The sequence below is a fragment of the Salmo trutta genome, chromosome 25 (genome assembly GCF_901001165.1).
Source record: "Salmo trutta chromosome 25, fSalTru1.1, whole genome shotgun sequence".
Lineage (NCBI taxonomy): Eukaryota > Metazoa > Chordata > Actinopteri > Salmoniformes > Salmonidae > Salmo > Salmo trutta.
Window position 1 is genome coordinate 33,994,139 of NC_042981.1, and position 254,591 is coordinate 34,248,729.

At 43.9% G+C, this 254,591-nt stretch overlaps 6 protein-coding genes across 19 annotated transcripts in view; 3 read left to right on the top strand and 3 right to left on the bottom strand.

Annotated features, from left to right (window-relative positions):
* LOC115162467 (AT-rich interactive domain-containing protein 1B) overlaps window positions 1-21,687 on the top strand; it is a 227,254-nt gene extending 205,567 nt beyond the window's left edge. For all 5 annotated transcript variants that reach the window (XM_029713784.1, XM_029713786.1, XM_029713789.1 and 2 more), the window contains 11 exons: window positions 3,902-4,063; window positions 4,218-4,427; window positions 4,719-4,929; window positions 16,615-16,759; window positions 16,939-17,117; window positions 17,648-17,774; window positions 17,888-18,007; window positions 18,117-18,192; window positions 18,318-19,242; window positions 19,360-19,490; window positions 19,718-21,687. In XM_029713784.1, coding sequence (XP_029569644.1) covers window positions 3,902-4,063; window positions 4,218-4,427; window positions 4,719-4,929; window positions 16,615-16,759; window positions 16,939-17,117; window positions 17,648-17,774; window positions 17,888-18,007; window positions 18,117-18,192; window positions 18,318-19,242; window positions 19,360-19,490; window positions 19,718-21,631 — 4,200 coding nt within the window. In that variant the 3' untranslated portion in view covers window positions 21,632-21,687. The remainder of the gene's footprint in view (window positions 1-3,901; window positions 4,064-4,217; window positions 4,428-4,718; window positions 4,930-16,614; window positions 16,760-16,938; window positions 17,118-17,647; window positions 17,775-17,887; window positions 18,008-18,116; window positions 18,193-18,317; window positions 19,243-19,359; window positions 19,491-19,717) is intronic.
* Window positions 21,688-37,688: 16,001 nt separating this feature from the next.
* LOC115162469 (probable palmitoyltransferase ZDHHC14) lies at window positions 37,689-138,383 on the top strand. 6 transcript variants are annotated; one of them, XM_029713791.1, is made up of 11 exons: window positions 38,119-38,148; window positions 38,265-38,312; window positions 41,985-42,294; window positions 84,533-84,693; window positions 107,330-107,485; window positions 117,401-117,538; window positions 118,730-118,778; window positions 120,149-120,251; window positions 121,454-121,563; window positions 127,412-127,514; window positions 137,047-138,383. In XM_029713791.1, the coding sequence occupies exons 3-11, from the start codon at window positions 42,050-42,052 to the stop codon at window positions 137,479-137,481; spliced, it is 1,500 nt and encodes a 499-aa protein (XP_029569651.1). In that variant the 5' UTR covers window positions 38,119-38,148; window positions 38,265-38,312; window positions 41,985-42,049; the 3' UTR covers window positions 137,482-138,383. The 6 variants fall into 6 exon arrangements, with proteins under 6 accessions (XP_029569650.1, XP_029569654.1, XP_029569655.1 ...); XM_029713790.1 differs by lacking the exon at window positions 38,265-38,312 and having other exon boundaries at window positions 37,689-38,148; XM_029713794.1 differs by lacking the exon at window positions 38,265-38,312 and having other exon boundaries at window positions 37,689-38,148; window positions 137,092-138,383.
* A 533-nt stretch (window positions 138,384-138,916) lies between these two features.
* lgals8b (galectin 8b) lies at window positions 138,917-143,540 on the bottom strand. Of its 2 annotated transcripts, XM_029713799.1 has the most exons (9): window positions 143,322-143,540; window positions 142,864-142,952; window positions 141,538-141,748; window positions 141,165-141,284; window positions 141,026-141,061; window positions 140,829-140,917; window positions 140,506-140,671; window positions 140,156-140,348; window positions 138,917-140,030 (listed from the first exon to the last, which is right to left on the bottom strand). In XM_029713799.1, the coding sequence occupies exons 1-8, from the start codon at window positions 143,358-143,360 to the stop codon at window positions 140,199-140,201; spliced, it is 900 nt and encodes a 299-aa protein (XP_029569659.1). In that variant the 5' UTR covers window positions 143,361-143,540; the 3' UTR covers window positions 138,917-140,030; window positions 140,156-140,198. The 2 variants fall into 2 exon arrangements, with proteins under 2 accessions (XP_029569659.1, XP_029569656.1); XM_029713796.1 differs by having other exon boundaries at window positions 138,917-140,348; window positions 143,322-143,539.
* A 656-nt stretch (window positions 143,541-144,196) lies between these two features.
* Window positions 144,197-149,497, top strand: LOC115162672 (monocarboxylate transporter 10-like). Its single transcript, XM_029714162.1, has 8 exons — window positions 144,197-144,555; window positions 144,904-145,119; window positions 145,747-145,959; window positions 146,196-146,347; window positions 147,925-148,087; window positions 148,277-148,480; window positions 148,725-148,930; window positions 149,164-149,497. The coding sequence occupies exons 1-8, from the start codon at window positions 144,318-144,320 to the stop codon at window positions 149,299-149,301; spliced, it is 1,530 nt and encodes a 509-aa protein (XP_029570022.1). The 5' UTR covers window positions 144,197-144,317; the 3' UTR covers window positions 149,302-149,497.
* A 93-nt stretch (window positions 149,498-149,590) lies between these two features.
* Window positions 149,591-155,630, bottom strand: LOC115162471 (kelch repeat and BTB domain-containing protein 11). Its single transcript, XM_029713800.1, has 2 exons — window positions 154,948-155,630; window positions 149,591-153,976 (listed from the first exon to the last, which is right to left on the bottom strand). Exon 2 carries the CDS (start codon window positions 153,860-153,862, stop codon window positions 151,709-151,711), a length of 2,154 nt encoding a protein of 717 aa, XP_029569660.1. The 5' UTR covers window positions 153,863-153,976; window positions 154,948-155,630; the 3' UTR covers window positions 149,591-151,708.
* Window positions 155,631-161,996: 6,366 nt separating this feature from the next.
* Window positions 161,997-252,745, bottom strand: LOC115162472 (rho guanine nucleotide exchange factor 10). 4 transcript variants are annotated; one of them, XM_029713801.1, is made up of 30 exons: window positions 252,574-252,745; window positions 233,445-233,563; window positions 226,898-227,320; window positions 225,139-225,471; window positions 224,229-224,265; window positions 223,999-224,087; window positions 223,524-223,580; window positions 222,959-223,146; window positions 222,082-222,198; window positions 221,234-221,345; window positions 220,858-221,048; window positions 220,581-220,760; window positions 220,020-220,136; window positions 219,718-219,810; window positions 219,215-219,385; window positions 215,286-215,431; window positions 214,637-214,821; window positions 208,954-208,980; window positions 208,787-208,887; window positions 208,131-208,258; window positions 202,482-202,582; window positions 201,858-201,979; window positions 201,583-201,669; window positions 197,187-197,416; window positions 196,884-197,041; window positions 179,930-180,072; window positions 175,230-175,404; window positions 164,233-164,355; window positions 163,226-163,774; window positions 161,997-163,091 (listed from the first exon to the last, which is right to left on the bottom strand). In XM_029713801.1, the coding sequence occupies exons 2-29, from the start codon at window positions 233,482-233,484 to the stop codon at window positions 163,260-163,262; spliced, it is 4,389 nt and encodes a 1,462-aa protein (XP_029569661.1). In that variant the 5' UTR covers window positions 233,485-233,563; window positions 252,574-252,745; the 3' UTR covers window positions 161,997-163,091; window positions 163,226-163,259. The 4 variants fall into 4 exon arrangements, with proteins under 4 accessions (XP_029569661.1, XP_029569662.1, XP_029569663.1 ...); XM_029713802.1 differs by lacking the exon at window positions 208,954-208,980 and having other exon boundaries at window positions 208,787-208,902; XM_029713803.1 differs by lacking the exon at window positions 222,082-222,198 and having other exon boundaries at window positions 252,574-252,744.
* Window positions 252,746-254,591: the final 1,846 nt, after the last annotated feature.

Here is a 254,591-nt window from a genome sequence, read left to right on the forward strand (position 1 = left end):
CCAGAGGGGCAATTCACTCATGATGCACCAATGCCAGAGTAGTAGTCCTTATTATCCCAGAGGGCAATTCACTCAGATCACCAATCCAAGTAGAGTAGAGTCCTTATTATCCCAGAGGGACAATTCACTCAGATACCCATGCCAGAGAGTAGTCCTTATTATCCCAGAGGGACAATTCACTCAGATGCACCAATGCCAGAGTAGAGTAGAGTCCTTATTATCCCAGAGGGCAATTCACTCATGATGCACCAATGCCAGAGTAGAGTAAGTCCTTATTATCCCAGAGGGACAATTCACTCATGATGCACCAATGCCAGAGTAGAGTCCTTATTATCCCAGAGGACAATTCACTCATGATGCACCAATGCCAGAGTAGAGTAGAGTCCTTATTATCCCAGAGGACAATTCACTCAGATGCACCAATGCCAGAGTATAAGTCCTTATTATCCCAGAGGGGCAATTCACTCATGATGCACCATGCCAGAGTAGAGTAGAGTCCTTATTATCCCCGAGGGACAATTCACTCAGATGCACCAATGGAGTACAGTAGAGTCCTTATCCCAGAGGGCATTCACTCATGATGCACCAATGCCAGAGTAGAGTAGAGTCCTTATTATCCCAGAGGGACAATTCACTCATGATGCACCAATGCCAAGTAGAGTAGTCCTTATTCCCAGAGGGGACAATTCACTCAAGCACCAATGCCAGAGTAGAGTCCTTATTATCCCAGAGGGACAATTCACTCAGATGCCCAATGCCAGAGTAGAGTAGAGTCCTTATCCCAGAGGGCAATTCACTCAGATGCACCAATGCCAGAGTAGAGTAGAGTCCTTATTATCCCAGAGGGGCAATTCACTCAGATGCACCATGCCAGAGTAGTAGAGTCCTTATTATCCCAGAGGGGCATTCACTCAGATGCACCAATGCCAGAGTAGAGTAGAGTCCTTATTATCCCAGAGGGCAATTCACTCAGATGCACCAATGCCAGAGAGGAGTCCTTATTATCCCAGAGGGGCAATTCACTCATGATGCACCAATGTAGAGTAGTAGTCCTTATTATCCCAGAGGGCAATTCACAGATGCACCAATGCAGAGTAGAGTAAGTCCTTATTATCCCAGAGGGACAATTCACTCAGATGCACCAATGCCAGAGTAGTAGTCCTTATTATCCCAGAGGGCAATCACTCAGATGCACCAATGCCAGAGTAGAGTAGATCCTTATTATCCCAGAGGGACAATTCACTCAGATGCACCAATGCCAGAGTAGAGTCCTTATTATCCCAGAGGGCAATTCACTCATAGGTCACAATCCAAGTAGAGTAGAGTCCTTATTGTCCCAGGGGCATTCACTCAGATGCACCAATGCCAGAGTAGATAGAGTCCTTATTATCCCAGAGGGCAATTCACTCAGATGCACCAATGCCAGAGTAGAGTCCTTATTATCCCGAGGGGCAATTCACTCATGATGCACCAATGCCAGAGTAAGTAAGTCCTTATTATCCCAGAGGGCAATTCACTCAGATGCACCAATGCCAGAGTAGAGTCCTTATTATCCCAGAGGGGCAATTCACTCATGATACACCAATGGTAGAGTAGAGTCCTTATTATCCCAGAGTGCAATTCACTCATGATGCACCAATGGTAGAGTAGAGTCCTTATTATCCCAGAGGGGCAATTCACTCATGATGCACCAATGGTAGAGTAGAGTCCTTATTATCCCAGAGGGACAATTCACTCAGATGCACCACATTCCAGAGTAGAGTAGAGTCCCTTATTATCCCAGAGGGACAATTCACTCAGATGCACTAATGCCAGAGTAAGAGGTAAGGTCCTATTATCCCAGAGGGGCAATTTCACATCATGATGCACCAATGCCAGAGTAGAGTAGAGTCCTTATGGTCCCAGAGGGGCAATTCACTCAGATGCACCAATGCCAGAGTAGAGTAAGTCCTTATTATCCCAGAGGGACAATTCACTCAGATGCCACCAATGCCAGAGTAGAGTAAGAGTCCTTATTGTTCCAGAGGGGCAATTCACTCAGATGCACCAATGCCAGAGTAGAGTAGAGTCCTTATTGTCCCAGAGGGGCAATTCACTCAGATGCACCAATGCCTTTTAAATGAACTGTCCCCTGCAAATCTCCACTTTTAAAAGGGAATATTCTCTTAACTTATGGCCCAAATGAAGTTGTTGACTCGTTCTATACTCGCGTATTTGTGGTCAAAGCATAAATTGGAGAAAAAACCCAAAATAACACCTCAACTTGTATCTCAAACAGACCGTTTATTTTATTTTTTTTGCTATTTCCTCTAAGAGTATGATGTCATACTCCTGTGGAGGATGAGCTGGCCATCAGCGGTCTAGAGGAGGATGAGCTGGCCAATCAGCGATTCTATATTTTTTATGACCGGTATACGCCCACACCATTCTGTTGTTGTGGTACGCCCACACCATTTCAACACAGAAAGCAGCTTTTTAACATACTTAAATAAACATTTTGGAAGGAAAAACTTTCACTCATACTGTAAGTAATAACAGGTCATATTTCATAGAAATCTGGAAACACTGTAAATTTACTTTAAAATGTGTGAAAATCTTAATTGATTCTTCCCTCCATTTTCTTCTGTGTAGGGTCCAGGGGATGGCTGGGGATGGGATGGTGACTCCTGTTGGGAAGCAGAAAATGGATGGCAAGGAGGAGAGCATGCCCACCAATGAACCTCCCAGACCCAAGGTACAATCTCTCTCTCTCTCACTCTCTCTCTCTCTCTCTCTCACTAATGAACCAAAGGCATCTGATCAGCATATGCTGCATTAGCACAGCAGGCATCATATTGTTTTCTTGACATATTTAATAATTTGTTCAACATTACAGTTCATAATGTTTTCTTGATCTGTTTTTTGTCGTCACACTCTGTTCCTTTTGATGTGTTGGCAGCTAAAGCTGCAGAGGTTGTTTAGAATCCTGCACACATCCACACACACTGTGCTTTCACTCCTCGCCACAGCCCAACCCACTATAATGCTGACTGCTCACTTCTCTCAAATGAAGCTCAGCTCAGCAAGAGCTTTGCACTTTGGCTCTTTCCATTCCTGCCTTTTGGTTTTGCCCCCATCGTTTCTGTGAAAAGCCCTGTCTTTGTTGATAGTAGTGGAGGGTGTTGAATTATTGAAGGCAGTCAGAGCTGTGTGAAGACCCCCAGAGTTCCCTTAAGAGATGATGTGTCTGTACTCTGTAGTAACAAGACAAGGCCTTAGTCCCCCCTGCTCTGGCAGACGAGAGAGAGAGAGAGAGAGAGAGATAGAGAGAGAGAGAGAGAGAGAGAGAGAGAGAGAGAGAGAGAGAGAGAGAGAGAGAGAGAGGGAGAGAAGAGAGAGAGAGAGAGAGAGAGAGAGAGAGAGAGAGAGAGAGAGAGAGAGAGAGAGAGAGAGAGAGAGAGAGAGAGAGAGAGAGAGAGAGAGAGAGAGAGAGAGAGGAGAGAGAGAGAGAGAGAGAGAGAGAGAGAGAGAGAGAGAGAGAGAGAGAGAGAGAGAGAGAGAGAGAGAAAAAAAAACACGTCATGGTTCTGCTGACAAATGCAATCTGTCACTGAAACGCTCAAACACATACCTACCTACCTGTACACAGAGCACTTGTTCCCTGCTTCTGAGTAGTCTTTCTTTCTTGCTGTGTCTCTCTTTCTGGTTTGCTGAGTGTTTTTGATGCAGGCAGCTGTTCGCAAGAGGCCTTTTAGAACATACTGCAACTCACTTTTTGTTTACACACAGTAGTGGTTGGGGTGAAGGAATGGGGGAGAAAAGAACAGAGCAATATGAAAAACAGAATCCATTCCACTCTGTCTCCACCACTAACACTCACCACAGTGCTCTCTCCCTCTCTCTCTCTCTGTGTATGTTACAGGATGGCTACAGTGGATCCCAGTGTGTCTCCCAGCCCACCACCCCTGGTGCCATGCCTGTCCCCTCTCCCCTGTCCCCCAGCCCAGCCAGCCTGTCCTCCTACCATGGGGATGACAGTGACAGCATTAGCAGCCCCGTCTGGCCAAAGACTCCCTCCAGCCCTGTATGTGACACTCTTCCTTACATTCCAACCAGTATCTTCCAATGTTTTATTTGTTGTTGTTTTCTTTCTTCAGCATGATGACTGATGTGAGTAGTTGTGTCAGTTTGAAAGGTTGGAGCTAATTCCATATATCTCTCCATCTCTTCCGACTCAGAAGCCCAACTCGTCCACCATGACTAACGAGCGAATCACACGTCTGTATGATATGGGCGGGGAGCCGGAGAGGCGTGGCTGGGTGGACCGCTACCTGTCCTTTATGGAGGAGAGGGGTACACCTGTTCCCCACCTCCCTGCCGTGGGCAAGAAGCCCCTGGACCTCTACAGGCTGTACATGGTGGTCAGGGAGATAGGGGGTCTGGCCATGGTGAGAGACAACCACTGAGTTCATTTCATTGTGTCTTACAGGACTGATAGACACTGCTAAGTGTTTTTCTCATGTATTGCAGGACTGAAATAATGTTGCACTATACACTTTCGATGTGGTTGATTAGACTCATCAATATCACTTAATCTGGTAGTCGCTTTGAAGTGGGACAAAGCAACTGGTTAGCAGTTACAAGCCAGGATACATACAGCGGACTAACATGCCATTGTATTAATGCTCTATCTCCCGTCTCCCTCCCCCCTCTCCTCCCTACCATCCTCTCCCCTCCAGGTGAACAAGAACAAGAAGTGGCGAGAGCTGTCCACCAGTCTGAGTGTTGGTACCTCCAGTAGCTCAGCCAGTTCTCTGAAGAAGCAGTACATCCAGTACCTGTTTGCCTATGAGTGTAAGGTGGAGCGGGGAGAGGACCAGCCGGCCGACAGCAACACTGGGACTGGGGGGGACAACAGGAAGCAGGCCAAGGTGCAGCCGCCCTCTCCTGGTAAGGACCGGTACTTATGATGATGATGATGATGATGATGACGGTGGTGGTGGGGGTGATAAGGATGTTGCGTAGACTGTCATTTTGGCATGTAATTGGAAGATTGAGACATTTCATGCAAGCAGTGTGTACGAACTTCACGTATAGTTTTGTGTTCCTTTTCGTGGACTGATAATGTGTCTTGGAAGAAAATCAAAACAAGGTTTACTGAGGTCCCCCTGATATTATCACCAGTTACAGTACCTCTAGGCAGATATATGGCTTGATTTGATTACAGCATTAGAAAGGTGAAGCAATGTAATTTTGGGTAATGCTACTTGCTATGCTATTTATAAGACAAAGTATTTGTTTTGCATGTTGTCCCTGACACTGTGTTTCTAAGCACAATTACTGTGCTCGGCTAAGGAGAGAGCTGGAGCGTAAAGGTTGCGTCTCTAATTCAGAGTGTTGATGAGAAAAGGGAGCCTGACTTTTAAATGGAACACCAGCGCCTCACCTGCCTGAGTCACACCAGACTGCTTCTGCTAAGAGGGTGGAGAAGAGCACCTGCCTTCACCGCACAAGCACGTCACACCCACGCAAATGTAAAGGACATTACACTGCTTGCTTAGTGAGTGCCACTTCAGTCTGATTCGGCGAACACTGAGGCTCGAACCCAGGACCTTGTCTTTTTCACATGACCGCCCTCCCAAAGAGTCTCTCCAGTCCCGCCACGTGAAAAGCTAGCTATACGGTGGCGCAAGTGGGGACTCTTCAGGCTGAGTTGTACGTTTCACACATCCCCATGTGCTACACAGACACACCTCTTGCACATGTCTGCATCCCAGCCTCTTAGCCACTTGATGGAGACATAACCTTCTGATATGAATATTTACCTTCATTTTGAGCCAGGTCAGTGTGTCTACACTGAACCAAAATAGAAACGCAACATGAAACAATTTCTAAGATTTTACTGAGTTACAGTTCATATAAGGATTGAAATAAATATATTAGGCCCTAATCTATGGATTTCACATGACTGGGAATACAGATATGCATCTGTTGGTCACAGATACACTACATGACCAAAAGTATGTGGACACCTGCTCGTCGAACATCTCATTCCAAAATCATGGGCATTAATATGGAGTTGGTCCCCCCGTTGCTGCTATAACAGCCTCCACTCTTCTGGGAAGGCTTTCCACTAGATGTTGGAACACTGCTGCGGGTTGATCAGGCTGTTGATTGTGGCCTGTGGAATGTTGTCCCACTCCTCTTCAATGGCTATGTGAAGTTGCTGGATATTGGCGGGAACTGGAACACGCTGTCATACACGTCGATACAGAGCATCCCAAACATGCTCAATGGGTGACATGTCTGGTGAGTATGCAGGCCATGGAAGAACTGGGACATTTTCAGCTTCCTGGAATTTTGTGCAGATCCTTGTGACATGTGGCTGTGCAAAATGAAATGTCACGACAATGGGCTTCAGGATCTCGTCACGGTATCTCTGTGCATTCAAATTGCCATCAATAAAATGCAATTGTGTTTGTTGTCCGTAGCTTATGCCTGCCCATACTGTAACCCCACTGCCACCATGTTCACAACATTGACATCAGTAAACCGCTCGCCCACACAACGCCATACACGCTGTCTGCCATCTGCCTGGTACTGTTGAAACCGGGATTCATCCGTGAAGGGCACATTTCTCCAGCGTGCCAGTGGCCATCGAAGGTGAGCATTTTCCCACTGAAGTCGGTTACGACGCGTAACTGCAGTCAGGTCAAGACCCTGGTGAGGACGACGAGCACGCAGATGAGCTTCCCTGAGACGGTTTCTTACAATTTGTGCAGAAATTATTCAGTTGTGCAAACTTAGCTGTCTGGGTGGCTGGTCTCAGACAATCCCGCAGGTGAAGAAGCCGGATGTAGAGGTCCTGGGCTGGCATGGTTACACGTGGGTTGTGCGGCCGGTTGGACGTACTACCAAATTCTCTAAAATGATGTTGGATGGGGCTTATGGTAGAGAAAAGAACATTCAATTATCTGGCAACAGCTCTGGTGGACATTCTTGCAGTCAGCATGCCAATTGCACGCTCCCTTAAAACTTGAGACATCTGGGGCATTTCGTTGTGTGACAAAACTACACATTTTAGAGTGGCCTTTTATTGTGCCCAGCACAAGGTGCACCTGTGATATGATCATGTTTTTTAATCAGCTTCTTGATATGCCACACCTGTCAGGTGGATGGATTATCTTGGCAAAGGAGAAATGCTTACTAACAGGGATGTAAACACATTTGTGCAAAACATTTGAGAGAAATACGTTTTTTGTGCATATGAATGATTTCTAGGATCTTTCATTTCAGTTCATAAGTTCAAGTGTTACGTTTATATTTTTGCTCATCATATTTCATGGAAATAGAACATACACTGAAATTGAATAACATGTTTATCAGTTTCATATCACACAATTTCGAATCTGAAATCTTTTGGACATCAGGTCAATGTTGAGGGAATCCTATTTGAGTCAGAAAAGGATACGCATATGATAGGTAATATGTACAAAACCTTGCAGAGATCCTATCCAACTGACAATCTCTTAGAAAAAAATATAAACTATTGAAACCAAGACTTAAAAAGAACTGATATTGTCACAAGATGGAGCGTTGGAACATAACTAACAAAATTACAGTTAATTCAAGTTAGCTTCATTCTACAGCACGACAGAGCCATGTTGTAAGTGTAAAACTAACAATGATTCACTAATGAATGCATTCTGGGAGTGCTATAAAAGTGGTGAGATACCAATGGGTTGGACTCATTTTAAAAAAACGTTAACTTAAAAACTGGAAATTAATTGATCCTCCATCGTTAAGACAGTGGATGAATCCAATGTATTATTATTAAAACATTTAAAAAATGAGGGCTTCAGAGAGAAACAAAATAGCACAATTTAAAGCCATATGGCATAAAGTATTACATAAAGTATTACAAGCACTAGAAATATCCAAAGGATAAAAAATGTTTTTTTAAAAATTTTTATTATGAGACAAACAAGATACATGTTGGTCTGAACAAGTATGACACCATTAATGTTTATTGCAGTGATGGAAAAAATACCTAATTTTCATACTTGAGTAAAAGTAAAGACACCTTTAAAAGAAAATGACTCAAGTAAAAGTAAATGTCACCCAGTAAAATACTACTTGAGTAAAAGTCTAAGTATTTGGTTTTAAATGTACTTAAGTATCAAAAGTAAAGTATAAATAATTTCAAATGTCTTATATTAACCAAACCAGACGACACAATTTTCTGTTTTTTTAAATGTACGGATAGCCAGGGTCACAGTTCAACAGTCAGACATAATTTACAAACGAAGCATTTGTGTTTAGTGAGTCTGCCAGATCAGAGGCAGTAGGGATGACCAGGGATGTTCTCTTGATAAGTGTGTGAATTAGACACATTTTACTGTTCTGCTAAGCTTTCAAAATGTAACGAGTACTTTTGTGTGTCAGGGAAAATGTAAGGTGTAAAAAGTACATTATTTTCTTTAAGAATGTAGTGGAGTAAAAGTAAAAGTTGTAAAAAATATAAATATTAAAGTAAAGGACAGATACCCCAAAAAACTGCTTAAGTACTTTACACCACTGGTTTGTTGAAATGTATGTACGTCTGAAGCTAGGTTTCCATCCTATTGTTGACAGATTTTCATGCGAATATTCTAAAATCTGCAGAAAAACAATATGCGCATTTTCCCACCTGAGATGTGTTACCTTCAAATGTACTTGTTGCGGTTAAAAGGCTGTGCGAGATGAAGTAGAGCACACAAAATGTACTTTTTTGCTTAAGTTTTCATGTACTGCATAAAAATCTAAAGTTAATTGCGTTTCTATTGTATTTTGAACTCTACGGATAGTTCTGACACAAACTGTTGTGTTAAATGGCACATGTGCCGACTCTGGTCTTGGCACGGGCGCTTTAGCCAGCAGCTAGCAGATACAGTGCGGGTTACATGAAGAGATTATTATGGATAAGAGCAAGATTGTTTGTATTGTCAAACGGTAGTCAAGCATCAATCATCATGCCACCAGAATAACACCCTCGATATTTATTGGAAAGGAGCATCAAGATCACTGTGACTTTCACCACCCTGTGAAGTTCATACGTTATTTAATCTATAGCCTAATAAACTGCATGGTTTCCTTAGTCGTAGTGGGAGGACCACACACCTTATCATCGCGTGACTCCAAGTTTACTTCGATATGATCACATTTTATTGGTCACATACACGTGTTTAGCAGATGTTATTGCGGGTGTAGCAAAATGCTTGGGTTCCTAGCTCCAACAGTGCAGTAGTATCTAACAATTCACAACAATACACACATCTAACAGTAAAAGAATGGAGTTAAGAAATACATAAATATTAGGGCGAGCAATGTCTGAGTGGCATTGACTTAAACACCGTAGAATACAGTTTTTCAGTTGAAGTCGGAAGTTTACGTACACCTTAGCCAAATACATTTAAACTCAGTTTTTCACAATTCCTGACATTTAATACGAGTAAAAAGTCCCTGTCTTAGGTCAGTTAGGATCACCACTTTATTTTAAGAATGTGAAATGTCAGAATAATAGTCGAGAGAATTATTTATTTCAGCTTTTATTTATTTCATCACATTCCCAGCGGGTCAGAAGTTTACTTACACTCAGTTAGTATTTGGTAGCGTTGCCTTTTAATTGTTTAACTTGGGTCAAACATTTTGGGTAGCCTTCCACAAGCTTCCCACAGTAAGTTGGGTGAATTATTGGCCATTCCTCCTGACAGAGCTGGTGTAACTGAGTCAGGTTTGTAGGCCTCCTTGCTCGAACATGCTTTTCAGTTCTGCCCACAAATGTTCTATGGGATTGAGGTCAGGGCTTTGTGATGGCCACTCCAATACCTTGACTTTGTTGTCCTTAAGCCATTTTGCCACAACTTTGGAAGTATGCTTGGGGTCATTGCCCATTTGGAAGACCCATTTGCGTCCAAGCTTTAACTTCCTGACTGATGCCTTGAAATGTTGCTTCAATATATCCACATAATTTTCCCACCTCATGATGCCATCTATTTTGTGAAGTGCACCAGTCCCTCCTGCAGCAAAGTACCCCCACAGCATGATGCTTCACAGTTGGGATGGTGTTCTTCGGCTTACAAGCCTTCCCCTTTTTCCTCCAAACATAACGATGGTCATTATGGCCAAACAGTTCTACTTTTGTTTCATCAGACCAGAGAAAAGTATGATCTTTGTCCCCATGTGCAGTTGCAAACCATAGTCTGGCTTTTTTTATGGCGGTTTTGGAGCAGTGGGTTCTTCCTTGCTGAGCGGCCTTTCAGGTTATGTCGATATAGGTCTCGTTTTACTGTGGAATCTGTTTCCTCCAGCATCTTCACAAGGTCCTTTGCGGTTCTGGGATTGATTTGCACTTTTCGCACCAAAGTACATTAATCTCTAGGAGACAGAACGCGTCTCCTTCCTGAGCGGTATGACGGCTGCTTGGCCCCATGGTGTCTATACTTGCGTACTATTGTTTGTACAGATGAACGGGGCACCTTCAGGCGTTTGGAAATTTCTCCCAAGGATGAACCAGACTTGTGAACGTCTACAATTTATTTTCTGAGGCCTTGGCTGATTTCTTTTGATTTTCCCATGATGTCAAGCAAAGAGGCAGTGAGTTTGAAGGTAGGCATTGAAATACATCCACAGGTACACCTCCAATTGACTCAAATGATGTCAATTAGCCTATCAGAAGCTTCTAAAGCCATGACATCATTTTCTGGAATTTTCCAAGCTGTTTAAAGGCACAGTCAACTTAGTGTATGTAAACTTCTGACCCACTGGAATTGTGATACAGTGAATTATAGGTGAAATAATCTGTCTGTAAACAATTGTTGGGAAAAGTACTTGTGTCATGCACAAAGTAGATGTCCTACCCGATTTGCCAAAACTATAGTTTGTTAACAAGAAATTTGTGGAGCGGTTGAAAAACGAGTTTTAATGACTCCAACCTAAGTGCTTGTGAACTTCTGACTTCAACTGTACATATGAAATGAGTAAAACAGTATGTAAACATTATTAAAGTGACTGGTGTTCCATTTAAAATGACCAGTGATTCCATGTCTATGTACATAGGGCAGCAGCCTCTAAGGTGCAGGGTTGAGTAACTGGGTGGTAGCTGGCTAGTGATGGCTATTTAACAGTCTGATGGCCTTGAGATAGAAGCTGTTTTTCAGTCTCTTGGTCCCTGCTTTGATGCACCTGTACTGACTTCGTCTTCTGGATGATAACGGGGTGAACAAGCCGTGGCTCGGGTGGTTGATGTCCTTGATGATCTTTTTGGCCTTCCTGTGACATCGGGTGCTGTAGGTGTCTTGGAGAGCAGGCAGTTTCCCCGGTGATGCGTTGTGCAGACCTCACTACCCTCTGGAGAGCCCTACGGTTGCTGGCATTGCAGTTGCCGTACCAGGCAGTGATACAGCCCGACACGATGCTCTCAATTGTACATCTGTAAAAGTTTGTGAGGGTCTTAGGGGCCAAGCTGTTGTGCCTTCTTCACCACACTGTCTGTGTGTGTGGACCATTTCAGATTGTCAGTGATGTGTATGCCAAGGAACTTGAAGCTTTTCACCTTCTCCATTGCGGTCCCGTCGATGTGAATAGGGGCGTGCTCCCTCTACTGTTTCCTGAAGTCCACGATCAGCTCCTTCATTTTGTTGACGTTGAGGGAGAGGTTATTTTCCTGGCACCACTCCGCAAGGTCCCTCACCTCCTCCCTGTAGGCTTTCTCGTCATTGTTGGTAATCAGGCCTAGATGAGGATCGTATCACCTTCACTACTGTTTTGTTGTCTGCAAACTTGATATTTGAGTTGGAGGTGTGCATGGCCACACAGTCATGGGGAACAGGGAGTACAGGAGGGGGCTGAGCACGCACCCTTGTGGGGCCCCTGTGTTGAGAATCAGCATAGGGGAGGTGTTGTTTCCTACCTTCACCGCCTGGGGGCGGCCCGTCAGGAAGTTCAGGACCCAGTTGCACAGGGTGGGGTGGAGGGTACTATGGGGGGTACTATGGTGTTGAAGGCTGAGCTATAGTCAATGAACAGCATTCTTACATAGGTATTCCTCTTGTCCAGATGGGATAGGGCAGTGTGCAGTGCGATGGCGATTGCATCGTCTGTGGATCTATTGGGGCGGTATGCAAATTGAAGTGGGTCTAGTGTGTCAGGTAAGGTAACGGTGATATGATCCTTAACTAGCCTCCCAAAGCACTTCATGATGACAGAAGTGAGTGGTACGGGGCAATAGTCATTTAGTTCAGTTACCTTAGCTTTCTTGGGAACAGGAACATTGGTGGACAACTTGAAGCAAGTGAGGACAGCAGACTGGGATAGAGAGAGATTGAATATGTCCGTAAATATGTCCGTAAGTTCCAATTCGTGAAAGTCTGCACATGCTCTGAGGACGCGGCTAAGGATTCCGTCTGGGCCGGCAGTCTTGCGAGGGTTAACACGCTTAAATGTCTTACTTACGTCAGCCACGGAGAACGAGAGCCCACCATCCTTGGGAGCGGGCCGCGTCGGTGGCACTGTGTTATCCTCAAAGCGGGGCGAATAAGGTGTTTAGCTTGTCCGGGAGCAAGACGTCGGTGTCTGCGATGTGGCTGGTTTTCCCTTTGTAGTCCGTGATTGTCTGTAGACCCTGCCACGTATGTCTTGTGTCTGAGCCGTTGAATTGCTACTCCACTTTGTCTCTGTACTGACGTTTTGCCTGTTTGATTGCCTTACGGAGGGGCTGGGACTAAACATTAGTGAGTAATATACTTGGAAGCGGTGGATGGTGTGCACGCCTACTGAGTCAGACTAGAAGTCTACTCTGAATACCTCTTCTCCACCGGCGGTGTCATGGAGCAGCCTCTGGGATCAGTTCAGTTGCCCTGGGGGGTACGAACAAAGGATCACATTCGTGAAAGTCGTATTTCTGTCCGTAATGCTGGTGAGTTACCGTTGCTCTGGTATCCAAAAGTAATTTCTGGCTGTATGTAATAACACAAAAAACTATCTGGGCTAATAATGTAAGAAATAACACACAAAAAAAACAAAATACTGCAAAGTTGCTTAGGAGCTAGAAGCTGAGCTGCCATGTCTGTCGATGACGTCTTGATGGTTATTATATCAATATTTTGGCATAAAGGCGTTTCCACCGCCATTCCTCGCATAATACATTTTTCAGACACAAAAAGATCCCACCATGTCGAACGAACAAATTATCTGGGGTCATTTATAAACTTGTACTGAAACTTCGTGTTTCCATCACAGCTGTCTGATTTGATTTTATATGGTACGACTTTACTCGCATAAAAACTGTGGATGGAAACGTGGTTTGAGTGTTTTTGTCTTTGTTCGTCTTTTTTTATGTTGAAGGTTGGGCTTTAAGTCCCAACCAACATCATGTCTGGTTCAGTGAATCCATGTCTAGTTCAGTGAATCCATGTCTAGATTAGTGAATCCATGTCTAGTTCAGTGAATCCATGTCTAGTTCAGTGAATCCATGTCTAGTTTAGTGAATCCATGTCTAGTTCAGTGAATCCATGTCTAGTTTAGTGAATCCATGTCTAGTTCAGTGAATCTATGTCTAGTTCAGTGAATCCATGTCTAGTTCAGTGAATCCATGTCTAGTTTAGTGAATCCATGTCTAGTTCAGTGAATCCATGTCTAGTTTAGTGAATCCATGTCTAGTTCAGTGAATCTATGTCTAGTTCAGTGAATCCATGTCTAGTTCAGTGAATCCATGTCTAGTTCAGTGAATCCATGTCTAGTTTAGTGAATCCATGTCTAGTTTAGTGAATCCATGTCTAGTTCAGTGAATCTATGTCTAGTTCAGTGAATCCATGTCTAGTTCAGTGAATCCATGTCTAGTTCAGTGAATCCATGTCTGTGAAATGTTAAAGCTGCAACATGTAACTTTTTGGGCAACCCAACCAAATGTACATAGAAATGTGAGTTATAGATCTGTCATTCTCATTGAAAGCAAGTCTAATAAGCAGGATATCTGTTCTATGTGCGCTATTTCCATGCCTCCCATTCTGAAGTTCGTTTTTGTGTTTTTTACTTCAAACAGCTGAAAATACAATATTGTGGTTATGATAAATATATTTCACAGTGGTTTAGATGGTACAATGATTATGATTGGTTGAAGTGGACAGACAATAGTCTCCATACTTTGCTCTAACACAGGAGAGACCTCATATTGCCCTATCTATATATCTGTCTATCTGTCTCTTGACACCCACTATCCCTCTATCTATCCACTCATCCACTCTGCTGCTCCCAGGTGCCTGCTTGGCTGGCTGCTTCACTGACTAACGCTATATATAGCTGACAGCAAGGTGATGATGTTGCAGAGTAGGGAGAGCTGTTGAGCAGCCAAGATGGGAGGAGGGGAGGGGATTTCCCCTGAGAATGATTAATGAGGGTGGAGTCATGGATATAAACAACGCTAACCTCCAGTCAACCTCTATTCACACTCACACAAAGCCTATGAGCCAGCACTTTCTGTCTTATGTCATCCACCTCTACACACCTACACACTAACACACATCTCTCCCTCTAAATGTAGAGTAGAGGGCACTTGAGTTCACGCTCTGTAAATGTCCCCTCCCGCCCACTCTCCCTCCTAGTGTTGCCCTGCCTGTCTTTCTGCCTGCCTCCCAGTGTTTTTCTGTCTGCCAGCCTATCTGTCTGCCTGTCTACCAGCTGGGATGGGAATGTTGTTAAAACCTTTACCTGCAGTGGGCTAAATCAGTGTCACACATAGTGTGTCTTGGTAGTCTTAAACAAATCTACTTTGATACAAAAAGTATACATCTCACACACATGGTTATGGGCTTAAAAAGAAGACACCTGTACCATGTCAGATATAGAGTTAAAATGTATTACATTTTTAGTTTGTATCCCAATATTACACTTTTATATCACAGAAGACTGAACTATAACAAAACCATTTGACATAGAAACACCAATTAATTATGAAATGAATTATAAAATGATGAAGAATATGAATAACATCCCATAAGGCCACTAGGTCAAATGACTGCAGGAAAGGGCTACCCGCCAGTAACCCCTGGTTCTAGTGTTTACGTTCTGAGTTGCTCCACGTGTGTGTTTGGCCCCTGTCTATGGAGCAGAGGGGATATTCTGGAAAGAAGAAAATCCCAAAGACACTCCCCTTCTATGCACTCTCTCCCTTTCTCCCTCCCTCTCTGTTCCTCAATCCCTCGCTCCTTCTCACCCAGCCCCACTGCAAGCAAAGCCCTCGGCTCAACCATCAGTCCAACTCCCCCTCCTTTCCTCGCTCTCTCTCTAATCTGATGTGGAGGCAGGGGGTATTGTTGAATAATTCAGAAGTAGCATGAATTTTTAAAGCCATTCTTTATTCCTGTTGGAGGCGTGCGGTGCAGAGAAAGGCCATGGAGGCCTGTTTCAGAGGAGCTGTTTTACTAAACGCTCATTAGGATTCACAGAACCAGCCTCTCTTATCTACTAAAACTAGCCATCATGTTTTCCTTCATTCCTACTTGTACGCCTTTCACTACTTACGCTTTGTAGGGTTTTCATGTGTAATGTGGCGTGGCATTACATAGTTTCTTGTGTTGTTACAGACCTTCAATAATTTCATATCCCCATGCACTGAAAAATTCATAGCCATGGCTTCATATGATTTATGCATCGTATGATATGATACTAGCTTCATATCATGTTAGCATCTTAACCCCTATTTGGAGTGAAGTGCAGTATGGTTGGGCCACTGGTACGGTAGTCTCTCTCTGATATACCGTAGGGAGTGCACAATACAGTACAGTATAGCCTGCATGTGGGTGAGCCTCGCCCCTACAGACACCCCCCTTCTATGTTAACTACGGCTGTGCCCCCAGGCGTACCCTCCTAATGAACCCCTTACTGAGTTCACTCTGCCAAAAATGAAAAACAATCTTCAGAAAGCTGCCAAATAAAGCTCTCCACAGCGACTGCGGCGAGTTCCGCACCATTCTCTCCAATGAGCAATTCCCACAGAGAGGGCTTCGCTTCCTCCTGTTTCCCTGTCTTCTTCCTCCTCATCCCCTTCTTCTCCTCCTCTTCAGCCCCTTCGTAGCAGTCCCTGCGTTCCCCCTCTACTCTTGGCAGGCAGGCGCTGGGGCTAGGCTAGTGTTATTGCCGCCCGCGATGGGAGTTTGTGGTTGTTAGTGAGATAGGCCCCAGCGGGCCCTCTGATAGGCTAAGAGGATTTGGGGGAGCTGGCTCCCCTGCCTGGCCTCACATATATATCACCCCTGTCGATGGCTGTGTTGTGGCTGTGGCCTGGCGTTCTGTCAGAGGGCCACCCTGCCTGCTACAGGTTAACATGGGGGAAACAGGAGAGGCCATCTTTCCAGGCCATCTGAACCGGCTTCATTTAGAGAGGTTTTGGCCTCAGAACCCCCTCATTTCCCCCCGCCTGCGCCCGTTCCTCGGCCCTCTCTCTAAATCTGCCTGGTCTCTATGAGGATTAAAGAGGCTTGGCGAGTTGCCATAGGCTGGCAGCGTGAAAGTGCTACTCACTCAATACTGTTTCAATGCACTCCACAGGAGATTCCCTATTCATTTATAACCATCTCTCTCTCCCTCTCGATCTAACAGCTAACTCAGGGTCCCTGCAGGGCCCCCAGACCCCCCAGTCGTCAGGCAGCAGCTCCATGGCAGAGATGTCAGGTGACCTGAAACCCCCCACCCCAGCCTCAACCCCCCAGGGCCAGGGCCAGGTCACCCCCATCCCAGCCAACAGGTATGCCATGACCCATCATTCAGGCACTCCCGCTGTTTCATATCATGTTAGCAACTTAACCCCTATTTGGAGTGAAGGTTGGGAGTGAACTGAGTATACATACTGTACCTCAGTATCTCGGTATGTATGTGAAATTGTCTAGGTCCTTAACTTTTTACTTCCTGTCCCTCTGTCTCCAGGAACAGTGTGGTCAGCGTGCAGGACCCGTTCTCTGAGGTGAGCGACCCGGTCTTCCAGAAGCGTAACTCCCTCCCCCCGGGGGGCCCTGGGGGACCGTACCAGCAGGGGGTCAACATGCCCCCTGACATGATGATGAGGGTGCAGTATGAGAAGGACCCCTTCGCTGGCATGAGGAAGGGTGAGTAGACCATTGACCCAGGCACTGGCACAGACTTACCACCGTGCCGTACACAGCAATAAGCTGAGGAGATGTACAAACATGGCAGATGCAGAGCGTTGTCCTGTGACTGGAATATAAAGGCTGTTTTTCACATGAGATTTTCCTTTATGGCATTTATGAGTCCCTCTGATGTCTTAGTGTATCTTGTCCCAACTTCATCTTTGTTCCCCCCCTACATTTCCCACCCGTCTTTCCGAGCAACACCTGTTTTTACCTACTCATTATCTGGTCTCTCACCTTTGAGACCAGAGGATGGTTAGAGTTTAGAAGCTGGCATCTGAAAAAAAGTTGTGAGTGAATAGTTAGCATCGTTAGCATAGTTAGTTGGTTAGCATCACAGCACATTGCGGTGTCTCCTGATTGTGCTGATGATTATTAGTAGGAGACTAGTGCCACCTAGTGGATGAACCATTACACCAGCAACACTATACACTGTGTTTCCAGCATTATATCCATTCGTACTGTGTTCATCTGGTCTCTCTCCACAGTGGCAGGAGGGGATTCCTACATGCCAGGCCAGATGCCCAGCGGTGGCATGCAGGAGATGTATGGCAGGCCTCCATCAGGGATGGGCCAGCGTTCCCAGTACCCATACGGACCAGGCTACGACAGGAGGTAAGCATAGGGGCACTAGACACCTGAACTGATCAGCCATAGATTAGAAACCAATGTTGCCTGGTTTATGTTCTCATGCAAACTGACGGCTTATCTGTCTGTCTCTCTTTCAGACCAGACCATGTGATAGGGATGGAGGGGAGCATGAGCACCCCCGGGAGCCAGAGCAACATGGGACCTTCCAACAGCGAGGGCAGCATATACTCTCCCAACAGATACCCCTCCCAGCTTAGGTGAGGAGCACCTCTTCAAAATGGAACTGAAGAAATTATATTTCTTATAGAGGGAAGTTCCCTCTCTTTTTATAATTGAATGATCACTTCCTTCTGTTATTTCCTATAGACATGAGGGTTACGGGCAGCAGTACCCTGGCATGTCATATGGAATGCACCCCTCAGGGATGTACCCACAACAACAGGTGAGAGACAGACACTAAGGAGCTCATTGATATGGCCTCATGATGCAGGTGTAGTAGAGTATAATTGAATGATTGGTTTAGTATTGAACAAAAGCATCACCTTGATATCTTCTGCTACTCCACAGGGTTACAAGCGCCCCATGGAGGGCATGTACGGCCCCCCAGGCAAGAGGCACGAGGGGGAGATGTACGGTCCCCCAGGCAAAAGGCACGAGGGGGACATGTACGGCCCCCCAGGCAAGAGGCACGAGGGGGAGATGTACGGTCCCCCAGGCAAGAGGCACGAGGGGGACATGTACGGCCCCCCAGGCAAGAGGCACGAGGGGGAGATGTACGCCATGCAGTACGGCAGCCAGCAGCCTGACATGTACAACCAGTACAACACTGGTTATTCTGGTCCTGAGAGGAGGCCCATGCAGGGCCAGTTCCCTTACCCATCCCCCTACAGCCGAGAGCGCATGCAGGCCTCTGGCCAGGGGCAGCACCCCATGGGTCCCCAGATGATGGCCGGGGGGCCACCCTCCAACAACGGAGTGGAAGGACCCCAGGGGCCCAACATGTGGCCCTCCAGGACAGACATGGGTTATCCCTACTCTAACAGACAGGGGGCACCCTCCCAGGTACCGCCATACGGTCTTATGGGGAGAGGAGAGGATATGGAGGGCCGACCCATCCAGGATGGTCAGTGGCTCGGGCATGGAGGCCATCGCCAGTCCTCCTACATGTCAGGTGGTATGACCCCTATGTCCTCCCGCCAGCCCCCTTCTGCCTACCAGACCTCCCCCTCCATGGCCAACCACCTGCCCCGAGCCCCCAGCCCCGGCTCCTTCCAGCGCTCCATGGAGGCACGGATGTCCCCCAACAAAGCTGCCTATATGGGCTCCATGAAGATGCCAGGCAAACCAGGCATGCCCATGCCAGGGCAGGGTAGTGGGCACCCAGGCCAGGTCCCACCTAACCTTCGGAGAGACCTCAACTACCCTCTAGGATCTGTAGAGGCCACCATGCCCCTTCTCAAGCCCCGCCGCAAAATTACCTCAAAGGACACTGGTAAGAGATTACCAAGTCCTTTTATTTGCTGTCATCGTCAAACCAGCACTGTTATTATCTTGATATCGGTGACAGGTATTACAATCCTCTCTCCTCTAACCCCTGTCCTCTCCAAAGGAACCCCAGAGGCGTGGCGAGTGATGATGTCTCTGAAGTCAGGCCTGCTGGGTGAGAGTACGTGGGCCCTGGACACCGTCAACATCCTGCTGTATGATGACAGCACTGTGGCCTCCTTCACCCTCGCACAGGTAACTGGAGACACTCTGCACACTCTTCTCTTATTGTTGTTCTCAACCAATCCAGGACTGAGCCTTGATGACAGTCTGAAATTATTTACATTTAGTAATGCTTGACAGTTCTCCACCCCAACACAAACCAACACATCTTTATCAGATTACACTGTAAATATTAAGGGACGCTAAAGTGCTTTAAAACCAAAGCCCTGATGTCATGTGTTATTTTGTCGTGTCTGCAGTTGCCTGGCTTCCTGGAGCTGATAGTGGAGTACTTCAGACGCTGTGTGATGGAGATCTTTGGCATCCTGGAGGAGTATGAGATAGGGACCATCGGCCAGAAGACCCTCCTGGGGCCTGAAGCCTGTAACCAGGGGGAAGAGCTGACCTCTGAACCTGAGATGGACTGTGAGGCCAGCCAACCAGAGCCTGAGCCTGAGCAAGAGGTGGAGAGGGGGGAGGGGGAGAAGGGGGAAGTAGAAAATGGGGAGGACAAACCTGCTGACATCACAGAGAAAATGACAGTGGAACTAATGTCACCTCCCAGTGCAACGGAACCAGCCCCTGAGGGAACGAAGGAGGAATCTGAAGCCGAGGTGAAGGTAAAGAAGGAAGAGGGGGAGAAAGAACAGGAGGGAGAGAAAGAAAAAGGGATAGAGGAAGGAGATGGTGAAAAGCCCACCGAGAGTAAGGAAGCCACAGCTGAAAGTAAGGAAGACTATCCTAATCAGTCAGAGCCAGAGCCAAGGCCACAACAGGCCAGCAAGTACGACAAGTTTCCCATTAAGATCCTGCACAAAGAGGACCTGATTGAGGACATGACGGAGCAGCTGGCTCACGTGACAGAGTTCACTAGTGGACTGCTCCACTGGCAGGTAGGCGGGGGGGATTCCACGGCCCACATCCAGACCCACTTTGAGCGCAGGGGAGAGCAGCCTGACAGGACGGAGGGAGAGAGAGACGAATGTGCCATTCTCAATGAAGAGCAGGAGACTGACTCAAGGACAGAGGAGAAGGGGAATCGTATCACCGCCACCATCGATGACATACTGTGTGCCCGGCTCGAGGCTCTGTCAGAGGGCCACCCCACCCACTCTGCCCCCACCTACCCATTCAGGCTGCACCAGGGCGGGGGCCACAAGCACATCACCCTGCTGGAGGACGAGCCCCGCTGTTTGAACGAGGCTCCCCTCTCCACAGCTTCTCCTTGGCAGGACTCCCTGGCCAAGCGCTGCCTCTGTGTGTCCAACATCCTCCGCAGCCTTTCCTTCATTCCTGGGAATGACTCAGACATGTCCCGTCACCCAGGCCTGGTGTTGATCCTGGGCAGGCTGCTGCTGCTCCACCACCAGCACCCAGAGAGGAAGAGGACGTCCCCTAGCTACCAGAGAGAGGAGGTGCAGGAGCGTGGCCTGGCCTGCAGTAAGGATGAGTGGTGGTGGGACTGTCTCACTATACTCAGGGAGGACACCTTGGTCACCCTGGCTAACATCTCTGGCCAGCTGGACCTTTCCCTCTACCCAGAGACCATCTGCCTGCCCATCCTGGATGGCCTACTCCACTGGATGGTGTGTCCCTCTGCCGAAGCCCAGGACCCCTTCCCCTTGGCCGCCCCCCACTCCCCCCTAACCCCCCAGAGACTGGTGCTGGAGTGCCTGTGCAAGCTGAGCATCCAGGACAACAACGTGGACCTGCTGCTGGCCACGCCACCGTTCAGCCGCCAGGAGAAGCTGTATGCCACCCTGGTGCGCTACGTGGGTCAGCGTAAGAACCAGGTTTACCGCGAGATGGCTGTGGCCACCCTCTCCAACCTGGCACAGGGGGACTCCACGTCGGCACGCGCCATCGCAGTACAGAAAAGCAGCGTGGGTAACCTGATGGGCTTCCTGGAGGATGGGGTGAGCATGGCCCAGTACCAGCAGAACCCCCACAGCCTGCTGCACATGGCCCACCACCCCCCCATGGAGCCCCCCAGTGTCAACATGATGTGTCGGGCTGCAAAGGCTCTGCTGGCTATGGCCAAGGTAGAGGAGAACAGGCCAGAGTTTGTCTTGTACGAGGGCAGACTCCTGGACATCTCCATCTCCTCTGTGCTCAACCCGGGGGTAGCCAGCATTGTATGTGAAGTACTCTTTCAGTTTGTTAAAAAATTATGACAGGAGGATAGACAGGCCGGAGCCAAGAGATGGACAGATAGACGATGAGATGAAAACGTTATTCTGTGGTTTTATAGTTTTATTTCAATTAAATGGAAGAAAGTTTACTTTCTTCCATTTAATAAAAAAAAAAATATATATATGTATATATGTATATATATATATATATATATATATATATATGTATGTATATGTATATGTATATATATATATATATATATATATATATATGTGTGTGTGTGTATATATATATATATATATATATATATGTGTGTGTGTGTATATATATATATATATATATATATATATATATATATATATATATATATATATATATATATATAGCTCCTCTGCCCCAATTAACACTTTGGTTTTGGGATTTGAAAGATGATTTTAATACAAATATTTAATACATGCTGTTGTTTAAATGTTGTATATTGTTTGAAGACTTTTGTTTGTACTTTTGCTTTGTTTAACCAAAGCTGGTGCCAGATTTTGGAGAGGATTCTTTCATTTAATTTTTCTCTTTTAAATGTTTTGGAATTTTATAAATGTTTAAATCTGTATGTATCATGTATGGTTTGTTTTGTTAACGAAGCACAGATTTATTTAAATTGTGAGAGATATTGCACATAGAACTTTTCTTGACACACAAAAAAGGAACATTGATTTTACACAAACACGTAAATGTTTCCATCGCTGGAGAAATTGTGCAATAGGACTAGTGCAAGTTGTCTGTTGAGGGCAACTAAAAGATGTGAATCTTTTTTTAAACACTTGCAATATGTGATTTTGACCATGGGTAGGCAGTGTTGCATCAGCCAATCAAAAACATTTAAAATATTGTCCTAATTTTAACTGTCAAACGTTTGACTTGCTTCATTGTTGTCAATCATTACTACTACATCTGGGAGTCAATTTTCACAAAGGAACAATATCTTAAGCACTTGCATTTGTTTGATTTCCTTTTTAACCCATGTTGGCGCTATGTATGTAACTATATCTATATCTATATCTATATATATATATATATATATATATATATATATATATATATATATATATTTATTTATATAGAGACTTATGTACATTGGACACTACTTCACTCTTTTTTTCAGTTTTGGTTGATTCTCTACATTCACTATCAAAAATAGTGTTATTACAAAGTGATGGAAGTTTCTGATTATTACAACAACTACTTTTGTTATTGGTAAGATGTGTTATTGTCGTTATACATATTTTGTTATTGGGGTCAAATATTTGAACAGAGGTTGTATAGGTCTCTCTCTGTATGTATAAAGTTCCTGTACTACGCATTGTAATATAGCTTCAAGCTGATCAAAACAATATTTGGTAATGAAATGTGGAAATGCCAGGGTCAGGGATAACTAGCTGAGGTTACAGAAGACTTGTGAACATATTTATTTTCTTTTATGTCCTTCATTCATGTAAATTGACATATTTTTAAGCCAATGTAGTTCAAAAATAAAACTCAGAAAAGAACCCACAACACACACACAAGGTCTGACAACCCTTTTTTTCCCCTTCTTACTCAATGACTACCTTTGATTAATTATACATCTTTATACTCTGTGTTCCACATGTTGTGAATAAAATGTACACTGACTATTGTTAAGCACCGGGAGAGTTGCATTGTGTTCAGACAATCTTAGGATAATAAAACAAACATCAACAACTTACTATTAGTGTTTCTCAAATTGAAAACACAGCGAGAAATGTTACAATCACTGCTGTTCTTCTGAAGCCCACCTGTAAAGCAGCACTGCAAACTGGCCTAACCTCATCATTTGAATGATCTACACACTCACCAACCACAATCACAACCATGAGAAATGCAATGAAATGAAATGAAGGTAAGTAAGGGTTATACAGGTAGGACTGCTCTACGTGTTTCAGGCCACGTTCTCTGTATATCCAGTATGCCTCCTCTAACTCAGGAATATTGTGACTGAGGACAAGGCTCCTGACTTCACCTCCATCATTCCTTGTGGACAACATCACTGAGAAGTGTAGGGGGTCAGGTAAGGAAAACAGCCTGTACTTTGGAGTTGTTCAATCTGATAGCACCCCTACGACATATTGTATCCATTCACTCCAGTTTACCGTGCAGACAAGTCCGAATTGGACAGAGAACATCTGTTTTTCAAGCTTACCGTCTGTGGTTATTTGTTGCTCAAATAAAGCACCTAGATCTTTTTCAGGATTCTCATTTGCCCTCTGGATGAGGGTTGATGATCTTCTGTCTTCCTCTGACAGATAAAATCTATTTTAAACTGCCTTAATAACAGCCTTCCACTTCCTGCCTTTAGACTGACACGGATGGCAAGACACAATCTTATGAGACGTCTTCGTCTCATTTTAGGTTTGATTTTAAAGGGGATTATTATAAGGATTCTTATGCGAGCGAAACTCGAGAAGCAGATAGGCATCCACGGTATATTTGTTGTATAGTAGTGCCTGTGAGGTGCTTTGTGTACCTCAAACTTCCTTCCTTGCAATTCTCTAACTACCTGTCCTTTGGCAGTCTGTGTTGATTGATAGTGAGCAGATAGTCACATTTGAATGAAACACTATGATTCAGAGCCCCATTTAGAATACCTTAGTTCAGAATGTAGAGCATGGTACAAAGATGTCAGAACATGGGTAGTTGTTCTGTAAATGTATTTTATTTTAGCTGTTTTCTTTCACTCAGGGCCCACCACAGCATCAGGCCTCCCACACACTGCTTCTGAGTGGCTTAGTCATAGCTCTGACAGCCAGGCTAGAAGTGGTGCCAGAGCTACTGCTGGTCTGGCGGGCTCCCTCCCACCTCTTACCAATACTGGAGACGGGTGAATGAGTGTTGGGTAAAGGGAGTTCTGACACTTTCAACATAACACAACGCGTCTGTGTGTGTGTGCACGTGTGTGTGAACATTTGCATGTGTGTGGCTGTTGAATAGCTTGTGGGGATAATCAGTCTGTGAAATGGGGATTCTTTGTATATTTAGTTGACTGAATGTGTGTCTGAGCCCCAGTTCATGCAAAGGTCATTCTATCATCACATCCTCCCCTATTGATTATGTTTCACAACTCTGATACTGAATGGACTTGGTTGTGTCACCAACCATCCTCTTGTAAGACAATTTTCCCTGAGAAGATGTCCACATTGGCACGATGTGGGCCCAATGCAGTCTAAAGTATTGGCTCCATGTAGGCTGCCGATGCGCCTTATTTATGAAATGTATTTATGAAACTTTGAATTTAATACATAAATTGCATAATTTTCAAGCCTTTAAAGGTATTTAGGGAACGTGATACATTGTATCAGAAAGACAACCACGTTTTTACAATCATACATATATTTTTTAAAAGAGAAACTGTTTGTCATATGTCACATGCACTTAAGTATTTTTTAGACTTCATCATTGGCAGTGTACAATATTTAAAAAATTGGGCTTCACAAAACAGAACCCTTAAACTGGACCGACACTGAATAATGGTCGCACACAAAATAACTGTGTACAAACCATGCCCCCATATATTAAAATGAGCCCTGCCTCTAGCTGGGTTTGGTGTGGGCTAGCCTGTGTTGGGCTAGTTTAAGCTAGCCCGTGTTAGGCTGATGTGGGATTGGCGTGGGCAAGCCTGTGTTGGACTTGTGTGCTAGCCCGTGTTGGGCTGGTGTGCGATTAGTGTAAGTTAGCCTGTGCTGGGCTAGCCCATGTTAGGCTAGTGTGGGCTTGGTATGGGATAGCCCGTGCCCACCTAATACCCACATGGGGCCAATGGGGTCATGTTTGCTGGGTTATCCTGCCCTTAGTAGTATGTAACAGAAAATGTCCCTGGACAAAGGCCCAGCTACATTCTGAATCAGCCCCATTTTGTTCTTAAGAAAGGGATATCATATCGAGTCATTTAAATCAAGCTTCATCCACATGTCAGGACTTGCTGTGACTCCAGGATTTAAAGTGTGAACTCTTGGATTAAGGGTCAATAGAAAGCATTGAAAACATCCATCATTCGGCACAGATTAGGTTAAGTATGAAAGTGCATGCAACAGCTTTATCCACTACGTCAGTCTCATCATATACATTTAATATGATGTAATCCACTGCTATGAAAGTACTTTGGATTACAGCATCCATATGCTGTTAGATTGGAAGTATGTTTTATGGAACTACCTCCTGAGACTGCTGCTCAATATACACAAAGTATACCAAACATACCAAACATTAGGAACACCTTCCTAATATTGAGTTGCACCCCCTTCCTCCTCCCCCCTTTGCCCTCAGAACAGCCTCAATTCCTCAGGGCATGGACTCTACAAGGTGTCGAAAGTGTTGCACAGGGATGCTGGCCCAATGCTTATGGAATGGAGGATCACACAGAACTTATGGAAAAGCTAGAGAAGGAAATTGAACTTGACGAGAGTGAGGATGAATTAAATATGGTGGCAGGTGCAGTGATGAGTGCTGAGAGGAGCTGAGTTTAGAGGGAAGTGGTGTGATGAGGAAGGTTGGCGTCAAATGCAAAAAGACGGATACGTGCTCCAGTAGTTCAGAGATGGAACTTGATGAAAGTGAGGGTGAAGTATCTGCGCTCAGGACCGCCGAGTTCGAGCCTCGTCGATGATGACAAGGATGATTCTGGCACAGTGGGAGTAAGATTTGTGGAGAGAATAGATCCTTGCATTCTTGCTGATCTATATGTGCTGTCAGGTTGTGGACTGTTGAGTCGGTGAAAGTAACACAAAGTGGACTCGTGATGATTTATTGTTTCTTCCATCCAGAGAGAGCGGGCGCTCCGGACCATGCAACTCGGGACAAGAACTGTGATTTGCTTTGCTTGCCGGAGCAGGGCGCCGTTGAAAAGAGCGATAACGGGAGTGGTATTAAGTTTTCTGGTGTCTGTGACGCCCACCGATTGGGTAGATACAGACCCGATGGAGAGCATGGTGAAACGGAGAAGACATTGTCTGTCCTGCTGAGTTGTTGATGCAGAGTCTCTGCCCAACAAGGTCAAGTTAGGATGTGTTAGATAACCTGTCAGAGCTTTTGATCCGAAAATACTACAGTGTTATAGGTTCCAAGCTTATGGTCATGTTGGAGCCGTGTGTAGGACGGAGATTCCTAGATGTGTGCAGCGTACAGGAGGGCATGAGACGAAGGAATGAGTAGTATCGGTGGAGAAAGTTGTGTGTGTAAGCTGTGAGGGTGCCCATGAGGCTGGAGATCTGAGGTGTGCGGTGAGAGAGAGGCAGGTTGAGGTTGCTAGAGTCAGAGTACTACAGATAGTGTTGTATGCTGAAGCAGTGAAGAGAGTGGGAGAGGAAGATGGGTCCAGGGTGAGGGATCCTGAGAGGATTCCTGTGAGTAGTCAGAGACCAATAGAGAGGGATGGGAATATGTGCTTGAGTAAGGTGGGTTTCTTAGCAATCATAGCCATGGTTGACAACTGTACTGCAGAAATGGAATGTAAGTCACAGAAAATAGAGGTTGTGGTGGCAGCTGCAGAGAAGTACTTGGGCTTGTGAGGTTTTACTGCAGAAGATTTGCAGGGGGTGTTAAGTGGTAGTGTTCTGTCCTCGCAGACCGTGACTGGCCTCACACTTCAGTACAGTAGGTGGTGGTGTATGCACCTAAAAATTGGATGCGATCCTCCAACCCAATCTCAAAGAAGAAGAAGGGATCATAGCTTTCACCTGGGTTCACCTGGTCAGTCTATGTCATGGAAAGAGCAGGTGTTCCTAATGTTTTGTACACACAGTGTATACTGTATGTAAATGATACAAGTGTATGTAGCCACATTTCACTATGAACATAAAATTGTAATTCCAATGTGTTGTGAATGGGAAACCTGTCGCAATATCTTTAAATCAAATCAAATTGTATTGGTCACATGCAGCGAATACAATAGGTGTAGACTTTACCGTGAAATGCTTATTTACGAGCCCATTTCCAACAATGAACAGTTAAAAAGTAGGACAAATATTTGCTAAATAAAAAGGAAATAGCAACACAATATAATAACAATAACAAGACTATTTACAAGGAACACCAGTATCGAGTCAATTTGCAAGGGTACGAGGTAGTTGAGGTAATACAGTATGTACATGTAGCACAGGAGGTTGGTGTTACCTTAATTGGGGAGGATGAGCTTGTGGTAATGGCTGAAGCAGCATGGGTGGGTGAAATGGGTGAAATGGTATTAAATACATGGTTTGATGCCAACCCATTTGCTCCGTTCCAGCCATTATTATGAGCCATCCTCCACTCAGCAGCCTCCACTGATATTTTTTAAAATGTAACCTATATTTAACTATGCAAGTCAGTTGAGAACAAATTCTTATTTACAATGACAGCCTACCCGGACGATGCTGGGACAATCGTGGGCCGCCCTATGGGACTCTCAATCATGGCCGGTTGTGATACAACCTGGATTCAAACCAGGGTGTCTTTGGTGACACCTCTAGCACTGAGATTCAGTGCCTTAGACCGCTGTGCCACTTGGGAGCTCTGTAGGTAGGGGTAGAAGTGACTAGGCAATCCGGACCATGCAACTAGGGACAAGAACTGTGATTTGCTTTGCTCGCAGGAGTGGCACAGATCCTGAGTGGCGCAGATTCCGAGTGGCGCAGCAGTCTAAGCCACTGCCTCGCAGTGCTAGAGGCGTCACTACAGACCCTGGTTCGATCCTGGGCTGTATCACAACCAGCCGTGATTGGGAGTCCCATGGGGCAGCGCACAATTGGCCCAGCATCATCAGCGTTAGGGGAGGGTTTGGCTGGGGTAGGCCGTCATTGTAAATAAGAATTTGTTCTTAACTGACTTGAATAGTCAAATAAAAATAATAAAAAAATCAGGATATATAATAAACACAGTAGGTGTGTGTGATGGAGTATCAGTGTAGTATGTGTAGGTAGAGTCTAGTGACTGTGTATAAATCCAGTGCAAGAGAGTCAGTGCAAATAAAAGATGAACAAATATCTAATAAAGGGGGTCAATGTAAATAGTCTGGGTAGCAAATTGATTAACTGTTCAGTGGTCTTATGGTTTGGGAGTATAAGCTGTTCAGGACCCTTTTGGTTGCTGTGCGATAGCAGAGAGAACAGTCTATGACTTGGGTTGCTGGAGTCTTTAACAATTTTTTGCGCCTTCCTATGACACCGCCTGGTATAGAGGTCCTGGATGGCAGGGAATTCGGCCCCAGGAATGTACGGGGCTGTACGCACTACCCTCTGTTGCGGCTTGCGGTTGGATGCCGAGCAGTTGCCATACCAAGCTGTAATGCAGCCTGTCAATGGTGCAGCTGTAGAACTTTTTGAGGATCTGAGGCATACAGAATGATGCATTGGCTATGTGTAACACTGAGAGTCGATTGAACTTTTCTATTCTCAGAACCCCATTAAGATGCTTTTAAAAGCCACTCTTTTGCACGCAGAGATTGTCATGAAAAGCAGGTTCCTGAGAAACTGGTTCCTATGCTCTCTCTGAGTCTATTTCTCATTTAAATATATTTCAGAGGCAGTAGCCTAGTGGTTAGAGTGTTGGGCTAGTAACCCCGAGCTGACAAGGTATAAATCTGTCATTCTGCCCCTGAACAAGGCAGTTAACCCACTGTTTCTAGGCCGTAAATGAGAATTTGTATTTAACTGACTTGCCTGGTTAAACAAAAACAAAATAAAAAAATCCTCACCACTGATAGCCCTGTTGATAATATACAGTGCATTTGAAAGTATTTTACATTTTGTTACCGTACAGCCTTATTAATTTTTTTATTTTTAAATCATATTTTTTCTCTCATCAATCTACACACAATGCCCCATAATGAAAAAAGCACAAAAATATTTTTATACAGTGGCTTGCTAAAGTATTCATCCCCTTGGCATTTTTCCTATTTTGTTGCCTTACAACCTGGAATTAAAATTGATTTTTGGGGGGTTTGTATCATTTGATTGACACAACATGCCTACCACTTTGAAGATGCAAAATATTTTTTATTGTGAAACAAACAGGAAATAAGACAAAAAAACAGAAAACTTGGGCGTGCATAATTATTCACCACCCCAAAGTCAATACTTTGTAGAGACATCTTTTGCAGCAATTACAGCTGCAAGTCTCCTGGGGTATGTTTCTATAAACTTGGCACATCCAGCCACTGGGAATTTTGCCCATTCTTCAAGGCAAAACTGCTCCAGCTCCTTCAAGTTGGATGGGTTGTGTACAGCAATGGCTTGTGTACAGCAATCTTTAAGTCATACTACAGATTCTCAATTGGATTGAGGTCTGGACTTTGACTAGGCCATTCCAAACAATTTAAATGTTTCCCCTTAAACCACTCGAGTGATGCTTGAGCAGTATGCTTAGGGTCATTGTCCAGCTGGAAGGTGAACCTCCGTCCCAGTCTGAAATCTCTGGAAGACTCAAGAATTTCCCTGTATTTAGTGCCATCCATTATTCCTTCAATTCTGACCAGTTTCCCAGTCCCTGCCGATGAAGAACATCTCCACAGCATGATGCTGCCACCACCATGCTTCACTGTGGGGATGGTGTTCTCGGGGTGATGAGAGGTGTTGGGTTTGCGCCAGACATAGCGTTTTCCTTGAAGGCCAAAAAGCTACATTTTAGTCTCATCTGACCAGAGTACCTTCTTCCATATGATTGGGGAGTCTCCCACATGCCTTTTGGCGAACACCAAATGTGTTTGCTTACTTTTTTCTGGCCACTTCCGTAAAGCCCAGCTCTGTGGAGTGTACGGCTTAAAGTGGTCCTATGGACAGATACTCCAATCTCCGCTGTGGAGCTTTGCAGCTCCTTCAGGGTTATCTTTGGTCTCTTTGTTGCCTCTCTGATTAATGCCCTCCTTGCCTGGTCTGTGAGTGTTGGTGGGCGGCCCTCTCTTGGCAGGTTTGTTGTGGCGCCATATTCTTTCCATTTTTTTAATAATGGATTTAATGGTGCTCCGTGGGATGTTCAAAGTTTTGGATATTTTTTTATAACCCAACCCTGATCTGTACTTCTCCACAACTTTGTCCCTGACCTGTTTGGAGAGCTCCTTGGTCTTCATAGTGTCTCTTGCTTGGTGGTGCCCCTTGCTTAGTGGTGTTGCAGACTCTGAGGCCTTTCAGAACAGGTGTATATATACTGAGATCATGTGACAGATCATGTGACACTTAGATTGCACACAGGTGGACTTTATTTAACTAATTATGTGACTTCTGAAGGTAATTGGTTGCACCAGATCTTATTTAGGGGCTTCATAACAAAGGGGGTGAATATATATGCACACACCACTTTTCCATTTTTTGAAACAAGTAATTTTTTTCATTTCACTTCACCGATTTGGACTATTTTGTGTATGTCCATTACATGAAATCCAAATAAAAATCCATTTAAATTACAGGTTGTAATGCAACAAAATAGGAAAAATGCCAAGGGGGTGAATACTTTTGCAAGGTACTATAAATGTCTGCAAATTTAGCAAAAATTTGAAACTGAAATATCACATTTACAAGTATTCAGACCCTTTACACAGTACTTTGTTGAAGCACCTTTGGCAGCGATCACAGCCTCGAGTCTTCTTGGGTATGACGCTACAAGCTTGGCACACCTGTATTTGGGGAGTTTCTCACATTCTTCTCTGCAGATCCTCTCAAGCTCTGTCAGGTTGGATGGGGAGCGTCGCTGCACAGCTATTTTCAGGTCTCGCAAGAGATGTTCGATGGGGTTCAAATCCAGGTTCTGGCTGGGCCACTCAAGAACATTCAGAGACTTGTCCTGAAGCCACTCCTGCGTTGTCTTGACTGTGTGCTCAGGGTCGTTGTCCGGTCGCCCCCAGTCTAAGGTCCTGAGCTCTCTGGAGCAGGTTTTCATCAAGGATCTCTCTGTACTTTGCTCCGTTCATCTTTTCCACTGAAAAACATCCCCATAGCATGATGTTGCCACCACCATGCTTCACCGTAGGGATGGCGCCAGATTTCCTCCAGACATGACGCTTGGCATTTAGGCCAATGAGTTCAATCTTGGTTTCATCAGTCCAGAGAATCTTGTTTCTCATGGTCTGAGACTCCTTTAGGTGCTTTTCGGCAAACTCCAAGCAGGCTGTCATGTTCCTTTTATTGAGGAGTGGCTTCCATCTGGCCACTCTATCATAAAGGCCTGATTGGTGGAGTGCTGCAGAGATGGTTGTCCTTCTGGAAGGTTCTCCCATCTCCACAGAGGATCTCTGGAGCTCTGTCAGAGTGACCATCGGGTTCCTGGTCACCTCCGTAACAAAGGCCCTTCTCGTCCGATTGCTCAGTTTTGCTGGGCGGCCAGCACTAGGAAGAGTCTTGGTGGTTCCAAACTTGTTCCATTTAGGAATAATGGAGGCCACTGTGTTCTTGGAGACCTTTCAATGCTGAATACATTTTTTGGTATCCTTCTCCAGATCTGTGTCTCGACACAATCCTGTCTCAGAGGTCGACGGACAACTCTATCAACCTCATGGCTTGGTTTCTGCTCTGACCTGCACCGTCAATTGTGGGACCTTACATTGGCAGGTGTGTGTCTTTCCAAATCATGTCCAGTCAATTGAATTTAACAGGTGGACTCCAATCAAGTTGTAGAAACCTCTCAAGGATGATCAATGGAAACAGGATGCCCCTGTGCTCAATTTTGAGTCTCATAGCAAAGGGTCTGAATACTTATGTAATTAAGGTATTTCTGTTTTCGCTTTGTCATTATGGGGTATTGTGTGCAGATTGATGAGGATCTGTTTTTATTTAATCAATTTTAGAATAAGGCTGTAATGAAACAATTTTTTGAAAAATTCAAGGGGTCTGAATACTTTCCGAATGCACATATGTACTGTATGTCCAATGACTCAGATAGAGAGTTCTGATTGTAGGACTGTGGGAATGATTGAGTGAATCAAGCCTGAACCCAGGCATTGTTTAGACTAGGAGAGGTGGAGGAAGGCCGTGGTGTGTAGGTGGTACAAGGGAGTCAATAGCAGAGGTGTTGACTCGAGTCACATGACTTGGACTCAAGTCAGCTCAGACTCGAATCACAAATATGATGACTTGCAACTCGACTTTGACTTTAACACCAATGACTCGTGACTTGACTTGACTTGGACTTGAGTCTTATGACTCGACCTGACTTGATACCCTCCCCAAGCCCAAATATTACAAATGATGCTATTAAAAAAAGTGTGCAGCGCATCAACTCTTCATTTAACGGATTACAGTTTGAATCGGACAGCAGCCAATCAATTTCCAACTTTGTTCGACATTTGAAGCTGCACAAAGAACGGTAAGTCGTGGCTAATATAGCCGACAGCTATACATTTTATTACTTTACTGGTGTATCATGTAGGCTAACATAACGTTAAATCAATGAGCCTCCACAAAGTCAGTCAGTGCGGGAACGTGATCATTGCACCCAAGATCGAGCTACAACTGGCTAGGCAGTTGTAGTAGTCTAAATCCTGCCTGATGTTACTGCTGTTCCTAAAAACATTGACATACGTTAGCCTACTGTAACCACACAGAGAGAGACTGTGTGTGTTATTGTTGGGCCATTGTGTACAAGCCTACATCGCCCGATTGCGCCCCATAGCGATCCTCGATAGTTGATCACTATGGGGGGGGGGGCTTTCTCATGGCTACCCATGTATTCCCATGGAAATATAATGTTTATTTGGAAAGTAATACATCTTTTTTAAAAGCATTCATGATTTGCGTAAATGTAATATACCATTACTCTTGTTAAAAATATGAAATGGTATTACATTTGGTGAAGAGCACATTATGACTTTTGTTTAGGACTCGAAACTCAAAGTTTAGGACTTGAGACTTGACTTGATACTTGACGTTCTTGACTTGAGACTTGACTCAGACTTGCCTGGCTTAACTTGGGACTTGAGTGCTAAGACTTGAGACTTACTTGTGACTTGTAAAACAATGACTTGGTCCCACCTCTGGTCAATAGCGAGTGAAGATCCCAGGAAAATTACATCACCATGACCAAAGCAGGACCTCAGGATCTTGCGTCATCACGTGACGAGGCTAGCATTAGGGGACATGTCTCACTCTGGGTCCATATCATAGACTTAAGATAGCTCAGTTGGTACAGCATTGCGCTTGTAACGCCAGGGCAGTGGATTCGATTCCCAGGACCACCCATTTGTAAAATGCATGCATGGATGACTGTAAGTCGCTTTGGATAAAAGCATTTGCTAAATGGCATATACAGTGCCTTCAGAATGTATTCACACCCCTTGACTTTTTCCACATTTTCTTGTGTTACAACCTGAATTTAAAATTGATTACATTGAGATGTTGTGTCACTGGCCCACACACAATACCCCATAATGTGAAAGTGGAATTATGTTTTTGGAAATGTTTACAAATTAATAAAAAATGAAAAACTGAAATGTCTTGAGTCAATAAGTATCCAACCCCTTTGTTATGTAAAGCCTAAATAAGTTCAGGAGTACACATTTGCTGAACAAGTCACATAATAAGTTGCATGGACTCTGTGTGCAGTAAGTCTTTAACATGATTTTATTATGATTACCTCATCTCTGCATCCCACACACACAATTATCTGTAAGGTTGAGCAGTGAATTTCAAACACAGATTCAACCACAAAGACCAGGGATGTTTTTCAATGCCTTGCAAAGAAGTGCAACTATTGGTAGGTAGGTAAATAAAATAAAAACAGACATTGAATATTCCTTTGAGCATGGTGAAGTTATTAATTACACTTTGGATGGTATCAATACACCCAGTCACTAAAAAGATACAGGCATCCTTCTGAACTCAGTTGTCGGAGAGGAAGGAAACCGCTCAGGGATTTCACCATGAGGTCAACAGTTACAGAGTTTAATGGCTGTGATAGGAGAAAAGTGAGGAAGAATCAACAACATGGTAGTTACTCCACAACACTAACCTAAATGACAAAGTGAAAAAAAGGATGCCTGTACAGAATACAAATATTCCAAAACATGCATCCTGTTTGCAATAACGCACAAAAGTAAAAATAAATGAACTTTATGTCCTGAATACAAAGTGTTCTGTTTGGGGCAAATCCAACACAACATATCACTGAGTACCACTCTCCATATTTTCAAACATGGTGGTGGCTTCATCAATAGCCTAAAACACAAGGCCAAATATACATTGGTGTTGCTTACCAAGATGACATTGAATGTTCCTGACTGGCCTAGTTACAGTTTTGACTTAAATCATCTTGAAAATCTATGGCAAGACTTTAAAATGGCTGTCTAGCAATGATCAACACCAACTGGACAGAGCTTGAAGAATAAAAAAAATATATAATTAGCAAATATTGTACAATCCAGATGTGCAACGCTCTTAGAGACTCACAGCTGTAATCGCTGCCAAAGGTGACTCAGGGGTGTGAATACTTCTGCATATTATATTCTGTATTTCATTTTCAATAAATTCGTAAACATTTCTAAAAACATGTTTTTCCACTCGGTCATTATAGGGTATTGTGTGTAAGTGGGCGAGATTTATTTTTTATGTAGAATTCAGGCTTTAACACAAAAAAATGTTGAGTAAGTCAAGGGGTATCAATACTTTGAGGGCACTGTATACAGTGGGGGAAAAAAGTATTTGATCCCCTGCTGATTTTGTACGTTTGCCCACTTACAAAGAAATTAGTCTATAATTTTAATGGTAGGTTTATTTGAACAGTGAGAGACAGAATAACAACAAAAAAATCCAGAAAAACGCATGGCAAAAATGTTATAAAATGATTTGCATTTTAATGAGGGAAATAAGTATTTGACCCCTCTGCAAAACATGACTTAGTACTTGGTGGCAAAACCCTTGTTGGCAATCACAGAGGTCAGACGTTTCTTGTAGTTGGCCACCAGGTTTGCACACATCGCAGGAGGGATCTTCTCCAAGTCATTGAGGTTTCGAGGCGGACGTTTGGCAACTCGAACCTTCAACTCCCTCCACAGATTTTCTATGGGGTTAAGGTCTGGAGACTGGCTAGGCCACTCCAGGACCTTAATGTGCTTCTTCTTGAGCCACTCCTTTGTTGCCTTTGCCGTGTGTTTTTGGTCATTGTCATTCTGGAATACCCATCCACGACCCATTTTCAATGCCCTGGCTGAGGGAAGGAGGTTCTCACCCAAGATTTGACGGTACATGGCGCCGTCCATCGTCCCTTTGATGCGGTGAAGTTGTCCTGTCCCATTAGCAGAAAAACACCCCCAAAGCATAATGTTTCCACCTCCATGTTTGACGGTGGAGATGGTGTTCTTGGGGTCATATGCTGCATTCCTCCTCCTCCAAACACGGCGAGTTGAGTTGATGCCAAAGAGCTCCATTTTGGTCTCATCTGACCACAACACTTTCACCAGTTGTCCTCTGAATCATTCAGATGTTCATTGGCGAACTTCAGACGGGCATGTATATGTATTCTTGAGCAGGGGGACCTTGCGGGCGCTGCAGGATTTCAGTCCTTCACGGCGTAGTGTGTTACCAATTGTTTTCTTGGTGACTATGGTCCCAGCTGCCTTGAGATCATTGACAAGATCCTCCCGTGTAGTTCTGGGCTGATTCCTCACCGTTCTCATGATCATTGCAACCCCACGAGGTGAGATCTTGCATGGAGCCCCAGGCCGAGGGACATTGACAGTTCTTTTGTGTTTCTTCCATTTGCGAATAATCGCACCAAATGTTGTCACCTTCTCACCAAGCTGCTTGGCGATGGTCTTGTAGCCCATTCCAGCCTTGTGTAGGTCTACAATCTTGTCCCTGACATCCTTGGAGATCTATTTGGTCTTGGCCATGGTGGAGAGTTTGGAAACTGATTGATTGATTGCTTCTGTGGACAGGTGTCTTTTTTACAGGTAACAAGCTGTGGTTAGGAGCACTCCCTTTAAGAGTGTGCTCCTAACCTCAGCTCGTTACCTGTATAAAAGACACTTGGGAGCCAGAAATCTTTCTGATTGAGAGGGGGTCAAATACTTATTTCCCTTATTAAAATACAAATCAATTTATAACATTTTTGACATGCATTTTTCTGGATTTTTTTGTTTGTTATTCTGTCTCTCACTGTTCAAATAAACCTACCATTAAAATTATAGACTGATCCTTTCTTTATCTGTGGGCAAACGTACAAAATCAGCAGGGGATCAAATAATTTTTCCCCCCACTGTATGTACACATCGTATAATTTCATCTGTCCCATTATGGCGTCTGTGAGAGAACAGACAGCGCCATTGAGGCCCTCTCCATTTTGAAGTAGTCAATTTTCTTCTTCTACTCCTTCTATGAGTTGGCAAACAAACTGAAAGGTGCATACTGCCACCTGGAATGTGTTGTTTGAACAGGTATAAAGACAATGTTGGCAATTTACAGTTAGGGAGTGTTTGCTCACGAGTATAATTCATTGGCTGACCCCTCCTGGTGACCTGGATGGAATAATGTGTCCTTCCTTAACCAGAGGAAGAGGCGAAGCGAGAGGGTCCACTCCAGTCAAAATCTGTCCAAGGCGGAATACAGCAATAAGCAGACCAATAAATAGACAGCCTGCCTTCCCTCCTTTGGGAGAATGACTCACATTGTTAGGGCGGAGACAAGAACATCTCGTCAGTATATACAGTATCTCTGCATTAACCCATAGGAAGTCCCACCCAATTGACTACTTCAAAATGGTGAAAGTCCTCAACTGCACTGCCCATGCTAAAACGGGCTTTTGGGCACTACAGTCCCCCATCTATCTATATGGTGCTATTATGTGACAAGTATTCATTCCCCTGCTGGCGCCAACATAGTAGTAGACTTGAATTCAGGATCTAACAATGCCTAATTTTCATCATCTATTGATCATATTGTTCTATTATTGAAGACATTAATGCTATTTTTTTTGTATTTATTCAAGCATTGGACATTTGTTTTCATTTTCTATCCCAATGTGCAATCAATTATATAATGGTTCACTAGCTACATTCCCATAATTCCTGTTGCACAGCTACCCACTGACCAAAAAAAGAGGAGGAGCTGTGTGCTACGTATGTGGTAACAACGTTTTCTTGTTGCAATGAGCAGCGCAACGTGAGGGTGGCAGCAGTGGGAATACTTTCCCAACAACAATATAGCAAACACAGTGTGTGATATCGATGTTTCAGCAGCCTGTCTGGGAATAGTGTATCGCACAAGCGAAGGAGTACGTGGCAGAATTATCGGCATATCTGTAGCTAGCTGGGCGATCTTTCGTACTACGCGCGACGACTAGACAGAGAGCCAGGATGGAGCATCTTTTCTAAACATCCCTCGCGCTATGTGCTGCGGTTGAAGGGGTGTGGGACCGATGAACGTGTCTATACGCTGACTTTCTATGAATGAAGCGTTTGGTGTTTTCAGACCAGGCATAAACGTTTTGTAATTCAGAGAGAAAGGATGATATTGGTTTCGACTGCAGTTCGCAACAAACCCGGATACAAGAGCGGAAAAAAGTGCCGTACCACAAGCAGTGTCGACTTACTTTGGTGAGCTGTCAGAGGGGTAGAAACACTAACGTTAGAGGGATTCGGTTTCTGTGATGGTATGCCGCAGGTGATGTGACCGTAATGTTTGCTGAATGAAAACGGGTATTGGTTTACAGGAAACGACAGAACACTCAGAAGTCCCCCCTCCCCGAGTTTCAATACAAGTATGTTACAATGTCGTTAACTTAGCTAGCTGCATTTTCTTTTTTGTTGGTAGTTTGCTACTAGCTAACATTAGCTGTCTATACCTAGCCGTAAAGTACATTTGCCGAATTATTTTCACGTAACATTAGTTAACGTTTGATTATTTGGTAATGTTAGTTCCGTTAGCTAACTACACATTGTTACAGCGGTGATATGAACGCTTCCGTACATCCCGTTACATTAACTAACTAGTGTAAAATATAGCAGGCAAACTTTCAAATAACCTGTTCTTGGCGATACTTTAAGTTCTCAATTCGGGAGAAAAGTATATCTTATACATATCCGTGTCCAGTTGCAGGTGGTTCTCCCAAAACCAGATAATATTCAGAAAAGTATCAAATCCACGTTTTGTAGAGTTAGAAATGCCTCTTGCATGTGTGTAGATCTTTGTTTTGGTCGCACTGTGAAGCGCTGCCATTTAGTTCCGCACGTGGCCCCGACTAGTTCCTGAAAAGATGTTGGGAAATGCAAGAACTCTGGCAACTAAAATGTCATGGGAACTCCTCACTCGGCGCCAAAAGTGGATTTAATATATTTCTGAATATTCTGTTTTTTGGAGAACCACCTGCAACTGGGCACGACATGTATAAGATACACTTTTTGCCGGAGTCGAGAGAATTAAAGTATTGCCAAGAAGAGGTTAGTTAAATGCGCCTGCTATGCTTTACACTAGCTAATGTATAAAGGTCTAAAGGAAAGGTTCACCCATTTTGAATGTTATATTGTTTTTGTGCATCTCTGAGTGATGTTCTATTGATTCCCTTGATCATTTAATGTTTTCATGTGTTTCTGAGTTATTGGCGTTCAAGCAGGGATAAATCCAGCAGGTATGACGTAGCACTGTGAGAAAACCGCTCTCACTGCACTGGAAGTTAATATGAATACGACTTTTAGATCGTAAAAACGTCTATCATACATGTCAGATTTCAATACTGTCTGATGTCATAACTCGGGAGAATGTCTTCTCTCAAATGAGCCATTGGTCATATTTTTGCTATATTCCTGCCTCGAGAAATTTGTCATTTAACGGAGGGCCTAGGGTGTATTGCATGGTGCTATTGCCAGAGATATTATAGAAAGGAGATAAGAATCCAATGAATGAAGGAGCGTATAACGCCCCACCCAGCAAGACTGCGGACCAATCGTGTTCACGTTGTCATGCTGCGTCACGCGTTTGCTAAGCTAATCCTTTTCAAATTGACTGTATATGTCAAGAAATGTGCCTATTAAGTATGTAATGTCACAATTCCAAAGCTATTCGATACTACAGATGGAAAGTTAATTATCTCCCATTTTGGAAAAGATTTGTAATGTTGAACTTCTGGTTTATGAATTTGGTGCTAATGTTAGGTTTTTGAGCGATTTCCCAATAGACTCCCTTTCAGTCCTTGTCCCAGAATCGCACAGAATGCACCGTGCGGCCCATTTACGTTGCATGGGCAACTTTTCCCATCTCCTTAAAAGTATTTCCGCCATTGCAAATGTTAGACTCCACTCTGAGGGACATCGATCAGCAGGTTGAACATGGTGAGATTGTAGACTCCTAAATTGATAGTGCAGTTTGTTTAGGCGATTTTTACAGCTAACTAGCTACGTTACGTGCTGATATTGTCTTTGGTATTGTTGTGTTTAGCTACGTTTTCTAGCCAGCCAGCCCATTGCATTGCGGATTTTTGTAGTCGACTTGAGCTGCAACAGATTTCCACAAAGATTTTCAATGGTGCTACCAACCTTATTATGACGCCATATAACACAAAAATTAAACATTCATTCACAAAAAATATTGTGCTCATTTAACACTGTAAATTAAAGGAATAAGTGGTTTTGGGTGGATTGTTAGCTGCTTTTAGCAACTCGAGTATTTACACTAGGGTTGCTGGGAATTAGCTTGCAATAAAAAGGAATAGTCCGCCGAAAACCAGAAGTTAAATAAAATTAAATTTCAACTTCCTGTGTCGATTGTCTGTAGCCTTGGTCCTTATGCGGGGAGGAATTTGATATAAAAAAAACATGATGGGACATATAATTAAACAGAATGTCCACAGGTGGGTCTGTTGTAGACCCATGCAGTTCCACAGTAAGGTCAGTTCCTCTGCTTACTTACATCATGTTAAAAATATAAGTCCCCCACAAGTTCTTGCTTTTTGTGCAAGTGTGGTGCATATTTAGGACTTTTATTTTGATGTGAGGTAAGTGGACAAGAAGTGGGTCTACAAAAGACCCATGTTTGGAAAGCCTGTTTAATTTGCGTTCTATTAGATGTTTTTCTCCATTTCCCCCCCTGCATAAGGCCCAACCCTACGGAGTAAGCTGAAATTGAATTGTATATAACTTTTGGCTTCCGGTGGACTATTCAGTTTTTTTTTTGTAAGATAATTCCGAGCAACGTTAGTTTCAAGTTTTAATGGCACGTGCTTAAGTACAGTGAAATGCCTTTCTTGCAAGCTCTAACCCCAACAATGCACTAATCAATAACAATGTAATGCTACAAATAATAAGGTATAACAAAAACACGCACGATATAAGAAGAACACAGTAAAGTAAGTAAGCATACTATATACAGGGTCAGTTCCAGTACCATATTTACAATGGGCAGGAATACTGGATCAATAGAGGTAGATATGTATAGGGGTAAGGTGACTAGGCCTCAGGATATATGATAAACAGAGTAGCAGCAGCGTATGTGAGTGGGTGTGTGTAGTCGGTATAAATGTATGTGCATATTATGTGTGTGTGAGCAAATGATGGAGTGAGTGTTTGTATGTGTGTTGGAGTATCAGTGTGTGTAGTTTAGGGCTCTGAGTATGCATAGAGAAAGTGCAAAAATAATAAAATAGTCCGTGCAGCCATTTTGTTAGCTATTTAGCAGTATTATGGCAAAAGGATAGAAGCTGTTCGTGAGCCTGTTGGTGTCAGACTTGATGCACCGGTACCGCCTGCCGTGTGGAAGCAGAGAGAACGGTCTATGGCTTCGGTTGTTGGAGTCTTTATTTAACGATTTCCCGGGCCTTCCTTTCACACCGCCTGATAGAGTGATCCTGGATGGCAAGGAGCTGTCCGCACCACTGGGCCGTCCACACCGCGCTGGTGTGTAAATACTAGCGTTGCTAAAAGCAGCTAGGGCATGGAAGCATTCACCTTTCACCGCCATAACAATGTGTGGCTAGAGCCAAGGAACGCTAGCTTGCTAGTGAAAAGTTTCAAGCATGTAAGAAGCTGTCACTTGTAGCTAGCTAGTTATCTTAGTGGTAAAATGGGTAGCCAAGTAGGTCTGGCTGTCATGCTAGAGAAATGTGTGTGCTTAGATTTAGCTACATAAACTCCCCATAGTCCATTATGAACTCATAAAACATTTAGCTGTCTGATAAAACATGACTTCTTAAATGGTAGCTAGCTAACCTTCTAAATCCATACAACATCATCAGCAATAATAAAACAAAAATTAAAAGTGATCCTAAAGTCAGACTGGTCCCAGATCTGTTTGTTTGTTTTGCCAACTGTTGTTCATTGTCTTTTTGGCATGACAGCAACCATAGGAGTTGACTCGGCTGTATACAGCCCCCACAGATCTGGGACCAGGCTATAATCAGACCACTTTCTTTCCAGTAACATAATAGTTGCTTTCATTACAGCGGCGCTTGTACCCCCTGGCCCTGGACTGCTTCAACTGTTGGGGGATCTCACTGAGTGACCATTGATGCTGCATCTCAGGGTTGCTGAGCCTATGCGAGAGTGCGAGTACAGCCAGATCAGCACTCGCAGCTCGACCCCGATGGAGACTCCATACAAGAAGAGGACCCCAAAGAGGAGGAAGTGGCAAGCCTTCCCAGGGCGGAATAAATTTTACTGCAATGGGAGGATCATGATGGCCAGGCAGACAGGGGTCTTCTACCTTACCCTTGTCCTAATTCTCGTCACAAGCGGACTCTTCTTCGCTTTTGAGTAAGTAGCTAAAGGTTTTGCCCTTTGATTTTGCCATCGTTTCTTTGGCCATGGCCACTTTGCCTATGAACTGGGCATTGGGGCTGTCTGGAGTTTTGGTGTGCTGTAGCTAACAAAGAGCCAGGGTTTATGGCCCAACCTGTCACTGTGTATTAGCCAGGGGTGGCCTGTATGTGGATGAGACTGTGGCTCTCTCACTCACTGTTCCTCAAGGTGCTCTTTCACCTTGAGCTGTCACATCGAGCAGCGTCTTGGAGTTGGCAGAGGGTTTAAAGCCTTTTCATTCCGTTAGCTCAGCTCTAATGTTTAATCTTAGACATTTTTCTGGAAGTGTCATGGCAATTAATTAGAGGGTAGATACTGTAGCGTAGGTAGGCTACTTGTCTTAACTCTCATTCATCACTCTTACTGACAGCCAGGACAGCCTACTTGATGTCCATTTGCCTCTCGGGTTAGTAATCATGGTAACACTTGTCTAGTTTCTTTTGAAAAGGTGTATCTGCTCTTGTTTGTCTGTCATAGTCACTGGTTGAGTGACTCCACTATACGATACTTGTCCATGCATGTAGATTGGGGCGGCAGGTAGCTTAGTGGTTAGAGCGTTGGGCTAGTAACCGAAAGGTTGCTGGATCGAATCCCCCGCGCTAACAAGGAAAAATCTGTCATTCTGCCCATGAGCAAGGTAGTTCCCCGGGCGCCGATGACGTAGATGTTGATTTAAGGCAGCCACCCAAAGCGTGGCCAATACACATTTCAGATGTACCACTGACTAGGTATCCCACTTTCCCTAGACTGCATAAGCCTTAAATGGTCAGTCCTTTCCAAATAAATGAATTTCAGTTTCATTAGCATTTTTGTTCTAGACAACTCCTCCTCTCTCATTCTTCCTCTCTTGTGTACACACACAGCAACACACAAGTAATCCAAACCCCATCCATTCTAAACACAGCAGTGAGGGAAAAAAGTGTATGACCTCTCTGAAGTACCAGATTTCCCCAGCCCGGACTGGTTTACCCTGTTTTTATGAAACTTCTCCAGATCTGTCAGACTTGCTTGTTTTACAAGCATGTCACTGCACCTGCCATAACATCTGCAGATCTGTGTACGCGACCAATAAACTTTGATTTGATTTGTTGTGACACATTGTTTATTTCATGTGGTGAAGTGTGGAGCCTGTAAAGCCAGAGCGCTGAGTCCCCACTTCTCCTCTCACACTGTCCCTGGCTTTATAACAGTGCAACCTGTCACCTGGGGGGGGGGGGATACGGAACCCCTAGAGCGAAGACTGATGAAAATAGGGGAGTCAGTGGGGGTCCACTGTCAGTGTACCTTGGCTTGGATGAGTCAGACTCCCCTATTTTCATCAGTTTGTAAATTGACTCCTAGGTCCCATGGAGTACAGGGATGTCTCAGCAGCTCTATGCTGGACCAGTCAGCCACTCTCTCCCTGCTAGTCCTCCTGACGAATCATTCCTTGTGACAATCTGCTTCTTTTCCTACCTTGGCTTGGATGTTGTTGCTGATTCAGGACCGGCAGCTTTTCTCTCTAGGGGTTCCGTATGCATGATCAAGACCTGGGTATATTCTTAATGTCATATCAACGTAAAAACCTTTTCCATGTTGTCATTTCTGCTAATCCTGACCTGCTGCCAGTTCCATTCCATTAGTAGTGCTCTGCATTATGTGAGAGATATTGACCTCCTACCTTCCACCAACTTTATCAGCTAGACTTGTGTAAACTCACCTCAGTGCCGTCACTGTCATAACCCCAGTCGCCAAGAGCAATTCTGGTTGTGAGCGTTCATCACTGTAAAAAACCCAGCACCACCAACCAACAAGTTATATTTTGGCCAGTGGAGAGCTGTCTGTATATAGATGAAAATCGCAGAGACTGGTAACCATCCAATCCTCACACAGGGACCTCCATCCACCCACCTGGAGAATACCAGCTGCTTCCTAGTGAAACACCCCTTTGGGCTTAATTTCCTGCCTGCCTGACCTGCCCAGCTGAACCAGCACTCTCGCTCGGTGCTGCCTTTGGTTGTTCTCACTACAGTGTTCTGTTCACAGGAACAGCAGAGGACAACGGAGAGCTCAGTACCGTAGGCTCAGTAATGTCGCGTCTCCTCTCTCCAGACCTGCAGGCCATCCGAGTCCTCCTGACTATTCTCTCTGTCACCCCCCCCCCCCCCCCCCCCCCCGTTCAGCTGAGAGGAGCCAGCTATCTATCGGACAGGGTGCTAGTCAGGACTGAACCTGCTCGCTGTGGTTTGCTGTCCTCAACTTTAATGCATCTAGATTTGCTGTGTATTTCCTACCTTTCACACGCCGGTGCCAGTCCAGCCCAGGGCATTGTCGTGAACGTCTAGCCTAATCCCTATTGGTGCCTGCCTGGCTGCCATAACGCAAAACCCTCATTCCTCTTTCTCCTTCAGTTGCATATCATGATAAGGTTGAAGGTCTGTTGTAACCAAACGGCAGAGGCTTGGTTGTCTGCCTGTCGCTAGCCTTAAACTCACATCAGAGGTCCAGTCTGGTGAGGTCATCCATTGTTCCTCTGCGTTCTCCAGACTTCCTTCCAGTTGGTGGAGAGAAAGCGGAGATCTATGAAGCAGTAAAGGGAGGCAGCAGGAAAAGCAGATATTGTCTTCATCCCTCTTATTGTCCCCAATCTCAGAAACAGATACTCGGCTATTTATGTATGGAAGCCCTCTTAGTGAAAGCCAGACTCTAGTCTGTTTATTATTCTGTTCTGTTGCTCCCGCCCAGACGCCCATGTGCGCTGTTGCAACTTGCACATGCTCCCCCTTGTCTTGTAAAAGTTTTACCCAGACAAATGTTTTGAAGTAGTTATTTTGAGGCACTGTAGTTCATTCCTTTAGAAAATACTGTAGGCCTTGTTCTACAGGACTTCCTGTTGTCCAAGGAGATGGTCTTAACTCTTATGTTTGTCTGTCTATGAAAAACTCTATTCTGGACTGAACATAGGCTTAGTTATTGAAAGCAGCTAGCTTGTGACACGGCACAAATGAGGTGTGTGTGTGACGTGCAGCAAATCATAATAGATGGCAGGCAAGATCCAGTGACCCGCGCTCACTCTCTCTCAAGCTTGCTCTCGCTCGCATGCCCGCTCTCGCCCTCTCTCACTCGTGTCCTCTCTCCTCAAGTATGGTTGTATGGTTGCTATTAGACCCGCTGCTTTGTCTCGCTCTGAAATTTGTGCAAGACCGAGAGACCCAGATCTCCCTTTGTTTGTTTGCCACGTTGTCTCGAGATTAAAATACACATCTACCACATGTGGCGTGCAAGTCTCTCTGTGTGTGTGCAGGGATGGAATTATTTATTGAATTTAAGGGGCATTTCTGCACCCTTTGACTTGTATAATTGGGTGGGTAGGTGAGTGTACATTTGCGTGATTTCTATGTGTGGTTGCGTGGGTTTGTGTGTTATGGTTGCCCTTATGGTTGCCCACTGTGTGAGACCTCATTCTGAATGTCATCTCTCTGTGTGACAGTCTGAATGTTTTACTTCAATAATAAGGAAGGCCAGTTCCTTCCTGCCACATAGCAGCAAAAACATGCAACAGTTAGGCTACTGCCATGTAGTGACCTAACGCTAATCTCAGTTAACACATGATGACATGATGGACATGTTTAACCAGGTGTGTTATGGTGAGTATGTTTAGTGTGGTTTTTGATTGGGTGTTGGCAAGCAGGATCTTGTTTTACACACACACACACACAAGGGATGTGACAAATGGAAAAATGTTCATGTTTAAACTGACCTTAAAAAATCCATAAAAATAAATTAAAAGTCATAATTCTGTGTGAACAATGGAGAATATGGTCCTATTGTGTATGGTGTTCATATTACATGACTTAAGGGTAATTACATTTCTTCCACCACAGTCAGGCTGAATATCAAACTCAACACTTGGCCCCTAAGCCCTTTTAACTCAACGCTTGGCCACTCGCTTTTGTGTTCGATAGTGATCACTCGAGTCTGCAAGTGTTTTGGCCAAAATGAGCATTGAGACGATGCACACTCAATGTCCCAACTGCCACTTATCAATATTCCAACATTCTGAATCATTCACAAGCATTGTCACCCACGACCTGTCTTGTGCGTGACTCGCTCACTATGAAACACGAGCACTTGGGCCGATGGACACGCAATATTTCTTCCATGGCAAAAATGAAAACACAAAGCAGATAACTCTTTGGCCCTTAAAAAAAAAAAAAAAAAAAATGCTGTAAAATATTGTGTGCTATAGCTTAGAAATTAAATAAATGTGGCTCTGGATGACAAAATGTTTGTTTCCAACATTAGGGCTGTTTTTCTAAAGAATTTAAATCCGATTTTGTGTTTTGTTTCCTTGCTACGATACTAACAAGGGTCGCGGTACTGGTGTCGTCCCAGCTCTATATGGCAACCGGGGAGTATGGGCAAAGTAGTGTTTCAAAAGGATTGGATGTATGGAAAGCTAACAATGAAATTTGACTGACTGGTGCACGGTATAGCAAACATATTTTTTTTCTGTAGAACATAAACTGTTTGGTACTAGAATTTGACACTTTCGGTACTTTTGTCAAATGTGTCTTCCGTCGTAAACTGAGAGGATCAAGTCTGTCTCAGCGCAGCCGATGTCCCCACACGAGCGCACTGTGTATGCCTCTTGCCTGCTCAACGTTCTTGTTGCTAGAGCTGCCACTGCGCTGGGAATCTGGTCTGCATCATGTTCGCTTCCCACTCATGCTGCACAGAAGTTAACACACTTGAATAATTCAACATGGCATGTAGAAATGTTGAAACTGTAGTGTTAATTACTGTTCGCAAAACAATGTCCATAGAGGCTAGAACACTACAATGCAAGAAGATACCGGTAGCTTCCAGCTTTGTAGGCTAATTTCCTTGCTAGCTTACAGCTGAAGCTAACATCAATTCACATCCATGGTACTTTGTGATAATATGCAAACTATTTTCTTTGTAATTTACTGGAAAGCTAACAATGAAAGTCATGGGACCGATTTTATTAGCATTTTTCACACCATGTCCAAATCATACAAAAGTATCTCAAATGTATTGTGAAGCTCAACAAAGTTACTTATAGATGATTTAAACATCATACAAGGAAAATGTTAATATCGGTCCCATGACTTAAATGGGATTTGTGCAACCAGGGCATGTGGAAACAGTGCCAGTGAAACCAAACCTTGATTTCCTGTCTTAACTTGTCCATTGACTGCTTACAGGGTAACGATTTGTATTTATTTTTTTGGTAATTTGAGTGAATTGTCCCTTAATGTCAATCCCTGTTCATCATAGCTTCCTCTTGACAAGCATATTTCAATGGCAGGCAGTGCCACTAGGAGTGTGGTTTAAGTTGCCATCAACTATTGAGAGAGCTTTATCTTTTTGTACCACATCTACAACTAACCATAACAGTCTGGAGCCCAGAGCTGTACAAAACAGGTGGGCCTAGATCAGTCCCCATCAAAGCAGGGCATTAGAAACTAGCACCAAGAATGTCTATATGATCACAATACCAGTGGAGCTGCTAATCATAATGCTACTCTCCTTCCCTACATCAGGATTAATGCCAGTGTATGCTATTTTGTTTATGTTCTGTTTGCTCGTCATGCTGAAGTGCTCTGTCATTATGCACATGATCCCGTAGACCATCGGCTGCAGCTATCCATCCAACCCAGTGGTGAATCATACCCTCTCATTTTCAGGGCATGCCTGTGACTGAGCAGGCAGCAGCCAGGTAGCTCTGACAGGATGGCTTGGTTACACAGTGGAGTATGGCATAGGATTAACCTCCACTTTCATTTGTTATAGCCTGAGAATTATTGAGTTTGACAACGTTTGCTGCATTTCTGTAACATCTCTTTGTCCATCTCCTTTTCAGCGACAGTTTGTAGGATAATGTCGGGATGCTTTTTGGTTACAGACAGTATATTCTGAGGATGTATGTTCCCAAGATGAGACTAGAGACTGAAATACAGCTAGGCCTGTATCTAATTGTACACCCCAGGCAAAGCATTAATAGCAAATTATTGTAACTGCGTCCATCAGAGAATACAGCAGGTAACAATTCCCTCAGCCAAGGATGTTGGGAATAGTTTTTTAACATTTTTATTACAAAGGTACATCCTCTTTTATGTAGCTTAGTTCTGCCCAGTGTTCAGAGAGAAGGTAATATGTCTTGGAGGACTATGCAAAGGCAGAACTCCTGTAACTGGTAAGTCAATCCCTCCAGGGGCAGCCAAATGTGAAAGAGTTCAGTATGCTTCTGAAGGCAACTTTTTGGCACAGCCACACCCGCAACGCACACCGTTTCCTGAGAATAAAGCACCCGCTTTCCTGAGAGGGGGAGTTTGTGCTATGCCTACATAAAGTCTCTCAATGAGTCAGCAAGAAACCACTTACAAGTGTCACCTGCCCTTTTGAAAAACATGCTGTTGGAACTTACACTAAAACCTGCCTTTCACTGCATCCCCGACCACAGAAGAGTTCAAACTGCTTTTCAATAATCTACATTTCATAAACTCGATTTAATTGACACACTTACCATTTGAGTTGCGTAACTGGTCAGTGAACAATGACTGAGGTAGAATACTAAACTATGCTAAAGGTCATCCAGCCTCATCTGTGTGTTTAGCAAACATTTCCCCGTTTGGACAAGTCGTTCCTAACAGGTCACTCCTTGTCATGTACTTTTCCTGTTTCTGTCTCTTTCCTGCGAAGCCGAGAGAGGCTAATCATCTGGGTCAGATGGTTTAGACCCTTTAAGGTTGCTGCCCCAATCCTCGCCAAGCCTATCTCCAACCTTTTTAACCTGTGTCTCCTTTCCTTTCTGAGGAGGTTCCCATTGCTTGGAAGGCAGCCACGATTCGTCCTTTATTTAAACTGTTATAGGCCTATTTCTATTTTGCCCTGTTTATCAAAAATGTTGGAAAAATAATCAACTGACTGGCTTTCTTGATGTCTGTAGTATTCTCTCTGGTATGCAATCTGGTTTCCGCTCAGGTTATGGATGTCACTGCAACCTTAAAGGTCCTCAATGATGTCACCATTGTCCTTGATTCTGAACAATATTGTGGTGCTATTTTGATACCGGTAGACCATTCCGTTCTTGTTGGTCGACTAAGGAGTATTGGTGTCTCTGAGGGGTCTTTGGCCTGGTTTGCTAATTACCTCAGAGTGCAGTGTATGAAGTCAGAAAATCTGCTGTCTCAGCCACTGCCTGTCACCAAGGGTGTACCCCAAGGCGCGAGCCTAGGCCCCACGCTCTTCTCAATTTACATCAACAACATACAGTTATAGTCAGAAGTTTACATACACCTTAGCCAAATACATTTAAACTCAGTTTTTCATAATTTCTGACATTTAATCCTAGTAAAAATTTGCTGTCTTGGGTCAGTTAGGATCACCACTTTATTTTAAGAATGTGAAATGTCAGAATAATATTAGAATGATTTATTTCAGCTTTTATTTCTTTCATCACATTCCCAGTGGGTCAGAAGTTTACATTACACTCAATTAGTATTTGGTAGCATTGCCTTTAAATTGTTTAACTTGGGTCAAATGATTCGGGTAGCCTTCCACAAGCTTCCCACAATAAGTTGGGTGAATTTTGGCCCATTCCTCCTGACAGAGCTGGTGTAACTGAGTCAGGTTTGTAGGCCTCCTTGCTCGCACACACTTTTTCAGTTCTGCCCACACATTTTCTATGGGATTGAGGTCAGGGCTTAGTGATGGCCACTCAATACCTCGACTTTGTTGTCCTTAAGCCATTTTGCCACAACTTTGGAAGTATGCTTGGGGTCATTGTCCATTTGGAAGACCCATTTGCGGTCAAGCTTTAACCTCTCTAGGGCAGGTGGCACCAAATCGTCCCACCTACGTAACAGCCAGTTGAATCCTGTGGCGCGATATTCAAATACCTTAGAAATGCTATTACTTCAATTTCTCAAACATATGACTATTTTACAGCATTTTAAAGACAAGACTCTCGTTAATCTAACCACACTGTCTGATTTCAAAAAGGCTTTACAACGAAAGCAAAACATTAGATTATGTCAGCAGAGTACCCAGCCAGAAATAATCAGACACCCATTTTTCAAGCTAGCATATAATGTCACAAAAACCCAGAAGACAGCTAAATGCAGCACTAACCTTTTGATGATCTTCATCAGATGACACACCTAGGACATTATGTTATACAATACATGCATGTTTTGTTCAATCAAGTTCATATTTATATCAAAACCCAGCTTTTTACATTAGCATGTGACGTTCAGAACTAGCATACCCCCCGCAAACTTCTGGCAAATTTACTAACAATTTACTAAATTACTCACGATAAACGTTCACAAAAAGCATAACAATTATATACAGAACTCCTCTATGCACTCGATATGTCCGATTTTAAAATAGCTTTTCGGTGAAAGCACATTTTGCAATATTCTAAGTAGATAGCCCGGCATCACAGGGCTAGCTATTTAGACACCCAGCAAGTTTAGCCTTCACCAAACTCCGATTTACTATTAGAAAAGTTTGATTACCTTTGGTGTTCTTCGTCAGAATGCACTCCCAGGACTTCTACTTCAATAACAAATGTTGGTTTGGTCCCAAATAATCCATAGTTATGTTCCAACAGCGGCGTTTTGTTTGTGCGTTCAAGACACTATCCGAATGGTAAATATGGGTCATTTCGTGACAAAAGATTTCTAAATATTTCATTACAGTACTTCGAAGCATGTCAACCGCTGTTTAAAATCAATTTTTATGCCATTTTTCTCATAAAAAAGCGATAATATTCTGACCGGGAATCTGCAATTAGGTAAACAGACGAAAGAAAATACAGCATGGGGTCGACTCGGGCACGCGCCTAAGCCCTTTGTCCTCTGATCGGCCACTTGGCAAAGGCGATAATGTGTTTCAGCCAGAGGCTGCCTCGATATCGTTCAGCTTTTTCCCGGGCTCTGAGAGCCTATGGGAGCCGTAGGAAGTGTCACGTTACAGCTAAGATCCTGAGTCTTCAATAAACAGAGGCAAGAACAACAACACCTTGTCAGACAGGCCACTTCCTGCATGAAATCTTCACAGGTTTTTGCCTGCCATATGAGTTCTGTTATACTCACAGACACCATTCAAACAGTTTTAGAAACTTTAGGGTGTTTTCTATCCAAAGCCAATAATTATATGCATATTCTAGTTACTGGGCAGGAGTAGTAACCAGATTAAATCGGGTACGTTTTTTTATCCGGCCGTGTAAATACTGCCCCCTAGCCCTAACAGGTTAACTTCCTGACTGATGTCTTGAGATGTTGCTTCATAATTTTCCATCCTCTTGATGCCATCTATTTTGTGAAGTGCACCAGTCCCCCCTGCAGCAAAGCACCCCCACAACATGATGCTGCCACCACCATGCTTCACGGTTGGGATGGTGTTCTTTAGCTTGCAAGCCTCACCCTTTTTCCTCCAAACATAACAATGGTCATTATGGCCAAATAGTTCCATTTTTGTTTCATCAGACCAGAGGACATTTCTCCAAAAAGTACAATCTTTGTCCCCATGTGCAGTTGCAAACCAAAGTCTGGCTGTTTTATGGCGGTTTTGGAGCAGTGGCTTCTTCCTTGCTGAGCGGCCTTTCAGGTTATATTGATATAGGACTTGTTTTACTGTGGATATAGATACTTTTGTAACTGTTTCCTCCAGCATCTTCACAAGGTCCTTTGCTGCTGTTCTGCGATTGATTTGCACTTTTCACACCAAAGTACGTCCATCTCTGGGAGACAGAACGCGTCTCCTTCCTGAGCGGACTGACGGCTACGTGGTTCTGTGGTGTTAACACTTGCTTACAATTGTTTGTACAGATGAATGTGGTACCTTTAGGCGTTTGGAAATTGCTCCCAAGGATGAACCAGACTTGTGGAGGTCTACAATTTCTTTTCTGAGGTCTTGTCTGATTTCTTTTGATTTTCCCATGATGTCAAGCAAAGAGGCACTGAGTTTGAAGGTAGGCCTTGAAATACATCCACAGGTACACCTCCAAATGACTCAAATGATGTCAATTAGCCTATCAGAAGCTTCTAAAGCCATGACATCATTTTCTGAAATTTTCCAAGCTGTTTAAAGGCACAGTCAACTTAGTGTATGTAAACTTCTGACCCACCGGAATTGTGATACAGTGAATTATAAGAGAAATATTCTGTCTGTCAACAATTGTTGGAAAAATTACTTGTGTCATGCACAAAGTAGATGTCCTAACCGACTTGCCAAAACTATAGTTTGTTAACAAGACATTTCTGTAGTGGTTGAAAAATGAGTTTTAATGACTCCAACCTAAGTGTATGTAAACTTCCGACTTCAACTGTAGCTCAAGCAGTAGGAAGCTCTCATCCATTTATATGCAGATGATACAGTCATACTCACCTGGCCCCTCCCCGGATTTTGTGTTAAATGCTCTACAACAAAAGTTTTTTTTTAGTGTCCAACAAGCTTTCTCTACCCTTAACCCTGTCTTAACCCTGTTCTGAACACCTCCAAAACAAAGGTCATGTGGTTTGGTAAGAAGAATGCCCCTCTTCCCACAGGTGTTATTACTACCTCTGAGGGTTTAGAGCTTGAGGTTGTCACCTCATATAAGTACTTGGGAGTATGGCTAGATGGTGCACTGTCCTTCTCTCAGCACATATCAAAGCTGCAGACTAAAGTTAAATCCAGGCTTGGTTTCCTCTATTGTAATCGCTCCTCTTTCACCCCAGCTGCCAAACTAACCCTGATTCAGATGACCATTATAGATCGGCAGGTAAGGGTACTCTCGAGCGGCTAGATGCTTTTTTTACCATTCGGCCACCAATGCTCCTTATAGGACACGTCACTGCACTCTATACTCCTCTGTAAACTGGCCATCTCTGTATACCCGTCGCAAGACCCACTGGTTGATGCTTATTTATAAAACCCTCTTAGACCTCACTCCCCCTATCAGAGAGATCAACTGCAGACCTCATCCTCCACATACAACACCCGTTCTGCAAGTCACATTCTGCTAAAGGTCCCCAAAGCACACACATCCCTGGGTCGCTCCTCTTTTCAGTTCGCTGCAGCTAGTGACTGGAACGAGCTGCAACAAACACTCAAACTGGACAGTTTTATGTCAATCTCTTCCTTCAAAGACTCGATCATGGACAGTCTTATTGACAGTTGTGGCTGCTTTGTGTGATGTATTGTTGCCCTTTGTGCTGTTGTCTGTCCCCAATAATGTTTGTACCATTTTTGTGTTGCTGCCTTGCTATGCTGTTGTCTTAGCTCTCTTATGTAGTGTTGTGATGTATGTTTTTGTGCTATATCTATCTAAATTAAAACATTTTTTTTATCCCAGGCTCTGTCCCTGGAGGAGGCCTTTTGGTAGGCTGTCATTGTAAATAAGAATTGTGTTCTTTACTGACTTGCCTAGTTAAATAAAGATTAAATAAAAAAATCTGTCAGCCAGGCTCAGTCCAACCAGGCAGGAATCAAGTTGTGTTCACTCTCTCTTTGTCTGTTCTCCCTTCTCATCCCCAACACCCCCAGTCGGTCGCCGACCTTCTCATGCTACCCGTGTCTATTCACTTGGATGGGGGTAATTGAGTGTATTGCATGTGTCGGCGGATTATTACTACTAACACATTTTGAAGGATTTCACGCCCACATGCACAAATGCTCTGCAAGGCTTTGATTTTGTTCCACTGGGAGCACATCTTGCCCAAATAATGTGAGAAACAACTTAAGAACATGACAACAAATACTTAAAAGCTTTCACTGTGTTTAACAGACAAATTATATCAGTCAGGGTAAGTTCAAGCCTTTTGTGCTATGCAATTAAGTGCAATGAGAATGCGATCAAACATAATGTTGACAAAGCTCTGAATCCATAGGCTATAGATTAAAAAGTAATTAATATCTTCTACTTAAGGTCACTAAGGCTGCTGCTTTAATGAGCTAAGCGCAGAGTAATTAATGGACCTTTTCAGTAATGTTTGATAATAACTTGCTTATTGGCTAACTAGCCTGCTTAATCATTTTCATTCTGTTCTGCAAATGCAGCGTTCAGTGCTTTCTTTTACATATCAGCTGGGCAATTCCATGGTAACGGAGACTCAAGATTTTTCGCTTAAAATGTCTGCCAAACAAAAACCATGATTTCAAAGTATAACAAACCATACAACTCTCTGCACAAGGACTACTTTTTAACAATTTACACTAACAATTTACAGACACATTTACTGGATGAACTATGCAGATGCAAGTTTAGTAACAGAATTTCGTTAAAATTATTTGTCAACGTTTTCCAAAAACTCTTAAATATCTGCCCCAAATTAAGATTCAACGATGTCTGCAGAAAGAATGGGGTGTCAGCTATGACATGTCATGTTTACTTTGAAAAACCTATTTTGGTTATTGAACTACAGTAAGTGAAGTGGATTTACACCTGGTAACGGAATTTTATCATGGGTCCCTGATCTGTAACTGCATAATTATGGATATGAATGTCATTCTTTTCTTGGTGGTGTATCCTGAATAGGTACACAAAGGTATAAATATTCAATATCCTCCTTTGCATATTTGGGTATTAATCTACACACTGGCTATTAGTTTAATGAGCTCTGCCTCCAAACAAGACTAAATTTGTTTGGACCCAGACCAAATCTGAAAGAATCAAAGTCTATGTTTAACAAGTTTGTACAGCGCAGTAGAGTACAATAGAGTACAGCACAAAGCAGTAGATTGTTGTGTACTCAACTCTGTGCTCTACTGTGTACTGAACTCTACTACTGTGATTAACTATACTCTTTTCTTTACTCTGTTGTGCTGTACTGAACTATACTCTTCTTTACTGTACCCTACTATGCTCTATTGTGCTGTCCAAACTTGTGAACCCAACTGTGGTTTGTGACTACTATGATTTCCCATTGTAGTCAATTTAATTGCAGAAATTGCATTACAGATTTGGTAACGGAAATTTGAGTTTTAATCACTTGCTAATGAATTATCAGAAACACAAATGAATTGTTAGGTCTACCTTTTACTTGTTACTTCTAAGAACTTTCATTACTCTCCCTCTTAAAGATATTTGGGTTTTTGGTAATGTCAAGGCATGTTTCATAAACTGACAGAAGGCGGAAATGTATAAGAAAGCTACTGTAAATGTGTTATTAGTTGGCTCTTCAACATCGATGTATTTCTAATACCTTTAGACTTTTTTTCCCTGATGGATGTTTTCTAAGAACCCTTTTCCATCTGTTTGAACAGAAATCAAAGCATTTGCTTATTCCTAATTTTTTGTTTTTAAAGTGATGTATGTACAGTCGTGACCAAAAGTTTTGAGAATGACAGAAATATTAATTTTCACAAAGTTTGCTGCCTCAGTTTGTATGATGGCAATTTGCAGATACTCCAGAATGTTATGAAGAGTGATCAGATGAATTGCAATTAATTGCAAAGTCCCTCTTTGCCATGCAAATGAACTGAATCCCCCAAAACACATTTCCACTGCATTTCAGCCCTGCCCCAAAAGGAGCAGCTGACATGTCAGTGATTCTCTCGTTAACACAGGTGTGTGTTGATGAGGACAAGGCTGGAGAGCACTCCAGCCTTGCTGATTGAGAATGCTGATTGAGTTTGAATAACTGACTGGAAGCTTCAAAAGGAGGGTGGTGCTTGGAATCATTTTTCTTCCTCTGTCAACCATGGTTGCCTGCAAGGAAACACGTGCCGTCATCATTGCTTTGCACAAAAGGGCTTCACAGGCAAGGATATTGCTGCCAATAAGATTGCACCTAAATCAACCATTTATCGGATCATCAAGAACTTCAAGGAGAGCAGTTCAATTGTTGTGAAGAAGGCTTCAGGTCGTCCAAGAAAGTCCAGCAAGCGCCAGGACCGTCTCCTAAAGTTGATTCAGCTGCGGGATTGGGGCACCACCAGTACAGAGCTTGCTCAGGAATGGCAGCAGGCAGGTGTGAGTGCATCTGCACGCACAGTGAGATGAAGACTTTTGGAGGATGGCCTGGTGTCAAGAAGGGCGGCAAAGAAGCCACTTCTCTCCAGGAAAAACATCAACAATCGATATTTAGGGTCCATGGCCAGGAAACTCCCCAGACCTTAATCCCATTGAGAACTTGTGGTCAATCCTCAAGAGGCGGGTGGACAAACAAAACCCCACAAATTCTGACAAACTCCAAGCATTGATTATGCAAGAATGGGCTGCCATCAGTCAGGATGTGGCTTAGAAGTTAATTGACAGCATGCCAGGGCAGATTGCAGAGGTCGTGAAAAAGAAGGGTCAGCACTGCAGATATTGACTCTCTGCATTAACTTCATGTAATTGTCAATAAAAGCCTTTGACACTTATGAAATGCTTGTAATTATACTTCAGTATTCCATAGTAACATCTGACAAAAATATCTAAAGACACTGAAGCAGCTAACTTTGTGGAAATTAATATTTGTGTCATTCTCAAAACGTTTGGCCACGACTGTACAGTCGAAGTCGGAAGTTTACATACACTTAGGTTGGAGTCATTAATACTCGTTTTTCAACTACTCCACAAATTGCTTGTTAACAAACTATAGTTTTGGCAAGTCGGTAAGGACATCTACTTTGTGCATGACACAAGTAATTTTTCCAACAATTGTTTACAGACAGATTAATTCACTGTATCACATTTCCGGTGGGTCAGAAATACACTAAGTTGACTGTGCCTTTTAAACATCTTGGAAAATTCCAGAAAATGATGTCATGGCTTTAGAAGCTTCTGATAGGCTAATTGACATCATTTGACTCAATTGGAGGTGTACCTGTGGATGTATTTCAAGGCCTACCTTCAAACTCAGTGCCTCTTTGCTTGACATCATGGGAAAATCAAAAGAAGTCAGCCAAGACCTCAGGAATTTTTTTTTGTCGACCTCCACAAGTCTGGTTCATGCTTGGGAGCAATTTCCAAACACCTGAAGGTACCACGTTCATCTGTACAAACAATAGTATGCAAGTATAAACACCATGGGACCACGCAGCTGTCAGTCCGCTCAGGAAGGAGACGCGTTCTGTCTCCCAGAGATGAACGTACTTTGGTGAGAAAAGTGCAAATCAATCCCAGAACAACAGCAAAGGACCTTGTGAAGATGCTGGAGGAGACAGGTACAAAAGTATTTATATCCACAGTAAAACGAGTCCTATATCAATATAACAGATTAGTAATAAGGGTTGCAACAATTGCGGCGAAACATTTTAGATGGTCCAGATTGTCTAGCCCAGCTGATTTGTAGGGGTCCAGATTTTGCAACTCTTGAAGATCATCAGCTATCTGGATTTGGGTGAAGGAGAAATGGGGGGGGGGGGGGGTTGGCAAGTGGCTGTGGGGGGTCCAGGGCTGTTGACCGGGATAGGGGTAGCCAGGTGGAAAGCGTGGCCAGCCGTAGAAAAATGCTTATTGAAATTCTCAATTATCGTTTATTTATCGGCGGCGACAGTGTTTCCTAGCCTCAGTGCAGTGGGCAGCTGGGAGGAGGTGCTCTTATTCTCCATGGACTTTACATTGTCCCAGAACTATATTGAAGCAACATCTCAAGACATCAGTCAGGAAGTTAAAGCTTTGTTGAAAATGGTCTTCCAAATGGACAGTGACCCCAAGCATACTTCCAAAGTTGTGGCAAAATGGCTTAAGGACAACAAAGTCAAGGTATTGGAGTGGCCATCACAAAGCCCTGATCTCAATCCTATAGAAAACTGAAAAAGCATGTGCGAGCAAGGAGGCCTACAAACCTGACTCAGTTACACCAGCTCTGTCAGGAGGAATGGTCCAAAATTCACCGAACTTATTGTGGGAAGCTTGTGGAAGGCTACCCAAAATGTTTGACCCAAGTTAAACAATTAAATGGCAATGCTACCAAATACTAATTGAGTGTATGTAAACTTCTGACCCACTGGGAATTTGATGAAAGGAATAAAAGCTTAAATAAAGTATTCTCTCGACTATTATTCTGACATTTCACATTCTTAAAATAAAGTGGTGATCCTAACTGACCTAAACAGGGAATCTTTACTCGTATTAAATGTCAGGAATTGTGAAAAACTTCCGACTTCAACTGTATGTACAGTGCCTTCGGAAAGTATTCAGACCCCTTGACTTTTTCCACATTGTGTTAGGTTGCAGCCTTATTTTCTAAAATGTATTAAATCGTTTTTTCCTTTTTCCAACCTACACACAATACCCCGTAATGACAAAGCATAGACGGTTGTTTTTTTGCGAATTTATAAGACAAACTCTTATGACATTTACATAAGTATTCAGACCCTTTACTCAGTACTTTGTTGAAGCACTTTTGTCAGCAATTACAGCCTCGAGTCTTCTTAGGTATGACTCTACAAACTTGGCCCACGTGTTTCTCCCATTCTCCTCTGCAGATCCTCTCAAGCTTTGTGAGGTTAGATAGGGAGCATTACTTCACAGCTATTTTCAGGTCTCTCCAGAGATGTTCGATTGGGTTCAGTTCCGGGCTCTGGCTGGGCCACTCAAGGACATTGAGACTTGTCCCAAAGTCACTCCTGCGTTGTCTTGGCAATTTGCTTAGGGTCGTTGTCCTGTTGGAAGGTGAACCTTCGCCCCAGTCTGAAAACCTGCTCCATAGCTCTCAGGACTTCTTCAAGGATCTCTGTATTCTTGGCTCCGTTCATCTTTCCCTTGATCCTGACTAGTCTCCCATTCTCTGCTCCTGAAAAACACCCCCACAGCACAATGCTGCCACCACCTTGCTTCACTGTAGGGATGTTGCTAGATTTCCTCCAGATGTGATGCTTGGCATTCAGTCCAAAGAGTTCAATCTTGGTTTCATCAGACCAGGTGCCTTTTGGCAATCTCCAATCGGGCTTTCATGTGCCTTTTTTTTTTTACTGAGTTGCTTCCATCTGGCCACACTACCATAAAGGCCTGATTTTTCTGGAGTGCTGCAGAGATGATTGTCCTTCTGGAAGGGTCTCCCGACTCCACAGAGGAACTCTGGAGCTCTGTCAGAGTGAACATCACGTTCTTGGTCACCTCCTGACCAAAGCCCTTCTCCCCCGATTGCTCAGTTTGGCCTGGCAGCCAGCTCTAGGAATAGTCTTGGTGGTTCCAAACTTCCAGTTAATATTGATGGAGGCCATTGTGTTCTTGGGGACCTCAATGCTGCAGAATGTTTTTGGTACCCTTCCAATCAAATGAATTTACCGCAATTAAGTTGTAGAAACATCCCAAGGATGATCAATGGAAACAGGATGCACCTGAGCTTAATATCGGGACTCATAGCTAAGGGTCTGAATACTTATGTAAATACGTTTTTTCTCGTTTTTATTTTTTATAAATTAGTAAACATTTCTAAAAACTCGTTTTTGCTTTGTCATTATGGGCTATTGTGTGTAGTTTACATTTACGTCATTTAGCAGACGCTCTTATCCAGAGCGACTTACAAATTGGTGCATTCACCTTATGATATCCAGTGGAACAACCACTTTCCAATAGTACATCTATATCTTTTTTTTTTGGGGGGGGGGTAGAAGGATTACTTTATCCTATCCCAGGTATTCCTTAAAGAGGTGGGGTTTCAGGTGTCTCCAGAAGGTGGTGATTGACTCCGCTGTCCTGGCGTTGTGAGGGAGCTTGTTCCACCATTGGGGTGCCAGAGCAGCGAACAGTTTTGACTGGGCTGAGCGGGAACTGTGCTTCCGCAGAGGTAGGTAGGCAAGCAGGCCAGAGGTGGATGAACGCAGTGCCCTTGTTTGGGTGTAGGGACTGATCAGAGCCTGAAGGTACGGAGGTGCCGTTCCCCTCACAGCTCCGTAGGCAAGCACCATGGTCTTGTAGCAGATGCGAGCTTCAACTGGAAGCCAGTGGAGTGTGCGGAGGAGCGGGGTGACGTGAGAGAACTTGGGAAGGTTGAACACCAGACGGGCTGCGGCGTTCTGGATGAGTTGTAGGGGTTTAATGGCACAGGCAGGGAGCCCCGCCAGCAGCGAGTTGCAGTAATCCAGACGGGAGATGACAAGTGCCTGGATTAGGACCTGCGCCGCTTCCTGTGTAAGGCAGGGTCGTACTCTGCGAATGTTGTAGAGCATGAGCCTACAGGATCGGGTCACCGCCTTGATGTTAGCGGAGAACGACAGGGTGTTGTCCAGGGTCACGCCAAGGCTCTTAGCACTCTGGGAGGAGGACACAATGGAGTTGTCAACCGTGATGGCAAGATCATGGAATGGGCAGTCCTTCCCCGGGAGGAAGAGCAGCTCCGTCTTGCCGAGGTTCAGCTTGAGGTGGTGATCCATCATCCACACTGATATGTCTGCCAGACATGCAGAGATGCGATTCGCCACCTGGTTATCAGAAGGGGGAAAGGAGAAGATTAATTGTGTGTCGTCTGCGTAGCAATGATAGGAGAGACCATGTGAGGATATGACAGAACCAAGTGACTTGGTGTATAGCGAGAATAGGAGAGGGCCTAGAACTGAGCCCTGGGGGACACCAGTGGTGAGAGCACGTGGTGCGGAGACGGATTCTCGCCACGCCACCTGGTAGGAGCGACCTGTCAGGTAGGACGCAATCCAAGAGTGAGCCGCGCCGGAGATGCCCAACTCAGAGAGGGTGGAGAGGAAGATCTGATGGTTCACAGTATCAAAGGCAGCAGATAGGTCTAGAAGGATGAGAGCAGAGGAGAGAGAGTTAGCTTTAGCAGTGCGGAGAGCCTCCGTGACACAGAGAAGAGCAGTCTCAGTTGAATGACCAGTCTTGAAACCTGACTGATTTGGATCAAGAAGGTAATTCTGAGAGAGATAGCAAGAGAGCTGGCCAAGGACGGCACGCTCAAGAGTTTGAGAGAAAAGAAAGAAGGGATACTGGTCTGTAGTTGTTGACATCAGAGGGATCGAGTGTAGGTTTTTTGAGAAGGGGTGCAACTCTCGCTCTCTTGAAGACGGAAGGGACGTAGCCAGCAGTCAGGGATGAGTTGATGAGCGAGGTGAGGTAGGGGAGAAGGTCTCCGGAAATGGTCTAGAGAAGAGAGGAGGGGATAGGGTCAAGCGGGCAGGTTGTTGGGGGGCCGGCCGTCACAAGTCGCAAAATTTTATCTGGAGAGAGAGGGGAGAAAGATGTCAAAGCATAGGGTAGGGCAACGTGAGCAGGACCAGCGGTGTCGTTTGACTTAACAAACGAGGATCGAATGTCGTTAACCTTCTTTTCAAAATGGTTAACAAAGTCATCCGCAGAGAGGGGGGAGGAGGATTCAGGAGGGAGGAGAAGATGGCAAAGAGCTTCCCAGGGTTAGAGGAAGATGCTTGGAATTTAGAGTGGTAGAAAGTGGCTTTAGCAGCAGAAACAGAGGAAGAAAATGTAGAGAGGAGGGAGTGAAAAGATGCCAGGTCCGCAGGGAGGCTAGTTTTCCTCCATTTCCGCTCGGCTGCCCGGAGCCCTGTTCTGTGAGCTCGCAATGAGTCGTCAAGCCACGGAGCAGGAGGGGAGGACCGAGCCGGCCGGGAGGATAGGGGACATGGAGTCAAAGGATGCAGAAAGGGAGGAGAGGAGGGTTGAGGAAGCAGAATCAGGAGATTGGTTGGAGAAGGATTGAGCAGAGGGAAGAGATGATAGGATGGAAGAAGAGAGAGTAGCAGGAGAGAGAAAGAGAGCGAAGGTTGCGACGGCGCAATACCATCTGAGTAGGGGCAGAGTGAGTAGTGTTGGAGGAGAGCGAGAGGGAAAAGGATACAAGGTAGTGGTCGGAGACTTGGAGGGGAGTTGCAGTGGGATTAGTAGAAGAACAGCATCTAGTAAAGATGAGGTCAAGCCTATTACCTGCCTTGTGAGTAGGGGGGGACGGTGAGAGGGTGAGGTCAAAAGAGGAGAGGAGTGGAAAGGAGGTGGCAGAGAGAAATGAGTCAAAGCTAGATGTAGGGAGGTTAGTCACCCAGAACTGTGAGGGGTGAGCCATCCTCAGGAAAGGAACTTATCAAGGCGTCAAGCTCATTGATGAACTCTCCCAAGAAGTCGAGGGACTGGAGGGTAGCATAGGCTGAGATGAACTCTGCCTTGTTGGCCGCAGACCGACAGTTCCAGAGGCTGCCGGAGACCTGGAACTCCACGTGGGTCGTGCGCGCTGGGACCACCAGGTTAGAGTGGCAGCGGCCACGCGGTGTGAAGCGTTTGTATGGCCTGTGCAGAGGGGAGAGAACAGGGATAGACAGACACATAGTTGACAGGCTGCAGGAGAGGCTACGCTAATGCAAAGGAGATTGGAATGAAAATTAACTAAACAACTGGGGAAGCGAGAGCGCATAGATGGATGAGGAAAATAAAATAGCCTTATTCTAGAATAGATTGTTTAATGTAACAAAGTGGAAAAAGGTAAGGGGTCTGAATACTTTCCCGAATGCACTGTACAACTCAAAGTAGACAGTGCCACTAATCATACTACCACTCGACACCGTTTGCTTGTGCAGTGTGCTCACGTGGGTGCAAAGGAGCGGGGGAGGGGTAAAATTCCAAGATTCAAAAATAAGAAATTAGCTAGTTTCATTGGAATTCTTCACTATTAAAATAACAGGATCGAAAAAGTTACATAAGCATGTAATAGTCTGAAAGGGCAACTTGGAGCCCAGTCTGTGCATGTGCTTGGCTAGGGATCAAAAGATTGACAGGTCTCTAAATAACTTTCCACCATAGATTTTACCCTAGCTTTAAAATCATTTGTGACGATCTCCTTTAGTTTCAAGTCCTTTTGTAGCTCGTTCCATGTAGAGGGGCAGAGTACTGCAACGCTTTCTTTTTACCTAGCTCTGTATGGACCTAAGGCACCGTCAGAGATGCAGTCCTGTGTGCATAGACTATAATTGTCATTATTCTGCTGGACAATGAAGGTACACGGGTAAAAACGGAGCTTTCCATTTTGAGCGGTGAGAAAGTGGTAGATATTGGGAAGGACCTGATGACCATTACCTGGGTTGTGTTATTAGTGCAATCTTTTAATAAAAAAATAATAATAATGATGCTCTCTGTGGGAGCTGAAAGGAGGGGTAAGATCTATTGAGGTAGAATATATTACGTGATATGCCCTGGCCTGCAGTGATAATGAACTTACTCTCCTGCCTCTATTGCTGTTGAACCTGGATCCACAGGAAATTTAGTCCATAGTTGATCTGACACTCCTGACTCAAGTTCAGAGTATTTCCAAGAGACGGTGCTGTAACAGAACCCTGATAAACTGGTAATTGGCTTCCTCTTCCTGTTTCAGAACAGTATTGCTTCCTACTGAAAACCGCATTGATGAATGTTTAATGTCCGTAGACTGTAGTGCAGGTTGGAGGAATAGAGGTGGACCTGGCTCAGATTTAAGCATCTTTGGTGTTTTGTTGGCCTTAGACCTCTTGGCTTAAACAGCCAAGCTCAAAGCACTGTGTTCAATTCGTCTGTTTTTAGTAATGAGAACAAAATTAATTCCTTTATTATGAGCGAGATATTAAATAGTGATCCATTCTGACTACTATATTTGTCGTCACACAGGACCACATGCTGACACAGACCAATCACGGGCCGGCATGCTACGAGGAGGCTCTTTCAGGCAGGATGAAAATGACTACATTGACTATGATCCTTTGCTAGTTACGGCCACTTTCATCATGATCCTTAGCAAATTTTCAAATTTTAGGGGGCTCCCGAGTGGCGCAGCGGTCTAAGGCACTGCATCTCAGTGCTAGAAGCGTAACTACAGACCCTGGTTCGATTCCAAGCTGTATCACAACTGGCCATGATTGGGAGTCCCATCAGGCAGCGCACAATTGGCCCAGCATCGTCCGGGTTAGGATTTGGCTAGATCAATTTAAAAAATCATATGGAGTTTTCCATAAGAATACATGAATGACGTCAGCGACATCGGTATCTACTGGTTTTAATGTCTATGGTCCCTATAGTATGATCTGTGTTATGTTGACAGTCAGTTTAAAACGAAGATTGAGTTGAGACTACCATTAGTTCAACACTCCTTGTCTAGGCTATCTTCTAGGGCATAGGCTGGTCTAAAGCAGTGTCAGGGGTTTTGACTGATGGGCTGATGTCAGTGCTGATGAAGAGCTTCAACATGATGGCACCAGACATGGAGGTTTCTCTGTTTCCCACCTTTCACCAGTCTGCTCGCGGTAAACATACGATGGAGCCAAGATGTCAAACATGGAACTGTTTACGTCTGGGAGAAGCAATTCAAGCTCCGAAACCCAAATAAACTCTCTCCCCATATGGTACGCAGCAGTGGACAATACTGAATCACATCATCCTCCATCCCGTTCAAGCTTGTGAGCTCTGCTCAACCATGGAGCTGTAAGATTTAATGAGCGGTGGGCTAACTTGCATTAATTAGGCTATAGTGTAACATATGGTTTTGTGCAGTTTACTTTAAGACTGCACATATTTATCTTTCTCACTAATGCATCAGTGTAATATTCTTAGGCTAATTGCCATCCTTATGGGCAGAGGTATCTAATTAATATACAATATTTTGAGTTTCAGCTCATTAGTTTGGGGTAATTGATTACCCTGAAGTTCAATTATCTTTAATTAGGACTTTTTTGGGGACGATAAGAAAAATATTTAATCAAGTCTGCCAGTGAAGTTCTATTACAGCTATTTTGAGCTTTTATGGTCAGATAATGTAGTTGCATAGACTTTTTTGTTGTTGTAATTTGTCATCTATCATGTTAGACAGTCACATGTCAAGCCTTTGAAAATGTGAAAAAAATGTGGTCCCTTCCTGTATTCCTACAGTGAAGAAGATACAGAACTGTCAGACTTGGAATTCCTTAGGTCACTCTCTGATTGGTTGGTTCTACTTGTTGACAACTACGCCAGTAGAAATGTACTGACAGCTACTTCTCACCACTTATGCCTTTGCTTCCCCTGAACAAAGGGTAAGGTGACTCAGTCAGAAGCTAGGCTATGCCCTGAAATGTCATGTCTTAGTTCTTCACCCCATTCTGTCTAGTGGTTAACATTCAATAGTCAGGCAGGTTCGTGAACTTCAAATCTTCTACTTCATGATTTTTTTCCCTATTCTCTGTCTTTGCTATTCATAACCAGGGACTATGAACTGGCCAATTTCCTCTGTACAAAGGTAAGGTGAAATTGTGTTTTTTTTTTGATATATATATTTTTTTTGGGACCCCTCAGTTGCTTTGTGATACATATACAGATTTAAATGTTATTGTTTGTCATGGATTACAAATTCCTCAAAAGCCAGTGTATTACCACACTAATCTTAGCCTGTTAAAACCTACTGCTTTTTACTAATTTGACAGCCTACAGCTATAAGTCAAGCCACATTCTCAGAGAACAAAGCCTCTGCACTAACTAGTTTATTCTGGTTAGCTTCTTTGGTTGTCTATCTCAGAATTATGTGGATTAACCCCACGGTAGTGGGCTTTCCGGCATTTAAAAGAGAAAGGAAAAACCTCCATAACAATTTGGCTAAACCTCCAGATTGAGCATTGGTTCGCCTCACTAATTACCAGCCCTTTCAGTGGGCTCTGAGAAAGAGCTGGAGAATGTGCAAGCTGAGAGGGCTCTGTGGGTGTACCTTTTTCTTTCTGGTACGCTGTTCATTTGAGACCAACAAAAAAAACATTTTTACGGATAGAATATTTCCCTCCCTATAAAGTAGGTCAGTGCAATAATACCCAGGTGTGTGTGTGTGTGTGTGTGTGTGTGTGTGTGTGTGTGTGTGTGAGAAAGCAGCTTGACCCTAAAACCAAGAGCAGTGGAAGCCAGTAATAAAACAATGAAAAAGAGCTACCATGGCAGGGCCAGGGGAAATTTCCAATACATAGTTGAGGCTTGGTGCCTCATGCTTGGCGGGAGATGTGGAATATCATACCCTGGAACTGTAGTCCAGTTAATAACTCGTTCAAAGACTGTCAGGAAGCACCATGTCTGACCCTGACAGTTTGCCATCAGATCTCATGACACCAGATTTAATGATGCCTGAAATCATTGTTTTATTCGCTTTTGTGAGGTCTCTCTTAAGCACTTAAAAGGGTTGGCAAAGGATTCAGTGACACTGCCTTGAGCTACTCTGGGCAATGTGATTTCTGGTTTGGACTGGACTCTCTTGTGTTATTTTGGGTGATGGGGTGGCCTAGCTACAGTATGTGGAAATTCCTTGAATCTGGTTTTTACAACTGCAGTGCTGGACTGGGTCCTCGGCATGTTCATAGAAAATGCGAAGATGGACTAATCTTCTGAGTCACCATAGTTGCAGACGCAATGCTATTGTACCATAGATGTGTTCTAGTTGGAGACATGCTGGTGAGGGGATAGACAGCACTACACAATGCAGTAACAAGACTGAGACTGAAATGTCAAGACAGTCATTGTGTCCGCAAATGCCAGTGGGGCCATCGTCTCTTTATGACCTCAGCATGTTTATGACCAGCTTATTTGTCTGACCCCCACACCCTCACCCCCGTGCTGATCACTACTTTCTGTAATAAGGGGCTGTTGCCTAAACAACGGTGCCATTCTCCAATTGACTGAAGTTCCATAGTCCATAATGCTCCATTCATTCAGTGATATTGTGTCCTGTCATGACTGTCAATTCATCAATAATTGTGCTGTAAAACAGTCATTACAGTTTGAATAATATGTCAGAAGTGCGTACGCAAACATGTCAAAGGGGACTGTGATCACACATGCACAATTGCATGTAGGCGACTACATACTGTACACGACTAGTGAGTGTCCTTCTGGACCCGGTCTCTCAGCTGGAATGAGCTCTTTCCCTGCCAATGTCTACCCTGCCATTTTTCATCCCAGTTGGACAGCTATTGTGTCACCCACCCCTGTCTTACCCTATAGTAGGATCCTATTGACGATTTCACACTGCTGGGATGTGATGTGAACACCCGAGCCCTGCAAGAGGAACGGCTTTTGTTGCTCTGGTCAAAATGGACCAAACTGCTTCAGTAAGTCTTTGCTATCACTGACCTCTGCACACACTGATCACGTAGGCCAAGAAACAGGTTAACCCTTTCCTGCACAGAATTTGATACGTGACCCAGTTTAATTTTTGTATTCTCTGTTTCGATTTGTCAGTCATAACTTCATGCAGGGCAGAACATTGTCCCACGGTTGGAAATGTTTTATTTCCGTTCCCAGAGCGCTCATGTAAAGAAATACAGGAACTTTGGGCTAATTGGACATTCTTTTCTGGTTTCTTGGTATGGGAAACCAAATTCAGTAGGCCTAGTCTGCATGAGACAGTGGACCTTTATGGTGATCATTGTTGTTCTTGGGTTTGAAATATCCTAGACCACTACAGACCTAGAACCAATATTAGAAGCAACTCAATAAGAGTTGTAGAGGCATGTTTAGAAGGGAAAGGGGGATACCTAGTCAATTGTACAACTGATTGCATTCAACTGAAATGTGTCTTCCGCATTTAACCTAACCCCTCAGAATCAGGGGGGGGGGGGGGGCTGCCTTAAATCGACATGCACGTTTTCGTTGCCCGGGGAACAGTGGGTTTTAACTGCCTTGCTCACGTGCGGAACGACAGATTTTTACCTTGTCAGCTCGGGGATTCGATCCAGCAACCTTTCGGTTACTGGCCCATCGCTCTAACCACTAGGCTACCTGCCGCCCCCATAGCGTATCACTGTAATGAACGTAAGCTGGGTGGGGTGCTGGCATATCACCCTTAGGCTACATCATATAGTAAGTAAAGCACAAAACAACTGTCGGTCGTCAGACTGCAGTGATGTTTACCAGATTTCTGTGTACTGGGTAATGACGTGACAGGGAAACAGTAACTCAAATCCCTTTGTGTTAACCCACATAAAAAAGCATGTTTTGGATATTTTTAAACTGAGAAGGGTGAAGATATATGCCAAGATATAATAGAATTAATAAAAAGACATCCCCCACTCAAACTGCAAGCCAAATTCTCTCCTTACACTGTAATGACTTCATATTGTTTGCTGCCACAATTTCAGTATAAAAGCTAAACCTGAATTCAAGGACTCTGCCCCTTCAACAGGATGGTTTGTTGGAATGAAAAGGATTTGTACAATCTCCATCGTAAGGCTTTTCACCCATCCCTTTCTTTGACGTTGCTGTCAGTTCACTTCAATCGTGTGGTTGTTTCCACGGTAACCACTTTTCCACTGGATATTGTCAGTCTCCATGGCAACAATATGCTAAACCTAAGGTCTGGTTTAATAGAGAGAAACAGTAATGGCGTCTTTTTGTAGGCACTAACTCCGCCATGGTTCTTTGGACATAGCCTATGGGGAAATTAGTGTTTTTTTTTTTTGTATAAATGCAGAAAATAAGGTCTATGGTAAACACAGGCTTAGGAGATCTTGCTCTATGGGATAATCTTCACTTTTTGTGATAAGTATTTTTGTAATCAAAAAGCACAAAGGCTTCATAATTAATAAAGGTAATGTTAACTTACTGATACAGTATTCTCATAGAAAAAAATGTATAAAATCTCCTAAGCCTGTTTTAACGTCAAACCTTATTCCAAAACCCTATTCTTTCCCCATAGGGATGGCTGAACGAACCAGAGGTAACTCATTTCCGGGTTTTAGTACTACAAGCTCTATTCAGAGTTTGGCACTGAACTGATAGGTGAGGAATGGTGCAGAAAGGTCCCATTACAAAAAATAGCCCATTATAAAGGTCATGGGCTTCATCAGTCACCCCTGTATCATTTAGATTAGCCAATTCTCCAGGCTGGTAGATGAGGCAGTTTGGATTGGAAAGGTAGTATAGCTTTAGCAGAGGGGGCTTCGATGCTACAGCCAGAGAAACAAAGACTGTCTGCCAAAACAGGCACGGCGTGCTTCGTCAGTGCACCACATCTGCTTCTCCGGTGGTCAGTTTCTCTATAGGACCCACTCCTCCGTAGGTACTGGTCCTCCATTGCCCAACATGTAGAAAACACCTGGGGGATGACATGGCTGCTGAAAAGCGCACAAAATTCACCACATCTAGGCAGTGGTTAAAAACAGTCACTGAGCCTCTAATGCTGTCTCTAGACACAGAATGCAGTGCTTCTTGTAATTCTTACCGACAGATTAAACAATAAAGCCGGGGATGCATTACTTGAATCCAAACAGCTAGCTAGCTGTAAGCCAAAGACATGCCTTTTCATCCCAATTCTGCAACTCTGAGAGTCAAGACTACTCATTCAAGGGTTTTTTTGTATTTATTCTTTCTACATTGTAGAATAATAGTGAAGGCATCAAAACTATGAAATGGCACATATGGAATCATGTAGTAAACAAACAATTTGAGGTTCTTCAAAGTAGCCACCTTTTGCCTTGATGACAGCTTTGCACACTCTTGGCATTCTCTCAACCAGCTTCACCTGGAATGCTTTTGAAGGAGTTTCCACATATACTGAGCACTTGTTGGTTGCTCATCCCAAACCATCTCAATCGGGTTGAAGTAGGGTGATTGTGGAGGCCAGGTCATCTGATGCAGCACTTCATCACTCTCCATCTTGGTCAAATAGTCCTTAGACAGCTTGGAGGTGTATTGGGTCATTGTCCTGTTGAAAACCAAATGAACCACACATGCGGATATCATCCGTTCACCTACTCTGCGTCTCACAGACATGGCGGTTTGGGGGAAAAAAGGACAGATTTCCACCCGTCTAATGTCCATTGCTCGTGTTTCTTGGCCCAAGCAAGTCTCTTCTTCTTATTGGTTTCTTTGCAGCAATTCGATCATGAAGGCCTGATTCACACTGTCTTTTCTGAACAGTTGATGTTGAGATGTCTGTTACTTGCAAAATAAAAATGGATTTGATTTGAACTCTGAAGCATTCATTTGGCCTGCAATTTCTGAGGCAGAGGTAACTCGGTCTTCTTTTCCTGTGGTGGTCCTCATGAGCCAGTTTCATCATTGCGCTTGATGGTTTTTGGGACTGCACTTTTTAAGAAACTTTAAAAGTTCTTTACATTTTCCGCATTGACTGACCTTCATGTCTTAAAGTAATGATGGACTGTCATATCTCTCTGCTTATTTGAGCTGTTCTTGCCATAATATGGATTTGGTCTTTTACCAAATAGGGCTATCTTCTGTATACCACCCCTACCTTGTCACAACACAACTGATTTGGCTCAAACGCATTAAGAAGGAAAGAAATTCCACAAATTAACTTAACAAGGCACACGGGTTAATTGAAATGCATTCCAGGTGACTACCTCATGAAGCTGGTTGAGAGAATGCCAAGAGTGCAAAGCTGTCATCAAGGCAAAGAATCTCAAATATATATTTTGATTTAACACTTTTTGGTTACTACATGAATCCATATGTGTTATTTCATCGTTTTGATGTTTTCACTATTATTCTACAATGTAGAAAATAGTTAAAATAAAGAAAAAACCTGGAATGTGTAGGTGTGTCCAAACCTTTGACTGGTACTGTAAGTGATCAACCCCCACAGCAGTCAAACCCCACATTTGTATGAAACTTCAACAAAAATAACAGTCCCCCCTGCAATATTTACAGGGCTCACTGCCTTGGTGACCTCACGGAGAAGATGACCCCCTCAGTATGTCCGAGGCTGACGCAGGCTACAATTAAACATTTGTCTTATGACTCTTTTTAAGGGTGATTTCACACTTGGTCCCTTTTCAGCCAATTTTTTGGTGAACTCAGTGCGGTTCGCTCAACCCCATCAAACACCTTTGGGATGAATTGGAACACCGATTGCGAGCCAGGCCTAATCACCCAACATCAGTGCCCGACCTCACTAATGCTCTTGTGGCTGAATGGAAGCAAATCCCCGCAGCAATGGAGGCTGTTATAGCAGAAAAGGGGGGGACCAACTCCATATTAATGCTTATGATTTAGGAATGAGATGTTTGTCATGCAGGTGTTCACATACCTTTCGTCATATAGTGTTCTGATTCCAATTTTTTACAAACTAAATGCAATCAATTAACTTCCAAAATGTAAGTACGTATATCTAGCTGTCTGATAACACATTCTGATTAAATGGCTTGTCCTGACCTTTGTAAAAACCCAGAGTGCATGTTGGAAAAAGATCTTGGTTTCTTTCTAAACATAGCAATGTGAAAGCAAAGAGGACTCGGTCCACAAAATAGGTGAACTGGCTAAAGGGTTGAGTCCTCATTCAAGGGCAATGTGAATACAAAGACAACTTTTTTTCTCTTTTTTTTTTTTACCCCAGAGTTCACTTTAAAGAGGACTCTACGTGAAAACACCCTAAATTGGTGTTAACAGACCTGCAGTAGCCTAAACAAAGTTCCATGTCTGTGGGGAAATTGAAGGCCTGATGTAGAATGTTCTTCCCTCCTTAATGGCCTCAGTTTGGAACCTCTGTCCGTCTCCATGACCTCGTCAACTCTCAACACACCTGACTGACCATTTATATTTGGCTTGTCACCCAGCGCCAGAGTATATTAGATGCGTTAGGGGTGCACATTGCTTCACTGGCTGTCAGTAAACTCTGCATTTAAGGAGAAAACACATCGCACTGAATTACGCTCTGTCGTTCGTTCGCAGTTCATTCGCTTGCTGACAGCGCAGTGTGTTTAAAGCCCCCCCCCATGCAGTCTTTGTAATTGTATTTTGAAATCATCACTGAATGGCTAATAAATCCCTGTGTAAATCGCTGTGTGAAAAGAATGCCTCCTTTTGGGCATTTTAAAGGTTCTGCATGGTCAATCTGTCATCTTCAGTGGCCGTACAGCGTTTACTATGATACGGCCTCTGTAGAATATCAGGGCATTCATACTACTTGCGCTTCGCGGAGCAGAGCTGTTGTGAAGGAAGTTGTCAAGGAAGTGAGCTTGTGTTTATACAGGACCTCCCACCCGCACCTACCGTTAACCAACCATGTCAATGTGGAGCTATACGGAGCCCTCCGCATTGTTACAACATTTTGGAGGCGCTCAGTGATGCGGTACAGAGCTCGATTTGGCCTCCGGAGGCGCTGCAATTGCATCACACACTCCGTACAGAGTCTCCAGATCCCAATCCGGAGAAAGCATAAATTGGCTTTTTGGAAGCAAATTTGAAGATATTTACATACACAGATCTGATTGGCTGATAGGATGTTCTAGAGCCAAACCCCTTACCCAGACGAACAGTCATTGGTCTATCATAATCAGATCCCATTGTGATGTGGGCAAAAAGTTCCATCCCACCTGAACGGACTGAAATTCCAGGATTTCTTTTTCAAACCACTCTTACACAAAAAGGGCATTATCATAGTTTTCAAAATGTTAGTGTTATTTGGAACTCATTGTGGAAATATACTTTTTTTTTAAGCAGGAGACTCACATTTTAAACTGCACTGCCCCTTTAAAGGACTAGAATCGGTTTACACTTGGTTTGCAAATGACTGCTGGCTAAGTACTCTCGGCCGGCAAACTACCGGTGTGTCCATGCTTTTAATCTAAACAGTCAGGAGAGAGTTCATGGTTTGAGATGGTGTGTTTTTTTGTTGTTGCAACTAATCTTGCATACAAATTGCATTACGCAGTCTCCTAGATTAGGAAAAGTATATATTTTGATCGTATCTAGGCCTAAGTGGATCCTGAAATTACTTTCATAAAAGTCAATGTTGGATCAATCTACCCACAAATGATTAAAACACCTGACCAGCATATAGGCTAGGTTAAAGAAGAGACATTTCTCGTCAAGCATTTGGCATCAATTCTCACCTCGACAGGCTAAGCACGCGAGCCGAGGCAGGCTTGCCTTCCTCCCTTAACCATGCTTTCATATTAATTATATTTTGCGATGCTTGGCCTTAAGTGGTTGGAATTCAATACAAGTCAAAGAAAGAACAAACCCTCCAAGGTCGGTTGTTTGTGGTGGTTTGGCCAACACAGCCTACAGTCTGTAAAAGCTTGACTAATACCCTCTGGCTGTCCTTTTGGTCAGAAAACTATGAACACTTTTGACATGAAAATTCCCAAGAAAGTCTTAGGATGAGACATGGACTACTTGAAAGCTACGCCCACCTTGCTTGCAGCAATGGGCCGTGGGAGATATTTCCTCACGTGAGCCTTGTAAAGCGCTTCACATCTCTAGCGATTTGTCATTAGCTCTGGTAATTGCTGGATTCATCAATGTGGTATGTATGACCAATCAGACTGAAGGGAAGCCAGATTGAATGGGTAGATAGAAAGAGCTCCAGTAATGACATTGATTTTTGTTTTCCTAGAGATTTGTACTTTCAGTCTGCTTATTCTGGTTAAATGGACTCGCAGAGCAGGGCTTGAGTGACTGGCCTTAAATCCTTCCCACATTTGGATGGAGGGGGGTTCTGTGTCAAAACACTTTGGTCTATGTAGAGCTTTTAAATAAATGAGGCCTACCTGGTTTTACTCCTCGCCGTGATTCCCTTAACTCATGTCTTACATTTCCAGGCACCTGTCTCTTTCTAAGGCGTCGAACCGTTAAACCTTGTCCATTCCCTGGAGATGAGACCAGTTCACCTTGAATGGATTTCATGTCAGATGTCCTGTGGGGTTCCCTTCACATTAGCTGGAGCGAAACAAGCAGAGATTAGTCTTGTCCAGCTTGCTGCTCAAACTACCAAGGGGTGTGTGTGTGTGGGTGGGTGTGTGTGTTGGAGCAACCAAGCCTTGCACCTGGCCTGCATTGTCAGGGCTAAACACACAGGTGCTTAGGGCTCATAATGCTTAATGACTCTCCATTAGTGTGTGAGCGGTAAGAACCAGAGATTCAGGTCATCTGTGAGCTGTATTAATTGCCCCACCTCTTCTTACTCACTGGTGTACTACTGGTGATGGTAGCCTATCCCAAACAATAACAGCATAAGCTTAGCAGCCTCTCTGGTTTTCTGTTCAGTTTTTTTTCTTTCTGCTCTGAGAACTAAAGTTTTTCGTTTTTATCGACTTAGTTTGTTTGATGCACTTATCTGTTCAGCTATGTGAAAAGCGGAGTGCCTTGCTATAGTTGTCAAAATGATTGGAGTCTTTAAGTGTTTTGTATGGGCTGTCTGTTGGCCACTGAATAAGTGGGCTGAATCGGTTTGGTCTCTTGTTGCTTGCCCTCCGGCAATAAAGCCAAACAAGCCACTTAAACAATACATTGTTTCTTTTTTGGAGCTCCACCATGACAAAACAACAGCAACTTGCCCTTTTGTTTCCTTCCCAGAGTCTCGCAGGGTGGATAATTTGGGCTGTGGACCTTAGCTCTCTGAAACAGTATAGATCTCTGCACTAACAAGCCCTGGATGCATCCAGAGCAGAAAGGAACAATCACTCTGCTCATCCTAGCCTGGGTTAACCCTCCCACAGAGGGAGCACAGGTACTGTACCGTCCATATGATAACAGCAAAGAGACATTCAAACTGTAGTTTCATTCCAACTTGCTTAGTGATTTGCATCATTAAAAGCAGGCGACACTGGATTGATGGAAACACTATCGATGGACTGCTGTGGTCAGAGTGAATGACCCTTAGTTCCACTCTGGCCTGCTATACTGCAGGGTCGAGATCATGGTGGTGATGGTTTATAGATGTAAAGTCCCAGCATGACTCGGGGGGGATTTGGCCTGGTAATGGATTAGACCGTCAGGCAGGAGCAAGCCTCTGGAATACATCTCCCTTCCTGTAATCTCTCCCCACAGGGACAGCCGTGTTCAAAACGACATGATCTCTCTTCAGACATACAGTGGTGGAGCGGGATCCACTGGGTCTGTATTAATTCATTGGGACGAGAGATTCGTTATGTAATGGGTTGTCTGCGTTCGTTAACCTAGTGTAGCAGGCGTAAAACAAACACTTTAGTGGCGTTTCTGGTCATGATGAGAAACAAACTACTGTCAGTGGAGGATCTCTTCTGCCCTCTTCAACCAATCCTGTAAATGTGGAGGAGGAGTTAAGATGGAGTGTCTCCTTGTTAACGTCCAAAAGTGGAAGTCTTGTCACAGGCTCTTTCCATTTCCCCTGGAAACCAGATGCATCTGGTTGATGCCCGAACCACTGAGGGTGGCATTCATAGTCAGTGGGAGAATCTCAATTGCGTACTCCTCAAGCCCTCTCTCCTCGCCTCCTCCTCAAAACCCATTGGAGGAGAAGGTCAGAGGGGAGGGTTTTGAGAAGGACGCAAAGAGAGAGGTCGCGAGGTGTATGCAATTGAGATTCTCCCATTGTCTCTCTTACTCCATTGCTGCACCATTTCAAGTGCACTTAATCGTGTGTGTGTGTGTGTGTGTGTGTGTGTGTGTGTGAGACCCTGGTTGTGTCAGAGATGGTGATGTGAGTGAATTGGTATGCTTACCCTTGGTTGGAAGGGTCAGACTATGACCTGATACTGGTCTGTAACCTTGCTCTACCTTCTGATCTACCCTGCTCTTCCAACACGTGGCTGAGGAAGACAGAGTGCTCAGACACAGAGGTTTTTCAGGCACACAGCAGAGCACATTCAATGTAGTCCATCTCTGGTGGAACATGAACTGCAGGATATTAGACCAGCCAGCCCTGCTATTATCCCATCAGTATGTGTCTAGAGTAGACCCCTGCTGTCAGAGGTCGGACCAAGTCACTATTATTCGAGTCACAAGCAGGGCTGTGGCAGTCATGACATTTTGTTAGCCGGTGATTGTCAACCAAATAACTGCCGGTCTCAATGTAATTGACCGTTAATTAGCATAAACATGTTTAGCATCTCCTGGCTTCCACACATAGGCTACAAGCCACTGATGTAGCCCTTTTAGAACATCTACATTTTAAAAATAAATCCATTATTTATTTTAAATGGGTCTAAAGAAACATGATATGAAGAAAATGTATATTTCAGAAGAGCAGAATAGCATACTCTGCATTGTCTTTATGTTAGGCCCTGATGTGGCTATGCCATATGACTGTGGGCTACAATAGTTTATTTAGCAGACAAGATTTGCTTAGAATTCTGTGGCATTATTTTTTATTATGTTATAGCATAAAGAATACAATTGAACATAGCTTAATAAAATAGAAAGGATATTTTCTCAAAGATTTCAAAGGAAGTGCGCACATGCGGCTATTCTGTGTTGAGCGGTTAACAAAGAAACTGGTCCTCTGTGCTTCATTTAGAGTTACTTATGCAACTTGAGTTGTGATACAAACGTTGGGCCATATGTTTTGATTTTTTAATACATTCTAAGGCTGCATGATGGGACTAATGATGATCTGAAAAAAGTCACAAGCTGCACACACTTCATCATTCTCTCATTCACAATTTGACAAGCACTTGATAATATTCTCATCAGGCCTAGAATTTCCCGGCGGCATCCCCCTTGTGTGGCCGTATGCACCCTAAAAAATCCATGCCTTTTGCGGCCAAAGTTGCCGTTGTGCCCTTGGGCTGAATATAATATGCTAAATATAATTCCTTTCTCCCGGCTGCTGTGCTCCAAAGCACTTCTCATTCACATGGCTCTCTCAGATATGCCCGTCACGTGATCAGGTCCTTCTCCCATGCATTTCAGCTAAGAAGTAGGTTACAAGTGAATGAAGACAGACACATTGGGGACGCAACTGTGCGCATTCCTTTTATCGAATTCCGAGGCGCATATTGAAGATGTTAGAACTGTCCACGTTTACTTTTCTTCAGCCAATAAGATGAGTAGGCCTAACGAACAGCAAAAGCACTAGCCTATGTCAATATACTGCCCCCCATAGTAGAAAAGTTGAGCTATTCGAGATAAATAAATATTCCAAAAATACTCTGGGAAAGTTGTGGGATGTGATAGATCCCAAATTAATACAACCACACGCATTAAAAAACTATAAAAAGCAATGAGGCTGATCTTTAGCTTATAATGTTGATAAACTATTTGGGTATTTTTTTTCTCACATTATAAGCGCAGCCTATGTATGCCAGTGAGGCTCTACACCGGTTATAAAGCAGATTCATTTGCTTAATTTTAAGAAGTTATTTGGCCACTTTAGTTGTGATACAAACCTTATCAAAACATGTTGGCCTATGGGCTAGGATTCATGAGGTGTGTGACTGTTTCTTGCCTTAATGCACAAGCTGGGCATCATTCACAAGTGATTAATACATAATTCACAAGAGATAGGCTAATATTGTCACCCATCAGACTATTCTTAATTTAATGTTGTCTTTACATATACTAAATAATACATGTGTGAAATTAGTTTTGATTTAGAATTGACTGTTATCTCGGAACAGGGGCTTGGGGAAGAAAATATATGTCATCTATACACTTAAATAGAGAATGGAGGACGCTTTTCCAGTGGTTCATTTTCATGCCAGCCAGGTAGGCTATACTCCTGTTGTAAAGTGAAGCAATGTGCTTAATATTAGGAGAGTTTAGAAATAAATATAGTAGAAATAGCCTATAGAAAGCTGATGGGATCTTCCTCTTTTTAATATAGCCACCAAAACTGTGATTTCTCACGCAATTGCATAGCCTATAGAAATGTTGCGCAAATCATGGGCACTCGTTAAGTGTTTTGATTAGATTTTCGAATACATTTGCGTTGTCAGAGTGATTAGAGGGACAATAGAGTGCTGAGTACCAGGCAGTTAGTACGTTTGGTAGGCTACTAATGACCAGCAGCATCAGAGCTTGGAGAAGCCTAATTACCATGACTAAACGATCATGTGGAATTTGACTGTCATCATGACTCGTGACCGCGTCGAGCCTCGAGTCAAGTCCCCAGTAGAATGGGTCGAGACTCGAGTCAAGTCCAAAGTTATGCATTCTAAGAGCAAGTCAAACATTTTTTTTTTAAGTTAAGTCTGAAGTAAAATAAAAATCTATTCAGGCAATGGCTTTTTCAGCTACACATCTTTGCATATTTATTGAGGCTACCAGACAGCCCTTTTCATTATTTTGTCAACAACAAATTCCAAATGCAAGATTCATAAGTAAATTATACATTTCAAGCAATTTTGACATACCAAAAGACCAGTAGGCCTATGCTAGTAATTGTAGCTTGATGCCTCTTTGCTGGTGAGCTTGCAAGGTAAACTGTTCATATTCTTGATCACATATTATTTTTGGTGCATGTTTATTTATGGAAATCCTCTCTCCCTACAATTTGACGATTGACCTGCACCCGATCCTATAGCTGTTCAACAAATCACCAATCTGTTCGCTAGCTCGGTGGTTTTCAAACTTTTTGACCTGCGACCCCCAAAAAGGAGTGGTTCAAAGCATGCGACCCCCGGCACACGCCCACAGGATGAACACGCGCACAAGATGCAAGATCCAGAAATAAACATGCATTTTGAGCTGAAAATCATTCATGTTAGTAGTTAATATAAACTGGGGATATCATGTCACATTGTCACTTCTCTGGAGTCCAGACCAAGAAGGATCAAACGGCCAACCGGTATGCAGCGGTGGCTGCAGGATCGGATGGAAAGCATGATCTGTCTGTGGACTTTTTCCTCTGAAATATTGTAACATATTCTGGCAAATAAATTACACCTTCATCCCATAAGTATTGAAGGTAGTGCGATGATACAGCTATCTTTAGACATATAGCCAATACCACCACTGAGGAATATAATTATAACCCACCTATCGGAAAAATGGAAAATGATCAATGAAATCATCAGGTAGCCAGACTATTGTTTAGGCAAAGATGCGTCTGTATCCAATTGCTAAATGGTATTTTATATGGATAATGTTAATTTACAGTAGGTATGTATAGGCTTTTATGTTTTAATTACTTATTTTTTTTAACAAGCGCTTTCTGGTCACTAATCTGAGTGTGCGTTTTTTTTGCACACCAATGCTGATGACTGGTCAACAGTCAAGACGAGCAACTTTTTGCTTCTGAAGCACAGATTAGATGTTTTTTAATACAAGAATTTGGTGCAATGCCATAGGCCTATGTTAGTGACCAGATTGAATAAGCAAAGGTAGAAATATAAAATGCAAATGGTTGTAAATATGTATGCAAATAATATATTTTCTTGATTTCAGTTTCACACTTGCAACCTCCCAGAACCTTCTTACTGCTCTAGCTTACCCGACCTGTGTTGATTGCTAGTTTGCTAGTCCAGTCAGAGGGTTGAGTGTGCATTTCACTAGCCAATCTGTTTTTTGTTTTTTGCAAGTGCGATACTGTCTCTGGCTGCGTGGAGAGTAATCCACAGAGACTCTGTGCCACAAAATGAGTGACAAAACATTACAAAACCTGGCCAGATCATTTCAAGTCATCAGTCAAGTCTTAGAAAATAAAATAACTATCAGTTGAGTTGCAAGTCATCAAAAAACACTACCACACTGTTTCATCCACACACCTCTACTTTTCCCTTCACTCTCTGTGCGAGCTAACTTTTCTCTGCAGCTCTGGGAGCTACTCTCACCTTGTCTCTATTACTTAGTCACTTTCTATAGTAGGTCCAGGTTTGGCATGTTAGCCAGCTGCAGGCAGCGACTGCTGCCCGGTTGTGGTATTAATAAAGCCTTCATGATGTAGTGTCCCCTGGACCCTGGCAGCAGCCCCGCTGAGGGATGGGAGCGTTTGGAATGGGATTGGCTAGGACCAGGGTGTACCCTAGGGGCAGTCCAGGCACGCAGACACCTGATACACAGAACCGGAAAAGACAGTGGCTCGGAAGACTGTCACACCCGCAGTCTGGCCGTCAGTACACTCCTCTCACCTCCTGGCCAAGGTTCCTTTAGTTATGGCTGCGTTCATTTTGGCTAGTCGACGAAACAATCTCAAACCTGAGATGGTTACATTTTTACCAGCCATTGTGAGAACATTGATGGATTCTTAGCTCTACTGAGCTTCAGCTTTGGACTCCCATCCTCCACTTAACTACCAAAGCCCAGAATGACATACTTATTAATAGTGTGGCCAGGTTGGTGGGAGTGTTGGCTCCAGTCCTGGCTCTACACAGTGGGTATGGCCAGGCTTCCAAGGTGTTGCCATCTGGAGGGAGGTGATGGTGATACATTCAGGATGACTTATATCCGCTTGGAAGTTACAGGCCTCTGCCATAACTCTGCTGGATAGTCAACCACCACAGCTCCCTGCTTCACAGTATCTTTGCCTAGTATGCTATGCTTCCTGGTTCTCACACAGTGCCGTAACTAACAGATGGCAAACATGACTAAAGATAGCTTGCTCTCTCCTTCTCTTATCACATCTCTAAATCCACATGCGCGAAAGGATGTATGTCACCTCTCTCCCACTTGTCACGCTCATCAACCTATCACTGCCTTTTCAAGGCCCTAGCCAGGCCTTTATGATCAAGTGTGTTTTTGCTTGGAATTGATTTTCACACAACAATCAATGAATGAAAGTAGCTTAAGTGCTCAAAACGGCAGTAATGCTTGTCCTCTCGTCGCAGGCATTTTCCCCTCCTGCTGTTGAGTATCATACTAATGGAATAATGGAGCCCTCTCGCCTCGCTGGACCCTATCGCATGTCATCTAGCCTCCTCACAACAATTCCTGCTCTCTGAGAGACAATAATGCATGTTTAGGATCACTTCTTCTTCTGTGTGGTGAATGGAACAATTTGGGCACAGTTCAATGTTAAGTGATATGTTATTTGTGAAGGACATTTGTTGACGAGTGTGTGACTTATTAACCGTTTTTACAAGTCTGATCAGATGAAGTCCTTCCTCCTTATATCTTTCAGTGATCATAGCACTATCTCTGCTACATCCCTGGTTATAAATTATGTGGTTAACTTTATGGATAAAAGGTAACATTGTGCTGCCCGCTTCATTGATCTGTCAAAGGTCTTCAATACTGTTGATCACTCACTGCTGATTCAGAAGTTTTCCTCAATTGACCTAAACCTGGCCGCATTCAACAGTTTTCAAAATTACATGACAGATAGAACTCAATGTTTATATACTGATGGCGTTAAATCAGGTTTTCTGGACATAACAAAAAGTGTCCCGCACTTGTCTATTTGTGGAAAAATCCCCTTGATTTAATTATTTTGTCTTATCACTTATTCACTTATGGCCCTACCTACTAAAAAATGACTTTTTAACAATATTATATGAGCAAATATTATTTATTTGGAACAGCAAGCCAGACAAAATGAAATGGGCCTATTTCTATAATGAATATGAATTCTTAGGGCAGAAATTATTAAATATTAAAACATTGGACCTCTCACTAAAGGCTTTATTCATACAAAAACTAGACTTAAATCCGAACTGGTTCTCTAGCAGATTAGTTAGAATGGCTCAGCCCGTGTTTGATACTGTATATACAGTGCATTCGGAAAGAACTCAGACCCCTTGACGTTTTCCACATTTTTGTTACGTTACAATTTTTCTTCATCAGTCTACACACACTACCCCATAAAGACAAAGCAAAAACGTTTTTATTTTTTATTTTGCAAATGTATAAAAATAAAACCTAATAAACCAAATTTATGTAAGTATTCAGACCCTTTGCTATGATCCTCCAAATTGAGCTCAGCTGCATCCTGTTTCCATTGAACATACTTAAGATGTTTCTACAACTTGATTGGAGTCCACCTGTGGTCAATTTAATTGATTGGACATGATTTGGAAAAGCACACACCTGTCTATATAAGGTCCAACAGTTGACATGACTTGGTTATTGCTCTGACATGCAATGAGGTTGAAGGAATTGTCCGTAGAGCTCCAAGACAGGATTGTGTCGAGGCACAGATCTGTGGAAGGGTACCAAACAATTTCTGCAGCATTGAAGGTCCCCAAGAACACAGTGGTCTCCATCATTCTTAAATGGAAGAAGTTTGTAACCACCAAGAATCTTCCTGGAGCTGGCCGCCAAGTCAAACTGAGCAATCGGGAGAAGGGCCTTGGTCAGGGAGTTGACCAAGAAACTGATGGTCACTCTGACAGAGCTCCAGAGTTCCGCTGTGGAGATGGAAGAACCTTTCAGAAGGACAACCATCAACCTTCAAAATAGCTGTGCAGCGATGCTCCCCATCCAACCTGACAGAGCTTAAGAGTTTCTGCAGAGAAGAATGGGAGAAACTCCCCCAAAAAGCTGTGCCAAGTTTGTAGCGTCATACCTAAAGAAGACTTGAGGCTGTAATCGCTGCCAAAGGTGCTTAAACAAAGTACTGAGTACTTATGTAATAGTGATTATTTCCGTTTTTTTATTTGTGAAACCCTGTTTTGCCTTGTCATTATGGAGATTTATGAGGGGGGGGGAAAAGAATGGAATCACTTTTAGACTAAGGCTGTAACGTAACAAAATGTGGAAAATGTCAAGGGTCTGAATACTTTCTGAATGCACTGTATATACAGTACCAGTCAAAAGTTTGGACACACTCATTCAAGGGTTTTTCTTTATTTTTTTAAAACTATTTTCTACATTGTAGAATAATAGTGAAGACATCCACACTATGAAATAACACGTATGGAAACATGTAGTAACCAAAAAAGTGTTAAACAAATCAAACTATTTTTATATTTGAGATTCTTCAAAGTAGCCACCCTTTGCCTTTATGACAGCTTTGCACACGTTTGGCATTCTCAAGTTTCACCTGGAATACTTTTCCAACAATCTTGAAGGAGTTCCCACATATACTGAGCACTTGTTGGCTTGTTTGTCCTTCACTCTACGGTCCAACTCATCCCAAACATTGCCTCTATGGCAATTCAGAAAACTGATTGCGGACCATATTACTGATGAATGCAGTAATGACACTGTTTTCCTTTCTGCTTGCATTTTGTATTTATATTTTGATGTCTGTGTTTTCTGTAATTCAGGGCTCATCTGTAAAAGAGACCTTGGTCTCAGTATGACTCCCTGATTAAAAAATAATACAAAAAATGAACTACTCAAAGTATTGTCATACAAGACGTGCTCTCCTTTGCCTTTCATTTTTTCCTTTTTGTATTTTACCCCCATTTGTCTCCCCAATTTCGATCTTGTCTCATTGCTGCACCTCCCCAACGGGCTCGGGAGAAGCGAAGGTGGAGTCATGCGTCCTCCGAAACATGACACGCCTAACCACGCTCCTTATCACAAGCCAGCTTAACCCAGAAGCCAGCCGCACCAATGTGTCGGAGGAAACACCGTTCAACTGGTGACCGGGGTCAGCCTGCAGGCACCCGGCCTGCTCAAGGAGTGGCTAGAGCTCGCGATGAGTCAAGTAAAGCTCCCCCCCCGGCCAAACCCTATCCCGGGACATTGCTGGGCAAATTGTGCGCTGTCCTATGGGACTCCCGGCCACGGCTGGTTGTGGCACAGCCCGGGAATGAACCCGGGTCTGTAGTAACCCCTCTAGCTCTGTGATGCAGTGCCTTAGATCGCTGCGCCACTCGGGAGCCCCGTCGTTTTTCCTGTTAAAGACAATGACGTAGTGGTGGAGAGTCAACTCTTGAAGAATTTATTCCTCAACAGGGACAGAGAGAGAGGGGAGCGTCACAGTATAGGCAGGTCGGCCACCAGGCAGACAGTCAGAACCGTGCGCTAGGCCTATCTATCGGCAATCAAAAGCTGTATCTCGCAATGGAATGCTGTATCTCACAATTTCTTGGCTTGCAATGTCTCGCAACTTCAGTAAAGCAGGGCCTATCATCAATGAATTGGCTTGGATATTCTACACACAACAGACTGAAGACTGAACACACACTCGCATCATTAGCGAAGAGAAAGGACAGGGGTATAATCATTAGGCCAAACAAAAAACAAGAGATTCTATTGGACAAATTCAGATGCTTCGTTCCGTTTGCTTCCGTTTTAAGAAATGTTTTGCAACGTAATAGGAGTAATGAATACGCCTGAGGCAAGCCAGCACTAGGGAGAGAGAGGTGTCAGGCGTTAAAAAAAAACAGTGGTGCGCATACGTCTTGTTATTCTGTCTTGCATTCAAATTCCCCAGAGTAGCCTCAAGTTTGCCTCTTCCTCTCTGGTTTTATTTACATTACACAACTTTCCCCAGTACTTTATAGCCTATCGTCTAGTTAGGCTATAAGATGAAAAAAATAACGTTTTTAGATAAGAGGTGATGAGTCTGCGTATCTAATATCTACGCTCTGCTTTGAAATGGGGCTTGGTGTGGAGGATAATTTGACCCACTTCCGACCCAACACTTTTTCCTGTCCTGCGAACATACGTCGCTGTTTGTTGTGATGGTCATGTGTTTGGCTTGGTGCATCCTGCTCTGAATACTACAGTATACTGAAGATCTGTATGAGTCTGACTCTGGCCCTTTCTCGTGTTCTACCCTAGCTGTCCGTTCCTGTCGATGCAGCTCACCCCAGCCATCCCAGTGATAGGGGGGGTGCTGTTTGTCTTTGTGCTGGGGACTCTCTTCAGGACCAGCTTCAGTGACCCAGGGGTCCTGCCCCGAGCAACGCCCGATGAAGCTGCTGACCTGGAGAGACAGATCGGTAAGGAGACCTCTCTCTATTCGCTCTTTGTCACATTTCCTCTTTCTCCCTTCTTCTTAATCCTCCCTCTCACACTACCTCCTCCTTTTCCTCCCTCCCTCCTCCTTTCATGTTCCCTCCTCTGTACATCCAACCCTCCCTCTCTCCTTGACCTCCACCTGCTAGGCCAAGACCAGGGGTCTTGTTGTTAGTTGTCTGACTGATGCCTCTCCCTCAGGGGCAGCTGTGTTCCGTTTTGCCCCTGGCAGGTCACATACAGTGCATTCGGAAGCTATTTAGACCCTTTGACTTTTTCCACATTTTGTTACGTTACTGCCTTATTCTAAAATCGATTAAATATATGTTTTTCCTCATCAATCTACAAACAATATCCCATAATGAAAAAGCGAAAACAGGTTTACATTTTTTTTTTTTTTGCAAATGTATTACAAATAAAAAACATACCTTATTTACAAAATGTTCACTCTTTGCTGTGAGACTCGAAATTGAGCTCAGGTGCGTCCTGTTGCCATTGATCATCCTTGATGTTTTTACAGCTTGGAGTCCACCTGTGGTAAATTCAATTGATTGGACATGATTTGGAAAGGCACACACCTGTCTATATAAGGTCCCACAGTTGACAGTGCATGTCAGAGCAAAAACCAAGCCATGAGGTTGAAGGAATTATCTGTAGAGCTCTGAGACAGGATTGTGTCGAGGCACAGATCTGGGGAAGTGTACCAAAAAATGTCTGCAGCATTGAAGGTCCCAAGAACACAGTGGCCTCCATCATTCTTAAATGGAAGAAGTTTGAAACCACCAAGACGGCCAAATGAGCAATCGGGGGAGAAGGGTCTTGTTCAGGGAGGTGACCAAGAACCTGAAGGTCACTCTGACAGCACCCCTCTGAGCACCCCTCCAGTTTATGAAATCTACGGTCCTGATTAATGTTGCCCGTACATTAACCTGGCTAGAATACTGGCTAGAGGTCCTTTGTCAGAAATGCCAGATTTAACCCACTGAGAGAAAGGTCACTGGCTTTTCCCATAGTGAGAAGAGAGAGGAAAAAGCCCTTAAATGTAATGTGGATGACATACTCTGACTGTCAGGTTCTTCCTCTCTCTCACTCCCTTATTCCCTCCGCTCCTTCCACCTCTCCCTCATTCCCGCTCTCTCTCTCTCTCTGGTTCCCCCTGTTGCCCAGTACTCCAGCCATGCCGTGGCTGGATGACATGCAGACACATTAAAGCAGATCCGGTAGCTCTTATACTGATCCAGCTCCCACAATGAGTCTTTCTCTGCTTCAGACTCACTCTTTGTGTTTTATCTCTGTCTTCACCTTTATATTCCTTGACCCCCCCTCCCCTCCCCCATCTTTCTCTCTGTGACTTGGCCTATCTCACATGAATCTTTCTGGCCTCTTCCACCATCTCCCTTTCCATCTCTCTCTGTCGCACGCGCACGCACATGCACACCCACGTCAGGGCTCATGCCTCACGTTTACAGGCTGTATTTCTTAGGCTGTGTGTGTAAGTGGCTGGCTGCTCCCATCCATCCTCAGCCCAAACAGCCATGCTCTTTTCCAGCAGTGCACCCTTATATGACTTGACACACACACACACACACACACACACACACACACACACACACACTGACTGCACGTCCCTGAGAAGACGAGCCTCGTCTTCAGAGGGGGCTCTCATTAGTGGAGCTGAAGCTCCCCCGCTCGCTGTGCTTCACGGCGTTAGGAGACGTGAGTATGCGGCGTTGTCATAGCATGGTATGTTATGTATTCTCTATTTCACTGGATGAATGAGCATTCTACAGCCCGCTCTGCTACTGGTGTTAGAGGTGCTTCCTTTACGACGCACGCTGTTATTACCAAGCCTTTTTTACTGTCTGTGTTTACAGGGTTGGAACCGTGCAGACAGACTAGAGACTCTCTGGCAACTCGGCTCATGTCATCAACTCCCTCCCTGCCTGGGTTGATATTGTGGGAAAATACCAAAGTCTGGTAGTCAGTCTGTAAAAAGGCTGATACAGACAACTCAGATTTGTGTGCGTTTTTATTTTTATAAGCCTAGCCGTGTTGATTTTTGAAATATACTACCTGGCCTATGATGGACAACGATAAAACACAGTATCTCACCTATCCGATGTATGTGACAATAAAATACAATAAAAGTCATTGTTTATTTGTCAGTTTGAGTCCATTTTCCTGGTAGTGTTGTTGAAGGTAACGAGCAGTGGGTTCCAAGGACCAGAGCTGGTGTTGCTGTGTGAGAGGGACTAAATATAGGTGTATTAACTCATGGGACTGGTTCCTGGACAGGCAGAGAGAGAGAGAGAGAGGGAGGGAGCGAGGCAGGGAGCGAGGCAGGGAGCGAGGCAGGGAGCGAGGCAGGGAGCGAGGCAGGGAGGGAGCGAGGCAGGGAGGGAGCGAGGCAGAGAGGGAGGGAGGGAGCGAGGCAGAGAGGGAGGGAGGGAGCGAGGCAGAGAGGGAGGGAGCGAGGGAGGCAGAGAGGGAGGGAGCGAAGGAGGCAGAGAGGGAGGCAGAGAGGGAGGCAGAGAGGGAGGGAGCGAGGGAGGCAGAGAGGGAGGGAGCGAGGGAGGGAGCGAGAGAGGGAGGGAGCGAGGGAGGCAGAGAGGGAGGGAGCGAGGGAGGGAGCGAGAGAGGGAGGGAGCGAGGGAGGCAGAGAGGGAGGGAGCGAGGGAGGGAGCGAGAGAGGGAGGGAGCGAGGGAGGCAGAGAGGGAGGGAGCGAGGGAGGCAGAGAGGGAGGGAGCGAGGGAGGCAGAGAGGGAGGGAGCGAGGGAGGCAGAGAGGGAAAGGGGAGCGAGGGAGGCAGAGAGGGAAAGGGGAGCGAGGGAGGCAGAGAGGGAAAGGGGAGCGAGCGAGGCAGAGAGGGAAAGGGGAGCGAGCGAGGCAGAGAGGGAAAGGGGAGCGAGCGAGGCAGAGAGGGAAAGGGGAGCGAGCGAGGCAGAGAGGGAAAGGGGAGCGAGCGAGGCAGAGAGGGAAAGGGGAGCGAGCGAGGCAGAGAGGGAAAGGGGAGCGAGCGAGGCAGAGAGGGAAAGGGGAGCGAGCGAGGCAGAGAGGGAAAGGGGAGCGAGCGAGGCAGAGAGGGAAGGGGGAGCGAGCGAGGCAGAGAGGGGGAGCGAGCGAGGCAGAGAGGGGGAGCGAGCGAGGCAGAGAGGGGGAGCGAGCGAGGCAGAGAGGGGGAGCGAGCGAGGCAGAGAGGGGGAGCGAGCGAGGCAGAGAGAGGGAGGGAGCGAGGCAGAGAGAGGGAGCGAGCGAGGCAGAGAGAGGGAGAGAGCTCTCTGCTTCAGCGGCCTTCACAGTGTGAGGGAAGGAAGGAATTTAGATCGTTTCTGCCTGATGTGGTCAGTCGCATTTTGCAGAAAGAAACACTGTCAGAGTGTATTAGTGGTCCTTAAAATGATACCTACTGATGCTTGGCGTGACATGACGTGCACGCTGTCCAATTTGTCTATGGCCTAAGTGCTTGTTAGATTGCCTAGCTTATAGTGTTATGACAGTGTGGCGTGAGCTCTCCCTAATTCCTTGGAAAGATGACACAGTCAGTCAGGTTAAATTAGAATAGATCACATAGTGAAGTAATGTTTGACCTCAACTTGAACTGGTTCTTCCTTAATTCCCAGCAGCCTTCTGAATAATTCATGCTCTTGTCTTCCATTCAAAGTAGTAAAGGTTCACCTCTGGTATTGATCTGTTGTGAAACTACAGACAGAATGGGACGGAACAAGGTGCCTATTCATCGGTGCCCTATGTCTGGGATACAATGTGTGTCCTATAACAGGAAGTGCAGTGTTGTGTCCTGTGTTGTTGTAGATGTTTGCTGGATGGACACATCTGTCTATCGTTAGGGGAACCACAGAGGGGAACTGTGGTTTGCTGAGAGCAGCAACTTTCTCACTTTCACTCACTCACTCACTCTTTCTATCCCTCAATAACTCTCCACCTCACCACTCTCCATCTCACTCCCATCTCCGCTGGGCTCAGTGGCTAAAGCCTGCTGTGTAAATCAATGGGCCCCTGTCCTGACTCCTGTCCTGTCCCTGCTACACTACATTACCAAAACTATGTAAACACCTGCTTGTTGAACATCTCATTCCAAAATCATGGGCATTAATATGGAGTTGTTCCCCCTTTGCTGCTATAACAGCCTCCGCTCTTCTGGGAAGGCTTTCCACCAGATGTTGGAACATTGCTGCTGGGACTTGCTTCCATTCAGCCACGAGCATTGGTGAGGTCGGGCACTGATGTTGGGCGATTAGGCCTGGCTCGGAGTCAGCTTTACAATTCATCCCAAAGGTGTTCCATGGGGTTGAGGTCAGGGCTCTGTGCAGGCCAGTCATGTTCTTCCACATCGATCTATACAAACCATTTCTGTATGGACCTCGCTTTGTGCATTTGGGCATTGTCATGCTGAAACAGGAAAGGGCCTTCCCCAAACTTTTGCCACAAAGTTGGAAGCACAGAATCATCTAGAATGTCATTGTATGCTGTAGCGTTAAGATTTCCCTTCACTGGAACTAAGGGTCCTAGCCGTAACCATGAAAAATAGCCTCAGACCATTTTTCTTCCTCCACCAAACTTTACAGTTGGCACTATGCATTCGGGAAGGTAGCGTTCCCCTGGCAACCGCTAAACACAGATGTGTTCGTCAGACTGCCAGATAGTGAAGTGTGATTCATCACTCCAGAGAACGCGTTTCCACTGCTCCAGAGTCCAATGGCTGCGAGCTTTACACCACTCCAGCCGATGCTTAGCATTGCGCATGGTGATCTTAAGCTTGTATACGGCTGCTCGGCCATGGAAACCCATTTCATGAAGCTCCCGACGAACAGTTATTGTGCTGACTTTGCTTCCAGAGGCAATTTGGAACTCGGTAGTGAGCGTTGCAACCGAGGGACGACGATTTTTACGTGCTTCAGCACTCAGCGGTCCCGTTCTGTGAGCTTGTGTGGCCTACCACTTCGCGGCTGAGCCCTTGTTGCTCCTAGACGTTTCCACTTCACAATAACAGCACTTACAGTTGAACGGGGCAGCTCTAGCAGGGCAGACATTTAACGAAATGACTTGCATCCTATGACGGTGCCACGTTGAATGTCACTGAGCTCTTCAGTAAGGCCATTCTACTGACAATGTTTGTCTATGGAGATTGCATGGCTGTGTGCTCGATTTTTATACTCCTGTCAGCTACGGTTGTGGAATCCACTAATTTGAATGGGTGTCCACATACTTTTGTATATATAGTGTATGTGTGTACTGGATATGATTGCAGGGGAACTCTCCAGCACAGTCAGCCTAGTAGATCAATCCCCACTTGTTAGTGCAACTCCTTTTTCCAGGCATCCTGTTTGTCTGCCTGTCTGCCATGTTTAGCAATGCAGGTCCTGGGCAGAAGTGGCATCACTGCAGAGACTGAGAATCTGGCATCCTTCAGGTGGGTGCATGCCAACTCCAAAAGCTCTCAGAAAGACATTACCAGAACGACGGTGGAGATGTCTCTTCCCCTCTGGTCTCTTCTGCTGTGCGTGCCAGAGAACGAGTGTAGACGAGCCAGTAAAGGTCAGGTGATGTTTCTAAAGCCTGTGGCCATGCTAAACTCCTGCTCCTCTCCCTGCAGAGGAAGTAGGTGGTGTGTGTGGTGGTGGTGTGCGGTCGGCTGAGGAGGATGCACTGACATTTAGGGTTCGTTGGTCGCAGCCAGACCCGATATGATTATTAGGGTTTCCCACAAGGCTCCTGAGAAGTTAGAACAATTCAAGTGTTTGTGTGAGTGCATGCTGTGTGTGGTCGAGAAATGCATCAGCAGCAGGGCCCTCCTTTTATATTTCACAGCTCTTTCATCCATCTTCTATCCTCCCACCCTTCTATCCTCCCTTTCTTCTCCTTCCTCTATCCCGCTTCTCCCGCTGCCCACGCTGGCAGACAGACAGTCTGGTTACAGGGAAGAGGAGAAGAGAGGCAGAGCAGTGGAACCAGGGTTATAGTCTCAATGCTGCTCTCTGTTTGCCTGTCATGCATGTCTTTAGCCCTCAGAGGATGTGCTCCAAACAGTTTCTTCCACACAGTGTGACTGGCTGGGTATGCATGACTGTCTTAAAGAACATCCCAAAATAGATTGATTTCTACAGTGCTCTTTGTGTTTGACTGCCACCCAGTCTCTATCAAGATAAACAATCTACTAGAATATGGAATACAGATGGCGGTGGCAACCCAATAGAACACCCTGGATGATGAACCTCTTACTCCTGCTTATTATTGGCAACATTTTGAGATGAGTATTTCTGTGTTTTGATGTCTTCTCTGGGTTTATAGAACAAGCCATGGAAGAGCCAGTACCCTGGCATACATATCTGCCCACTCACTGTAAGAAGTATCAAATGTTATTCCCCCGAGATGCCAGGACAGCGAGAGAATACATCAAGCACTGATGAGTCTGAGCAGCGTGCCACCCACCACCAGACCTGGACCTGACTGATTGATGGCTGCTCTGGTAGTATTACCACAGAGAGGAGGAGGAGGAGGAGAGAGAGTTTAGAAAACACCAACACTGCCTCAGTAACAGAGAGAGAATGTACAAAACATGAATCCAGTTGAAAGCTTTGTTCCCTTATTGATGTCACTTGTTAAATCAGTGTAGATAAAGGGGAGGTGACTGGTTAAATAATGATTTTTAAGCCTTGAGACAATGGATTGTGTGTGCCATTCAGAGGGTGAATTGGCAAGACAAAAGGTTTAAGTGCCTTTGAACAGGGTATGGTAGTAGGTGCCAGGCGCACCGGTTTGTGTCAAGAACTGCAACGCTGCTGGGTTTTTCACTCAACGGTTTTCCGTGTGTATCAAGAATGGTCCACCATCCAAAGGACATCCAGCCAACTTGTCACAACTGTGGGAAGCATTGGATTCAACATTGGCCAGCATCCCTGTGGAACGCTTTCGACACCTTGTAAAGTCCATGCCCCAACGAATTGAGGCTCTTCTGAGGGCAAAAATAACTCAATATTCTTATAATTTTTTTTTACATTTCGTACACTCCATTTAGAACCTGTCCAGGGTTTCTACAGTCCGCTGTAAGCCCTAATGTCTCTGCCCTGCCTTCAGCCACTTTTCACACACACTGACTCAACACATACTTTCTCAACAGAGAGACTTTACCTAACGAGTGGTAATCTCATTAGCATTGGTTAAAACATCTGATCACCAAGCCTCTACGTTACTGTATTACACCATACTACTTCTATAGAACCACCTTCTACCCTGTCTCACTAGAACCTGAACAATGGCAGCGTGGAGCTGAGTTTGGGGAGTGTCAGCATATAGTGGGTTCTAAAGCTCTCCACTTGATCTGGGCCCGGTTTTATGGAGCAATTTCAGTGCCAACAGAAATTGTATTTGTATTCCATAATTTTGAATTTGTGTTGGGATTTAGAATTTGATCTTTTTGAATTTGTAATGCACAAATTTGATCATATAATTAATTATTTGAACTTTTCATGATTTGAAATACAAAGTAATTGAGTATTCTAACTGAATATTTAAATACTCAGTTTCAACACAGTAGATAATGCATTAATTTCCTGTGTATGAAGTTCACAAACTTTTATTTAGAGTTTATCAGTTTCATATATTCAACTTCTCAGATGCATTCATATTCAGTTCTCTAAATTTAAAATCAAAACCAGAGACAACATCCTTGTACTTTGCCAGCCATGTGAGGTAGAGGAGGACAGATGGAATCAAATGCTCTCTGTGGTAAAACAGAAGATTCTGGTGGTTTCTGAAGCCTTTGTGTCATGTTGAATTTATGTTCTTCTTAGGAATTTGTCTCTAGCGTTTGAACTGTTTTGGCTATAAGCTATTATGACCCCATTCCTGAAAGCTTAGACTCTGGAACATGGACGTGACTTCTGTCCTCTCTATGATGATCACAGGCCACACGGGTCATGTTACTGTAGGAGTGTCACAAAAAAAAACGCAATTTGGCGCACATAATAATATAGTTCAATAGCCTTGTCATAGCCCTTCTAAGGACAGCCTTTCCACTACCAATTTCATCTTGCACTTGTGACTGACCGGGTTCGAACTAGAGGTCGACCAATTATGATTTTTCAATACCGATACCAATTATTGGAGGACCAAAAAAAGTCAATACCAACATTTTTTTTTATGTATTTATTTTATTATTTATTTATTTTAAATTATAATAATTATATATATTTGTAATAAATGCTAATTGTAACAATACTGAATGAACATTGAACACTTATTTTAACTTAATACATAAATAAAATCAATTTAGTCTCAAATAATGAAACATGTTCAATTTGGTTTAAATAATGCATAAACACAGTCTTGGAGATGAAAGTAAAAGTGCAATTTGTGCCATGTAAAAAAAGCTAACGTTTAAGTTCCTTGCTCAGAACATGAGAACACATGAAAGCTGCTGGTTCCTTTTAACATGTTGTAGTAATTATCAGAATTACAGGACTATTTCTCTATACCATTTGTATTTCATATACCTTTGACTATTGGATGTTCTTATAGATACTTTAGTATTGCCAGCCTAATCTCGGGAGTTAATAGGCTTGAAGTCATAAACAGCGCTGTGAATCCCAGCATTGCAAAGAGCTGCTGTTTGAATGAATGCTTACGAGCCTGCTGCTGCCTACCACTGCTCAGTCAGACTGCTATATCAAATCATAGACTTAATTATAATATAATAACACACAGAAATACGAGCCTTTGGTCATTAATATGGTCAAATCCGGAAACTATCATTTCGAAAACAAAACAATTATTCTTTCAGTGAAATACCCGTTCCGTATTTTATCTAACGGGTGGCAACCCTAAGTCTAAATATTGTTGTTACATTGCACAACCTTTAATGTTATGTCATAATTATGTACAATTCTGGCAAATGAATTACGTTCTTTGTTAGGAATAAATGCCCTTTCAACAGTTCGCAACGAGCCAGGCGGCCCAAACTGCTGCATATACCCTGACTCAGCTTACACTGAAAGCAAGAGAAGTGACACAATTTCCCTAGTTAATATTGCCTGCTAACATGAATCTTTCTTTTAACTACATATGCAGGTTTTAAAAAATATACTTCTTTATTGATTTTAAGAAAGTCATTGATGTTTATGGTTAGGTACATTATTGCAACGATTGTGCTTTTTTCACGAATGCTCTTTTGTTAAATCATCAAGTTGATTTGATGATAAATTAACAAGCACCGCATTGATTATATGCAACGCGGAACAAGCTAGTGGACCTAGTAATATCATCAACCATGTGTAGTTAACTAGTGATTATGTGAAGGTTGATTTGTTTTTTATAAGATAAGTTTAATGCTAGCTAGCACTTTACCTTGTCTCTTTGCAGGCACAAGGTCCTTTTGATGCTGCACTCGCGTAACTGGTGGTCAGCCTGCCACTCAGTCTCCTCGTGGATTGCAATGTAATCGGCCATAATCGGCGTCCAAAAAGGCAGATTACCGATTGTTATGAAAACTTGAAATCAGCCCTAATTACAGTCTTGTCTCATGGCTGCAACTCCCGTACGGACTCGGGAGAGGCGAAGGTCGAAAGCTGTGCGTCCTCCCAAACACAACCTGAAGCCTATATCTGAAGCCTATAGGGATGAGTTTAGGAAATTCATGTAAAGGATGACTCACTGCTTGCTTAATGAGTACCGCTTCGCCCTGATTCGGCTCATACGAGACTCGAACTCAGGACCTCTGCCTTGCCGTCACACGTGACTGCCCTCCTGAAGCATTCCAACCCAGCGCGCTGTAAAAAAAACCCTTCAACTGCTCAAGAGGCGACCCTTCAGGCTAGTGAGTGAGTTTCACAGATCCCCATCTGCTACATTCACCCCACAATCTCACTCCATAGCGACCCCAGTGGTTAAGCTGAGCGCAACTGTAAATCTGGCACAAAAGTGCCAGTGGCACTATTGTAAATGACTTCATGTTGCCTGCTTAGCGAGTACCAGTTCCCTCTGATTCAGCTCATACGGAGACTTGACTCAAGACTTCTGCCTCAAACACACGTGACCGCCCTCCTGAGGCATTCCAGCCCATCGTGCTATTAAAAAAAGGCCGCCTTCAAATACGCAAGGAGCGCCACTTCAGGCTGAGGATCGAGTTACACAGATTCCTATCTGCTACACTAATACAAGTCTTCAAGATCCAGCAAAGTTACTCATTAAAAGAGTGTGGTTTTAGGCCTCCCGAGTGGCGCAGGGGTCTAAGGCACTGCATCGCAGTGCTAGCTGTGCCACTAGAGATTCTGGGTTCGATTCCAGGCTCTGTTGCAGCCGGCCGCAACCGGAAGACCCATGGGGCGGCGCACAATTGGCCCAGCGTTTGGGTTAGGGGAGGGTTTGGCCGGCAGGGATGTCCTTGTCCCATCGCACACTAGCGACTCCTGTGGCGGGCCGGGCGCAGTGCACGCTGACACGGTCGCCTGGTGCTTCCTCCGACACATTGGTGCGGCTGCCTTACGGGTTAAGCAGGCATTGTGTCAAGAAGCAGTGTGGCTTGGTTGGGTTGTGTTTGGGAGGACGCATGGCTTTCGACCTTTGCCTCTCCCGAGTCCGTATGGGAGTTGCAGCGATGAGACTGTAACTACCAATTGGAGCATGGTTTGGTGATCCATGCTTATGTGATGAGCAACCTGAAGATGTGTTAGTTTGACATGTTTGTGTTACACGTGGTAGTTTCAAGTCTCCGACAAGGGTAGTCATCATAAGGGTTGACTGAGTTAAGACTGTTAGCCTGTAAAGCCTAGGCATTGGTCCGGTGACTTGGATGGGTTTCTTCAAGGAGGAGGTCAAAGTGGGGTGAATTGTAACACAGGTGGTTCGGTGACCACCCTCAAACGGTAAACTGAAGCTTCTGGCGTTATAATTCAATTTGAAAGTTTTATTTTCAGTGTTATGTTGAACTCGGGCCTTTTCGTTAGGGGAGCAATGTTAAAAAAAAAAAAATGAATTGAAATTGATTTGTTTTACTTTTTTTTACTTTGAAAAGTGTTGCATTAATGAGATTTTTGTGGAAATTGTGGTCAAATATCTGATTAAAAAACATAATAATAATTATGAAATAGATGAGTACAGATCCTAATCTCAGTGATCCAAGAGGAAATTGTGAAAAACGACCCAATTAGGGTTGTTTACACAATCCAAAAACGTTCCAGTATAAATTGTGATCTGAGTGGGGCCTGAGACAGTGTTTTCCACCACCATCAACAAAACCCAAAAGGATGGAATTTCTTGCGGGAAAATGGTGTTGCATCCCTCCAATAGAGTTCGACACTTGTAGAATCTATGCCAAGGTGCATTGAAACTGTTCTGGCAGCTCGTGGTGGCCCAACACCCTATTAAGACACTTTATGTTAGTGTTTCCTTTATTTTGGCAGTTACCTGGACTCTGAGTATACCAAACATTAGGAACACCTTTTTAATGCTGATTGGCTGACAGCTGTGGTATATCAGACCGAATACCACGGGTATGACCAAATATTTATTTTTACTGCTCTACTTACATTGGTAGCCAGTTTATAATAGCAATAAGGCACCTGTGGGGTTTCTGGTATATGGCAAATATACCACGGCTACGGGCTGTATCCAGGCATTATATTGGCCGTTTACCACACCTCCTCGTGCCTTATTTCTTAAATGTAGCCTATACTGTATTTATCTTTTAATTCAGTCATCTCGGTTCTCATTTGAATACTTTTTTTTAAACCTTTGCTCGTTTATTACAATTGCAAAGACATTGAAACATTTTATTTAGTGAACTTCGTTCTGAAGATATCGGCGGTCACAGAGAGACAGATAAACATTTTGATTAAATGTTTAGCTGAGATCTTCTGTGTATTAAGTGACATTGAAGGGGGGGGAAGCATCTAACGACGCACTTAGCTGTTCTACGAGTGGTCTGAGGCAGTTGGTAAATAACGAGCATTTTCAAGTGCAACTTTAGCTGGTTTTGGGAAACGGTTCAGAGATTTAAACTATGCTCCTACGAAGGTTCTAATGATGAAATTAGCCTTAAGATGCTTTCGGGAAATCGGGCCCTGATCTGTTAGTGCAAGTGAGTTTGTGGCGCTCTTTACACTCGCGCTCGATCAATCCATTGTAGCTCCTCTCTTCCTCCCTCTACGGCACTCTGAGGGAGAGATGCGTACTTGGGGAGATCGGACTCATAGTGCGCATCCTAGGATCTCTGTCATCCACAACCGTCTCTTTCCTCTCAGCCTCAGTGCATTATGCAGGTAGGATTACAGTCCACTGACTGACATCCCCCATGGTGGAATGTGGATTCAGATATCTTCTATCACTGTCAGAGTTCTCCAGGGTTCCGTTGCCATGGGTTACCATGTGTACACTGTGTTGCTTCACACTTGATGTCTTTACATGTTGTCTGCACATCTCTATGTGCTAACATCAAACTGTTTGTTCACGATGTCCTTGAATTCTGTTCTATTGCAGAATGTCAATGGACCTACGGGACTCCTCATCCAGTGTGAAGGTGTTCTTTAATTGAACATTCATCATTCCACAGTAGATAGATAGATAGTTAGATCTGAAGGGACTTCCCTGGTATGCCACAGGCTCCAAACCCACCTGGGCATGCTGCTGATTGACAGAACTCTTTGCGTCCTTGTGTTACTGTTGGTATCCAGGCTGCTTGCGTATCATATCAAAATGCAGATCTGCAAGTGCAATGGAACTATTTTAGCTTTTTTCGCTCACACACACACACCCACTTGTAGCATCTTTGTTTAGGGAATGTATAGTTTATTATTTAGCTTATGTTTTGTAAATCATTTTAATTAGTTGAACACCCAATTTGATTTGGTTGTTGCGATCTATGTCTCTCCCCCCCTCCCTGTTAGACATTTTACATTTTAGTCATTTAGCAGACGCTCTTATCCAGAGCGACTTACAGTAGTGAATGCATACATTTCATACATTTTCTTTTCCTGTGCTGGCCCCCCGTGGGAATCGAACCCACAACCCTGGCGTTGCAAACACCATGCTCTACCAACTGAGCTACAGGGAAGGCTAGTCGATGAACTCTACTCGCCGGATGTTTCTGAAAGGTTCACATGACGGCTATTAACTCTGACCCCATTCCCACTCCATTACCCAATTAACTACAGTCAGCTGGCACTGTTTCCCCACCTGCACCAGCGTTTTGGGCCACATTTGAGTGCTTTTCTATTGAGACTTACCCTTACACCAGTGGGCCGCCGGTATGTTATGTTAATGAAAGCTCTGGTGTTGTGCTTCCATCAGGAGTGTGACACTGAAGACTTGTGGCGAGCAAAATCATCAGCCTCTGCATCATTCAAGACCGTTGCTTTGTGAGAAGGTGGTAAAGTTCACAGTTAGCCATTGTTATGTAAATGAAAGCTTAAAAAAAGTACCCAGGGCCTTGCCTTGGCTCTAAGTCAGAGCAGGTCCACCGGAGCTGTGGCTCAGTGAGTCACGGGTGCCGGCCCGTGTAGATGGGTGGAGAGTCTGAACCTTTTGGGTTAAACACTGGGGTAAATCTTCATTGGAAATGCCCCAACATAGATGTCCATTACTCACACACCACACAATGTGAATACTTTAACTGTGCACTTTCTGTAATTCCTACTTAACGATTTCTTGGATCTGACAGACTTGGGCAGGTTTCCATCATAATGCTTGCACCAGTCCTATCACTTGAGATCAGTTAGGCTGTAAACCTACAATGTCGAGAAATGGGGGGAAAATGAGGAATATAGGCCTGCAGGGATTGACATGGAAGCCCTATTGCCTGGGGCAAGTGAATTTATAATTTTTTACTGCTAACCAAAATTCTAATAATTCCAGTACTGATCTTTCTGGTTCCTCACCAATGTGTAGGTGAAAGGCAGGCAACATATGACACTTGTGCGTGTAACTGGCTCATTTACGTTTTTGGACAAGTGTTCACAATCTTCAGGCAACCAAAAAGTACTCCCGTCTTGCCCGATCGGTAAGTGCCTTCGAGACTTTAACGTCAGTCTCTGGCTATGCGTTATGGCCACATCAAAGCCAGTTCCCCAGAAATGGACTGAACTGAAACATCCCTTAGTTTTTCACTAGTAACTAACGAAGCTAGCGAGGGTGGAAATGAATATCAGGATGTGTTCATCATAGTCAGCCGGGAGCAGATAGATCAGTGAACCCTTAGGGCTGAGTAATGATTTCAAAACAGTCCAGAGAAAAAGCCTTTTGCTCAGTAACTCAGACCTACTTTACAGAGCTGTGTTTTCACTTCAGGAACATTCATCTCATTTAATTGTAGTACTTTTCCCTGTGTAATCTAGTCATGCAAAACATGAACTGTAATCTCTCAAATCCTTTTTTATCCATTTAATTTTACAATGGCAGTTGGATATAAGAGTGAGGTTGACACACACACACACACACACTGCAATCTGTGCCCTAGGGCTGGGCGGTATACCGTATTTTATGATAGTATTGATGCAGGGACCGGTTTGGGTTTTTACTTTACTTTACCGTTATTTCAATGTTTGGTTTGTTAATAGGGATACGCCGTGTGTAACGTCCATTTTTATAGTTTACTCCGCTACTTGAGTCATCCCTCTCCGCTCTCTCTCTCTCTCTATGCCGCTTTCCACACAGACCAGGTCCCACCTCCTGTCACTCAAGGAGCGCATTTGTTGTTCCTCGACCACGACACACTTGCGTTCAGTCTGCATGGTTAATGCAGCACATGCAACAATGTTGATGACAACGATGCGGTTTTCACTTTGCTTCCACTAGCGTTCTATAATCACAATATTACTTTGTTTCACATCTGCAAACGGCTAGTTTGTCTTTTGTTAGCAACTTGGGCCAAAATTGTGTTAGCCGCTAATACTAATCGCTAGTTAGCTAGCAAATAAATGTACTGAGTCAGAACAAACGTAACTAGATATGCAGCATGATAATACCAGTGATGGTATGTTTGTGCATCAGTATCTTCTAAATAAAAGAGGAATAGCTAAGAGAGAACATTATTATAGGGTCCCCTAGGAAACACTTATCAACACTTTGGTTCCTACCCTGTCACAATAACTCCTCTGTGGCATTTTAATTTGTTGTCTTGTCAAACAACACTGTATTCAAAGTGCCCACTATTACATTCTAACTATAGAATTAGAATAATAATTATATGTCCATGATTCCAACAGTTCACCCAAGTGTTGCTCTAAATCGCAAGTCTAATCGCAGTTGCAACATTTGGTTAGAAATAAGGCCTGGATTGTTAACCTAGGGTGTGTGCCTGCAGCCTGGGGCAATAGGAAGTATAGGTGTGTGTCATAGTAGATGCTCAGCATTATCACCATTTGGAAACCCACTTTTGTTACCCACTGAAGAGAAAGTGCCCCACAACTAACAGTTTATCTGTCTGCGAGAAGACTCGACATCCAGGACAGGAGTTATGTAATCAGCATTCACGCACGCACGCATGCACACACATACTCAGACAGTACCCCCCCCAACACACACACACACACACACACTCAAACAATATTTTATTAAAACCTACCCTACCTGATGTTTCTCCAATGCATTTCAATCCCTTTTTGTCCCGCCAGCGTTGGTTTCCTCTGGAGATGGTTTCCGGTCTCTCAGGTCTTTTGTTGGCTTGTCTTGAGGATTATGATTGGTCCCCCTGACAGGGAGATAAAAGGGCTGTGTGATGAGGCCTTGTAGATGGAGCCTCATGGCACATGAATAGAGCTGCTGCTGCTGGGACAGTAATTGCAGCCAGTTGAATTTACCAAATGGGTCCAGACAAAGAGAGAAAGAAAAGCATAACTTGTCGAGCAATTAGTGGCCTGGGTTGGCCTCTGCTGTTACTGATGGCCACCTGCCTTCTGTATGCCTCTGCATACTGGACACGCACACACGGATCACTGTACAGTATGCCTCTGCATGTGTCTGAGAGGCAGAGAGAGTGCTAACTCAGGGAAAGTGTCTGTCTGTGTTGTCTGTCCTGGTCTCCCTGTGGGGCCCATCGGCCTCATTACCTCTCATCATGCAGACAGACGTACAGGAACCAACAGCAGCTGCTGGGACATCCTGTCCTGTACAGAGAATGCTCATACATAGTCACAAATAGCAGGGTGTCTTCTCCTTGTCCCTCATCTGCACTGATGTGAAAGGCACAGTCACAGAAGGCATCCACCATATAGCTAGATAGTCTCCTTTTAAAGCAGTCTCCCTGAGGATTTAAGTTGCCACCAACTGCTTAGGGCACACAACTCCAGACTGTCAAACTTATCCAGATTGACAGTCTTACGGGGACTCGTTGGGACCGTTGCCTGAGTGGTACCAAGCCCTGGAGCCTCCTGAAGAGAGAACAGTCTGACCTGAGTGTGGCTGACACACACACACACACAGTCTGAAATATGGAGGGATGGTCTGTCAAGATGAGATGGGGTGTTTGGCTTGCTCCCCAGGGGTGTGAAAATAATGGACCTAATAATAGCCTATTGTGATGTTGACTTGACTTTCAGAAGTAAGCACTTGTATGTAGGCTACTCTTCTCTTTGTGTCGTTTACAGTCCAAAATCTTAAGTCCGGTGTCTCAGGTCATGGTCTTATTAAGCCTGAGGTAAGTGTTCTGTTGTGTTGTCAGTGAGTGAAGGTCCATCTGCTCATGCCTTGTTCTCATCCTCTACCTATCACCTCCCTATCCCTGCAGGATAGCAATTACATTCTCTTTATACCCCGTCGAGATGGGCCTGTGCCGGGCAGACGCTTTGGCCGACATTGAATCCTCCTTTAGTCTCTCCTACTGTATGCCTCTCTGTGTGCTGGTTAGCTGTACCACTGCCCTCATCAACCCCTCTTATCACTACCGTCCTCCTTCCAGCTCCATCCTAGATCCAAACTGGCCTAGATCCAAACTGTGAAATCTGGAATATTCTGCTAGTTTCCTGGGGGAGGTTGCATATAATCCTGCGTTGCATATAATCAATGCGGTGCCTGTTAATTTATCATCGAATCACAGCCTACTTCAACTTCGCCAAACGGGTGATGATTTAACAAAAGTGCAATCTCGAAAAATTTACCTAACCTAAACATCAATGCCTTTCTTAAAATCAATACACAGAAGTATATTTTTTTTTAAATCTGCATCTTTAGTTAATATTGCCTGCTAACATGAATTTATTTTAACTAGGGAAATTGTGTCACTTCTCTTGCGTTCGGTGTAAGCAGAGTCAGGGTATATGCAACAGTTTGGGCCGCCTGGCTCGTTGCGAACTGTGAACTAATTTGCCAGAATTTTACATAATTAGGACATAACATTGAAGGTTGTGCAATGTAACAACAATATTTAGACTTAGGGTTGCCACCCGTTAGATAAAATACAGAACGGGTATTTCACTGAAAGAATAATTGTTTTGTTTTCGAAATGATAGTTTCCGGATTTGACCATATTAATGACCAAAGGCTTGTATTTCTGTGTTTATTATATTATAATTAAGTCTATGATTTGATAGAGCAGTCTGACTGAGCGGTGGTAGGCAGCAGCAGGCTCGTAAGCATTCATTCAAATAGCACTTTACTGCGTTTTACCAGCAGCTCTTAGCAATGCTTGAAGCACAGCGCAGTTTATGACTTCAAGCCTATCAACTCCCGAGATTAGGCTGGCAATACTAAAGTGCCTATAAGAACATCCACCGGTGAAAGGTATATGAAATACAAATGGTATAGAGAGAGTCAACGTGTCATAATTCCTATAATAACTACAACTTAACTTATTTTTTACATGGCACATATTGCACTTTTACTTTCTTCTCCAACACTGTTTTTGCATTATTTAAACCAAATTGAACATGTTTCATTATTTATTTATGTATTATATTAAGTTAAAATAAGTGTTCATTCAGTATTGTTGTAATTGTCCTTGTTACAAATATGTGGGGAATTTGCCGCCCTGATATTTCACTGACGCTAGAGTCCCACGTAGCCCATAGAAGTTAATCTGCTTTATATATATAAACTTCTATGGGCTACGTGGGACTCTAGCGTCAGTGAAATATCAGGGCGGCAAATTCAAAAACAACAAAATGTCACAATTCAACTTTCTCAAACATACAACAATTTTACAACATTTTAAAGATACACTTCTCCTTGATGTAACCACATTGTACGATTTCAAAAAGGCTTTACAGCGAAAGCAAAACATTAGATTATGTTAGGAGAGTACATAGACAAAAATAATCACACAGCCATTTTCCAAGCAAGGACATGTGTCAATAAAACCCAAAACACAGCTAAATGAAGCACTAACCTTTGACGGTCTTCATCAGATGACACTCCTAGGACATTATGTTACACAATACATGTATGTTTTGTTCGATAAAGTTCATATTTATATCCAAAAACAGCATTTTACATTGGCGTGTGATGTTAAGAAAATGTATTCCCGCCAAAACTCCCGATGAATGTGCTCATCAATTTACAAAAATACTCATAAACAAAATATACAACAATTATTTAAAGAATTATAGATGGACTACTCCTGGATGCAACCGCTGTGTCAGATTTTAAAATAGCTTTCCAGAGAAAGCACATTTTTCAATATTCTGAGTACATAGCTCAGCCATCACAGCAACCTATATAGACACCCGCCAAGTTCGGGGCCACCTAAACTCAGAATTAATATTAGAAATATTATTTTTCCTTTCCTGATCTTCGTCAGAATGCACTCTCAGGACTGCTACTTCCACATGAAATGTTGTTTTTGTTCAAAATAATCCATATTTATGTCCAAATACCTCTGTTTTGTTCGTGCGTTCAGAGCACTATCCAAAGGCATAACGCACGAGCGTGGTACCAGAAACGAAAAGTCAAAATGTTCCATTACCGTACTTAGAAGCATGTCAAACGCTGTTTAAAATCAATCTTTATGGTATTTTTAACGTAACATTGCGATAATATTCCAATCGGACAATAGCGTATTCATTCAAGGGGAAAAAGAAGGAACAGTGCGCTCCCGGGACTGCGCATATCCAATCCCTTTGTTGCCAGGCAGTCCACTCAGTAACTGAGCTCCTATTATCTGCCCAGTGACAGGAGAATGCTCAAACAACTTTCTGAAGGCTTTTGACAGCCAATGGAAGCCTTAGGAAGTGCAACGTAACCCCACAGATACTGTAGTTTCGAAAGGGACTAGAAAGATGAACCACAATTCTCAGATCCTCCACTTCCTGGTTGACTTTTTCTCAGGTTTTTCCCTGCCATATGAGTTCTGTTATACTCACAGACACCATTCAAACAGTTTTAGAAACTTCAGAGTGTTTTCTATCCAAATCTACTAATAATATGCATATTCTAGTTTCTGGGCCAGAGTAGTAACCTGTTTAAATTGGGTACGTTTTTCATCCGGCTGTGAAAATTATGCCCCCTAGCCCAGACAGGTTAAATAAAAATTGGCTTTTTATTTATATATATATATATATATAAAGCAGATAAAAGCCTATATATTGGCCGATTTTAATCGGTATCTGCTTTTTTTGGTCCTCCAATAATCGGCATCAGCGTTGAAAAATCATAATCGGTCGACCTCCAGTGTGAACATACAGTCAACAAGTTGTGTCTGAGAGCGGAGTGGAAGTGAGCACCTCAGACGGATAACGGGTTAACAGGCAATTATTGAGCCTGGGTTTTCTTATGAGTTGATTAGAGTTGATTATTTGTTTTTGTAAATACTTGTACAGTCGCCGGCTTAGTATCTTCATGTTTGTTAATAAAAACCTCACTCTGGGCAAGATAAACCACATCTTCCTCGTATGCCTCCTCACTGTTAAAATCCTACCTCATGGTCAACCTCACAGCTATACTTACTGTTAGCTGTCCTTGTTTGTAGGTTCATCTTTCATCTTACAGTACATGTTGATACAGTGGTAGCTGGCCAGTGGTTTTCCAGTTGATGCTGGTGGTCTAGTTGACTGAAAGGAAAGAGTAATGAATGTGAGAAGTGGTAGCAGTAGTCTGGGCTCCATGCCCAGTCATTCCATGAACATTTCATTAGTTGTTCTTCACAGGCGATGGTGTTTTAATGTTTGTGAGGCTAGATGTGATTTTCATAATCATTATGCTGCAATGCTTTTCTCATTTTAGAGGCGACTTGATTGCCTCAAACGGACGCGGTTGGCTTAGACTGTTGACAACATGTAAACTACACTGATTATACCAAACATTAAGAACACTTTCCTAATATTGAGTTGCGCCCCCCCCCCCTTTGCCATCAGATCAGCTTCAATTCCTCGTGACATGGCCTCTTCAAGGTGTCTAAAGCATTCCAGCATTCTTCCCACAGTTGTGTCAAGTTGGCTAGATGTCCATTGGGTGGTGAAACTGTTGATAATGGAAAAACCCAGCAGCGTTGCAGTTCTTGACACAAATTGTTGCGCCTGGCACCTACCACCATACCTCGTTCAAAGGCACTTAAATATTTTGTCTTGCCCATTCATCCTCTGAATGGCACACACACTATCCATGTCTCAAGGCTTAAAAAACATTTTTTAACCTGTCTCCTCCCCTTTATTTACATTGATTAAAGTGGATCAATAAGTGATCATAGCTTTCACCTGGATCGACCTGGTCAGTCTGTCATGGAAAGAGCAGATGTTCTTAATGTTTTGTACACTCAGTGTATATTTTTGTCTCCATCTTTATTTAAAACAAATACATTTGCACAATAAGCACTTGTCTCTCAAATACATCATTACAGTTGTTGGTTATACGATCACGTATATCCTACCAATGGGACATTAAAAACTGTAATATCTTATGTTTCACCGAGTCGTGGCTGAACGACGACATGAATAACATACAGCTGGTGGGTTTTAAGCTTTTTCGGCAGGATAGAATAGCGGCCTCTGGTAAGACAAGGGTAGTCAGTCTATGTATATTTGTAAAGAACTGGTACACGAAATCTAAGGAAGTCTTGCGGTTTTGCTCGCCTGAGGTAGAGTGTCTCATGATAAGCTGTAGACCACACTATTTACTAAGAGTTTTTATCTGTATTTTTCGTAGCGGTCTACATACCACTACAAACCGATGCTGGCACAAAGACCACACTCAATGAGCTGTATACTGCCATAAGTAAACAGGAAAACTCCCAACCAGAAGCCATGGATTACAGGAAACATCCGCACTGAACTAAAGGGTAGATCTGTCGCTTTCAAGGAGCGGGACTCTAACCCGGAAGCTTATAAGAAATCCCGCTATGCCCTCCGACGAATCATCAAACAGGAAAAGTGTCAATACAGGACTAAGATTGAATCGTACTACACCGGCTCCAACGCTCAAACTGAAACGAGCCACCTATGATTCCCCACATGGCAGCTTGTCATTGTTGCTAGCTATCTGACCGTTCAGAATCCTAATAAAGCACGCCTTACGGCCACCGATGCATGCGCATCATTTAATATTTTCGTGACGTTGTCAGCCATCCCGTCTATAGACGTCAACACAATAACCCTAGTGAAGAATGACAGGAGTTCTTTAGAATATTACCAGCCCGTGTTTCAATAGAATAATGATGAGCGGGCTCTCTTTATTGAGCTCAGTACATTACAGTGTGTGTGTGATTTGTACCACACGGAGTATGAATGGTATGCAGTTCAGCTCAGCAACTTCTTCTGGGCTTTCTACTCTCTCTGTTGGAAGCGCTCTTTGATAGATGTTGAGATACTAATTCTCCTCCTGCTCATTCACTCACTCCGTGTTTGACTCTATCACTCGTTCTGTACAGAGGAGGAGAGGATGATGAGGCTGCGTTGATCGCACTGAACATGGGCTGAAAAGAGACCCATGTGCTTTTGCCTGTTGAGTTGCATACATACACACCACTCCAGCTCTGCCACTGGGCTCAGAGGCACACCATGATCTACACACACACATACACACACAAAAGAGAGCTACAGAAACGAGCATGGCAGTAATGGAGAATTGGTTATACCTTTTGTGCTTTTCAAATTACCATAATTATCTGCCCAACAACATCTCCCCTCATCATGTCAATCATCCTCTCTGTTAGAAAGCTGTTTGACACCACTCTGAGGGGAAAAGCATGAGTTTCTGCGGAGAAAACAACCAGTTTGCTTGCCAAATTGGGTTTCCTCCAGCTGAGACATTCATTGCGACCAGAGAGCAGAGAGAAGGGCATGTTGCTCTGAGCAGGTTAGGACAGTCACAGTGTGACGTCATGAGAGAAGGTGCTGAGCAGTTAGACTTCTCTGGCTCTTTCTGCTTTCAGAGCCAGACATGAATGAACCAACATATTTTGAAAGGCTTTTCACTTCTGCTTTTATCATGAACAGTACTATACAAACCAATAGGTCTACTTGACAGTCACAGTTCCATTTTGACTTAACTTTGGTTCCTGTACCGCTCTACAGTGCCAACTCTGTGCTGGATAGTACTAACCTCCTCCCATACTGTGTAACTAGCCAACTCTTCAATAGCATAATTTGGCATGACAATGAATGAGGCTAGGATTGCAGTGTATTGTATGCCAAATTTAATATCCATGTGATTTGAGGCTAATGATACCCACTTCTTCTCCCTGACAGACGTAGCCAACGGTTCCAGTTCGGGTTACCGGCCGCCCCCCAGGACGAGAGAGGTGGTCATCAATGGGCAGACGGTCAAGCTCAAGTACTGCTTCACCTGTAAGATCTTCAGACCACCGCGTGCCTCTCACTGCAGCCTTTGTGACAACTGTGTCGGTAAGTCATCTTGTTAGGACCGCACACATGCTGGGACGGTGTGCGGACTGAAGGAGAAGTGGGTGTTTGCTTATGTGTGCATATATTTATTATTTATTTCACCTTTATTTAACCAGGTAGGCCAGTTGAGATCAAGTTCTCATTTACAACTGCGACCTGGCCAAGATAAAGCAACGACAAAACAAAAACACAGAGTTACACATAAACGTACAGTCAATAACACAATAGAAAAGAAAAATTGAAAAATCAATGTACAGTGTGTGCAAATGTAAAAGAGTAGGGAGGTAGGCAATAAATAGGTCATTACAATTTAGCATTAATACTGGAGTGATAGATGTGCAGATGATGATGTGCAAGTAGAGATATTGGGGTGCAAGAGGGTAAGTAATAATATGGGGATGAGGTAGTTGGGTGTGCTATTGACAGATTGGCTGTGTACAGGTACAGTGATCGGTAAGCTGCTCTGACAGCTGATGCAAACCTGTTAGGGACAGATGTTCCGCTAGCGGAACGCCTCACCAATATCCAATGGTTAGAGTGGCGCGAATTACAAATACCAAAAAAATGCAAAAACTAAAATTTTTCAAACATATTACTATTTTACACCATTTTAAAGACAAGACTCTCCTTTATCTAACCACATTGTCCGATTTCAAAAGGGCTTTACAATGAAAGCAAAACATTAGATTATGTCAGGAGATTACCCTCCCAAAAATAATCACAGCCATTTTCAAAGCAAGCATATATGTCACAAAAACCAAAACCACAGCTAAATGCAGCACTAACCTTTGATGATCTTCATCAGATGACACTCCTAGGACATTATGTTATACAATACATGCATGTTTTGTTCAATCAAGTTCATATTTATATCAAAAAACAGCTTTTTACATTAGCATGTGATGCTCAGAACTAGCATACCCACCTCAAACTTCCGGTGAATTTACTAAATTACTCACGATTAACGTTCACAAAATGCATAACAATTATTTTAAGAATTATAGATACAGAACTCCTTTATGCAATCGCGGTGTCCAATTTTAAAATAGCTTTTCGGTGAAAGCACATTTTGCAATATTCTGAGTACATAGCCCGGCCATCACGGCTAGCTATTTTGACACCCACCAAGTTTGGCCCTCACCAAACTCAGATTTACTATAAGAAAAATTGGATTACCTTTGCTGTTCTTCGTCAGAATGCACTCCCAGGACTTCTACTTCAACAACAAATGTTGTTTTGGTTCGAAATAATCCATAGTTATATTGAAATAGCTCCGTTTTGTTCATGCGTTCAGGTAACTATCCGAAGGGTGACGTGCCGGCGCATTTCGTGACAAAAAATGTCAAAATATTCCATTACCGTACTTCGAAGCATGTCAAACGCTGTTTAAAATAAATTTTTATGCGATTTTTTTTCTCGTAAAATAGCGATAATATTCCAACCAGGCGACGTTGTATTCGTTCAAACACTGAAAGTAAAACATGGAGTCGTCTCGTGCATGCGCGCTTCAGTGTCATTGTTCTCAGAAGGACCACCTACAAAAACCCCTGCTGTTTTTCACCCAGAGACTGGAGAGCTCTCATTCCACTTTCTGGCGCCTTCTGAGAGCCAATGAAAGCCTTAGAAATGTCACGTTACAGCAGAGATGCTGTATTTTTGATAGAGATGCCCTAGAAGGAGAACAAATTGTCAGACAGGGCACTTCCTGTATAGAATCTTCTCAGGTTTTGGCCTGCCATATGAGTTATGTTATACTCACAGACACCATTCAAACAGTTTTAGAAACTTTGGAGTGTTTTCTATCCAAAGCTAATAATTTTATGCATATTCTAGTTTCTGGGCAGGAGTAGTAACCAGATTAAATCGGGTACGTTTTTTATCCGGCCGTGAAAATACTGCCCCCTATCCCCAACAGGTTAAAGTTAGAGAGGGAGATATAAGACTCCAGCTTCAGTGATTTTTGCAGTTCGTTCCAGTCATTGGCAGCAGAGAACTGGAAGGAAAGGCGGCCAAAGGAGGTGTTGGTTTTGGGGATGACCAGTGCAATATACCTGCTGGGGTGGGTGTTGCTATGGGGACTAGTGAGCTGAGATAAGGCGGCGCTTTACCGAGCAAAGACTTATAGAGGACCTGGAGCCTGTGGGTTTGGCGACGGATATGCGAGAGCATACAGGTCGCAGTGGTGGGTAGTATATGGGGCTTTGGTGACAAAACGGCACTGTGATAGACTACATCCAGTTTGCTGAGTAGAGTGTTGGAGGCTATTTTGTAAATGACATCGCCGAAGTCAAGGATCGGTAGGATAGTCTGTTTTACGAGGGTATGTTTGGCAGCATGAGTGAAGGAGGCTTTGTTGCGAAATAGGAAGCAGATTCTAGATTTAATTTTGGATTGGAGATGCTTAATGTGAGTCTGGAAGGAGACTTTACAGTCTAGCCAGACACCTAGGTATTTGTAGTTGTCCACATATTCTAAGTCAGAACCGTCCAGAGACGTGATGCTAGTCGGGTGGGAGGGTGCGGGCAGCAATCGGTTGAAGAGAATGCACTTAGTTTTACTAGCATTTGAAAGCAGTTGGAGGCCCACCCACACCTACACGTTTGAAGGTTTGTTAGCACAGTGTCCAAAGAAGGGCTAGATGTATGCAGAATGGTGTCGTCTGCGTAGAGGTGGATCAGAGAATCACCAGGAGCAAGAGCGACATCATTGATATATACAGAGAAAAGAGTCGGCCCGAGAATTGAACCCTGTGGCACCCCAATAGACTGCCAGAGGCCTGGACAACATGCCCTCCGATTTGACACACTGAACTCTATCTGAGAAGTAGTTGGTGAACCAGGCGAGGCAGTCATTTGAGAAACCAAGGCTATTTAGTTTGCTGATTTAAGAATGCGGTGATTGACAGAGTCGAAAGCCTTGGCCAGGACGATGAAGACGGCTGCACAGTACTGTCTTTTATCGATGGCGGTTATGATATCGTATAGGACCTTGAGCGTGGCTGAGGTGCACCCATAATCAGCTCGGAAACCAGATTGCATAGTGGAGAAGGTACGGTGGGTTTCGAAATGGTCGGTGATCTATTTATTAACTTGGCTTTTGAAGATTTTAGAAAGGCATGGCAGGATGGATATAGGTCTATAACAGATGTTGGCCTGGGTAGGGGTAGCCAGGTGGAAAGCGTGGACAGCCGTAGAAAAAGTCTTATTGAAATGATTGATTATCGTAGATTTATCGGTGGTGACAGTGTTTCCTATCCTCAGTGCAGTGGGCAGCTGGGAGAAGGTGCTTTTATTCTCCATGGACTTTAGTGTCCCAAAACCTTTTGGAATTAGTGCTACAGGAACCAAATTTCTGGCCTTAGCTTTTCTAACTGACTGTGTATTGGTTCCTGACTTCCCTGAAAAGTTGCATATCGCGGGGCCTATTCAATGCTAATGCAGAATACCACAGGATGTTTTTGTGCTGGTCAAGGGCAGTCAAGTCTGGAGTGAACCAAGGGCTATATCTGTTATTAGTTCTACATTTTTTGAATGGGGCATGCTTATTTAAGATGGAGAGGAAAGCACTGTTTAAGAGTAACCAGGCGTCCTCTACTGACAGGATGAGGTCAATATCCTTCCAGGATTCCCGGGCCAGGTCGATTAGAAAGGCCTGCTCGCTGAAGTGTTTTAGGGAGCGTTTGACAGTAATGAGGGGTGGTCGTTTGACCGCGGACCCATAGCGCATGCAGGCAGTGATCGCTGAGATCCTGGTTGAAGACAGCAGAGGTGTATTTAGAGGGCAAGTTTGTCAGGATGATATCTTAGAGGTTTCCCATGGTTACGGATTTAGGGTTGTTCCTGGTAGATTCCTTGATAATTTGGGGGAGATTGAGGGCATCTAGCTTAGATTGTAGGACGGCTGGGGTGTTAAGCATGTCCCAGTTTAGGTCACCTAACAGTACGAACTCTGAAGATAGATGGGGGGCGATCAATTCACATATGGTGTCTAGGGCACAGCTGGGTGTTGAAGGCGGTATATAACAAGCGGCAATGGTGAGAGACTTGTTTCTGGAAAGGTGAATTTTTAGAAGTAGAATCTCGAGTTGTTTGGGCACAGACCTGGATAGTTTGACAGAACTCTGCAGGCTATCTCTGCAGTAGATTGCAACTCCGCCCCCTTTGGCAGTTCTATCTTGTCGGAAAATGTTATAGTTAGGGATGGAAATTTCTGGATTTTTGGTGGCCTTCCTAAGCAAGGATTCAGACACGGCTAGGACATCAGGGTTTGCGGAGTGTGAATAAAACAAACTTAGGGAGGAGGCTTCTAATGTTAACATGCATGAAACCAATGCTTTTACGGTTACAGAACAAATGAGAGCGCCTGGGGAATAGGAGTGATGCTTGGGGCTGCAGGGCCTGGGTTAACCTCTACATCACCAGAGGAACAGAGTAGGAGTAGGATAAGAGTATAGCTAAATACTAAAAGAACTGGTAAAAGGAGCAGATTTCTGGGCGTGAAAGAATAGGTTCAAGGCATAATGTAATGACAAGGGTATGGTAGGATGTGAGTACAGTGGAGGTAAGCCTAGGCATTGAGTGACGATGAGAGAGGTTTTGTCTCTGGAGGTACAATTTAAGCCAGGTGAGGTCACCGCATGTGTGGGGAGTGGAACAAAAGGGCTAGCTAAGGCATATTGAGCAGGGCTGGAGGCTCTACAGTGAAATAAGACAAAAATCACTAACCAAAACAGCAATAGACCAGGCATATTGACATTAGGTAGAGGCATGTGTAGCCGAGTGATCATAGGGTCCAGTGAGTAGCTAGGCGAGCTGGAGGCACGGCGATTCAGACAGTTAGCAGACGGCTGCCTCTGTGTCGGCAACAAAGGGTCCAGGCCAATTGGCAAAAGAGGTATTGAAGCCCAGGAATTGTCTGATGGTTCTCTTCGGCTAGCCGGGAGATGGGCCTAGCTCCAGGCTAACTGGTGCTTGCTTCAGGACAGAAACACCCCTCGGACGGTTACGTCGGCAGACCAGTCGTGATGGATCGACGGGGCTCCGTGTTGGCAGCAAAGGGTCCAGGCCAATTGGCAAAAGAGGTAATTGAAGCCCAGGAATTGTCTGATGGATCTCTTCGGCTAGCCGGGCGATGGGCCTAGCACGAGGCTAGCTCCAGGCTAACTGGTGCTTGCTTCGGGACAGAGACGGTAGCCAGGAGTAGCCACTCGGATAGCAGCTAGCTAGCTGCGATGATCCGGAGTAAAGGTTCAGAGCTTGCGGTAGGAATCCGGAGATGTGGTAGAGAAAAAGCAGTCCGATACGCTCTGGGTTGATATCGCGCTGTGCAGACTGGCAGGAATTGACCGGGCTGAGGCTGGCAGGTGTCCGAGTTAACGGTAATGACCGCTAGCAGTGACTACTAGCTAGTAGCAAGTTAGCTGGCTAGCTTCTGAAGGGGGTTCCGGTTCTAATGTATTAAAATAGCAGATCCACACCACATTGGTTGAGGCGGGTTGCAGGAGAGTATGTTCAGTCCGTATATGGAAATTGAGATAAAAAATATATACAAAATATATACGAAGAAAAATGATATACACTGCTCAAAAAAATAAAGGGAACACTTAAACAACACAATGTAACTCCAAGTCAATCACACTTCTGTGAAATCAAACTGTCCACTTAGGAAGCTACACTGATTGACAATAAATTTCACATGCTGTTGTGCAAATGGAATAGACAACAGGTGGAAATTATAGGCAATTAGCAAGACACCCCCAATAAAGGAGTGGTTCTGCAGGTGGGGACCACAGACCACTTCTCAGTTCCTATGCTTCCTAGCTGATGTTTTGGTCACTTTTGAATGCTGGCGGTGCTTTCACTCTAGTGGTAGCATGAGACGGAGTCTACAACCCACACAAGTGGCTCAGGTAGTGCAGCTCATCCAGGATGGCACATCATTGCGAGCTGTGGCAAGAAGGTTTGCTGTGTCTGTCAGCGTAGTGTCCAGAGCATGGAGGCGCTACCAGGAGACAGGCCAGTACATCAGGAGACATGGAGGAGGCCGTAGGAGGGCAACAACCCAGCAGCAGGACCGCTACCTCCGCCTTTGTGCAAGGAGGAGCAGGAGAGGCACTGCCAGAGCCCTGCAAAATGACCTCCAGCAGGCCACAAATGTGCATGTGTCTGCTCAAACGGTCAGAAACAGACTCCATGAGGGTGGTATGAGGGCCCGACGTCCACAGGTGGGGGTTGTGCTTACAGCCCAACACCGTGCAGGACGTTTGGCATTTGCCAGAGAACACCAAGATTGGCAAATTCGCCACTGGCACCCTGTGCTCTTCACAGATGAAAGCAGGTTCACACTGAGCACGTGACAGACATGACAACGTCTGGAGACGCTGTGGAGAACGTTCTGCTGCCTGCAACATCCTCCAGCATGACCGGTTTGGCGGTGGGTCAGTCATGGTGTGGGGTGGCCGCACAGCCCTCCATGTGCTCGCCAGAGGTAGCGTGACTGCCATTAGGTACCGAGATGAGATCCTCAGACCCCTTGTGAGACCATATGCTGGTGCGGTTGGCCCTGGGTTCCTCCTAATGCAAGACAATGCTAGACCTCGTGTGGCTGGAGTGTGTCAGCAGTTCCTGCAAGAGGAAGGCATTGATGCTATGGACAGGCCCGCCCGTTCCCCAGACCTGAATCCAATTGAGCACATCTGAGACATCATGTCTCGCTCCATCCACCAACGCCACGTTGCACCACAGACTGTCCAGGAGTTGGCGGATGCTTTAGTCCAGGTCTGGGAGGAGATCCCTCAGGAGACCATCCGCCACCTCATCAGGAGCATGCCCAGGCGTTGTAGGGAGGTCATACAGGCACGTGGAGGCCACACACACTACTGAGCCTCATTTTGACTTGTTTTAAGGACATTACATCAAAGTTGGATCAGCCTGTAGTGTGGTTTTCCACTTTAATTTTGAGTGTGACTCCAAATCCAGACCTCCATGGGTTGATAAATTGGATTTCCATTGATTATTTTTGTGTGATTTTGTTGTCAGCACATTCAACTATGTAAAGAAAAAAGTATTTAATAAGATTATTTCTTTCATTCAGATCTAGGATGTGTTGTTTAAGTGTTCCCTTTATTTTTTTTAGCAGTATATATAAATGGGACGGGACAAGACAATCAAAACAGACATCCCACTGTTACGCCATCTTGGATACATATTGGACATATATTTCTATGTCCCTTCGTGTTTGTGTGCTCTGCATGTACACGTAGCTAAAAGCTGTGTCATGTCACAGGGACATCCCTCCATAGGAATGTTTAATAGAGCTATCTACTGCTATGGTGTTCCACCAATCAACCATGGGCCTCCCAGCCTCCCCTCCAGGCCCGCCTGAGACTCAGTAATCACTGCTCAGCCTCCACAGAGCCACTGCCTCCCTCCTGTTGTGTTCTCCTGTCCTGTACCCAGAGACGGTTCCCATATGGCCAGGGATTTATGGGCTCATTAACGCCTAGCAGAGCCGAGGAAGATGGATGATAGAACATGAGAACAGAACCCCCCCGTTTCATAACTCACTGTGTGAATCACCCCCCGTGGTGTGTTCTGTTGTGGGGAGGACCGAGCTGCATGTACCCACTGAACAACAACTTTCTCAGATTCCTTCTCTAGCTCCCTCTATCCATCCTTCTCCATCCACCTGCAGAGCAGTCTGTCTCTCCTATCCCCTCTGTCTGTCATTCTGACTGTGGCAGAAAAAAACAGGCCACTCCCCAAGGCAGTGGAGGAAGAAGCAGGAGGATTTGCTTCTCTCTTCCACGCGAGCAGTGAGCCTGCTCTCTCTAGGCATCTTCTCTTTCTGTCTGGCCTGCCTGAGATTCTGTGACTTGCCTAGGGGTCTTCTCAACCTCCTCGACACAGAACACATGGCTGTGAGGAGAGGCCCTGCCAACTCGTGTCTTCCTCTCCTACTCTACCCAGCTCCCTTCCTCCACTAATACGTCCTCATAACGTTCTGTTTTTCTCTCTTCCATAAGCTTCTCTCCCAGTTCCCTGATACAGCATGCAAATTCTCGATCATCTTGACATGGCTTGTAGCATGGAGATTTAAACGGCAGGTATCGCAGAGATGTGTATTTGATTCGTGTTCCAAATATAGAGTATTTAGACAACAGTTTAAAGCTCTGAACAGTCAGCCTGGTAACACTACTGAGTGGTGTCTGAACAGTCAGCCTGGTAACACTACTGAGTGATGTCTGAAGAGTCAGCCTGGTAACACTACTGAGTGATGTCTGAACAGTCAGCCTGGTAACACTACTGAGTGATGTCTGAACAGTCAGCCTGGTAACACTACTGAGTGATGTCTGAACAGTCAGCCTGGTAACACTACTGAGTGGCGTCTGAACAGTCAGCCTGGTAACACTACTGAGTGGTGTCTGAACAGTCAGCCTGGTAACACTACTGAGTGGTGTCTGAACAGTCAGCCTGGTAACACTACTGAGTGGTGTCTGAACAGTCAGCCTGCTAACACTACTGAGTGATGTCTGAACAGTCAGCCTGGTAACACTACTGAGTGGTGTCAGAACAGTCAGCCTGGTAACACTACTGAGTGATGTCTGAACAGTCAGCCTGGTAACACTACTGAGTGGTGTCTGAACAGTCAGCCTGGTAACACTACTGAGTGATGTCTGAAGCAGCCGGCCTGGTAACAGTGAAGAGTGGTGTCTGAAGCAGCCGGCCTGGTAACAGTGAAGAGTGGTGTCTGAAGCAGCCGGCCTGGTAACAGTGAAGAGTGGTGTCTGAAGCAGCCGGCCTGGTAACAGTGAAGAGTGGTGTCTGAAGCAGCCGGCCTGGTAACAGTGAAGAGTGGTGTCTGAACAGTCGGCCTGGTAACAGTGAAGAGTGGTGTCTGAACAGTCGGCCTGGTAACAGTGAAGAGTGGTGTCTGAAGCAGCCGGCCTGGTAACAGTGAAGAGTGGTGTCTGAAGCAGCCGGCCTGGTAACAGTGAAGAGTGGTGTCTGAAGCAGCCGGCCTGGTAACAGTGAAGAGTGGTGTCTGAGGCAGCCAGCCTGGTAACAGTGAAGAGTGGTGTCTGAAGCAGCCAGCCTGGTAACAGTGAAGAGTTGTGTCTGAAGCAGCCAGCCTGGTAACAGTGAAGAGTGGTGTCTGAGGCAGCCAGCCTGGTAACAGCACCGACACATTGGACTCCATTATAATGGTCCTCTCCATCTTGTCAGCTCCAAGTCCTCACACAGTCACTCAAGTCCCTAATGGAGGTCTCATAGGATGCTGTTATCCATGTGCCCACAGTATCACTCATTCACAGACCAACTCAACCAACTCAGCAGCAGAGTTTGGACATGAGCAGCCTCCCTCCCTCTCCTCTGTGTAATAGGTCGTGTTTGAGTAGGCAGCAGAAGCAGTCTGAAAGAGTAGCTAATCATGCCAGGGCTCAAAGGGAATTATTACTTCCTGAAATGTAGATGCAATGTGGATCACTTCCATTATAATTACAGTTCACGTTCTGCCTGGGAGGTTTAGGTAGGAGTTTGATTGAGTCAGGAAGGCACGGTGCTGTCTGTGTGTGACAGGCACTTGTAACTCAAAATAACAACCTTTTAATTTGCCGTCAGTAAACTGTGTGTGGGCATGGTTTAAACTTGACATACTGTGTGTCTGTGGTGCTTTGAAATGGACCGCTGTTTTCAGAGGCATGCCTTTACCTGCCTTTGTACCTGCAGCCAGCTTCCTCTTAATGGCAGGTTGGCAGTGACTCAAAGCTCTAGTAAACTGTGTGTGTGTGTGTGTGTGTGTGTGTGTGTGTGTGTGTGTGTGCGCGCACTTTTCCCGCTGTTTATTTCTTTCCCAATTGTTGTTGCACTTGCTTAATGCGTCTTTTAATGCAAGTCTTTCTCTCCCTCCCCGCAGAGCGTTTCGACCACCACTGTCCCTGGGTGGGGAACTGTGTTGGGAAGAGGAACTACCGTTTCTTCTACATGTTCATCCTCTCCCTCTCCTTCCTCACCATCTTTATCTTCGCCTTTGTCATCACACACGTCATCCTGCGTAAGTAGTGACCAATAAAGAGCACACTCCTCTTCATCCGGTCCTGGTTGTGTTGGACGAGTCAACCAGCAGGCTATAAGTGGGCGTTGTGAAGCCCAGCAGTATTCTGGCTCCTTACCATCTCCCCCAAGTGTGAGATGATGTGTGGGTGGGAGAGTGGGTGGGTGGATGTGTGCTGGGCTGGGGAAAGCGAACAGAAGAAACGACGGACGCGTTAATCAACAGAGAATAGTCTCTGCGCTTCATGTTTCTTTTGTATCCTTCTCCAGATTGTGAAATATTGACTTTGTGGGCATGGGTGAAATAGAAATAAAACTCTCCTTCTTTCAGAGACGTCTGCTCTGTTAGATTGTGTCAGCCCCCATCTCGACAACCAGGTTAACAAGCCTCTCTCCTGTACAGCCCAAATACTTAAAGTCGTCTTCTCAGAGGAGCTGTGGAGGGTACCTAGCTAGAAACACCTGTCACTGTTATGGATGAGATGAGAAACACGGGGATCAATATGTCTCTGGTGACTGAATTGGGCTAGACGGCCATATTGGATTGTGCTCCCTCTCCTCCCCTCTCTAGCCTCCCTTGCCCCAGATGGCAGTTAAAATGTAATGGCAATTAAAGTGGGTGTGATCTGTCTTGCTCAGCCTCGTCATACTTGCTGACGTCGCCCATTTGGTTTGAAGAGAGACGCTACCGAGTGTTTATGGCGTATGGTATCCACCCTGCGCTGTTCGAACAGAAACCTACACACACAGCACACTCTGAAGGTGTATCACTCTGTTAGGTGCCCTCCTCTCCGCTGCTCTCGGCACATTCATAGACCTAGCCTAACTGTCAAAGCGTTTCACTGTAGACTAACGGTGTTGTCTCTTTTTGAGAGAGGCTCTCACTCCCTAGGATTGTGCCAGATTCAGATAGTGTAGGTGTTTAGTGGTTTGACCTTCATACTGGTCTGTTGTATGGAGTTAGCTTTGAGAGTATTAGGCCCTATCCCCTACAAGCCTACAGTACATCTGATTCGCTCCGTTCAAAGCCGAGCTCTGTGGCTGACCTAATTGCCAGCCGTGATTCACCAGCTAATTTGCCAGCGATTTGAATGCGAGGAATCGGATTAAAGACGATTTAAAGTTTCTTAAGAGTTTTATTTTTTGAAAGATGAACTGTCATTAAACTCTCTCCTCTTGTCTCTCTCTGCAGGTTCCCATCGATATGGGTTCCTCAACACACTCAAAGACAGTCCTGCCAGATATCCTTTCTTGCAATAGTGATCTATATGCAAATTGTGTGTGTATCATGTTACCCTTGACCTCAGGCTTGTGCCATTCCCTGGCAATTGCGTTTTACAGTTGCTAAGTGCAAGTGGCAACTTCCACTCCCTGTCTCTGCCATGCTGTGACCTGTTCTGTTCCTCAGCTCGGCATGACAGTTGTCCCCGATGACTCCTACTCTGATAGGCTTACAGAGCCTCTGTCTCCCTCCCTCCCTCCCTCCCTCCCTCCCTCCCTCCCTCTTCATCTACAGTATTTGTCTCCCTCCATCCTCCCTCAGCGTTGCTGCGTTCCAAACAGCCGGATTTGTCGTGTCGTGTCCTCCCCAGAGGTTGACAGCTGCCTGGGGTGGAGAGGACGAGGAGGGTGACTCTAGCTGACCCTGTGGTTGACCCTGCTGTCATTACTGTCCGAAAGGCTGCAGAAGCTAGCTAACCCGTAGTCTCTGCACAACAGTACTGGGACCAATTTGGTCACGTCACATAGATGTATTTTTAGAACGCTTTTTAGTTACGAATCGTCTTATGGAAAGCCTCGTTATTGAGCTGTTCTAGAACTCTTCTGTAACCTCTATTAACGCGAGGTCATAGTCACCCCTCCATGCCGCTTATCTATCAGACGCTTGTAGACTGTATTCTCCATTTCTGCGTCGCCAATAAGCTGCCGGCCAGGCTGCTTGATTTGCGAGTGTCTGTCCCTCTTGTCTGCAGGGCGTCATTTGTCTGCGCGGGCGTGCTGCTACGCTCTCTCAGCGAGATACGGCGCACGCCGTGCCTGCTGGAGAGGATCCGCGTGGCGGGCTCAGCTGATAACACGGCAGCCTCGTCTCCTACGGCAGCACAGAGCTTTCAAGATGAGGCCCGATAACATCTCGCCAATCTCCCGTGTGTGAATGGTGACCTCTCTGCTTGTCCTTGAGACGGAGAGGGAGAGGTGGCGGCATGAGAAAGTAATCCTGGAGTAGACAGTCATTTGATTAACTCCGTCTTGCCCGATGTCAGTAAGCCTCTGGCTGTATGTGCATGCAGGATGACATCGGCAGGGGAAGCACCGTTACTTAACTCCTCTCGTCCTGATCGACCACCGCTCCTTATTCTGATCGTGCTATTTGATGCTACTGTTTCGCTGTGCTACCACTGCTGTTTCCAGTCAAATGGACATAGGGCCAGGACGGGCGTTGGCAGCAGGTCTATCCATAGCTGTTGGTACTATATGTAGGCTTGTGTCCTTTCTTCTACTCTGCGTTTGTTTGACGTGTGTCTGTGAGGGAGAGAGAGCGGATGTGTTTTTGACTCTCTCAGCTGTAGCATATTGACTGTGTGTGTTGGTTCCTTAACCCTTTGGTCACTGTTCTGGAGGTGGTGGTGTGTTTCTTCTCTGTCTGGTCCATAGTGGGGCTGTCTGGATTCCACACGTACCTGATCAGCTCCAACCAGACCACAAACGAAGATGTGAGTACATGTACACAACACACACACACACACACACACACGCTACGTCACAAATTAAGTAGGTGTTTAAGTGGATTTCTCTTAAAGTTCTTGTCTGTAAAACATCCAGTACCTACAAGGTTCCTCCATTCCCCCAGCCTTCTCCTGTCTCCTACCAGATTACACATAGACACTGCTAGACCCCCAGCCTTCTCCTGTCTCCTACCAGATTACACATAGACACTACTAGACCCCCAGCCTTCTCCTGTCTCCTACCAGATTACACATAGACACTACTAGACCCCCAGCCTTCTCCTGTCTCCTACCAGATTACACATAGACACTACTAGACCCCCAACCTTCTCCTGTCTCCTACCAGATTACACATAGACACTACTAGACCCCCAGCCTTCTCCTGTCTCCTACCAGATTACACATAGACACTACTAGGCCCCCGGCCTTCTCCTGTCTGCTACCAGATTACACATAGACACTACTAGACCCCCGGCCTTCTCCTGTCTGCTACCAGATTACACATAGACACTACTAGACCCCCAGCCTTCTCCTGTCTCCTACCAGATTACACATAGACACTACTAGACCCCCAGCCTTCTCCTGTCTCCTACCAGATTACACATAGACACTACTAGACCCCCAGCCTTCTCCTGTCTCCTACCAGATTACACATAGACACTACTAGACCCCCGGCCTTCTCCTGTCTCCTACCAGATTACACATACACTACTAGACCCCCGGCCTTCTCCTGTCTGCTACCAGATTACACATAGACACTACTAGACCCCCAGCCTTCTCCTGTCTCCTACCAGATTACACATAGACACTACTAGACCCCCAGCCTTCTCCTGTCTCCTACCAGGTTACACATAGACACTACTAGACCCCCAGCCTTCTCCTGTCTCCTACCAGGTTACACATAGACACTACTAGACCCCCAGCCTTCTCCTGTCTGCTACCAGATTACACATAGACACTACTAGACCCCCAGCCTTCTCCTGTCTCCTACCAGATTACACATAGACACTGCTAGACCCAGGCAGCAAGTTGAGTTTTTCTCTAGAGGATCGATGGTTGAGGGGAAGACAGCCAGATCTCTTAGCTTTGACCTCGTTTATTTCAAAGCAGTTTGCCTCATCACTCACCCCTTGTTTAAAGTTTTAAGCTCTCTGTCACCGCTCTCTGTGACGGTTGTGTTTCTGTTTCAGATCAAGGGCTCGTGGTCGTCTAAAAGAGGGAAAGGCAATTATAACCCTTACAGCTACGGAAACATATTCACCAACTGCTGTGCAGCGCTGTGTGGACCCCTACCACCCAGGTAAGGACGGGCCTGTGCGTGTGTGCTCTGGCATTCTTTTTTTTTTTACTTACTAAAAATGTAACATATTTCCAGGGTTAGGTAGGTTACTTTCTAAATGTAATCAGTTAGTTACTATTTACCTGTCCAAAATTGTAATCAGTAATGTAACTTTTGGATTACACAAACTTGGTAATGTAATCTGATTGCTTTTGATTACTTTCTTATTAAAGCCCCTATGCAGTCTTTGTAATTGTATTTTTACATCACTGTATGTCTAATTAAATCACTGTGTTTATTTAATGAAAATAGCTCCCAAATACATTTTTTTAAATAATTGATTTCCCTGAGCCTTTAGCCTGTCTGATCGTGTGGGCGTTAGGAAACACATCTGAAGATGTTTACATACACAGCCCTGATTGGCTTGTAGGACGGTCTAGAGCCCACCCCCTTACCCAGATGAACAGCCAATGGTCTATTATGATCTGATCATTGTGATGTCATGATGGGGGCCAAAAGTTCCATCCTGAGCAGGCTGAAATTCTAGGCATTTTTTTTCTCCAAACAGCTCTTACACAAAAAGGCACTGTCATAATGTCATAATCATAGTGGTCTCTGTCTTGTGGTCAGACTCACTTGGGTGGAGAAAGTAATTTCCTGCATTGACAGAAAGCTAAAATAGGCCCATCACACAGAGTTTATCTTGATGTCGCAGGACTAGAGAGCTGTTGCCTGCTGTGAAATCATCTAGCCTCCAGCGTCTCTCATTCAGACCTCTGACAGTACCGAGGATTTCAACACCTCCCAGTGAGATCAAACTATGCAGATGGATAACAGATGTAGTAATCATTGTATCTATAGAATCTTTGCCAATCATGGATTGATTGCTTATTAACTGGCATTATTAACTGGCACCATTCAGAACTGTGGTCTGCTTCCCACTCCCAACACCCTACGGGCCTCCCCTCACGTTCTACACTCTCTCTGTGGTGGAGGCTGTGGTTCTACACACTCTCTCTGTGGTGGAGGCTGTGGTTCTACACACTCTCTCTGTGGTGGAGGCTGTGGTTCTACACACTCTCTCTGTGGTGGAGGCTGTTGTTCTACACACTCTCTCTGTGGTGGAGGCTGTTGTTCTACACACTCTCTCTGTGGTGGAGGCTGTGGTTCTACACACACTCTCTCTGTGGTGGAGGCTGTGGTTCTACACACTCTCTCTGTGGTGGAGGCTGTGGTTCTACACACTCTCTCTGTGGTGGAGGCTGTGGTTCTACACACTCTCTCTGTGGTGGAGGCTGTGGTTCTACACACTCTCTCTGTGGTGGAGGCTGTGGTTCTACACACTCTCTCTGTGGTGGAGGCTGTGGTTCTACACACTCTCTCTGTGGTGGAGGCTGTGGTTCTACACACTCTCTCTGTGGTGGAGGCTGTGGTTCTACACACTCTCTCTGTGGTGGAGGCTGTGGTTCTACACACTCTCTCTGTGGTGGAGGCTGTGGTTCTACACACTCTCTCTGTGGTGGAGGCTGTGGTTCTACACACTCTCTCTGTGGTGGAGGCTGTGGTTCTACACACTCTCTCTGTGGTGGAGGCTGTGGTTCTACACACACTCTCTGTGGTGGAGGCTGTGGTTCTACACACACTCTCTGTGGTGGAGGCTGTGGTTCTACACACACTCTCTGTGGTGGAGGCTGTGGTTCTACACACTCTCTGGGGTGGAGGCTGTGGTTCTACACACACTCTGGGGTGGAGGCTCTGGTTCTACATACTCTCTCTCTGGTGGAGGCTCTGGTTCTACACTCTCTCTCTCTCTGGTGGAGGCTCTGGTTCTACACTCTCTCTCTCTGTGGTGGAGGCTGTGGTTCTACACACTCTCTCTGTGGTGGAGGCTGTGGTTCTACACTCTCTCTGTGGTGGAGGCTGTGGTTCTACACACTCTCTGTGGTGGAGGCTGTGGTTCTACACACTCTCTCTGTGGTGGAGGCTGTGGTTCTACACACTCTCTCTGTGGTGGAGGCTGTGGTTCTACACACTCTCTCTGTGGTGGAGGCTGTGGTTCTACACACTCTCTCTGTGGTGGAGGCTGTGGTTCTACACACTCTCTCTGTGGTGGAGGCTGTGGTTCTACACACTCTCTCTGTGGTGGAGGCTGTGGTTCTACACACTCTCTCTGTGGTGGAGGCTGTGGTTCTACACACTCTCTCTGTGGTGGAGGCTGTGGTTCTACACACCACACTCTCTCTGTGGTGGAGGCTGTGGTTCTACACACTCTCTCTGTGGTGGAGGCTGTGGTTCTACACACTCTCTCTGTGGTGGAGGCTGTGGTTCTACACACTCTCTCTGTGGTGGAGGCTGTGGTTCTACACACTCTCTCTGTGGTGGAGGCTGTGGTTCTACACACTCTCTCTGTGGTGGAGGCTGTGGTTCTACACACTCTCTCTGTGGTGGAGGCTTTGGTTCTACACACACACTCTCTCTGTGGTGAAGGCTCTGGTTCTACACACACTCTCTGGTGAAGGCTCTGGTTCTACAAACTCTCTGGTGGAGGCTCTGGTTCTACACACTCTCTGTGGTGAAGGCTCTGGTTCTACACACACACTCTCTCTGTGGTGAAGGCTCTGGTTCTACACACACATTCTCTCTGTGGTGAAGGCTCTGGTTCTACACACACATTCTCTCTGTGGTGAAGGCTCTGGTTCTACACACTCTCTCTGTGGTGTAGGCTCTGGTTCTACACACTCTCTCTGTGGTGAAGGCTCTGGTTCTACACACTCTCTCTCTCTGGTGGAGGCTCTGGTTCTACACTCTCTCTCTGTGGTGGAGGCTCTGGTTCTACACTCTCTCTCTGTGGTGGAGGCTCTGGTTCTACACTCTCTCTCTGTGGTGGAGGCTCTGGTTCTACACTCTCTCTCTGTGGTGAAGGCTCTGGTTCTACACACTCTCTCTGTGGTGAAGGCTCTGGTTCTACACTCTCTCTCTCTGGTGGAGGCTCTGGTTCTACACTCTCTCTCTGTGGTGGAGGCTCTGGTTCTACACTCTCTCTCTGTGGTGAAGGCTCTGGTTCTACACTCTCTCTCTGTGGTGAAGGCTCTGGTTCTACACACTCTCTCTGTGGTGAAGGCTTTGGTTCTACACTCTCTCTCTGTGGTGAAGGCTCTGGTTCTACACTCTCTCTCTGTGGTGAAGGCTCTGGTTCTACACACTCTCTCTGTGGTGAAGGCTTTGGTTCTACACTCTCTCTCTGTGGTGAAGGCTCTATCTCCCCTTGTCTTTACAGTCCAGTTTTCCCCTCTCTGACGAGACAACACAACACGCAGCAGCTCCTCTGTGGCTTGACTGTGTGGTTAACGCTAAGGCTCCATTTCAAAAGACACCCTATTTCCTCTGTAGTGTGCTACTTTGACCAGGGCTTAGGCATAGGGTTCCGGTCAAAAGTAGGGCCTTATATAGGGAATTAGGGTGCCATTTTGGACACGCATAAAGGCATGGTACAGTGCGTCAGTAGCAGGTCATTAACAGTGTGCCGAGAAAGTCTCTCCTTGGTTAAACACATGTACAGACAAGGGGGAAACGGAATGAACAGGACAGAGTGGTTAAGGAGGCTTTTAGCCCAGGGCTTGTCAGTGTGTTTTACTGCACTCTGTGTGAGAGTCCCAACCCAGCCTCCACTGCCCACAGCATTACTCGCTGGTAATGAGTCTACTGGTTGGCAGGGGGAGATCCTCTATGGGCAGGTGGTGGACAAGGGGGGTGGAGTGTGTGTGTGTGTGTGTTTCTCTTCTTCAGTTCACCTCCATTGAATTCCTGAAAGAGACTGGATTTCTCAGTCAACAGGCTCTCTGTTACTGATTTTACACACACACACACACACACACACACACACACACACACACACACACACACACACACACACACACACACACCTCCCTCAGAGCTGTGTTTCCACTGGAAGAGTTGTTTGTATTCGGTTAGAGCTGAGCTGTGCCACTGTTTCATATCATCACACGGCCCCTCCATGGTGATGAAGGGATGTCATCACACACGGTTAGCTCATGACTTCTCTATGTGCTTACACATAACCACACACACACACCCTTGCACAAACACACACACACGCGCGCTCAGACACACACACACACACACACACACACACACACACACACACACACACACACACACGCGCTCTCACACGCACACACACACGCACGCACACACACACACACACACACTATAAGACAATCCTGTTGCTTAACCTCAGCAGGTTCCTGCCTAACCAGCCATGTCTCAGCCCAGCAACGGTAGTGATCGAACAGAAATAATGATTCACTCCACTGATCTTTGCATGACCTCAATGATTGACTACCAAGAGGAGCGCCTGCATACAGAGTGAAACATTAGGCAGAGCACAACTCTCCCCTTCTGGGGTTCTCTGGTGTCTGTCTGTGGCAGCTGTGTAGATTAGGCCCCCCTATTCTTTCACAATATTTGACTCTCCGAAAGTCATTTCATGTGTATTCTGCATCCTCTTAACGTCGAGTTACATTGTGTAAGGATATCTGCCAAGGATTTGAAATGAGAGTATTCAAGGAAATCAAAGCATTTCATTCACAAAATATGTGTTTCTAAGAATCATGGACACTCTTACTGACAGGTGTGGCTGCTTTGCGTGATGTATTGGTGTCTCTACCTTCTTGCCATTTGTGCTGTTGTCTGTGCCCAATAATGTTTGTACCCTGTTTTGTTCTGCTACCATGTTGTGCTGCTGCCATGTTGTGTTGCTACCATGTTGTTGTCATATGGTGTTTTGCTGCCATGCTATGTTGTTGTCTTAGGTCTCTCTTTGTGTAGTGTTGTCTCGTCATGTGTGTTTTGTCCTATATTTTTATTTCATTTATTTTTATTCCCAGCCCCCATCCCCGCAGGAGGCCTTCTGCTTTTTGGTAGGCCTTCATTGTAAATAAGAATTTGTTCTTAACTGACTAACCTAGTTAAATAAAATACAAATAAATGTAGTTTCGGCAGGATCACTGCAAAATAAATATACAGTTTCAGCCTTGCTTCAAAGTACAGTATTGAAATAGACTTGGACCTAAGCCTGATTCATTTGTCGAGGAGGTAGGACCCTATAAAATCAGTTAGAATTTTTTGCCTGATTCCGTTTTCTCCGTTCAGTTGATCCAGGTTCCTGTTTATCCCAGCTTTTTCACACTTTCACTCTCCAAGTCACACTTTTTAAATAGGAAAACATCTAAATTCTAAGTCCACAACAATGCTTAAACCACATCACAATACCATTTGAGGTCTGGGAAAAATTGAAGAAATGTTGATTTTTGCATGTAGTTACCCTTTTAATAGTATTTACCCTTTTAAAACAAATAGCCACTGGATTGATGCAAGCAATTATGATATCATTCTGCCAGGTAGGCTACTTTGTAGTTAACATTTCATTGAGAAGATTTTTGGGAAAACCTTTCCATCTCTACCAGAAGAAGGTATTAGCGTCATCGCTAATGGCTACACAAAGTGTAGACATGCACGCATTACACACACACACACACAGAGAGATAAGACAGGCATTCCTGTGCCGTTTCAGAAAATAGTTGCAGGAAAATCCGATTCACTGATGCATTTTGTTCATGTCTTCTGATTTAACTTTGGCAAATGAATACATTTTCTAATAAGTTCAATACATTTAGTTGATATCCTACTAAGTTCAATAAAACATTTTAATATCCTGTTTTAATGTCTGGATTCCTTGATTGCATCCGCGTTCTCCGAAACACAGATATTATATAAGGCGTTAAGGAAGGGATCTACAATATTATAATATCATTGAATGGTTTCCTCAGATATTTCTCTCTCTCTTCAGTCTCATCGACAGAAGAGGCTTTGTCCAATCAGACACGCCGCAGCCCCTCCCGCCAACCAATGGCATCACCATGTACGGATCCACCCAATCACAGAGCCACATGGTAAGCCATTCTCCACTCAATCATTTCCAAACCTACTTACGGCCATCATGTCAGTGCAAACCGTCAAACTCAGACCCTGGTCATCTTAATATGGCTTATGTATTGCCTTCATTACCACATATACTGAACAGAAATATAAAATGCAACATGTAAAATGTTGGTTTCATGAGCTGAAATAAAATATAACAGACATTTTCCAGATGCGAGAAAAGCTTATTTCTCTCAAAGTTTGTGTACAAATTTGTGTACATCCCTTTAGTAAGCATTTCTCCTTTGTCAAGATAATCCATCCGCCTGACAGGTGTGGCATATCAAGACGCTGATTAAACAGCATGATCATTACACAGATGCATCTTGTGCTGGGGACAATAAGAGGCCACTCTAAAATGTGCCGTTTTGTCCCACAGCACAATGCCACAGATGCCTCAAGTTTTGAGGGAGCATGCAATTGGGGTGTTGACTGCAAGAATGTCCACCAGAGCTGTTGCCAGAGAACTGAATGTTCATTTCTCTACCATAAACCACGTATTTTTAGAGAATTTGGCAGTACGTCCAACCGGCCTCACAACCGCAGACCACGTGTAACCATGCCAGCCCAGGACCTCCACATCCGGCTTCTTCACCTGCGGGGATCGTCTGAGACAAGCCACCTGGACAGCTGATGAAACTGAGGAGTATTTCTGTCTGTAATAAAGCCCTATGGTGGGGAAAACCCATTCTGATTGGCTGAGCTTGGCTCCCCAGTGAGTGGGCCTGGCTCCTAAGTGGGTGGGCCAATGCCCACCCAGACCCACCAATTGCTGCGCCCCTTCCCAGTCATGTGAAATCCATAGATCAAGGCCTAATTCATTTATTTCAATTGTCTGATTTCCTTACATGAACTGTAGCTCAGTAAAACCATTGAAATTGTTGCATTTATATTTTTGTTCTGAGTATATAGTGCATTCGGAAAGTATTTAGACCCCTTGACTTTTTCCACATTTTGTTACGTTACAGCCTTATTCTAAAATTGATTAAATAATTGTTTTCCTCATTCAACCTACACACAATACATCATGATGACAAAGCAATAACTGTTTTTTAGAAATATCACATTTTTGGAAATATCACATTTACATAAGTATTCAGACTCTTTACTCAGTACTTTGTTGAAACACCTTTGGCAGCGATTACAGCCTCGAGTCTTCTTGGGTATGATGCTACAAGCTTGGCACACCTGTATTTGGGGACTTTCTCCCATTCTTCTCTGCAGATCCTGTCAAGCTCTGTCACGTTGGATGGGGAGCGTCGCTGCACAGCTATTTTCAGGTCTCCAGAGATGTTCAATCGGGTTGAAGTCCGGGCTCTGGCTGGACCACTCAAGGACATTCAGAGACTTGTCCCGAAGCCACTCCTGCGTTGTCTTGGCTGTGTGCTTTGGGTCATTGTCCTGTCGGAAGGTGAACCTTCGCCCCAGTCTGAGGTCCTTAGCGCTCTGGAGCAGGCTTTCATCAAGGATTTCTGTACTTTGCTCCGTTCATCTTTCTCTCAATCCTGATTATTCTCCCAGTCACTGCCACTGAAAAACATCCCCACTGCATGATGCTCCCACCACAATGCTTCACCATAGGGATGGTGCCAGGTTTCTTCCAGATGTGGCGCATGGCATTCAGGCCAAAGAGTTCAATCTTTTCATCAGATCAGAGAATCTTGTTTCTCATGGTCTGAGAGTCCTTAGTTGTCTTTTGGCAAAATCCAGGCGGGCTGTCATGTGCCTTTTACTGAGGAGTGGCTTCCGTCTGACCACTCTACCATAAAGGCTTGATTGGTGAAGTACTGCAGAGATGGTTGTCCTTCTGGAAGGTTCTCCCATCTCCACAGAGGATGGCCGAACAGTGACCCATCTTTGGCTGACTCTCCCTGGGAAACCTAGGACACGGTATTGCAGCTGCTGCTGTGCACGGCCCTGATTGCGTGGCAGTGCCAGCCGCTCTCCACTCATAGTAGCCTGGTGTTTCAGCTGTTGTCTTATATCCTGCAACTTATTTCATCTGTAAACAACGGCTCAACCTTGAGCCTTGCAAACTAGATGGATAAACTATCCCAGTCAATCTCTGGGGAATTATGATGACCAGCGGCATCATGGTGTTTTATTGCAATCATCAACATTGGTACTTGGTTTAGGCAAGAGCAGGGTAGGGTCAGAGTGTCTTCTCTTTCTTTCTCTCTCTCTAGAGGTGTTCCGGAGAAGAAGCTGTGCAAGATCTCAGTTAGGATAGACAAACATTGTTCCTCCCCTCATCATCCCACGCTAGAAAGCCCACATACAAGGCTGTTTATCTCTCATCTTTATCCCTCTCAATCCAAATCTATTTGGCCAATCTCATTTCCATCTCTGGTCCACAGATTGGAGCAAATCAACTGTTGGGATTCCAAATAGGGGGTTGTTTATGTTATTATACTCTCAGATTCTACCCATGATGCTCTGTGATCTGGCATTATGGCTGGGAAATAGGTCAGCAGGGGGAGGAGGGGCTTGTGTGTGCACTGTGACAAGCAATGTCATTGTGGTGTGTATGACTCCTTGGCTTTTCCCACTGTCACAGTCCCTGTCCCCCTCTCGCAAATAAAATGACATGTCGGAGATTTGGGAACCCCAGGGAGGAATTTCTGTGTGCGTGTGTGTGTATGTTGTGCTCATGTGCAGTGCATTCTCTTTCCCCCTCTGATTTCTACAAGCTATCAGGCAGACTGACTGGACATGCTGACAATCTAACTCATGTTCTCGGAGGCTTTGGCATGGCAGAAAGAGACTGATGGATAGAAAGCAAGAAATGGTTGATGGGAGAGAGAGACAGAAACAGAGATGGGGAGAGGGAAGGAGAATACATGCTCTTTTAGAGAGAAGGCTCCTACAGTAAAATCATGGAGAGAGTCTGACTTAAACAAGGCCCTGTCAGCTGACAGTGTAATTGGTGTCTGAGTATCAGATCAAAGGGAGTGAAGCTACAAATATCACTAGATGACTGACAGAGGGCACTGTTTAGAAGCCACCACGCCTCCATCTTGGCAGTCCCCCACTAATGTAAGAAATGTTCTGGAAACTATAGATATGCATTTATTGTCGGCATTTGTTTTTGCTACATTTATTCTATTACAGACACCTTAATGCATGTAGTTATTATGTGAGTTAAACATGTTTAAAAATCCTTAAAGTATACTTTTTTGAACGTTCTAATGTTACTGTCCACACTACAACAATAAAAATACTCACATGTTATTTTGTCCTTGAAACATTTTAATTGTAATTCTTGTAGAATTCCATTCATTCCTATAGCAAACTGCTTCTTTTGGGGAGTGCCAATATGGCTGACCGGTGGCTTCAAAGCCTCTCATTGGCCAATACATAGCAACAGCAATCCAGGGTTTTGTATACATTATTGACCGCACCCCACAATCTGGCAGAGTCTGTCTGGGAGTCTGTTGGCCCCTTAAGTGAACAAGCCATCGTTTCCCCCCTCGTACATTCTAATGAACAGTCACTACTCGCTACAGTCCTCTGAACTTGAATCCAATGGGCTCTTAGAATAATACAGACCACTTAAAATAAGCCCTTGTTAGCTGTGTTCCTGTCCCGCTAACTCTGGTCTTATTGAATTGTTCTAAAGATGTGTCATGGCCATCTGGAATGCTTGAGCTGTTTGTTCTGGCTGGGAGACAGGTTTGACATTCCATAACTTTATCACATGTAGAAATAGAGCCCATCTGTTAAACAGTTGTTATTATCAGTAATATACTGCAGTAATGACTTCCCACGGGGGAACCATTGAAATGCCGCCACTAACGTCCATCTATCTTTAGTCACCAACTTAGAGAATGTGGTGTGTGTGTGTTTGACAAGACGAGAGAGAATTTACATTGCGAACAGCGCCGTTGACTCATACCTGGTCGTCATGTAAATAGTGAAAGGCAGTCTGTCAATGTACGTAGGCAAATTGGGGAATAATATTCAAGTGCAGAGAATCCAGTCCATTTCCGTACATTTTTATGAATATTTTCTAAAGACATGGTAGGCTGAACAACAGAAGCCTCGACACCATGGCAACGGTGACATCATGTCATATCACACCATCCGTCACAGGCCCCACTCAGGAAGTGACAGAGAGAAACAGTGGGAGAACAGTGTGTGCGAGCGAGGTGACATCTAGAAGTGGCCATGACCTCTAGTTAAAATACCATCCGCTTTGTTCTTCCTCTCGCTCTGTCCATGTTCTGTAATACTTACCAGCACATCTTTATCTCATTTCCCCCCCCGCCTTTTCTGTGGTAGCTGGCAGCTATTTTTACACAGCAGAGGGTTTACAGATATAGATTCTGACTTTGGACTGTTTCAACTTGCCAGCTTCTTCTTGAGTAATGGATGACGACACCCACAACTCATTTTAGGCTCTCCCTTTCTCTTCAGTATCTCAGCGGTGTCTACTTGACGTGTGATTGCTAATTCATTAGACGGATGGCCAATACTGCTCACCTATGTGTCAAACTCATCTAGCTTGAACCGCCCTAAAATGAATCAATGTTTACACAGCCGTCATCATTTTATTGCCTGAATCACTTCAGATAAACGGTGAAAATTCAATCAGCACATGCCACAGTCAGCCGTGATGAAGATACAGATTAGACGTGCAGGGTTTCGTTCAGGCTAGGTCAGGGTTGGTTGGTTTCCTCTCTCCCCAGCGAGGTGAGAGCTGCTCTTCCTGTAGCCTGCTGAGCTGATGAAAGGTTTCCAGGGCTACACTTATCAGAGCTGAACTTCACTACCTCACAGGCTCATAGCACAGTGAAGCATGCCATTATGGGTAATGACAGCTGACTCATCTGCCCTGTTCCTTCACCCACACCTGGGCAGAACAGTGGGCAGCAGTCCCAGACCCAACCTTGTCCAGCAACACAACCTCTAAAGTAATTTCAGCCAAGGAGATAGTCCAAGCTCATTAGTAAATAATACCATGCTTCTTCTTCCAAAGGGCAGTATGGAGCTGACACATGAAATGCTTTTAGAAAGTCACTTTTGGAGTGCAGCTTTGACAAAGCAGGCCCCGTGGTGGCTGGTAGCCTAGCGGGGAGGAGTGTTGGGCCACACCGAAAGGTTGCTAGTTTGAATCCCCGAGCTGAAAAATCTGTCTGTGCACTTGCATCTGCTAACTAACTAAAATGTAAATGTAAAAATGATTGGATTAGGAGCAGTGTTCGGATTGTGGGGCTTTTGGATGTGCATTTGTCAAAGAGAAGCTTTCGACTCGCTGACATTGGGATCAGGCTAAAGCTAAACTAATCACGATGCCGGTTTGCCCGTGTTAGAGGATCTCTCCAGATTGATATTGCTTCACTTGTTTCATTATTATAGGTTGATGTAAATACAGTGTGTTGCTTTCTTAATAGGTCCAATTTCTGTAGATACCAGCATCTCTCTTCTCTCCCAACGTCTTTCTGTCTGTTCTGGTGGGGTTTGACTAGGGTTGCACATTTTGGGGAATATTCAGAGGTGGAAACTTAACGTGGGAATTAACGGGAATATATGCAAATTAATATTAATACCATAGATGTTTTTTGCATTGGATATATTTACCATATCATATGGAGACAAACATAAACCTTTTACCTTATCATAAGTAGACATAATTGCAAATGATTAAATCCTTCCAATAGGGTGGGGGAAGCTATTTAGTTACGAATTGAACTTTAATTAAATGAGTTGACTCTTCACATGGGATGATTTCACTGAACAACAAAAGAAAGGGAATATTGAATGATCCCCAATGATCCATCGCTTCTCCGTAAAATGATAGTCTAGAAACTAAAGCTTTGGTTGTCTTCCTCTCAGGCTTCCATGTCTTCTCCCTGGACCTCCTCAATGTCCACCTCTTGAACATCAGATTCTGAGGCCTCATCTTCACTGTCACTTTCCAACCTTGTTGAGGATGGCTCGTTGTCAGGCTCAAAAAGCCTCAAATTTGTCCGAATGGCGACCAATTTTTCAACCCTTGTATTGGTCAGCCTGTTGCGTGCTTTGGTGTGTGTGTTCCCAAACAAGGACCAGTTGCACTTTGAGGCGGCTGATGTTGGTGGGATTTGGAGGATGATGGAGGCAACAGGGGAAAGAGCCTCAGATCCACAAAGTCCCTTCCACCAGGTGGCTGATGAGATATGTTGGCACGACTGCCATATTGCATCTCCATCCCAAAGCCCTTGCTTGGAAGTGTACTTCGCCAAACTGTCAAGAACCTGTCCCTCATCCAGGCCAAGGTGGCGAGACACAGTAGTGATGACACCATAGGCCTTGTTCTCTGCACCAGACAGGATGCTCTTACCAGCATACTTGGGGTCCAACATGTACGCTGCGGTGTGTATGGGCTTCAGGCAGAAGTCTTCAAGCTTTTTGATGTATTTCAGAATTGCAGTTCCCTCTGCTTGGAGCAACAGTGAAGTTGGCAGGGCAGTACGGATTTCTCTTACAGAGTCTGAACATCAGACTGGCATTGTCTCCCTCAATCTGTACAATGGCTACTGCTATAGGTTTCAGGAGTTTCAGGCTGCTTACCACTCTCTCCCAAAATACATCATCCAGTAGGATCCTCTTGATGGTCCTGTCCATATCGGCAGACTGTGATATGGACATTTCTTGGAGAGACTCATTCCCCTCCAGGAGACTGTCAAACATGATGACAACACCACCCCAACAGGTGTTGCTGGTCAGCTTCAATGTGGCGCTCTTATTCTTCTCACTTTGCTTGGTGAGGTAGATTGCTGCTATAACTTGAAGATCCGTCACATACCTAACCATTTCCTTGGCTCTCTTGCAGAGTGTATCCATTGTTTTTAGTGCCATGATGTCCTTGATGAGCAGATTCAATGCATGAGCAGCACAGCCAATGGGTGTGATGTGAGGGTAGGACTCCTCCACTTTAGACCAAGCAGCCTTCATGTTTGCAGCATTGTCTGTCACCAGTGCAAATACCTTCTGTGGTCCAAGGTCATTGACTGCCTTCATCTCATCTGCAATGTAGAGACGGTGTGTCTGTTGTTCCTTGTCTGTGCTCTTGTAGAATACTGGTTGAGGGGTGGCGATGATGTAGTTAATTATTCCTTGCCCACAACATTCGACCACCCATCAGAGATGATTGCAATACCGTCTGCTTTCTCTATGATTTGCTTGACCTTCACTTGAACTCTGTTGAACTCTGCATCCAGCAAATGAGTAGATACAGCATGTCTGGTTGGAGGGGTGTATGCTGGGCGAAGAACATTCAGAAATCTCTTCCAATACACATTGCCTGTGAGTATCAGAGGTGAACAAGTTGCATACACAGCTCGAGCAAGACCTTCATTAGCATTTCTCTGACTACGTTCCTCCATTGAGTCAAAACAACTTCTGATTCTAGGAGGACCATGAGCTGTTGCTATCAATAAGGTGTCTGATTCATCATTTTCTAGAAGTAGAGGGACTTTTAGAGGTTGCTTGTTGTGAGCGCTGAGGGAACTTTATGCACTTGGCCAGATGATTCTGCGTCTTTGTTGCATTCTTCACATGATTTGGCACAGTATTTGCAAATGTACACAGCTTTTCCTTCTACATTAGCTGCAGTGAAATGTCTCCACACATCAGATAGTGCCCGTGGCATTTTCCTGTAAAGATTAGAAAATAAATTGTAAAAAAAACAACATACAATTCCATGTACAAATAAGCAGTTAGATTAAACAACGTATTTTGTAAGATAAATGTTTTAAAATGAAACATATATGGAATATATTAACACTCAGTTAGCAGGCTCAAGCAAGCTAAAACCCACATGGTAGCAAAAACTAACTAGCAGAAATTGTTAACAAGTTAGAAATGATTGAAACACACTTTGCTGTAGGCTACCATTTACTAGTTAACAAAAAATCATGTATGTCATAAAATATATTCACCCCACCCAGTATTGTAATCAAAACTTAACAGAAAGCATGTAGTCCTTGGCTCAGACAGTGTAGTAGTGTGGGCTCAATAGCATCTCATTAGTGTGCAAGATCTTGAGAATCAGCTGCACATGTGATGGAAGAATGCACTGTGCATGCAGGGGGTTGCAACTCCATTGAATTGGGGATAGTTTAACCAAAATATGCCACAATACCTAGAATTGCCACAAAAAAAGGTTCACTGTTATAAGCTAACTTATTTGATGATTTTAAGCAAAATTCCCGGGCTTAACATCCCATGGAAAATTTCCAGAAATATTCCGGAAATTTCCCGAAAAGTTTCCGACCCTTTGCAACCCTAGGTCTGACTCTGATGAACCAACCCTCTCAGGCTGGAGTGTATTTCTGGCCGGCGCCCTGTACTGTGACTGTTCTGATCCCTGTGAACAACGCTCTCTGAAAAGCTTATTTGTCTCCAGGCCTGGCTGGTACCAGCAGACCGACTGTATTGGAGACAGTAGGCCGGGGTTCTCTGTCAGTGAGCTCTCAGATCTCTGCTTCCTGTAGAGATGATGCCTACTGGCTGGAGCAGGCTCCTTCAGTAGCGGTGTCTCAAAGGAGAGACTAGGAGCCTGCGATGTGAGAATAGCCTCATGTCAGGCATCTAGGTGCAGAACGCACTGGACAATACAACTTGAGACTGTGAGACTACTAGCAGCTAAGTTTGAGTCCAGAGGTTGAGTTTGTCTCTGAGTGACTCTAAAAGTAGCCAAGCTCATAAAAGGTCATCAACTGATATGAAATTGATAAGAGAAACTTAAGTAGTCCTATAAACTAACACTCTTAACCTGGTGTGGTTATGCTTGGCCAGACAGGTGATTTGAGATGTGAGGACCAGATTATCTTCTATTACGTTACTCGCCTGTGAACATGTGATCTAAGAAGACCTTTCAAAGCACTAATGCCAGGTTTGTCATAGTGGATCATCAAAAGGTTTCCCATTGATTCATGTGCTCTCTCTCTCTCTCTGTGTGTGTGTGTGTGTGTGTGTGTGTGTGTGTGTGTGTGTGTGTGTGTGTGTGAGAGAGAGAGAGAGAGAGAGAGTGCACTCTGCCTGCCTTCAGTTTTGCACTTTGCCACTACATCTGATAATTATTAGATAGGCTATAGAAGTGCTCATCTAGTTCAATGGCTCAAACAGTACACTGCTGGCTCGTTCCATTTAGATGTTTGATTTACATTTAAACTATGTAGGTTCCAGAGACACAGAGAGAAATCAATAGCTGACTTAATGGCCCGCTGTCTCAACTTCATGTATTGAATTCACTATGCATTTGGATCACTTTGAATACTGTTTTTTTTCTTTCTCTCTGGTGTCGGTTTACTCTAACAAAGTTACTAACAACACATTTTCTCTTCTTAATTCATTCACTACACTCGTCATGCTAACCTCTTGCTCCTCCTTTCTCTGTCATCTGTTTACCTTCCTCTTCTATCACCCTCACATTCCCCTCCAATCCCTCCCCCTTAACATGTCTCATTACTCTCCCTACACTCATTCCTTTACTCCCACTCTCCATCTCTCCCATCTCAGTGTGATCAAGCCCAGTGCATTCAGAGCACCAAATTGGTTTTGCAGGCTGCTGCCACCCCCCTGCTGCAGAGTGAGCCAGTCATCCTCACAGACGAGGCGTTTCTACCAGGCAGAACATCATTAGGGGGTCCCTGCTCTGGAGCCCTGCCGCTGGGGGGTCATCCCACACCCCCTACCTCCACCCCCAACCTCAGCTGTGACAACGACATGCTGCCTTTCCGGAACGAGCAAAGCGACGGGCTACGACGCCACCACACGGACGGGGGCCACCACCACTTCCTCACGCCCGAGGAAGCTCCCTCGCCACCGGGCATGCTCCCCTGCGGCAGTCCCCTGGGACACAGCCACACCATACAGGGCTTCTACAACCCAGCCAGCCAGGACTCTCTACACGAGGACTCTGTTAGAGGCCTGGTCAAACTCAGCTCTGTCTGACATGGGGTTCACTCAAACATCCCTCCGTCCCCTAAAACGCTCCTCCCTTCCATCCACACCCGTGCCAAACAGTGGGTCGCCCCAACCCTGAATGCCTGTAACCAATATCGTCTCCGTCCACTAAAATCACAGGATTTGAGCCTCTAAAAGACTGGTACTATTTGGGAGCAGAACTGACCTGAACTGGGACCTTCCCTCCTCAGCCAACAACTTGCCAAACCTCTGCATCATAATGGGGGTTGTTGCTGGTGAAGAGCCCAGGGGACTTATTATTATAAACAGTCACAAACGTACTGTTTTCTACTGAAGCATAGTCCGCTCTCCTGGGAGGGGGACAGAGGATAGGATTTGAGGAGGAAAAACAGAAGTGGTAGGTGTATGGCTGTCTGTCAGCTATTTTAAAGTAAAGAAAGTGTTGTGACAGCTGTTCCTAAATATGTTAAAGAAAAGCTGCTTTATTTCTGTCAGGAATCACGATTCTGGCATTTTGTTTTTTTTGTACAACGGACTGTGGCCTACTCGTTGATCACTAATGGACAGTGTCAGCCTTTCTGAGGAGATTCCGGTTGATAGTCGACAGTGCAATCAGTAAACAAGAGTTAGTGTCATCGTGTTGCTAGCCTCAGTGGAGTTGCCAACGACCGGATGTATCCGGTTTTCAGGGATCCAGCTAATTCACCCTAGCTTCCCTTTCCGCTGAAAACCAGATGTGGAAACTCCGCTCAGGCGTTTTCTTTTATCCCTGCTGCGTTAGGTTATCACGTTGCATATCATACAATTCATTTATTTTTTAAATTCCATGTTAAAAAGGTTTGGTATTGTGTTGTGCCATACTAAGGTAAAATGTTCTCCTCACATTATACTTCCTGTGGATATATTAATAAAATCACATTTTTAAGGTACTAGATTCTCTCTGTTGAAGCCAAGCCCCGAGGTGACCAGTTGAAAGTCATTTGTTATCATCTCTGACGTCACACATCCTTTGGTAGGTCTTAAAAAAGGTAGCCTTGTGACGATTCAACAGTATAAAATCATTGTACATGATGTGTTGAGGGTGAGTCCTGCTGTAGGCTGGTCAGATGCCTCTGGATCATAGAGACTGGGGAAAACGAGGGCTCTCTGTCACCAGACATACTCACCTCATTGTGTGCACCAGTCAAACGAAAGTGACTATAGCCTTTACTTCAGAAGGAACTGCATTTCCCTAAGCCACGTGGATTTGCTATTTTTAATGTGACGAAGCAAACGCCATTGGAAAACATCACCTTATAGAAAAGCCTTTTGCCTCGGCATGGTTTGAGTGTGAAAAAAGGGCCAGTCAACGTCTGTACCTCTTAACTTGTAGCGCCATCTGGTGGTTAAAGAGGATAAATGTGCATACTGTAGATATCACAGGTAATTGAGGACCTGGTGGACAAAAAACCCCAGAGGAATATTCCAATCATCATACATTTATTTAAAAGCACTTGAACTATTTATAATACATTACATACAGTAGATTCTTTATTATGTACATCAGGAGGAAACCGACAGCAGGAAGGTCTCTTTGCTTTGCAAATATACCAGTGGCCCTGTCACACTTGGTGCAGGGCCACTGCTGGAAGATGACATCTCAGCAGTGTAACAGTAAGAAGTTACTGTTAAAAACAAAATGGGTGAAATGCATGACTGAAAAATAATTTGCATAGAGGTGGCAGAAATGACCAGCTCAAATGGTTAGTTGAGTGACTGTGGTCAAGCAATAAAGGAAAATGGCCATACAGTCATAACAAATTGATTAACACACATTATTTTCACTGGAATCCTCATCAACCAGTATTTGGTTTGACCCTGTAGTGTGCTTTGACTGAAGTACACTAGACTAGATCATACGGTGGGTGAGCTTAGACAACTAGATTTGGCATTTCTGTGATTGCACATAGAGTATTTGACCTTGTAATGCAGCCTTTTAGGCCACATTGCCTTTCTAAGGTATGCTCTTTAAACCATCTTATTACTCTAGAGGCTACGTTTTGACAGGCAGCCCAATTGTGATGTTTGTTTCACTAATTGGTCTTTTGACAAATCTGATGCGATTGTTCAAAAGACCAATTCATGGAAAAAGGTCAGAATTGGGCTGCCTTTCTAAACGAAGCCTATGGGTCATAAATAGCCACACATGTTCCGTCAGGTACAGGAATGTTAAATATGGTCAGGGTTTTCATATTCCTGATAAATATATTCTGTGGGTTGCTAAGCAACACCTGTAACCATCCTATCATTTGTTTCACCCATCTCAGGTGTTGAATGGGAATATTTTAGTGATATTAGTATTTCACCTCCAAGAAATGTTTTAGTTAACCCCTCCCAAATCACGGTCCCTGTAGATGTAAATTGAAATTTAGCGGCCTTCCACCAATAAGTTAATTTATAGCCCTCTTAATACCTGGCGCTAATGTATTCTTTGTCCTGATTTTGTCCACATTTTTTGACAGGTGTAGCCAATTAAAAGACGCATTGTGGTCCGATCTTCCTGACCACCTCCGGAAGTAGTCAGACACCCTTTGTATCTGAAAATCAATCAAGTGTAAACAGATCTGGATGGTCAAACCATTTTAAATCATCATTATACCGGCCTCTAAATCATTGATATAAAATAAATACATGAATATTCATTGGTGGTGGAGGGTGTAACCTGGCCTGTTGTCCAGAATGGGGCTTAGCGTCTATGTCCTCGGTCACCACAGCTTGACATCCATCAGCTCCAGGTCTCCCATGATCTCCAGCTGGTTGATGGTGCTCAGGTCCTGCACCCGATGCCTGTAGTCCAGCAGGTGAGAGCCGTTCACCGCCAGCTTGAACTGGTGGGGCTGGCAGAGGATAAGCATCTAGGGCAGAGAGAGTACTTGTAGTGAAAAAGACAAGCGAGAGTTCCAATAATACAGGTGATGTGAGAACTGATGAATGGGGCTTATTTGCTTTTTAAGTAAGAAATATGAAGAAATACAAAAAAAAAACTATTCTGTATATTAAGAGGCAGCATACCTCAAAGTACTCCCCAGGTGAGAATGGGAAGAGGGGAAGCTCCCTCTCCTCTGGTCCCCAGGACTCACTCAGGTAGGAGTTCCTGATGACCATGGCCGACTTCATCCGGGGGTTCAGGTGCAGAGCGATGTTCTCACTGCTGCTGTTGCGGAGGTTCACAGTGAAGCTGCCAGACAGGAGGTTCATCAGACCACAACGATGCAGGTTATTCTACAGTATGTTATGGGCACTGGGCAGTCCTGGCCTTACACACCACCTCAAAAGGTACACAGTCCATTTTCTTGAAAGATGGTTTAAATACTGAGTTGTGTCCCATTCCTTACCTGTGTGGGTACATGCTGACCTGTCCCTTGATTGTGATGTGCTGTCCTGGGCTCACCCCTTTCAGTAGACTGCCTTTGTAAGGGAGACTCTGGAAATACATAAGATTTAGGCCATGTCTGTACACTGTTCAACATATTGATGCAATTGGTAATGTTGCCTTACATAGATTTAATGTTTATGGAAAATATTAACTCACCAGGTCACCTGATTCGCCTGATATTGAATATATTGCCTATAGGAGAAAATAATAATAAAGACAGTCATTACAGAGCGAGCTGAAAAACGTTTATAATTCTAGTATGGACATATATTAGAGTAGGGGGAGGGGTACTTACTGAGTTTGGTATAAAGCCAAGGGCGTGCACCTTAACTTTCCCACATATAGAAAGTGTGTCAATCCTATCCAGTGGGATTCTGTGCTTGTATTCTAACAAATGAGAACCATTTACTGCCACCTGCAGGTACAAAGGAAAACAGCATTCACACGTCATACTAAATCCATTATACTGTGTTTGCTTGACTTTTGCATGATACTACTAGATTCTTGTGACTCAACAGAAGTGAATGTGCAAGCAAATGTAGGATAGGGAGTTTTTCTTGTACGTGGCCTAATCGAAGAAAGACTTTGCTCTCAGTTTTTTCTGCTTAAGTCACCTTAAACATATCTATGTGGTAAACCAGTTAACTCCCAGACATCGGTCCACTTGCCTTAAAGACGTCATCATGGACCAGGATGATCGTCTCGAAGGCTGCTCCCTGTCTGTAGGGCAGCTGCTGAAGGGTCTCCTCCCTGCCCCAACGCTCCCGCACCAGGGAGTTACACACCACGCACGGGGAGCCCTTAAAACGGGGGTTGAAGTGGAAGGCGATGTCCGCACGAGGTTTAGTACTGCTGCCACAGGACAGGTCCACCTGGAACCTGCAGTTAGCACATTGGTGCCTATTAAGAGTTTCAACATTTCTAAAAGCAAAGGTGGGGACTCGAGTCACTCTAAATGTATCATTTTTTGGTTGAACGGGGTTGGGTAAACATTTTTTTGCAAGCTTAACATATTTTTTGTGTATTTTTTTTTGAGTTGGGTGAACTTATTTTTTCAACTATTATATTATTTCTCAGTTGAGCCTGGGTGTGGACGTGAAGCTACAATTCAAATTGAAATCAAATGTTATTTGTCACATGCTTCGTAAACAACAGGTGTAGACTAAGGTGTAGACTAAGAGGGAAATGCTTACTGACGGCTCTTCCCAACAATGCAGAGAAAAATAGCACAAGGAATAAATACACAATGAGTAACGATAATTTGGCTATATACACGGGGTACCAATACCGAGTCCATGTGCAGGGGTACGAGGTAAGTATATACAGTATGTACATATTATGTATATGTCTAGGCAAAAGGATAGATGATAAACAGTAGCAGCAGCGTATGTGATGAGTCAAAAGAGTGCAAAGAATTTTAATGCAGTTAGACCGGGTAGCTATTTACTTAAGTATTTAGTGGTCTTATGACTTGGACCTCCAAGATGTTCAGGGTTCTGCTGGTTCCAGACTTGGTGCATCAGTACCACTTGCCATGCAGTAGCAGAGAGAACAGTCTGATTTGGGTGGCTGGAGGGCACTACAATTTTGTAGCGCCTTCCTCTGACACCGCCTGGTATAGCGGTCCTAAGCCATATGCACGACCCTCTGTAGCGCCTTTCCAATAGATTCCACCCACAACCACAAATTAAAATTGTCTGTATCATACAAATGAATAAAAACAACATTGTGCTTTTTGGCCATGATAAACACAGGTGAAATAAGCGGAAGGGAGGGGTTTGGTCGAGAGTTTACGTTTGCGAGTGAGGAGACTTCGCTTCCTTCCTTTGCACAATGATAATCACAATTGTTAACGGCTTATCTCCAGAAGTCAAACATGAAATTACAAACTTTAGTGAGAGAATTTTACTTCTGGGCAACCAAAATTAGTGTTAGGTTGAACCGGGATGTGGACATGAAATTAGGGTTAGGGAAAACAACATAACATCACATACCTGTCAGCGTCATTGTGAACAGTGCCCTGGATAATGACTATCTCCCCAGGGTGTAGGCCCCCAGGTATGGCCCCGGTGAACGGAATCACCTGAATGGAGAGGTAATAAAGGCAACACATATAGGCAAACATAATCAAATCATATTTAATGTGTGTGTCCTACGCCATTAATGTATCAATACATTCCATAACCTCTATCCCATTGCTGATACACAAGATCGTATAAAATCGTTAAACAGGATTTCGGCCCGACAATTGTAGGCTACAATGAAATGACTGCAAAACGATGGACGATATAGCTGCACATATAAGCTACCTATTGATAACAAAAAATAATACATGCGGTAGCCTAATATGCAGGGTAGGCTATTCAATGTGTCAGAATTATTTTATTCTCATTGTTGAGAAAGGGAGAGTCTCGCTGTGAGTAGTAGAGGTTGGCTAGTGAACAAGTCTTACCGGATTTAGGACAGTTTGTTTCGCGTTTGCCACAGCCATCGGGCCCGTTATGCAACACTACCATACAGCGGTTACCGGTACCGCTAAATGATTGCAAAGAATGTAGAACGAATTGGGTCGATGTTTTTATTTTCTGCTATTATTCAGAAGGCAGTAGGCATTTTCTCTCCATCTTCTGTTCAACGTCCTACTACGTCACACACGCACTATGCGCAACCATGTGATCCAGGTTGTGCGCTGTGACAGGCTGCTGCCACTGTATCTAAAAAACATAGCTGGAGACTGGAGACCAAATAAATTGAAAAACGCACATCTGTAGCGTATATAGCAATAGACGGAAAGAAAGGAAGCCTACAATAAAAATACAGTTCTCAAAAATAAGTCCATAGAATAAAATAGAATCTTAAAAGCTTTCTCTAAAGTATAGGCTAGTAAACCAATAAAGAAAATGGCCCCCTAATGCCTAAAGAATAGCTTAAAAGCTTTGGAATAATTCCAAAGCGCGTAACGTTTTACACGCACAATCTCTCTCTCTCTCTCTCTCTCTCACACACACACACACTCCTTTGAGTTGGCTCAATTTCGTTGCAATTATTGACAAAGTATTAAATAATTAATTTGTATTACGATCAAAATGTGGGTTATTACAACTCAGTCTAAATGTAATGTATGGGTACCGTCTGTAGCTAACATTCCACTATTTGCCAATCCTGTCATGCTAAACATTGGGCATGTGACGCGAAGCAGCCTAAAAGAAGTGAATGTTAACAGACTGGTACCCAGTCTAGAATAGGACTACTGAAGGTGGCCAAAGCTCGCCAGTTTCGTGGGAGATACCTTTATGGCAATTATGATGTCAGACAGATCTGGGTTAATCATGGTCGGCGCTATGGCAACATTCCTCTTTGATTCTATCCACCTTTATTTTGCGCGCCAGAAGTCTCGAACCGGTCTAGGTGGATAGCACCCAAGGTTTGTGTTTTTTTGTGCAACAAGATGCACATCTTCTGGACTGCCATTCCCTTCAGGAGGTTTTACTCCGAGGAACCCGAGCTTATTCCTCGGGAGCTTCGCAGACCCCCACCTATCAAGCCTCCCCCGGACGGAGGATGGGGGTGGGTGATTGTATTATCATCGTTCCTCTATAATGTCCTGGTACTGGGATACCACAACTCCTTCGGAGTGTACCTCATCAGTCTCCTCAAAGAGTTTGGGGAGACAAGTTCTAAAACAGGCAAGTTACCCTAAAACACAATCAAGTAGCGTTAGGCCCGTTTATCCAACCTGCTCTCAGAGCATTTCGTATTCTACCCAACATCATAGTGAAATGTAGTATTAGACTACACACTGTAAACTCTACTGCTGTAACTAGACATTTCAACAACTATTTTGTATTAGCTGCAAAGTGATTTTATGATCATGACACGAGATGTGTAAACGTTAATAAACATGTTATAAACAAGTAGTTACCTAAACTGCACTGTATCACATCAATCAGAAGATTGCTTACAGATGCTATAGAATAGACACATTGAAGTCTGCTAGCTACCTAACCTATGACCTACTCTCTGCTGTCCTATAGCATGGGTTGGCTCCATCAGCTATGGTTTCATCATGGTCTGTGGGCCCCTGTCTGGGAAGCTGACAGTCAGGTACGGAGCCAGAGAGATCTCCATCCTAGGATCCCTCATCATCATGATCTCCACGGTGTGCTCGTCCTACGCACCCAATCTAGGAACACTGTTCTTCACACACGGCTTCCTCACTGGAGTGGGCTCCAGCTTTGCCTTCACCCCAGGTTGGTACAAGGGCAGGTAGCCTAGTGGTTAGAGCGTTGGGCCAGTAACCGAAAGGTTGCTAGTTTGAATCCCTGAGCTTGACTAAGTAAAAATCTGTCGTTCTGCCCCTGAACAAGGCAGTTAACCCACTGTTCCTAGGCCGTCATTGTAAATAAGAATTTGTTCTTAACTGACTTGCCTAGTTAAATAAAAAGGGAGGGATAAAATTAGCTAATGGTTAGTTATACTACTGCAGGGGTCGGCAACAGGCGACCTGCAAGTTCTACATTTTTTATCTTATTTAAGTAAAACCTTTCAGGAATTCAGCAAAACATTAGTTTAATTTAGGAAATCTGTTCCCAAGTATTCCCACAAACAAAAAAGATGTGATCATGTCTCAATGTATGTAATGATTTTTCTAATTTATTTCAGATACAGTCTCTTTCTGGGCTTAGTTGTGGTCAATTTGCGGTGACCAAAATCATCCCGCGGCTGAATCTAGTTGCCTACCCCTGCACTATGAATTCACTAAAACTTCCAATCGATCCACAGCTTTTCTAGTTCATATTGTGTTATCAAGACCAGGACAGCTAACACATTATCTCACCTCCATCTCCAATCTCCCTCCTCTTCCTCCCGTGGGGCAGGTATGATCATGGTTAGCCAGTACTTCACCACCAAGCGTTCCCTGGCCACGGGGATAGTGATGTCAGGGGGAGCAGCAGGGGCCCTGGTCCAGACTCGGCTCCACCTGTTCCTCATAGACGTCCTGGGTTGGAGGCAGAGTCTCCGAGTGTTCTCAGGCCTCCTGATTATCTGTGTCATCACCGGCTTCACCTACCTGCCACTCAACCCAAAAGGTACTGCAGAACGTTCAGACCCACAATGGTTTTTAGTTCTTTAGTACATTGCAGGTTACCATGTTAAATGATGAGCATACAGAGATGGGACCTTCTATCACATCATCATGACTGAGTGCCCAATTTATTTAACTACCTCAACTGATTTTATGTGTACGCTTTCAAAAGGAAACATACTATTAATCAAAAACTATGTGTTACTGATGAGGTTTGAGTGATTTGTGTGTATTTGAAAGGTTACACCAGAAGTGTGGTGGATAATTTGAAGAACTCTCCCTTGAAGAAGTTTGTTGTGGACCTTGGCCTGTGGAAAGACAAAATCTTTCTGATATGGGTTGCAGCCAATGGACTGTGTAAATTTGGATTCTTCATTCCATATGTCCACTTGGTAAGTTACATATTGGTATAAACAACTGAAGGCTCAGGTGAAATGGTACATTATAGTTTGGAACCATTCTGTCATTTTACTCGTATACAGTACATTCGGAAAGTACTCAGACCCCTTGACTTTTCGCTTGGTCATTATGGGGTATTGTGTGTAGATTGATTAAATAAAATAAAAAATTAAGCAATTTTAGAATAAGGCTGAAAGTTAAATGGGAAACTGGTTTTTAGAAATTTTAGCTAATTTATAAAAGAAAAAAAAAACATACCTTATTTACATAAGTATTCAGACCCTTTGCTATGATTCTCAAAATTGAGCTCTTCTGCATCCTGTTTCCATTGATCATCCTTGAGATTGGAGTCCACCTGTGGTAAATTCAATTGATTGGGCATGATTTGGAAAGGTACACACCTGTCTATATAAGGTCCCACAGTTGACAGTGCATGTCAGAGCAGAAACCAAGCCATGAGGTTGAAGGAATTATCTGTAGAGCTCTGAGACAGGATTGTGTCGAGGCACAAATCTGGGGAAGTGTACCAAAACATGTCTGCAGCATTGAAGGTCCCCAAGAACACAGTGGCCTCCATCATTCTTAAATGGAAAAAAGTTTGTAACCACCACGACTCTTCCTAGAGCTGGCTTCCCGGCCAAACTGAGCAATCGGGGGAGAAGGTCCTTGGTCAGGGAGGTGGCCAAGAACCCAATGGTCACTCTGACAGAGCTCCAGAATTCCTCTGTGGAGATGGGACAACCATCTCTCCACCAATCAGGCCTTTATGGTAGAGTGGCCAGACGGAAGCACTCCTCAGTAAAAGGCACATGACCGCCTGCTTGGAGTTTGCCAAAAGGCACCTAAATATTCTCAAACCATGAGAAACAAGATTCTCTGGGCTGATGAAACCAAGATTGAACTCTTTGGCCAGAATGCCAAGCATCACACCTGGAGGAAACCTGGCAACATCCCTACGGTGAAGCAGGGTGGTGGCAGCATCATGCTGTGGGCATGTTTTTCAGCGGTAGGGACTGGGAGACTAGTCAGGATCGAGGCAAAGATGAATGGAGAAAAGTACAGAGAGACCCTTGATGAAAACCTGCTCCGGAGTGCTCAGGAACTCAGACTGGGGTGAAGGTTCACCTTCCAACAGGACAACGACCCTAAGCATACAGCCAAGACAACTCAGTAGTGGCATCGGGACAAGTCTCTGAATGTCATTGAGTGGCCCAACCAGAGCCCGGACTTGAACCCAATCGAACATCTCTGGAGAGACCTGAAAATAGCTTTGCAGCAACGTTGTTTCCATGCTTCAACAAAGTACTGAGTAAAGGGTCTAAATACTTAGGTAAATGTGATACTTACAGGTTTTTTTTATATACATTTACAAACATTTCTAAAAACCTGTTTTTGCTGTCATTATTGGGTATTGTGTGCAGATTGATCAGGGGGAAAATAAGAATAAGGCTGTAACGTTACAAAATGTGAAAAAAGTCAAGGGGTCTGAATACTTCCCGAATGCACTGTATCTCAAAGATGAGTGAATGTAGTTCAGGTACAAAATGTGTGTGTGTGTGTCCTGCTCTAGGTGAAGCATGCGGTTCAGCTGGGCATCCCCGTCCACAGTGCCACTAACATCATGCTGTTCCTAGGCTTGACTAGCATGATCAGCCGGATCATCTTCGGCAGGATCTGTGACTCAGAGAGAATCAACAGGCTCTACATCAACCAGGCCTCTGTCTTCGGTGTGGGTGGGTTGGCCTTATGCCTATACCTCTTCACGGTCATTGTGACCGTTAGTGAAGCAATACGACACGAGAGAGTGTATGTTATGGCGGTTATTATCACGGCTGTGCTGCAGTCAAATGTACAAGGTGAATTCTGGAGACCGCACACAACCTAACACCTGTCCCCTACTGTCTTTCCTCCTGTGTTGCCAGGTCTGCTGTACATGTTGATCCCACTGCTCCAATCCTACGGCTCTCTGGTGGCCTTCGGCCTGTTCCTGGGGATCGCTGATGCTGGCAACTACATCCTGCTCCCTGTCCTGACCTTTGACCTGATGGGGGCCGAGAAGATGCCCGTGGCCTGGGGGTTCATGCTCACGGTCAACGCGGTCAGCTGCTTGGGGCCGCCCTTTGCTGGTAGGTTCACCGCAGCTGACGTTATTGTTGTAACAGTTCTTATTCTTAAGTTGGAGGAGTGTAAGCCATGTCAGTACAGCCCAACAATGACTGAATCAGCTCAAAATGTTTGTTTTTTTGGCAGATGTGCAGAGTTCATCACTTTCTTTGCATGAAGGAACATCATACAAGAAGTATGATAAAAGTCATAGTCATCATACCTTTGTTGTTTGAAGTCTCAGTCATGAGTTGTTGTCCCGGTCAGGTTGGGTGAATGACATGACAGGAAGCTACAACTTGGGCTTTGTGGTTGCCGGGGCGTTGAACGTGGCAGCCTGTTTTGTCTTGGCCTTGATCCCCCTGGCCAAGAGTTCAACCAGACAGACATGCAAGAGCATCATGAACGTCACCATCGACCGCTCCACACAGGAAATCACGCAGTGGGCCGACAACCTACCTCCTATCGCTGAGGTAATACACCGGTACCCCTCTTTACTCACCAGACGATGACACTGTTGTTCTTTTCTAAAATGGTGGGCAATCTAACAAAATATTTGGTTTCATTGTCAATTATAATTGACGGTGCAAGTTTTTCCTGACCACGTGGCTTGACCAGGAAAAAAACGTATAGTCAGGAAAAACTACTAGCCCTAATTATAAAATGTATGTTTACTCAAAATACTTACATTTCAATTGTCAAATAGGAGCCACCAGTGTCCAAATATGTGAACTACTTCTCTACGACTACGTTCCGTAGTCCAGAGATTACTGAGAGTAGACCTGAGGTGTACAGAGGAGATGACGCCGAAACCGCAGGACCTGCTGAAGTCACCCGGCTATAGCAACAACACCCCTTCTGCCTCATCAGGAGAGAATAAATGTATCTTTCACTTAGGGGAGCAAATACAATAATGTATCGATACAGTGTTGGCTGGTATTCTTATAGTGAATTAATCCGTTTTCATTTAAGAGAGAAATGACAAGCGCAGGACTTGTTAGTCATTGTCCAGTAGGTGGCGCTTCTGTACCAAGTGAAAATAAAAGTCGGAGCACTGCTCATCAGCAGTGATAATTAAGGACCTCTCCATCCATACTGCAAGACACATTCTATATAGTGAACGACAGTGACACTTTTCTCAGACACAAAATATTTTATTTGCAGCACTTAGTTTTGACTGAAATACATAATTAAAACAGGTCATTTTTTTTAGCTGTTACTTATTATATGCCATTAAACAGCAAGAAAGCCTTCAACCAACACTGTACTTTCAAGCCATTCATCATTGCAATATTATGTCCAAAGCCAACAGGCCATAAGAGCTTCACTACACACTGACGCCAGCCAGTAAAACAACAAGCTAAAACATCCACTCTGTCACAACGTTTACAACTGCCTCTCGGAGATACTGTTCAAATGTGAGAGTTGCATTTTGCTCACCAAATAAACTCCACTGAATAAAATCCCACAGATTAACAAAAACTCCCATTGATGTATTGTTGCAAAAACTAAACAAATAGGTCTCATTTCTAAGAAAGAGCAATGAGATGGAGTGCTATTTGACCAGCTCCAATATTGTATTAAAGTACAATAGGGATTTGGCATACCTTAGCAGAACAGATGAACATTGAGCTAAAGTTGATGAAAAGTATGCGTCCTACTAAATGCTGTGTGGGTGAGATGATTATGCATTATAAAATGGATGGAATAAAATTGACAGGCCATGGCTAGCATAAATTATACTGAAATATTCAAGTTCTTGTGAGGCGGTTCAACAGTATCCGAAAGTGCATACTATGTATGCTAGTCACAGTCTTTCTGGCTGGCTCATCAAATACTTGTGGGAGATGACAACATAATAGCGTTCTTCATTAATCTGCAGGACAAGGGCAAATTCTCCTGTCCTGCACAGGAGAAATGACTCCTCGCTTCTCTGAAGAATGTTAAAGAATATTGTAGCAGCAAGTGTGGTGCCCTTGTATCACGGCAACATTGATACATTGCTGTGAATACTATTGCTTAGTGTTGTAGAGGTCACATACATCTTTTAGGATTTTTCGATATTAAAATCACCCAAATATATTTAGTATAGATTTCTTTACTGAAACGTCTGAAAGGGTTTGATGTGTTGATATCAGACTATATGAGACAATACCAGACTATTTTGTCTTTGGCAAATGTGATAGTCAAGGACCAGGCCCCTAAGAGTGAACAGTGTGCAGTAAGAATTGTCCCTCATATCTACACTGACTCAATCCTGTAAACATCTTTGCACACCTAAGACCCGTTTCAAATCAAACCCAGTAACTTAACACGATCCCAAAGATCAGTCAAAAACGCCACTCTCCTTGTGCTGCAAGAATTCACCTTTGGATTCATGTTCACCACAAAACAATGTTTGTAGTGTATCAACTGTATGTAGAGTGTTGTCTTTGACGAAATTTGGAAGGCTGGTTATTGGTTCTGAATGAATAGGTGGGTACTGGTTTTGAACCTAATTCACTAATAAGTGCATTGTGCTCTTCAACATGATTCCTTGATTATCTATAATGGTAGAATAGCATTATTGTAGAATATGTGCAGTATGTGGCTAATTTCCTCCTTCTGTTCAATGGCCTTGTGAAGTAATGTCATAGGCAGTTCTGACATCAGGCCTTGGTGTGAATGTTATTTCCCCTCCCAACCATTTCTTCATAGAGCCATGTTACAGAGCATATATCACCACTGTAGCAGGCCTTGTACTGGACCAGATGAAGCTGCTTATGCGTTTGCTTGTTTCATTTAGATAGGACTTGTGTGTGCCAGCTTTGTCAGTCAGAACATACTTTAACTGTCTCCTGCACTCAGACAATTCCACCTCTGATGTGAGATTTTTGTCTAAAAGCGACCAGCCAGCCAACAGAATTAAAAACAATATATATTCTAACTATCTGCTAAAACAAAAATGCACAATACAAACTGAACACAGGGAAATACACACACAAAAAAACATCTGCACATGTCATCTCATTATGTAGAGTCAGATGCATTTCCGGTTGCACTCATTCAACATGTAAAAGTCATCCTTGTTAAGGCTTGTCCTGTAGATACTGTAACTGACCATGCAAAGACAACACATTCCATTACGAGCAGGTAAACTGGACAGGGGGGGGGGGGAATAAAGCTGACATTGAAAAATGTTCCTTTTATTTTAAAAAGGTCCACTATATTCTATTGACGGGCTTCTGTAATGTAGCATCATTGGTACGCGGTCATATCACATGAGTCTTGTCAGGCAGACTGAGGATGAAAGGGAAGAGTATGCCCTTAGCTTCCAGTGGTGGCCTCAGAGGCTCCTCTACAAAGTAAGAGCCGTCCTCCTCCACTACAAACTGCAGAATCTGAGTCTTGTTCACACAATAGATGCAACTTCCGATGACGGCACACCGGAACGGCAAAGGGGTGCCCTGTCGCTGTGACACACAGTCGTGCCACATTTTCACTATAGTGTTGTACTTGAACACATTGACCCCCTGGTCGCGGTTCACGTCAAACCTGTAGATGAAACTTTTCAGGGCCACCATGTCAGTTGACTTCTTCCTGCTGTTGTTGTAGGGGCACTCCTGCCACTCGTCCCTCTTGGGGTCGTATTTTAGGAGACGGTAGAACAGAGACCCTCCAGAAACGTAGAGCTCTCCGTTACAGGTGGTGGCTTCATGGGCCACAGCGAACGCCCCTTTGGGTAAGGGAGCCACTGTGGTCCATCTGTCAGTCCGAGGATCATACTTTTCCACTGTGAACAAACACTCCCCTCCTATGGCGTACAGGTTACCTTCCATAGACACTAGCTTGAGCTGCGACCGCGCCTGGTTGAGCGGCCGAACCTCGCTCCAGCGGTTAGCGATGGGGTTGTAACAGAACACCTTGTCTGAGACCTTGCCCTTATCCCCATACCCCTTTATCCCACCGGCCACAAACAGGTAGTTGTACATGGTGCAGATCCCACAGCCCTTCGTGTTAATGTCCTCCGGCATCAGAGTCAGAGGTCTCCAGTCATTGGCTGCCTCGTTGAAGCTGTAAATCACGTGGTTCTCCTCGAAGGACGCCGCGGACAGAGGGCTCTGCGGTCGACTGTTACAGCGACTCTGAGGTCGGCTCCCGACGCGGTCGAACACATCGTTGATCTCAGCGACCATCAGGGACCTCTTCCCCTCCATTCTCTTCTTCAGGACCAGATCCCTCTCCGACCCCGTCAGACGCCCGTACACCGCTGGGTCCCGCAGGATCTGGAGGAAGTTGTCACTCATGAAGCGATAGGCCGTCTCCTTCAGTTCGTTGAGTCGTTGCTTCTTGGCGATAGTTAGAATCTCGTAGCAGTTCTCTGCTGTGACCTGCTCTGAGATGGTGTCCATAGCCGCCTGGAGGGCACATGGGATCTGTAAGATCTTAGCTCCTGTGATCACCTCTACCACATTGTCCTTGTGTACATTCATCTGAGAGGTGTAGATATAGTCTATCAGGATGGTCAGGGTCTTGTACTTCAGCCCTTTCACTTTCAGGATGTCTCTCGACTGACGAGCCTTGAAATAGTCACTCTTCTCTGCCAGAACAGACTTGTGAACACTGATTTTCTGGCCACCGACTTCAATCTCTAAATCCGGCTCCTCTTTAGGCGTTGTGTTACTGACCCCACCATGGCCACTACTGTCCTTGTGTCCTTGGTTCGACTCAAGCCCTGACTGTCCATACAATGTGTCATATTCGGTGGCAGAGCTGTGGCTGAACAAGCGCTCCAGCTCTTGTATGGTTGGCTGGTTGTCCGCGGTGATACAATGAGTGTCAGGCGCGGAGGTCCCCTGCTCCGGGGAGGCGGTGACGTTTGTGATGCGACACCGACTCCCCACTACGCTCTCTCTGTAGAGGGACAGAGACCCTTCAGCTTCCTCTCTGGCCTCTCCCTTGAAGCATAGAGAGGGAGCCACACTGCAGGGCACTTTGGCCCTCGCCCCATTCATATCCTCACTGATACCGTTTCTGCCATGAGCACAGTTCTGGTCTCTACCAGCTTCAAGCTTGGGTTTGTGAGATGTATTTGCTTGATGAGAAAGATCAGTAATGTGAAGCTGATCTTTATTTGAGATGTATGAGCCATCACCTTGTGGCTGGTCAAAGTGATGATTCCCGATCACCGTACCACCATCCAGCAAGTACTCCTTTGTAACTGGTGTGCTCTGTCGACAGAATCCCTGGTCGTCCAGTATGAATCCCAGGTCTGGAGCATTGGTGTTCCCCTCCTGCTTCCGTGGGAGGGGACAGACATCCTCATCCGAGGGGGAAGAGAGGAGGTCCGAGCAGACGGGATGGTGGAAGATGACGTCTGCCTCCACCGTGTGCACTCCTCCTCCCGGTCTCTGTCTGTCATTCATCCTGTCTGATCAGAGCAAGTGGTAGTCCAGATCCTCAGTGATCATAGCGAGGAGAATCCAACAGAATCTTCTAGAATCACTCCTCCAGATCTTGGCAGGTCTCGTCCCTTGAACCTATTTGACACGTTAGGGGAGAAGAGAAATATGTCAAAAGTTGAAACTCCATCCTGCTTCTATGGCATGTTTCAAATAACTAAAACCTAAATTGTTGCCAGTGCTAGTAGGAAGAGGAAGGGAAGCGCTACTAAGGTACACAATAGTAACATCTGGTAGACAGAAGGTGCTCTTTGGTAAAAGGGGTGAATTGGTCATCAAAAAGAAAGGGAGGACCAAGGCACTCTTCATATAATTAATTAAAATGCCTTTATTTGTGTGGAATGTTCAATAGAAACAAGGTTTTAGCCAGTGCTACTTAAACTCTAAGGGGCGCCCTTACTCCACAAGCAACACATGGAGCCAACTTTGGCATATCTTCAGAGCTTTATAGAGCAACTTTGATGTTTTCACAAAATTGACTAAACTCTATTGAAAAACATAACATTATTAAAGTCTACAGATATTATTATGCGGGTCTAATTGCACATTTGGCACTTGTGCAGAAAAAGATGAATTCAAGTGCTATTATTAAGATATTAGACATAGTGAATGGAATAACAAATGAATTATTGTTGCTATTAACTGCTAACACACATGACCTCCTTATTGAATGATCATTCTAATCTGTGTTAATCGCGACCCCGTGGGAGACGGACACAGTGCGCATGCTCAGTGGCCACTGCTGACTGCTAAATATGATGGGAGAGGAAAGCCGTTCACGCGCACATTTCGCTGTCAAATTGTGTAATAGAAACCAAATTCTAGTACAATAATTTATAGAAATGGATTCATATGTATTCATTCATCACAATGTGAAGAAATATAAATTGGCAAATTTGTGCGCAATATAATTGTAAGGCAAGCAATTATTCAAGGCTAAATTTACCATTAAGGTATCATCCAAGATGGAAATGAATCGACTCATATAAAAAAACGTTGTCCTAAATAGCATGATGATTATTATTATTATAGTATAGCCTACTACTTACGTCTTTATGTGGTGAAGTAGCAGCGCAGTTCAACAGACCGTTTTCAGTCTCTCTCACACACACACACACACACACACACACAAAGCCCAGTTATGTAAGGTAGCCCCAATCCTGAAAATTGGAGAACCTCAAAAATGCAAAACAGCTCTTTTCCCTCATATATAGAGGTAATTTCGTAAATGTGAAGAAGTCCTTCATTACATGTCCTTTAGATATATAGGCAATCACTTAGACAAATAATCTCCGGATAAACGGATCTTTGTTATTCCTTAAAAAAATCATAAGAGAAAATCCACTGTAACTACATCGACGTCTTGGCGAAAACAAAACGCAAACTGTCATTCCAGGACTCAGTCTTTCAGATGATCTATCCACGACCAATATGTTGCCAAGTAAATTCCTCCTGCAGCTCTCCAGTGCGTCCGAGCTGAGCCGTGAGCATCAAATGTCGTATTTCACCCCCACAGTTTAAAATCAGTCCAGCATAGATCAGTGTTCTCCCTCTCCGCTACCCCGAATGTGTTTAGATTTTTACTGTTGGCTACAGTCCGACAGTTATTGATCTAGACCACACACCCTATACACGGATATTCCCTCAGCGCATGCACCACGCACGCGCTGGAGGTAAACCACCGGAAAAATGCGACATTCCTTCACACGCTTTTGTGTCCGAGATGTCATGGGGGAAGCTCAGCGATCTGCGCCCATGCGTGGATTATAAGACCCTGTCATTGTAAGACCCTACTACAGCCTCTTATAGGAAAGGCCCTACTTCAAAAGCAAAGCCAAATGACAACAAATATGTTGTTCACTAGACAACATACACATTTGTGTTTCCATAGTGGGGTATTGCAATTATAAAGACATGTGTCCACATTAAAATGTACTACGGTTACCGCCTTCTGCTTGGTACGCTACAGCATCCGTTTACAGGTTTACAGCATCATATTTTAGTCTGAAAGGAAGAACATTGCTTCAACCTGCTATTTAAACCATGGGTTACAGTGCATTTAGAAAGTATTCAGACACCTGGACTTTTTCCACATTTTGTTACGTTAGACTAAAATGTATTACATCTTTTTTTCATCAATCTACACACACACTACCTCATAATGACAAAGCGAAAACAGGTTTTTAGAAATATTTGCAAATGCATAAAAAAAACAAAAACAGATACATTATTTACATAAGTATTCAGAACCTTTGCTATGAAACTCAAAATTGAGCTCGGGTGCATCCTGTTTCCATTGATCATCCTTGAGATGTTTATACAACTTGGAGTCCACCTGGGGTAAATTATATTTATTGGACATGATTTGGAAAGGCACACACACACACACACACACACACACACACCTGTCTATATAAGGTCCCACAACTGACAGTGCATGTCAGAGCAAAAACCAAGTCGTGAGGTCGGTCGAGCTCTGAGACAGAATTGTGTCAGGCATAGATCTGGGGAAGGGTACCAAAACATTTTTGCAGCATTGAAGGTCCCCAAGAACACAGTGGCCTCCATCATTCTTAAACGGAAGAAGTTCGTAACCACCCAAGACTCTTCCTAGAGCTGGCCGCCCGGCCAAACAGAGACATCGGGGGAGAATGGCCTTGGTCAAGGAGGTGACCAAGAACCCGATGATCACTCTGACAGAGTTCCAGAGTTCCTCTGTTGAGATGGGAGAAAGTTCCAGAAGGACAACCATCTCTGCAGCACTCCACCAATCAGGCCATTATGGTAGAGTGGCCAGACAAAAGCCACTCAGTAAGTCACGACAGCACGCTTCCCTACAGTGAAGCATGGTGGTGGCAGCATCATGGTGTGGGGATGTTTTTCAGCGGCAGGGACTGGGAAACTAGTCAGGATCGAGGCAAAGATGAACGGAGAAAAGTACAAAGAGATCCTTGATGAAAACCTGCTCCAGAGCACCCAGGACCTCAGACTGGGGCGAAGGTTCACCTTCCAACAAGACAATGACCCTAAGCACACAGCCAAGACACTGCAGGAGTGGCTTCGGGACAAGACTGAATGATCTTGAGTGGCCCAGCCAGAGACCGAACTTGAACCCGATTGAACATCTCAGAGACCTGAAAATAAATGTGCAGCGATGCTCCCCATCCAACCTGACAAAGCTTGAGAGGATCTGCAGAGAATAATGGGAGAAACTCCCCAAATACAGGTGGGACAAGCTTGTAGCGTCATACCCAAGAAGACTCAAGGCTGTAATCGTTTCCAAAGTTGCTTCAGTAAAGTACCGAGTAAAGGGTCTGAATACTTATGTAAATGTCATATTTCAGTTTTTTATTTATAATTAATTTGCAAAAATGTGCAAAAAACTGTTTTTGCTTTGTCATTATAGGGTATTGTGTGAACATTGATGAGGGGAAAAAAACGATTTAAGCCTCATGGTGAAATCCCTGAGTGGTTTCCTTCCTCTCCGGCAACGAGTTAGGACGGCCGTCTGTATCTTTGTAGTGACTGGGTGTATTGATACACCATTCAAATTAATTAATAAATTATAAATTAATTAATAATAATAAATTAATTAATAAATTAATTAATAAAAACATGTTTTACCCATCTACCAATAGGTGCCATTTGCGAGGCATTGGAAAACTTCCCTAATCTGTTTGAAATTCACTGACCTTAGAGATAATTGTATATGTGGCGTACAGAGATTAAGTAGTTATTCAAAATTCATATTATAACACCATTGACTCCATACAACTTATGTGACTTATTAAGGACATTTTTACTCCTGAACTTACTGTTGAAGTCAGAAGTTTACATACACTTTAGCCAAATACATTTAAACCCAGTTTCACAATTCCTGACATTTAATCCTAGTAAAAATTCCCTGTTTTAGGTCAGTTAGGATCACCACTATATTTTAAGAATGTGAAATGTCAGAATAATAGTAGCGAGAATGATTTATTTCAGCTTTTATTTATTTCATCACATTCCCAGTGGGTCAGAAGTTTACATGCCACCAAATACTAATTGAGTGTATTGCCTTTAAATGGTTTAACTTGGGTCAAACGTTTTGGGAAGCCTTCCACAAACTTCCCACAATAAGTTGGGTGAATTTTTGGCCCATTCCTCCTGACAGAGCTGGTGTAACCGAGTCAGGTTTGTAGGCCTCCTTGCTCGCACACGCTTTTTCAGTTCTGCCCACAAATTTTCTATGGGATTGAGGTCAGGGCTTTGCGATTGCCACTCCAATACCTTGACTTTGTTGTCCTTAAGCCATTTTGCCACAACTTTGGAAGTATGCTTGGGGTCATTGTCCATTTGGAAGACCCATTTGCGACCAAGCTTTCACTTCCTGACTGATGTCTTGAGAGGTTGCTTCAATATATCCACATAATTTTCCTTCCTCGTGATGCCATCTATTTTGTGAAGTGCACCAGTCCCTCCTGCAGCAAAGTACTCCCACAACATGATGCTGCCACCCCCGTGCTTCACCGTTGGGATGGTGTTCTTCGGCTTGCAAGCCTCCCCCTTTTTCCTCCAAACATAACGATGGTCATTATGGCCAAACAGTTCTATTTTTGTTTCATCAGACCAGAGGACATTTCTCCAAAAGGTATGATCTTTGTCCCCATGTGCAGTTGCAAACCGTAGTCTGGCTTTTTTATGGCGGTTTTGGAGCAGTGGCTTCTTCCTTGCTGAGCGGCCTTTCAGGTTATGTCGATATAGGACTCGTTTTACTGTGGATATAGATACTTTTGTACCGGTTCCCTCCAGAATCTTCACAAGGTCCTTTGCTGTTCTGGGATTGATTTGCACTTTTCACACCAAAGTACGTTCATCTCTAGGAGACAGAACGCGTCTCCTTCCTGAGCGGTATGACGGCTGCGTGGTCCCATGGGGTTTATACTTGCGTACTATTGTTTGTACAGATGAACATGGTACCTTCAGGCATTTGGAAATTGCTCCCAAGGATGAACCATACATGTGGAGGTCTACAATATTTTTTCTGATGTCTTGGCTGATTTCTTTAGATTTTCCCATGATGTCAAGCAAAGAGGCACGGAGTTTGAAGGTAGGCCTTGAAATACATCCACAGGTACACCTCCAATTGACTCAAATGATGTCAATTAGCCTATCAGAAGCTTCTAAAGCCATAACATAATTTTCTGGAATGTTCCAAGCTGTTTAAAGACAGTCAACTTAGTGCATGTAAACTTCTGACCCACTGGAATTGTGATACAGTGAATTATAAATTTTATATTCTGTCTGTAAACAATTGTTGGAAAAATTACTTGTGTCATGCAAAAAGTAGATGTCCAAACAGACTTGCCAGAAACTATAGTTTGTTAACAAGAAATTTGTGGAGTGGTTGAAAAACGAGTTTTAATGACTTCAACCTAAGTGTAATGTAAACTTCAACTGTATTTAGGCTTGCCATAACAGGGGTTGAATACTTATTGACTCAAGACATTTCCACTTTTCATTTTTTATTAAGTTGTAAAGATTTCTAAAAACAATTCCTCCTTGACATTGTGGGGTATTGTGTGTGGGCCAGTGACATCTCAATTTAATCCATTTGAATCCATAAATTCAGGCTGTAACACAACGAAATGTGGAAAAAGTAAAAGGGGTGTGAATACTTTCTGAAGGCACTGTAAATAAGCCTCCCTCTCCTTCAGTCCAGTCTCTCAAATGATTACAAATCTGACAATTTATATATATATATATATCACATACACACACATTAAATATGACCCAAATAGAAAAAACTATGCGCAAACGAGTGCTTCCCTTAAATTTGTGATAATAAAACAAGGTTAAGAACCAGCAAAACAACCACTACCGTCGCAGAGTTAAAATAGCATAACATGTCAGTGTGTCTCATATCAGTATCCCAGTTATAGATGGAGACAGTTTTATCCAGCACCCTTATCTTCCCATTCTCTGGAGGTTGCATAGCGTAACCACTGGCCTTTTAGATATAAAAATAGCTGAGCCACTCTGGGCCAACACAAGGGCACCAGAGTACAATCAACACCATGGATTACACTGCAGCATTCCTGCCTGGGACAGATGAACACAGAGAAAAAGCAAGCAATAGCCACAACAAATCTTCCATGTTCAGAATATAATGCATGATTGTCCCGCAGTATTATCTTGAGGAGCAGACATGACACACACACACACAGTGAGGAGAGAAATTACACTCACACACAGCCATGCGGTCACAGACCATTGACAGTTCTCCATGGAAACCATGCAGGATCCGAGAAAACAAAGAGTGTGCTTGCGAGTCAAGGCTGTCTCCCAGTGTGATGAATGACAACAGTCAGATAGGGCACAAGCCTGGGATTGCTCTGTGGTGATGGGGTCCTGGTTTTTGCACAATTATGGGACCTAAGATTTTATCCTGTATTATATCAAGAAATTAGAATTCCACCAAAAATTAAAGCAATGGTCTGAGGATGGTCCTGGACCATCTGACATAAAAAGAAAAAAAGGGGACAGTTTGATGAAAAAAAATAAAATAAAAAAAATGTAAATTAAGGTTCAAATCCAGGAATGCCACAATTGTCCAAAAGCAGGGCTCTAGATACAGTATTTGTTATTGAGGTGCTGCTGGTCTGTATAACTTCACTGGTTAATAAATACAGTCTGTAGCCTACTTAAATCAATGTGGTTGAACTTTACCCTCAAGACAGAATAGTCATCAGGACATTAGCTAAATGAGACATCCTGTGGGAAATGTTTGGGTTCATGATACAGCACATTAGATTACTGGAATAATTTGGGTAATCATTTGGATAAGGCAGGGACACTGAACTTCAAGTTCTAGAATATATTTGCGTTAATACAGTAATACATTTCATCATGATTGTGTAACACTATGTGGGTGGCATGAAACAAATTAGATCCTGACCAGCTGAGAGTACATGTTGAAATCCTCAGGAACTGCATCACCCTCAGTTCTTACTAATCTCCGGGCAAAAGATTGTCCTTACATGAATTGATTGCAGCACATCATCCAGAAGATTAGGTTAACAAAGCTTTTGCTGCAGCACATATGTCAAGGTTGGATAGGCTACTTTCAAAATGTAATCCACTACAGTTCCTAGTTACCTGTCCAAAACTGCAATCTGTAACGTAACATTTGGATTAGGCAAACTCAGTAGCAATCTGATTACTTTGTTGCTTTTGGATTACTTTCCCCTTAAAGGAAAACTCCACCCAAAAACTGCATCATATGGGGATGATTTCTGTATTTTGAAAGTTACATATTTTGAAAACTTGATTGCTAACAAGCAAAACAATGGGATTTTGTCAACAATGGAATAATGAAACAAATGCCAATAGATTGTTTTTGGGTGGAATTTTCCTTTAAGAGGCATTATAAGAAGACAAAAAGATCCATCAAACACATTTGGTGTGTCATCATAGTGGTCTCTGACTTGTGGTCAGACTCGCTCAGGTGGAACAAACTTAAACATGCACCTTTTTTCAACACGGAATTGCATGTCATTGAGAAAACAGAAAGGTGTCAATGTATTTTTCCACAAATGCCCTTTTTTTTTTTTTTTTTTTTTTTTTTTTAAGTAATCCAAGAAGTAATCTACTTTCTCAAAAGAATATGTAATCTGCTAAGTTTTTTTTCTGTCATCAGATTACATGTAACTGATTACATGTAACTGATTACCAGTTACTCCCCAACCTTGTATACCATTGCCTTGCAGTCCTTCTCCTTCATTTCTCAAAATACAAACCATACAGGTTTTTTGTTTGGTGTTGCTTTGATTGTATGGTATAGTTAGTACCTGTGTTCATCTGAAGGTCTAAACTAGTGCCGCAACATGTAGTTATGCAAACAATACAGAAAGACCCTTGATGTTCAGTGTGGAGAGGTGAACTTAGAGATTGGCATTGAACCAAACACCCAAGGCTATACATACTGGCAGCATATGTGAACTAGTACACCTCCAGTATTTCCTTTTTGTTGATATAAGGTGAGCAAACTGAGCGTGCATACATTAAAACTAGATTAAAACAAACCTAGACATAGTATGTAAAGAAAACATCCATAAAACTGTTGAATAAAACATAGTTTATAGATTTGTTAATATACGCAACAGAAGTACATACAAAATGTGACAAGTATAAAGCTTTTTATCTTATTTTTTTTTTAAATACCCTTTAGTGACAAAACATTTGGGCAAGTAACAACCCCTACTTCTTTTCATCTGGTAATAGTTAGCGACTCTCCCTCCATTTAGGATCTACAGGAAACCTGGCCAGCCAGGAAGTCCCATCATACCTTTCAGAAACACTCACCCTCCATAGCCCCCTGATGGCAACTATAAAGGAAACATTTAGCTTTAGTGTTCCAGTGAAATAAGGACACCATTGCAAAGGACTTCTCTCTGACCCAATAACAAACAAGCATATCTATAAAACAGACCCAATTCACAGAACAGACTGGCACAATGAGATTATCATAATATCAGGGCCTTGGCCCCAAAGAATATGCTTTTACCTAACAGTGGAAGTGTCAGAGTAGACATTGTTCAAAGCCACAGAGATGAAAAGTCAACTTGTCTCTCAACTTCGGTCCACATAGGAAAAAGGGAATGTCTGATGTCTACGTGTCCATTTTCATACTGCACCCGCATCTTCCCCGATACAATTATTGTGCCATCGACACTGATGATCTGGCCCAACGTCTCAGTAACATAGAATATATTAGCCATGTTATAACAACTGAAGAAGACATGTAACATTTCATCGGTTCTCCATGAAAATGACATCAAGGCCATTTCAGTGGTTTTTCTACATATTCATGTTCTCTTCACTGGATTCATCTTCCACCATGGTGTTAACGGTTCAGGTATTGGATGCCGTAAGCAAAGTCAGGTGCCATGAAAAAGTGGTTATAGTGTATTGATCCCTTGGCATTGACCCAATGGGAATGCCTCACATGTACATAAGGCTATAGGTTTTTGGGCGGGAGATCCCATAAGAAACTCTTCAAACGGTTTATGGAATGCCCTCAAGTATTTTTCATTCTAAGACACATGGTTGAGTTGACTGAGCCCAAAGTCCAGACAACTATGGCAATGGACATCCTTTGGAGTTGTGTCACTGACTTCAAATAAGAACTGCAGCACCCTCAGTCTTCACCCTGAAGATAAAGAGAGACAATAAAAGCATGAGGAGGAGTATGGGGAGACTTGAAAGGATTATTACTATTGTCTTATGAGTGGTAATTAAACCATTAAAACTAGTGAGTACTGCAGTGACTATGGCCCCACTCACCTTGCTGCACTGTGGTAGTTAGGTCTTTAGTCTCTTACATGTTGAGAAGAGGGATCTGCCACACCATAATGGTGGACACTGTCTCCTCTTGGCGGGACTGTTTGCTCTTCCTGTTGACCCTGCGGTGACCCAGCCCCCCCGACACCACAAGCAGAGAGCTGACGTCCACCTTCTTGACCCTCCTGCCCCTCTGGTGATTGGCTGGGTCATTGACCAGGTCATAGATGGCCCCGTCCTCAGGCCCATGCTCCAGAGAGCCCTGGGACAGAGCCAGGGAGCCACAGGAGGACGACAGGGAATCCTGGAGGGCCATGGAGGTGCAGCCTGCCTCCCCCAGCCACACTCCCCGGCCCTGAGTAGCAGCAGGACTGGGTGTGGAGCCTGGGGGTGGAGGTGGGGAGGCCTCCCCGTCCTGGGTGTCCCCTGGCTGGCTGGGTGGGCTGCTGCCTGGGCTGTCTGAGTTGCCGGAGGGCCGGTTGCACACGGCGGCTGCCATGGTGAGGAACTTCACTGGGCCGTGGTGGGCATGGAAAGATACCATGCCCCGTCCTACATCCAAATATCCAGACACACATTACTCCATACACACATACAAATGCACTAATCAACAGCTAACGTTACTGGATAATACTGGTATTAACTACATATGTTTGAAATTGCCTGCTTTTGGCAGAAGCCTCCAGAGACTAAGAATTCTGTAGACCGGAGGCACACGGAAATTGGCTTTGAGTCATTATATAAATTAAGAGACAGTATCATTGTGAGAAAGGCTACACTAAACTAACCAGGCAGGGCTGGGACCTGAATGATAATGACTGAGGCCCATTAACCCATGTTGTGCTCCATTTACAATGACATACTATTGGTTATCAAAGTCCTTAAAGCACCCCTTCCCAAATCCCCTCTTTAACCCCAAAACTATGACACCAAATGGATGGATTGCCATAGAAATCCTCATTGGGATGTTTTGATAATCTGGAATAACCTTCAGATGAAGATGCACCCACCTGTGACCTTGGGGATGCCCTGTAGTCTAGGGACAGAGAGGGCCACTGTCACCCCCAGGTTGGTCCCCACCAGCAGCAGACCATGACATACCAGCAGACTGCTCACAGACACCCTCTGGTTCCCTATGGCCAGAAAATACACATCTTCATAACCTGAATCTGCAGAATATTAATTACATTCTGGAAGAAGTTGTAGAGAGCAGTAATCCAGTGGGCTGTAGTATTGCACAAAATGTTCTGACCATATGGTTTTGTCAAATGATGAAAAAAAAAAGTTGATATTTAATAGGTAATAGTTGACCTTCAAGAACGATTTCTGGAGTCAAGCAGTTTGACCTCACACCATAACACAGTAGGAGATTCAGAAGTAGAATCATGTCTCATAGAAATGAAAAAGAACACTCGGTTGGCCACTTCCTGTGAGCTGAGGTAGAGTACAGTTGAAAGGAGGGAGGTATTTCTGCTTAGTGTGTAGGGAGGTTACTAGGGTAATAACGCTTAACAGCCAATGGTCTCCAGGGCAACCAAAAGAGAAGCAGGAATAAAAATTCAAAAACTTTTCACTATTCAATTATAGTCCACTTTGAGTCACACAAATAAAACAAAAAAGTATAAGAGAATGAGTGAACCGTAATGTGGTAATAAAACAAGCAACTGTGGTTCTATTCAGAAAGCCTGGAGCACGCTGGGACTGAAAGGACTGTGTGTGTCCTGTCCTCCCCCGTCAGTCACAAATCAATTCAGTATGAAATGTCACTTTGTACTGTAAACACAGTAATTGTTAAGCTAAATGCACCTTTCAGAGGATGGTGATAAATTGTGTCTGACGAACAATGTTTAGTGACTTATTATGTGGAACTTGGCACTCATTTGCATATTAACTTTACCATGGGAACAAGCAGCACTACAAAAAGTGAACAGACAAATGTGCAAATGCATTTTGACAAAACAATCAATACGGACAGGTATGACTCTGTTTGAGAGAGCCTGTCAAGGCTCCAGTTGTGAGTGGCACTACCCATTATACACTGCAGCTCGAGTCACCTCCCTCCCATAACACCCCCCCCCCCCCCCCCCCAGGGCCTTGGCCAAATCATCTGCTGATCCCTCTGCCCGACCCCCAGAGTTCACTCCTCGGAAGAACATCAGTCCTGAGTCTACAGTACCAGCCGGTCAGCCCGTCAGTCAGTCTCAGAACAGCAAAACCCATCGCTGCACATGTGCTTACAATGAGGGTTCACGGTTACTAGAAACACACACACAGGGGTGCATTTCTTTACTTCCTCCTTTCATAATATTTGCAGTTCCCCACCCATAGCCCAAACCAAAATAAACCGGGACCAGCATCAGCCCAGACCGGGCTGTGTTCCTGATCCCACACCAGACGTCTACTTTGATCTGCACTTATCCCCCACAACTAGCACGCTGGATTACAGTAGGGGGTGCAGATAGAAAACATTAGGCCTACAGTCAGTCCACACTGATATTCCACTAGCAAGGCAGGGGGTGCAGATAGAAAACATTAGGCCTATAGTACAGTCGTGGCCAAAAGTTTTGAGAATGACACAAATATTAATTTCCAAAGTTTGCTGCTTCAGTGTCTTTAGATATTTTTGTCAGATGTTACTATGGAATACTGAAGTATAATTACAAGCATTTCATAAGTGTCAAAGGCTTTTATTGACAATTACATGAAGTTGATGCAAAGAGTCAATATTTACAGTGTTGACCCTTCTTTTTCAAGACCTCTGCAATCCGCCCTGGCATGCAGTCAATTAACTTCTGGGCCACATCCTGACTGATGGCAGCCCATTCTTGCATAATCAATGCTTGGAGTTTGTGGGTTTTTGTTTGTCCACCTGCCTCTTGAGGATTGACCACAAGTTCTCAATGGGATTAAGGTCTGGGGAGTTTCCTGGCCATGGACCCTAAATATCGATTGTTGTTGTTTTGTTCCCCGAGCCACTTAGTTATCACTTTTGCCTGATGGCAAGGTGCTCCATCATGCTGGAAAAGACATTGTTCGTCACCAAACTGTTCCTGGTTGGTTGGGAGAAGTTGCTCTCAGAGGATGTGTTGGTACCATTCTTTATTCATGGCTGTGTTCTTTAGGAAAAATTGTGAGTGATCCCACTCCCTTGGCTGAGAAGCAACCCCACACATGAATGGTCTCAGGATGCTTTACTGTTGGCATGACACAGGACTGATGGTAGCGCTCACCTTGTCTTCTCCGGACAAGCTTATTTCCGGATTCTCCAAACAATCAGAAAAGGGAATTCAAAGAAAAATGACTTCACCCCAGTCCTCAGCAGTCCAATCCCTGTGCAGAATATCAGTCTGTCCCTGATGTTTTTTCCTGGAGAGAAGTGGCTTCTTTGCTGCCCTTCTTGACACCAGGCCATCCTCCAAAAGTCTTTGCCTCACTGTGCATGAGCTCTGTACTGGTGGTGCCCCGATCCCGCAGCTGAATCAACTTTAGGAGATGGTCCTGGCGCTTGCTGGACTTTCTTGGACACCCTGAAGCCTTCTTCACAACAATTGAACCGCTCTCCTTGAAGTTCTTGATGATCCGATAAATGGTTGATTTAGGTGCAATCTTACTGGCAGCAATATCCTTGCCTGTGAAGCACTTTTGTGCAAAGCAATGATGACGGCACATGTTTCCTTGCAGGTAACCATGGTTGACAGAGGAAGAACAATGATTCCAAGCACCACCCCCTCCTTTTGAAGCTTCCAGTCTGTTATTCGAACTCAATCAGTATGACAGAGTGATCTCCAGCCTTGACCTCGTCAACACTCACACCTGTGTTAACGAGAGAATCACTGACATGTCAGCTGGTCCTTTTGTGGCAGGGCTGAAATGCACTGGGAATGTTTTGGGGGGATTCAGTTCATTTGTATGGCAAAGAGGGACTTCGCAATTAAATGCAATTCATCTGATCACTCTTCATAACACTCTGGAGTATATGCAAATTGCCATCATACAAACTGAGGCAGCATACTTTGTGAAAATTAATATTTGTGTCACTCTCAACTTTTGGCTACGACTGTACGCTACACAACTTTAGTTCTACAAAACGGTAGGCTATATGTTTGATTTTTAATACACACTAAGGCTAAATGATGCAACTAATGATTATTTGAAAAAAGTTGCATGAAAGGCATGAGCTCTGCTTTGTTTCTTGCACAGGCTGTACACACTTCATTAGTCTCTCATTCAGAATTGGACAAGCACTTGATAATGCCTTGAATTTCCTGGCAGCATCCCCCTAGTGTGGCCGTAATGCCCCCTAAAAACATCCATGCCTTTTGCGGCCAGTGGCCATTGTGTCCTTGGGCTGAGTATATCCATTATAATTCCGTTCTCCCCGCAGCGTGTTCCGAAGCACCTCACTCACATGGCTCTCTCAAGATCTCATTTCTTATTAGCCAATGCCCGTCATGTGATCGGGTTCTTCTCACAGGCATCCATCTCGGCTAAGAAGTAGGCTAAAAATGAAGACAGACATCTGGGACGCAACTGTGCGTATCCTTCATATTATAACTGTCCACATTTACTTTCGTCAGCCAACAAGTTGAGTAGGCCTAATGAACAGCAGAAGCACTAGCTTTATGATTATGTCAATCTACTATAACCCCATAGTACAAAAAAGTTGACCTATTCTATTGGTGAACTTGTCCTGTGCGATAAATAAATATTCCAAACATAGTCTGGGACAATTGTCGGATGCAATAGATCTCAAATGAACTGGACCACTCGCGTCCAAGAATCTTTTAAAAGCAATGAGGCTGATGCAGCAGATCAAAACTTTTAGCTTAAAACGTTGATAAATGAATAGGCTATTTCTTCACATTATAAGCACAGCAATGCGCACATGGCAGTAAGTTCCAAAATGCAATCAATTAGCGGGAAAACACCTCAAAAGTTACCACAAATGCTATTATACATGTAATGCTTTATTATAAAAGGTGCATTTTTAAATGGTGAAAATTATCTTCCCCAAACTTGAAACTCATGCGCCGCCTATGTATGCCAGTTAGGCTCTACATTAGTTGTAAAGCGTATTAATGTGCTTAATTTTGAGAGGTTATTTGGCCACTTTAGTTGTGATACAAACCTCATGGGGCCTATGGGGGACGCAACTAATATTGTCTTTACAAATTATTAAATAATATGTGTGAAATAAGTTTTGATTTAGAATGGACCATTATCGTGCACCTGTCTCAGAACAGGGGAAAAATACATGTCATCTAATGCACTTAAATAGAGAAGGGAGGACACTTCCCCCCGTGGTTTATTTTCATGCCAGCCAGGTAGGCTATACTCCTGTTGTAAAGAGAAGCAATATACTTAATATTAAGAAAGTTGATGAATAAATATAGTAGACCTAGCCTATAGAAAGCTGATGGGATCCTCCTATTTTTAAAAGGCCATCAAAACTCTAGTTTCTCACACAATTACATAGCCAGTAGAAATGTTGCGCAACATGAGCTCATGGGCTCTCATGACATGTTTGATTTGATTGGAGTACATTTGCATTGATGGCAGTGATTTATTTATTATTTATTTTTTTGACAATAAGAGTGCTGAGGCAGTTAGCAAGTTCGGTAGGCTACTGATGACCATCAGCATTAGAGCTTGGAAAAGCCTAATTGCTTGTGACTTCCGGTGTGGCGGTAATATGGTCACCTTAACAGCCCTAGTAGGGGGTGGGTTAGATATTAAACACTGATCCCATCTCATTAGAGAGATGGTTCATATCAGGCCAAAATCTGGGACCAGAGACAGAGAGGCTACAACCCTACAATCTCTTCCTGTCTCCAGGCCGTGTCCAGGCCGCTGGGTGACCATGCTGAGAGGTGAAAGACAGTCCCAGAGCTAGTGCTGTAATGAAGGGTCTGGAAAGACAGTCCCAGAGCTAGTGCGGTAATGAAGGGTCTGGAAAGACAGTCCCAGAGCTAGTGCAGTAATGAAGGGTCTGGAAAGACAGTCCCAGAGCTAGTGCTGTAATGAAGGGTCTGGAAAGACAGTCCCAGAGCTAGTGCTGTAATGAAGGGTCTGGAAAGACAGTCCCAGAGCTAGTGCAGTAATGAAGGGTCTGGAAAGACAGTCCCAGAGCTAGTGCGGTAATGAAGGGTCTGGAAAGACAGTCCCGGAGCTAGTGCGGTAATGAAGGGTCTGGAAAGACAGTCCCAGAGCTAGTGCGGAAATGAAGGGTCTGGAAAGACAGTCCCGGAGCTAGTGCTGTAATGAAGGGTCTGGAAAGACAGTCCCAGAGCTAGTGCTGTAATGAAGGGTCTGGAAAGACAGTCCCAGAGCTAGTGCGGTAATGAAGGGTCTGGAAAGACAGTCCCAGAGCTAGTGCTGTAATGAAGGGTCTGGAAAGACAGTCCCAGAGCTAGTGCTGTAATGAAGGGTCTGGAAAGACAGTCCCAGAGCTAGTGCGGTAATGAAGGGTCTGGAAAGACAGTCCCAGAGCTAGTGCGGTAATGAAGGGTCTGGAAAGACAGTCCCAGAGCTAGTGAGGTAATGAAGGGTCTGGAAAGACAGTCCCAGAGCTAGTGCTGTAATGAAGGGTCTGGAAAGACAGTCCCAGAGCTAGTGCGGTAATGAAGGGTCTGGAAAGACAGTCCCAGAGCTAGTGCGGTAATGAAGGGTCTGGAAAGACAGTCCCAGAGCTAGTGCTGTAATGAAGGGTCTGGAAAGACAGTCCCAGAGCTAGTGCTGTAATGAAGGGTCTGGAGGTGTTGTTTCCTGGCCTCCACATGTTTGTCCCCATTAGTGTCCGCATGGCTGTCAGGCCGAACAAAGCCAGTGATACAGAACCTCCTCTCCTGCACTCACGACAGACTTGTCTTCTATGGAACATCAAATACACAATGAAGAAACAAACCATATATCGAGGGTGGTTTCTGGGAGATTTTCCCAAATCGAAATTGACCAAACCAAACCCTGTAAAGGGTTAAGGAAGGGCAGAGGAGGTATTGTAAAATAATCACCAAAGCATGGGCGTTTGAGCAATCATTGTGAAATTGAAATGAAAACAGCTATAACCTAATTACACTCAGAGACCACAGTTCTCTGAAATACCGGTTCTCTGGAATTCCTCAGTGCAATCAAAGGATTTACGAGGGATCGTTCCAACATGAGCGAGCATGAGAAGGACAAGCCCACCTGGAGCATGGAGGACATTTAACACTCCATTCTATGCCAGAAACCGTGAAATCCCTCCAGATATTTGGTGACGTCACCCTCTCAACTAAAAACCCCTGTCTGAACCTGTGTCTCCTAAAACAAGCCAAACTGCAGGAGGTCTGCAACATCTCTAAACTGCTGAGAAAACTAGTTCACATGACACACGGTCTTACCGCTCTCTGCTAGACTTGTGAAACCCTGTAAATACACAAACAGTGTGTAGTTAGTCTGTCTCGGTTCCTGTTTGTTCACACAGTATGTACGGGTGCATCTGGAGTGCCATCTTTAGTCTGAAATAAAACGCTCCAGTTCTACGTCAACAAGCATCCATCACCCTTCACTCTCAACGGGTATTGATCGTCTGGTCCCCTACCACGCCCATCATGGCCCAGTGAAGTTCCAAACAGCTTGACTGACACTACGGTCTGAGTCAGCAGGCTCTGCAGATCCAAAACATTCTCAAGCCTAGTCAATCAATCAATCTAGGAGCAGCTGCCAACAACTGAAGAATAAGTACCTGGGTGGAACATTGTGGAAAAGCCCGGACCAGGAGCCAAATCCAGGCTTGTAGGGGCATACAATACAACTCCCTCCACGGAGAGAAATCTGAACTTGCCCTGACAAATCACATTCAGATGTTTAGCCAGTGCAGGCCGCCAGTTCAAACCATGGTTGAAGAGAACTGGCAAAACGGTACAGTGGGGGTTGGTTCAGTTGGCTGTTCCACTTTAAGGAAGGAAAACAAACAGAGTCCCATGACAGAGAGATACTGTAGATAGGGCATTAACCCAGTGCTGTTATCAGAGGAAGTCAGCTCTTTGGTGGTACACACAGACCGTAAGAGACCCTGCTTGGTCTTGAGGAGGAAGTCTTTCAAGTCACTGGTCTGAGGTCTCTCCTTCAGAGAAACTCTGTGGTTGATGTATCTTATTAGTTAAATGGGACCAAGGAGTCTTCAAATTATTCCAGACTGGCTTTATCATTCACATCTGTGTTGAAAACCCTTGCTCAACCTCAAGATTGGTGTTGAGCTGAGTTTCCCAGAAGGGTAGGTGTAGGGTAGGGTTAGTTACTGACTGGATATTCAAAGCATGCTGTACTGAATGAAAGTGTACTCTTGCTTTTCCACAAAGTGATCCCTGAGAGACCCTTAGGTTTATGCAAGCCTTGATTCGATTGCATAATCAAATACTGGAGCACTCTATGCAAGTAAACCATGCACGATGGGACGTATGCCAAGATTTAACACAAGGTTTGCTGTGCAACTTGAAGCCATGATATTGTCCCTTACTCTAATGCGATATATTACATGAAACTGCTTAAATTGGTTATCAAATATTATCTAACTCCCATATGGTGTACTTCTTTGTGTCTAATCTCTCTTTGAAAGTAATATTTTATAGGGTACACAAAACCTTACGGTAATAATGGACGAGGCCAGTAAAATACTCAACTATGTACACAGTCTAGGGCTTATAAACAATGGGCAGGACTCAGCTAACGATAACAATGTTTACTATGACCGATATGTTACTGTAGGTTAGTCATTACTGGTGACACACACACAAAACACTCCACAGCAGAGTCAAGTTTAAAATAATGAATTCAAACTTGAGCTCAAAAACAGTCGACATCTTCAAAACACTGTACAACTTCAGGAGGTGAGGAACTGTAACTAGCTGGACAATAAACACGTCATGACAACATCACAAAAGGAACCTCTGAAAACGCAGAGCGACCCTCACGATACGGCTGGCGTTTGTACAGTACAGCTGATGACAGAGGACTAGCAGCTGAAACGGACAATCTACAGGATCAAGAAAACTCACATCAAACCAACCCAGCTGTTGTAGCAGTATTAAAGAACAGCCACAGATAGGAGAGAGAGAGATTATGACTAGTCCTCTGGACTGATGTAGGACACAGAGCTCTGACAACAGATTACGATTCACAACACAGCTGGCTCCGATGGAGATCCTCACTCTGGTCTGCTGCTTGTCTTTCTGACTGCCATCTGGCCGTCGCTAAGACGTTTGAGGCGAGCTTCACTACCATAAAAAGGACAAATCAAACTTGTCATACTGAAACAACAAACGCCGTATGATTTCACCAAGTTACGGGACTCTGTAGCAATAAGTGTGTTACTATGGTAACTGCAATATATATATATATATATATTCAGTGGAAGTTGAAATTATTGACACCCCTGATAAAGATGAGCAATAATGACTGTATAAAATAAATAATAAAAATACTGAGCTATATTAATGCTAAAAAGAAATATATATATATATATATTTTATACAATTGATCAGGAGATAGATTTTGTTAAAAGTAATACTATTTTTTCTTCTCAAAAAAGGTAGGAGTCAAAATGATTGACACCCCTAAAGATTCTAATATTCCTAGCACACAAGGACTACATCAAGCTTGTGACTGTACAAACTTGTTGGATGCATTTGCAATTAATTTTGGTTGTGTTTCAGATTATTATGTGCCCTATAGAAATAAATGGTAAATAATGTGTCATTTTGGAGTCACTTTTATTGTAAATAAGAATATAATATGTTCCTAAACACATCTACATTAATGTGGATGCTAACATGATTAAGGATAATCCTGAATAAATGATGAATAATGATGAGTGAGAAAGTCGCAGAGGGTCAAACAAAGATAATATAATTTGACCCTGATCTTTTTGAGAAAAAAGTATTACTTGTTAAACAAAACCTCTTTCTCTGAGCAATATTGTATTAGTATAAAACATACAATTTACACCCCAAAATGTAGCATAAAATATAGCTTGTATTTGAATTGTCTTATTTTCTACAGTTATTATTGAAAGTAGAGGGTGCGGAACCGATGTAAATCGAGGTGCAACCAATGAAGGCCATTGTAGCCTGAAACATCTTTCTTTTAACTTTTAACTTAAATAAAACACATTGTTAATGGTGAGCGAGTGATAAGCTTTTTCTTTTGCAGTTATTATTGCTCATTTTTATCATGGGTGTCAATCATTTTGGTCCCCACTGTACATACATCATAGCGCTTGTATGGGATTATGACACACAATGTAATATTAATTCCTACTGTACATAGAGTACATACTGTTATTATAGTATGTCGACAACTCCTGATGGCTGTCTCCATGCCCCCCCCCCCAGAAGCTTGAGCTAAATCCGATTCTGGATCAAAAGGGTATTACCCAAACTCAGATCAAGCCCTGGGGAAATAACAGATTACTGTGTACTGGGAACCTTTATCCAACCCAAGTGAGCTTCACACAGTCTGGCTGGTCTGTACTCGCCATTCATGACTAAACAGTCTTGCAAAATGTACCAGGAACTGAGCTAACTTGATCTATGACTCTCCTACTCCTCTCTGTGTGACCAGACACGAAGACATCTCTACCTACTGATAAGCATATAGTCTGGCCTACATCTAACAGCTTTTAATTAGCTGTAAAAACTTAAAGTTTAAAGGCCCACTGCAGTCAAAATGATGTTTTCCTGTGTTTTATATCATATTGTACAAGTTGATGAAACTAACATTGTAAAAGTGTTATTTCCTGGTAGTTGCTGGTTGAACATACTATCTACACAGGACCTTCTAATCAGCAGGTTTGCATGGACGGGAGTTTTGGCTTTCCATGGTGACATCACCATGCAGTAAATTGGTTAATAGACCAATAACAAAAAAAGTTCCAAAACGCTCTGCCAATAACAGCTAGTTTTCAATTTTCCCCTCCCCACTCCAACCACTCCCAGACAGTCCTCTTCTCAAGCAAGATTTCTGCAAGATTGGGACTTGAAACTTGCATGCTACCCTCACCCACACCCCAAACAAAACCTAGTAGAGAATGGGATGATGTTGTGTTAAGGATGAATGGTAAATGTTTGATGGTTCAATAAAGGACCAGAATGAGAGGTTCAGGTTTTTGTCTACCCCAGGACTCTTTGAAGAGGACCGAAACAACCAACCTGTCACAACACAACCACAGAGGACACACCTGACTGTGATGTCATCTAATTACAGACAGGCATTGTGTGAGGCAGCCCTTTGAAACTGCGTTTATCATGACAAAGTCCTGCACCATCGGATAAAAGCGGAGGGTATATTTGGGGGGAAAACCCACAAAGTACATGACGAACTGATGACTGATTGTCAAAAGCGATCCACTTCTACTTTGAGAGGACTACTCTGCTCTGTCTTGCTGAGAAATAAACGGTTAATTCCCAGGATCCAGTCATTGAGTGACTTGGTTTAGAGGACACACAGAGAGAACAAAGACATGGGTGTTGGTGGTTTGTGCAGAGTTGATAAGACCACAGTATTACCCATAAATCACAGTACTGCCGGCTGAGGGTTGGCACAGCAATGCAACTGTATACTGATATCCTAAAGGTAAGGTTCAGCTTAGAGTGTGTGGTTAAGATGTGGAGAGTGGCTTTGCTATGTGGAAAGTATCTTCTACTGCACAGGAGGTTGGTGGCACCTTAACTGGGGAGGGCAGGCTCATAGTAATGGCTGGAACGCAATGAATGGAATTGAACTCATCAAATACATGGTTTCTGTGTGTTTGATACCATTCCATTCACTCCATTCCAGCCATTATTATGAGCCGTCCTCCCCTCAGCCGCCTCCTGTGTTCTACTGTATTAGAGAAAATGAGTTTGCAGGACCTATCCTATACTACTGTGTCTTGTATCAGCAGCAAAGATGTTCATACCATGTGTTGAATACCATGCCAGAAAGTGCTGTTGTTGCATACAAGTGACAATTGTGACAACGATATCGTTACCAGCCAGTATGTTGTGTACAGGCGTAGCGACGTTGATGTCCTGTAGAGGCTCCAGGGTCTCCGTGTGGAACAGTCTGAGGGTGGACCCAGAGCTGAAGGCTATCCAGATACCCACTCCAGCCACCACCATGTGGGATACAACCATGCCTTCCTCCTGGTGGGCCTCCAGCTGCCTCTGACAGAGGGAGAGAGGAAGACGGGAAGAAAGGATATTATACTGCACAGCCCAATGACTCATTGCTTCAAATGCGTTGTCTGTTTTTAGAGTAGTGGGAGAAAACCCTACTAACTTAGCCACCAATCAGGAAGAATCATGTCTCTTCAACAGTCTCACACAGGAAACGCCTTTCACATGATTGTATTTAGCATGACATTATATTTACACATCACCGAGTCACTGAGGAGTAGTCTTAAGGTACAATACAGCTGTCCAAGTGATTTCAGAGGGTGGAGACAGACAGATCATCTGCACTATACTGTCTAAGCTGTGACAAAACACTGACACACTGACAGTAAGCCTGCTAAGAGGGTGAGCCCTGTCCACATCCTAGTAATGGTAGAGTTTACACAGTGGAGATAATATTACTGTTACTGACTTATGGCTAGGGATTATTTTGAGAAACCATAAATAATACAAGATAGACGATGTTACTCCAATTGACGTAATAGTAAAATTAGAGAGGTGGTAATTGTGTTTTGATTTGCATGATTGTTGTAGGTAGTGCTGAGCACAATAGCGACATCAGCTTTACTCGAAATATGAGCTATGAGGAAAGTCCTGTCTGCTTCTCATAGATCCACAATTTGATATAAACTTGCCTTGATTTTATTTCCCTAATTGCAAAGCCAAAGATGACTGAGGGCATTTCAGATTACCCAATATGCACTAATCTGTGCCTCAGTTCTACTGCTATCAGTCAGAAAGAATATCAATTGTGAATTTAGTGGTTTTTAAGTAATTTCCCAGCGATTTTCTCAGCCTAGTACCTGGGAGGCACTACTGTACAGCCATCAGCTGAGTGGCATGGAATCTCCCCATCCCTGTTAATGAACGGAAACTCTACTTGGCCAAGGACAGTCTCACAGGCCTCACAGCAGGGTTCCAGTATTAACAACAAGGACAGCCTCACAGCAGGGTTCCAGTATTAACAACAAGGACAGCCTCACAGCAGGGTTCCAGTATTAACAACAAGGACAGTCTCACAGCAGGGTTCCAGTATTAACAACAAGGACAGTCTCACAGCAGGGTTCCAGTATTAACAACAAGGACAGTCTCACAGCAGGGTTCCAGTATTAACAACAAGGACAGTCTCACAGCAGGGTTCCAGTATTAACAACAAGGACAGTCTCACAGCAGGGTTCCAGTATTAACAACAAGGACAGTCTCACAGCAGGGTTCCAGTATTAACAACAAGGACAGCCTCACAGCAGGGTTCCAGTATTAACAACAAGGACAGCCTCACAGCAGGGTTCCAGTATTAACAACAAGGACAGCCTCACAGCAGGGTTCCAGTATTAACAACAAGGACAGCCTCACAGCAGGGTTCCAGTATTAACAACAAGGACAGCCTCACAGCAGGGTTCCAGTATTAACAACAAGGACAGCCTCACAGCAGGGTTCCAGTATTAACAACAAGGACAGCCTCACAGCAGGGTTCCAGTATTAACAACAAGGACAGCCTCACAGCAGGGTTCCAGTATTAACAACAAGGACAGCCTCACAGCAGGGTTCCAGTATTAACAACAAGGACAGCCTCACAGCAGGGTTCCAGTATTAACAACAAGGACAGCCTCACAGCAGGGTTCCAGTATTAACAACAAGGACAGCCTCACAGCAGGGTTCCAGTATTAACAACAAGGACAGCCTCACAGCAGGGTTCCAGTATTAACAACAAGGACAGCCTCACAGCAGGGTTCCAGTATTAACAACAAGGACAGCCTCACAGCAGGGTTCCAGTATTAACAACAAGGACAGCCTCACAGCAGGGTTCCAGTATTAACAACAAGGACAGTCTCACTGCAGGGTTCCAGTATTAACAACAAGGACAGTCTCACTGCAGGGTTCCAGTATTAACAACAAGGACAGTCTCACTGCAGGGTTCCAGTATTAACAACAAGGACAGTCTCACAGCAGGGTTCCAGTATTAACAACAAGGACAGGCCTCACAGCAGGGTTCCAGTATTAACAACAAGGACAGGCCTCACAGTAGGGTTCCAGTATTAACAACAAGGACAGGCCTCACAGCAGGGTTCCAGTATTAACAACAAGGACAGGCCTCACAGCAGGGTTCCAGTATTAACAACAAGGACAGGCCTCACAGCAGGGTTCCAGTATTAACAACAAGGACAGGCCTCACAGCAGGGTTCCAGTATTAACAACAAGGACAGCCTCACAGCAGGGTTCCAGTATTAACAACAAGGACAGCCTCACAGCAGGGTTCCAGTATTAACAACAAGGACAGCCTCACAGCAGGGTTCCAGTATTAACAACAAGGACAGCCTCACAGCAGGGTTCCAGTATTAACAACAAGGACAGCCTCACAGCAGGGTTCCAGTATTAACAACAAGGACAGCCTCACAGCAGGGTTCCAGTATTAACAACAAGGACAGCCTCACAGCAGGGTTCCAGTATTAACAACAAGGACAGCCTCACAGCAGGGTTCCAGTATTAACAACAAGGACAGCCTCACAGCAGGGTTCCAGTATTAACAACAAGGACAGCCTCACAGCAGGGTTCCAGTATTAACAACAAGGACAGCCTCACAGCAGGGTTCCAGTATTAACAACAAGGACAGCCTCACAGCAGGGTTCCAGTATTAACAACAAGGACAGCCTCACAGCAGGGTTCCAGTATTAACAACAAGGACAGTCTCACAGCAGGGTTCCAGTATTAACAACAAGGACAGTCTCACAGCAGGGTTCCAGTATTAACAACAAGGACAGTCTCACAGCAGGGTTCCAGTATTAACAACAAGGACAGTCTCACAGCAGGGTTCCAGTATTAACAACAAGGACAGTCTCACAGCAGGGTTCCAGTATTAACAACAAGGACAGTCTCACAGGCCTCACAGCAGGGTTCCAGTATTAACAACAAGGACAGTCTCACAGGCCTCACAGCAGGGTTCCAGTATTAACAACAAGGACAGTCTCACAGGCCTCACAGCAGGGTTCCAGTATTAACAACAAGGACAGTCTCACAGGCCTCACAGAAGGGTTCCAGTATTAACAAGGACAGTCTCACAGGCCTCACAGAAGGGTTCCAGTATTAACAACAAGGACAGTCTCACAGGCCTCACAGCAGGGTTCCAGTATTAACAAGGACAGTCTCACAGGCCTCACAGAAGGGTTCCAGTATTAACAACAAGATCAGGTATTGTGTCACTGAACCTACATACATTTGAACCTCCCAGATGACCCCTCTATCCTCCTCCTCTCCCTTTCACCTCCTTTTGTCTCTCCGTCCCCATTTCTCTACCAGTCTCTCTGCTTCCTCTTCACCTCAGCCTCTCCCACTCGTTCCCTTTTTGCCTGCCGCTCTTTCTCCCCTTTTCTCTACCTCCATCACCATTTCCTCATGTAGGTGCCAGGGTGTAAGCCTTCGGGGAGAAAGGCAGGTGGTCCTGTAATGAGCCTAATTACACTAACTGGATTATGAGTCACTGTGTGTCAGAGGAGGAGGGGAGGAGGCATATTGCTATTCCAGGACGGACAGCAGATGCTTGTGACCCGGACTGACAGAGAACACAAACGCCACGGGCCTGGAGAGAGGGAGCGAGAGACCCCTCCCAGGTTCCTCTATACCTCTCTAACGCAATTAAGCCAGAGCCAAGCCAAGTGCAGGTGATATCCCAGAGATTGGGCCTGCCCTCCGGCCACGTTCTACATTCTAATGTCTAAGGCTCTAATCCAACCACACTTCATCTAGTCGTTTCACAGTTAATAGCAGGGAGCAACATACCCACATCAACAGTAGCTAGTACTGTATCTTTAAGAGTAAAGCTACCAGAACCAGCGATGCCCTAGAGAGACTGAGCAGAGCAGATGCATGGTGTGGGATGGTAGAGTATCAGAACAGAAATGTGAAGTATTCCCAGAAAATGTGATGAATGCACCAACACCCACATCTATGCAACCGCAGAAGGAAACGCCAATGAGTTATGGACAAAATCCTTTCCATTTCAGTTAAACTCTGATTGACCTCTTGATCTGTTCGTTTATCGCAATTTTCATCTTCAAATCCTTCATATATGTACAACGCCATGAGAAGACCACTTAACATATTTTTTTATAGAGGCCTTGAAATATAATATTTGAATAGTAGATTGGAGCTGCAAGTCGGACCACCCCACTTTGTAGCAGGTGAAATGTAATAAAAGGTGTTCTCTACACCACCACGAGCTTGTCCTACATTCCTTTTTCATAAACCTGGGAAGCGGCTAGGATATTGAATTTGTGCTCTCTCTCATATGAGCCTCAGTATCTTGAACTACACAGAGACACGGGAGACTTGGTCAGGTACAGATAAGAGTTATGAGAAAGGAAAGGGTGAGATTACGAGATATTAGAGAAAGAAAAGACAAGTACCTCCATGACAGTGTGAACGTGTGTGTGACACCCTCTGGGTGACATAAAAGTTATGAGACAGAGAGAGAGGGGCAGGGATCCATCGAGGAAGTGAGATAAAGAGATGGTGTCGTTACCTCCACAGTGTGCGTGGTAGTGCTAATGATGAAGACTTGTCCTCCAGAGGAAGCCCAGACGTGGCCCTCCACAGCTAGCATGGCCTTCACTGGTAGAACCCCAAGCTTCAGCACCTTAGGAGAGTCTGGATTCCACAAGCCATCTGAAACACAAGCAAACACATGCACGTCATAAAAATCCCTTACAATACAGTGGCAAATCACTACAAATCTGGAAGAACCAACAACTGAAGTGGAGAAAATATCACTAAGCAAGAATATTGTGTTTGTTAGATATGGTTGATCAGATTATGTATACATTAGTGACAGAGAACCCCTCTTAATGACATCTGCATAATAACACTGGAGACGCCATTGATGGTTTAACAGGATTCACAATGAATATAGATGTACTGAGAGGCATTAGTCATCTATAGAGCCAACCCACACACCTCCTACATACTGCTGTCTGCCTACTGCTATACAGAGCCCAGGTCTCCACTGTGAACACCCAACACACCACTCTAAAACCCAACACTGGTTACATTACAAATATAGCTAACACGTTTCTCTGCAGGATTCATCTTTCTCCCTCAGTTTATAACCCAACTGCAACAGCTCAAGAACGCATATTAGTGTAGGCAGGAGTTGTAGGATTACATCCTTAAGAAAATTCAAGAAGCTTCGAAGTAGTGTAAAATAAGAAGTTAAATTCCTCCAGACATCCAACTACAGGAAATAGAGGCCTTACCAATTGTGTTTGTTTAAAGGGAACTCACACAGGCAGCTATTGAAAGGTGTGGTGCCATACAGGCAGGAATGGGGGGACTTTCTGAGGTATAGTAATTACTAAGGAAGTAAGGGGCTCGGGTGGATTAAAAAAATACTGCTTTGTGTTTATTGTTATAATAACCACAGGGTGGGTGGGTGTAAGGACAGAGAGGGATTGAGAGTGAAATTTCAACAAGCTGAAGTGTGCAGGACTAAAAAATTAAAACTGTGCATGTGTTTAAAACATCATTCTCCATTCCAGCCAGTCTTACGTAACCTGCCTCTCCTCTGTTGCAGCGTGTCGTCTACAGACCCAGTTCTTTCCCTTCTACACACTAACATTCTATCATGTCAATGCTACTTCTTAGGAACAGCCAATCAGACTGCTGAGAGTGTGGTGTTACAATAGTAGATAGATATACATCTAGATATGAATCTCATACTGAAAGATAAAAGGACAACAAAGAGATCAAGACATAAAACCTGGCACTGATGATGAGGACAATTCAGGAATTGTACAAGGAAATATCAGGCTACTTCACCACATTACATAATATAGCAGAGACAGCAATGGCATGCTGTCTCCGCTGAGCCATTCACACACACATAACCAAAGAAAAGAACTAGTGTGGCAGAATGGGGCTGGCTGAGGGTTCAGACAGGGCTGTGGCTACGGCATTGTGACATGATCACGCACAATCACTCAGCCACAGGCAGGCAGGGCATAGCCACAGCACAGCTAAACACATGCAATTCAACCTGTGGTGCTCTGGCGATACAGATAGTGACACAAACAGTTTGGGGTCACTTAGAAGTGTCCTTGTTTTTGAAAGAAAAGCAAATTTTTTGTCCATTAAAATAACATCAAATTGATCAGAAATACAGTGTAGACATTGTTAATGTTGTAAATTACTATTGTAGCTGGAAACGGAAGATTTTTTTAGGGAAGATCTACATTGGAATATAGAGGCCCATTATCAGCAACCATCACTCCTGTGTTCCAATGGCACGTTGTGTTAGCTAATCCAAGTTTATCATTTTAAAAGTCTAATTGATCATTAGAAAACCCTTTTGCAATTATGTTAGCAAAGCTGAAAACTGTTGCCCTGTTTAAAGAAGCAATAAAACTGACCTTCTTTAGACTAATTGAGTATCTGGAGCATCAGCATTTGTGGGTTCGATTACCTTTCTTCTGAAACTCGTCAGTCTATTCTTGTTCTGAGAAATGAAGGCTATTCCATGCGAGAAATTGCCAAGAAACTGAAGGTCTCGCGCATCACTACGTACTACTCCCTTCACAGAACAGCGCAAACTGTCTCTAACCAGAATATAAAGAGGAGTGGGAGGCCCCGGTGCACAACTGAGCAAGAGGACAAGTACATTAGAGTGCCTAGTTTGAGAAACAGATGCCTCACAAGTCCTCAACTGGCAGCTTCATTAAATAGTACACGCAAAACACCGGTCTCAACGTCAACAGTGAAGAGGTGAGTCCGGAATGCTGGCCTTCAGAGTTGCTCAGTTGGTAGAGCATGGTGTTTGCAACGCCAGGGTTGTGGGTTCGATTCCCACGGGGGACCAGTACGGGATTTTTTTTAATGAAATGTATGCATTCACTACTGTAAGCCGCTCTGGATAAGAGCGTCTGCTAAATGACTAAAATGTACATGTAAAAAGCCATATCTCAAACTGGCCAATAAAAAGGAAAGATTAAGATGGCCAAAAGAACACACTGGACAGAGGAACTCTGCCTAGAAGGCCAAAAACAAGGGCATTTGTAGGTGTCGGCAAACATTTGAACAGTAGTGTATATATAAAAGTCTGCAGCTTCGCAACTCTGGAATGCAGTGCCATATTGCTGCATTAGTATTTGTTACCTAACCATATAGCGTTACTTAATGCACGTGAATGGATTTCGTTTCATAACTGAAATGAGTTTTATATTTAGGCTTATATGGGAGGCGTTTATTTCTTATGGTTCCTTCTTTACCATAGTTCCTTTTAAAATGTAAATGGGACTAATATAAATGCTAATAGCATCTGTGAGCCCACGCAATGTGACAAAGCACCTAGCTTTAGCTAGGACACGGATGCACAAGTTTCACCACTGAAGCTAGGATGACTCATCATTCGAAGTACAAGCTTGAGCTGACACTTTTCTGTCACTCATGTAGAAGAACAAGTATGCAAATGAAAGGAAACCACTTTAAAATTGTCATTCATAACTACCCGTGCGTCTCCATCTCTTCTCTCAGTGAAAACATTGAGGGAGCCAAAGGATAGCAGAGAACTCCTGACATTTGACAGGGCTGTCAACTCAGCTTTTCCATTCAGTCAAACCAAAAGGGAACATTCACGAAGTACACTGACAAGTCCATTGAATTGAACAATCATCTGCTGCATGGAGAACAAAGGAACCATCATCTGATGTTTATTGGAAAGAAATATAAACAGTGACATTCTGTTCAACAGAGATGGAACAAAAGTGGGCGTTCTTTCAGCGTTGTAACATTGCCTTCCAGGCTTTACTGAGCTGGTTGAGGATCAGGAGAATACTTTCCCTTCTTACTTTCCCTCCAGCAGATACCAGTATTTCCTCTATCCCCCTCTCCTCTATCCCTCTCTCACACAACAAAGTGCCCTGTTGGAGGGAAGGCAGCTTTACTCAACCTGGATTTGGATCAGGGATTTACCACGTTTCCTTCTCACCACCTCTGGATATATAACTACATATCTGAGAATGCAGTTGGAGCAACTGAACCCCCAGTTGCTGACTGGATTTAGTTTTTCTATTGATTGGCACGGTAGCATTTTCACCTTGGTTCACCGAGCAAAACAAGTAGCAATTAGTTAAAGGTTAAGTCAGAGGCTAGTGGACTAAACTCAACTCCATGATAAACATCTCAATGGAGATAAGTTGATGAGTTTTTGAAAGCGTATACCTCCAGCTACAGTGCATTCAGAAAGAATTCAGACCCCTTGACTTTCCCACTTTGTTATGTTACAGCCTCATTTTAAAATGGATTAAAATTGTTTGTCCACAATCTACACACAATACCCCATAATGACAAAGCAAAAACTGTTTTTTAGAAATGTATGCACATTTATATAAAAAAATAAAATTACATTTACATAAGTATTCAGACCCTTTACTCAGTACTTTGTTGAAGCACCTTTGGCAGCGATTACAGCCTTGAATCTTCTTGGGTATGACACTGCAAGCTTGGCACACCTGTATTTGGGGAGTTTGTCCTATTCTTCTCTGCAGATCCTCTCAAGCTCCATCAGGTTGGATGGGGAGCGTTGCTGCACAGCTATTTTCAGGTCTCTCCAGATATGTTTGATCGGGTTCAAGTCCGGACTCTGGCTGGGCCACTAAAGGACACTGAGACTTGTCCCGAAGCAACTCCTATGTTGTATTGGCTGCGGGCTAAGGATCGTTGTCCTGTTGGAAGGTGAACCTTCGTCCCAGTCTGAGGTCCTGAGTGCTCGAGCAGGTTTTCATCAAGGATCTCTATGCTCCGTTCATCTTTCCCTCGATCCTGACTAGTCTCCCAGACCCTGCCGCTGAAAAAAAAAGGGATGGTGCCAGGTTTCCTCCAGATGTGACGCTTGGCATTCAGGCCAAGGAGTTCAATTCTCCCTAACCAAGGCCCTTTTCCCCCGATTGCTCAGTTTGGCTGGGTGGCCAGCTCTTGGTGGTTCCAAACTTCTTCCATTTAAAAATGGAGGCCACTGTGTCCTTGGGGACCTTTAAGGCTGCAGAAATGTTTTGGTACCCTTTCCCAGATCTGTGCAGAGTTGCAAAGAAAAAGCCATCTCAGACTCGCCAATAACAAGGAAAGATTAAGATGGGCAAAAGAACAGACACTGGACAGAGGAGCTCTGCCTAGAAGGCCAGCATCCCGGAGTCGCCTCTTCACCGTTGAGACTGGTGTTTTGCGGGTACTATTTAATGAAGCTGCCAGTTGAGGACATGTGAGGCGTCTGTTTCTCAAACTAGGCACTAATGTAATTGTCCTCTTGCTCAGTTGTGCACTGGGGCCTCCCACTCTTTCTATTCTGGTTAGAGACAGTTTGCGCTGTTCCCTGAAGGGAGTAGTACACAGTATTGTACGAGATCTTCAGTTTCTTGGCAATTTCTCGCATGGAATAGCCTTCATTTCTCAGAACAAGAATAGACTGAAGAGTTTCAGAAGAAAGGTCTTTGTTTCTGGCCATTTTGAGCCTGTAATCGAACCCACAAATGCTGATGTGCCAGATACTCAACTAGTCTAAAGAAGACCAGTTTTGATGCTTCTTTAAATCAGAACAGTTTTCAGCTTTGCTAACATAATTGCAAAAGGGTTTTCTAATAATCAATTAGCCTTTTAAAATTATAAACTTGGATTAGCTAACACAACGTGCCATTGGAACACAGGAGTGACGGTTGCTGATAATGGATCTCTGTATGCCTATGTAGATATTCCATTAAAAAAAAAAAATATATATATATATATATATATATATATATATATATATATATATATATATATATATATATATATATATATATATATATATATATATGTATATATATATATATATATATATATATATATATATATATATATATATATATATATATATATATATATATATATTCCGTTTCCAGCTACAATAGTGATTTACAACATTAATGTCTACATTGTATTTCTGATCAATTTGATGTTATTTTAAAATGGACAAAAATGTTTTTCTTTTCTTTCAAAAACAAGGACATTTCTTAGTGACCCCAAACTTTTGAACGGTAGTGTATATACAGCGGATTTTAGTTTAGCCAGCTAGTCAGGGGCCAACCAGGACCACAGAGAAAGAAAGTGTCATGCAGAGTGGGCACCAATACCAACTGACAGATCTGCAAGGCACAGACATTTCAGTCATGGAAAAAGACCTGAAGGACTTTCCTAGAGAGCCTAAGCTACAGTTCTGAGTCATAAGACTCAGCGAGCTGCATGTCATGCCGATGGTGTAATTAATGTCTGGATGAGATAAACATAGTAAGCCCTTGACAATGGTAGTGTCTCACCAGCCTGTCTTAATGTGCTCATGTTGCTGTCACTAAACTCACTATAATCATTCAACAACAACAAGCAAAGTGTTTTCATACTATGAGAGAGAAAAATACATTCAGACAAAGATACAAGTACAGGCAGATAAACAGATCAAGAGCAGGGGAGAGAGCTAGCACTTTGTCTGACAGTGTGCTAGCGCTGCAGGATATTAAATGGGTCAGCGCTAGCTAGCAGATTAGCGACTTCTCCCAGGCAACCAGGCCAGGCTCCATGGAGACAGACCGCTGTGAGACCTAGTACAGCCAGCCAGCCAGAGAGGGAGGCCTTTGTCCCTGGAGCACAGTTAATTCATACTGGTGAGTCACCCTGTATGCCACAGGGACTGGGTCAACACACACACACCTAACAACTTCTCTGTGAGTCTGCAACCCAGCATCACCCAATTTCCTCTCAACTGTCTAGTTGGGAAAAGGTCAGGTCTTCCTCCAAGAGAGGCTGAATCTGTTCCTCTATTCATGTTTCTAGGTTGTACTGAATGCACAGTAGCAACAACAGCTTACCTTTCCTTGGCCAGATCTGACCTGGCACATCATTTTAAATATAAATATGCAGTCATGCGTAAATACATTAACCTCTCTAGGGGGGGTGGGACGCTACCGTCCCACCTGGCCAACATTCAGTGAAATTGCAGAGCGCCAAATTCAAAAACAGAAATACTCATTATGAAAATTCATGAAACATACAAGTGTTATACATCGGTTTAAAGATGAACTTCTTGTTAATCCAACCACGGTGTCAGATTTCAAAAAGACTTTACGGCGAAAGCAAACCATGCGATTATCTGAGAACAGCGCCCAGCAGACAAATCATTACAAACAGTTAGCAGCCAAGAAGAGGAGTAACAAAGTCAGAAATAGCGATAACATTTATCCCTTACCTTTGATAATCTTCATATGGTTGCACTCCGAAGACTCCATGTTACACAATAAATGTTCGTTTTGTTCGATAATGTCCCTCTTTATGTCCAAAAACCTCTGTTTTGTTGGTGCGTTTTGTTCAGTATTCCATTGGAACAAAGCGCTGTCAAAAGACAGACAAAAAAATCTAAAAAGTACCATAAAAGGTTCGTAGAAACATGTCAAACGATGTTTATAATCAATCCTCAAGTTGTTTTTGTCATAAATAATCGATCATATTTCAACCGGACAATGTCTTCGTTAATAGAAAAGGAGAAAGAAGAAAGGTGCGCTCCCGATCACGCACCGGCTTCATGTCTGGAAATTTCCACTGTCCACTCATTGAAAGTCCTGTTTCTCCCTCATTTTTCAGAGTAAAAGCCTGAAACAATGCCCAAAGACTGGCCACATGTTGTGGGAGGCATAGAGATTGTGAACTGCGTCATAAGTCTTTGTATTGTGGATAGGCTGTCAATGGAAAAACAGGCCTTTCAAAATAAAGTCACTTCTTGGATGGATTTTCCTCAGGTTTTCGAGCCATGTGAGTGAGAGGTGCCACAAAGGGGATGGAGCTGGGAAATTCCTGTCTAATTGTGAATGAGAGACTGATGAAGTGTGTACAGCCGTGCAAGAAACAAAGCAGAGCTCATGCCTTTAATGCAACTCAAATCATCATTCGAGTCGCATCATTTAGCCTTAGTATGTATTAAAAATCTAAACATACAGCTCAACATTTGTATAATGTTGACTAAAGTTACATAAATAACTACATTTAGAATATAGGAGTACCTGTTTCTTTGCTAACCGCTCAACACAGAATAGCCGCATGTGGGCACTCCCTCAAATCGTTTGGAGAAAATATCCTTTATATTTTATTCAGCTATGTTCGATTGTATTCTTCGTACTATAAAATAATGGGATGGAATTCTAAGCAAATCTTGTCTGCTAAATGAACTAGTGTAGCCCACAGCCATATGGTATAGTCAGATAAAGGGCCTAACATAAAGACAATGCAGAGTATGCTATTCTGTTCTGTTCTTCTGAAATAGACAGCATTTTCTTCATTTCTTGTTTCTTTAGACCTGTCTAAAATATATTATGGATTTATTGTGATGTGTAGGCCAGTGGTTCTCAAGCGTTTTAATAGTCCCATACCCCTTCAAACATTCAACCTCCAGGTGCGTACCCCCTCTAGCAGCAGGGTCAGCGCACTCTCAAATGTAGTTTTTTGGCATTATTGTAAGCTTGCCACACACTACATTTATTAAACATAAGAAAGAGTGTGAGTTCATCACAACCCGGCTAGTGGGAAGTGTGCTCAATACTTTTGCTCATTATTGAGCCATCTTACATACAAAACTTTATTTGTTCATCAAAAATGGTGAATAACTCACCACAGGTTAATGAGAATGGTCTGCTTGAAAGGATGCACATAACTCTGCAATGTTGGGTTGTATTGGGGAGAGTATAAAATTATTTTCCACACAGTCTGTGCCTGTATTTAGTTCTCATGCTAGTGAGGGCTGAGAATATACTCTCACATACAGTTGAAGTCAGAAGTTTACATACACTTAGGTTGGAGTCATTAAAACTCGTTTTTCAACCAATCCACAAATTTCTTGTTAACAAACTATAGTTTTGGCAAGTCGTTTTGGACATCTACTTTGTACATGACAACTAATTTTTCCCAAAATTGTTTACAGACGGATTATTTCACTGTATCACAATTCCAGTGGGTCAGAAGTTTAAAGGCAGTCAACTTAGTGTATGTAAACAGCTTGGAACATTCCAGAAAATGTCATGGCTTTAGAAGCTTCTGATAGGCTAATTGACATAATTTCAGTCAATTGGAGGTGTACCTGTGGATGTATTTCAAGGCCTACCTTCAAACTCAGTGCCTCTTTGCTTGGCATCATGGGAAAAGCAAAATAAATCAGCCAAGACCTCCACAAGTCTGGTTCATCCTTGGAAGCAATTTCCAAATGCCTGAAGGTACCACGTTCGTCTGTACAAACAATAGTACGCAAGTATAAACACCATGGGACCACGCAGCCGCCATACCGCTCAGGAAGGAGACGTGTTCTGTCTCCTAGAGATGAACGTACTTCGGTGTGAAAAGTGCAAATCAATCCCAGAACAACAGCAAAGGACCTTGTGAAGATGCTGAAGGAAACAGGTACAAAAGTATCTATATCCACAGTAAAACGAGTCCTATATCGACATAACCTGAAAGGCCGCTCAGCAAGGAAGAAGCCACTGCTCCAAAACCGCCATAAAAAAGGCAGACTACGGTTTGCAACTGCACATGGGGACAAAGATCATACCTTTTGGAGAAATGTCCTCTGGCCTGATGAAACAAAAATAGAACTGTTTGGCCATAATGACCATCGTTATGTTTGGAGGAAAAAGGGGGAAGCTTGCAAGCCGAAGAACACCATCCCAACCGTGAAGCACGGGGGTGGCAGCATCATGTTGTGAGGGTGCTTTGCTGCAGGAGGGGCTGGTGCGCTTCACAAAATAGATGGCATCATGAGGTGGGAAAATTATGTGGATAAATTGAAGCAATATCTCAAGACATCAGTCAGGAAGTTAAAGCTTGATTGCAAATGGGTCTTCCAACTGGACAATGACCCCAAGCATACTTCCAAAGTTGTGTCAAAATGGCTTAAGGACAACAAAGTCAAGGTACTAGAGTGGCCATCAAAGCTCTGACCTCAATCCTATAGATCATTTGTGGGCATAACTGAAAAAGCATGTGCGAGCAAGGAGGCCTACAAACCTGACTCAGTTACACCAGCTCTGTCAGGAGGAATGGGCCAAAATTCACCCAACTTATTGTGGGAAGTTTGTGGAAGTCTACCCAAAACATTTGACCCAATAATTTAAAGGCAATGCTACCAAATACGAATTGAGTGTATGTAAACTTCTGACCCACTGGGAATGTGATTAAAGGAATGAAAGCTTTAATAAATAATTCTGTACTATTATTCTGATATTTCACATTCTTAAAATAAAGTGGTGATCCTACTGACCTAAGACAGGGAATTTTCACTAAGATTAAAATGTCAGGAATTGTGAAAATGGAGTTTAAATGTACTTGGCTAAGGTGTATGTAAACTTCAGATTTCTTTGGTTGCAAAGATCAGTGTCTTAAAAGTTCTTAAGGCTAGGGGGCAGTATTTTGACATTCAGATGAAAAGCATGCCCAAAGTAAAATGCCTGTTACTCAGTCCCAGAAGCTAGGATATGCATATAATTGGTAGAAAACACTAAAGTATCTAAAATTGTTAAAATAATGTCTGAGTATAACAGAACTGATTTGGCAGGCGAAACACCGAGGACAATGCAGGGATTTTTATTTTTTATTTTTTTAGGTCATTGGATCTTCCAATTCTTTTCTATGGGAAACCCGATTTATTAGGACCCAAATTACAGTTCCTATGGCTTCCACTAGATGTCAACAGTCTTTAGAAATTGTTTGATGTTTTTATTTTGAGAAATTAAGAAGTAGTCCTATTCTTTCCATTGTCACTCAGAAGGACTAGTCTTTTGGTGCAAGTAAACAGGAGCACGCTCCGTGTTGTTTTTCTCCGGTATTGGAAACAGATTATTCTGTCTTAAATTCTATCGATTATTTACATTTTAGGGTACCTGAGGTTGGATTAGGAATGTTGTTTGAAATGTTTTGACTAAGTTTACAGGTAACTTTGTAGGCATACTTTGTAGGCATGTTGGGCGAGTTGGAACTGGTGTATTTCTGAATCAAACGCGCCAAATAAATGGACATTTTTGGGACATAAAGAAGACTTTATCGAACAAAAACGACCATTCATTGTGTAACAGACATTTGGGATTGCAAAAAGATGAAGATCTTCAAAAGGTAAGCGATTTATTTTACAGCTATTTCTGACTTTCGTTATGCATCTGTTTGGTTGGAAAATGTTTTTCATGGTTTTGTATGGGGCCGCTGTCCTCAGATAATCGTATGGTATGCTTTCGCCATAAAGCCTTTTTGAAATCTGACAAAGCGGCTGCATTAACAAGAAGTTTATTTTTAAAATGATGTAAGACACTTGTATCATCATGAATGTTTAATATTACTTAGTATTTTTGAATTTCGCGCTCTGTAATTTACCGGATGTTGTCAAATCTAAATCTATCCCCTTAACAGGATTTGAGTGTTAAGGGGTCTCTAAGAGGTTTTAACAGCACGATTTGCCGAGGCAGGATACTCTGAGCGCAGCCCAATCCAGAATTCTGAGAGTGGCTTCTGATTAAATTCAATTTACACAGAACCGCTTGCTGCAATTTCGATGAGGCTCTCTTGTTCAAATATCGGTAAGTGGACTGGAGGCAGGGCATGAAAGCGATAACGAATCCAGTTGTTTGTGTCGTCCGTTTCGGGAAAGTACCTGCGTAATTGTGCATCCAACTCACTCAGGTGCTTCGCTATATCACATTTGACATTGTTCGTAAGCTTGAGTTCATTTGCAAAAATCATATAATGATGGAAAGACCTGCGTGTTGGCCTTGTTAATGCAGACAGAGAAGAGCGCCAACTTCTTCATCATAGCCTCAATTTTGTCCTGCACATTGAATATAGTTGGAGAGTCCCTGTAATCCTAGATTCAGATCATTCAGGTGAGAAAAAACATCACCCAAATAGACCAGTCGTGTGAGAAACTCGTCATTATGCAAGCAGTCAGACAAGTGAAAATTATGGTCAGTAAAAGAAAACTTCAAGCTTGTCTCTCAATTAAAAAAAAAAATGTGTCAATACTTTGCCCTTTGATAACCAGCGCACTTCTGTAAGTTGTAAAAGCGTTACATGGTCACTGCCCATATCACTGCAAAGTGCAGAAAATACACTAGAGTTCAGGGGCCTTGCTTTAACAAAGTTAACCATTTTCATTGTAGTGTCCAAAACATCTTTCAAGCCGTCAGGCATTCCCTTGGCAGCAAGAGCCTCTCGGTGGATGCTGCCGTGTACCCAAGTGGCGTCGGGAGCAACTGCTTGCACGCACATTACCACTCCACTATGTCTCACTGATGACTTTTGCACCATCTGTACAGATTCCAACATCTTGACCACCAAAGTCCATTTGATGTCACAAACCTGTCCAGTACTTAAAAAATATTCTCTCCTGTTATCCTCTTCTGCAAACCAGGACGTCTCCCTTAATTGACCCCCCATAAACATAACAGACATATACTAGGAGCTGTGCCAGACCTGCCACGTCTGTTGACTCATCAAGCTGTGACGCATAGAATTCACTGGCTTGGAAGCGAAGCAGTAATTGTTTCAAAACATCTCCTGCCATGACACTGATGCGTTGTGAAACAATGTTGTTTGATGAAGGCATTGTTTGTATAGTTTTTTGGGCCTTTTCCCCCAGCATTGTCCCAGCCATATCCACCGCAGCAGAGATGAAGTCCTCCACAATAGTATGGGGCTACCCTGTCCTAACCACTCAATATATAAAAGACACTTCTAGCCCCTTCTTATTAAATGGTATCTGTTGCTTTTTTTTCTCAAATTGGCATGTTTTGTTTCTAAATGTCTGCTCAAAATATAAAACACACTGTGGGTGAGGAAAGGCACTCTTCCAATATAAGTGAAGCCCAAATCAATGTAGTACTCATCATATTTGCGCCTCTTCGATGGTCCAACATCCCTGTCTGTTGTTCGGTGCTTTCCCAGGTAAGGGGGCAGAAATAAATTTCACTTCTACTTTGTCAAAAGAAGCTGTAACTGGACTTTATTTATTACTATAAATCCATTAATAAATCAAATCTACAAATAAAGTTGATCAAATGGACTACACTAATGTTTTATTGTAAGGGAAACTAAAATAGGCTATAGGCCACATTTTTTTCTAGGATTTTGTTGTACAATTCTGCACATATCCTTGACTCCATCTAAACAAATAACTATTGTTGTTATTAATTTAAAATTGATACATTTCTATGAATATTTCTTCATGCAATTAATCCTTTATAGTACACTGTATGAACAAACGTATGTGGACAGCTGCTCGTAGAACATCTCATTCCAAAATCATGGACACTAATATGGAGTAGGTCCCCCCTTTGCTGCTATAACAGCCTCCACTCTTCTGGAAAGGCTTTCCACTACGTGTTGGAACATTGCTGAGGTCAGACGCTGATGTGGGGCGATTAGGCCTGGCTCGCAGTCGGGGTTTCAATTCATCCCAAAGGTGTTCGATGGTGATGAGGTCAGGGCTCTGTGCAGGCCAGTCAAGTTCTTCCTCACCGATCTCGACAAACCATTTCTGTATGGACCTTGCTTTGTGCACGGGGGCATTGTCATGCTGAAACAGGAAAGGGCCTTCCCCAAACGGTCCCAGAAATCAAACCCACTATCCTGGCATAGCAAATGCCATGCTCTACCAACTGAGCTAAATAAACACAGAACACCTACTTGGACATAAAACAAAAACTTTTTCATTTAAATATATTTGTATTTTGTGTTTGGTTAAGCTGATTTAGCTAGTACCATGGCTGTAAGTATACCCATTTCAATTAAACGTAACAAAATGCTCTACAACAAAGCTTTCTTAGTATCCAACAAGCTTTCTCTACCCTTAACCCTGTTCTGAACACCTCCAAAACAAAGGTCATGTGGTTTGGTAAGAAGAATGCCCCTCTTCCCACAGGTGTTATTACTACCTCTGAGGGTTTAGAGCTTGTCACCTCATATAAGTACTTGGGAGTATGGCTAGATGGTGCACTGTCCTTCTCTCAGCACATATCAAAGCTGCAGGCTAAAGTTAAATCTAGACTTGGTTTCCTCTATCATGATTGCTCCTCTTTCACCCCAGCTGCCAAACTAACCCTGATTCAGATGACCATCCTTCCCATGCTAGATTATGGAGACATCATTTATAGATCAGCAGGTAAGGGTTCTCTCGAGCGGCTAGATGTTCTTTACCGGTCGGCCATCAGATTTGCCACCAATGCTCCTTATAGGACACATCACTGCACTCTATACTCCTCTGTAAACTGATCATCTCTGTATGCCCGTCGCAAGACCCACTGGTTGATGCTTATTTATAAAACCCTCTTAGGCCTCACTCCCCCTATCAGAGATACCTACTGTACCCCTCATCCTCCACATACAACACCCGTTCTGCCAGTCACATTCTGTTAAAGGTCCCCAAAGCACACACATCCCTGGGTCGCTCCTCTTTTCAGTTCGCTGCAGCTAGCGACTGGAACGAGCTGCAACAAACTGGACAGTTATCTCCATCTCTTCATTCAAAGACTCAATCATGGACAATCTTACTGACAGTTGTGGCTGCTTTGTGTGATGCATTGTTGTCTCTACCTTCTTGACCTTTGTGCTGTTGACTGTGCCCAATAATGTTTGTACCATATTTTGTGCTGCTACCATGTTGTTATGTTGTGCTGCTACCATGCCGTGTTGTCATGTGTTGCTGCCTCGCTATGTTGTCATCTTAGGTCTCTCTTTATGTAGTGTTGTCTCTCGTTGTGATGTGTGTTTTGTCCTATATTTATATTGTATTTTATTTATTTATTTTAATCCCAGGCTCCCGTCCCCGCAGGAGGCCTTTTGGTAGGCCGTCATTGTAAATAAGAATTTGTTCTTAACTGACTTGCCTAGTTAAATAAAGGTTAAATAAAAAAACAGCATAGACCAACGGCCACTGGCGTTTGATTTTGTAAATTTAAAAAAAGCAGCATCCAAAAAAAGATGTGTCTTGCTCCTTCCCTGACTTTTCCTAATTGTTTGTATTTTACACTGCTCATGTGTCCATAAATTAAAAATAAATAAAAACTAACAGAAAAGTATTTAAAGGTTTTTTACCAGTTTCTTTCACACCTAGTCCTAACTTAACCCACCAAGTCAATGTGCTGTAGGATGTTGGTACCCAGCCAGGTACTAATGAGTCTGTCTCTCCTCACTGAATGAATGACAAATGGATGAAATGGGTGATAATTGTACACCTTACTTAACAATGGAATTTAAATGAGGCCGAACTGAATGATAAGGAGGGTGAAGAGGTTGATTTCATTTAGAAAGACAATGGTGTAATGAGTTTGTGTATTGCCTATTTATCAGCAGCAAATCATTTGACCATGTGCCTTGGGTGTTGATACCATTCTCTTTTACATTTTACTTTATAAAAATAAGCTGTTACAGGACTGTTTATTATAACTATTACTAATCCAATTTATTGTAAGGGAAACTAACAGGAAAGGGTCTTCCCTAAACTGTTGCCACAAAGTTGGAAGCACAGAATCATCTAGAATGTCATCCTATGCTGTAGCAATAAGATTTCCCTTCACTGGAACTAAGGGGCCTGGCCTGAACCATGAAAACAGCCATAGACCATTATTCCTCCTCCAAACTTTACAGTTGGCACTACGCATTGGGGCAGTTAGCGTTCTCCTGGCATCCGCCAACCCAGATTTGTCTGTCGGACTGCTAGATAGTGAAGTGTGATTCATCACTCCAGAGAACATGTTGTTTTCACTGCTCCAAAGTCCAATGGCAGTGAACTTTACACCACTCCAGCCGACGCTTGGCACTGCACAAGGTGATCTTAGGCTTGTGTGCGGCTCCTCTGAATTGTAAACCCATTTCATGAAGCTCCCGACGAACAGTTATTTTGCTGACGTTGCGTCTAGAGGCAGTTTGCATCTCGGTAGTGAGTGTTCCAACCGAGGAGACACCATTTTTTTTATGCGCTACGCGCTTCAGCACTCGGCTGTCCTGTTCTGTTAGCTTGTGTGGCTTACCACTGTGGCCGAGCTGTTGTTGCTCCTAGACGTTTTCACTTCACAATAACAGCACTTACAGTTGACCAGGGCAGGTCTAGCAGGGCAGAGATTTGATGGAACTGACTTGTTGGAAAGGTGGCGTCCTATGACAGTGCCACGTTGATGATCTTGGAGCTCTTCAGTAAGGCCATTCTCCTGCCAATGTTTGTGTATGGAGATTGCATGGCGGTGTGCTCAATTTTATACACCTGTCAGCAACGGGTTTGTGTATTGCCTGAAAGCTGTTTTTTTATATCACATTTACATAAGTATTCAGACCCTTTACTCAGTACTTTGTTGAAGCACCTTTGGCAGTGATTACAGCATCAAGTCTTCTTGGGTATGACGCTACAAGCTTGGCACACCTGTATTTGGGGAGTTTCTCCCATTCTTCTCCGCAGATCCTCTCAAGCTCCGTCAAGTTGGATGAGGAGCGTTGCTGCACAGATATTTTCAGGTCTCCAGAGATGTTCGATCAGGTTCAACTCCGGGCTCTGTCCCAAGCCACTCCTGCGTTGTCTTGGCTGTGTGTGTGCTTAGGGTCGTTGTCTTGTTGGAAGATGAACCATCGCCCCAGTCTGAGGTCTTGAGCGCTCTGGAGCAGATTTTCATCAAGGATCTCTTTGTATTGTGCTCCGTTCATCTTTCCCTCGATCCTGACTAGTCTCCCAGTCTCTGCCTCTGAAAAACATCCCCACAGCATGATGCTGCCACCATCATGCTTCACCGTAGGTATGGTGCCAGGTTTCCTCGAGACGTGAAGCTTGGCAATCAGGCCAAAGAGTTCAATCTTGGTTTCATCAGACCAGAGAATCTTGTTTCTCATAGCATGAGAGTCTTTAGGTGCCTTTTGCCAAACTCAAAGCGTGCTGTCATGTGCCTTTTACTGACTTTTCTTGGCTTTTGTCTGGACAGTCTACCATAAAGGCCTGATTAGTGGAGTGCTGCAGAGATGGTTGTCCTTCTGGAAGATACTCCCATCTCCACAGAGGAACTCTAGAGCTCTGTCAGAGTGACCATTGGGTTCTTGGTCACCTCCCTGAGCAAGGCCCTTCTTTTTTTTTTTTTTACCTGTTTCCACTTTGTCATTATGGGGTATTGTGTGTAGATTGCTAAGGATTTGTATTTATTTAATCCATTTTAGAATAAGGCTGTAATGTAACAATGTGAAAAAAGTCAAGGGGTCTGAATACTTTCCAAAGGCACTGTATAGTGTAGTTTATGCACTATTTATCAAGCATCGGTGCTGATGTTTGCTGCACCTTGCGGGTTGATATGCATCTGATGCATATGCTAAAAGGTAACAACCCGGCAACGTTCTGTAGCAGGTGTTTATATGCTGAAAAGCAGTTCTAGTGTTAAGAGACAGACAGCCTTCAGAACAAGCCTCACCTTGTGCTCTGGAGTAGATGGCAACTGAGCCACTCACTAGGCCAGCGTATAAACACTGCTTCTTGTGCACCAGGCTGGTCACGGTGGACTTGTCTAGGATGAAGAAGTGTTGGAGACGCACCTTCTTGGACTGCTGGCTGCTCTTATAGACTATGATACTGCAGAGAGGCAGAGAAAGGTTGTGAGGCGATATCATGAGCTGCGTTACTAAATCAAATACAATAAAATCAATGAGTAGATTTATTTAGCTGACAGCAGAACCCAGAGTAGGCTATGACTACATAATCTGTTGACATCACATACCTGCCCTCCTCCATGCCCAGGCAGACAGTAGGGTTGTCACTGGCCTTCCCCACTAAGGAGAGGTTATTTTCCGGGTCCCCCACCCTATTCTCCTGGATACTCTGCTCCATGGGTACATAGGCCATGCACAGGATCCGAGACTCCACATTGAAACACTCCGTCACCTTGGGGCTGGAGTTCTGCATGGCCACGATGGCTATCTGACCCATCTGGTTGGTGCAGCTCGCCACCTGAACAGGGATAGGAGTAGTAACAGTTAGGAGTAGGGCAACAAGTTTTTCCATGACCACATGACCTGACCAGGAAAGACTCCATGCCCCAGCTAGAAAATACAATCCTTTCTAATTCTGACCTCATCAGGGGTTGTGATACAATAGATAAAGTGGGAAAAACAACAACCATGACAACAAAACATTTACAACGCTTTTAACCACTCCAGCAGAAAGCTGTACAGCAGACTGACCAATAGGAGCGTTGAGTGGGAGAGAACAGCCCTCTCAAGTGGGAGCCGTCATTGTAATGAGAACAGTCCATCACTGGAGGACATTTGGAGTCACAGAATGTGGATGTGTTATCCCTGCCGCTGTTATCCCTGCCGCTGAAGTAAATACACACAGCTAAGAGGCTCTCAAACTGATACATACAGTAAACATGCCACTGGTTCAGAGTTATAGCTCATGAATGAAAGGGCCTCTGTTCAATATTTAATTCCGATCTCACTGGGAGTGGAAGAAAGCTTTTTTTTATAGGGATTTAAAGCTGATGAGTAAAATGGCTACTCGCAATATTTGGCACGGGTTACAAATCAAATCAACGTTTGTCATGTGCACCGAATACAACAGGTGTAGACCTTACAGTGAAATGCTTACTTACAGCTTCTAACCAACAGTGCAAAAAAGGTATTCGGTGAACAATAGGTAAGTAAAGAAACAGTGGAAAAAAATAGCGAGGCTACATACAGACACCGGTTAGTCAGGCTGATTGAGGTAGTATGTACATGTAGATGTGGTTAAAGTGACTATGCATATATGATGAACAGAGAGTAGCAGTAGCGTAAAAGAGGGGCTGGCGGTGGTGGGTGGTGGGTGGCAGGACACAATGCAGATAGCCTGGTTAGCCAATGTGTGGGGGGCACTGGTTGGTCGGGCCAATTGAGGTAGTATGTACATGAATGTACAGATAAAGTGAATATGCATATGATAAACAGAGAGTAGCAGCAGCATAAAAGAGGGGTTGGGGGGGGGCACACAATGCAAATAGTCCGGGTAGCCATTTGATTACTTGTTCAGGTGTCTTATGGCTTGGGGGTAAAAACTGTTGAGAAGCATTTTTGTCCTAGACTTGGCACTCCGGTACCGCTTGCCATGCGGTAGTAGAGAGAACAGTCTATGACTGGGGTGGCTGGGGTCTGACAATTTTTAGGGCCTTCCTCTGACACCGACTGGTGTAGAAGTCCTGGATGGCAGGCAGCTTAGCCCCAGTGATGTACTGGGCCGTACACACTACCCTCTGTAGTGCCTTGTGGTCAGAGGCCGAGCAATTGCCATACCAGGCAGTGATGCAACCCGTCAGGATGCTCTCGATGTTGCAGCTGTAGAACCTTTTGAGGATCTGAGGACCCATGCCAAATCTTTTTAGTTTCCTGAGGGGGAATAGGCTTTGTCGTGCCCTCTTCACAACTGTCTTGGTGTGTTTGGACCATTCTAGTTTGATGTAAAATGTGGACACCAAGGAACTTGAAGCTCTCAACCTGCTCCACTACAGCCCCGTCGATGAGAATGAGGGCGTGCTCGGTCCTCCTTTTCCTGTAGTCCACAATCATCTCCTTAGTCGTGGTTACCTTGAGGGATAGGTTGTTATTCTGGTACCACCCGGCCAAGTCTGACCTCCTCCCTATAGGCGGTCTCGTCGTTGATCAGGCCTACCGCTGTTGTGTCGTCAGCAAACCTAATGATGGTGTTGGAGTCGTACCTGGCCATGCAGTCGTGGGTGAACAGGGAGTACAGGAGGTGACTGAGCACGCACCCCTGGGGGGCTCCAGTGTTGAGGATCAGCATGGCAGATGTGTTGCTACCTAACCTCCTGGGGGCGGCCTACCCACCTGGGGGCGGCCCGTCAGGAAGTCCAGGATCCAGTTGCAGAGGGAGGTGTTTAGTACCAGGATCCTTAGCTTAGTGATGAGCTTTGAGGGTACTATGGTGTTGAACGCTGAGCTGTAGTCAATGAATAGTATTCTCACATAGGTGTTCCTTTTGTCCGGGTGGGAAAAGGCAGTGTGGAGTGCAGTAGAGATTGCATCATCTGTGGATCTGTTTGGGCGGTATGAAAATTGCAGTGGGTCTAGGATTTCTGGGATAATGGTGTTGATGTGAGCCATTACCAGCTTTTCAAAGCACTTCATGGCTATGGACGTGAGTGCTACGAGTCTGTAGTCATTTAGGCAGGTTGCCTTGGTGTACTTGGGCACAGGGACTATGGTGGTCTGCTTGAAACATGTTGGTATTACAGACTCAAAATCAGGGACATGTTGAAAATGTCAGTGAAAACTCCTGCCAGTTGGTCAGCACATGCCCGGAGTACACGTCCTGGTAATACGTCTGGCCCCACAGCCTTGTGAATGTTGATCTGTTTAAAGGTCTTACTCACGTCGACTATGGAGAGCGTGATCACACAGTCGTCCAGAACAGCTGATGCTCTCATGCATGCCTCAGTGTTGCCTCAAAGCGAACATAGAAGTGATTTAACTCGTCTGGTACTCGTGTCACTGGGCAGCTCGCGGCTGTGCTTCCCTTTGAAGTCTAATAGTTTGCAAGCCTTGCCACATAAGATGAGCGTCGGAGCCGGTGTTGTACGATTCAATCTTAGCCCTGTATTGATGCTTTGCCTGTTTGATGGTTCGTCGCAGGGCATAGCAGGATTTCTTATAAGCTTCCGGGTTAGAGTCCCGCACCTTGAAAGCGGCAGCTCTACCCTGTAGCTCAGTGCGAATGTTGCCTGTAATCCATGGCTTCTGGTTGGGATATGTACGGACAGTCACTGTGGGGACGACATCCTCGATGCACTTATTGATAAAGCCAGTGACTGATGTGGTGTACTCCTCAATGCCATCGGAAGAATCTCGGAACATGTTCCTGTCTGTGATAGCAAAATAGTCCTGTAGTTTAACATCTGCTTCATCTGACCACTTTTTTATTGATCTAGTCACTGGTGCTTCCTGCTTTAATTTTTGCTTGTAAGCTGGAATCAGGAGGATAGAGTTGTGGTCGGATTTACCAAATGGAGGGCGAGGGAGAGCTTTGTACGCGTCTGTGTGTGGAGTACAGGTGATCTAGAACTTTTTTCCCCTCTGGTTGCACATTTAACATGTTGATAGAAATTAGGTAGAACTGATTTAAGTTTCCCGGCATTAAAGTCTCCGGCCACTAGGAGCACCGCCTCTGGGTGAGTGATTTCCTGTTTGCTTATTTCCTTATACAGCTGACTGAGTGCGGTCTTAGTGCCAGCATCTGTCTGTGGTGGTAAATAAACAGCCACGAAAAGTGTAGCTGAAAACTCTCTAGGCAAGTAGTGTGGCCTGCAATTTGTCACAAGATACTCTACCTCAGGCGAGCAAAATCTAGAGACGTCCTTAGATTGTGAACCAGCTGTTGTTTACATGCACAGACCGTGCCCCCCCCCCCCTCCCCGTATTACCAGAGTGTGCTGTTCCATCTTGCCGGTGCAGCGTATATCCTGCTTGCTGAATATCCATGTTGTCATTCAGCCACGATTCCGTGAAACATAGGATATTACAGTTTTGATGTTCCGTTGGTAGGATATTCGTGATCGTACCTCGTCTAATTTATTGTCCAATGATTGCACGTTGGCGAGTAATATTGACGGTAACTGCAGCTTTCCCACTCGCCTTCTGCGGATCCTCACGAGGCATCCTGCTCTGTGTACCTGCGTCTCCTCCTCTTGCAAATAACTGGGATGTTGGCCTTGTCGGGTGTTCGGAGAACGTCCTGTGCGTCCTGCTTGTTGAAGAAAAAAAATCTTCATCTAATCCGAGGTGAGTGATCGCTGTCCTGATATCCAGAAGCTCTTTTCTGCCGTAAGATACGGTGGCAGAAACATTATGTACAAAATAAGTTACAAATAACGCGGGGGGAAAAACCCACATAATAGCAAAATTGGTTGGGTGCCCGTAAAACTGCTGCCATTTCTTCCGGCGCCATTTTAGTCAAAAAAAAGCACAACAGACCTAAGTTGGCATCATTTGTAATGCAATGATGTCCATGCTGTCCATTGACAATCTCTTTTATAACATCTATGACTTCAATTGTTGTTTAGGCCTCATTACCAAGGGTTCAAGTAAAGTGCCATCAAATGACAAAAAGCCAGGTGTCCTGCTCACCCACACACAGCCGTGTCCGAGTGCAGGTGTGTCTGCTGTGCTCCCTATGTTGATGTGGGGCTCGGGGTTATGGACCGCACACTCCACCTGACAGAGATAAAGAGAAACAGACTTACACATGTAAAGTGAAGAGTGGTGTATGTAAATTGTACTAGTTTCCTACATGACATTGTAACAAATGATTGATGCGGTCAAGGGATAGGTCATCTTTAGATGGAGCCATTGACCCTGCCCATGGCTGACAGAGGAGGTGGTATGGGGGAGGTGATGCCCACCTTGAACTCCTGTAGTTTGGACATGACCACAGGCATCTGCCTGAGCAGCAGAGGATGTTTCTGCTTCTTGATCTGGTTACCATCATCCTCCGCAAAGAACCAGCCCTGCAGGTTGTCCTCCTCTGTTAACACACACACACCATTTCATTTCTAAGAGGAACACCATCTCCAGTGTGGAGCAGTGATCCTAAATTCAAACCGTGAAATATTACATTTCCAAATATGTTACATAACACCTAATTCCATAATCTGAACACCAGATTCAGACATTATAACTTTACAATCCATTTTACAGTCCAATGAGCCAGGGCTGGGGAAAAAAGGGAATTTCAACTTATGATATTTGCTTGGTAAACACTGATTTTTAAATACCCATTGCTATGCAACTAAACCTTGAGTTTGGAAATGAGCCACGAAGCCAGTGGCAGTTTAAAATAATCACAAGTGGAAAAGGGCAGTGAGGCAGAGAGAGGCTGTCCCGCTGCATACACTCACTACAGTCCTCTATGGAACTACAAAGTGACAAGAGGCAGTAGGGAGAAGCAATAGGGAACACAAAATATCCAACACAGACAGACAGAGCATTGGGTCTGTGATTGTGACTGAGGCCAGACTAAGACATACCCAGAGCCAGCTTGGCCATCTGCAGGTTACTGATCCAGGACTGTTTGATGGCTGGAGAGAAGGTATTGAACACAGCAGAAAAATATGTGGGCCTGCCAGACCTGCCAAGAAAGAGAAAGAGATAAATGACAGACAGCAGTGTTGAGACAGTGACAGTATCACTGTCACAGAATTTACATTTGTGTAAGAGATTGAATCCTGGAGTGTATTAACGGTTCTGCATCACGACATTCACTTCAATTTTTTTTAAATAATCACCTAATAGCAGGAACAGCACAATCTAGTGGTCAGAACCTCGTAATATCAGGATGTAAGACGTGACATAAACCCAACAACTTTAATGACTAATACATTACATAGGATGAAGATACAATACCCTAAGCCGCAGCACCATACTACTTGACAAATAGAGAACTGATGCTATATAGACACACACACACACACACACACACACACACACACACACACACACACACACACACACACACACACACACGTTGTTGGGGGGGGAGGGGCTGGCGTGGGGTGTCCGTGGATCACTTTTGAGCACCTCTTTGGATTCCTCATGTCTTCCACATTGTTAGATAAAAAGTTCGGTCTAAATCGGATTTTAGGTACTATAATTATAGAATATTATATAAATGAAAATGTCCAATCAGGGCGCAATCAATTTGCTTAATTTCTCAAAGATCAAATTATATATTTCAACAAAATAATGTTTCCGGAATGCTTATCTTATCCGTTTCTAACTACAGAACAAATCGGAGATGGTGGGTGACATGGCTTGCTGTCGGGGGAGGGGAATCTGTGTGACCCTAACAGCTGAAAGGACATGTGATCCTGCTCTCGTTAAGGGCCTTTCTCAATGACAAAAGTTGAAGGAGGCAGCACAGTGACATTTCAATTGACACAATATGTACATTAACTTTTCAATTCACATCCACAACGGAACGTCATGTGGGTTTGGCGCTAGGCAATGGACATTTACCGTAACTATCCCTATAAAATATCCCAGTACAGGCACTAGCCAGCATGCCTCAACTATGCACGCGACTTTATCTTAACCATATTACAGAATTGAAAAATGGAACCAAACCACATCACACTCTTGAATAATGCAACAATACACAAGGACGTGCAGAGAAAAAGGGTTTATTTTCTCATCTGAAGGCAATACTCATTACATTTTAGCTTCAAGACAAAAGCAGAGTTGCTAACAGCCTGTCTTCAAGTAACGTTAGCCTATCAAAAATTAGGCCTACTAACCCTCTCATACAAATATGAAAAATACCTAGCTGACTTACATTACTTCATCAGGCTTCATTTTTAAAAATATCAAATAATTTGGCCTACATGTGGTAAAAGCTAATTGCGTCTGAAAATGTGGGTATAATATACAGTTAAGGTCGGAAGTTTACACCTTAGCCAAATGCATTTCAACTCAGTTTCACAATTCCTGACATTTAATCATAGTAAAAATTCCCTGTCTTAGGATCACCACTTTATTTTAAGAATGTGAAATGTCAGAATAATAGTAGAGAGAATGATTTATTTTTAGCTTTTATTACTTTCATCACATTCCCAGTGGGTCAGAAGTTTACATACACTCAATTAGTATTTGGTAGCATTGCCTTTAAATTGTTTAACTTGGGTCAAACGTTGCGGGTAGCCTTCCCACAATAAGTTGGGTGAATTTTGGCCCATTCTTCCTGACAGAGCTGGTGTAACCGAGTCAGGTTTGTAGGCCTCCTTGCTCGCACACGCTTTTTCAATTCTGCCCACAAATTTTCTTTAGGATTGAGGTCAGGGCTTTGTGATGGCCACTCCAATACCTTGACTTTGTTGTCCTTAGGCCATTTTGCCACAACTTTGGAAGTATGCTTGGGGTCATTGTCCATTTGGAAGACCCATTTGCGACCAAGCTTTCACTTCCTGACTGATGTCTTGAGATGTTGCTTCAATATATCCACATAATTTTCCCACCTCATGATGCCATCTATTTTGTGAAGTGCAACTGTCCCACCTGCAGCAAAGCACCCCAACAACATGATGCTGCCACCCCCGTGCTTCACGGTTGGGATGGTTTTCTTCGGCTTGCAAATGTCCCCCTTTTTCCACCAAACATTACGATGGTCATTATGGCCAAACAGCTCTATTTTTGTTTCATCAGACCAGAGGACATTTCTCCAAAAACTACAATCTTTGTCCCCATGTGCAGTTGCAAACCGTAGTCTGGCTTTTTTTAATGGCGGTTTTGGAGCAGTGGCTTCTTCCTTGCTGAGCGGCCTTTCAGGTTATGTTGATATAGGACTCGTTTTACTGTGGATATAGATACTTTTGTACCCGTTTCCTCCAGCATCTTCACAAGGTCCTTTGCTGCTGTTCTGGGATTGATTTGCACTTTTCGCATCAAAGTACAGAACGCATCTCCTTCCTGAGCGGTATGATGGTTGTGTGGTCCCATGGTGTTTATACTTGCGTACTGTTGTTTGTAGAGATGAACGTGGTACCTTCAGGTGTTTGGAAATTGCTCCCAAGGATGAACCAGACTCGTGAAGGGCTACAATTTTTCTTCCGAGGTGTTGGCTGATTTCTTTTGATTTTCCCATGATGTCAAGCAAAGAGGCACTGAGTTTAAAGGTAGGCCTTGAAATACATCCACAGGTACACCTCCAATTGACTCAAATGATATCAATTAGCCTATCAGAAGCTTCTAAAGCCATGACACCATTTTCTGGAATTTTCCAAGCTGTTTAAAAGGCACAGTGTAAGTGTATGTAAACTTCTGACCCACTGGAATTGTGATACAGTGAATTATAATTGAAATAATCTGTCTGTAAACATTTGTTGGAAAAATTACTCGTGTCATGCACAAAGTAGATGTCCTAACCGACTTGCCAAAACTATAGTTTGTTAACAAGAAATCTGTGGCGTGGCTAAAAAATTTGTTTTATTGACTACAACCTAAGTGTATGTAAACTTCCGACTTCAACTGTATGGGGAGTTGCGACAAGCGACGAGCTGTTTTATAGGAAGCCCCTACACGCCACCCCAAAATGTATACATTGAATTGCCTCATGATTTGTCAACTCGTGCACAATGAATCTGTGCTTCAGTCTGATTAACTGCAGCCTATAACAACCACAGCTGCAGGTAGCTTAGATCCTTTCTGATCCCATCTGTGCCTGGTCAGGGGAAATGAAGCGGTAACGTCATGTATTTATAGCCTTATATAGGCCCCTTTATTTGTGTTCTGAGAAAATATTAATGTGATCAAATTTGGTTTATTCAATTTTTGGGGGGCTACCTAGGCCTATTTAATCTGAAATTATTGACTGGAATTAATCAAATCAACACAAGTGATGACATGCTGTGTGAATAACTTTTTTAATTACAGATGCAAAAGGCCAACACGATACAACTCTGCATAAAGCAAGCTCAGCCCTGTTATTAGTTATATTGTCCAATCATAGTTGCTGTCTCTTTTTCTGTGTAAAGGACCCTCCCCCCGATCCACTGTTCTGACCAGCAAACTAAAATCCTGAGCCGGTTCGAACCCCAGAAAAGTAACTGTTTAGATCGTTCCTTTTTAAAACTTCTGAAATACATTTTATTGTACATTTAGCTTGACATGAAATTACTTGACCAATGGATAGAGCAGCTTGCTATGGAACGGGCAATCTATGTACATACATTGGACAAAAAAGGCAAAGGGGATACCTTGTCAGCTGCACAACTGAACACATTCAACTGGTTACTGGCCCAACGCTCCTAACCGCTAGGCTACCTGCCGCCCCTATAGTGTAGTGTTGGGTGCGACTGAAATTTAGCGGGTGAGAAGAGTGCTGGGCATGAAGCACTGGGCATCTTGTTGTTATGACATACATTATCTAAATTAGGCCCACAGAATTATACCTACGGAGGAGCGGCTTCTATGAAGGAACTTTGAATGTTTTTGTACTTCATAGAGTTGGCTTGACTAACGTTGGACCAGAGCTAGCCCTTGACCATGACTCTCAGTTCCATTTCAGTTTGATAGAGCCAGACCAGAGCTAGCTAGCAAGATTGTGTGCAGAGCGGCACCAGAACTCAAATGAAAACACGTCTTACTTTTCGTAGTTAATAAATCCAATGTGAAACGAGATAAGGATACTATAGTTAACTAGCATTGAAAAAGTTAATACATTATTCTCTAATTAAACATTTCTCTCCCTAATTTCTGAATCACGCCTGAAACATCAGTAGCTACAGTAGACCGAATGCTTCGGAGAGAGGGGCAGGTATTTCTACACACAGCAAAGATTTTCAGCTGGCAGGCAGACACTGGAATAAGTTTGACAGTTTTGCATAAGCACTTTGTTGCATTTGTGGGACTGGAAGAAAAAAAATGCTCAGAATGTAAAAAAAAACAAAAACATTTTTAAGCGGTTAAAATAACGGTTCTGTTATATATTAGGAAAATGTCTACATTTCAGCTGTTTCAAAATCAATACTCCACTATTACAATTAATATATTGTAGGATGTGGGGCTGGACGAGACAATTCTGTTCACATTGCCCTGCTCGGAGGGGGGCAACTGTCGGGCGAGCGTCGTGCGCTACCTCCAGAGACAGCGCTGGAGACGTAGCAAGTGCGCAAGTCCACATTATTTAAAAAAGGTATAGTCGAGAGGGTATTCTCTCAAAACCTCTAGAGAGTCTGTCGTAGTGTGAAAAGGGTCTTAGAGACAGCAGACAGACAGGGCTGTGAGGTAATGGAAGCCAACGGTGTTTATAACAGCTAATATCAGCTAACGTAAATAACATCTCTCTGGCATGCATCTTGCCTTACACTCTCTCACTCCATCTCTCTGGAATGTGGTGTTTTTAGATGGAGGGATCAGAGAGGAATGACAGCAGCACAGCTGAGTCTCAAAACGCGATGCCCAGAAGTAAGAGGTAATTTGACCAGTTAAAAACGGCAGGCAGAGTGAGAGTCAACAAGTTCAAGGTGCCAGTGGGCCATGGAAGGACCATGTGGAGGGAGTACTCTCCTATAGTAATGAGTGGATGAAACGGCTGCACTGTCTTCTCTGAGGTGAGAGACACACTGCTCCACAGCAGAGAGCATAGAGCTCTAACAGACTCAAAATCGTACCCCCGAGATCATATTAGGACAAAGCTCAAGTTGTTTATCCACCGTGACAGTAAGTCTGTGCCCATTCCTGGATGGTGAGAGAGGACAGTGAGGGAGTGAGGACATAGGGGCCTGACCTAGTGTGAGAGAGAGAGTGCGAGAGCGTGAGAGACAGTGATGTGGGCGAGGGGTCTATAAGAGAGAGACAGTGATGTGGGCGAGGGGTCTATAAGAGAGAGACAGTGATGTGGGCGAGGGGTCTATAAGAGAGAGACAGTGATGTGGGCGAGGGGTCTATAAGAGAGACAGTGATGTGGGCGAGGGGTCTATAAGAGAGAGACAGTGATGTGGGCGAGGGGTCTATAAGAGAGAGACAGTGATGTGGGCGAGGGGTCTATAAGAGAGAGACAGTGATGTGGGCGAGGGGTCTATAAGAGAGAGACAGTGATGTGGGCGAGGGGTCTATAAGAGAGAGACAGTGATGTGGGTGAGAGGTCTATAAGAGAGAGACAGTGATGTGGGTGAGACACTGACTTGTCCTGTTTGCCAGGCAGCTGCAGCTGGATCCTACAGCGATCTGCAGCCCGGATCTCCTCCTCCTTCTTCAGAATGAGACGCTGCAGACCCGACACCCAGTCATGGGCCACCGTAGGGTTAACGTTCTACAAGAGAGGGGTGGAGGGAGAGAAGAGAGAGCGAGAGCGAGTCAGATAAAGTATTAACACAAGACACTGCTTATAACGTCGTCCATAATGTTGGATGAAAACTAGATCTATTACGGTTTTCAAGTCATGCCATTGGGCGAGCAGAGATTGACTCCACACACCAGCTCGTACAAATTGACCACAAAAGCCCCCCCTCTGTGTTGTGTGAGAGACACATGTTTCTCTGTGTGCCTCTGGCCTGTTCTCTGCTCCCCCACCACTATGCCCTCCGTCTCTGACAGGACTCACACATAAACAAACACTGGCTAGTTGGGTCTCACAGTCCAGCACCACACAGCGCTGTCTGGGCAAATTACTGTACACCAGACTACAGTGTTTGTCAGGGCCCTATGTCTGCTGTGGCCACAGCTCGACATGACACATCAAAACCTCAGGGACATATTTACACACAGGCAAATAATATAGTTGTATTTTCACTCGACGAAAACAAGACTTAAAATGAATGCAGCGATAAATGCTGCTCACCTGGTAGTTTCCCTTGAGGCTACCGATCATTCTGGAGATCTGGTTGACCAGGCTGAGGTCGTGGATGAGATTCTGCAGGTCCTGGTACAGCTGGCCTGGACCCATGTACAGCTTATCTGGAAAGAGAGACAATGAGAAGTTGAATAAACTAATCAGCTGCCCTGGACCCACGTACACCTTACCTAGGACTATCCCTGTCAACAGAAAAAAAAATGGATTACCAAGTGAAGTAAGTTGTGATTCACAAATCTGAACCCATAGCCCATCTGCAACCATTTACCCAAGAATATGAGCCATAAATATCTCAAAGGCAATTCCTGGGCATTGAAAGCAGGAGGTCAAATAAGATCTGCCAGACAAAGATCAATAACAGTCAGATCTGTTTCCCACAGAGATCTGCGACATGTGTGCAAACTCACTTGGAATGGCACTGAACCACAGGACCACAGTGACGGAGTATGTGTGTGTGTGCTTTGGGAATGTTTTCACTTGAGTACCGTTACCTAACAGCAGTTTCCTGAGGCCAAGCTATTCTCTGCTGTTCCGTGTGTGTGTGTGTGTGTGTGTGTGTGTGTGTGTGTGTGTGTGTGTGTGTGTGTGTGTGTGTGTATATATATATAAATAAATAAAACGTGTGCGCGCGCGTAGATGTGCCTTGCCTAACCAACAAGCCAGTGAAGTGAGTGATTACTGTGTTTCTGTGGGTCCAGCTCAGGACAACGGACTGCTTTGTTTGTCAGCGCTCAGCCTGTAAATGACAGAGACACAGACAAAGAGTCTGACTCATCAGAGTGAGAAAGAGAGCGATGGGCCTCTTGTAGGCTCTGCCAGCACATAGCCTTCTCTCTAGGCTGTAGCTCACATTAAAACCTCCAGCATAGAGAGGATGACCCTCCTCGTCTTTCAGACAAGCCTGCCAACAAGTCATCATACGATACAATTTACACTGCAGCATATGGGACTGTTAGCTAACAAGTAAGCAGGGAAGCTCTTAAAGATCATTTCACCATATGACTTTTCAACTTCTATTTTGTCACGCTCATAAGGCAGCAGATTGGAACTTGGAGGGGAAGGGTTCATGTGAATGGGAATTTCTGGCGCCAGGATTCCTGGAGTTCCCTCTGGTTTTGATAGTCTACTTTGTGGGCTCTATATGGCCCTTCACACTGCCCTAGTGTTCCAGCTCCATGGCAACTGCTCCAGCCTTCCCCAGGACTGGCCCAGAGAGGACCCTCAGAGAAACTGCCACCATGTTTGCGCTTCACTAAAATGTACATACAGGAAGCTAATTCAGGGACTCGCTCTTCATCATGCACCAAAACATCATTCCACGTATATTTCCATTTTTCAGACAATATTTTGTTTGGTTGAAAGCATATGATTAAAAATAATTTCTCTTTAATTCTGAAGCATGTAAAAATGTGATGGCGTTTCTGCTCTATTGGGCTAATTGCCTTGTCTAATGGTGTTCAAATATTCATGCCTCATCTGTCTTAATGAAGTCTGAGTGGTTGGAACCAGGTCAGGACAGAAACGCTGAAAAAGCTTCAGAGTCGTGCTCTTTGGCTTGTCATCCATGGGAATTCCACAGGCCACGATTCATCTCCATGCTGATAAAATTGTTGTTATTATAGGCTCTGACAAACACTGATAGAGGATATAATAAGCCATAATGAGAGTGAGTGCAATGGACAAGTACCCTGGACTGGTGCCGCCCACCTCAACCATTACTGTGCTACAGGTACACGGACCTACACAGCATCATGGCTGGTCATAAAGTAATGCAGAAATGCAGAAGAGACTGGCTAAGCCATTACAGCGAGGGCACAAACTCCTCAATTAGGCCTTTGTGTGAAGGTCCTGGCACACTCACAAAGCTTGGAAGAGACTGTGACATCTTCAAGTAACCGGGTCTTTGGATGATTCCTCGACCTGCTATAAATCGCATATTCCTCAAGACTCTCAACTTCTTACCATGTGGAACTATGACAGGCTCAGCCAGAGGAACAAAGGGCCATGGTTTATTGTTTGAAAGTCTTTGTCAATTTAACTGACCCATCTCTTTTGGTGGTCCCAATTAGCTAAGCGGAGCACAACAGACGCGAGGTAGGCACACAGACATCCAGAGCAGAGCACAGGGAACTGTGACATTATACGCTGGACCGTGTTTTCATTGCCTCTTTAGTAGGCAGGTCACCAGTGGCTTTGGCAGAACATATTGGAATATGGGGGGAGAGAGAGACAGAGAGGCTGAGAGTAAGGGTTTTTCCACATAGCCAGTTCAGAGACACAGAGGACTGATTAGGGAAAATCTAATCAGTATTGAAGAAATCGGGGGGTGACATGGCCTGACCCATTACTGTCAGGTGAAAATTACCATACTCTAATGTCTTCAATTCTAGTTCCATGTCAAGTTCAATTAGCTAACATTACTGAGGTGAACCAGACTGCTATTCAGTACATGTGGATCATCTCAGGGCAATTGGTTACTGGGGGTCTAACCTAGGTCAGGACTAGACAGCTGGCTAGGAACATGCCTGCCTGTCTGTCGGTCCAGATGCTGCTGTTGACCGTGCCGTTTTCAGCCCCCCATCAGGCCGTCTGTGGCAGATTAGAGGGCAGATGGAGGTATAACGGGTGGGTGAGTGGGTAAAGCCTTCCGCTTGCTTCGGTTCAGCTGGCAGCGTTTGCGTACTGCCTTAAAAAGCCCTTCACTTGAAAACTGAGAAAAAGCAGCAATAGTATTGTTTGTCCATCTTGAAATGCCGTAGCCAGTATACACTTATTCAAAATAGTCAACATTAATCTAAGATAGATTTTTGAGTTGTCATTAATTGTGACATCTTAGTCACGCAATCTAAGATGTTTTGTTGAATGACAAACTAAATTGAAGAATCCCTACTGTTGACCAATCAACAAAGGTGTGTAGACTTCAGCTTGCCTCGAGAAAAAAAATGTTGCGTGGATGAACAGGCCAAAAAAAAAAAAAAAAAAACTTGCCAAGGTCTAAAACAAACCAAATAATTTCACAAAATTACATAATATATGCACAAACGGTTCCAAACTGTTTTGGATAGGAAACATGCCCACACCTTAAGAGGCTTGGGAGAGGAAAGGAGACAGGGTGGCAGTTGGGCAGTCAACGAGAGAGAGGAGAGGAAAGCTTGCTTATCCCCTGGCATTTCAGTGAGTAAGAGGATGAGCAACAAAAAAAAAGGAATGGCCCATATGGTCAACTTCACCCGGGGTCCTGTGCTTTAAGAATATTGATGAGAGCAGAACAGTAGATAACTAATGGACTCCTAAATAACACAGGCTTATGCACAATTACATCCATTTACAACCTCTCACTCGACGTCAACAAAACAAAAGGAGATGATCATGGACTTCAGGAAACAGCAGAGGGAGCACCCCCCTATCCACATCGAAGGGACAGTAGTGGAGAAGGTGGAACGTTTTAAGTTCCTCGGCATACGCATCACTGACAAACGGAAATGGTCCACCCACACAGACAGTGTGGTGAAAAAGGCACAACACCTCTTCAACCTCAGGAGGCTGAAGAAATTTGTCTTGTCACCTAAAACCCTGACAAACTTTTATAGATACACAATCGAGAGCATCCTTTCGGGCTGCATCACCGCCTGGTATGGGAACTGCACCGTCCTCAACCGCAAGGCTCTCCAGATGGTTGTGTGGTCTGTACAACGTATCACCGTGGGCAAACTACCTGCCCTCCAAGACACCTACAGCACCCGATGTCACAGCAAGGCCAAAAAGATCACCAAGGACAACCACCACCAGAGCCACTGCCTGTTCACCCCGCTACCATCCAGAAGGCGAGGTCAGTACAGGTGCATTAAAGCTGGGACAGAGAAACAGCTTCTATGTCAAGGCCATCAGACTGCTAAACAGCAATCACTAACTCAGAGGCTGCTGCCTACATAGAGACTCATATCACTAGCCATTTTAATAAAATGGATCACTAGTCACTTTATACAATGCCACTATAAATAATGCCACTTTAATGTTAACATATCTTACATTACTCATCTCATATGTATATACTGTACCTTGTACCATCTATTGCATCTTGCCTATGCCGCTCAGCCATCGCTCATCCATATATTAATATGTACATACTCTTATTCCATCCCTTTAGATGTGTGTATTATGTTAGATATTACTGCACTGTCAGAACTACAAGCACAAGCATTTCGCTACACTCGCATTAACATCTGCTAACCATGGGTATGTGACCAATAGAATGTGATCTGATGTAGACGGTCATCCTCCTCCAGGCACGTGGGTCAAAATTGCATGGCTACTAACAAACTATAAAGTCATCGAACATCACAGTGGCTAAACGGCATTGTACAGTAGAACATAACCCTGGTAATACAACTAAGAGTCAATATATCAAAGGGATGTGGCAGGGGATGCGAATGAGTTGCAACGGCTTTATACACATGTAGTGGACTAGATCATACTAGCACCACTGATGAGACGGACAGAGGGCCGCAGGCATCGGAGAGCTAGGTGGAATAAGACCGTGGTCTGCTCAGCCACATCCTGCCACGCACAGAAAACCACACCTACGACGAGCATACGATAAAGTAGTTACGCCACAGCATCAGTGGAGGCTAACGGAGGGGAGGACCGCTCCTCATAATGGCTGGAATGGCATAAATGGAATGGAAACCTTGGTTTTGATATATATGATACCATGCCACCCTCTTCCGGTCCAACCATTACCACAAGCCCGTCCTCCCCAATTAAGGTGCCACCAACCTCCTGTGCATAACATCCTCCCTGCCTTCCTTCCCCAGTGGGTGTAGCGGCTGTCACCACCTGAACACAACACTAGCTAAATGGAAAGCACACTAACGTACCTTTACATTACACATTAGCCATATCTGGTTGGTAGTCAGGAGTCCGGGTGAATGTTCTGGACTAAAAACAGCAACGGCATGGCTATGACCACAAATCATACAGTCTGGTTATGATGGTTTCCAATAAGGAGTTTAATGAAACGGCCGGGCCGGACAGCTGCCAGAGCAGACCGGGGGGGGGGGGGAACCCAGTGGAAAGAGTGAAGTCACTGACCCTGCAGACGGTGCAGGGTGGAGTTGGCTTCTTATAGACTCAAAACACCATGCAGTCGCTCCAAGGACGCGCGCCATTTTAAAACGTCGCTCATTGGTTCCAGAGGGAAAGCCTGGCACACAGAAGATGATGGATTTGTCGATGATGTCTGAAATGAATCTATTATTATAAGGAAGTTGGCTCTGTTTTATTGAGTAGGTTGCTGCAACGCTGTAATCCGAGATACTAACCAATCACGGGGGGCTTTCTAACATAAGTGGGTCATGTAGAGCCTGTTGTGTTGATCTGAGCCCACTGAGAGCTGGCCAAGCAGGCTGCTAGATAATTACAGTAATCATCTAGAACGCATCAATATTTCAAAAGGGGGTGTTGAAGTATCATTTGCAGTAAGAGGAAATGGTATTGATTTTACACACAACAGAAAACAAGTTATTGCTCCCTGTACTGTATATGCGATGTACAGCCACTGTACACAGTAATGGCATGGTATTTCAATATAAGACCTCATATTCCCCTCTTTATGAATAGTTATGGGGTCATAAAGGAATGATTGCATCATGGAATGGAAAAGCCAGAGTTTCAGACCTCCAGTCCAGACCGCCAAGCTAATTGCTAATCAAATATCAGGGTTCCGGGCCTTTGGGGCGCTCTGTACACCCCCAAACCACATACACATCATATCTTATTTCATTTCACCCATTCCGATAGAAATCAGGACCCAGAAAGACCCCTGTGACCGGGACGTACTTGGCTTGGCGTTGACGACCACCTTCTCTCCAGAGTGGGGTTGGGGGGTGAAGCGGCTGTTGTCGCCCATGTCCTCACTGGAACCAAACTCTACCACGTCCACAAAGCTCAGAGGGACACTCCACTTCAGCAGGAACTTCTGGCCCAGGGGGACGTTGCCACTACCACTGCCATCCACACTGCACCTGGATAGAGGAAGAGGACACGGTGAAGTAGTCTGACATACAATAGGCTGAGCATTGCTGCTTTTCTTCAGTGATCAATAAAAGTTGCCTCAATCAAGATTCAACTTGATCAAGAGGGTCTTCATCACTCCCGTATGAGTTGGTGTAAACACAATCAGGGTAAACTAAAGTTTAGAATAAATAAATAAGAGACAATTCAATCAAAAGGTAGGCTAAATGATTTAACATTGCCAGGCATATGGTATGCTGTATTAAAGCTATGACTATTTCATATAGCTCAAATATCTTCCTGCCAGAGCCAGTGAGGTGAAGTGTTCTATGGACATACAGTAGTCACTAGTGTAATTACAGGGCACTCACGCCACCATAGGGAGCTGATCAGAATCATACCCAGAAAGGGTGCTCTGTCTGTGGATATAAATCCTGGCCAAGGTGGTTACCGTGTTTGGTGCGTTGGGTCTTACCGGACGTTGGGCGTGGCACACATGAGCACGTCGTTGAGAAGAAAAAGGCGTCGCTCCTTGGTTTTGATGACCTCACCGCGGTCGTTGTAGACCGTCTCCACCATGTCGTCCGAGCGAATCAGGTAACGGCTGTCGTTGCTCAGGAGCTGGTGGGTAACCAAGGGAGACGCAGCGGTCAGAGGTCAGCTACAATGGATTTGACAATCCTCCCCAAGGTGAATTTATGATTTATTGTAAATGCATGGTAATCCCCATGATTTCTAAATACATTCTCTAGATATTGCAGGGAAGACATTTGTTAGATCTCAGTAGAACTTTTAAGTGTGGTCCTTGTCAAGGGTGACATGTATATTTAGTTAAAGTAGAATATACACATACTATTTTAAGCACATCCAGTTTACAGACAAGTGTGCATTTAGACACAGTAAATGCACTTCGCAGCATACACACCTCCATAAATATAGATGCCATGCGGTGGCTGTTAGCGCTTGTGGGCAGACAAATAATTAGACAGTAGGGAATACTGATATTAAACCTTCCTCCGTATCAGGTACTGAGACACACACACACACACACACACCTCAAAAAAATAAAGGGAACACTTAAACAACACAATGTAACTCCAAGTCAATCACACTTCTGTGAAATCAAACTGTCCACTTAGGAAGCAACACTGACAATACATTTCGCATGCTGTTGTGCAAATGGAATAGACAACAGGTGGAAATTATAGGCAATTAGCAAGACACCCCCAATAAAGGAGTGGTTCTACAGGTGGGGACCACTTCTCAGTTCCTATGCTTCCTGGCTGATGTTTTGGTCACTTTTGAATGCTGGCGGTGCTTTCACTCTAGTGGTAGCATGAGACGGAGTCTACAACACACACAAATGGCTCAGGTAGTGCAGCTCATCCAGGATGGCACATCAATGCGAGCTGTGGCAAGAAGGTTTGCTGTGTCTGTCAGCGTAGTGTCCAGAGCATGGAGGCGCTACCAGGAGACAGGCCAGTACATCAGGAGACGTGGAGGAGGCCGTAGGAGGGCAACAACCCAGCAGCAGGACCGCTACCTCCGCCTTTGTGCAAGGAGGAGCAGGAGAAGCACTGCCAGAGCCCTGCAAAATGACCTCCAGCAGGCCACAAATGTGCATGTGTCTGCTCAAACGGTCAGAAACAGACTCCATGAGGGTGGTATGAGGGCCCGACGTCCACAGGTGGGGGTTGTGCTTACAGCCCAACACCGTGCAGGACGTTTGGCATTTGCCAGAGAACACCAAGATAGGCAAATTCGCCACTGGCGCCCTGTGATCTTCACAGATGAAAGCAGGTTCACACTGAGCACGTGATAGACGTGACAGAGTCTGGAGACGCCGTGGAGAACGTTCTGCTGCCTGCAACATCCTCCAGCATGACCGGTTTGGCGGTGGGTCAGTCATGGTGTGGGGTGGCATTTCTTTGGGGGGCCGCACAGCCCTCCATGTGCTCGCCAGAGGTAGCCTGACTGCCATTAGGTACCGAGATGAGATCCTCAGACCCCTTGTGAGACCATATGCTGGTGCGGTTGGCCCTGGGTTCCTCCTAATGCAAGACAATGCTAGACCTCATGTGGCTGGAGTGTGTCAGCAGTTCCTGCAAGAGGAAGGCATTGATGCTATGGACTGGCCCGCCCATTCCCCAGACCTGAATCCAATTGAGCACATCTGCAACATCATGTCTCGCTCCATCCACCAACGCCACGTTGCACCACAGACTGTCCAGGAGTTGGCGGATGCTTTAGTCCAGGTCTGGGAGGATATCCCTCAGGTGACCATCCGCCACCTCATCAGAAGCATGCCCAGGCGTTGTAGGGAGGTCATACAGGCACGTGGAGGCCACACACACACACTACTGAGCCTCATTTTGACTTGTTTTAAGGACATTGCATCAAAGTTGGTTCAGCCTGTAGTGTGGTTTTCCACTTTAATTTTGAGTGTGACTCCAAATCCAGACCTCCATGGGTTGATAAATTGGATTTCCATTGATTATTTTTGTGTGATTTTGTTGTCAGCACATTCAACTATGTAAAGAAAAAAGTATAATAAGATTATTTCTTTCATTCAGATCTAGTATGTGTTGTTTAAGTGTTTTGAGCAGCATACATACATACATACATACATACATACATACATATGAAGTCGGAAGTTTACATACACTTAGGTTGGAGTCATTAAAACTCGTTTTTCAACCACTCCACACATTTCTTGTTAACAAACTATAGTTTTGGCAAGTCGGTTAGGACATCTACTTCGTGCATGACACAAGTAATTTTTCCAACAATTGTTTATGGCCAGACCCATTATTTCACTGTATCATAATTCCAGTGGTTCAGAAGTTTGCATACACTGAGTTGACTGTGCCTTTAAACAGCTTGGAAAATTCCAGAAAATGATGTCATGGCTTTAGAAGCTTCTGATAGGCTAATTGACATCATTTGAGTCAATTGGAGGTGTACCTGTGGATGTATTTCAAGGCCGACCTTCAAACTCAGTGCCTATCATGGGAAATTCTAAAGAAAATCAGCCAAGACCTCAGAAAAAATTATTGTAGACCTCTACGAGTCTGGTTCATCCTTGGGAGCAATTTCCAAACACCTGAAGGTACCACGTTCATCTGTACAAACAATAGTACGCAAGTATAAACACTATGGGACCACGCAGCTATCATACCGCTCAGGAAGGAGACGCGTTCTGTCTCCTAGAGATGAACGTACTTTGGTGTGAAAAGTGCAAATCAATCCCAGAACAACAGCAAAGGACCTTGTGAAGATGCTGGAGGAAACAGGTACAAAAGTATCTATATCCTTAGTAAAACGAGTCCTATATATCGAAATAACCTGAAAGGCCGCTCAGCAAGGAAGAATCCACTGCTCCAAAACCACCATAAAAAAGCCAGACTACGGTTTGCAACTGCACATGGGGACAAAGATCGTACTTTTTGGAGAAATGTCCTCTGGTCTGATGAAACAAAAGTAGAACTGTTTGGCCATAATGACCATCGTTATGTTTGGAAGAAAAAGGGGGAGGCTTGCAAGCCAAAGAACACCATCCAACCGTGAAGCACAGGGGTGGCAGCATCATGTTGTGGGGTTGCTTTGCTGCAGGAGGGACTGGTGCACTTCACAAAATAGATGGCATCATGAGGGAGGAAAATTATGTGGATATATTGAAGCAACATCAAAACATCAGTCAGAAAGTTAAAGCTTGGTCGCAAATGGGTCTTCCAACTGGACAATGACCCTAAGCATACTTCCAAAGTTGTGGCAAAATGGCTTAAGGACAACAAAGTCAAGGTATTGGAGTGGCCATCACAAAGCCCTGACCTCAATCCTATAGAAAATTTGTGGGCAGAACTGAAAAAGCGTGTGCGAGCAAGGAGGCCTACAAACCTGACTCAGTTACATCAGCTCTGTCAGGAGGAATGGGCCGAAATTCACCCAACTTATTGTGGGAAGCTTGTGGAAGGCTACCTGAAAGGTTTGTTAAACAATTTAAAGGCAACGCTACAAAATACTACTTGAGTGCATGTAAACTTCTGACCCACTGGGAATGTGATGAAAGAAACTAAAGCTGAAATAAATAATTCTCTACTATTTATGAAATTTCACATTCTTAAAATAAAGTGGTGATTCCTAACAGGGAATTTTTACTTGGATTAAATGTCAGGAATTGTGAAAAACGGAGTTGAAATTGATTTGGCTAAGGTGTACGTAAACTTCCGACTTCAACTGTATATCAGACTTGTGGATAGATGGATTCTTAGATGGAGGCCTTGACTTTACTAACACCCACACATTGTAATAAACAAAATCTGTTTCAAACACAAATCATCAAGCTATCGAGGACATACACTGAGCCTCTATGGTCTGAACAAGATCAATGGTGTGTGTGTTTACCTTGTTGAGGTAGCGTTCGTTCATGGCCTTGGCTATGTGTCTGATCTCGCAGCGCTGGTCAGCATCCCTCTTCTTCTCGTTGAGCTTCTCAGCCAGGGTTTCCAGCTCTGTCAGGGCCATCTGTAGGTGTAGCCTGTCACTGTGGCCTACTGGGGTGTTTTTCAACATGTCCTGCCATAAAGCGTGGAGAGATGACACATTCAGAGCATTACATAGCACAGATCACAACCAGAGCTTCTCTACAGTGGCATAGCATCGGTTGAAAACGATTCAGATTCCTTCAGACAACCATTGGGCTCATAACAACTATGAGTGAGGATAAAAATGTGAAGTGCCCAGAGACCAGAAGCAGAAATACTTTCCCCCAAGAGTACACACACCACACAGTGTAGTGCATTTTTAACAACACAGCTCTTTGGTTATTGAGTACGTGGCTCCCTCTGCTGGTGAATCTATGCAATATTTTTCGGAGGGCAGTGTGGACGCTTGAGGGAAATCGTTACCTGCAGCAGCAGAATGAACTGAGGGAATCTCTGGATGGGCTTCATCATGAGCCCGTAGAGAGTGACCCGGTCACTGCTGGTATCCTGACGATGCTGTGGAGAAAAAAAGGAGGACAATCAACGATTACTGATTGATGCACTGCAGGACAATCCAGTACACAACCACAAACTATTTTAGTTCAGTGTGAAATCAACCCCTGGTCCCATGTTAAGGGTAGAGCCAGAGATGCATATTCTGCACAGCTGTATTGTCACAGGAGCATACTTTTGATTTATTTGAACAGCAGCGCTCTCTGACTGACCTTGAGGAAGTCCAGGAAGCTGGGTTTGGAGGCACACGTCTTCCTGACCACCGCCATGGCCGTGCTGAAGTTGTTCACAAACTCACAGTAGGCGTCCAGCACCATGGACTTGGAGAACTGGGAACCAGATATGTAAAGAGAGACAGAGAGGGGAGAGAACAAGCCATCAACACCTCATAGTCCAACACAATCAATCAGGAATGGAATCATCCTGGATCCTGGGCCCAAAATAAACTGTTAGCTAGAGACATCAGGGTGGAGCACTTCCTCCAAGAACCCAGCGCAGCTGTGTGTGTGTAGGCATGGGACTAATTCCTTTACAATGAGGCAATTTGTAAAAACACTGAGTCATGGGAAACTTGCATTATAGCTTCAGTCAGTGTTGTGCTAAATGGTGAAGCCCAGTGCAGGACATGGCGTGAGGATATTTTCAGTCCCACTAGTTTTAACCAATTGACCACTATTAAATACTCTTCCAGCCTTTAATTTTAAAAGTAGAATATTAGGAATTGAATCCTTCCAATGTACCGCAGCACAGGATTCACTTGCTCACCAACCCACCGAGGCAACAAAGACGTCCCCAATCATTTCCAGACTGTCCCACTCGGCCACGCGGCATGCCAGGGCGATCTGGAACAGGGCGTGGCACTGGAGAATCTCCCGAATACGATAGAACGTCATCTTGAGCTTCCTGTCGCTTAGCAACCTGGGCTCAATCTCTGAAAGTGGCTTTTCATATTGCTAATAAGAGAGGATAAGGATGTGGGTGGTGGGAACTCTTTTCCTTGAAGAAATCACTGTAAAGTTATATGAAATGTATCAAGTGAAATTAACTTGCCTCTAAAATACGCTTCAGTGCATCCAGATAGGTCTTCTCACTCTCTAATATGGAGCCCAGTATACACCTCCTCACCACCTGTTGTTGTGAGAGGCCCTCAGGGACGGGACTGAGCACTGGCTCCACGTTGAAGCATTCCACCTCGATGAAAAGCTCTGACTCCTCATCCTCAAAACAGGTCGACTTCCTCTCTGAGACACACAGGAGAGACGTGGTCAACTCAAAATCAGATCAGCATAACCCGGAAGGTTTACTACACATTGTTAGTGGATGAATTCCCCTTTACAATTTTAAGTGCTTGCAATTCATCACAGATAATTAACTGACTAATGTGCACAAAAAGGAAAAAAAGTCCATGTTCTGCTCTTACTCTTACCATGACCGTGGGTTTTGGTCTTGATGAACGACCGTCCTCTTTTCACCGCTGCTTTGGTCTTCTCCAGGCCGTCTTTGGTCCCGTCTCTCGCTGCCTTCACCAGCTTTTGCATCTTCAGGTACATCAACAACAGTAAATAGCCCACCATCACAGTCAATATGATACTGAAGCTTTAAGGGAGGAGCCGTGTTAGGAGAAAAAGGGAAGATGGCAGATCATGTAAATACAGGAACAGGATAACCGGGTGGACCAGAGCAAGACAGCAACTGTGACAGCAGCTGAACTGAGTCAATCTGAACGAAAGGATTCTCACAAATGCATAAGGGCACGAAGAGACAAGTACTTAACTGTAAATAAGGAATGGGAGTAGTTTCGAGGCACTTTGATTATCTAGGGTAGGGTCAAAGAAGATCTATCTAGACTGCCACGGTCTGCTGAAAAGTATACATTTGGAGTAAAACTATATTTTTTTCATAGATTTGTTTGAAAGTGTTCTGTATTATCATTAGCCAATGCGTGGACGGAGATGACCAAGTACGCACCTCCTGTCTAGGCCTACACACAACTCAGCTGCACTGGTGTCTCAGTCTGCTGTAGAACTAAAGGAAATGTCACTGAAGGGGATGCATAGTTGCCATAACATTCCACACAGTTAGTGGCACAGGGCGATGCAGTAGACAAACCCACCACCAGACATAAGAGCAGGATGAAGAGAAACCAGTTCGGAGTCAGTCGGTGAGAGACACAGTGAGGGAGGTCGGGGTTAAGGATGCCGAGGAGGCTTGAACCCTAACCCTTGTCTAGAGGGCAGGGTGACGACACACACCGACCAGTACGATGGCATTTACCTTCTGCTCGTGTTTCTGTTTAATCTGCTGCAGCTCTACCGTTCCCACTGTATTTGCCATAAGAGCTTTCATCTTTTTCTCATAGTGTTCTTTCAAGCGTGTCAGATCTTGAGAAAGCTAAACGAAAGCAGAGCAATTTGAAGCGTTACCAGGCCGTTCATTTGAATGTGCTCAGCCAGAGAAGATCGTGCCCTCACACCAACCCGCCCACTCTCACCTCAGCTAAGGCCTTGCCTCCTTACTCCTATTTTGTCTACCACCCCAGATAGTCATCTTAACGGGGCCTATTTCTCCTAAAGAAGCCAAGCAGTCACTTTGTGCAGCCAGCTGAGTAATAACTGTGGGATTTCCCTGGAAAGACCTCTGGGCTGAAAAAACAAGCGGGCCATTCACTTCAAACCAAATACACAAATTAACTGTATATTATCAGGAACATAGTAATAACGTGGCAAGAATAAGCCTATGGTGTATTTACATTAGCTCAAGTAGTGATCATTTGAAATATGCTTAAATCTCCTGTTTAACTGGATATGATCTTTCATTAGATATTCATTGTGTCCCAGTGATTCTACTTCCTCATCTGTTCAAGATGCCGATATAAACTACCCTTCTTTAGCTTCTCTTTCTGTGGTGTCCATCTGCACCTTGTGCATCTCCTGGTGAATCAAGATAATACACAGAACCTTCCTATTCTCTCTCAATCTTCTACTCCCTATAGAATATAGCCCTTTCTTTAGTATATTACTGTATATTCCCCCTCCTGTCCTCAATTTCTTGTATCCAAATTCCAACTCTTCTCAACCCCTCTCCAGCCTTCTCCCTCCACAGACAGACAGGTCTGTAGACAGCGGGAGGGTAAGGTGCTTAGTTTACATACATGGGTGGTCTTCCTCTGCGGTGGCTTCCCTCTCATGAAGGCATCAGGCAGGCCATTCTCCCCGTGGCCCTCTTCGTCACTCTGCTCGTCGTAGCTCTCAAACTCGCTGGAGCTCCAACCGTTGTCCAGGGAGCTGCCACAGCCCTCCTCTCCAAACTCCACATCGTCATAGATCATCTCATCTGGCTCTGGGGGGGGGGGGGGGGGGGGGGGGTTAAAACCAAGGGGAACAGCATAAAAATCAAGGTGAAATATATTATTCAACTGCAATATTACACTTTGTGTTCATGTACAGTAAGTTCGCATGATCATAATCAGATCAAAAGTCCTTGGCACGAATAACAAATTCTATATGGCAGTTCTAGGGCATCAACTGAACATATCAAACTGTGTTAGGCTTAGGGGCACATGACATTAATCTGATGAATAATTCCAGCACATTATGTTTAGAAATGCAAAAGAGTTAAAAAAGACTATGCAGAAGTACTCAGACACTGTGGCAAAAGGGAAATGACAGGACACTGAAAGAAGGATAAAAGGAGCACAGAAGGAATGCTGCACTAACCTGTAGTTGAATCGGAGTTCTCTCTGGGCACGTCATCATAAATTACTTCATCTGGATCTAAAATGACAAAGCAACCATGTTCGAATGAATTAAAAAAGGTCTCAACGTGCAACAAATCTTCCCACAATGGACAAAATACAGTTTCAGGGAACTGAGGAGAAGCAAGACCACAAGGGCACGGTTCCTCAAAAGGAGCTAGAGGAAGGAAGGAAGGAAGGAAGGAAGGGTCTGGCGTTTCATTTGAGAGAAAAAAAAAAGAGAAACCTGAATACTGCATTGTGCATGGGACTTTGTGGTAGACTCAGGATGCACTGAAAACCTTAATGCCTGTCCTGCGGTGTTCTAAGCTGGCCAAAAAGTATGCATCATTGTTACCACAATTCTGTAGTAAATACTAGGTAAACAAACAGGACAGAAAATGGCAGGAAATGACATTTCTCATTGGTAGCTAAATGAGAAGAGAATGAGTACTTACTTTCCATCCAGGCTGTGTTTGCAGGGTCCGACACCCATTTGGACAATGCATCCTCCTCTCTGATGGCAGGATACTCTTCACTGAAGACACTTGAATGAAAAGAGAAATTAGAACCATCTGCTATTCCAATGCAAATAACCAAGATGCCACATAATCTCAAATTCTGGCAGATCAACTAGATGACATAAAGCAGTTCAGTAAAGAAATAGCCTGACAGGAGAGTCACTCACCTGTCTACAGAAGTGTTGCATGTCCCCACCACAGTAACTGAAGGGAGAGAGCGAGAGAGACAACAGTAAGGAACTTGGACTACTCCTTCAATAAATAAAAACATGACCTAAAATGTGCAGTTTGCAATAAACCTCATGTACCACCAGGGGGCAGCCACCACTGAAACTAACCTTGTATCAAAGAGCTAAAAAAAGATACTTCAGATTACATTGCTCATTCTAAAAACTGCAATGATGAACTGCTATATTATATTAACGATAGGCCTACGTTTCAGAATACTTCTTACAGAACAACCTTACAGTACATTGGAACAATCAATCAATGTATTGGCATTTTAACTCCAGAATATACCCTTTAAAATACTTTAAAAAAAAACACTCCAAATGTCTTAGCATTTTTCACAGGAGTGACTCTGATATGTTGGCTAGCTTAAATTACACTGCAATTTTCCCCCAGACTGGCCAAGCCACGAATTTGAAAAGTGCTACTGTAACATTGAGAGAAAACAGGAAAATCCTCAAACGCCAACACAGAATTTAGTGGGTGGCTAAATTTAGCCCCCACTTCCTTGTGGCAAGGCTTTAGGAAAAAAGGAATGCGACGGAGAAAGCAGAGGGAAAATGAGTTGGGAGTACAGAGCATGCAGGTGCCATAGACTCTCATCCCAAAGTCAGTAGGGGAGAGGACAGGGAATTCCTCCATAGGAAAAGGAAGTCAAAGTTTGTCAAACAGTCATGCCCACCACATTTTTCAGTGCTCGGTTCAGTGTAGAAACAATCTATAAAATAGATTACATCATGATATTCTGAAGTTTGCGACATGAATGCAGAACAGAGTAGAAAGAATAAAAGGGGAACGTCTGTTCAAATCCTTCTACAGGTTTCCACTCTGGGTGGGTTCTTCCTTTACCATCCTCGTCCACAGAGAAGTGTCGGATGATGATGGGCGTGGTGTAGGCTGGCGTGATGAGGGGCACGCCAGAGGGGGTGGCGTATCCACAGGGCACAGGCACAGAGTAACCCGGGGGGACACAGGGGGGGCTGGTGGGGGAAACATCCTGTCCCTCCCCCTCTCCTCCCACCCTCTCAACCGGTGAGGAAGAGGAAGGGGAAAGCCCATGCTGCTGCTCCAGCTGCTGTAGTTGGACGGGGGTGATGTCAATCACAGAGTAGGGGTCGACTTTCTTCTGGGAGGTGGTCCTGGGGTTGGCTGGAGGAGGGTCGTCGCTGGACACTTCCTTATCTACAATGGAAATGTAATACAGACTTGTTAGCCCCAAATGAGCCCCATCAATACAACACAGCTACAGGATGCTCTGAATGTGCTGGAACTAGTTTGGTACTGGATTACTTTGCAGTTCCGAAATACTTAAAAGGTAGTGCCATAACATTTCAAAAGAGCAATTTGGTTAAGTGAATAAGCACTCCAACTTTCGATCATTGGCAAACAGTGAAGAAGAATACGGACTGTGATTTACAGCAAATTTTCTTAATACTCCAATCTGCTTGGCTCAGACAGAGAGACCGCTGTGTGTTTACGGTCCCGCAGCGAGAGAGAGCGAGGCCTCGTCTCAGGGCCTGGAGTCAGAAGAGATGAATAACCCACTAGAACACACTACAGCTAGATAGTCTAGCGGTTAAGAGTGTTGGGCCAGTAACCAAGCGGTTACTGGTTTGAATCCCCGAGCCGGCAAGGTGGTGAAATCTGCTGTTCTGCCCCTGAGCAAGGTAGTTAACCTCCAACAACTGCTCCCTGGGTGCCGATGATGTTGATTAAGGCAGCCCCCCGCACCTCTCTGATTCAGAGGGGTTGGGTTAAATGCAGAAGACACATTTCAGTTGAATGTATTCAGTTGTGCAACTGACTAAGTTTCCCCTTTTTGATTCCAGGTATGACCCTATTGGGTTACATGTAGAACTTTTCCCCCAGAAGCTTCTACATGGAACCCAAACGGGTTGACCAATCGGGACAGCCGAAGAACCTTTTTGGAACCCTTTTTTTCCTAAGAGTGTACAGATAGATATGCTGAAGGGCAAACACTACAGAACAGCCAATAGAGGGGCCTGGACTATGAATTGGACTGGGCTGTAAGTGTCAGAGGGGGAGAGACATAGGAACTTGGGCTATGACTGCTAGAGAGAGGCAAGAGCATGGAATGTATGTGTTAGCAAGAGGATGAGCTAGAGAGCGCAGTAGTATCCTGCTGGTGTCAAACTGTGTGTGGGTCCTTTAACTCAGTTGGTAGAGAGCATGGCGCTTGTAACACCAGCGTAGTGGGTTCGATTCCCGGGACCACCCATACGTAAAAATGAATGACTAAGTCGCTTTAGATAAAAAGAGTCTAAATGGCATATATTATTTTAATGAATTCCAGGAGTCACCCTGCACCATGCAGCCAGCGATACCAGGCGTCAGGAGAGAGACGGGCGGTGCTATGCTATCGTCTATCCCTGCCTGACATGGAGCATGTACCAGAATGAGGTTATATAACGTGGAGGCAATAGTCACAACATGCGCTGATGGATTGCATGACACCCTCTACTGTACAGCAATGATATGCTTGTGGAGGTACATTATGTGTATATCAGGACTACGGCGAGACAAAAGAGAGCCCATCTTCAGATCTCCAGGTGCTAAAGAGGAACACTGAACGGTTGTTTCCACTAACCAGAGTCTGTTCCTACAGGACAGGAGTCCTCTGAAGATGGAGGAGGGGGTAGGTCACTGTCTGTGTCAGCTGGGACTGGGACTGCTGAAGCCTTTTCCCCTTCTGCTGCAGCCACAGCTGCTGTGTCTGTTGTGGTCACGGTAGCTGGAACTGGAAGTGATGCGGCAACTGTAGCAGTAGTTGTGTCCACAGTCGCGGTCGCTGCTGGGGGGTCTGGGTTTGAGTGCTGCCCCTCTAGGTGGGGTTCGGGGTCTGCTCCTTCTGGCTCTGGGTGGGGGGCCACACCATTGGCCTGGGCCCCGTAGTCAGGGGCCAGAGGGGCGGGGGACGGCCGGTCTGCCTCAGGGACCTCATCCCCACTGTCGTCAAATTCAAACTGCTCCCCCTCTTCTTCATCCGCATAGGGCACATCGTCCACCAACACTAAGCACAGAGAGGAGGGAGGGGGAGAGTCAGATAAATACAGCTACCGTATAAAGTGCCTTCAGAAAGTATTCATACCCCTGGACTTTTTCCACATTTTGTTGTGTAATAAAGTGGGATTAAAAAAGAATTACGATCGACACAAAATACTCTGTACTATTAATACAAAATTAAAAAAGACTAATATAATCTTGATTAGATAAATATTCAACCCCTTGAGTCAATACATGTTAGAATCACCGTCGGCAGCGATTACAGCTGTGAGTCTTTCTGCGTAAATCTAAGAGCTTTGCACACCTGGATTGTGCAGCATTTGCCCATTTATTATTTTAAACATTTTTCAAGCCCTGTCAAACTGGCTGTTGATCATTGCTAGACAACCATTTTTCAGGCCTTGCCATAGTTTTTACATAAATCTGCTTGAAAATCTAACTCGGCCACTGAAGAGCATTCACTGTCTTCTTGGTAAGTAACTCCTGTATAGATTTAGCCTTGTGTTATGTCATTGTCCATTTTTGTATCCTGAAATAAAAAATAAAAAAAAATATATAAAAAATAAAAACTCTCCAGTCCGATTACAAGCATACCCATAACATGATGCAGCCACCACGTCGCTTGAAAATATGGAGAGTGGTACTCAGTAATGTGTTGTATTGAATTTGCCCCAAACATAACACTTTGTATTCAGGACAAAACATGTTTTGCAGTATTAGTTTAGCACCTTGTTGAAAACAGAATGCATGTTCTGGAATTCTGTACAAGCTTCCTTTTCATTCTGTCAGTTAGGTTAGTATTGTGGAGTAACTATAATGTTGTTGACACAGCCTCAGTTTTCTACTATCACAGCCATTAAACTAACTGTTTTAAAGTCACCATTGTCCTCAAGGTGAAATCCCTGAGCGATATCCTTCCTCTTCGGCAACCGAGTTAGGAAGGACTCCTGCATCTTTGTAGTGACTGGGTGTATTGACACCATCCAAATTGTAATTTATAACTTCACCATGCTCAAAGGATTATTCAATGTCTGCTCGTTTTATTTTTACCCATCTACCAATAGATGCCGTTCTTTGCCATGCATTGTAAAACCTCCCTGGTCTTTGTGGTTGAATCCGTGTTTGAAATTCACTTCTCGACTGAGGGACATTACAGATAATTGTGTGTGTGGGGTACAGAGATGAGGTAGTCATTCAAAAATCATGTTAAAATGATTATTTCACACAGAGTGAGGATACGCAATTTATTATGTGACCTGTTAAGCACATTTTTACTCCTGGACTTGTTAAGGCTTGCCATTAAAAAGAGGGGTTTAGTGCTTAATTAATGACTGAAGACATTTTAGATTTTCATTTTTAATTAATTTGTAAGCATTTTGAAAATTTCAGGCTGTAACAACAAATGTGGAAAAGGAATGAGAGAACATGAGACACATGGAAGTAGAACAATTTAAGTGTAATAATTACGCTCAAAGAGCGTCACAAGCTCAAAACATAGTACCAAGTTAAATATAAATCACTCCACCAAATGCAGGTTTGTAATTAGCAAAAGGGTGGGTCTGTTTTCAATATAACTCTGGCTAAATTATATACTAAAATCAAACTCATTAAAAAAAAAAAACAGGAAGTTTAATATAATTGCTCCAATTCAATCCAAACGTAATGTAAGACAACTACTAGTACTTGCATTACAATGTTGACAGCAAATTATTAATTTAGTCAATGAACTAACATTTGGGTATTGATCCAAGAGAACATCAGATATCAGCCTAAAAACAAGCCCTGCAAGTTAAAGTTGAACATTAGAGGTTGTGCACAATACTTAAAAAGGTATTGCTAAAACAAACTAATGAGAGAGTAAAATAACATTTACCTGCTACTTTCTGTTCAAAGAAACCAATGACTAACTTTGACACACAGGAGGCAAATAACAAATTCTTCCCACAATGCAATTAGGAGAACAGGAAACAGAGTTGTCACACCCCCAGTGACCAGGAAAACCAGTCTTTCCCATTCTTGCTAGGCTGTATCTCAGCAGTCCAAAACAGCTTCCTCTCCTTTCAGATCGGTGTGGATAAAGAAATGGAAATGAGGAACGGAAGACACTTTATACTATTGAGATGTAGCACTTGTGTTCCAGAACAGGCCTAGGCATCCCTGTATGAACAGGGCCCGACTCAGCTACAATAGTATGAGGGTGAACTCTAGGCCGTCAATGTAAATAAAAATGTGTTCTTAACCGACTTGTCTAGTTAAATAAAACTGAAGGAATGCACAGTCTATAAAAAAACACTATGGAGATGTGGCTTTCTCTCTCTCTCTGACGTAAACTGCTGAGGGTGTATATGGAACGTTAATGTCATTGTAGACCTCATTCAGAGGAGTACTCTTAAAGTGACATGGTGTTTTGGGTTAGGGGCTCTCTATACAGTTTATTGTTCTTTTCACTGCTAAGGTATAGGAGGTTCCATTGTGTGTTGGGTTAGTCACAGGAGGTTTGTTCAACTGAACATGTGACAGATTGAGGACACTGACTGACACCAATTGTAAGGCGTAGAAGAAGAAAAAATATATAATATAAAAAAAATTGCTCAAATGAAATCTCGACAGGCATTGTAATAGCACATCTCTGGTACTTCTGGCAGCGGACGGGAGAGGACCTGACATACTGAACAAAGAAGGTGAAGTAGGACAGATAAAGAGGAAGGGGTGTACAGGGTTGATGAAAAGGTGGTAACGTGTGAAGAGAAAAAGACAACATCAAAATGCCTGCAGGAATGCTGGCAAAGGAGTCACAGGTGACATAACTCATCTGGTGGAATAGATGAAAGGAATGCTCTGTATTAAGCCCATTCAAACTTCCCTTTCTCTCAAGAGTAAGTCCATGGACTTCCTATTGGCTCCAGAGTCCTATACCACAGTTCCCCTATGGGAGGCGGTAGCTCCAGTTGAGGTCACAACCCCATCTGAAACTGCTACCTTACCTCCCTGGTCCGGGCTGAGTTTCTAACAGAAACCAGGCACGCCTCTGCTCTTAAAACATACCACAGATTCCTCATGTGACTCAGTCCCAGTACAAACACTACTGTCCTATCAGGATTCAGGCTTCCTCATGACTAGGTTAACCTACAAGGTGAACTCTCATATCCTGACTGTTCCTGCTAAGTGTGAAAAATGTCTGTCCCAATTTCCTGAATGACCAAATCAGAGGTTACAACTCTTAAATTTACCACTTTACATTTTTATATGAGAAGATTTCCTACTCAGCTTTCTCAGTATAGGCCTATACCGTTTTCCTCTTGACCCTCATTTATATCAGTTATGTTTCCCCATCCTGGCTAAGTACTTCCTGTTTGACTGAGCTGACGTTTACAAGCCGTTACAACGAACACTGGTTAATATAAACTTAGCCTGAGTAAGTAAGGTTAGAGGTTAGGCCCACTAACAGTCAACCACATCACTTACACAACTCATTAGTTACTAACCCCGCAGGACTAAACTACCCGTTAAATAAGTCCTTCCCCAAAGTGGTTCTGATACACTACACAGACCAACGTCTGAGACCCAAAAGCTTTGAAGTTCCACAGCACGATGACCCCTCTAGTCCAAATCACCATTATGATTGACAGTTCGGTGTTATGATAATGGCCCATGACTAACGCTATGGGCTCTAACTGTGACCCCTGACCTTTATGCACACCCCGAAACTAAAACTTCAGTGAAAGCGCTAGAACAGAACATTAGGAGAGAAAAGCTAGAAAGAGATGTTATCAGCCGTTTCCATCCGTGGTAATGAACAGCTGTGTTGGACCAGTTAGACAGATAAGGAAAGAAACTAGCCGCTGCTGAAGAAGTCTGTATCACTGCTAAGCCATGGGATGAATATTCATTCTAACATTCTTCATGTCTACTCTCTGAAGCACAGGCAGGGCCAAGTAAAGCAGAGCTGGATGTGATGTAAGAGGGATTGTATAAAAACTTGAACAGATGATTCACATCAATTGCCCATTCAATAATTTGGTCGCAATCGAGTGTGGATGATGAAGCTATAGACAGTTGGCTCTGTGAGAATGTGCGTGCCTGCAGTCTTCTCAATGGTCTCTAGTCAGCACACACACACACACACTAGGCCTGTCCCCAGCACCCATTGTCAATTCATAACCACAATATGGATTCTGTTCCTGTGCCTCCCCTCCTCTTCCGTCTGCCACACTGCTCTGCTCAATGAGTCATTGGCTTACGATGTGCTCCAGCATCGCCACGGCAACAAGGCAACTGGCTGCCCAGAGGGATTTATCTGGCCTGTTCTTTTCCGAGGTGTGTGTGTGTGTGTGTGTGTGTGTGTGTGTGTGTGTGTGTGTGTGTGTGTGTGTGTGTGTGTGTGTGTGTGTGTGTGTGTACGCGCGCGCGCACACACACACACACACACACGTGATGCTGCAGTATTCAGCCCGGGCTAGGATACTGACGCACATTGTCTGCTCTTCGCAGTCGTGGCACATTTCTCCTCCTCCTCACTCCTTCGTTCCGTGGCCCACGAGCTCCAGAGCAGCGGAGGAGGAGAGGAATGTGTTGTTTGCACACTCTGCTATGTCCATCCTGAAAGGCACTCTGGGAGCTGAGCTGACCATCAGTGTGTCCGCCAAAACAGACGTTTCAAACCTATTGCTTCATCAACACGACCAGAATAAATCCACAGAATACCTAGATGACCATCACCATGAGCTGAAACACCCTTTGAGGACCTGTTAGTTAATGTTGCTAAAACATTACAATACAGACTGCACTTGCTGTTACAATTTTTTATTATTCTTTTTTTTTTTTAAATAAAAAGATACCATCTCAGGACAATGAGCTACATCCACCACTACGTGATCTAAAGCATGTGGACACCTGCTCATCGAACATCTCATCCCAAAATGAATATGGAGTTGGTCCCCCTTTGCTGCTATAGGCTTTCCACTAGATGTTGGGACATTGCTGCGGGGACTTGCTTCCATACAGCCACAAGAGCATTAGTGAGGTGTCGGGCACTGATGTTGGGTGATTAGGCCTGGCTCGCTGTCGGCATTCAATTTTCATCGGAAGGTGTTCGAAGTGGTTGAGGTCAGGGCTGTGCAGGCCAGTCAAGTTCTTCCATACCAATCTCGACAAACCATTTCTGTATGAATCTCGCTTTGTGCACGGGGGCATTGTCATGCTGAAACAAGGAAAGGGCCTTCCCCAAACTGTTGCCACAAAGTTGGATGTACAGAATCATTTAGAATGTCATTGTCTGCAGTAGCGTTAAGATTTCCCTTCACTGGAACTGAGGGGCCCAGGCCGAACGTGAAAAACAGCAAGACCATTATTCCTCCTCCACTAAACTTTACAGTTGGCACTACGCATTGGGGCAGGTAGCGTTCTCCTGGCATCTGCCAAACCCAGATTCGTCTGTCGGACTGCCAGATGGTGGTGAAGCGTGATTCCTCACTCCAGAGAACACGTTTCCACTGCTCCAGAGTCCAATGGTGGCGAGCTTTACACCACTCCAGCTGACACTTGGCAATCTTAGACTAGTGTGCGGATGCTCGGCCATGGAAACCCATTTCATGAAGCTCCCAACGAACAGTTCTTGTGCTGAAGTTGCTTCCAGGGGCAGTGAGTGTTGCAACCGAGGACAGACGATTTTTCGTCAATCGGCGGTCCCATTCTGTGAGCTTGTGTGGCTTACCACTTCACGGCTGAGCCTTCATTGCTCCTAGGTGTTTCCACTTCACAATAACAGCACTTACAGTTGATCGGGGCAGCTGTAGCAGGGCCAAAATTTAACAGACTGACTAGTTGGAAAGGTGGCATCCCATGAAGTCAGAGCTCATCAGTAAGGCCATTCTACTGCCAATGTTTGTCTATGGAGACTGCATGGCTGTGTGCGAGATTTTATAAACCGGTCAGCAATGGGTGTTGCTGAAATAGCCGAATTCACTAATTTGAAGGAGTGTCCACATACTTTTGTGTGCATGCATATACACAAGTAGCTGTCGACAGGTCTGGGTAGCAGCATGTGTTCTCATTGGCTACGGGGGGGGGGGGGATTTAGATGCGCTGGGAGAGATTGAGTCAGAGAGGAGGCGGATGTTGGCATTACTTACTTTCAGGAGGTGGGGGAGGGAAGTCTTCCACGATGTCCATACTGAGTGCTGTTTTCTGGGCATACAGGTTCACTCAGCAGCCTGGTGGTAGTGGTAGTCCTCTACATCAACATATTTCCCTGGAGGAAACCGACATATGGAATGTTAAGTGGACAGTACCATAACGTGCCATCTTATTCAATTAGCTAAGCAAAGACAAAAATGTTTCCATGCATCATCTGCAGCAGTTTTTCCCCGAGCTTTATGGCCAAGTTATAGCCTAACTAGACTTTTGCCTGGTAAGGTCACCTGGTATACAAGAACATGAGTATTAAAAATGTCAAAAGATGGCATGTAATATGATACACAGTTATGAAAGTAGCTTAGCACTGATAAATCATTACTGTGGCATTTGGCACTGCATTACCCACAGCCGATGGTAAACCAACCAACCACACTCTGTTTATTCCATGTTAGTCACACCAGAAGGGTAGGGGAACAGTGGAGCATTGTGGTCTTGGCTCTTTTGTCTGAGCATCTAATGCTGACAAAATTAAAAACAACATCAAGACACAAAACGTCCTCTCGCCCCACGTGTTAATGTGTAAACAAACAGTTAATATGGTGTGTGTGTGTGTGTCAGAGCAGGGTTATTGTATCCACTGACACCATTACGGTCAGTGACTAAGTAAACATGGTGGAGCTGGAAGCTTCACACCATGGGAAAGGAGAAGGGAAACCCTGGGAGTTAATCATTAGTAATGATTGGTGATGGTTTTCCTTCTCCAGTGTGTGTGTGTTCAATATCGCTTCACTCAGGCGTCAACGCTGCTCAAGCACTTTGTAACCTGTTGATTGATTTAGAGCGAGTCAGTAATCTCCTACTGTAGCTTTAACTCCCCCTGATCACTCATGTATGTCCTTATTTTCCAAATAACCAGGAAGGGGTTAACAGCTACGAGGTTCAACTCTACTGAACATCTGATAACAGCTGTCCAAATTGGGATGTCTAAATTTAGCAGTTGTTTTCATTGTTTGAAAGCCACATTTCACCAAGAAAAACTAGGCCAATTTAGTCTTCAAATAAGTTCCTTTTTTGTTGATGGGAGTAAAGCTGGAAATTATTTATTGTGGACAGCTGTTGTCAAATCAAGATGTTCAGAATTTAAGTCAATGTAGTTCACTAACTCTAGCTCAAAATTATTTCCTAATAAACTTCTGCATGTACAGTACTGTAAGCCGATCACTTTTACACATTTTACAGCATTTCTGATCTCAATACCTTATAACCTGTAAAAGGCCTAACACAGAGGGGCACAGGGTAGGGACAGGTATGCAAGGTAGAGGTAAAGGTGAGGGTGGGGTTAACAGAGGGCTCACTTTTCACTGGGGGGGTGACAAATGCATGCTAAAACAGGAAACACAGACCTGCACAGACATGAGACTAGAGAGCGCATTCTTCCATTCCATTCTTCCATTCTTCCACTAACATTTTGTTAAATAGATGATTGGACACATGGATGACTCCAACAAAATGAGCTTCAAGTTTAGGTTGGAAAGTAGGTCAAGTCCTTATGTCATTGTCTACTTCCTTCAAAAGAGACTAAAAATGTCAGTCTATCCTCAAGGGTGGATGATATAGCAATGATGTCATTCCATAGAGTAAGAGGACCCTTGCAGAGTTCTAGTGTGTTACATACTATTCAGACATTCTGCTCTCCAATTAAATTCACACCATAATAAGACAAGCTTACAATACAGTACAAGCATCTGTGAATAAGACTGCTCTATTCCAATGCTGCCAACAAGAGCCAAAACATATACCACTTAGAGACTCAAATCTTGTTTTGTCTAGCTCCCCTGCCTCTTTGTCCCCACCCAGACAGCAGAGGGTGTGAACAAAACACACAGGACCAGTGTTTTCTTCTGTATTGTATGTCTAAGAGACAGTTAGGTAGAAAATGTTTGTCCTGGAGACAAAATACTTCATAACTGGTCAAAGTTAAAGCTAGACATGACTAACCGGACAGATTTAGACAAGGATAAAAAGTCCTAAAAGGATGGGATACACCCTTAACATGACTGATAAAATGATTCATCATCGCTATCCTCAGGACTACCGTACGAGTTGTGATTGTGACAAGGGAAGGGAGGGAGAGATGGGGGAGGGGGTGAAGAGGAAATACAGCAATCGGGTGCGTTCATCCTCTGGGCTTCCTAAAGAGGAAAGAGAGACATCCATTTGTCAGATATTTCCTAAATTAAATACCTTTAATATGGTTATTCTCATGGGCCATGTCCTATATTTGATTAACGTGACACTTAAATGTAACCCATTGTCTCACTTTTACAGAAGACCTTAAACTCAGGTTACTGTAAACAGTCTTGAGTCCAGACAGACGGCCTTTCTGGAGATTCCTCCATTTACCTCCTGTTGACTCCTACATTTTCTAACCAGCTCTTTTACTTGCTCGGTGGGGAAACAAGACGCACCTCGGCTAAATTACATCCTGCGTGGCCTGTGGCATCTAGGCCGTAACCCCTGGGACCACTTGGCCCACCATAGATTGGGGGGGGGGGGTCCTCTCACATACAGTACCAGTCAAAAAGTTGACACCTACTCAATCGAGGGTCTTTATTTTTACTATTTGCTACATTGTAGAATAATAGTGAAGACCTCAAACTATGAAAAAAAACATGTAATCATGTAGTAACCAAAAAAAATAAGTGTTAAAATCTAAAAATATTTGAGATTCTCTAAAGTAGCCACCATTTGCCTTGATGACAGCTTTCTTGGCATTCTCTCAATCAGTTGCATTCCAGGTGACTACCTCATGCATTTCAATTAACAGGTGTGCCTTGTTAATTTGTGGAATGTACTTCCTTCGTTTAAGCCAATGGCAAGAACAGCTCAAATAAGAAAAGAGAAACAGTCCGTCATTACATTAAGATATGAAGGTCAGTCAATCTGGAAAATGTCAAGAACTTTGAACGTTTCTTCAAGTGCAGTCGCAAAAACCATCAAGCGCTATGATGAAACTGGCTCTCATGAGGTCCGCCACAGGAAAGGAAGACCCAGAGTTACCTCTGCTGCAGAAGATACATTCATTAGAGTTACCAGCCTCAGAAATTGCAGCCCAAATAAATGCTTCAGAGTTCAAGTAACAGAAACATCAACTGTTCAGAAGAGACTGCGTAAAAATCAGGCATTCATGGTTGTGGAAAAGAAGCCACTACTAAAGGACACCAATAAAGAAGTGACTTGCTTGGGCCAAGAAACACAAGCAATGGACATTAGACTGGTGGAAATCTGTTCTTTGGTCTGATGAGTCCAAATTGGAGATATTTGGTTCCAACCGACGTGTTTTTGTGAGACACAGAGTAGGTGAACGTGTTTTCCACTGTGAAGCATAGACGAGGTGTGATGGTGCTTTGCTGGTGACAAAGTCTGATTTATTTAGAATTCAAGGCATACTTAACCAGCGTGGCTACCGCAGCATTCTGCAGCGATACGCCATCCCATCTGGTTGCACTCAGTGGGACTATCATTTGTTTTTCAACAGGACAATGACCCAAAACACACCTCCAGGCTGTGTAAGGGCTATTTGACCAAGAAGGAGAGTGATGAGTGCTACATCAGATGACCTGGCCTCCACAATCACCCGACCTCAACCCAATTGAGTTGGGTTGGACAGCATAGTGAAGGAAAAGCAGCCAACATATGTGGGAACTCCTTCAAGACCGTTGAAAAAGCATTCCTCATTAAGCTGGTTGAGAGAATGCCAAGAGTGTGCAAAGCTATCAAGGCAAAGGGTGGCTCAAATATATTTTGATTTGTTTAACTTTTTTTGGTTATTACATATGTGTTATTTCATAGTTGTCTTCACTACTATTCTACAATGTAGAAAATATATATAATAAAAAAACTTGAATGAGTAGGTGTCCAAACTTTTGACTGGTACTGTACATATGAAACTCGCTGTTGGTCTGTCAGCACCCTATACTTACACCACGCCTATTGGAGGCTTCCAAACATTCCTTTAAAGTAGGTCTAGGTGGCGGGCAGGGGGCAGGCAGGGTGGCGGGCAGGCAGGCAGCTGAGCCAAAAAGGGTGAAAAAAAAAGAACAGTCTGATGACAGACTTGACCAAGCATATCATTACAAGTCAGCAACACACAAGTAAACCTCTGGTTAGCCATGCACAGACAGAAAAATAGTAATCTAGGGCCTGCAGTTAATGCTGCTGATTTGTTTCCAGTGTGTTCACAACAAACGTCACTAAAACGAGTCACAACTAGGGCTGTTGTGGTGACCGTATTACCGCCACACCTGCGGTCACGAGTCATGAAGGTAGTCAAATTTCACATGATCGTTTAGTCATGGTAATTAGGCTTCTCCAAGCTCTGATGCTGCTGGTCATTAGTAGTCTACCAAACTTGCTAACTGCCTGGTACTCAGCACTCTAATGTCCCTCTAATCCCTCTGACATCAATGCAAGTATTCAAAAATCTAAACAAACACTTCATGAGAGCCCATGAGCTCATGTTGTGCAACATTTCTATGGGCCATGTAATTGTGTGAGAAAAGAGTGATGGCCGCTAATAAAAAGAGGATTCCATCAGCGTTCTATAGGCTAGGCCTACTATATTTATTTCTAAACTCTCCTAATATTAAGCACATTGCTTCTCTTTACAACAGGAGTATAGCCTACCTGGCTGGCATGAAAATGAACCACTGGAAAAGCGTCCTCCATTCGCTATTTAATCTGTTGGGGATAGGGGGCAGTATTTGCACGGCCGGATAAAAAAACATACCCGATTTAATCTGGTTACTACTCCTGCCCAGTAACTAGAATATGCATATACTTGTTTGATTTGGATAGAAAACACCCTAAAGTTTCTAAAACTGTTTGAATGGTGTCTGTGAGTATAACAGAACTCATATGGCAGGCCAAAACCTGAGAAGATTCCAAACAGTAAGCGCCCTCTCTGACCATTTCTTGGCCTTCTTTGACATCTCTATCCTAAACAAAGGATCTCTGCTGTAATGTGACATTTTCTAACGCTCCCATAGGCTCTCAGAAGGCGCCAGAACGTTGAATGATGACTTTGCAGGCCATGGCTCAAAAACAGTAGCGCATTTGGTAAGTGGTCGATCTGAGAACAATGAGACTGGTGCGCGCGTGCACGAGACGACTCCATGTTTACATTTTCAGTCTTTGAACGAAAACAACGACTCCCGGTCTGAATATTATCGCTTTTTTACGAGAAAAATCGCATAAAAATTGATTTTAAACAGCGTTTGACATGCTTCGAAGTACGGTAATGGAATATTTTGAAATGTTTTGTCACGAAACGCGCCGGGCGCATCATCCTTCTTTACCCTTCGGATAGTGTCTTGAACGCACGAACAAAACGCCGCTATTTGGATATAACTATGGATTATTTGGAAGCAAACCAATATTTGTTATTGAAGTAGAAGTTCTGGGAGTGCATTCTGACGAAGAACAGCAAAGGTAATCCAATTTTTCTTATAGTAAATCTGAGTTTGGTGAGTACCAAAATAGCTAGCCTGTGATGGCCGGGCCATCTACTCAGAATTTTGCAAAATGTGCTTTCACCGAAAAGCTATTTTAAAATCGGACACCGTGATTGCATAAAGGAGTTCTGTATCTATAATTCTTAACTTCTTAGGGCTAGGGGGCAGTATTGAGAATTTTGAAAAAAATATGTGCCCATTTTTAACTGCCTCCTACACCAACTCAGAAGCTAGAATATGCATATTATTATTCAGGTTTGGATAGAAAACACTGAATTTTCTAAAACTGTTTGAATGGTGTCTGTAAGTATAACAGAACTCATATGGCAGTCAAGACCCTGAGACAAATTCTGACAGGAAGCGGATACCTGATGTGTTGAATTACCTTTAAGCCTATGCCATTGAAACACACAGGGGCTTATTAATCGTGGTGCACTTCCTATGGCTTCCACTAGATGTCACCAGTCTTTACAAAGTGTTTTGAGTCTTATACTGTGAGATCTGACCGAACAAGAGCCATGGAACGGTGGTGGCCGATTAGACTCTGGCGTGCGAGTTCATGTTGGGTACTCTCGTTCCAATACGTTTTAAAAGAGAACGCAATCGTCCGCCTTGAATATTATTCATGTTCTGGTTAAAAAAGGCACTAATGATTTATGCTATACAACGTTTGACATGTTTGAACGAACGTAAATATTTTTTTTCCCCCTCGTTCATGAAGTGAAGTCCGGCGGGCATAGATCATGTGCTAACAACACGGAGCTTTTTGGACATAAATTATGAGCTTTTTCGAACAAAACTACATTCGTTATGGACCTGGGATTCCTGGAAGTGACATCTGATGAAGAGAATCAAAGGTAATGGATTATTTACATAGTATTTTCGATTTTAGATCTCTCCAACATGGCGGTTAGTCTGTATCGCAAAGCGTATTTTTCTGGGCGCAGTGCTCAGATTATTGCAAAGTGTGATTTCCCAGTAAGGTTATTTTTAAATCTGGCAAGCCGGTTGCGTTCTATAATTCTTTGAATGACAATATAATATTTTACCAATGTTTTCGAATAGTAATTATTTAATTTGTTGTGCTGACTTGACTGGCGGTTATTGGAGGGAAACGATTTCCTGAACATCAACGCCATAGTAAAACGCTGTTTTTGGATATAAATATGAACTTGATAGAACTAAAAATGCATGTATTGTCTAACATAATGTCCTAGGAGTGTCATCTGATGGAGATTGTCAAAGGTTAGTGCATAATTTTAGCTGGTTTTCTGCTTTTGGTGACGCCTGTCTTTGAATTGACAAAACATTACACACAGCTATTGTCAATGTACTCTCCTAACATAATCTAACTTTATGCTTTCGCCGTAAAGCCTTTTTGAAATCGGACAACGTGGTTAGATTAAGGAGATGTTTATCTTTCAAAGGGTGTAAGATAGTTGTATGTTTGAGAAATTTGAATTATGACATTTAATTGTTTTCAAATTTGGCGCTCTTGATATTTCACCTGTTGTTGATAGGGTGTACCAGGGGTGGCACGCTTGCGTCCCACATAACAATTTTAACCTCTAGGGGCTGTGTTTTTTGTGAACGTTTATCGTGAGTAATTTAGTAAATTCACCGGAAGTGTTCGGTGGGAATGCTAGTCACATGCTAATGTAAAAAGCTGTTTTTTGATATAAATATGAACTTGATTGAACAAAACATGCATGTATTGTATAACATAATGTCCTAGGAGTGTCATCTGATGAAGATCAAAGGTTAGTGCTGCATTTAGCTGTGGTTTTGGTGACATTATATGCTAGCTTGAAAAATGGGTGTCTGATTATTTCTGGCTGGGTACTCTGCTGACATAATCTAATGTTTTGCTTTTGTTGTAAAGCCTTTTTGAAATCGGACAGTGTGGTTAGATAAAGGAGAGTCTTGTCTTTAAAATGGTGTAAAATAGTCATATGTTTGAGAAATTGAAGTAATAGCATTTCTAAGGTATTTGAATATCGCGCCACGGGATTCCACTGGCTGTTGACTAGGGTGGGACGTTTGCCCAGAGAGGTTAAGTGCATAGATGACATGCATTTTTCCCCTGCCCCAATACAGGTCCATTTTAAATCATAACAAAATGTCCCACATTTATCATTTATTCAGATGGGTGACAATATTAGCCTATCACTTGTGAATTATATATTAACACTTGTGAATGATGCCCAGCATAAAAAAACAATGCCTTTTTTTGCTACTTGTTCGAATCATAGCCGCACAGCTCATCAAAACATATAGGCTACATAAGGTTTGTTATCACAACTAAAGTGGCCAAATAACTTCTAAAAAGTAAGTACATTAATCTGCTTTACAAGGGGTGTAGAGCCTAACTGGCATACATAAGCATCGCGACAGTTTCAAGTTTGGGGAAGATCATTTTCACCATAAAAATGCACATTTATAATAAAAGCATTACATACATAATTGCGTTTGCGGTCACTTCTGATAATGGGGTTTTCAGCAAATGGAACATTCACGCTTATAGCCACTACCATGTGCGCATTGCTGCGCTTGTAATGTGAAGAAATAGCCTAACAAACTTTTAAGCTAAAAGTTCTGATATGTTGCGTCAGCCATATAGCATAAAAAAAGGTATGCTAGTGGTTGTATTAATTTGGGATCCATCAAATCACAACTGTCCCAGACTGTTTGGAATATGTATTTCTAACACAGAATAGCTTGGCTTTTGTACTATGGAGGATAATAAATTTACATAGGCTAGTGCTTTTGCTGTTCGTTAGGCCTACTCATCTTATTGGCTGACGAAAAGTAAATGTGGACAGTTCTTCCAATATCTTTTATATGCACCTCGGCATTGGATAAGGACGCGCACAGTTGCGTGCGTCCCCGATGTGTCGGTCTTAACTTGTAGCCAGTGAAAAAGACCAGATCATGTGTCAGAGAGCCGTGTGAGTGAGAGACGCGTCGGATTGCGCAGCACACTCAGGGAGAAGGGCACAACGCAGCACTCCGGGCCACAAAAGGCATGGATTTTTTTTTTTAGGGTGCAGTACGGACACAAAGGGGATGCCGCTGTGAAATTCGAGGCATTATCAAGTGCTTGTCAAATTGTGAATGAGAGACTGTTGGAGTGTGTACAGACTGCTCAAAAACAAAGCAGAACTCATTCCTTTCAACTGACTTTTTTCAAAATCATTAGTCTCATCATGCAGCCTTAAAATGTATTAAAAAAAATCAAAACATATAGCGCAACGTTTGTAGAACTGAAGTTACATTAATAACTCTAAATTATGCATATAGGAGGAATACCTATTTCTTTGTTAAACCGCATGTGGGCACTCCCTCAAATCGTTGGGAGAAAATATTTAGATTTTATTCAGCTTTGTGCAATTGTATTCTTCATACTATAAAATAATGCCGTGGAATTATAAGCAAATCTTGTCTGCTAAATGAACTAGTGTAGCCCACAGCCATTTGGCATAGCCACATTAGGACAACAGAGTATGCTATTCTTTTCTGAAACAGACTACATTTTCTTCATATCATGCTTCTTTAGATCTGTCTAAAATAAAATTATGGACTTATTGCGAAGGTCTAGGCTACATTACATGGATTTGTTAGACTTTTTAAAATGTCTTGTAGGCCATGTGTGGAAGCCAGGCGATGCTAAAATGTGTTTATGTTATTTGGTTGACAATCACCGGCTGGTGAAACTTCGTGACCGCCACAGCCCTAGTCACAACAGTAATAATAAGCATGTTCACAGAAGGGTGAGGAGTTATCACATACATTGACTGCTGCATAATGAAAATCACAATCTACTCTGTAGACTACTTCAAACCAAGACTGCAGCCAGGCGACCAAATTGTGTGTCACTGACAGCTTCTTGTTGCTTGAAGAGTTTGACGCCTCTATAAAACCAAAAAACATCTCAAGCACTTTTAATAACAAGTGGCATTCCACAAATGGTTTGACAGAGTCACAAACAAAACCCAGAGCCAGCTATGGAGCTCACAGCTGCACCAGTAGAGAGCAGAGAGAATCCTCTACATACATGCACACACACACTCTTTTTGCTTCTTGGGCTGGAGCTGTGTGTCATTGTCTCCCATCACCAGCATTACTGTAATCAGTGGTCCATTATACACAAACAGTCCTCTCTGTGAATAGATGGACAGGGGTGACAAAGATACTTGCGCTGGGGAGGACAGTGCCCTGTAGCCTACTAAAATGGCCAGGCACTCTGTCCCTCTCCCCTTTCTGCATTTCAAATCAATTTAAGGGCTTTATTGGCATGGGAAACATATGTTTACATTGCCAAAGCAAGTGAAATAGATAATAAACAATACAAAATGAAACAGTAAACAATATTCAAAAGATCCAAAAGAATAAAAGACACTTCAAAATGTCATGTGTTGTAATGATGTGCAAATAGTTAAAGTACAAAAGGGAAAATAAATAAACATACAGGTTGTATTTGCAATGGTGTTTGTTCTTCACCGTTTGCCCTTTTCTTGTGGCAACAGGTCACATATCTTGCTGCTGTGATTGCTCACCCAATAGATATGGGAGTTTATCAAAATTGGATTTGTTTTCAAATTCTTTGTGGGTCTGTGTAGTCTAAGGGAAATGTGTCTCTAATTTGGTCATACATTTGGCAGGAGGTGAGGAAGTGCAGCTCAGTTTCCACCTCATTTTGTGGGCAGTGTGCACATAGCCGGTATTCTGGAGAGCCAGGTTTGCCTACGGCAGCCTTTCTCAAAAGCAAGGCTATACTCACGGAGTCTGTACATAGTCAAAGCTTTCCTTAAGTTTGGGTCAGTCACAGTGGTCAGGTATTCTGCCACTGTTTACTCTCTGATTAGGGCCAAATAACAAAAAAACAGAGCAAACTAGAATGCTAATTCTTTCCAATGTGTCAAGTAATTATCTTTTTGTTTTCTCTGGATTTGGTTGGGTCTAATTGTGTTGCTGTCTTGGGGCTCTGTTTGTAAACAGAGCCACAGGACAAGCTTGCTTAGGGGACTCTTCTCCAGGTTCATCTCGCTGTAGTTAATGGCTTTGTTATGGACGGTTTGGGAATTGCTTACTTTTAGGTGGTTGTAGAATTTAACAAATCTTTTCTGGATTTTGATAATTTGCGGGTATCGTCCTAATTCTGCTCTGCATGCATTATTTGGCATTTTATCTTGTTCACAGAGGATATTTTTGCAGAATTCTGCATGCAGGTCTCAATTTGGTGTTTGTCCCATTTTGTGAATTATTGGTTGGCGAGCGGACCCCAGACCTCACAACCATAAAGGGCAATGGGTTCTATAACTGATTCAAGTATTTTTAGCCAGAGCCTAAATTGGTATGTCAAATTTTATGTTCCTTTTGCCTTGTCTCTCAGATCGTTCACAGGTTTGTGGAAGTTACCTGTGGCGCTGATGTTTAGTCCGAGGTATGTATCGTTTTTTGATTGCTCTAGTGCAACGGTGTCTAGATGGAATTCTTTCTCTCCGTGTGTGTGTGTGTGTGTGTGTGTGTGTGTGTTGACAGGGGGCCAGGCAGAACCAGTTTTATGACATGCAGAGGAGGAGCCCTGAAAACCACAGTGAGATAGCAGATGAGAGCAGCATGCAGTCAGTAAGCCTCCAAGGAGTGGAACTTAAAGTATAGCGGATATTTCTCTCATTAGAAATCTAACACTTTCGGAATGTCCACGTCAGCAATAACTAATGATATATCCTTGTGTATGCAAACTGCTCGGCTATAAGAGCCCATGAAGAGAAACAGATCTACAGAGCGTGTTAGCATGCAGTAACTCAATGTATACCATTGCATAGCTGAGTATTATGTTCATAGCTGCTTTCTAAAGCCTCTGACAGACCTGAAATGTTATCTGACCTAGACACAGGGATCAATACAGCCAGAGGAGCAGTAATTACACAGGTGTCGGGTGTGGGAAATACACTTCAATAGCATGTCCTAGGGTTAAAGCTGCACTGGCTTTATTAGGGTAGGTCACCCATACAGAAAAGTTATAGATTGGAATACATTTCAATAAAATATATTGGAGAAAATGTATTTATCAAATATGTTTAAAAAAAACACACCTCACAACCTTCTCTACCCTGATGATAATGTTGAGTCTCTATTGACTTCTTGTACCTTAGTATTAGGTTCCCAGAGTGGCATTTTGCATGCAAAAGTTGGATCATTGAGTTGTAGTTGAAAACACATTCTGCAGCTATTGAGATACCACTTAGTATGAAACATTAAAAAAAAGTGTTTTTGAAAACTCTCAGACATATTATCTGTAAATATATATTTCCTGAGCTGTCAATCACAATTTCAAATGCCTGCCTCAAGCCCCGCCTCCAACTGACAATTTTTCTTCAGAAAGAGAAGAGCACCACTAAAAAAGCTTGTGGATAATGGCATTTTATTTTACATTCATAACATTTAATTAAAACGTTTTTAACCTGGTGGGTGACAGAGGAAGAAGAACCTTGCTTGCAGTTGAATACATTTTCATCAAGCTTGCTAACACAGCTAGCCACCTAGCTTGACACCAATGTGCAGTGTGACTGACCAAGGGGAGAATTCTTTTGAAAATTAAAGTTGAGTCCAGTAGAGTTAATGTCATACATGTATTAGATATTGTGTAATTACCAAAGCTATTGTTAAATGTTCTTGGCTAACCAACCAATGTGTTGCTTGCTAGCTAACTACCTTAGCTAGATTTAGTGAGGGTTGGCTGTCTTTGATAGAACTGGCTATCGTATCGTTTTATTTTTTTGTCAAGGAAAATATTGGATATCGGTCAAAAATGTCATATCGGTGCATCCCTAATTAAACAGGTGTGCCTTGTTAAAAGTTAATTTGTGCAATTTCTTTCCTTCTTAATGTGTTTGAGCCAATCAGTTGTGTTGAGAAGGTAGGTGAGGTATACAGAAGATATTCCTATTTGGTAAAAGACCAAGTCCATATTATGGCAAGGAGCTCAAATAAGCAAAGAGAAACAGTCCATCATTACCTTAAACATGAAGGTCAGTCAATAGGACACATTAAGAACTTTGAACATTTCTTCATGTGCAGTCACAAAAACCCATCAAGTGCTATGATGAAACTGGCTCTCATGAGTACTGCCAAAAGGAAGTAGGGCTGGGCGATATGGCCAAAATATAATATCATGGTATTTTTCAAATTTGACAGAATTTTATGTTTTTGATTAATAAAAGTTCTAAATTTGCTTTGAGTAGTGCGTGACCCTAGGATGGCAACACATTCTAAATTATTTCAATGGGTCTTTCTCCATTCTGATTGTTTTATACTGTTCAATTCAACCCAAAATTATTTCCTGCACTCAAAAGATCCATTTCCACACTGCCACTATATGGGCAAAAATACTAGGCCTTATTTTTTATAAAATGTTGCAATTTAGATAACCACTTGGATTAACTTTTGGAATCATGAAAATAGAATTGCAATATATAGTTAGTTAGAACATAAATAATAGTGGGCACTTTGAATACAGTGTTTGACATGACAACGAATGAAAATGCCATGGACGAGTTATTGTGACAGGGTAGGAACCAAAGTGATGTTCAGTGTTTCCTAGCGGACCCTATAGTCTTTGGCTACATTAAATCTCTATTCATATAGCCAACATATTCATGCTTCACCTATTCCTCTTTGATTTAGAAGATACTGTTGCACAAACATGCTGATTTAAGCCTCCACCATTACTGGTATTAGGCTGTATTAACTAGCTACGTTTGCGCTGACTCAGTACTTTTATTAGCTAGCGATTAGCATTAGTGGCGAACACAATTTAGCTTAACTTGTTAAGAAAATACAAACTAGCTGTTTGCAGATGTAAGAAAAACAAACTAATATTGTAATTATAGAACGCTTGTGAATTTATATTAAGATCAAAGTGGAAACGACATAGACAAATGCGCTCCTTGAGTGACAGGTGGTGGGACCAGGTCTGTGTGGAAAGCGGCATAGAGAGAGAGAGAGCGAGCGGAGAGGGATGACTCAAGTAGCGGAGTAAACTATAAAAAAATAAAAATACAATTAAATGGACGTTACACACGGCGTATCACATTTAACAAACCAAACATTCAAGGTAAAGTAAAAACCCAAACCGGTCTGTGCATAAATACCGGTATATAGTAAAATACGGTATACCGCCCAGCCCTAAAAGAAAGACCCAGAGTTACCTCTGCAGCAGAGGATAAGTTCATTAGAGTTACTAGCCTCAGAAATTGCAGCTCAAATAAAAGCTTTACAGAGTTCAAGTAAGACATCAACTGTTCAGAGGAGACTGCATGAGTCAGGCCTTCATGGTCAAATTTCTGCAAAGAAACCATTACTAAAGGACACCAATAAGAAGAAGAGATTTGCTTGGGCCAAGAAACACAATCAATGGACATTAGACCAGTGGAAATTTGTCCAAATTTGAGATTTTTGGTTCCAACAGCAGTGTCTTTGTGAGACACTGTGTGGGTGAACAGATGATCTCTGCATGTGTATTTCCCACTGTAAAGCATGGAGGAGGAGGTGTTATGGTTTGGGGGTGCTTTGCTTGTGACACTGTCTGGGATTTATTTAGAATTCAAGGCACACTTAACCAGCATGGCTACCACAGCATTCTGCAGCAATTCGCCATCCCATCTGGTTTGGGCTTAGTGGGACTGTCATTTGTTTTTCAGCAGGACAATGACAACACATCTCTAGGCTGTGTAAGAGCTATTTTACCAAGAAGGAGAGTACTGCATCAGATGACTTGGCCTCCATCCCAACCAAATTTAGATCGTTTGGGATGAGTCGGGCCGCAGAGTGAAGGAAAAGCAGTACTCAGCATATGTGGGAACTCCTTCAAGACTGTAGGAAAACCATTCCAGGTGAAGCTGGTTGAGAGAATGCAAAGCTGTCATCAAGGCAATGGGTGGCAATTTGAAGTATCTGTATATTTTGATTTGTTTAACACTTTTGGTTACTACATGATTCCATGAGTTATTTCATAGTTAATGTCATCACTATTATTCTACAATGTAGAAAATAGTACAAATAAAGAAAATCCCTTGAATGAGTAGGTGTTCTGAAACTTTTGACCAGTAGTGTATATGGGTTCCCGAGTGGCGCAGCGGTCTAAGGCACTGCATCTCAGTGCAAGAGGCGTCACTACAGTCCCTGGTTCGAATCCAGTAATTCGACCAACCGTCACAGAAGGGGTGAATGAAATCATTCCCTTCTAACCATCTCAGTCCAGCCCTTTGAACACAGAAGTTGCTGGGCAAAATGAGAGTGTGGCCACAGATATTTCACAGGATGTATAAGTTTGAAGCATCTGTTGGCGTTTCCACTGACTATCAAATATGGTGATGAGAGGAAGCCCACTGGCCGGCAGTGGGAGAAGATGGAGCCAGTTGGATTTTGGACGACATTATGCTGACATTTGATCTGTTCTGTTCCCAAAACTAAAATCTGTTAAGAACATTGTGGACTAAGTTACCCTTTGTCAAAGTTTTTACAAATGTCATTGTTTAAAAGGAATGCAAGTGAAAATTGAGTTATTGCACACACGCACTTCAGAGTAGGCGTTCCCTAGCAGAAATATGCAAATACATGCTAGAATGCACCAATAGGATGTCACTAACTCGTGCTTGGCTCTGCCCCCCTTGTTTGTTCTGCCCACTATGACTCATTTGTTCCCATTGGAAACGACAGGCTGTGGTGTAGCACTTGAGTTGCTATGTAACGTCCCATTAAAGATGGAGGCCATCACCATAGTCACAGTCACTCAGAAAGAGGGTCCCCACCCATCCAGTGCAGACTGGGGCCTTGAGAGAGAGAGAGTCCGGCATGTCGTCAGAAAAACAGAACACTATGTCAGTGTGTGAGGCAATGGGAGAGAGAGGGAGAGCCCAAATAGGTCTTTCTTTGTTAGTTGCCCAGCTAATAGCTCTGGAGGCATTTCAATATCAATAGAATAAACAGCACAAAATTGCCTCCAACCTCAAACTACGGCAAATGACAATAGGCCAGTTAAACGCTTCCAATTTTTACAGTAATATGCAGACTTCAAAGTGGGTACTGGAGAGAATGTGTTCAGGACTTTTGTTAGGTCACCCAAATAAAAAAAAAGACATTATAGGAGGTCACAGATCCTTCATATGGAAAAAGTGTCCAAAAATATTGAAAACAACAGAACTAGAAGTTATACAGCTTGAGTCATATCCAATTCTGAACATAGATGTTCACAGCTGGTAAATACTTATTTTGGTACATGACAAATTTTCCATGTCCACCTGCAGAAGGAAGGAAGGCCCAGTCAGTCAGTTTCACAGCTGTGCTATATGCTGATCCGTTCCACATTACATATCAGTGACTCCTCAGTGGGGGATGGGAGGATTTAAAATGCATGATCGATCAGTCCTCTGAAAAATGGGAAGTATGCTCCTCTCTGCAGACTGCTATGTACTCTGGTCTGGCTCTCACCCTCTGCCAGACACTCGGAAGCTTTCCCATAAGCCTCTACCCACTGGATGGACTTACAGACCCGACACACACACTTTGGGAAATTAGCAATTCTATCCAGCTGCATCTGTGAGAGACAATAACCAAGAAAAAAAACAGCAACAGAGCCTCCAATCTGAAAGTAACCCTCTATTATGAAGCCGACAACAAAACAGGGCGGGATGCTGAAGGAAAGTAATAGCATTATCCTCAGCATGTAAGCCTAAACCAGGAGCCAGAGCTAAATGAGCCAAGTCAAAGATTATGTTTATGGTGAGATGGAGATGTACGTGTGATGTTTGCTCTGCAGGAGGAAGTGTCGCGCATGGCGGAGTGTGCCGTCTACAGGCCCAGGGCTTACCTGACTGCTCAGCAATAGAACCTCTGTATGCAGTAGACCGGGTCACAGCCAAGAGTCCTCCAGTCCCTAAATGTTACCCGTTTCAAGAAACTAGGCATATGTCGCACGTTACTACTTCCAGGAGTCTTTTTTTTTTTTTTAACAAAAATACTTTGACAGAAATGCCTTCTGGAGTGTGAAATTTCATGCGCCTTAATAACAAACTTGTATGCCATCTGTAAATATGAATAAAATTGTTAGATGACGAGCCTAGTTGGTTTAGCAACGAAAAAAAATACAGGAACCTTCCCTCTAGCCATGATTGGCTGAGATAAGATGGGCTGGACATGCCGAGAGATGAATTCAGATTGGTCTGCCATGTAGCACGCTTCTGTCTATAACGTGAGCTGCTAAGTATGTGTAGGTAATCCTGTCTACCGCTGATTTTTTTTAAAGATATCATGAAGAACTGAAAAAGTCTTGCTACTTTTCTCAACATTGCTGCCCTGAAGTTAATAGCACTATCGACAAAGCTCAGTGGGAAAACGTTGTGATGGACTACTTTCTGGAGGTGGTGGGGTTGAAACGGTGTCCTTGTCACGGAAGAAGTTGACTGAGATTTGAAATCAGTGGACTGCCCAGTGGAAGCAGAGAGATGATTGCCAGATGCAGAGAGTCCAAAAAGAGGGCTGTTGTATAAAACACCTGTCTATTGATTACATCTTCATACTTAGTGCAACCATGACAGAGGGAGAAGCGTTAATCCATCTATACGGGTAAGAGTCTAGCGGCATTTTCAGATATTATCCGTTTCTAGTTTTGTCATTAAGTCATTTTTCATTGCAAGTTAAAGCGTACTGTTAGCTAGCTAGCTAACGTTAGCTGGCTGGCTCGCTAGCTAACATTACGTGTATGATCTGTGTAGAAGCTCTAGAAAGAGGCCAGAGTTGGAATTCCGAGTTGGATGACCGTTCAAATACATTTTTCCCAGTCCGAGTTTATATTTTTCCAGAGTTCCCAGTTGTTTTGAACGCAGCATTAGAGTTGGAATTATGGTTAATTGTTTAACTAGCTAGCTACATGTCTAAACAAGACTCCACTATGCAAGTAACCCTTTCACTGTCCCGTTTCCACCTTCTGTATCCTGTGCATGTGACAAACTTTGATTTTATTTTATAAAGTGTGTGTTTACCAGAGACGTTAATGTGAAGAACAACTTGGCCTGCACCAAAGTCAGATTAGGATATAGGCTAGATAAAGATAAAGTAAATCTATACTACTACGTTTGCTTTTACTTACACCAGTTTTAGACTTAATCTTAGGTTGTTCACTACACTGTAGTGAACATCCTTAAAGAGAAGGATGGGGCCAAGGCTTAAGAGGGTGTGAGCGATGCTGAATGGGGGTAGACAGAGCTCTCCAGTAGGAATACCAAAACATTCACACCCAATTTCTCAAAAGTGGGGTTACAAGTTTATCAACTTTCAAAGCAGAATTACTTTCTCATTGTTCTTCAAATGCATTGTATAATATAATATTTTCTAGCTCGGAGTCTCTACTTTTAGTCAATGTAAAAACACAATTTTGCTACATGTGACCCCTCACCTGGATTTGGTCCTAAATACCAGAGACCCTTTTTTAGGAGTCATTATCGGGGGTGGAGGCATCTGTACTCACAGCAGCCAAGTGACGTGGCTATTTGCAAAGAAAATGGCCATGTAGTGTGTGCAACTCTCACAGGCTCCCAACCCTGATGAAAAGTGAACTGGACAAGCATGGAGCCAGACAATACAAGAGAAGATCAAAGCGATCACCGTATCAAAACCATCTTTTAGCAGCCTGGCCCGAGGCACATAGATTCCTGAAATACTCTTTGATCGGATGGGGTTGCAGGCTACTCTAACAACTTGGACCAACAGTTTGATTAAATTCAACTTTTCTGATTAATACAAGTGTTGCCAAAGAAAGTTCCAGATCATTAGAGTCATGCACTTGCTTTGAGGAATGCTATGCATGGCATGACTAAGTTAATTTGTTAGAGTGGAGTTAGGGGTGAGTATTCTGGAACCCTTTCTAAAGACTCACTGTTTGAATCAAACTTTGATACACTGTACAAAGTTTGAAGAGAGATGTACGTACATGTCTGGAGTGGACAAAAATCATACAATTCAGGTTGCACTTGTTGGTACGCAATCCAAGTTATGACTTTAAGGACATCTGATATCATGCACCTGCACCCTCAAAAAAAGAACATGGGGTACCACACATTTCAGCCATTGAGTTTGTAGAGAACATCTAGCAATTCATCACAAGATTGTCATTTGCATGACAGCCATGTCCCTTCCCTCCCTGGGCCTGCCAACTTCTGACACTAAAAATCAGTGATGAAAGGCTGTGCATAATACATATTAGAAAATGTACTCTTTGCCTTGCTTGGAAATATGAAGGGACAAAAGGTTTACAGGAGCCGAACTAAAAAGAACCAACCAGGACGATACAATGTAAGTCAATACACTGCATCTCGCCTGACAATACAAGACAACTCACCACGTTATAACAGCGCAGCAGGGTTCGACCACTCACTTTTTTTGTTTGCAGAGAAAAAAACTAATTGGATAATGAAAGTAGGATCTAGTCTATTTGCTGATACCTTCCACCTCAAAATACAGCTAAACATAATGTGGTTACTACTGTATTGAAGTCTCAAAATTACATATAAACCACTTTCAAACACTCTTGAAGTCCCATAACATAACTCACCATATTTAAACTCCTGATGAACAACGTCCTTCTAGTCCCACAGTACAGATGTGTAAACAAATCTCTGTCAAAACACTTGAGTATGAACTTCTGCTCCGCCAAGTGAATTTTCTGTTTTTCCATTTTCCTAAGCTTTTGCAAACGCAATTTGACTCAATCCAAGAGACTGCCTCCTCCTCAGTCATTGGTGGAGACTTCGGGGGGGCGAAGCCTTAATTGGCCTAAGGGGCACTCAATCACATTCCTGAGGTCCCGCCTAGGATGAAGTATGCGTGTGACAATTTGTACCACGTGATCAGTGAGGTGGCTCCCTTGGAACAGCTGTGCATGCATTAGTCAGTCATCAGTGAACGTATTACCATATGTGAGCTATTTGATGTATCTATATATTTGCTCTATGTTCCCACTTTATAAACTCATCATAATCTGACTTTGCCACGTCAAATTTGAAGTAACTAGCCTACTACACACACTCGTCTGTTAATTTCGGCACATATGAGTGAGTTCCATAGGTCTGTGGTGAGTTGGGTCAATATTGCCTTGAAGTGAATAGTATTTATTCTGTCTGTAAATAAATCAACAGTAAACAATTCCCAAAACGTTATTAACTCTAGGCAGATGTCCATCTATTCTAGACAAAAATGTGATTTCCCACAATATCTTTCCAAATCTGTAATATATGAGTTCATAGACTCAAAGTTTCCCCACACATCTGAAAAGCACCAGAAAGTAAGTGCGGCAGTTCCCATTGTCCGTCCAGCATTGAGAAAATTGAGCGTCCAGACAGGTATTACATCCAATCCTATCATGCCATCTAGTGGATAAATAATATACTGCTCAAAAAAATAAAGGGAACACTTAAACAACACATCCTAGATCTGAATGAAAGAAATAATCTTATTAAATACTTTTTTCTTTACATAGTTGAATGTGCTGACAACAAAATCACACAAAAATAATCAATGGAAATCCAATTTATCAACCCATGGAGGTCTGGATTTGGAGTCACACTCAAAATTAAAGTGGAAAACCACACTACAGGCTGAACCAACTTTGATGTAATGTCCTTAAAACAAGTCAAAATGAGGCTCATTAGTGTGTGTGGCCTCCACGTGCCTGTATGACCTCCCTACAACGCCTGGGCATGCTCCTGATGAGGTGGCGGATGGTCTCCTGAGGGATCTCCTCCCAGACCTGGACTAAAGCATCCGCCAACTCCTGGACAGTCTGTGGTGCAACGTGGCGTTGGTGGATGGAGCGAGACATGATGTCCCAGATGTGCTCAATTGGATTCAGGTCTGGGGAACGGGCGGGCCAGTCCATAGCATCAATGTCTTCCTCTTGCAGGAACTGCTGACACACTCCAGCCACACGAGGTCTAGCATTGTCTTGCATTAGGAGGAACCCAGGTCCAACCGCACCAGCATATGGTCTCACAAGGGGTCTATATGCTATATTCTCATCTTGGTACCTAATGGCAGTCAGGCTACCTCTGGCGAGCACATGGAGGGCTGTGCGGCCCCCCCAAAGAAATGCCACCCCACACCATGACTGACCCACCGCCAAACCGGTCATGCTGGAGGATGTTGCAGGCAGCAGAACGTTCTCCACGGTGTCTCCAGACTGTCACGTCTGTCACATGTGCTCAGTGTGAACCTGCTTTCATCTGTGAAGAGCACAGGGCGCCAGTGGCGAATTTGCCAATCTTGGTGTTCTCTGGCAAATGCCAAACGTCCTGCACGGTGTTGGGCTGTAAGCACAACCCCCACCTGTGGACGTCGGGCCCTCATACCACCCTCATGGAGTCTGTTTCTGACCGTTTGAGCAGACACATGCACATTTGTGGCCTGCTGGAGGTCATTTTGCAGGGCTCTGGCAGTGCTTCTCCTGCTCCTCCTTGCACAAAGGCGGAGGTAACGGTCCTGCTGCTGGGTTGTTGCCCTCCTACGGCCTCCTCCACGTCTCCTGATGTACTGGCCTGTCTCCTGGTAGCGCCTCCATGCTCTGGACACTACGCT

Excerpts from the sequence above, each read along its gene's own strand:
- LOC115162471 (XM_029713800.1), bottom strand. The coding sequence starts at position 153,862 with ATGAATGACAGACAGAGACCGGGAGGAGGAGTGCACACGGTGGAGGCA.
- LOC115162469 (XM_029713790.1), top strand. The coding sequence starts at position 42,050 with ATGCTGCATCTCAGGGTTGCTGAGCCTATGCGAGAGTGCGAGTACAGC. Across the intron at positions 107,486-117,400 it reads CCTTTGTGACAACTGTGTCG|AGCGTTTCGACCACCACTGT; the intron begins GTAAGTCATCTT and ends CCCTCCCCGCAG. Across the intron at positions 118,779-120,148 it reads CTCAAAGACAGTCCTGCCAG|TGTTCTGGAGGTGGTGGTGT; the intron begins ATATCCTTTCTT and ends CCCTTTGGTCAC.
- LOC115162672 (XM_029714162.1), top strand. The coding sequence starts at position 144,318 with ATGCACATCTTCTGGACTGCCATTCCCTTCAGGAGGTTTTACTCCGAG. Across the intron at positions 145,120-145,746 it reads CAGCTTTGCCTTCACCCCAG|GTATGATCATGGTTAGCCAG; the intron begins GTTGGTACAAGG and ends CCCGTGGGGCAG. Across the intron at positions 148,481-148,724 it reads CTTGGGGCCGCCCTTTGCTG|GTTGGGTGAATGACATGACA; the intron begins GTAGGTTCACCG and ends TGTCCCGGTCAG.
- LOC115162472 (XM_029713801.1), bottom strand. The coding sequence starts at position 233,484 with ATGGACATCGTGGAAGACTTCCCTCCCCCACCTCCTGAAA. Across the intron at positions 219,811-220,019 it reads GCTTCCTGGACTTCCTCAAG|CATCGTCAGGATACCAGCAG; the intron begins GTCAGTCAGAGA and ends TTTTCTCCACAG. Across the intron at positions 208,259-208,786 it reads GCCTCAAGGGAAACTACCAG|AACGTTAACCCTACGGTGGC; the intron begins GTGAGCAGCATT and ends CCTCTCTTGTAG.
- lgals8b (XM_029713799.1), bottom strand. The coding sequence starts at position 143,360 with ATGGCTGTGGCAAACGCGAAACAAACTGTCCTAAATCCG. Across the intron at positions 141,062-141,164 it reads TTGGCTTTATACCAAACTCA|GCAATATATTCAATATCAGG; the intron begins GTAAGTACCCCT and ends TTTCTCCTATAG. Across the intron at positions 140,918-141,025 it reads CAGGCGAATCAGGTGACCTG|AGTCTCCCTTACAAAGGCAG; the intron begins GTGAGTTAATAT and ends ATGTATTTCCAG.